The sequence below is a fragment of the Callithrix jacchus genome, chromosome 16 (genome assembly GCF_049354715.1).
Source record: "Callithrix jacchus isolate 240 chromosome 16, calJac240_pri, whole genome shotgun sequence".
In the NCBI taxonomy this organism is placed as follows: domain Eukaryota; kingdom Metazoa; phylum Chordata; class Mammalia; order Primates; family Cebidae; genus Callithrix; species Callithrix jacchus.
In genome coordinates, this window is record NC_133517.1 from 12230925 (window position 1) to 12487944 (window position 257020).

Below are 257020 nucleotides of genomic sequence, written 5' to 3' on the forward strand. Positions count from 1 at the left end.
GGGCTTGGTGGCAAACACCTGTAATCTCAGCTACTCGGGAGGCAGAGGTTGCAGTGAGCTGAGATCACACCATTGCACTCCAGCCTAGGCAACAAGAGTGAAACCCCATCTCAAATAAATAAATGCATAGAATAAAAGCCTGGAATTACAGAGCAATCCCACTCTATCAAAGTAGCTATGAAGATGTGAAGAAAATATGTGTGGTACCGTAGATGCGTGCTTTTCATTAACACATTAACTCTACGGGAGGGTCACCAGGTACTGCAATTTCAGTGCTGGTATTACAATGGCTAGAATATTACATGAAAATGTCTACAGTTCTGTCAGTGCCAAAGCACAGGTACTGCTAAAAGCTGTTTTTTGTTTGATGTGTTGACATCTGTGTTCACAGATCACCTAAATTCTGTCCATGATCATCTTAGTGGTCTGCAGATTCCAGGTCAAGAGCCCCTTCTTAGAGAGGTCACTCTAACACAAAAGAATTAGACCTAACGAGAAGCAGGGAGAGCATCACAGTGAGGGGTGCTCAGCCAGCCCTGGGGACCGAGGAGAGGGGCAGATTTGAGAGAGGTTCTGGAGGCAGAGCTCACTGGAGAGAGACAAATTAACATCAGCCCCCTGGGCAATGCCTTATTCTTCCCAACCCTCTATCAGTTTTTTGAAACCTGGTAAAACAAAGCTTTCAGCAATAGAAAATGGGTTGATTCTCAAGCTTTGAATGGGATAGGCATTCTGTAATTGAGCTGTCTAGTGAAAACACTAAAGAATATTAATAGAGGGCTGGGCACAGAGGCTGACACCTGTAATCCCAGCACTTTGGGAGGCTGAGACCTGCGGATCACAAGGTCAGGAGTTTCAGACCAGCCTGGCCAACATGGTGAAACCCTGTCTCTACCAAAATACAAAAATTAGCTGGGTGTGGTGGCACTTTCCTGTAGTTCCAGCTACTCCGGAGGCTGAGACAGGAGAATCGCTTGAACCCGGGAAACAGAAGTTGCAGTGAGCTGAGATGGCGGAACTGTGCTACAGCATGGGTGACAGAGCAAGAATCCATCTCAAAAAAAAAACAAAAAGAATATTAAGAATATCATCTAGGGCCTTGCGTGGTGGCTCACGCCTGTAATCCCAGCACTTTGGGAGGCCGAGGCGGATGGATCACGAGGTCAAGAGATCGAGACCATCCTGGTCAACATGGTGAAACCCCGTCTCTACTACAAATACAAAATTAGCCACCCAGGAGGCGGAGTTTGCAGTGAGCCGAGATCGCGCCATTGCACTCCAGCCTGGGTAACAAGAGTGAAACTCCGTCTCAAAAAAAAAACAAAAAACTGAAATTAATTTTAATAATATATTTAACTCTATCCAAAATGTAATTTCAACATGAAATCAATATAAACAATTATTAATGAGAGAGTTTACTATTCTTTTTCAATAAATCCTTGATATCCACTGTGTGTGTGTGTGTGTGTGTGTGTGTGTATGTATTTTTAAGTCAGAGTCTCACTCTGTTGCCCAGATTGGAGTACAATGGCAAGGTTTCGGCTCACTGCAACCTCCTAACTCCTGAGTTCAGTCAATTCTCCTGCCTCAGCCTCCTGTGTAGCTGGGATTGCAGGCGTTCGCCATCACGCCTGCCTATATATATATATAGTTTCACCATGTTGGCCATGCTCGTCTCGAACTCCTGACCTCAGGTGATCCACTAGCCTCAGCCACCCAAAGTACTGTGATTCAGGCATGAGCACTGCATTTTTTTTTTTTTTTTTTTTTTTTTTTTTGAGACAGTCTCCCTCTGTTGCCCAGCTGGAGTTCAGCAGCGTGATCTTGGCCCACTGCAACCTCTGCCTCTTAGGTCCAAGCAATTCACCTGCCTCAGCCTCCCAAGTAGCTGGGATTACAGGCAAGCACCACCATGTCTGGTTAATTTTTGTGGTCAGGCTGGTCTCGAACTCCTGACCTCAGGTGATCTGCCCACCTCAGCTTCCCAAAGTGCTGGGATTACAGGCATAAGCCACCATATCCGGCCAATATCCACTATGTATTTTAAACTTACAGCACATCTCAATTGCTACCGGCTACATTTCAAGTTTTCACCAGCCACAGGTAGCTAGTTGCTAAGGAATTCTGTTTAGATAATGCAGATCTAGATTTCTGGAGAACAGAAAGCATGCTTTTGCATTGTGAGGCTTTTGCTATTTTAGAGTTAAAGCTACAATGCTTAGGAATTTGGACTTCATCCTTAGGTGACAGGGAGACACAGGACTTTAACCCAGATATTGATTTTACATTTGCATTTTACAGCATAGAGGATGAAACACTGTAAATCCTCCTGAGACATAGGAATATGGAGATCAGTCTTCTCCTCTGTTTAAGGTAAGAGTTTAGGAAGTCCTAAATTAAGGTTGCAGCAATGCCGAATTTACTTCAGCCTAACTGTCCCAATTGAAGTTAATTCATGATTTTTGTTGTTTGTTTGTTTTTTGAGACGGAGTCTCGCTCTGTCACCCAGGCTGGAGTGCAGTGGCATGATCTCGGTTCATTGCAACCTCTGCCTCCTGGGTTCGAGGGATTCTCCTGCCTCAGCCTCCTGAGTAGCTGGGATTATAGACAGGTGCCACTACACCCAGCTAATTTTTGCATTTTTAGTAGAGACATAGTTTCACCATGTTGGTCAGGCTGGTCTAGAACTCCTGACCTCAGGTGATCTGCCTGCCTCAGCCTCCTAGAGTGCTAGGATTACAGGCATGAGTTACGGTGCCCAGCCAATTCATGATATTTTAATCCTTCAGATAATTGAGAATTACATAACTGACATTTAAAACAGTAAATGTGTATGCTAAAGGTTTTGTTATATAGTAGTCCACCAATACCTGCGGTTCTGCTTTCCACAGTCCCAGCCTCCTCAATCGATGTCTGAACATAGGTGAGTACAGTACAATAAGATATTTTGAGAGAGATCATATTACCAAAACTTTTCTTACAGTATAGTGTCATAATTGTTCCATTTTATTATTAGCTGTTGTTGTTTATCTCTTCCAGATCCAAATTTATAAATTCAACTTTACCATAGATGTATATGTAAAGGAGAAAACATAGTATATCTACAGCTCAGTACTATCTAAGGCTTCGGGCATCCATTACGGTTCCTGGAACTTGTCTTCCACAGATAAGGGGGACTACTATAGCTGTGACAGCTGCTTCTTTTGGGGCCTAGACTGATATAGGTCTTGGATGAATGAGCAAATGCTAGCCTATTATGATAAAAATCATTCACCCACTCAACTGACCATGCTGTCACAAGTGCCTTTTGCAAAAGCAATGCAAGACAGCTCAGAGCCCTATAAAATTCACTTCCAACCCAAGCCTGTGGTCACAGCTGGAGGACCCAAGTAGGTATGTTTTATTCTCATGCAGTTCCTTGTCTGGTGTCCCTGGCATCTGTCAGTTGCCTCGTCCTTACTTGACTCTCCACAGTGATGCACTGATCACACCGGCTACTGAGCTGTCTATTTCCAATTAGCCTCAGACACTGGCTTGACCCATCCTGGCCTCTTGGTCTTTATCCCTGGGTCCAGTCCAGTGTTGATTCGACAGCCCAAATGTTCCAGAGAGGTACAGCTAAGTAAATTTTATTACCTCCACTCAATGTAATGCTAGGTAGCCCTTATCCAGTGTGACTACTTATGAAAACAGACTGGGCATGGTAGCTCTCACCTGTAATATCAGCAATTTGAGAGGCCGAGATGAGAGGATTGTTAGAGCCCAGGAGTTTGAGACCAGCCCAGGCAACATAGCAAGACCTTCCCTTTACAGAAAATCAAAAATTATCTGGGCATGCTGGCTCACACCTGTGATCCCAGTTATTTGGGAGGCCAAGGTGGGAGGATCACTTGAGACCCAGAGGTCGAGGCTGCAGTGAGCTGTGATCACACCACTGTCCTTCAGTCTTGGCAACAGAGCAAGACCTGGTCTCAAAAAACAAACACACAAAAAAGGACTGTGAAAAAACATGCTTTTTTTCAAAATGTTTACAGTTCAAAAGAATCTCTAAGGCATATTCTGTGGCGCAAAGTAGGGGACTCTGAGGCCCCTTTCTTAGGTCTGGCTACCACCTCATGGTTGACCAGAGCGGGTCCTGGGATTGCTGTCTGCTCAGCCTTGATGAGCAGCACTTCTATACAGCCCCACTCTGTCCTTGGTCATCTCAGACAAACATCAGGGGCCTCAGGGAAGCCAAGAGTGGTCTGAAAAGGGAAATGTCAGGATCTACCCATTAGGACCCCAGCACATTCAGGCAATTTGTGCCCCACTGCAGACTCACCATGTGTATGCATGTCCATTAAAGTTAACACCTGTGCTAGGAAAGATGCTGTTCCTTGGAATAGTCCCATGCTCTTGTCTTGGAGAAAATGCAGACCAGTTTGAAGCCACTGTGGCTTATCTCCCCGGAACTGACTTTCACACAAAGGACTTTTAATTTTTTTTTAATTCCTCATCAGATTGCTATCGACAGTAGTACCATTTGGTGTCAGAGTTCTCTCTAGAGAGAATTGTTTTCTAATTGCATTTTACCAGACAACTGTAACAGGTGGGACACCATCTGATTTGAGATTTTATATTATATGAAAATAAAATCAGCACCCAGTATAATATGAAAAGAGACATAGAAAAAATGGACAACACACTACACAGAGTATGAAAGGTAGATATTTAAACCATCATCAGATATTCATTACTGCTTCTTAGTAATTTCATTTATGAGACATTAAAAAGTACTTTGCATTTCCCCAATTATTTTTGGAATTGGGCCTCATTTTGAAAATTATCTTCTAAAATCTTTACTAACAGATGACCTAAGGTAAACGATATCTTTAATGTAAAGCATAAGCCAGGCACAATGGCTCACGCCTGTAATCCCAGCACTTTGGGAGGCCAAGGTAGGTGGATCACCTGAGGTTAGGAGTTCTAGACCAGCCTGACCAACATGGTGAAACCCCATCTCTACTAAATACAAAAAATTAGCCAGGCGTGGTGGTACATGCCTGTAGTCCCAGCTACTTGGGAGGCTGAGGTAAGAGAATCATTTGAACCTGGGAACTGGAGGTTGCAGTAAACCGAGATTGCACCATTATACTCCTGCCTGGGCAAAGAAAGGAAAACTCTGTCTCAAAAAAAAAAAAAGAGAAAAAAAGAAATTAGCTGAGCCTGATGATGCATACCTGTAGACCCAGCTACTTGGGAGGCTGAGGTGGGAGAATCACCTGAGCACTGGAGGTCAAGGCTGCAGTGAGCCATAATTGCACCACTGCATTCCTGCCTGGGTGACAAAGTAAGACCCTGTCGCTAAATAAATAAATAAGACCTGGTGTGGTGGCTCACGCCTGTAATCCCAGCACTTTGGGAGGCCGAAGCAGGTGGATCACCTAAGATCAAGAGTTCAAGACAGCCTGGCCAACATGGCAAAAGCCAGTATCCACTAAAAATACAAAAATTAGCTGGGTGTGGTGGCATGTACCTGTAATCCCAGCTCCTTGGGAGGCTGAGGTAGGAGAATCACTTGAGCCCAGGAGGTGGAGGTTGTGGTGAGCTGAGATCATGCCACTGCACTCCAGCCTGGGAGACAGAGCTAGAATCCATCTCAAAAAAATAAATTAATTAGATTGAATTAAAAAATAAATAAATAAGGCTGGGTTCGGTGGCTCAAACCTGTAATTCCAACACTTTGCGAGGCTGAGGAGGGTGAATCATGAGGTCAAAAGATCGAGACCATCCTGGCCAACATGGTGAAACCCCATCTCTACTAAAAATACAAAAATTAGCTTGTAGTGAGCCAAGATTGCACCACTGCACTCCAGCCTGGTGACAGAGTGAGACTCTGTCTCAAAAATAATAATAATAAAAATAAATAAACAAGCAATGATAAATAAAGAGCTAGTTAGTAAGTATGATCGCCAAGATTCACACCGAGGTACTCTGTCTCCAGAATCACTACACTCTTCTGCCCAAATGAGACTTAAATCGATGACACTCTATGCCTTAGACCTAAGGGATACAGAGGTCAGTCTAGAAATGAAAGCTGTCTCTCCATGCCTTGGTTTCCCCATCTAAAAAATGGAGATAATGGTTCTTCTGTGTTGCTCCAAGTGCTTAATCTTCCTGCCATCACCACCATCCTGGCCTCGAGGGCGGCGGGCTCCAGGGCCTGGTGAGAAGAACTCCCAAGGCTACTAAATCCTCGCTGATGGCGATGGTTTCTTACACGGCCGTTGTGTTGGTGGGGGGGAGGCGGGACTGGGACGGGGACGTAGCTGAGCGCCGACTTTGGAAGCAGGTGCCGATCAGCCTCTGCTATTCGCAGAGGAACGTGATGGGCGGGAGTGAGGACGACCTAGCCCCCCTCCACTGGTAGGGGCGGGCGGGCGCGGGCCGCCGGTGGTCCATGCCGACTCCGGACGTCCAGTGTCTAGCGGTAATCTGTGAAAATGGTTCACTATTCACTTGATCCGGAGAACCCCACAAAGTCATGCAAATCAAGAGGTTCCAATCTTCGCGTTCACTTTAAGAACACACGTGAAACTGCCCAGGCCATCAAGGGTATGCATATACGAAAAGCCACGAAGTATCTGAAAGATGTTACTTTATAGAAACAGTGCGTACCATTCCGACGTTACAATGGTGGAGTTGGCAGGTGTGCCCAGGCCAAGCAGTGGGGCTGGACACAAGGTCGGTGGCCCAAAAAGAGTGCTGAATTTTTGCTGCACATGCTTAAAAATGCAGAGAGTAATGCTGAACTTAAGGGTTTAGATGTAGATTCTCTGGTCATTGAGCATATCCAAGTGAACAAAGCACCCAAGATGCGCCGCCGGACCTACAGAGCTCATGGTCGAATTAACCCACACATGAGCTCTCCCTGCCACACTGAGATGATCCTTACTGAAAAGGAACAGATTGTTCCTAAACCAGAAGAGGAGGTTGCCCAGAAGAAGATATCCCAGAAGAAACTGAAGAAGCAAAAACTGACGGCACGGGAGTAAATTCAGCCTTAAAATAAATGCAACTAAAAGGAAAAAAAAAAAAAAAAAAAATGGAGATAATGACACCTGTCTCGTAATCGGTCATAAGCATTACATGAATTAATGTTTGTAAAGTGTTCTGCGTGTCTGACACCTGATAAGCACTCGCTAAGTATTAGCCATTATTAGGGAAAAATGAGGGATCAAAGATGGTTGCAAGAGTGCTAATAAGAAACCTTCCATTTTCATTATGTGAAAACTACCTTCTTAAGAATTTTATGATTGTTTTCTTTTTGCAAATTAGTATTTAGAGGCATTTTATTAGAGTTGTGCTGTCTTAGAACATAGAGAAAGACCAGGCACAGTGATTCACGCCTGTAATCCCAGCACTTTGGGAGGCTGAGCTTGGCAGATCACTTGAGGTCAGGAGTTTGAGACCAGCCTGGCCAACATGGTGAAACCCCGTCTCTATGAAAAATTTAAAAATTAGCCAGGCGGGTCGGGCATGGTGGCTCACACCTGTAATCCCAGCACTTTGAGAGGCCAAGGCAGACAGATCACGAGGTCAGAAGTTCGAGACCAGCCTGGCCAATATGGAGAAACCCTGTCTCTACTAAAGATGCAAAAAATTAGCCGGGCATGACGGCACATGCCTGTAGTCCCAGCTACTTGGGAGGCTGAGACAGAAGAATTGCTTGAACCTGGGAGGTGAAGGTTGCAGTGAGCCGAGATTGTGCCACTGCACTCCAGCCTGGGCAACAGAGTGAGACTCCATCTCAAAACAGACAAAAACTTTAGAGTCATCGGCCAGGCATGGTGGCTCATGCTTGTAATCCCAGCACCCTGAGAGACCAAGGCAGGTGGATCATTTAAGGTCATAAAACTAGCCCTGCCAACATGGTAAAACCCCGTCTGTAACTAAAAATACAAAAGGTAGTCAGGTGTGGTGGCACATGTTGCTAATTCCAGCTACTTGGGAGGTTGAGGTGGGAGGATCCCTTGAACCCAGGAGGCAGAGGTTGCAGTGAGCCAAGATTGCTCCACTGCACTCTAGCCTGGGCAACAGAGCGAGACTGTAACCAAAAAAAAAACTTTAGAGTCATTAATACCTGTGTTTGTGATTCGATATCTCCCTGGACCTCCTCTGCTAAAACTGTGGCATGGTAATCATGGTAATCGTGCTGTACCGGCACGAAAGTGCTGAGAAAACACACTTTATTGTTCCTGTTACTTCCTAAACAACTTGTAAGAAATGAGAGGGCCGGGTGCGGTGATTCATGCCTGTAATCCCAGCACTTTGGGAGGCCGAGGAAGGTGGATTGAGTGGTCAAGAGATCGAGACCATCCTGACCAACATGGTGAAACCCTGTCTCTACTAAAAATACAAAAAAAAAATTAGCTGGGTGTGATGGCGAGTGCCAGTAGTCCCAGCTACTTGGGAGGCTAAGGCAGGAGAATTGCTTGAACCCAGGAGGCAAAGGTTGCAGTGAGCCGAGATCACACCTCTGCATTCCAGCCTGGTGACAGAGCAAGACTTTGTCTCAAAAAAAAAAAGGGGGGACTTCTTGTAGAGCCAATGTGAAGGGCAGTTAAGGGCCCCTTCCATGGGCTTGTTCATGATAACTCCCCCCCCTGGGAGGCCTGCTCGCTTCCACTGTACACTCAGGGTGGATGAGCTCCAGGTGTGGTCGCCGCTTCATGCCCTCGAGTAGAAATGTTAAAACAGATTCATTGGCATGTGTTGCTGCTTTTTTTGTTTCACTACCGGAAAAGCCTGCTTGGATGGAAAGATTTCATCTCTATGCTTTCTGCCTTTGCGGCTGGGTAGCGTTGTAAGCAGGTGTTCTTTCACTCAAAACATGTTGTGGTCCTTGTTGAAAACTGTCATGCAACATGCAGCCAGTGCAGCCAGGGCACCCAGCAGGCCCAGACTCACCCATGGCCATCACCAGTCTCTAGAAATACAACAGGAAGCGTCACCCCGTGACTGACATGCCGTCTTTTATATACCAAGCAACCATCCTTCCGTTTCTTGTAACTAACCAGAGGATAGCAGTAAATATTTTAAATTTCTCAGTTCTAAGTCAAGGATTAGCCAACTATGGCCCACAGTCTGAGTCATGGCTCAACAGTTTTTCTGGGTGGCCGGCAAGTTAAGAATGGTTTTCACATTTATAAAAGATTGAGGCCAGGTGTGGTGGCTCACGCCTGTAATCCCAACACTTTGGGAGGCCAAGGCGGGTGGATCACCTGAGGTTAGGAGTTTGAGACCTGCCTGGCCGACTTGGCGAAACCTCGTCTCTACTAAAAATGCAAAAATTAGCTGGGCATGGTGGCACATGCCTGTAATCTCAGCTACTCGGGAAGCTGAGGCAGGAGAATTGCTTGAACTCAGGAGGCAGAGGTTGCAGTGAGCTGAGATTGCTCCATTGCACTCTAGCCTGGGCAACAGGAGTGAAACTTCATCTCAAGAAAAAAAAAAGATTGAGGCCGGGAGTGGTGGTTTATGCCTGTAATCTAGCACTTTGGGAAGCCAAGGCCGGAGGATCATTTGAGCTCAGGAGTTCAAGACCTGCCCTGGCAACATAGCAAATCCTAATTCTAAAAAAAAAATAAAAATAAATCAATAAAAGATTAAGAAAAGAAGAAGAAAAATATTTCATGATACAGGGAAATCAAATAAAATTCAAACTTCAATGACTATAAGTAAAGTTTGATTGAACAAAATACATTTATTTACATATTGTCTATGGCTGCTTTTGCACTGCAAGGGCAGAGCTCAGCTATTAGTTGGCAAGTTTCCATTCCATTTATATTAATCTAACAACAATAAATTAGTAAAAATACTAGGGAAGTCTTCTTCCCACCCACCCCCATCCCCAGTCCCAGTCATCTTTTATTTGGAGGTTAATCCCCATTAGGATAGGAAAGGATTCTGCAACAATCACAATTGTGTTCCTCACTGGTGGGGCCACGAGCCAAGAAGGCCATGGCCAGGAGGACAGAGTGCCCTCCACGCGGGTCCCTCCTCAGAGGTACTTGTGGTGCCACTCCTGCTTGAGCTCCCTGTGGGAAAGGCAGTAGCTGAAGAGCACATAAGCTGCCAGTACCATGGAAACCCCAAGATGCTACCTTTCTTCACGCTGATGTACCTGTAGTGCTGGTAGTAACCTCTTTGAAACGCTCCAGCAGTGTCACTCGGGGTGAAATCCCACATCAATATCCAGCCTGGCAGTTCCCCTAGTTTGACATCCAGTAGCTTCTTCTATTTGGTAGCCACAACTGACGCCATCTTGGAGTCCTGGCATCCACATCTGCCTTCCATTTAATTTGACAAATTCTGAATTTTTCGGGGCAGGCTCGGTGGCTTACGCCTGTAATCCCAGCACTTTGGGAGGCCAAGGCGGGTGGATCACGAGGTTAAGAAATCAAGACCATCCTGGTCAACATAGTGAAACCCCGTCTCTACTAAAAATACAAAAAATTAGCTGGGCATGGTGGCGCGTGCCTGTAATCCCAGCTACTCAGGAGGCTGAGGCAGGAAAATTGCCTGAACCCAGGAGGCGGAGGTTGAGGTGAGCCGAGATCACGCCATTGCACTCCAGCCTGGGTAACAAGAGTGAAACTCCGTCTCAAAAAAAAAAAATTCTGAATTTTTCAGTAGTGTTCTATGTCAAAATTTAATTTCAGAATTCAGTCTGTAAGTATTTAAGAACTGACACAAGTAGAGGACAAACCCACAGGGAAATGTATTCATATTTATTCTGTAAACCAAGATGGTCTCTGAACTATTTAGTCAAAAAGGAAAGAAGCAATTGTTCTAGAATGGGCATTAAGCTGAAATCGATACCATAGAAATGAAATGGGAGGCATCAGCTAAATCACCCAGCATTTTAGCAGAAGTTCTTCAAGTATTCTCTCTTTCACAATAGTGGCAAGGCATGCCTTACTGTTGACTAGATTAAATCCTGCCTAGAATTTCAAAGGCTTTCTTTACAAGAAATTCAATATCATTCTCTGAGAGTCCTTAACTCCTCAGATGCTTTCTGAACTGCTCTGGGCTCCAGCTCAGTTATCTTTTAGGGTAGGGCTCCTTCCTTCTGCCTCCTGTCCCCAGACAAAGGAAACCACTCATTGAAGTGTGTGTGTCTATGTTGTGTGTGTGCAGTGATCACATCAGCTCAGCAACTGAGTATAATCCTGAAAACTAAGCACCAAAGCAGCCACAAACATTATCATCCATCTAAAGAGCCTCAACCTCAGAGAACTTTGCTTATATACACCATCTCCCACTTGTAGTGGTTTGACTTACCAATTTTCGGCTTTATGAAAGTAATATGGTCTGGGCACGGTGGGTCATGCCTATAATCCCAACACTTTGGGAGGCCAAGGAGGGCGGATCACGTGAGGTCAGGAGTTCAAGACCAGCCTGCCCAACATGGAGAAACCCTGTCTCTACTAAAAATACAAAATTAATCTGGTGTGCTGGCACATGTCTGGAATACTAGCTACTTGGGAGACTAAGGCAGGAGAATCACTTGAACTCAGGAGGCAGAGGTTGCGGTGAGTCGAGATTGCACCATTGCACTCCAGCCTGGGACAGAGTGAGGCTCCGTCTCAAAAAAAAAAAAGGAATTTTGGTCTTTTCCTGGGCCAGTGAGAGGCAATACTGTACTCTCCCTCCATGCTGGGTAGTGGCAGAGCCGCAGCTCCCAGGCAGTCCCAAGAGGATGAAGGATGAACATTGTACTGTGTTGCCAGAGGACTTCTCCTAACCATATGCTACAGAAAGCAATCTGAGCACAATGAAGGTAGACCAGACTCAGCTACGGTTTTCAATAAGTTAGGTGTATTAAATGCATTTTTGACTTACATTTTCAACTTATTATGGGTTTATCAGGATGTAACTCCATCATAAGTCAGGGAGCATCTATTTATAGTCAGAAAAGTCAGGCTGCAGGACAGTAAGAATTTAAATGCAAAGTAAAATTCGCAACATAAATGTTCATTGCAGGCTGGGCACGGTGGCTCACGCCTGTAATCCCAGCACTTTGGGAGGCCGAGGCCTGTAGATCACAAGGTCAGGAGTTTGAGACCAGCCTGGCCAACATAGTGAAACCCTGTCTATACTAAAAATACAAAAATTAGCCAGGTGTGGTGGCATGCACATTTAATTCCAGCTACTCAGAAGGCTGAGGCAAGAGAATTGCTTGAACCTGGGAGGTGGAGGTTGCAGTGAGCCAAGATCACGCCACTGCACTCCAGCCTGGGACAGAGCGAGACTCAGTCTCAAAAATAAATAAATAAATATTCACTACAGCACTCTTTTGAGTCAAGAGTTGTAAAGAGCCTAGATATACCAAAGCCATGATTTAAAAACAACAAAAAAAATCATACTCCGACTCTCTCCTGATAAAAAATAAAAAATCTGACCCATGAGGCCAGGTATGATGGTTCATGCCTGCAATCCCAGCACTTTGGGAGGCTAAGACAGGCGGATCACTTGAGACCAGAAGTTCAAGACCAGCCTGACCAACACGGTGAAAGCTCGTTTCTCCTAAAAATACAAAAATTAGCCGGTGTGGTGGCGGATGCCTGTAGTTCCAGCTACCTGGGAGGCTGAGGCAGAAGAACTGCTTAAACCCTGGAGGCGGAGGTTGCAAGGGAGCCAAGATCACGCCATTGCACTCCAGACTGGGAGACAGAGCGAGACTCCATTTCAAAAACACAAAAATTAAAATAATAATCTTACCCATTTAAAGTTTGAGAATAGGTGGAGATCATTTTGGCCCCAGGATCTCTACTCATTCACTTTACCAGATAAAACTGCGTGGGTTGGGTTTTGGGAGAGCACCAGCTATCCTGAGGGAAACTTCTGAGGGAATCAGTTTGCAGAGGTTCAGTTTAGTCTTTGGCTCCATACCCAGGTCAGATGATGGATTTGCACAACAGGACCGCTATGGACCCCCACCAGAGTGTCCTCTGGCTTTGGCCCTGCTCAGGCATAGTTCACCATCTTTGGGTGAATTGTGTGCCTGTGCTTCACTCCCCTATACCAATTTCCCAACAAAATCATTAATTTTTTTTTTTTTTTTGAGACAGAGTCTTGCCCTGTCACCCAGGAGGTACAATGGCGCAACCTCGGCTCACTGCAATCTCTGCCTCCTGGGTTTAAGCAGTTCTCCTGCCTCAGTCTCTCAAGTAGCTGGGACTATAGGTGCACGCCACCACTCATGGCTAATATTTTGTGTCTTTAGTAGAGACAGGGTTTCACCATGTTGGCCAGGCTGGTCTGGAACTCCTGACCTCATGATCCGCCTGCCTCGGCCTCTCAAAGTGCTGGAATTATGGGAGTGAGCCACCATGCTTTGCTGAAAACCATCAATTTTTAAATAGATCGTGGTTCATCCACATGGAGCAACACTATGTAGAAAGTCTGTGGAGACACTATGTAAAACTCAGAGGAGAACTTCTATGCAGTCCTTACCACACTCTGGCAGAAATGGAGCTCTGGTCCCCAGTTTAAGGGACACCTCCTCTATTGAGAGGCTCCACGCCTCTCCTACCCCTCGGTTGAGCATTTGTTGTCTGTGGCTATAGTTAGTACAGCCCATTCAAAGGCAAAATCTCCATAGCCCACGGGGCCTCCCCATTCCAAAGGAATAAGGGAGGGAGAGAGGGAGACGATAAAAATAATTAAGTTGCAATAAATGTAATTTTTTTTTGTAAGAGAAGTAGTTCATTCAAATGATGATTTAAATATTTTTATTCAATTAGAATATGTAATACGATGTCCTGTAGACATAAAGGTAAACTAGAAATTTTCCTGAATTTCTTTAACTGGAAGATAGCCAAATTTGTAGCACTTGTACAAATAGCACTCATTCGTAGTCAGCCTATCACCAAAAGAACTTAAGAAGAATCACGTTTGGATCCCCCTGACAGCATCTAAACCTCTGGTTTGGTAACTATTATGGGCTGAATTCTGTCTCCCCAAACATTCCCATGTTGACATCCTAATTCTAGGGACCTCAGAATGTGACTGTATTTGGAGATAGAGTCTTTAAGAGGTAATTAAGTTAAAATAGGGTCATGGGGTGAGCACTAATCCCATATAACCGGTGTCCTTATAAGGAGAGGAAATTTGGATACAGGGGGAGCTACGGGGGTTTGCACACAGAGGAAGACCTTGCTAGTCAGAGAAAAGGTGGCCGTCTACAAGCCAAGGGGAGAAGCCAATACTGCCAACACGTTGATCTGAGACTTCAGGTCTCCAGACCTGTGAGAAAATTAATTCCTGATGTTTAAACCACCCCGTCCGTGCTACTTTATTATGGCACTTCTAGTAGATCACTGCAGTAATTAATTGTTCACCAGGGAGAGACCTCTTCCATTGTTCTTTTCATAATTTGACACGAGTACCGTTAAAAACTTTGCGTTTTGTGTGTTTTTTTCCCAATTAGATGGTAAGGTTCTCGAAGGTGTTAAACATAAACCATTTAGCTCAGTGCCTTGTGTAGAACTCACGAGACGTTTATCCATTAAATTTAATGACAAGACGTGTAACCTGGTTCTGTGAAAAAAAGAAGTGAGAAAAGAGGGGACAGTTAGCTGGGGTAGACACTGACACTTCCATGTGAGTGCCCCTTTCCCTTGATAGTTCATGAAACACTGAAATGGTGCTTTAAGGGTTTCCATAGTGACGTTCATAGACTTGATCTCTTTCGCACTTCGAAACGCCGTCATTGGCTACATTGGACTGAAGAGGAAGCTGAGCTCAGAGCTGTTGCCTTCCCAGCGCCGTGACACACGACCAGAAGCGCCTTAGAGCTAGGGCGGAGGCCGGCTCCGCTGTGCGAGTCAATGCTCTCCTGCCACAACCGCGTTGACTGAGCTCAGCCTCGAGGACTCACAGATCGTTCACTCTCGGCTAAGCCCTTCGTAAGGCTCCGGACCTCGGGCCAGCATAGGAGAGAGGTCTCCGCAATTAAAAAGAAAGTATGTGCATGTTTTAAACTTCGGGTGAGGAAATTAAGCTCTGGTGCTGATACTGTGAACTTAATGCAAGTTCTCAGAGTTTCTCGGGGCAGTTTTTCTGTTTCCATTCGCGGTTTTCCGGCCACGGTCAGGGTGGCTGTGCGCTTAGTTATTTGGCTGAAACGTTCTCACTTCTCTCTTCCCCGGGCTTCCTCCCGAGTGACCAGCTGCCTAACAGCTGGCCGGTTCTCAGTAGACCTACTAAGGCGCCCTGTATGCGAAGGCCAGAGGGCGGGCAGCCCCCAGCTCTCCTGGGCCCCTTCCTCCTTTCTTTGGGGTTGCCAGCCCTCTGTTCGCTCATCTCAAACTCCGTAAACAAATGAGAATAGCTGCTACACACTTAAGTTAGGAAGGATTTATATGCTAATGAAGAGATTTTTTTTTTCTCCAACAGTTAAGTGTTTGGGAAAATAAAATTAGATCTCTGCCTCCGTGGAAGCCTCCACACCCACACGAGACACTGAGAAGACTTAGGACCACTTCCCTTCCCACTCAGGGGTGGGTGGTGCGAGCTAAAAACAATGCTGAAGACAGAAAACACTCTATAACTGCACAAAGGGTTAAACCTTGCCCGCTGCCTAGACAGAGCCGACACAGCAAGACAAGGAAATTGCAGTAGAGAAAGAGTAATTCACGGAGAGCCGGCTGTGCGGGAGCCAGAGTTTTATTATTACTCAAAGCAGTCTCCCGAGCATTAGGGGAGCAGAGCTTTTAAGGATAATTTGGTGAGCGGGGGAAGCCAGGGAGCCAGGAGTGCTGATTGGTCAGGGATGAAATCACAGGGAGTGGAAATTGTCTTCTTGCGCTCAGTCAGTTCCAGGGTGGGGGCCACAAGATCAGAGGAGCCAGTTTATCAATCCAGCTGATCCATCAAGTGCAGGGTCTGCAAAATATCTCAAGCACTGATGTTAGGAGCCGTTTAGGGAGGGTCAGAATCTTGTATCCTCCAGCTGCATGACTCCTAAACCACAATTTCTAATCTTGTGGCTAAGGTTATCTAGTCCCCAGGCAAGAAGGAGGTATGCTTTGGGAAAGCGCTGTTGCCTGTAATCTTTGTTTAAACAATAGGTCAGCCTAGCCAAGTAAGAAATGTCAAGCCAAGCGACCACCGCCAAGCAAAAAAAAAAACAATAGGTCAGGAGACCCGTCGGGCCAACACGGTGAAACCCTGTCTCTACCAAAAATACAAAAAATAGCCCGGAGTGGTGAAGTGCGCCTGTAATCCCAGCTACCCAGGAGGCAGGAGAATTGCTTGAACCCCGAAGGTAGAGGTTGCAGTGAGTGGAGATTGTGCCAGTGCACTCTAGCCTGGGTAACACAGCAAGACTCTGTCTCTTAAAGGAAAAAAAAAGGAATTAAAAAAAAAAGAAAATAGAAAAAAAATTTTAAAAGGCCCGACACGGCGGCTCATGCCTATATTCCTAGCACTTTGGGAGGCAGAGGAGGGGGATTGCCTGAGCTCAGGAGTTCACGACCAGCCTGGGCAACATGACAAAACCCTGTCTCTACTAAAAATAAAAAAAAATGTCCAGGTGTGGTGGCTTGTGCTTGTACTCCCAGCTACTCGAGAGCTTGATTCAGGAGACTCGCTTGAACCTGAGAGGTAGAGGCTGCAGTGAGCTGAGATCTCACCACTGCACTCCAGCCTGGGCAACAGAGCAACACTCTGTCTCCAATAAATAAATAAATAAACTACAAACTACAAACTAAGCTTCTTCCAAAATTGGTTCAACCTACCAGGAAAGAACAAAGACAGCTTGGATGTTAGAAGCAAGATGGAGCCAGTAAAGTTAGATCTCTTTCACTATCTCAGTCATAATTGTACAAAGGTGGTTTTATAACCTTCAGGAAGATAGCTGATGCTTTTAAAGAACTTTCAAATTTGTTGCCCCCTACCCCTCATTGCATTGCTTTGTCTTGTTTCTAATTTGAATGACCTTGTGGTTATGATTAAATTAACTTTTGGCCAGGCACATTGGCTGATGCTTGTAATCCCAGCCCTTTGGGAGACTAAAGCTGGAGGATCGCTTGAGCTCAGGAGTTCAACACTAGCCTGGCCAACATGGCGAAACTCTGTCTCTACAAAGAACACAAAAATTTGCCAGGCATTGTCCCAGCTACTCAGGATGCCGAGGTGGGAGGATCCCTTGAGCCGGGGTCGGGGTGGAGGGGTTGGGGCTGCAGTGAGCTATGACTGCACCACTACACTCCAGCCCGGGTGGCAGCGGGAGACCCTGTCTCAAAAAAATGAATAAATACAAATAAAAATAAATTTCCTTTTAGATTTCCAGCTTTAGTCTCTAGCATCTGATCTTAAGTACCTTGTGTTTTAAAACAAAAAATCCAAAAATGCTCTTAACTTCCAGCTTCAAAGTTTCTACGATGTTCTGTAATTACCTTTCTAGCCTCACCAGAAATATGCTATATACCTCTGTAGGTATATTTGCAAGGCAACAGCATACCTACCTTATTTTCACTTCAGCTAAGGTGCAGTTTTTTGTTTTTGTTTTTGTTTGAGACAGAGTCGCTCTGTCACAGGCTGGACTGCAGTGGCATGATCCCGGCTTACTGCAACTTCTACCTCCCAGCTTACTGCAACTTCTGCCTCCCGGGTTCAAGCAATTGTCCTGCCTCAGCCTCCTGAGTAGCTGGGATGACAGGAGTGCACCACCATTCCCAGCTAACCTTTTAAATATTTTTAGTAGAATCAGGGTTTCACCATGTTGACCAGGCCGGTCTCAAACTCCTGGCATCAAGTGATCCACCTGCCTCAGCCTCCCAAAGTGCTGGGATTACAGGAATGAGCCACCGCACCCCGCCCTAAGGTGGACACTTAACCCCAAAACTTGCCTGGACCTTCTGTTGGTGGATGAAATGCTGCCGTTCACCCAGATACAGCGAGTGAGTGTGTCCCTAACACCTAGCAAGGTGCCTAGAACAAAGTCGACCTCATGAAAGACACTGAGTGAGTGAAGTCCTCAGAGCAAGAATCAAAGTGTCTGTGGGCTGTAAAAAAATGATCCCATATCCCTTCCCATCCAGCCTCTGTCTCCTTGTGCAGATACGGAATATTTTACAGAGAAGAAGTAGATGCTTTTTGTATAATTAAATAAAGGCTATATACATCTACATCTATGCGTGGAATGTATAGCAATGTGCTTTAACAAAGGAGTGATTACAGTCTGAATTCTTAATCTCCCAGCCCAGGCTGACTCAGAAGGAATCGGGACAGGGTTGGAGAGACAGTGAGGAGGAAGATAGTGGCTCCAACTGCCGGGCACTCTCCAGAGAAGCCTCTGATGGCTTCAAGGAACAGGGTGGGGACCCCCGGAGATAAGTGTAGCTTTCTGATTCCCTTTCATGAGGCTTCTCCACCTTCCAGTGATCTTTCTGACTGCTGTTTTTGGTCTGCTCTCACACCAACCGCAGGACAATTTCAAAGGGAAACCCCAGTGGGGTAACACAGTATCTCGGCCATCCCTGCCAGCTTCCCATTGTGACTCGCTGAACAAGGCTCTGTTTTTTCCCGTGAATGTGAACTCAGGGGATTTCTGCGGAATGAAGAGAGGAGAAAAACTCCACAATCCAAGGGAAGATTCTCCTGGGGAGAAGGGCAGGGCGTTGTCGGAACCCGCGCTCCTCCCTGAGCTTTGCAGGAAAGCTCACTGACAGATCCGCACTAGCCCCTGTGCTGAAGTCAAAAGGGCAGGTCTCCATGTGCCCTGCTAGCAAATGGGGGCTCTTCACTGGATTGGAACTTCTGAGCAAGTTGCCTCAGTTCTAAATTGCTATTTTCCAAAAAAGTGCTCTAATCCCAAGGCCTGCTCCCCAGAAGCACTTTAAATGGCTGTTTACACAGGTGATGACGTTTTCAAATGCCTAGTCTGCAATGAAGTTTGGACCAAAGGATTTTCTTTCTCAGGATTATAGCTTTTGTTGGTTTTGATTTTATTTATTAAATTACCTATGAGCCTATTTTTGATTACGGGGTGGGGGGATGCCAGCTTTGCTCAAACAATTGATTAGTATAGCTATTTCCTTTATTTCTGGTGACAATAACCCTACATGTTGTATAATTGCCAGGTCACCCTGTGTTTCTTCACCCTGAATGGTTCAGAAACCTCGGGGGGCTGCTCCGCTCTTCAAGAGGGTTTTTTTATTGTAATGATTGATCCACCTCTCTCTTTTCCTTCCAGGGGTTTGTAGCACGCTGAATGATTTGTGCCATGTTAAGCATCAGTCTCAGCATGTGGCTTCTATGGGTTTTGTGTTACAAATAAGCTTACTGTTTCTATGTCTTTACCTTGCATTGATTACCATTTATTTCATTCCCCTTTCCCTCCATGTTCCTCTATTTCCATGTCTCACTTATCTGATCTCGTGGAAGGGCACTGGCTCGGCTGCTCTCCCCGTCTTCCACCAAAAATGCTGGAAGAAGAGCCCCAAGTGGACAGGGGCCGCAAACCTCCAATTTGGCTCAGAGTCCTGTGCATCTCTCTGGGTTTCCCTCCGCATCCACCCAGCATGTCCCCAGCCTGAGGCTGTTTCTCTCTACTTTAAATATTCCCATGAGGAGTTCATATAATGAACTACCATGATTTACTCATCACAGCACAGCAGCCTGGCCTGTATAAAAGAAAGAGGAGGGCATCCAAAGAAGGAACTATTTAAAGAGTAACTGCAGGCCGGGCACGGTGGTTCATGCCTGTAATCCCAGTACTTTGGGAGGCTGAGGCTGGCGGATCACCTGAGGTCGGGGGTTCCCAGCCTGACCAACATGGAGAAACCCTGTCTCTACCAAAAATACAAAATTAGCCGGGTGTGGTGGCCCATGCCTGTAATCCCAGCGACTTGGGAGACTGAGGCAGGAGAATCACTTGAACCAGGAGGTGGAGATTGCAGTGAGCCGAGATCACGCCATTGTACACACACACAGACACACAGACACACACACACACACAGAGTAACTACAGGCCAGGGCGTGGAGGTCATGCCATTAATTCCAGAGCTTTGGGAGGCTGTGGTGGGGAATCACCTGAATCCAGCAGCCAGAGGCTGCAGTGAGCTGTGATCGTGCCACTGCACTCCAGCCTTGAGCAAGACCCTCACTTAAAAAAAAAGTAACTCCAGTCCAAAGAACCAGGTTTCTGATGGTACTGATGACACAGTCTCTGCTTTCTGCTTCCAGAAGAGGAAATGGAAGCTCAAGGTTATGGGGGTGGTCACCGCTGTCCCCAAGCAGCCTGCCTGGAAGGACAGCTGAGCCACAGGTGGCTGAGGGCAATATGTGGCCAGTCCAAGATGAAAACACACTCGATTTGAAGTAGTGGTACAAAGAATGAGTGCAAAATATATGACGATTAATATTCTTGGCCAGGCATGGTAGCTCATGCTTATAATCCCAATACTTTGAGCAGCGGAAGCAGGAGGATCGCTTGAGCCCAGGGTTTGAGATTAGCCTGGCCGACATAGTGGGACTCCATCTCTACAAAAAATTTACTATGATTATATTAATTCCATGTTTCATGACATTTTAGGTGTTTGAGGGTAAATATAGAGTACAGTGAAATTAATTTCCAGTGCTGCTTTTCCTTTTTTAACGTGGCTACTAGAACATGAAAAATGAATCAGTCTAGGCAACATACTGAGACCTTGTAGCTACAAATTTAAAAATTTGCCAGGTGAGGTGGTGTGTGCCTGTGGTCTCAGCTACTGTGGAGGCTAAGGTGGGAAAGTCAGTGGAGCCTAGGAATTTAAGGCTGCCGTGAGTTATAATGACACTACTGTACTCCAGCCTAGCAGCTGGTGACAGAGCAAGACACTGTCTCAAAAAAAGAAAAGAAAAGAAAAGAAAAGAACACGAAAAATGGCGTGTGTGGCGTTGGTATGTTTCTGTTGGATGCTGCTGCTCAAACAATGGCCTTTCCTTCTGCCTGGTAGACACCTTCTCCAGCAACTCACCAACTTCCCAGAACCACAGGGGCAAATGTCTTCTGATTTCGCCCCCACCTCCCACTTCATTCTGCTCTTCATTGGGAAGCAGTCACCTCATTCACAGCCAATCAGATGGATGGCAGCGGTCGGCCCTTCAGGTACCAGGCTGTCTGCACAGGAGGAATGGTCTGCATCTTACAGGCTGGCTTCACTGTTCCGTGATCTCCAAAGCCCTACCACGAGGATCGTAACATCTCCTCTTCCGCCCAAACTCCGTATCTCTTTCAGGTCTTTTCTGAGGAAAATGCGACATCCAGGATGACTGTTTATTGCTGGATAGTTAAGGACCCCATTGTACTGGCACAGCCTGTGTGTGTCTACATAGAAGAGCCACAGGGCCTCGGCACAGGTTTCACAGAGCTTAGGAGAGCAACGGTGGCCGCAAGGAGCAGGCATCTCAGCTCTACCGTTATCTGGATTTCCTCTGATTTGTAGTGTTTTCATTTTTCAAATTATTTTTAGAGACAGGGTCTCACTCCGTCACCCAGGCTGGAGTGCGGTGGCTGGATCATAGCTCACTGCAGCCTCAAACTCCCAGGCTCAAGCGATCCTCCCACCTCAGTCTCCCAAAGAGCTGAGATTACAGGCCCGAGTCACTGCATCCGGCCTATCTAATTCACATTTGTGTGTGTGCATATAAGGAGGAAAATTAACTTCATATTCTTTTGGTGCCCATAAAGTATAATCTTATTACCATGACTTGTCTATGAAGTAAGACTTTCTCTACCTTTTAGGGGGTTAGAATGTCTGATAAATGATAAGAGACAGGGAGAGAAGTGACATGCTCTTAGGGCGCGTCTACATGATGCTGAGCAGTTGGGTGTCTGGGAACACCCGAACAGTTCATTTTGTCTACCCAGAAGTGTGATTAAATGTTGTCTTTCTTTTTTTCTTTTCTTTTTTTTTTTTTTTTTGAGACGGAGTCTCCCACTGTTACCCGGGCTGGAGTGCAATGGCGTGATCTTGGTTCACTGCAACCTCCGCCTCTCAGGCTCATGCAATTCGTCAGCTTCAACCTGCTGAGTAGCTGGAACTACAGGTGTGTGCCACTTAATACAGGCTAATACAGGCGCCGGGCTAATTTTTTGTATTTTCAGTAAAGACAAGGTTTCACTATGTTGGCCAGACTGGTCTCAAACTAATGACCTCATGCTCTGCCCACCTTGGCCTCCCAAAGTGCTGGGATTATAGGCATGAGCCACTACACCAAGCAAATGTTTTCTTTTTAAAATTATTTATTTATTTATAATTCTTTTTTAGAGAGGAGGTCTCCCTATATTACCCTGGCTCATCTTGAACTCCTGGGCTCTAGTGACCCACCTGCCTTAGACCTCCCAAAATGCTGGGATTATAAGGGTGAACCACCACGTCGGGTCTGATGAAATGTTTTAACTTTTCATTTACCCACTTGGACCTGGCATAAAGACAGTGGTAGATTTATGCAAACAGTAGAGTTTGAAATGACTGTAGGAAATTAGATTTATACCAACCACAGACAGCACAGCACAGGCCGAGGCAGTTCCTGGTCATAGAGGCGTGAGGAAACAGACAGCAACACCCAAATACAGATGGCTCCTGATAATTGACCGGCTCCTTTCCAAGTGGGCAAAAGTTATTTCTGGAATGCAGCATAGAGCAAACCATCTGCTAAGGTTTTGGGAGAGGCCGCAGTTGGTCATACATGGAGAACACAGCGTCTAATCCAGAGCCCTCTCCCTGCCACCTCCTTTATTAAAGGGCTCTCACACGTGGGGCCATTATGCACCCGTCCCAATCCCCAGGGCCAGAAACCCAACAATTATAGAACAGCCCATATTCCCCAGGACCCTGAAATGATCTAAGCCTGAGCCCTTCCTATGGAAAGCACAGTAAAGTGGATTAGACCCAGCTCAAGTTCAGCCACAGAACCTACCTAAGGTCTCCCAGTGCCCAGGTTGACAGCAGGATGGTTGGGGGGAGCCTGCAGGATGGCTGTAGTGACAGAGGGAGGTCTGCCAGCCAGCCCTCCCTTGCCTCGTGCGTCTTTAGGACACGCCACCTTGCTGTCTGTTTTCAGTCACCACAGGCCTGTAGCTTTTCCCCAGAAAGTGTTTCAAGGAACAGTGTCTGACATTCCTAGTTAAATAATCACGCACGTCCTGCAACAGTTAGACAGGGATCATAACACCCGGCAAGTAGCTGTTTCATTTTGTAAAGGCTTGAAGACAGTACAGTTTTTCCAATATTTTTTAAAACATTTATCCCAGGTGTGAAGTTCTATTTTGAAATGCTTGAAAGGCCAAACTGAACTTTGTTTTTTCTAGAGACAAGATCTCACTGTGTTGCCTTGCCCAGGCTGGTCTCAAACTTCTGGGCTCAAGTGATCCTCCTGCCTCAGCCTCCCAAAGTACTAGGATTACAGACGTGAGTCACCGTGCCCAACTGACTTTTGTAAACATAAACCACGTCCGCCAGATCAGATAGTGGGCATGTTCCTCACTAACAGTGTCTATCCCTGGTGGCTGCATTCCCTTCTCCTGTGGTCTGCCACTCAGCACACTTCATTTGTGGGGCAAAAACCAAGGAATAGAAGAATAAGTCATAAAATACAAAAATATATGTATGCTGAAACAACATGCCTTTATTCTAGATATCCTTTTTTTTTTTTTTTAAGTAGAGACAAGGTCTTGGTGTGTTGCCCAGGCTGGTCTCGAACTCCTGGGCTCGAGAGATCCCCCTGCCTCAGTCTCGCAAAGTGTTGGGATTACAGGCGTGAGCCCCCTCGCTTGGCCTAGGTTTTCGGATTGTTAAATTCAGGGGAACGCTTTCCCTCCCTTGTTCCTCTCTTCTATTTCCCTTCTTTCTGCCCCTCCCTGCTTTGCTCACAGTCCGGTCCATGCACCTGTACAGGCTGCCTGGTGAGTAACCCAGCTTTGGCATTACCTTCAGGTATTCATTCATCTCCACACTATTTAACTGACTGCATAGCTCATTTATGGTTCTAACTTCCATGAATGCCTCTAAAGTGACAAAATCATCTATCCACACCCTGCCCCTCATACAACATTTCATTCATCTGTTTCTGTCATCCTTGGTATCTCTGAGGGTGACACTAGGGCCCCTGATTAGCACTCTTAAGTGTCCCAACCTATGATCATCTTTGAACAGTAACAGACCGGGGTGCAGGGTCCTAGCCAGATGGCTTCTTGACTCCGGGGCTTCCTTTCCTTTCCCACTCAGCATCTTGGAGTGCCCTTCCTTTTTCTCCCCCTTGTCCCTCAGCCCACAGACATCATCAGGACCCATGGAGGGTTGGTCACTGGGAATGAAGGATGATGTCCCTCCCTGGGCACCCCTTCCCCTCCTCCTGTCAGCCTCAAAGCTGGTCTCATGGCAGCCCTCCCTGCTTGATGAAGATTCTATTCTATAGCACATGCCAAAAACACCACTGCAGCTCCTTTGATATGATGACCAGATGTGCCGGAAAGTCCCAATTAAAACGTTTCTTTTAAAATTTTATTTATTTTAAGGTGGCAGGCATGGTGGCTCACACCTATAATCCTAGCACTCTAGGAGGCCAAGGCAGGCAGATCACCTGAGTTCAGGAGTTCCAGACCAGCCTAGCCAACATAGAGAAACCCCATCTCTACCAAAAATACAAAAATTAGACAGGTGTGGTGGCACACACCTGTAGTCCCAGCTATTTGGGAGGATGAGGCAGTAGACTTGCTTGAACCTGGGAGGTGGAGGTTGCAGCGAGCCGAGATCGTGGCACTGCACTCCAGCCTGGGTGACAGAGCGAGACTCTGTCTCCATAATAATAATAATAACACTTATTTATTTAAAGAGACAGGGTCTCACTCTATTGCCCAGGTTGGCATGATCATAGATCAATGAAGCCTCAAACTCGTGGGCTCACTAATGTAAAAGTTTCTGTTTGCCAAATCCTAACTCTCATTTGAAAAATTATGGCTGCTATTAGCAACTGAAAGATTAAATATGATTTTGTACTTTTTAGGGTCTAAATAAGTGTCCAGTTGCAAAAGAAGAAGGAGAAAGAATCAGAGTTATGGTGATTTTACATCTGACCTCCTGAAGTGCTGGGATTACAGTCATGAGCGACTGCACTTGGCAGTTGGCTAATTTTTTTTTTTTTTTTTTTTAAGAGACGGGATTTCACCATATTGGTCAGGCTGGACTGGAACCCCTGACTTCAGGTGATCAACCTGCCTCAGCCTCCAAAAGTGTTGGGATTACAGACAGGCGTGAGCTACCGCACCCATCTGGCAGTTGGCTAATTTTTAAACACTTTTTTTGCAGAGTTGGGGTCTTGCTATGTTGGCCAAGTTGGTCTTGAACTCCTGGACTCAACGGATTCTCCTGCCTTGGCCTCCCAGAACACATTGCAAGCATGAGCCACTGCACGTGGCCAAAACTCTGTCTCCTGATCTGTTGGCCTCAGATAAATAAATAAAATAAAAATAAATCCTGGCCAGGTATAGTTGCTCACACCTGTAATCCCAGCAGTTTAGGAGGCTGAGGTGGGAGGATTGCTTGAGCCCAGGAGTTGGAGACCAGCCTGGGCAACATGGCAAAACCCCCTTACAAAAATTAGTCAGGCCTGGTGGAGCACACCTTGTAGTCCCAGCTATTCAGGAGGCTGAGGCTAGATCACTTGAACCTGGGAGGCAGAGTCTGGAGTGAGCCAAGATCGTGCTACTGCATTCCAGCCTAGGCAACAGAGGGAGACTCTGTCTCTAAATAAATAAATAAAACAAACCTATTTTAAGACACTATCACCCTTTAAAACTTCCTATACAATTGCTACAGAACCATAGAACAAGGATAAAAACTGGGAAATTAACACTGATGCGTTACTTCCATCTAATCTTCAGATACCTTTTAGGTTTTGCCAGTTGTCCCAACCATGTCCTTCAGCAAGCAAGACCTTCAGATCAGAGTCAGGCACTGCACTGAGCTAAGGCGTCTTCAGTATGATTTAGACCGGGACAGTTCCTGGGACCTTGACCCTCCGGGAGCTGACAGGTCAGTTATTTTGCAGAAAGCTCCTCACTCAGGCCTGACACTTCTTCTCATGATTCACTCAGGCTCTGTCTCCTTGGTGATGCTGTGTCTTTTTGTGTGTCATAGAAGGTCATAAGGGTATCAGTTTGTCTGACTATTTTGACTCCTTGATGAAATTGATGTCTGCCAGGCTTTTCCACTGAACACTTAACTATTTTCCTCTTTATAATAAGTATTTTCTGAGGAGAAGCTTTAAAACTAGGTAAGTATTCTGTTTCTCATCAAACTTTCCATTTAAATGTCAGCATAGGCCAGTCACGGTGGCTCATGCCTGTAATCCCAGCACTTTGGGAGACTGAGACTGGAGGCTCATTGGAGGCAAGGAGTTCGAGACAAGCCTGGGCAAGATAGTGAGAACCCCCCGTCCCCGTCTCTACTGAAAACACAAAAAAATTAGCCAGGCATGGTGCTGCACGCCTGTAATCCCAGCTACTCCAGAGGCTGAAGCATGAGAATCACTTGAACCCGGGAGGTGGAGGTTGCAGTGAGCCAAGGTGACCACCACTGCACTCCAGCCTGGGCAACAGAGCAAGACTGTTTCGAAAACAAAAAAAAAGTAAGTAAATGTCAGCATAGACTTATGGTTTCTATGTTATGTTAATGGTTATAATCCATTATTATTTGCTACTTTCATTATTTTTATTATTTATTTATTATATGTGTGTGTGTGTGTGTGTGTATATATATATATATATTTTTTTTTAAAATAAAGACGGTGTTTCACCATGTTGGTCAGGCTGGTCTTGAACTCCTGACCTCAGGTGATCCACTCGCCTTGGCCTCCAAAGTGCTTGGATTACAGGCGTGAGCCACCACACCCAGCCTACTTTCATTATTATTATTATTATTATTATTTGAAATGGAGTTTCACTCTTGTTACCCAGGCTGGAGTGCAATGGCGTGATCTCGGTTCACTGCAACCTCCGCTTCCTGGGTTCAGGCAATTCTCCTGCTTCAGCCTCCTGAGTAGCTGGGATTACAGGCACGTGCCCCGCGCCCAGCTAATTTTTTTGTATTTTTAGTAGAGACGGGGTTTCACCATGCTGACCAGGATGGTCTCGATCTCTTGACCTCGTGATCCACCTGCCTCGGCCTCCCAAAGTGCTGGGATTATAGGCGTGAGCCACCGCGCCCGGCCCTACTTTCATTATTTTATAATTTAACCAAAGCTGGTCAAATTGACCCATCACTGGCAAGTGGGAGCTTCTTTAGGGTGGTCCTGGTGTGCTTTTGATGCTGCTCCCATCATGTTTTGAGCACTCACTTTCAGCCTCAACAGGGTGTTCCAAGCTCATCTGGTACCTTCCTGGCCTCAGCCCTGGCACTGGCCTCTTCCCAGGGAGTCCTGTATCCTCTTAGAAGACAAGATCTAGGCACTGGGTGTACATTTTGATTGAGGCGCTGCATCTCCCAGGGCCTCCTTGTGAGCAAAGGGAGGGAGTACCTGTACACGCACTACATTAATAGTTATTTCTCCATCTGTGTATTTCTCCCTAACGTGATTTTTATCCTGGGAGAAGGACATGCTAGGGGAGTTGCCGCCACTGGGTTTGGAATCCTGTGCATTTAGTTTTTTTCTGTTTTTTTTTTTTTTTGTCTGTTTATGAGTTGGTTGGCATATTGGTTTCTAGGGCTGCCACAGCAAGGAATCACAGACCGGGCCATCTCTTCAAATACGGTCACATTCCAAGGTTCTGGGGGTTAGACTTCAACCTAGGAATTTTAGTGGACATTGTAAGTTTTATTGCTGGGTTAAATGAGGGAACGGAGACCGGAGTAAAAAAGTAAAAGCCAATTTACTCAGCTCCCGGATGAGGTTCTATGGTCCGGTAAAGGGGCCAGAGAAGTCGCGCTTCTCTTCTTAGGGCGTGGGGTTGTATAGGGAGTGGAGGTAGTTGATTGGCTGCGGGGGAAACAAAGCGGAGGGAGTCTCATTGGTTATGAAGGGACTGGGCACGGACGAGGCGAGCCGCCATTGGCAGCCAGGCGGGGCTGCTGGCAAGTGGGCGGGCTGAGGACGTACGGGGCAAGCTGCCATAGGGCAGGTCTTGGCGGGATTTTTAAATTTTGGCGGGGCCGAGTGCCTAGTTTGCTGATGAGTGCAGGACTGAGATTGGAATGCGGAAATGGGTGTGGGGAGCCCGCGTGGAGAGGCCAGATGCTGAGTAATGGGCTCAGAATGAGATGTAGTTTTCAGGTACGGAGAGGAATGGGTGTGTCCATTTGGCCCCCAGCGAGGCAACCGGCCTTACAGACATCACTCAGCCTATAACATTTGATTTACCAGAAAAATCAGCACTCAGTTTGGCAAAGGTCTGTGTGTTCTCAATCAAGAGGATTTAGGTTTAAAAGAAACAAACAATCACAAAAATTAAGAAACAAGATCATGACTCTCACTCACCCAGTGGGTGGGGGGCCCAATCTGCACTGAGGAAGGCCCGAGCCCACTCTCAATTCATGATCTCTTTCCCTTCCAGTATATTCCCAGACCAGCGGAGGCTTTATTCACCATAGTATGTATAATGTGGTTATAGTCAACTAATGATTTTAAGTTTTACTTTTGGCCAAGTGCGGTAGCTCAAGCCTGTAATCCCAGCATGTTGGGAGGCTGAGGCAGGCAGGTTGCTTAAGCTCAGCAGTTCCAGCTCAGCCTGGAGAACATGGCAAAACCCCGACTCTACTGAAAATTAAAAAATTAGTTGGGTATGGTGATGCACACCTGTAGTCCCAGCTACTTGGGGGGCTGAGCCCCGGTGGTGGAGGTTACAGTGAGCCATGATCACACCACTGCACTCCAGCCTGGGCAAAAGCGTGAAACCCTGTCTCAAAAAATATAAATAAATACATAAATAAATTTACTTTTCTTTTTCTTTTTTTTTCTTTTGAGACGGAGTTTTGCTCTTGTTACCCAGGCTGGAATGCAATGGCACGATCTTGGCTCACCGCAACCTCTGCCTCCTGGGTTCAAGCAATTCTTCTGCCTTAGCCTCCTGAGTAGCTGGGACTACAGGCATGTGCCACCATGCCCAGCTAATTTTTGTATTTTTAGTAGAGATGGGGTTTCACCGTGTTGACCAGGTTGGTCTCATCTCTTGACCTTGTGATCCACCTGACTCAGCCTCCCAAAGTGCTGGGATTATAGGCGTGAGCCACCGCGCCCAGCCTAAATATACTTTTAACATTCTTAAAAGTGTCCTTTTAGAATTTGTTAATTTATTTAAAATGTATTACTTTGACTCAAGCTAAGCCAATACAGTATTGAGAGAGTTCAAGTTCTCAAAAACCATCTTCTTTTTTTGAGAACTTGAACTCTCTCAATACTGTATCAAGTGTTGCCAGTTCTACATTTAATCCAAAGTTTTGCTTTTTAAAAAACATTTAAACCAGATGAGAAACAAAATTTCTTCATTTGTTTTCATCTCACTTTTTTTTAGAAACTACTATTCATTAAACTGAAACTTGTCAGCAACCTCAAAGTCAACCAGGAAGTTATTTTTAGAAACAAATTATCTTCTAATGAATTTATAGCTTGATTTGATGGTTAACTGGATACTTTGTTTCTTTTCTTTCCTAGTCTCTCTTTTCTCCCTGTGTCAGGGTGTTTGAAAAAGACCAGAGTATCCCCACCCACTTGGGTTTCTGTATCCTAAGGAGGCAATATGTAGGGTAGAGAATGTTGGCCTATAATATTATGTTATATAATGCTATAAAGGCAGCTACACAGGTGTCTTGTTTAGGGATGTCAACACACTCATTTGCATTTCACACTGGGTAACACAAGTGTGCAAGTGTGTTATTTGATCTTCTGGCCAAGGCTAACTTTAATTTGTCAGGACAGATTTTTCACAAAGCTTCTGTGCATCGGGTCAGCTGACCAAGCTGAGGGTGGGGTGGAGTGGGGTGGGGAGTGCACAGTGGATGAGCTGGGCTGTGAGCTGCGCTCCCATCTGCCAGCTGTGTTGTTAGGGACACCTCAATCTCACTGAGATTCCACTTCCTCTACTACAAAATGGGGATCATTTCTACCTGTCTGAGCACTTAGCACACAGCAAACATTCAGCAATAACTTCATGTTGAATGAAAAAGAGATAATACGTAGGTGCAATACAAGGTGCAAATACGTAGACACCTTGACTCTAGGATGCACCAACATCTGCAATAATGCTCATTAGCCCAGGAGAGGAATTGGGATAAAAGGCAGGTGAAAAAGAGAAATATGTGGCAAGGTTTATTATTCCTATGTGTAGGTATACAGTGTGTCTCAGTCCGTTGGGGCTGCTATAACAAATGACCATATACTGGGAAGCTTAAAAACAAAAATTAATTTCTGATTGTTCTGAAGGCTGCAGTATCTGAGATCAAAGGTCAGGTTCTGGTGAGGGCCCTCTTCTGGGCTGCAGACTTCTGTCTTCTGGCTGTGTCCTCACTTGTCAGAAAGAGAGAAAGAGAGCTCTCAGGTCTGTTTCTTTTCTTTTTTTCCTGAGGCAAGGTCTAGTTCTGTCACCCAGGTGGGAATGCAGTGGCTCATTCCCACTGCAATCATGGTTCACTGCAGCCTCGACTTCCTGGGCTCACGCAATCCTCCTGCCTCATTTTATGATTTTTTATAGAGACAAGGTCTCACCATGTTGCCCAGGCTAGACTAGAACTCCTGGGCTCAAGCAATCCTTCTACCTTGGCCTCCCAAAGTGCTGGGATTACAGGTGTGTGCCACCACACCCAGTAAAGTCTCATTCATCAGGGCACTAATCCCATTGATGAGGGGCTCCACCCTCATGACCTAAATCACCTCCCCAGGCCCCACCTCCTAATACCATTACACTGGGGTTAGGATTTCAATACATGAGCTTTGAGGCAATACCAACACTCAGTCCACAACAATGGGTAAAAGACAAAGTAACTCCTATAAGAGCATACAATAGAAATCAGAGGAACTGCAGTCCATTTCCTGTGGACAAACATACCCTTATCCTTATCCTGATACGATACATCACACAGCTGTCATTGTTTCTTTTTATTTCATTTTGCACATAGGACTGATGTGAAGTTGTGGAGCCCGGCTCTTTGTCCTGCAGATGTATTTGCGTCTGCCCCCTCGATCAGTGAGCCGCCCCTTACCTGCCATGGCTGGAAGACAAAGTCTAGGTGGACAAGACTCCACCTAAGATGGGCACCGAGTGCCATGCCACATGAATAGAAAGGCATTTCCTTCCCTTCTGGAGTTCCTTGAGTCTGAGTTATGTTGAGAGTATTATTCCATGCAGACTAGAGGGATTTAGATGCTGAGGCTGAATTAGACACAGGAATAGATTGAAAGGTTGAAAACAGAATGCGAAGTTCCTCTTTTTCTGCCCAAATGAAGCATTCCTTGCAAGTCCCTGTGTTTTCTCCTCTTCCCTTCTACCTCCTCTCCTTCTCCTTGGAAAAATTCCCATGAGCCGCTATGGTAAGTCCTTTATGCATAGTATCTAATTTAATCCTCAGGCCAGTCTTATGAACCCCAACCCACGAAATCCAGCTCCTCAATGTCCAGGAATAGTGCAATAGTGCAACCCTAGTGATGCCCCACAGCAATTCTGATAATCAGTTCCCCTCCCTGCCCCTGCCAGCCACCTGCAGTGACTCTCTACTGCTCATTAAATGATGTGTCAATTCCTTGCCTCGGTATCAAAGACTGCATAATCTGGCTTCCCACCTGTTGCCTTTATTTTCTAATTTCATCTCAATCCCTCCCCATGACTGGCCCATTTTTCTTTTTTTGTTTTTTGTTTTGGTCTTTTTGGAGATAGAAGTTTGCTCCTGTCACCCAGGCTGGAGTGCAATGCGCAATCTCAGCTCACTGCAACCTCCACCTCCTAGGAACAAGCGATTCTCCTGCCTCAGCCTCACAAGCAGCTGGGACTACAGGCAGGCACCACCACGCCCAGCTAATGTTTTGTATTATTAGTAGAGATGGGCGGTAGTTCATCTCTATAAAAACCCTATCTCTATAAAAAACAAAACAAATCAAATCAAAACAAAAAAGAGATGGGGTTTCACCATGTTGGCCAGGCTGGTCTTGAACTGCTGACCTCAGGTGATCAGGCTGGCCCACTTTTCAAAACTTCCTTCCCAGACATTACACTCCCTATACACACACATACACTGGTATCTGCATGCACTCAAATCTGTATACCTGCATATAATGCCTCCCATACACATCCTTGCATGCCAGCATTCCACTACACACATAAACACCTTACAACACAGTCCTGTGCACACACATACCCCCTTACCCACAGAGGTATCCTACACACACCTATCGTGTGCATATATATCCCTATACACACACTCCATACACACAGCTCTGCACACATACCTGTATTTGCACACAAAATACCACTTATCTACACACATACAAATACCATCCCTACACATGCTCTACACACACACACACATCCCTGTACTCACACACAAACACATGCACACAAATATTGACATATGAAAAATGGAAGAAACTAGGACTAAATTTTATCATTTAACAATCTCCGTGACTAAGGGAAATCTTTCCTTGTTAAATTGTTTCTTTTCCTTTGACTAAGGGAAATCTTTCTTTGTTCAATCATTTGTTTCTTTTTTTTAAAGAGTTGTTTGGCAGTAAATGTACACTGAAAGGAGAATGATCATTTGAGCTAAGGTAACTGGGAAGTATTTACGCAGAGGAGACATTTTAGGCTTCCTATATAAGATAGTGTAAACTGATATTAAAATAAATAAATAAAGACGCTGGGCATGGTGGCTCACGTCTATAATCCCAGCACTTTGGGATTATAGGAGGCTATTATTATAGCACTTGGGAGGCTAAGGCATGTGTATCACCTGAGGTCAGGAGTTTGAGACCAGCCTGGCTGACATAATGAAACCCTGTCTCCACTAAAAATACAAAAATTAGCCAGGTGTGGTGGCGTGCACCTGTAATCCCAGTTACTTGGGAGGCTGAGGCAGGAGAATTACTTGAACCCTAGAAGGTGGGCAGTGAGCTGAGATCACACCACTGCACTCCAGCCCAGGCAACAGAGGACAGAGTGAGACTCCCTTTCAAAAAAAAAAAAAAAAAAAAAAAAAGCCGCCAGGCACACTATAATCCCAGAACTTTGGCAGGAGAATCACTTGAAGCCAGGAGTTTGAGATCAGTCTAGGAAACATAGGGAGACACAGTCTCTACAAAAAATCCAAAATTAAGTTAAATTGGTCAGGCGGGGTGGCTCATGCCTGTAATCCCAGCACTTTGGGAGGTTGAGGCAGGTGGATCATGAGGTCAGGAGTTTGAGACCATCCTGACCAACATGGTGAACTCCCATCTCTATTTAAAAATACAAAAATTAGCCAGATGCGGTGGCACATGCCTGTAATCCCAGCTTCTCAGGAGGCTGAGGCAGGAGAATAGCTTGAACGGGGAACCTGGGGGGTGGAGGTTGCAGTGAGCCAAGATCATGCCACTGCACTCCAGCCTGGGCCACAGAATGAGACTCCATCTCAAAAAATAATTAAATTAAATTGAAAGCAAACAAAAATACCTGGGTATGGTGGTGCACACCTGTTGTCCTAGCTACTCAGGAGGCTAAGGTCAGACAATCGCTTGAGTCTGGGAGTTGCAGACTGCAGTGAGCTATGATTGCGCCACTGCTGTCCAGCCTGGGTGACAGAGCAAGGTCCTGTCTCTGAAAAAAAGGTAAAAAAAAAAAAAAAAAGAGGAAGAGAATAGATGTATGTATTCTTCATTTTATTTTGTTTTTTAAAGGATTCGGAAAATTGAATGCATGGAATTTGTTTTGCTTTATCACAATGAGAAACAGTTGCCATCCCTTTTTATGTGAAGCTGCTCTTCTTATTAGATTACTGGTAAGTTTTTGCAATATATCACTTTCGTTTGGCTCAAGGCTAACGAGGTCTTTCTTTCTTTCTCTTTCTCTCATTCTCTCTTTCTTTCTTTTCGTTTTTTGAGACAGTTTCGCTCTGTCGCCAGGCTGGAGTGCAGTGGTGCAATCTCGGCTCACTGCAACCCCCGCCTCCCAGGTTCAAGGGATTCTCTTGCCTCAGCCTCCCGTAAAGAGGTTTTTCAATAGAGTAAGTGCTACCCCGACTTTGCCAAACAATGTAAAACATATCAATTCGATCAAGAGACATCTTCCTCATATCATTTGTTATCATCAATTTAAGCAGGGGTGATGACGAGAGTTTCTGAGATTCTGAGACAAGGTTTGACTGGATGCCGCATATACTTTCTGCGCTATCATTGTGTACAATTAACTTCTCACTTCAAAAAGAATTAGAGCAGATACCTTTATATTTGGACAAATGGATCTCGTTATCCTCAAATCTATGTGTTTAATAGTTATGAAGAGAAAAGGACTGTGCACAATAAAACCATTTCCGATGTGTCAAGTTTTATAGTGAGTCATGGGTCTGTCTACTCAGATAAATGCAACAGGACATCCTGTACTCGCTGTGCAGTTTTTCCAATGCTTCTAGTTTTTTCTTTTGGTTCTGCATGAGATGCAAAGGCAACCAAATTTTAGCCAAAGACTAAAACATTATAATTATAGTCGTAATTTTACATCAAAAGAAAGAATTTTAAAGGCACTGTTGAAGGACTAGCATTTCCGATAAAATCCCTGCAAACTCGATTTTTATTTTAGAGCACAAATCCTCTTTCTATGGTTTTTGTTCATTTGTGCTCTTCTCACCTCTCACTCCCGCTTTTGACATTGGTTTTGACTCTTAGTTTTTTGTTTTTTAATGGGAAAATGGAAACTTCCTAAAAAGCTAACGGGTATATACTTTTGTTTTGGTAATATGCTATTTTACTCAGAGTTCTCATATTGATTTTAAAATGATTTTTTGTTGCTTCCCAATAGAATGGTGAGAGAATTATCAGATAAATAGGCAACAGCTTACTGGGCTGTCAGTCAGTGGTTGAGGATTTGCAAGACCAAGGCAAAAGTCAGCTAACATGTACAGAAAGAAGAAATAACTAACAAATTAATGAATTATTATTTTTGTTTTGCTTAAAGAATTAAATTAGTGGTTTCTTTTTCTTTTTCTTTTTCTTTTTTTTGAGACGGAGTTTCGCTCTTGTTACCCAGGCTGGAGTGCAATGGCGCGATCTCGGCTCAGCACAACCTCCGCCTCCTGGGTTCAGGCAATTCTCCTGCCTCAGCCTCCTGAGTAGCTGGGATTACAGGCACGTACCACCATGCCCAGCTAATTTTTGTATTTTTAGTAGAGATGGGGTTTCACCTTGTTGACCAGGATGGTCTCGATCTCTTGACCTCGTGATCCACCCGCCTCGGCCTCCCAAAGTGCTGGGATATAGGCGTGAGCCACCGCATCCGGCCTAAATTAGTGGTTTCTTTAGCTACTGATGACAAAGACTATTAGAAAACATTAACGAATTAGGTTGAACTTCATTTTCAGAAGTGTTCTCAAATTTCTTAAGCATTTTATTTCATAGCAGAAAGTTACATTCCCCACTCTAATCCATAGGCTAAAGGATGAACACATCATCAGTTCACCTAGATTAAATTACATAAAGATATTAATATTTCACGTAAAGGCAATACTTGAATTTGAGAATTATTTTTCCTGACAATTACTGGCTGTTTGATATTGGGCGAGTTACTTCTCTGAGCTTTACTTCCTCCTCTGCAACCCAGGAATGAACAATATCAATTACAAAGCATTGTGTGAGAAGAAAATACAACAACGTAGAGCACGTATTGTACTTGGCATGTAATGAAAAGAAGCAAGCATGTGGAGACCGGAGGATCAACAGCTCTGGGGTTAAAAAGGCTGCGTTGGTGGCTCATGCCTATAAACCCAGCATTTTGGGGGGGCCTAGGTGGTAGGACAGCTTGAGCCCAGGAATTTGAGACCAGCCTGAGCATCATAGCCAGACCCTGCCTCTACAAAAATTAGCTAGGCATGGTGGCACATGCATGTAGTCCTAGCTACTTAGGAAGCTGAGCAGGAGGATTCCTTGAGTCAAGGAGCTGAAAGTTACAGTGAAACCAGTCATCATGCGACTGCACTCCAGCCTGTGCAATAGAGCAAGATCTCTCTCTCTTTCTCTTTTGAGATGGAATCTCACATTGTCACCCTGGCTGGAGTGCAATGGTGTGATCTCTGCTCACTGCAACCTCTGCCTACTATGTTCAAGTGATTTTCCTGCCTCAGCTTCCAGAGTAGCTGGGATTACAGGTGCCTGGCCACCACATCTGGCTATTTTTTTATTTTTATTTTTTATTTTTCATAGAGACGGGGTTTCACTAAGTTGGCCAGGCTGGTCTTGAATTCCTGACCTTGTGATCCACTCACCTCGGCCTCCCAAAGTGCTGGGATTACAGGCGTGAGCCACTGCGCCCTGCCTTTTTCTTTTCCTTTTTTGAGACAGGGGCTCACTCTGTCACCCAGGCTAGAGTGTAGTGGGGGATGAGCACAGCCCACTGCAGCCTCAATCCCACAGGATCAAGTAGTTCTCTCACCTCAGCCTCCTGGGTAGCTGGACTGCAGGTTCACATCAATCATGTTCAGCTAATATTTTGCATTTTTAGTAGAGACAGGGTTTCTCCATGTTGCCCAGGCTGGAATCCTGTCGCTTTAACAAACAAACAAACAAAAAAGTGACATCTAAGAGCTTTGTGTGACAAATGCAGCATAACTGTGTACAGAAAGGGTCTCTGATGTTTGCAGCTTTCTCTCATTTTCTTTCTTTCTTTTTCTCTTTCTCTCTTTCTTTCTTTCTTCTTGATGGGGTTTCACTCTGACACCAAGACTGGAGTGTAGTGGCACGACCTCAGCTCACTGCAACCTCCACTTCCTCAAAGTGGTCTAAAGTGGTCCTCTCACCTCAGCTGCCCAAGTAGCTTACACTACAGGCCTGTGCCACCACACCTGGCTAATTTTTTTTAGTAGACATGAGTTTCGCCATATTGCCCAAGCTGGTCTCGAACTTCTGGGCTTCAGCAATCCTCCCACCTCAGCCTCCTGAGTACACATACAGAAATTTCAGGCATGAACCACTGAGCCCAGCCGATATTTGTAGCTTTCACTTACTTCCATTTTATCACCAACCCTGCAGCTAGTTATTAACGAATTCAATATTATTTATGTTGGTTAGGCCACTGTTCGATTAGTACAATGCCAGGCATGCAAAATGTGTAAATTAATAAAAAAGCTGGAAACAGTCCAATTTTCAGAACACATGTAATGGCTTGGAAATCCCTGCTTCTCGACAGGAGAACTTTGCCAATGATTGCCTTGGACTTAAAACCTGCTGCTCAGAAACTTGGCCTGAAGCCTCCGGCTGCTTCCAATAAAGCCTTCTCAGGGGCCCCCATTTCTTATTCCTGTTTTCATACTTAAGTGACACATATGTCATCTCATATAGCATGACCTGTTTAACTTATTTTAATACATTGTCCTAAAATTTGAATTTTGTCCCCCTCAATCTGTGTTTAGCCTAAGGAATTGGATTACTATAGTTTATTTCATTAGTTCTCAATCATATCCTGAGCCCATCTCTCTGGGACACCTTTCTCTTGGGGTTAAAAACTGGGTACCACCAAAGGGATAAGTTAAAATTGAAAAATAATCTTTTTTTTTTTTTTTTTTTTTTTTTTTGAGACCGAGTTTTGCTCGTTACCCAGGCTGGAGTGCAATGGCATGGTCTCGGCTCACCGCAACCTCCGCCTCCTGGGTTCAGGCAATTCTCCTGCCTCAGCCTCCTGAGTAGCTGGGATTACAGGCACGTGCCACCATGCCCAGCTAATCTTTTGTATTTTTAGTAGAGACATGCCCAGCTAATTTTTTGTATTTTTAGTAGAGACAGGGTTTCACCATGTTGACCAGGCTGGTCTTGATCTCTTGACCTTGTGATCCACCTGCCTTGGCCTCCCAAAGTGCTGGGATTACAGGCGTGAGCCACCGTGCCCGGCTCGAAAAATAATCTCTTACAACTATTTGTACTTTATCAGAAATGTGCCTTATTCAGCCATATATTTTAGCAGTATTCTAACTTTTCAGGTTCAGATTACAAAATGTTCTTAGTTAAAGAAACTTGGCTGGGTATGGTGGCTCATGCCTGTAATCCTAGCACTTTGGGAGGCCGAGGTGGGTGGATCACCTGAGGTCAGGAGTTCAAGATCAGCTTGGCCATCATGGTAAAACCCCACCTTTTAAAAAGAAAAACAAAAGAAAAAAAAAAAATAGAAACTTTAGAAGATTTCATGTTAGTTCTCTAGTCATTGTAGGGTGTTCTTGTGTTTAGCGCAGGTATCTAGTTGGAATGGCTTATAAAGGTTGGTGGAGGTTTACCCTTTTCCATGCTGGCAATCTTCTTACCACTGCTTTTGTGTGCAGATACCTCTCAAGTGTTTTTCCTTATTGACAAGCAGCTCTGGAAATGACCTAAGCAAAATTGCTTCTTTACACTGCCCAAGTCATTGCTCCAGGTCACAGTGAATCATTTTCTTAGGTAAAATGCCCTGAACTGGCAATGAAAGTCCTCACACTCGGTGTTCCCCGAGGAAGTATAGCATTTGAGGCCTGGAGGTTACTACAGATGCCAGCAGGGCCAACCCCTCCTCTAAAAAATGAGCAGATCTGGATTTCACAGCTAATACATGGTGGAACTAGGGTTGGCACTGAGATCTTATAATTTCTATACAATATTCTTTTACTCAAAGAAAGTTTATTTTTGTGGCTGGCTGACACCCTAGAGAACTTAGGCTTTAATCAATTTATAAAACCATAAAATATTTTGTTTATAAAATTAATCTTTTTTTTTTTTTTTTTTTTTGAGATAGAGTCTTGCTCTGTTGCCCAGGCTGGAGTGCAATGGCACAATCTCGGCTCACTACAACCTCTGCCTCCCAGGTTCAAGCAATTCTCCTGCCTCAGCCTCCTGAGTAGCTGAGATTACAGGCACCTGCCACCACCCCCAGCTAATTTTTGTATTTTTAGTAGAGACAGGGTTTCACCATGTTAGTCAGGCTGGTCTCCAACTCCTGATCTCATATCCATCCACCTCAGTATCCCAAAGTGCTGGGATTACAGGTATGAGCCACCATAACTGGCTAAAAATAATCTTTAATATATCAAAAAATCCATTCATCTAACAGACATTCACTGGACATTTTTTGTGCCTGGCACTGAGCCAGGCACAGGAATGCAAAGGTGGGCAAGGGTGTGTCCTCAACTTTCAAAGCTCAGGATCCTTTTGGATATGCCTGTGAAACCTGACTTGGGATGTGGCCATGTGCCACCTGCATGCGAGGTAGAGAGGAGAGATGAGGTGGCTTGCCTTTGAATGATGGCACAGAGACTGCTGGGAAGCTCCCTGGTTCTGGCTCAGGAGGCCTGAATTGAGGCACAGCTCCTCATTCACTAGCTATGTGACCTTGAGCAAGTCTTACAATTTCATCTGTAAAATGAGGGACAGAATAGCCACACTGGTGTGGCTTTGAGGACTAAATGACATGCATGTTACACGTTACATGTACGTCATGTAATCCTCACACAAAATAAATGTTACTTTCTCTGTGGTTGAAAAACTGGGTGGAAATCACATCTACCCTCTCGACCGCATAGATTTATCAAGATTGTTGAAATAATGCATTCTAAAATAATTTGTAAAATACTAGTTTCTTTTACCCCAATATGATTACAACTACCATCTTACTCCTTGTTTCTTTGCAGCCCAAGCATTCCAACCACTTAAACAAAATCCATCTGTGTGGCCCCAACCAAAGCCTTAAAACCCACCAAGATCAGGCCTGGCGCGGTGGCTCACACCTGTAATCCTAGCACTTTGGGAGGCCGAGGCGGGCGGACCACCTGAGGTCAGGAGTTCGAGACCAGACTGGCCAACACAGCAAAACCCCATCTCTACTAAAAATACAAAAATTAGCCGGGCGTGATGGCATGTGCCTGTAGTCCCAGCTACTTGGGAGGGTGAGGCAGGAGAATCTCTTTAACACGGAAGGTGGAGGTTGCAGTGAGCCGAGATCACACCACTGCATTCCAGCCTGGGTGACAGGGCAAGACTCTATCTCAAAATAACCACCCACCACCACCAACAACAAAAAACAAAGAAAAACCACCAAGACCAGAAAAGGTAAGAGGTAGGAGTTTAAACCAAGTCAGAAGTTGTGTTTCCATGTTCCTGACCACATCTCTATTGGTGCAAAGTTATTTTTTCACTTACTAAGCCCCAAGACAGATTACAGAGTAATTACATTTCATCTTCATCTACTTTTGTCAAGATTTTGTTTTTATTTTCTCAGGGAGCTTATTGAAAGATTGTCTTATATTTATAATAAAAATACATTTAGCATTAAGTACAATACTTATGTACTATGTTGAACCATGTTCATTTGCCAATGTTCAAACCTTTTTTTTAGAATTGCCCAGGCTGGAGTGCAGTGGCTATTCCCAGGCGCGATCCCACTACTGATCAGCACGGGAGTTTTGACCTGCCCCGTTTCCGACCTGGACCGGTTCACCCTCCTTAGGCAACCTGGTGGTCCCCCGCTCCCTGGAGGTCACCATATTGATGCCGAACTTAGTGCGGACACCCAATCGGCATAGCGCACGACAGCCCAGAACTCCTGGGCTCAAGTGATTCTCCAGCCTCAGCCTCCAGAGTAGCTGGGACTATAGGCATGTGCCACCGCGCCTGGTGATGGTTCAACGATTTTTAACCCGTAAAAATGGCAGTGGTGGTGCTTGTTCTGAGCCGAATGAGCTAAGTCCCTGAGGCATGTCACTGAAGCTCTTGGAATCTCAGGTTCTCATGCCCAACAAGAGAAGCTGGTGCGACTGTGCCCCATTCCTGGAGCTTAGTAAGAAGAACCCTGGCCCCATTCCCTACTTCGTAAAGGGCCCTGATCTGCCTAGGCCCTCCCATCAGGAGAGGAGTCTGTGGGTTTGTGTTCTCCTGGAGCTCATCAACCTTCCCAGGCCATGCTCTAAACACCACAAACCCCAAAGTCTCTGCCCATGTGTTTGTGGGCAGATCAGGTATTTTGTAGATGAGATTAACATTTAATTCAACAAATACTAGGTAAGCAGATTACCCTGCATAACGGCCATGGATGCCATCCACTCAGCTAAAGGTTTTAAGAGAAAAAGACTGAGGTTCTATAAAGAAAAGGGAAGTCTGTCAGTAGACTACCTTTGAACTTGAGCTGCAACATAAACTCAGCCTTAGGTCTCCAGCCTGCTGCTTGCACTGTAGATTCCAGACTCATTAGCCCCCAGAATCACGAGTCCATTCCTTAGAATAAATCTCTCACTTTCAAATAGACAGAGAGATAGTTATAGAGATGTCTCTTATTGATTCTGTTTCTCTGGAGAGCCCCGACTAATAAAAAGGTACATTTAAGGCTGTGCGCAGTGGCTCATGCTTGTAATCCCAGCACTTTTGGAGGCCAAGGCAGGAAGATCATTTGAGGTCTGGAGTTCAAGACCAACCTGGTCAACATGGTGAAACCCTGTCTCTACTAACAATACAAAAAATTAGCTGGGCATGGTGGCGCGTGCCTGTAATCCCAGCTAATCAGGAGGCTGAGGCAGGAGAATTGCCTGAACCCAGGAGACGGAGGTTGCGGTGAGCCGAGATCGCGCCATTGCACTCCAGCCTGGGAAACAAGAGCGTAACCCTGTCTCAAAAAAAAAAAAAAAATTAGCCGGGTGTGGTGGCGTGTGCCTGTAATCCTAGCTACTCAGAAGGTTGAGGTAGGAATATTGCTTGAACCTGGGAGTCAGAGGTTGCAGTGAGCTGAGATTGTACCACTGCACTCCAGCCTGTGGTGATGGAGTGAGACTCTGTCTCAAAAAAAAAAAAAAAAAAAAAGAACCCTGTGTGGATAAATAACAATACTAGAATAAAGGTATAAACTGACAAGTGTCAACAAGAACTAGACATCACTTTCTGTGGTATTCATTTATTTTTTTAGACAGAGTCTTGCTGTGTCACCTAAGCTGGATCTTGTAGTGGCAAGATCTCTGCTTACTGCAACCTCCGCCTCCCAGGTTCAAGCAATTCTCCTGCCTCCATCTCCTGCATAGCTGGGATTACAGGCATGCACCACCAAGCTCAACTAGGTTTTGTGTATTTTTATTAGAGACAGGTTTCACCATGTTTGCCAGGCTGGTCTCAAACTCCTGACCTCAGGTGATCCACCGGCCTCAGCCTCCCAAAGTGCTGTGATGTGATTATAGGCATGAGCCATGGCACTCAGCCTTCAGTATTTTTTGTACAGATGGAGTTTCACCATATTGTCCAGGCTGGTCTCTGATTCCTTAGCTCAAGTGATCCTCCTGCCTCTGCCTCCCAAAGTGCTGAGACTACAGGTGTAAGTCATCACGCCTGACCTTTCTGTGGGATTTCAAGGGAGAAAGAGACGTGCTATGTCTGGAGAAGGCCTCCTCAGTGAGGTGGCATTTGCACTGTCCTTGAAAGATGGGTAAGACTCGGCTGTGTGAGGATGAAGGTCAAGGGAGGCAGTTAGTGAAAACAAAGGCATAAATGCGTTTGTTGGTATGGCCTGAGCCACCTTAAAATATTCTCTCTCTTTTTTTCTTTTTCTGAGACGGAGTTTCGCTCTTGTTACCCAGGCTGGAGTGCAATGGCGCGATCTTGGCTCACCACAACGTCCGCCTCCTGGGTTCAGGCAATTCTCCTGCCTCAGCCTCCTTAGTAGCTGGGATTACAGGCACGCACCACCATGCCCAGCTAATTTTTTTGTATTGTTAGTAGAGACGGGGTTTCGCCATGTTGACCAGGATGATCTCGATCTCTTGACCTTGTGATACACCCGCCTCGGCCTCCCAAAGTGCTGGGATTACAGGCATGAGCCACCGCGCCCGGCCCTAAAATACTCTCAATATCATGTATACTCATAGTATTAGCCAACCTCCTACTCCTCCTTCCAGCTCCTCCTCCACCTCATGCCATCTCTTTTCTCTGCAGATTCGGAACACTGGGTCACTTGGCTGCCTTCCGAGCACCTGTGCCAGCTAGATATGGCTCATTTTATAGATAAGCAAACAGAGTCCCGTTGAGTGTAGTTTATCCAGCAATCACGGGTACAGAACGAGCCGCTTCTGACATCCTTGGGCCATGTAGACAAGCAATTCAGGTTCAAAATCACATCAGTTCAGTCAAAACTCTTCTGCTGGTTTGGAAGGTAAATGAATACAGCCTTAAATTTTGACTTTATGAGTGCAATTTTTTCCTCTTATAACTTTGCATTCTGTCCACAATCTGATTTGAAGAATCTCTAATTAAGAACCAAATACTCTATGTCATAGGACAGTCGTATTTTTAGGATAGTGGTATTCTTGGAGCTTAACAATAACTAATCAAGATAAACAGGACTTCCGAGGAATAGACACACATATAAACCATTCAGATTAACAAAAGGACATGCCCAGAGTTGGAGAAAACCATAGCCCACCCTGGGATGAGCTCTGCCTTGTAGAGGGGGGCTGAGATTTTACTGAGTCACCTGGAGCAATGCTCTGCATTTTCCGGACTTTTCCGGAGGTGAAATAAGGTGAAATAGGTGAAATAAGCCATTGAGGTGTCCTTCGCACTGTAGCTGGGCACACGGCATCACTAGCTTGCTGGTCTGATGCACTCTGGGAAAACTAGCCAATGAGGTTCATATTAAAGCATACCTACACCTCTTCACCCATAATTCGACCTGTCGTATGGGGTATGAACACCCAGCATTTCTGAATTCAGTTTAGGGTGATGTTGAAACAACGACCAGCTTGGTGGCTCTGAAAGGTTTCTGTTGATTTCTGTAAAATACCTCTCATCTCACAGCAATGCTGGGCACATGCAAGAAGTGGTACTAACTACATCATGCTATGAGGCTTGAGAACTAGGAGGGATTCAGCCAATGCCTCCTACCAGGCCAAAAACTAGAAGCCGTATTGGATTATTCAAAAGCAACATAGACAGGCTGGGTGCAGTGACTCAATGCAGTAATCCCAGCATTTTGGGATGCTGAGGCAGGTGAATCATTTAAGGTCAGAAGTTTGAGACCAGCTTGGTCACCATGGTGAAACTCCATCTATACTAAAAATACAAAAAATTAGCTGTGTGTGGTGGCAAATGCCTGTTAATCCCAGCTACTCAGGAGGCTGAGGCAGGAGAGGTGCTTGAACCTGGGAGGTGAAGGTTACAGTGAGCCAAGGGCACTCCAGCCTGGGTGACAGAGTGAGACTCCATCTCAAAAACAAGCAAACAAAAAAACCCCACAAAAAAAACCGTCGACAGAAACTGGACATCCAAGATGGCCACCAAACCAAACATGTACTTAGATGAAAACAACACATCGTCAAACAAGGCAGACGATGTTACCAGAACATAAAATCATTATCAACATTACACAAACATCCTCATCCGGCTCCATCTTCACCTGACTGCTGTTACCAAACTGCTTTTGTAGAATTGTATATGGGACCCCATCTTGTTCCTGGCACACAGGAGGTGATGAGTGAATGGAACCATAGTCTGCCTCACATAGACAAGGAGGAAATGAGAGGCAATGGCCTTGACTAGACCCGGAAGGGTCCTTGATGATTCATCATGAAAGGTTACTCTGGATAAGCTCCATCCCCAAAGAGTGATGTAAGGCTCAAGGAAGGAGGCTGTGTTTGCTCTCATACTGGGAAAGAAGTGTAGGCACCCACATGCGACACTTTCCTGTTCACAATTTAAACTATTTTGCTGTTGGCTGGGCACAGTGGTTCACACTTGCTATCCCAGCACTTTGAGAGGCCGAGGCAGGTGGATCACCGGAGGTCAGGAGGTGGGACCAGCCTGGCCAACATGGGGAAACCCTATCTCTTCTAAAAATACAAAATTAGCTAGGCATGGTGGTGTACACCTGTAATCCCAGCTACTCAGGAGGCTGAGGCAGGAGAATCCCTTGAACCCGGGAGTCGGAGGTTGCAGTGAGCTGAGATTGTGCCATTGTACTCCAGCCTGGGCAAAACACCATCTCAATCACAATAATACTACTAATAATAAAACACATTTAAAAAAAACAAACTATTTTGCTGCCATGCCTATGCCAGTGACCAAGCCAGGAGCACATCAGAGACCACAGTTCCAGGAGCTCTGCTAGCACCAGGTGACAGTGACGTTCCTGCCTGCTCTCAGCTGTCTTACGGTCTTACAGTGTATGAACATTCAGCATTTCTGAATTTAGTTTAGGGTGATGATGAAACAACGGCCAGCTTGGTGGCTCTGAGAGATCTCTATTAACATGAGAAGCAGGCCAGGCGTGGTGGCTCACGCCTGTAATTCAAGCACTTTGGAGACCAAAGTGGGCAGATTACCTGAGGTCGGGAGTTCAAGACCAGCCTGACCAACATGGTGAAACCCCATCTAAAAAAAATGAGAAGCTGTGTTTTCTGCTTGACAGCTGGTCCCAGGTGCAGCTTTCAGCAAATCCATGACCTGGGTATAGGAGTTGGGACAAAAACACACTTAGCCCCTTCATGGAGATTGACAGCGACATCACTATGTTACAAGGAGCTTGGTGAGACTGTTTCAACTCAAAAAGTTGCCAACCCTAGTTGACCATAAATACTTTCTCCGTGTAATACCTGTTAATATTAGATAACCATTTTTTTTTGGAGACGGAGTTTTGCTCTTGTTACCCAGGCTGGAGTGCAATGGCGGGATCTCGGCTCACCGCAACGTCCGCCTCCTGGGTTCAGGCAATTCTCCTGCCTCAGCCTCCTGAGTAGCTGGGATTACAGGCACGCGCCACCATGCCCAGCTAATTTTTTTGTATTTTTAGTAGAGATGGGGTTTTCACCATGTTGACCAGGATGGTCTCGATCGCTTGACCTCGTGATTCACCCGCCTCGGCCTCCCAAAGTGCTGGGATTACAGGCATGAGCCACTGCGCCCGGCCTGGATAACCATTTAAAAAAAATCTGCTTTGTGGCAATTTATCTATAAATAATATTTCATACAGTTATTAAAATTTTTCTGTAGCCTAAAATAATTCTTAACATTTTTTGTTTTTCTTTATTAATGTCCTTGAATCTATAATCACTTGTGCTAAAGTCACACATTTTCCCAGGTAATACAAGTTTCATATTCTCAGTCCTTACCACTTTACCCCTCACACATAGGCATATATCCATGCTATTTTCTACTTTCTTTCTTTTTCTTTTTTTGAGAACGAGTCCACTTTTGTCACCCAGGCTGGAGTACGGTGGCGTGATCTCAGTTCACTGCAACCTCTGCCTCCCTGGTTCAAGCAATTCTCTTGCCTCGCCCTCCCAACTAACTGGGACTACAGGTGTGAGCCACCACACCAGGCTAATTGTTGTATTTTTAGTAGAGAGAGGGTTTTACCACATTGGCCAGGCTGGTCTCAAACTCCTGACCTTAGGTGATCCACCTGCCTCAGCCTTCCAAAGGGGATTGCAGGTGTGAGCCACTGTGACAGGCCACATGCTACTCTCTTAACGACAGGGGACCTGGGGGTGTGAGGGCTTGAGGAAGGTGGACATTGTTCAGAGAGGTGAGCTCCAGGCTAGGGGAGGGCAGAGCACGCTCTACCAGTGGTTCCCAGACTTGGCGGCTCATTGGAACCACCTGGCCAGGTTTTCAGTCTCTGATAATGGGGGTTCCCCTCACCATCCCCAGCCCCCAAAGACTTTGATTTAACTGGTCTAGTTAGAGCCTGGGCATGGAGCCTGGGCAGCTCAAGTGATTCTAATGTGCTGCCAGGGTTGAGCACCACCGCTCTGTATTATTTGCTACTTGGTAGTGAGGTCTGTGGCCAAGTTTGCAAGAGTTGGATGGAAGAAGAGTAGAAGAGGCAGCAGGGGCAGCTCACACAGTGGCAGGAGGACAGGCTGCAGCACAGATGGGTGGACATGAGCAGGTGAGCAGAGTGACTTATCCCAGCCTCAAGCGCCATGGATCGTGGATGAGATGATCATGCCGGTGCTAATGGAGAAGTTCCTGGAGGTCAGATATTTCGTTTTCCCACGTGGATGATGACATGTTCCTGTATGCTGTCGCATCCCATTATTTTCAGTAGTTACGTTCTACGGTCACTGTGAACACTGAATTAGTGAATACCGAGCCATTAGTTCTTAGTTTCCTGTGAGTCTCTGGACACAACATTTTCATTACATTATGATTAATACAGAACCTTACTCTGTGTGTGTTTCTGTTTGATGGACACCTTATTTAATATATGGCTGATTTATTAACATTGAGTTCACAGCAGGTGAACAGTAGCTCCTGCCAGCAGGGCGCCTCTCCAGTGGGCACACCACAGCCTCTGCTGCTTAGCGACAACAGACTGCTCTACGCTTGGGGCCATTTATTTTTTGTTATTTCATGTTTTTTTCTTTTTTTATCGGGGGGGAGGTTCTCATGATTTTGCCCAGGCTGGTCTTAAACTCCTGAGCTCAAGCGATCCTCCCACCTCGGCCTCCCAAAGTGCTGGGATTACAGGTGTGAGCCACTGCACCCAGTTGCCTGGGGCCATTTTAAACAGCAAAATCACCAACAAAAAGCACAGAAGTGTGGAAAGCATAAACAAAACGGATAGCAGAAAGGATACCAGAAGGCACAGCATTGCCTTTTCCCACCACAGCTGGGAGGGTGTGCATGGGGCAACTCAAGATCTTTACTGCTGTGGGATGTGCATGTCTATGAGTGACTGGGACAGCACCTCAAGTACTGATTTTGGGGTTGCAGATAAATTTTAGCAAGTAGGTAAATTCACAAATATGGTATCTGCAAAAGTGAGGATACACTGTACATAATTAATGTATTCCCACTACTTCACTCTCCTGTCCTGCCCATCTTATTCCTTCCTTTCTTCAAAGGCCCACCTACCCTGTCAAGGAGCCTTGGTTGATTTGCACCCCGCCTCTGATCACCGCCTTCTGGGCTCAGTTTAGAGAATACTGGTGAGATAAATCAGTCAATCAATCAATTAACCAATCATTCAATTTTTTGTTTTTTTAAGATGGGGTTTCACCATGATGGGCAGGCTGGTCTTGAACTCCTGACCTCAGGTGATCCACCCACCTCGGCATCCCAAAGTGCTAGGATTACAGGTGTGAGCCACCGCGCCAGGCCAAATCATTCAATATTAATGAGGTATTTTAAAGCACCCAACATAATTTTTGGGTGGTAGCGTGGGGAACAGATAAATATGAAAAACAGTGCCTTTCCAAAATGAGTTTTGCAGTAGTTGAGGAGAGAAGGCTAACATGTAAAACAAGGGCAAACAATGTTAGAAAGTACCTAGGTCTATTTAAAACCATCAGATCTAAAAAAAAAAAAAAAAAAGTACCTAGGTTTAGTTGAAAAGAATGTTGCATACTGTACATGCTATAGATGCTTAGAAACATTGCCTATCAAGGCCAGTCACAGTGGCTTATGCCTTTAATCCTAGCATTTTGGGGGGCCGAGGCGGGTGGATCACCTGAGGTCAGGAGTTTGAGACCCACCTGCCCAACACGGTGAAACCCAGTCTCTACTAAAAATATAAAAAATTAGCCCAGCATCGTGGTGAGCGCCTGTAATCCCAGTTACTCTGGAGGCTGAGGCAGGAGAATCACTTGAATCCGGGAGGTGGAGGTTTCAGTGAGCCGAGATCACACCATTGTACTCCAGCCTGGGCAACAAGAGCAAACCTCCGTCTCAAAAAAAAAAGAAAAGAAAAGAAAAGAAAAAAGAAAAAAAAGAAAAGTTGACTATGAATAGGAGCTTTAAATCAAATTTTCCTGAGAAACAGAACTTTCATGGGACTTTAGGAAGGAAAAACAGATATAGAGAATGATTGAATGAAGTATTCAGCAAGTATAAATGCAGCCTAAGAAGTGGAAATTAGCATGGTATTGTTTCTTCCAAATAAGAATGAAGAGATGAACTTAGTGAGGACATCTTGTGTGTGAGGAGTTGGGAGTTGGGGAGCTGGGTTCATCAAGTTCATGTCTGCCTGATGATGCTCTCCTTACCTGGAGAGACATTTTACCAAAGACACTGACAGACATTCCTGATAGATTAGCCAATACCAAACGTTTTGAACCCTACTCTTATTTGCCACTCATGTTTAGCCAGGATCTTAAGGATTCATCAGTAGCAATAGATACTTGAATGTAGGATTAACATATTTGAGAGGTCATTCTGAAGAAAAGAGCAGGCAATAGGCTCTCAGGTGAATTACTCCATAGGATTCTTTGTTTTTGTTTTGCTTTGTTTTGTTTTTTTTCCATAGGATTCTTGGTAAGTTTCAATCACACACCTTCCCATGGGTAACCCACCCCTTCTTCTCTTCAGCAGCAAACTAACTGAACTACACACCAGTGAACATCACAGATATAAACCACCCTCCTTTTCTTCTTTTAAGGAATTCGTTACTATGGAAAGGAGTACTAAAGTTTGCAAACTTAGTACTCAGATTGCCGTATCAGATTGTGTCACAAGGCAGCTGCTTTGACCTCTTGCACTGCAGCTGGGGCCAGCCTCTTCAGAACATTGTTGAGAGGGAAAGCAAGTGCTTTGGGCACTGTCTGGCCCATCAGGCCCTCTGTAAATGTTTGCTATTAATGCAAAGACCAAGTCTCCCACAGTGTCCAATTTGCTTCCTTGTAAATTCTTCAAGGTAATGCAATGCTGGGATCCCAGTGAACAGAATCTGGCTTCGACGTGGGTATCCATGGTGTCCGAGCCTAATCTTACATCTTGGATAAGTTGAACATGAGCTTGAGCCCGCGGTCACACATTCTTTCAGCAAATACTGGTTGGGCATCTGCTACTTGCAAGCACTGCCCTGCATGCCGGCATGCAGCTGTAGCAGGAACGAAGTAACAGCCAGCATTCCCGCATGCGGGCGGTGCGGCCCGGGTACAGAAAAGTACACGATAGGCATCCTTACATCCATTTTCTGGGGGGAAACTGAGGCTTTGAGAAACGGAGAACTTGCCGGGCCATTTGACTCCATGTCATCCCCTCCCCCATCAATGCCCTGAACAGCCTGCCCTGAACCCTGCACACCCTGAAGGAACTTACTTTGTAATGATTATTAAGAGCCCGAGACCCCGAGCCTCAACCCGGCACATCGCATCCTCTCTCTACAGACCCCCTAGTGTTGGAAGGGATCAGAGCTCACCTCCTCCGTTCCCGGGAACACCCCTTTCCTAACACCTTGAGGAGGGGTCGGAAGGAAAGGAAAGGAGACCCGCGAGATGTCGTCGATGCGCCTGCGAAGCCGAGGCTACCCGGAGACCTGTCCGTCCGTCGGTCCCGGCAGAAGGATGGCCCGGGCTGCTCCTCTCGCCGGAGCTGCAGGCTGAGTCGCCAGGTTTCTGTGCCTTCAAACCCTGCGCGACGGCCACACCAAACACCCAAACCTTGGGCAGGGACCAAACGGTCACTTCCCCGCCCTCCGGGCTCAATATGCAAATCCGAGCACCAGGAAGTAGCTGGGACCTCTCGGTCGAGCCCAGAGACAGCCAGTTCCTCTCCCGCCGCGCCGGGCCGCGCTGCCGCTAGCTCCCCGGCAGTGGCGCCTCCGGGCCCGACTAGCTGCAGCCTCCAGCCCGCGGCAAGCTGGGCGGCCGCGCCACCCCCGAGCCCGCGCCCGCAGCCCCTCGCCGCGCGTCCGGAGTTCCCAGCCAGCAGCCTCCCCCTACGCGGGTCCCGCTGGGCCGCCCCGTCGCGCCCCCCGCTCTGAACTCAAGTCACCGTGGAGCTCCGCCGCCCCGAAACTTTCACCGCGAGCGGGTGAGTCCTTGGCGCGAGCCCAGGGTGGGCGCGGGCGGCGGGCGGTGGGTGCAGGGGCGGCGGCTGTGCCACCAGCCGGAGTGACGGGCGCAGGTCAGCTCGGGGCCTGGGGCATCCGCGCGGCCGGCGGCAGCTTCCTGGCCGCACCGCCTCCGGCCCTGGCGGCGAAGACTCGCTGATCTCTTCAGCCAGCGGGTGACCCGGCCCAGGGGAGCTAGGGCGCTGGGACTCGGGCTCCGCAGGTGTCCGCGCGCGTAGCAGCGCAGGAGGGTGATGGGAGGTGAGGGCGTGGGGGCGGGCTCACCGCGGGTCCTTCCCGGCGCGGGCCCTTCCCGGCGCGGGCCGGAGGACCGGCTGCTGTCCCCGCACCGGCGGCTTCTCGTGCACCGCGGGCAAGCCCCTGTCCTTGCGGACTGGGCGCGCGGCGGGGATCCTGGAGAGGACTCCTCCGATTGTGCAATCTGGTCTCCCCTCTGGACCCTGGGTCCCCAGAAAGTGGGAGGTGGGGTTTGGCCGACGCCCTCTCCCAGGCCCGCGGACAGCTGCCTTCCCTGGTGGCCCCCGGCAGGAGCGTGACGTCGAGGGGCTGCGGCAGAGGCCGGAGCTCACCCTCCCGCTGCGGCGCCTCTCCGCCTGCAGAGGAGCAGTCCGGTGCATTTGCCGGCTGAGAGGAAGCGAGAGTTATTTTAAGAATTCGGGGGTTGCCTTTCCTTCTTCGCCTTGGGGGAAGGGCGTTAAGAGTCAGTTCCCACTTTCCTGCGTTCTCTGGGCCTATGGTGGTATCTTCTCCTTGCGGTGCATTTGTAACTTTCCAACCGCCTGCCAACCCTGTGGACTTGTGGTTGTGTCTTCGTTTCTTTGCATGCCCGTGTGTGTTAATTATCCCCAATTCGCCCTTCTTTGCCAGCTTAGAATCCAGGCCTTGCACTTTTCTGGCTGTATATTTTGGGGGACCGATTATTGAACTCTGGGCTTCTTCATCTTTGAGAGAGCATATATATCTCAGGGGCTGTTTAGTACAAACAAAGCCCCTACTACATACTAGGCATTTTGTAAACGATGTTACTGTTATTTATTGCAGTAAATTCTATTCACATAGAGAGGCTCCTTGATTCTTTGCAGCTTGGTGATTTTGAACCTACGTCTACTGTCTGAATTTAGTCATCTGACCTTATTAGTAAATCTGCTTAATAAATACGTGAGGAATCTGCTGCATCAAAGCAGGTGCCAGTAGTCTGACTTGCCCTATAGAACTAGCCAATAAACTGGTGGGCTGCAGGGATGTTTTCTCTGTACAGCCGACCCCTAAAGCCATGTCCTGGCGAGTAGGTACTGCAAGATCCCAGGACTTACTAAAGCCTTCTCTGAAAGAGTAAGCTTTGTTGGAAAAGGGTGAGATCCAGTTAGTCCCTCCATTCTCATTTGGAGGTAAGCAGGTAAGCACTTTGAGGCTTGAAGAAATTTCATTAGATCATAGAGCCTCTGGTGACTGGGCCTCTTTTGATGCAAATGTATGGCGCTTTTGCTGAGTGAAGGATAGAGGGCAGCAGACATAAGGGAAGAGAAAATAGGAGCTGGGAGACTTGAGTTTGGCCTCTTCCACCATTTAGTATGCTGTGATTTGGGATAAGCCACTTGGGCCCTTTATTCAGCTAATATTTCCTTTATAGCAGCAGCCAGAGTTATACTGATCTGTCTGCAGGTTGATAGTCTTCACCACTACAGTGGAAGCTCCATGAAAACTGCTTCATCTGTTTTGTCCAAAATGATAGCCCCAGTGCCTGGTACATAGTAGGTGCTCAGTTTGAGATTACTTGGAAAAAGGAATGAAGGCCTGCTGTGAGCTGGCAGTATGCAAAACTGAGGACACAGGGAGATGAAGAAATAGAGCTGGTCCCCAAGGTATCTGAAGCCTACTGGCCCTTTCTGTTGTGGTTTCTAAAACCGGGATTTGAGGGGCTTTGTTGACTCAAAGTTACCCAGCACCGAGTTACTTACATTTAGTGTTCTAAATGAGAATTTCCACTCAGCACTGCTCTTCTCTACTTATCACTGGAAGAGAGGTCCTGATGTGGGGTGGTTAAGATGTTTCCTGCAAAGGTATTTGACCCACATTATTTTAGAGTCATTCATGTTGCCAAGGTAGGTGGAGACTTTGTAATCCCATCCCCACCCCACCTCTCCAATGACTTTCTTTTAGCAGAAAAGTGGTCCAGCACTGTTCAATGACTTTGAAAGCCTTTTACTTCTCTCTGTAGTATATGTTTTCGGAAATAAATCCCAAAACATCTGCGATTCCAGTTGGTTCACATGACTATGTGGAGTTGTAACTTAACAAAATTAAATAATGTTATCCATGTACAAACCCATACTAACTTTATAAATAAGGATACAATGTATACATGCCCACAGCAGGGAACATTGTTCCATGCTCACAACTACTGATGATCTCAATGATGCTTGGATGAGTGTTAACACTGAAAGGCCACCACAGTCATTAGTCAGGACATTGATCAATGTCATATTGACAGCAGAGATGGCCTCAGGCCTTTCCCGGCTCTGCTTAGCGATGATGGTGAAGGTGTTAGCACCTTTCACTTGTTCAGGCCTCCGAAGTCTTCTTGAACTCTAATTTCATTTGAACCTTTTGTGGCTCCTATAAGTATGGAGAGGGACAGAAACAGAAAAAGATTCAGGGGCTTGTCCAAAATCATGGGCTTGGTTAAGTGGTACCATTAGGAATAGTAGGTATGTTTCTTGGCACTTTCTTCTCGTCCACCTTTGGACCTGTGGGTGCTATATTACAGATGCCTCTCAACTTACGATGAGGCTGTGTCTCAATAAACCCAATCATAAGCTGAAAACACTGAAAGTAGAAGATGCGTTTAATAAACGTAACCTACTAAACATCATAGATTAGCCTAATCTACCTTAAACATGGTCGGAACACTCAGCCTACAGTTGGGCAAAATCATCTGCCACAAAGCCTTTTTAATAATAAGGTGTTGACCAGCTCATATCATTTATTAAATACTGTATTAAAAGTGAAAAATGAAATGGTTGTATGGGTACTTAAAGTACAGTTTCTACCGAGTGCCTAATGCTTTTGCTCCCTTGTAAGGTTGAAAAATCATTAAGTCACGGACCATCTGTGCTTAAAAGCAAAGAAATAATTCATTTAACAAACATTTTAAAAATGAAATCACAAGTTAATTTTGTTTTATCACTTGGTAATTGTCTGCACTAAGTGGCTAACTGCTCAGGACACAGCAGATGCACCATCAAGCTAGGCACTTAAGCTGTCTTCTGGAAATGAATTTCTGTGCTTTTTAGCGCCGCTTCCTGCTTGGGGGTGGGAAAGGGTGGTCTCCAGTAACTGCTAAGGTGACACCTATTCTGGCTGCTGTCCAAGCAACTCTAGTGATTGTCTTGGGGGGCAATCCATTGCTCACTGTTTAATACAGAAGTACCCGAGTAATACTTTGCAAAAGGACTTTCCCCCCTTCTCCTGGAAGTGTCTCCCCATAAACTTTACCAGCCTCCTGAATGGTTGTTGTATCAGTGAGAGCATTATTCAAGGTGAAAACATAAATTAAGGAGACAGGGCTCACAGGATGCACGTTAAAACACCTGCCCATTGTGTCCACCTGCTGTGTGCAAGGCACTGTTCTAGGCCCACAGTATAGATACACATTACCTCCCGTCCGATAATGGAGGCTGATAATGAAGAGACGAACATGGAAGAGGAAGTTGTTGGGTTTTTTTCCAGTCAGAAGTACTGAAAGATTTCGTACAGCTGCCTAGTTTCCTGATACTTAAATTGTGAAACTTTGAGTTCACTCCATTATCATTTCTAAAATTGATTTTGAGTAAGTTCTCATTTGGGGGAGACACCCTAGTATAGAAAGTGGTATGCAAATCTGACAATGGAGGGATTAGAAATTTTGTAACAGCCAGTTTAAAGACAAGGACCTTCTGAGATGGACTTCGTTTGTTTGTTTATTTTTTTGAGATGGAGTCTCACTCTGTCAACCTAGCCTGAAGTGCAGAGGTGCAATATCAGCTCATTGCAGCCTCTGCCTCCTGGGTTCAAACAATCCTCCCTTTCTCAGCCTCCTGAGTAGTTGGGATTACAAGCCTATGCCACCACACCCAGATAATTTTTGTATTTTCAGTAGAGACAGGGTTTCACCATGTTGGCCAGGCTGGTCTTGAACTCCTGACCCCAAGTAATTCATCCAACTTGACCTTACAAAGGGCTGGGATTACAGGTGTGAGCCACTGCGCCTGGCCTCACTGCAGTATATTTGGCTTAAGTTAGTTGGAAGGGCTCTCTTTATTTTATTTTTAAAATAATTTTTTGAGGCAGAGTTTTTGCTCTCGTCACCCAGGCTGGAGTGCAGTGACGTGATCTCAGCTCACTGCACCTCCATCTCCTGGGTTCGAGTGATTCTCCTGCCTCAGCCTCCCAAGTAGCTGTGATTACAGGTGCCTGCCACCATGCCTGGCTAATTTTTGTATTTTTAGTAGAGACAGCGTTTCACCATATTGGCCAGCCTGACCGTAGGTGATCCACCCACCTCAGTCTCCCAAAGTGCTGGGATTACAGGTGTGAGCCACCGTGCCCAGCCCTCTCTTGTAATTTCAAAGAGTGAGTTTAAATAATTACTTGGGGTGATGTATAAAAAGGCTCATCCATGCTGACAAGAGCAGGGGCCTGTAGTAGCCTTTCTTGTTTATACTTCATTTTCTCTCATTGCTAAATTAGCTGTCAGCATTCCTTATTTGCCACAGAGCTATTTCTTGAAAACTGTATTTACACTCGGAATATAATTTCCCTTGGTATAGGACTCTTCCATAGCATTGCTCTTTCACTGGGCTCTATCAACCCTCAGGCCAGTCCCCCTTCTTCTGCTCTCTCCAGTTCTCTCCCTATCATCTTACAAAGGCTTCTTCAACCAGGAATTGACATGAGCTGACCATGTATGGGAAGAAGTTGTCAGTTTCTTTATTGTAAATGCTCAGTGTTAGAATGCTGCTACTTAACTGACATCCTATAGAACTGCATGAATCAAGATGCATTTAAAGAATCCATTTAAGGCTGGGCACAGTGGCTCACACCTGTAATCTGAGCACTTTGGGAGGCCGAGGTGGGCAGATCACCTGAGGTCGGGAGCTCGAGAGCAGCCTGACCAACATGGAGAAACCCTGTCTCTACCGAAAATACAGAAAACTTAGCGCGGCGTGGTGGCGCATGCCTGTAATCCCAGCTACTCCGGAGGCTGAGGCAGAAGAATCTCTTGAACCCAGGAGGCAGAGGTTGCAGTGAGCTGAGATCGTGCCATTGCACTCCAGTGTGGGCAACAAGAGTGAAACTTAGTCTCCAAAAGAAAGAAAGAAAAAGAGTCCATTTCAGTGCATTTCAGTGGCTGTTTCTTGATGGTCTATAGACTCTGCTTTTGGGTTGTAGAACATTGGGAAGAAGTCTTCGTAGCTGAGTTTTTCAGTTGTTCTCATTTCCTTTCTACAGTACATGCTTCAGACAAAATTACTTATTGCCTGCCTGCCCACACCTTTCTGTGGGCATCTGAAATCTCACTCACTCCTCTGTTGACACCAAACCATACTGGTTGGAAGCTTCTTTCCAGTCCCGGCCTTCCTCCCTATGTTGGTAAAGCGTTGGGTGGGGAGGTCTTCGGGCAGTCTTTGGGCCTACCTTGGGCGCTGGCGAGCGCACAGTGAGACTGGAGAGATGGGCGTCTCCCCCTGAAGCAATGACGTCATCTTGGTGTTTGGGCCTCTGGGTGCCCCCACTCTTCCTGTTAAATGTTAACCTCCACGAGGTGAGGGGAATGGAGAAGCCTGTCTCAGAGAGGCCCTCTGGAGAGGGAGGACCACTTCTGCTTTCCAGGGGGAAGCTGTGACACGGAGAGCAGAACTGTAGGCCGAGGCTGGAGGGATAAGGCCCCAGAGGAGACAGGCAAGGAAGTGATACTTCCTCCTCCCCAGCCCACAGCCAGCCTGGGTCATTTGCCTGCAGCCCCACCCTCATTACCACCCAGTGCTGCATTTTCCTGGGGCTTCTTTCTACCCTCTGCTGCCCTCTGCATTTTTGGTTTGCCCTTAAGTGAGGGGTGGGGTGGGGGTGGGAGAGAGGAGGAGCCTGCTCAGCCAAGCCCATCCTGGACAGGCCTGACGTTTTCAGCAAGGGAAAACTGTACATTTTGAAATTCCCCATCATGGAAAGTGTTATGAAACTCTTGGGTAGATGTTTCAAAATCTTTTTATGTTCAGGCTGCGTAATAATTTTTAAATACTAACTATAATAATTCAGGACTATTTAAAAAATTGTTAAATTCTTGGGATACAACAGTGGCTGTCAAAACATCTTTTTTTTGTGGGGGGAGGTTGAGTCTCCCTCTGTCGCCAAGCATGGAGTGCAGTGGCGCCATCTCAGCTCACTGCAACCTCCACCTCTCAGGTTCAAGCGATTCTGCTGCCTCAGCCTCCCAAGTAATCCCAATCCAAGCTGGGATTACAGGCGCGTGCCACCACACCTGGCTAATTTTTGTATTTTTAGTAGACACGGGGTTTTGCCATGTTGGCCAGCCTGTTCTCGGACTCCTGACCTTAGGTCGTCTGCCCATCTCGGCCTCCCAAAGTGCTGGGATTACAGGCATGAGCCACCATGCCCAGCCTGTCAAACTTACTTTACCATAACCCGTAGCAAGAAACATTTTACCTTGCGCTCAAATACACATCTCTCTGCAGGCAAAACAAAATAGAAAAAGGAAAATAGTGTCTGGTGGAAGAGCCCCTTCTCTTGACTTGCTGGGGAATGTGGCCTGAAGCAGCTTTTCTGAGGTAGGCATGGGCCACTCCATCAGAGTTCGTTCATTTGTTTGTTTTGATGGTTAATAGATACACATAGTTTCAGGGCACATGTGATAATTTAATACATTCATATAATTTGTAAAGGTTAAATCAGTGTATTTGAGATAGCCATCAGCTTAAATACATATATTTTTAAATGCTAGAATCTTTTGAATTCTTCTAGCTGTTTTGCAATGCACAATAGTTAACTGTGAATGCTAGTCACCCTGACAGGTCTTATTTCTTCTGTCAAACGGTATGTTTATATCCACTCATCAACATTTCCCCCCACTGCCGCCCATCCAGCGCAGAGCGGTGGGTCCAGAAATCCCACAAATTCCAGTCTGTTAGGGAGGTTTATTAAACAAATGCAAATTAAGTCACATTCATATCATGGGATGCTTTGTAAACATTCTAAAAGATAAGACATTCAATTACAGTTACTAATATGAAAAAAAAAGTTTTTAAAAAGCTGACCACAGCCAGTCGCAGTGGCTCACGACTGTAATCCCAGCACTTTGGGAGACTGAGGCAGGAGGATTGCTGGAGCTCAGGAGTTTGAAATCAGCCTGTGCAACCTTGTGAGACCCTGTCTCAAACAAACGAACAACAAAAAAAAGAGCTGAACACAAACTAGTAGATGACATGAAACCATTTCTGAAATAAAATATTTCTATATGGACACGTCATCTATAAGTTCTACATTTCAAACAATTTTTATACTAAGGTCTTAACAGTGATTATTTCTGGGTGAGGGATTAGTGCTTTTTTTTTTTCTGTACATCTTTGTATTTAAAACAATGAGCAGCATCTTATATATATATGTGTGTGTGTGTGGATGGATGGATAGATAGATAGATAGATAGATAGATAGACAGATAGATAGACTTTTTTTCTGAGACAGAGTCTTGCTCTGTCACCCAGGCTGGAGTCCAGTGGTGCGATCTCAGCTCACTGCAACTTCCACCTCCCATGTGGAAGTGATTCTTGTGCCTCAGCCTCCTGAGTAGCTGGGATTACAGGCACACACCACCACGATCAGCTACTTTTTATATTTTTAGTAGACATGGGGTTTCGCCATGTTGGCCAGGCTGGTCTTGAACATCTGGCCTCAAGTTAATCCATTCACTTTGGCCTCCCAACGTGCTGGGATTACAGGTGTAAGCCATTGTACCTTGCCCCTTATATGATTTTAAAGCAGCAGGTTATCAGGAGCAATGGAATGAAGCCAGTGGGACTGCAGAGGGCAGGTGGAGGCAGACAGGGAACTTTGGAGCCAGAGTGGCTTGAAGGACACTTGATGGATGCAATCGTAGGAGTCCTGTCCCAGGAGAGCCGACGCGCTGTAAATGTTGTAAATAGGACATTTTCTTAAAGAACCTTCGACTGCTATGTTTAGTATTCAGTCTAGCCAACTTTTCTTGGGTACCTCCTAGGAGTCCCACACAGTGTTAGCAGTTGGGGTACAAATCTCCTGTGTTGGTGGAATCCTGAAGGGAGTGGACCACACACTCTGGAAGAAGGGGCTTTCCTGAGAAAGGACATCCTGACTGTGCAGGGTCACTCCGCATCAGCAGAGCTTGTTCCAGAGACGCAGTGGGAGGTCCACAGGCAGGCTTGGAGGGTGCTTGGCCCTAATACTAAACGTTGGACTTCATGATCAATGAAGGGGAATCACTAGAGCCTTTTAGTGTGAAGCTAATTCTTTTTGTCCATCACAGGCGACTTCTTGCCTAGGCTGTTTTACAGTATGGCATTTATGATGTAGCCAAAGTGTGAAGACACGTGGATCACTGTCTTACTGCTTTGAGTAGGTGGAGTGTTGAAGGACTGAAAGCTACCTCTCCGGAGAGTAATTTAAAGCTAGAAAATAACTTATTTCTGCTTTTTATGACAGCAATAGGCTAAATCTTATAATCATCACCTGCAAGTAGGTACTTAATACTTCCCCTAAGTGACTTGGAGAGTGACAGATACAGTAATGGTCACAATCCCTGGATGTTTGTTTTGTTTTTGAGACAGAGTCTCACTGTGTTGCCCAGGCTGGAGTGCAGTGCTGTGATCTCACTCACCAGGGATTTGGACACCACGCCCTGCCGAATCCCTGGATTTAAGCACAATTTTAACATGGCGTTTATGGCTGTTAGTATAATGAAATGCACCACCATAGCGTTGATTTTTGTCTTTCTGAACTACATTGACTTTTTGTATTGTTTCAAATTTGACAGCTGCCCAATATATATAACAAAATTTTTCCCTCATGTATATTTATTTATTTGTTTGTTTATTTGTTTATTTTGAGATGGGGTCGCCCAGGCTAAAGTGCAGTGGTGTGATCTTGGCTCACTTCAACCTCTGCCTCCTGGGCCCAAGCCATCCTCTCACCTCCGCCTCCTGGGCAGCTGGGGTTACAGTCCATGCCACCAAACCTGCCTAATCGTTGTGTTTTCTGGGAGGATAATTGAGCTCAGGAGTTTGAGAATAGGCTGTACTCCCAGGCTGAAGTGTACTGGTGCAGTCATGGCTCTCTACACCCTTGACCTCCTGGGCTCAAGCCATCTTCCCAAATAGCTGGGAACAGGTGTGTGCCACTATACCTGGCTTTTTTTTTTTTTTTTTATAGAGATGGGGTTTGGCCATGTTGGCCAGCCTGATCTTGAACTCCTGGGCTTAAGGGATCCACCTGCCTCAGCCTCCCAAAATGCCGAGATTATAGGTGTGAGTCACCGCTGGGCCCATGTATATTTATTGAGTGGTGCATGATAATAGGTCATGATAGTACGTGGTTTGGGGAAATAATTAACATAAGTAAGTGGGAAGTTTCTATTCTGCAGGAGTTGTGCTCTGTTCTCTCTGCATTGTTCACAAACCAGAATGCTGATCAATGACTTTGCTGCGGTTGTGGGTGGGAGATTTGCTCAGGACATCCCTGAGCAAATGAGTTCCCAGAAACCACTCTGAATGGTCAAAAGGAAGGCAGGGTAGGGAGGTAGAGCACAGGGTGTTGAATTAATCGCATGTGGGAGCTGAAGTCCCAGGTCTGTCCCTTCCTCACCGTGGGCTGCTGCTGGCAAGGTGCTGGCCTTGCTAGCCTCAGAGTCCTCATGTTTAAACCTCAGCGGTTGGTTGTGAGTGTTCTAGGTTACAGTGGCTTCCAAACTAGCCACAGTGAACACAGCTAAATGGTAGTCATTGGTATCGCTATCAAAAGCAAGTTGCTTAGCTGGGCGCAGTGCTCACACCTATAATCCTAGCACTTTGGGAGCCTAAGACAGGAGGATTGCTTGAAGCCGGGAGTTCAAGGCCAGTCTGGACAATAAAGCAAGAACCTGTTTCTATAGAAAAAATAAGAATGAATAAAAACAAATAAAAATTACTCAGGATGCAGTGATGTGAGCCTACAGTCTCAACGACTCAGGAGACTGAGGCAGGAGGATTGCTTGAGCCCAGGAGATTGAGGCTGCGGTGAGCAATGATTACACCACCACACTCCATCCTGGGTGACAAAGCGACAGCCTGGCTGTAAAATAATAAAGTTGCTTAGGATGGCTACTATAAAAAATCAGAACTCATGATGGAATCATGTCATGTTAAAAAGGAACACAGGCCAGGTGCAGTGGCTCACGCCTGTAATCCCAGCACTTTGGGAGGCTGAGGCGGGTGGATCACAAGGTCAAGAGATCAAGACCATCCTGGTCAACAAGGTGAAACCCCGTCTCTACTAAAAATACAAAAATTAGCCGGGCATTTGGCACATGCCTGTAGTCCCAGCTACCTGGGAGGCTAAGACGGAGGAATCACTAGAACCCGGGAGGCGGAGGTTGTAGTGAGCCGACACTGCTCCACTGTGCTCCAGCCTGGCAACAAAGCAAGACTCCATCTGAAAATAAATAAATAAAAAAAATAAAATAAAAAAGAACACAAAAACAAAAGTCAGAAAATAATAAGAGGTGCCAAGAATGTGGAGAAACTGGAATCCTGTGCATTGTTGGTGGGAGTGTAACATGCTACAGTTATGATGGAAAATCATATGGTAGTTCCTCAAAAAATTAAACATAGAATTGCCGTGTGACACAGCAACGCTACTTCTGGGTGCATACCCCAAATAGTTGAATGTGGGATCTCAGAAATAGTTGTACACTTGTGTTTATAGCTGCATTATTTGCAATAGCCAAGAAGTAGAAGTAACTGATGTTCATCAATGGATGAAACAAAATGTGGTTTATATGTACATTGGAATTTTTTTTTTTTTTTGAAACAGGGTTTCACTCTGTTGCCCAGGCTAGAGTGTATTATGGCTCACTATAGCACCATACCTAGCCAGTTTTATGTATTTTTTTTTAGAGATGAGGTTTCTCCATGTTATCCAGGCTAATCTTGAACTCCTGGGCTCAAGAAATCTACCTGCCTCAGCCTCCCAAAGAGCTGAGATTACAGGCATGAACCACCATGCCCTGCCATATAATGGAATGTTATTTGACCTTTAAAAAAATTAAATGGGCTGGGTGTGGTGGCTCACACCTTTAATCTCAGCACTTTGGGAGGCTAAGGTGGGCAGATCGTGGTGTCAAGAGATGGAAACCATCCTGGCCAACATGGTGAAACCCCATCTCTACTAAAAATGCAAAAATTAGCTGGGTGTGGTGGTACATGCCTGTAGTCCCAGTTCCTCTGGAGGCTGAGGCAGGAGAATTGCTTGAACTCGGGAGGCAGAGGTTGCAGTGAGCTGAGATTGCGTCACTGCACTCCAGCCTGGCACCTGGAGACAGAGCAAGACTCTGTCTCAAAATAAATAAAATACAATACAATAAAAAGGAAATGCTGACACACACTACAACAAGGACAAACCTCGAGGACATCATGCTAAGTGAAATAAGCCAGACACAAAAGACAAATACTGTATGAGTCCACTATGATGAGGTTCCTAAAACAGTCAAATTCATAGAGACAGAAAATAAAATGGTGTCTAACAGAGGCTTCGTGTGGGAGGGAATGGGAAGTTACCACTTAATGGCCACCGAGTTTCAGTTTCTGCAAGATGAAAAGAGTTCTGGAGATGGATGAGGATGATAGTTATATAAGAATATGGGTGTACTTAATGCCACTGAGTTATACACTTAAAAATAATTAAGATATAAATTTTATATTGTTTAATTTTACCACAAGTTTAAAGAATGAAAAACAAGTGGCTTGAGTGTACAAATGGACAGGGATGTCCTTAAGGATATTTCATGAAGTTTGATAAATTGCCCTTCTTCTGGCTGGGTATTTGCCTACCAAGCAGACGGGTGTTCACTTTTTTGGCAGGGAGGGGACAGGATCTTTACTCTTTGTCATTTAATACATGGCTACATCGATTGCTGGCTGACTGTATATTGAAATGGCTGTGATGTGGGAGAGGGAATGATAATGGAGAAATTTACTAAGGCAGAGATCCTGGATTGCAAAGTATGGGGAAACTTCTAACAATCAAAGCTGCCTACATGGGTCCTGGAGAAGGGTCCTTCTCCATCATTAAATGTTTGTCAGCAAAGGCTAAGAGATTCTTCCAAGACCTTTTAGAAAAGATTGTATTAGGGTGGGCGTGGTGGCTCACACCTGTAATCCCAACACTTTAGGAGGCCGAGGCGGCGGATCACGAGTTGAAGAGATTGAGACCATCCTGGCCAACATGGTGAAATCCCGTCTCTACTATAAAATACAAAAATTAGCTGGGCATGGTGGCATCCGCCTGTAGTCCCAGCTACTAGGGAGGCTGAGGCAGTAGAATTGCTTGAACCCAGGAGGCGGAGATTGCAGTGAGCCGAGATTGTGCCGCTGAACTCCAGCCTAGTGCCTGGCGACAGAGCAAGACTCTGTCTCAAAAAAAAAAAAAAGATTGTATTAGATGGCTCTAAAAGGTGCTTTCTGATTTGATGATATTGTTTTGTTTTTTTTTTTGTTTTTTTTTGAGACCGCAACCTCTGCCTCCTGGGTTCAGGCGATTCTCCTGCCTCAACCTCCTGGGTAGCTGGGATTACAGGCACGCGCCACCATGCCCAGCCAATTTTTTGTATTTTTAGTAGAGACGGGGTTTCACCATGTTGACCAGGATGGTCTCGATCTCTTGACCTTATGATCTACCCGCCTCGGCCTCCCAAAGTGCTGGGATTACAGGCTTGAGCCACTGCGCCCGGCCAATGATACTGTTATATTAGCATTTCTAGCCATGTACTCATTGACTCCAAATTACATAATAAGAAAGTGTCTTTTGTTCTGTATTTCTTCCTTTTTTTTTTTTTCTTTTGAGGGAGGGTCTTGCTCTGTCACCCAAGTTGGAATGCAGTGACACCATTGGAGTTCATTGCAGTCTTGAACTCCTGGGCTCAAATGATCCTCCCATCTCGGGATCCCAAAGTCCTGGGAGGACGAGCATGAGCCATTGTGGCTTGCCAAAGAAAGAATATTTCCGACAAGAGTTCTTTGTAACAGAATTCGAGGGGATTTTTAAAAAAGGTTTCCCAATGCAGCAGTGTGTGTGTGTTTAAAATTTTAGTATAACACTTACATAGAAAACACAGAAAACAGAAGAATCTAGCCAAATGAGAAGCCTTGTGTAACCTCCCCCATGATCAAAAAGCAGAATGATGTTGACCCTACCCCCAGCAGTACTCCCCTGAAAGGCATCTGCCATTCTGCTTCTAGTTTTTATTTAGTTTCCAATGTAGGCTTTTAAACAATAAAGTGTAGGGAATTGAAAAGGAGTACAGAGCCATTTGGTTTGGCAAATAAACAGATCTTCAAGCTGTGGGTTTGGCTACCACCAGCATCTCTCTGTGTGTGGAATTTACTTGCAATTCAACCAGAGAGCGAGACCTCATCCTGTTTTATACCGTGGCGATTCAGTTGCTAAAATTCTCACACATGAGCTTGATCTGAGTCTTATTTAAATACCTTTTTGTTCATGCATTGATTGGTAAAATTAGTTGGCACAAGCCATATATAGCTGGTTTTTCTGCATGGCCAAGTAAATTTATAAATGCAAATATGTGGGTATGATAAGGGTGGTTTCCACTGACCCACATGTAATCAAACATCCCGTTATGTGACACAGTGCCAGTCTGTGCATAGGCATTTGAAAGTGCTAACTGGGTTTGTGAATTCAGCGACGCTATTCTTCAGTAAAATAAGGACTCATTTTTCTGATATTAAGGAACACAGCACCTTTGTTACTGACTGGGATTTCAACTTCTGCTTCATGTAGTTGTAATATTTGTTTTTTTGGGGGGTGACAGACAGACGCATAATGGACCTGTGGCATTTGTTAATCCATGAAGTCATGCTACATTTATGCATCATTCAGAAAACACTTCGTGGACGCTCACTACTCATGAATATGCATGCATATGACTTGCAGTCAAAGCCACGAGTTCTCAATAGCAAAACTGCCAGATATACTCAGAAAGATAACCAGGAGTATAAATTTTTTAAGAACATTTTCTTTTTCTTTTCTTTCTTTTTTTTTTTTTTTGAGAAGCAGTGTCTTTAGAAGCCTGTTGCCCAGGCTAGAGTGCACTGGCCATTTGCAGGTGCGATTGTCACACACGGTCCTGAGCTTCTGGGCTCAAGTCATCCTCCTGCCTGAGCTTCTCAAGCAGCTGGGACTACAGGCATGCGCCGCTGCACCCAGCTTAGAGTATAAATTTTTGTGTCACACAAGACCCATCTGTGGGTCCATCTTTCTGTGGGACCCACTAAGGGACCCATTGCTGTGTGGAAAAGTCTGGGCCAAGTGTAGTCTGGGCCATGCAGGGAATAACCATACCCCAGGAGAAAATGCTGAGCCTGTAGTTTGCCTGTCTGCATCCCCTAGCCCCCCCAGTTTATTTTATTTTATTTTTTCACTTTTTATTATTTTAGACAGGGTCTTGGTCTATTGCCGAGGCTGGAGTGCAGTGGCATGTCATGGCTCCTTGCAGCCTCCTCCTCCTGGGCTTAAGTGATCAACCCTCCTCTGCCTCCTGAGTAGCTGGGACTACAGGTGCATACCACTGTGCCAGAGTAATTTTTTTTGTTTTTGAGACAATGGTCGCTCTGTTGCCCAAGCTGAAGTGCAGCGCCAGTGGCTGAATCTTGGCTCACTGCAGTCTCGACCTCCTATGCTTCAGCGATCCTCCCACCTTAGCCTCCCCAGTAGCTTTAGGGATTACAGGCGCCTTCCACTACACCTGGCTAATTTTTTTTTTTTTTTTTAAACAGAATCTTGCTCTGTCACCCAGGCTGGAGTACAGTGGCGCAATCTCAGCTCACTGAAACCTCTGCCTCCTGAGTTCGGGTGATTCTCCTCCCTCAGCCTCCTAAGTAGCTGGGATTACAGGCGCCTGCTACCACGCCCAGCTAATTTTTGTATCTTTAGGAAAGATGGGGTTTCGCCATGTTGGCCAGGTTGGTCTGGAATGCCTGACCTTAGGTGATCCGCCTGCCTCGGCCTCCCAAAGTACTGGATTACAGGCATGAGCCACCTCACCCAGCCTAAAATTCATTTAAATAATAAGGAAATAACTGCAATGCAATGGGCTGGTTGGGGAATCATGCAACTCCCCGGAACACCGGTATTATGCAGGTTCAACGTCCATAGGTATCTTCTAATTGATCACATTACAATCTCGGCCTAATTTCTCTGATAAAGAGCTGAAAACCAAGCAACATTAGAACTTTGATTCATGGGACTCCTATCATGCCATATAAATGAAAATTCAGATTTTAGATTAAGGACAGTAAAGCTTTCTCTGTTGTACCTTAAAAGATACCTCCCTCCTCCTCATAATAAGCTGCATGCTTCTGGAAGTCCTGTATTCCTGGCTACTCAGGAGGCTGAGGTGGGGGGATTGCTTGAACCTGGGAGGTGGAGGCCGCAGTGAGTCAAGACGGAGCCACTGCAGTCCATCCTGGTTGACAGTGAGACCCTGTCTCACAAACAACAACGACAACAATAGCAACAGCAATAAAAACTTTAAAGATTAGTAAGCAATTTTTTTCTTTGGAAAAAATTAAAATGAAAATAAATGATTTTAAGAAAACTTTTTTGTTTCTTTAATCAACTTTAAAATTTTGCTATGCAGCTCTATGAATTTTAACACTTGTGCAGATTCATTGAATTATTTTTATAATAAGAATACAGAAAAGTTCTGTCACCCCCCAAAAAACTTTCTTGTGCCACCCCCACCCCAATCCCTGGCAACTGCTGACCTGCTCTCTGTCCCCATAGTTTTGCCTTTTCCGTAATGTTATATAAATAGATTCATACTGTATGTGACCATTTTATGGTATTTTATAATAACAGTTTTATTTTTATTTTTCATTTTGTTTTGAAACAGTCTCACTCTGTCACCCACACAGAGTGCTGGTGCAATCTCGGCTCACTGTAATCTCTGCCTTCCAGGTTCAAGCAATCCTCCCACCTCAACCTCCCAAGTAGCTGGGACCACAGGCACATGCAAGCATGTCTGGCTAATTTTTGTACTTTTAGTAGAGACAAAGTCTCGCCATGTTGCCTACTCCTGGACTCAAGTGATCCACCTGCCTTGGTCTTCCAAATTGTTGAGTTTACAGGCGTGAGCCACCACATCAGCCAAATAACAGCTTTATTGAGATATAATTCACATATCATGTAATTAACTCACTTAAAGTATACAATTCTGTGACTTTTAGTATGTTCACAGAGTTGTGCAACCATCGTCACAATCAATTTTAGGAACATTTTTATTATACCAACAATAAATTCTGTATCCATCACCACTCACTTCCCTGTGTCCTAGGCAGTCACTAATCTATCTCTATAATAAATTCCAGGAATTTATTATATTGTATTTCCTTATTTTAATTAGTTCTAGCTCTGTTGCCTGGAGTGAAGTGGCACAATCATAGATCACTGCAGCCTCAACCTTCTGGACCCAGGTGATCCTCCTGCCTCAGCCTCCTGAGTAGCTGGGACCACAGGTGTACACCACTGCTCCTGGTTAATTTTTTAATTTTTTTGTTAGGATGAGGTCTCTCTATATTGCCCAAAGTGTTGGGATTACAGGCATGAAACACGGTGCCCAGATGAGTTTCTTTCTTAGTTGGAAGAGTTTGACAGTGATGCCAGCACAGTTACTACCTGTTTTACTTTTGTATCAAGCAGTAATTGCCTTTCACAAAAAATACAGTAAAAACAGCAATCATTTATTAAATATTTGTCCTCTGTTAGGAAGTCAATTCCTTAAAAGGTGTAATGTTGATATTTTTGTTATTGGAAAGGAAACGGATGCTCGGGGATAATAAATATTATGCTCACTTAAGTACTAAGTAAATGAAACCCAAGTCAGTCTGACCTCTAAACTGATGTGCTTGTTTTATTTAACTTTGAAAGGTTATTTAAGAAAAAAAATCACAGTTATAATATGTGGAACGTAATGTCCTTGACTTTAGTTTATCATGTGGACTTTATACATTAACTTAAACGTAAATGCAGGAATAAGATCTTCCGGGAAATGTATAATAAATATAATGCAGGGAACATTCATTGAGTGTACACAGTATGTCATTCATTCTTCTAAACACTCGTCAAGATGATATTCAATCAATCCTCATAACAACTGTGTGGAATTGGTACAGTCATCTCTTTTTTTTATTTTTTATTTTTGAGACGGAGTCTCATACTGTCACCCAGGTTGGAGTGCTGTGGCACGATCTCGGCTCACTGCAACCTCTGCCTCCCAGGTTCAAGCGACTCTCCGTCTCAACCTCCCAAGTAGCTGGGATTACAGGTGCATGCTACCATGCCTGGTCATTTTTTTGTATTTTAGTAGAGATGGGGTTTCACCATGTTGCCCAGGCTGGTCTTGAACTCCTGAGCTCAGGCAGTCCACCCGCCTCAGCCTCCCAAAGTGCTAGGATTACAGGTGTGAGCCAACCCACCTGGCCATATCATCCCTTTTCTGCAGATAAGTAAAGATTAATTACTTTGCCAGTGTCGTGTCACTGTGCGAGGTGGAGCTGGAACTTGGACCCAGGATGTCTGGCTCAAGCTTAACTCTACTGCTCCAAGAATCTAATGTGCTGCCATTCTGACTTGAGGAAGACAAGAGCTCAGACACTGAAAACCAGTCAGTATGGCCAAAACAATGGAGCCCCCAATGCTGCCAACTTGGTGCAATATTTACTATGACCATAGCTTGGAAAAATGAAGAAAAAGAATTCATTGGAGTTGCAATGAATATTTAAACATTAAGTCAAGTTTAAAGCGTGATCGGTGTCAAGCCAGTTGAGCTTTTTTGCATTAACTTCAGCTGACCCCTAGTTTATATCTATTATAAATGTCGCTACTGGGGAAAAAATAATTTTTCTTTTTTTTTTTATTTTTAAAGTTAGGATCGTACTGTGTTGCCCAGGCCGAGGTATAGTGGTGTGATCACTGCTCACTGCAGCCTTGAACTCCTTGGCTCAAGTGATCCTCCTGCCTCAGCCTCCCGCGTAGCTGAAACCTCAGAGTCACGTCACCATGCCCAGCTATTTTTCTGAGTTTCGCTCTTGTTGCGCAGGCTGGAGTGCAATTGCATGATCTCGGCTCACCGCAACCTCTGCCTCCTGGGTTCAAGTGATTCTCCTGCCTCAGCCCCCCCAAGCAGCTGGGATTACAGAAACCTGCAACACCACCTGGCTAATTTTGTATTTTTAGTAGAGATGGGGTTTCCTCCATGTTAATCAGGCTGGTCTCAAACTTCAGACCTCAGGTGACCCACTTGCCTTGGCCTCCCAAAGTCCTGGGATTACAGACATGAACCACCTCGACCGGCCTTATTTATTTATTTATTTTTGGTAGAGATGGGATCTTACTATGTTGCCCAGGCTAGTCTCAAACATGTGGCCTCAAATGATCCTCTAGCCTTGGCCTCCCAAAGTATTGGGATTATCAGTGTGAGCCATTGTGCCCATTTTAATTTTCTTCTTTTGACAAAGCAAAGCTAATAATTCGTTTTATAGCCAAGACTTAATTATGTTTGGATTAAACCTTTTCTTCAGTATGTATCTCATACTTTTCTTTTGCTAAATACTTATCGAGCTTGCACTTTGTTCCACATTAAGAATAGCTCTTGGAAGTCTTACATTTTCCTCTTTATTTTAAACTGCTGCTACAAAACCTTAGACATTGAGAAGTTGTTATGATTCTAGTTGAGAGTTTACTAACAACAAAAAGAAGGATAATTGGCAAAGAAGATGAGGATTGAGTGAGCCACGCAGCTCCATTCCTGTTCTGGTTTCCTGGTGCCATTTGTAGCGGTGCCTCTGTGATGCCTGAGCAAAACTAGTTTCCTGAGAATTGATATAAACCACACTGCCTGTGCCTCTGCTCAGCACTTGGGCACTACATGGGAGTGTGTCTCATATGATGCTCATAATACCTTCTTTCCCTCTACCTCCCCCCCGTAATACTTTACGAATAGATATATTTCCACTTCTGAATAGTTCTCCAATTAGAATAGTTACAAAATGGACAAGACTTCACCTCGTCCTTTAAAACAGGAAAATTGATCAGGATTCCTCCACCTCCTTTCATTACTGAGGCTGTTAGATGATTCTTTAAGTAAAACCCCAGTTTTCCCTTGTCTGATGACGTCAGTGTTTAAGTGGAGGTGTTTTGACATTGACTTGAATGTGAAAGGAACTGTTTAATTGAACGGGTTCATCTCAAGGCCAGGCCTTGGACTTTCTCTTGGGCTCATGCACAGGGTCCTTCTGTGGCACACTGGGGACCTTCCTAGAACCGCTTGCGGTGGTTTCCCTGGACTTTGTATTACCCCAAACCTGGCAGCGTAGGGCCTGGTGCCAGGCAGAGAAGTGTACTGCTGTTGCTCTCTGGAGTCGGGTAGAGCCAGTGGAGGTCCTGTATGAATATTTTCAGTGCTGATGCAGAAAGAGCATGGGCATACACTTAAGGAAACCCTACCTGGGAGCCACAGCAGCTCTGCTCCATTCAAGACTGACCACCCAGATCTTTCCAACGCAAAGCTGGATGTGGCTAGGAACTGGCTCCCAGCTGAGCAGATTGTGCTGAGTCATTATCTAGTTGCATTTCCTGGCTCAACCAAAGATAAACAGAAAAGAACCTAAGCCAAAAATGACATTCCGACTGTGATTTGGGCTAATATCCTACCCCAGGACAGCAATAGAGTCGTGACTGCACAGACACAGAAAGGATCTGGTTGCAGAAGCCAGGTGAGTCAGTGGTGATGTATCATCATTCTAAAAAATGTAACGTACTTTCTTTCTTTTCTTTTTTTTTCTTGGAGATGGAGTCTTGCTCTGTAGCCCAGGCTGGAGTGCAGTGCTACGATTTCGGTCCACTGCAACCTCTGCCTCCTGGGTTCAAGCGATTCTCCTGCCTCAGCCTCCCAAAGAGCTGGGATTACAGGCGTGTGCCACCGCACGCAGCTAATTTTTATATTTTTGGTAGAGACTGGGTTTCGCCATGTTGACCAGGCTGGTATCAAACTCCTGACCTCAAGTGACCTGCCCGCCTCAGCCTCCCAAAGTGCTGGGATTACAGGCGTGTGCCACCGCCCGCAGCTAATTTTTATATTTTTGGTAGAGACTAGGTTTCGCCATGTTGACCAGGATGGTCTCGATCTCTTGACGTCGTGATCCACCCGCCTCAGCCTCCCAAAGTGCTGGGATTACAGGTGTGAGCTACCACGCCGGGCCTTGTATTTTCTTCAATGGGACATCGTCTTCATGGTGAGCAGCCCTTCTCTGAGGTGTTTATTTAAAGTATTCAAAAGAACAGAGATTCCAGTCAGGGAACCATGAAAATATTAAGACTTCTGTATCATACCTTGTGATGGAAAATAGACAAAGATGAAATAAACTGCAACAAGAGCCTAAAAAATTACTTGAGTGTTTTGATTACTAACCTTTCATGAGTTGAGTAGGTTGAACATTTGCTGCTTTTCTAAGTTTTCCCTCTAAGATCGGGGATAAAACATTCCTGGAAGGATATTTTTCACCATAAGCTCTTTCTGTTTCTATGTTGATAATGTAATCTGAATAATTGAGGTTTATTGATACCTGCCTTTATAATTAATGCCTTCCTTGTTACCTATTTATGATTAACCTGACTATTATTCTAAATGTAGAATTCAAAGTGTTTACACAGGTTGGGCATGGTAGCTCACATCTGTAATCCCAGCATTATGGGAGGCCAAGGTAGAAGAACCACTTGAGCCCAGGAGTTTGACACCAGCCTGGGCAGCACAGTGAGACCTTATCTTTACAGAAAATAAAAAGAAACTAGCCAGGCATGGTGTCATGCCCCTGTAGTTCCAGCTACCTGGGAGGCTGAGATGGGAGGATCCGCTTGAACCACAGAGGTCGTAGCTTCATTGAGCTGTGATGGTTCACTACGACAGAATAAGACAGTGTCTCAAAAAAAAAATTGTTTTATCATTTATATTGAGCTTGGAGTTTCAAACATAAAATTGAATTACTTTCTCACTTGTAAAAATATTTTTTCTCTGAAAGTTGATAAACAATGAGGTCGAAGGACTCCTGAAATTAAAAAAAATAATAGCAGGACTTTTCAAATAGATAAATCTGAAATAAGTACGATGAACAATTTTTTAAATAAAGTATACCCTGAAGCTAATACTTTGTAAATACTACCATTTTCTTTATGGCTATAGTGTAAGCAAATTCAAGAGTGAGTAACTCAGTTATCTGGCTGTCAGGTTGAGGGAATGAAAATAAATTTCATAGAATATGATGTGGAATTCAACTTTACTGAACTTTACTGAACACCAGCAAATGTATTTACAATCCTGGCTTCTACTTGTCAATCAGTGTTTTTTTCTGTTCTGAGTTCAGGTATAGGGTTAGGTTGGCGGTGGATAAATTCCAGTCCCCACTCTTTCAGGACATGGAATTGTAATGCCACATAAGATAATTTCTGTATGTGATACCCTGCAGGTTATGCACGTATAAAAGATAAAGAAACAGATGGTTTCCATTGCTATGATTTCAATTCTAAGGTGGAGCTCAGGGTTTGGCAAGGTTCCCTACATTATTGGACTGTTCGTTTAACCCATTTTCAAAAGGAGGTAAGGCTATAGGGCAAGGTGTTGCAACCCTGGCTGCTCATTAGAATCAAGGGAGAGCATTTAAACCTCCCCATGCCCAGTCTGTTCCCTAACCAATGAAATGGGACTGGTGGGGGACCCAGGCATCAGTATTCTTTAGCGTTCCCAGGGTGATTCTTCCTGTGTACCAAGGTTGAGAATCATTATACTAGGTTCAGCTTTGTGGGAATCTTTGGGCTATTGTAAGAAAACCTGGTGATCTGGTCCACTGCGGTGGCTCATCCCTGTAATCCCAGCACTTTGCGAGGCTGAGGTGGGCAGATCACCTGAGGTCAGGAGTTCAAGACCAGCTTGGCCAACATGGTGAAACCCTGTCTCTACTAAAAAACAAAAAGTTAGCCAGGTGTGGTGGCAGATACCTGTAATCCCAGCTACTCAGGAGGCTGAGCACGAGAATTGCTTGAACCCAGGAGGTGGAGTTTGCAGTGAGCAGAGATCGTGCCATGGTACTCCAGTTTGGGCATGAACAGTGAAACTCCATCTCAAAGAAAAAGAAAGAAAAAGAAAAACATGTTGATCAATTAATTAGTTGGCCCTATTAATATCCAGTCAGTTCTCACCTGAATGTCAGATGTCCTGGGGCGCTGACATGCGTCCAGAATTGCTAGCTACCCAGCTAGAAAAGCTACCGTAAGGTCATCTTAAGAAAAGGGAACCATAAAAGGTCCAGGTGAGAGGGTGGATAGTTTCCCAGGGTCGGAGTCGTTTCTTTTCCCAGCCATCTTCAAACACTTAAGAAGCCTGTGGGATGAGCAGGGGAGCAGGGAGAGCCTCAGTCCTCTCCCAACTGTTGGGAGAGCCTCACTCACCAAAACAGCGTTGCCTTGGCTGTGTCGTATGTATCATGTGAGTGCATGGAGTTTCCCTTGCTCCAGGGACTTCCCATTCAGGCCTGGAATGTTTTCCAGGCAAAGAGCCCACTCTGTTCCTGGGATACACCTCTGGCAGTCCTGGAGGTTGCCCATTCATCTTGACTTCTGCACAGAAGCCGGTGAGTGAGAAAGGACCGTGTGGTCGGGAACCACAAAGCGCAGCATAGTTCTGCAAACTCACAGCATTCAGTCGTTTGTTGGTATTGTTTTTCTTTCTTTTTTTTTTTTTTTTTTTTAATCCTGCCTCAGGTTTATTTGTACAAATAGCACAGGAGGACCCCAGCCCCATGCAGATGGCAGCCCCAGGGGAGTTACACCAGTCCTTCTGTCCTCACATTGGCAGACAAAGATATCTATTCTGAAGCCTTTGTAGGGGCCTGGGCACCTTTGAGAGCCTGAGCTGGAACTGAAACAGGAGTTGAAGCCTGGGCCTTGGTTTGATCCTTGGCCTTGGCCTTGACCTTGACCTTTGGCCGGCAGAGCCTGAGTGTGCCGGAGCACGCTTCCCAAGCTTGGGGTGGGCAATGTAGGCAAGTCGATCGAGCTTGTGGCTGACACCCTTTGGGATCTTGGGTTTAACCTCCTTGGGCTTTACGAGGGCCTTGATGGCCTCGGCACGTGCACTCCTGGCCTTGGCATTGTTGGCCTGCATCTACTTTAGGCCCTTCTTGTTGTGCTTCTTGGCAAAGCGCATGTTCCTCAGGAACTTGGGGTCCACCCCCTTAAGAGACTCGTATCTTTGTGATCGGGGTTTCTTGATACCATTTCTGTGCCATTTTCGGGACTGGTTGTGTGTGGTGTGGTTCTTGGACTTGGCCATGTCTGCACCCAAGCCGCGGTTCCCGAAGCTCCTAGGACCGGAAGAGCTGTTTTTCTTTCTTTTTCCATACAGTAGTTCATCTGATATATGCAAAGATGAAGCACCTATTCAGAGGGCTGGGATGGTGAGGTCCCCCTGTAAACTCTAGGCAAATTACCCCATCTCTGAGCCATCTTTTGCCATCTGTTAGAATTTCTTATCAGGATTTAATTGGGGTTGGGTGTGAAGGAGTCTCTGAAAGTGCTTTGATAAAAGGGAAAATAAGTGGGCCTGGCACAGTGGCTCCTGCCTGTAACACCAGTGGTTTGGGAAGTTGAGGTGGGAGATTGCTTGAAGCCAAGAATTTGAGATCAGCTCAGGCAAATAGCAAGACACAGTCTCTACCAAAAAAAAAGAAAAGAAAGAGAGAAACGAACCCCATTTAAACAGCAGTTGAGCTGGGGTATAAGCCTCCAGGCGGAGGGAGAAGGAACAGCCCTCCAGGAAGCAGAGACCCTGTCCTATTGAGAATGATTTTCCTCTTCCTGCATCATGAATGCTTGCTCAGTGAGCCACTGCCACCCCTTACAAAACAGATTGACCAACTGCTGGCGAGGATCAGGGAGACTGGAGTATAAACAGATATAGCCACTTGCAGGAAACCCTTTGGCCATTTCTTAGAAAACCTACATACATCTGCCTCATGACCAGGGAATGTAACTTCTAGGTATTAATGTAAAACAAAGAAAAATGGCCGGGCGCGGTGGCACACACCTATAATCCCAGCACTTTGGGAGGCCGAAATGGGTGGATCACGAGGTCAAGAGATCGAGACCATCCTGGTCAACAAGGTGAAACCCCATCTCTACTAAAAAATACAAAAATTAGCTGGGCATGGTAGTGCACGCTTGTAGTCCCAGCTACTCGGGAGGCTGAGGCAGGAGAATTGCTTGAACCCAGGAGGCGGAAGTTGCAGTGAGCCGAGATCATGCCATTGCACTCCAGCCTGGGTAACAAGAGCGAAACTGCATCTCAAAAAAAAAAAAAAAAAAAAGAAAGACAAGCATAGGCCCACAAAAAGACATGTCCAGTTGTATATATGGCAGCTTTATTTATAATACTGTACAACCCTGGAAATATCTCAGATGTCCATCATTATAAGAGTGGTTCAAAACACTTTGATATATTCGTATAATGGGATACTACTCAACCAAAGAATGAGACACTGATATATTAAACACTGATTGAATTTCAAAAAGCTTCTTTTTTTCACCTATAATGTGTTCTATGATAAACATTATTTTCAATAAAATAAATCTAACAGATAAGGATACATACTTCATTTCCGTGACGTTCAGGAAGAGTGATCACGAGAGGGGATGCCTTAGAAAGGGGCACAGGGGGCCTGCAGGGCGGCAGGAAAGCTCTATGTCTGGTTTTGGAAGGTGGTTATGTGGGCGCATGTAACTATTACAACTGATGTCAGCACAGTTAGGACCTTCACCTTTCATTGTAAGTGCTTTTTTTTTTTTGTGGAAAAATCAAACTTGGTTGGGGAGAGTGGCTCACGCCTGTAATCTCAGCATTTTGGGAGGCCCAGGTGGAAGGATTGCTTGAGCCCAGGAGTTCAAGACCAGCCTAGGCAACATAGGGAGACCCTGTTTCTACAAAAATAAAAAAATTAACAGGGTGTGGTGGTGCATGCCTGTGGTCCCAGCTACGAGGGAGGCTGAGGTGGGAGGATTGCTTGGGCCTGGGAGGTTGAGGCTGCAGTGAGCTGCGATAGGGCCATGGCACTCCAGCCTGGGTAACAGAGTGAGACCCTGTCTCACGTGAATAAATAGTTAAAATAAATAAATACAAATTTTAAAAAATGCATGTCTAAACAAGAGAAAGGACTGAATTACTACTGCAAACATTTTATTCTCTTAGCAGATCATAAGGGTTAAAACCAAAACTTCCATTTTTACTTCTTTAGAAACTCTGACAGTTCCAGCGAGTAAAGAGGATTATAAAATCCTGGGAGGGATTAGCATATGCACGCTGTTCGTTAGCCATGCCATCGATGTCTGCCGGCAGCCCGCTTTTTCTGCCTAAGCTGGAAAGCTAAAAATAGAATTAAAGGTGATAAGGGCATCAGTTCCTAGACAGCTACGCTGTTTATATCATTTATTTGTTATTTATTTATTTATTTTTAATTTTTTTGATACTTTCTCACTCTTGTTGCCCAGGCTGGAATGCAACGGCGTGATCTTGGTTCACTGCAACCTCCACCTCCTGGGTTCAAGCAGTTCTCTCAGCCTCCCGAGTAGCTGGAATATAGGCATGCCCCCCCATGACAGGGTATTTTTTTGTAGTTTTAGTAGAGAAGGGCTTTCTCCATGTTGGCCAGGCTGGTCTCAAACTCCTGACCTCAGGTGACCCGCCTCCCTTGCCTCCCAGAGTGCTGAGATTACAGGCATGAGCCACCTCACCCGGCCAATCATTTGTATTTTTAGTAGAGATGCGGTTCCACCATGTTGGTCAGGCTGGTCGCACCCAGCCTGTTTGTTTATTTGAGATGGAGTCTCACTGTGTCACCCAGGCTGGAGTGCAGTGGCATGATCTTGCCTCACTGCAACCTCCGCCTCCCAGGTTTAAGTGATTCTCCTGCCTCCTGAGTAGCTGGGATTACAGGTGTGCACCACCATGCCTGGCTAATTTTTGTATTTTTATTAGAGACAGAGGTTCACCATGTTGACCAGGCTGGTCTTGAACTCCTGACGTCAAGTGATCCACCCGCCTCGGCCTCCCAAAATGCTGGAATTACAGGCTTGAGCCACTGCACCCGGCCTGTTTAAACCATTTATAATCGCACATTCCTTTGTAGATACAATTTTCTTTCTTTCTTTTTTACTTATACAACATTAAGAGGTGGAAGTGCAGCTTTGTTACATGGATATATTGCACAGTGGCGAAGTCTGGGCTTTTAGTGTAACCATCATCTGAGTAGCGCACACTGTACTCACTAAGTAATTTCTCTCTCACCGCTTTCCCATCCTCTTACCCCTCTGAGTCTCCATTGCCTGTCATTCCACACTGTGTCCATGTGTGCAGATTATTTAGCTCCCACTTATAAGTGAGAACATGCAGTATTTGACTTTATAAATTGTTTCACTTAAGATAATGGCCTTCTGTACCATCCATGTTGCTACAAGATACGGCTGAATAGTATTCCATTGTGTATACATACACACATACGTACACATACCCCACATATTACTTTTATTTCTTTATTTATTTTTACTCCAAACACTAGTGTCAAGGGCTTTCAATAAATCACAGCAAGTTTGCTGCTCTGCTAAGTAGAAAACCCTGACCCAGAAGCAGGCAATCTAGGAATGGTTTAGGGGCAGGTTCCCCGTGAATGTGCACCATGTAATGGGCCAGCTGCATCCTATTTCCCAGGAGGGGCTTTCTGCACTGGCCCCCAGTCCTGATGCTGGGGAGAGTGATCCTCTGGTGGGGACAGTGGGATCAGCTATCCAGGGCCAATGAGGTCCACGGAGGTTCTGTGACACTGTCATGGGTTCCACCTGGGTGGGATTCTGACTTGGACACATTCGGTCATAATCCCACAGATGACAGCTTCACCCCATTGGCTCCTCGGCACATTTTCTTTATCTAGTCACCCACTGATGGACATTTAGGTTGATTCATATGTTTGCTATTCTAAATAGTACTGCAATAAACATACAAGCACTTGTTCTAATGATTTCTTTTCTTTTGAGTAGATACCCAGCAGTGAGATTGATGGATCAATGGTAGTTCTAGTTTTCATTCTTTGGTAACTCTCCATACTGTTTTCCCTAGGAGTTGTACTACTTTATATTCCCACCAACAGTGGATAAGCATTACCCTTTCTCTGCAACCTCACCAATATCTATTGATTTCGTGTTTTTTGACTTTTGAATAATAGCTATTCTGAGTGGTGTAAGATGAAGTCTTACTGTGGTTTTAATTTGCATTTTTCTGATGATTGGTGTTAATGATTAGTGATGTTGAGCATTTTTTTCATATGCTTGCTGGCTATTTTCTTTTGAAAAAGTAGGTTCATGTTATTTGCCCACTTTTCAATGGGGTTTTTTTTTTGGAGTTGTTTGAGTTCCTTGTAAATTCTGCATATTAGTCCTCTGTCAAATGCATAGATTGCAAATATTTTCTTCCAGTCTACAGGTTGTCTGTTCATTCTTGTTGAGTATTTCTTTTGCTGTGCAAAAGCTTTTTAGTTTAAGTAAGTCTCATTTGTCTACTTTTATTTTTGTTGCCTGTGCTTTTGAGGTCTTAGTCATGAATTCTTTGCCTAGACCAATGTTCCGAAGTGTTTTTCCTAGATTTTCTTCTAGTATTTTTACGGTTTCAGGTCATACCTTTAAGTCTTTCGTTCATCTTGCGTTTATTTTTGTATATGGTGAGAGGTATAGAGTCCAGTTTCATTCTTCTGCATATGGCAACCAGTTTTCGTAGCACCATTTCTTGAAAGGGGTATCCTTTCCCCAGTGTATGTTTTGTTGACTTTGTCAAAGATCAGTTGGCTGTAGGTTTATGGCTTTATTTCTGGGTTCTCTATTCTGTCCCATTGATCGATGTATCTATTTTTATGCCAGTACCATGCTGTTTTGGTGATGATATCCTTGTAGAATAATTTGAAGTCAAGTAATATGATGCGTCCAACTTTGCTCTGTCTCCACAGGATTGCTTTGACTATTTGTGCTCTTTTTTGGTTCCATATGAATTTTGGGGTTGTTGGACATAATTTTAATATATGTTCAGGGTTTCATTTTTGTTCTTTAATTTTATGTATTTTCTTCCCAATAAGGCTGTAAGTTTAAGTCAAAAATTATTTTGCTTATAGCAAAAAGGTTTTACCAAATAATTCATATTAAAGTATAAACAGTTTAAAGTTTGCTATGTTGCTTTCTTCCCAAAGGTATTCCCATTTTATCAGGGAACAAAAGTGTCCCCTAAGTCAAGTGAGTATAATTAAGAATTACTTATATTGTATTGTTTGCCACAAATGCAAATGCCCACAGCCCCCATGTAAAGTCTCATTCAGGGGCTGCCTACTGCAGGACCCAAGAATCTGTGTTTTTAACAAATACTCTGGTCATTCTTGGGAACTGGCAAATCTGGAAGACACCAGCTTGAATAAAAAGATTAAATTTGCGCTTGCAGAATTTCAACTACATTAAAGGTACCAGTGGTGGAGGAGACTTTTGAAGGGTGGAGGAGAAATAATTGCACATAAATTATTTTATTAATGAAATGATTCAGCAAAGCGTATTAAACGCCTGTAATGGGCTGGGCAGTGTCCTGGGTGCTGAAGATACTGAGTGGAAAAGGACATGAGACAAGTGCTCTTCCTGAAATTCGCACAGACATGGAAGAAGGGATGTGTAGTTCCGTCTGGGGGTTCGGGGCAGTTTCTCCAGAGAATGTGGTCTGTGAAATGGGTCATTTGAAACATGAAGGAGGCTGCTTATGGGGTGGGTTATTCTGGGAAGCAAGCAGGTGCCAGGGCACCAGAAGGTATGAAAGGCCTCGGAGTACTTGGCTTCCTTGTGGCTGGTAGAGAAGATGCGTTGGAATGAGATGAGCAGCTTATGAAACCAGGAAGATGGGTTATTGTGGAGGAGTGACTCACTAAGCTCTATCAGATGAGCAACAAGCAGCCAGGAAACGGGAGAGAGAGAATCATGGCTGCTTTTGTAAGTGGACTAGCCTGCAGTGTGGAGAATGGAGAGGTGGAGGCTTGTTGGTGTGTGTGTGTGTGTGTGTGTGTGTGTGTGTGTGTGTGACAGAGAGAGAGAGGAGAGGGAATATGAATGGCATGGGAAATAAGAGAAAGGTAGGCCAAGTCAGAGGGTTTTTAGGACGGCTGGTGAGGTCCAGGAGGGGCCGGAGGTGGGCCGAGGGGTGGAGAAGTGGCTGACTCAGACAGTAATCTAAGAGGAAGGTGGGGGAGACTGTGTTCTAAGGAGCCAGCCCTGCTGCTGCCTTTAAGTACTCTATGTATTTGACATGAAATATAATGAGGCGACCCCCATACTTTAAGGTGCAAATGATTCCTAAAGTGAGAGTGGAAGAAGAAAAAAAGAGAAGGTTCTTATTTCCTCATGTGAGCCCAATACAGCTCCTTCAGAGCTCAGAGAGGCACCATGCAGTGAATCAAGCCAGGTCAGTGGCCGGGACTGGGGCCCTGGTAGGTCACAGCCCTGCCGGCCATCTGCGTGCCTTCCAGGATCAGCCAAATCTCTGGAACCTTTCCTGAGGCCTCCATTTTCAGGAATTTTGTTGGGAACCCAGATAACAGAATGGCATAGTGGTGATTATGTTCCTCCTACCTCCTTTCCATCAGCCTCACGCATTCTCCCCTTCCAGACCTGAGAAAACACTATTTCACTACAATATCCAGTAGATTTACTTAACTGGTAAAATAAGAAAGGCCAAGGTTGATGTTGAAACTATTTCTTTATGTTTGTTAAAAAAAAAAAAAAAAAAGGCCAAGGAAGTTGTTCTCTTCACTCCCACCCCTTCTGTTCATTTTACTTCTAACAGTGGAGCCGAGTTTCAAACAAATATAGAAAAGGTGAGCAATTTTATGATGTATTTCAGATGGGATTTAGGGACAACTCAACGTGAAATTGGCTCTTAGTCATCTGTTTCTGTGCCTGGGGTTTCACCTGCTTTGAATTAGTGTAATTTAATCCTTGTCAATTGACTGGGAGAGTACTAATGGTTTTGTTAATTAGATTAAAAAGTTACACTGTATAATACTTATATTAACCAGGGCTGATGACTCTGCTTGTACTCTGTGTTAAAGCCTTATCCACTCTCTGTTCTTCCTTTTGGAAATCTCTCTTATTTCAGTTTCCATCACTGTGTCACTGCTGTCCAATCTCTGCCATTCTAGAACGGATGCTGCCTGCCTTCCGTGTTGCAGCTCATAAGGTTCGTTCTCGATGTTTTGTGAACATACACACTACAATTCCAGATACCATTAAGCCTCTGCTCTCCAGGTTTATTAATATTAACTATAGTTTGTTTAAATATATTTTATTAAATTCAATTTTTTTTGAAAACAAATTCTTCTGTGAAACCAGATCCAAACAAAGATGTATTTGAGGTCCCCTATCTTTATAAATTTTCAGATCTTGGGCTAGGTGTGGTGGCTCATGCCTGTAATTCCAGCACTTTGGGAAGCCAAGGTGGGCGGATCACCTGAGGTCAGGAGTTGGAGACCAGCCTGGCCAACATGGTGGAGACTAGCCTGGCCAACATATTTTTGTCTCCACTGAAAATATAAACATTAGTGGGGCATGGTAGCGCATGCCTGTAATCCCAGCTACTTGGGAGGCTGAGACAGGAGAATTCCTTGAACTTGGAAGTGGAGGCTGCAGTGAGCTGAGATCATGCACTATACTCCAGCCTGAGGGACTGAGCGAGACTCAAAAAGAATGTCCTGGCCGGGCGCGGTGGCTCACGCCTGTAATCCCAGCACTTTGGGAGGCCGAGGCAGGTGGATCACGAGGTCAGGAGATCGAGACCATCCTGGTCAACATGGTAAAACCCCGTCTCCACTAGAAATGCAAAAGATTAGCTGGGCGTGGTGGCGCAAGCCTGTAATCCCAGCTACTCGGGAGGCTGAGGCAGGAGAATTGCCTGAACCTAGGAGGTGGAGGTTGTGGTGAGCCGAGATCGCGCCATTGCACTCCAGCCTGGGTAACAAGAGCGAAACTCCGTCTCAAAAAAAAAAAAAGAATGTCCTGGAGAGGTTGCTCAAACACATTGCTGTCCTCCTCTAGGTGGGGCCTGAGAGTTTGTATTTCTAACATGTTCCCAAGAAATGCTGATGTTGCTGGTTTAGATGACCTTTTAAGTATTTTCCCACTCAAGTATGTTGTTTTTGCTCTCTAAACTTCAACTTTCTCGTTGGTTAAATGGGAATAATGATAGTATCTGAAGGGTTATTTTAAGGATTGAATGAAACAATCCAAGTATAGTGCTTGACACAGTACCAGACACAATGTTAAATGTTAATTTTTTTTTTTTTTTTTGAGATGAAGTCTCACTCTGTTGCCCAAGCTGGAGTACAGTGGTGTGATCTCTGCTCACTGCAATCTCCACTTCCCAGGTTCAGAAGATTCTCTTGCCTCTGCCTCCCAAGTAGCTGGGACTACAGGCATGCGCCACCACATCCGGCTAATTTTTGTAGTTTTTAGTAGAGACGGGGTTTTACTATGTTGGCCAGGCTGGTCTTAAACTCCTGACCTTGTGATCCACCTGTCCCAGCCTCCCAAAGTGCTGGGATTAGAGGTGTGAGGCACCGAACCCAGCCTATAAATGTTAATTTTTATTGGCTACTGTCAGGGCAATGTTTGAATTGAATAACAAGTTCAGCGTGAATTAGAGATGATGATAATATATATTCCATAATAATAAATCATGTGCCAGGCTTTTAAAACACAATTATCTTTCACTATTAAATGGGAAAAGAGATAAATCTGCTTTTTATTCAAGTCTACTAAAACTTGCTTTAATAATAAGTAAATTTGGCCAGGTGTGGTGCTCACACCAGTAATCCCAGCACTTTGGGAGGCTGAGGCGTTTGGATCACCTGAGATCAGGAGTTTGAGGACCAACCCGGTCAACATGGTGAAACCCCGTCTCTACCAAAACTACAAAAAATTAGCCGGGCGTGGTGGTGGGTGTAATCCCAGCTACTCGTGAGGCTGAGGCAGGAGAATCTCTTGAACCTGGCAGAGGTTGCAGTGAGCCGAGATCACGCCATTGCACTCCTGGGTGTGGTTGACAAGAGTGAAACTCCATCTAGAAATGATAATAATAATAAATTCTCCTTACGTATAAAATATATGAAACAGTGCTGCCAAAGAGAGAGAAAGAGAATGAAAGAGAGGGAGAGGGAGAGAAGGAGAGAGAAAGAGAGCGAGAGAGAGATATTGAGCATAAGAGTGAACAAAGATTATGATCTCTGAAAAAAAGGAATGGATATTCAATAAGCATGTACTTACTGTACACCATGAGCCCTAAGACACGACATGAGTATGTTTCTATTTTAATACCTCTAAACTCACAGTTAATGGTGTCTTAATATTTTAGAGTAGCCATTTTTTTTAAAGCGTATAAGATAATGGTATAAAAATTAGAGCTATCTTAAGTTCAGTAAATATAGAACTTTGAGGAAGCCAATTTGATATTCCCTTTTATGGTAAATTATGTCATGATAGTTTCATGTTTAGTTAAATCTTCAGAAAAAAGGTTTATTGAGTTGATCATTGGCTAAAAAATAATAGTATTTTATTTTTTTCTTTATATTCTTTTTCTTTTTTTTTTTTTGTCTGTAACCAGAGTGTGGCTGTAATTTGCAACATTTTCTTTCTTTTTTTTTTTTAATAAAAATAAAAATTTTTAAGATGGAGTTTCACTCTTGTTGCCCAGGCTGGAGTGCAGTGGCGTGATCTCGGCTCATCGCAACCTCCGCCTCCCAAGTTCAAGTGATTCTCCTGCCTCAGCCTCTTGAGTAGCTGGGATTACAGGCATGTGCCACCATGCCCGGCTAGTTTTTTTTTGTATTTTTAGTAGAGACAGGGTATCTCCATTTTGGTCAAACTGGTCTCAAACTCTCGACCTCAGGTGATCCACGTGGCTGGGCCTCCCAAAGTGCTGGGATTACAGGCATGAGCCACCACGCCCAGTGGAATTTGGAGTATTCTATTGGTTTTAAAGAGCACTTAGTTTGCTTTTCTGAGGGGAAAGAGAATATTGAGGAAAAATAGTGACTGTGTTCAACGCGATGCTTACGATGTCGGTAAACTGCATCTGACGAGGTTGTTCCCAGTGTCTACTGTTAAATGGGCCTGTTTTCCGTCTCCAAAGTAGTGCTTCTAAGGCTAAACCTTTGACTTCTTCTGGACTTTGTCAGGTTAGTTGGGGTGATTTTGAAAGATTTCCATACATAATACTGCTCTGGAAGGGTGAGTGCAAATGTGGGTCACAAAAGCAGTGAAGGCACTGAGGACAGAATGTGGGCCACACCGCCATCTGTTTGAGATGGCCAGCCTGTGTTTGATGACGATTCCTGAGTGCCAGGTGTGAAGGAAGATAGATACAAATCCCTCACCATGTCCTGAATCCCACAGTGCCCCTCCTTCCTCCCCTGGGAGTGGAGCCCAGGCTGGCCTCTCATTGGCTCCATCCAGGAAATGTGTACGGAATGGCAGCGTTGCTCTTTACCCATGCCGAATACTGCAAGGACACCTTAGGTTGTGTGTGTGTCAGACAGAAAAATAAAACCTCAGATTTTTGTTAATTTTGGTTGATGCGTAAGGTCAGAGAGAGTTATTATTTTGAAACTGCTTTTTCTTTTCTTTCTTTCTTTCTTTTTTTTTTTTTTTTAACAGATGGGGCTAGGCACAATGGCTCACTCCTGTAATTACAGCACTTTGGGAGGCTGAGTCGGGCAGATTATTTGAGGCCGGGAGTTCGAAACCAGCCTGGCCAACATGGTGAAACCCCATCTCTACTAAAAATACAGAAATTTTCCAGGTGTGGTGGTACATGCCAGTAATACCAGCTACTCAGGAGGCTGAGGCACGAGAATCACCTGAACCTGGGAGGCAGAGGCTGCAGTGAGCTGATATTGCACCACTGCACTCCAGCCTGAGTGATAGAGCAAGACTCTGTCTCAAAAAAAAAAAAAAGAGAAAGATGGGATCTTACTCTGTCACCCAGGCTGGAGTGCAGTGTTGTGATTGTAGTTCACTGCAGCCTCGAAGCCCTAAGCTCAAGTGATCGTCTCACCTCAGCCTTCCAAATAGCTGAGACTATGGGTATGCACCACCACACCCAGCTAATTTTTATTTTTTTTATAGAGACAAGGTCTTGCTATGTTGCCCAGACTGGTCTTGAACTCCTGGGCTAACCTGATCCTCCCTCAACCTGTTTCAGTGCTGGGATTGTAGGCATTAACCACCAAAAACTGCTCTTTAAAAGTGTTCATATCCTGGATATACTAACAGCATTTGTCCAACTTGTGGAGTGGAGGGAGTGGGGGAGGGGAGGATAGTGCTCATGAACTGTGACAGGGGCTAGCAAGAAGGAAGGGAAAAAGAGTTCCCTAAATAAGCTCCTGGGGCGTGTCCTCCACTCACATGGAGTCGGGGCCTTGCCTTTTAGACACTCGCTCTTCCAATGTCTATTTTATAATATGTTCAAAAAGGATCCCAGATTCAGAGATTCATAGAATTAGAGTTCAAAGGGATAGATATTTTGTTTGACCCAGAAAAAGTTAAGGAATATGCTTGAGATACTCAGTGGCGGAGGCTGGAATAGATTGTCCCAAATCTCCTGATGTGAAATTCTGTGTTTGTCAAACATGAATGTGTAAAAGATTAAACTTAATGACGTGTCATATTCACAGAAGTTTTTTTGGTTTCTGTGGAAACCTCCTCTTGCTAGCTTAAGCAAAAATGGGGGATTTATTGGAAGGAAGCTGAGCTATTGCACTGAATTGCACAAAATTGAAGGAAGAGCTGAGTAAGCAAGACTGTGTAGAGAAGGAACCAGGGTGGTCTGGGTTGTGGCAGTGGCGGCAGCAGCAGCTTGCAAATCTCCCACCGCTGATGGCTCGACTCAGACGGCTCTCCACTCTCCGCTGTCTGTCTCTGGCTCAGACAGGACACTTGGAGTGTCTGTTTCCTTCCACGAGGCCTCAGTGGGAGCCAGAGCAGCCTCCCACAGGCCTCTCGGACAGACCAGCCCATTCCTCCCTCTCCTGTTAACCTGCTTTTAGTTCCTTAATTGCACTTGTCACCATGCAGAAGCCTGTGTGTTTGTTCCTCTGTGGAGATGTAAAAATACTGATGCCCAGGCGTAACCCCCAGAGACTCTGATCAAACTGGTCTGGGGTATGGAGCCGGGACATGTGTATTTTTCTTACAAGCTCTAATGTGCAGCCAGGGTTAAGAATCATCACCTTCCTCATCGACAGGACAAATACAAAATGTGCAGTGAAACACATGTTTAAGTGGATCAAGAAGACAAATCTAGAAAGAATTGTTAAGAAAGAATCTTTTCTCCATCCCCACACATGAATGATGTTGACTAGAGCCCTCCCAGATTGAGTAGTGGCAGGTGCTGGGGGTTGTCTCAGTTGATTCTTACTATGGCCTTGTGGGGTGGGGAGCAGTGTCCTCATTGTCCACATGAGTCACTGAGGCTGAGGGCTTCAGGCTCAGTGTATGCCAACAGTTATTTGGCAAATCCCACCTCTGGGCCAGCCAACTATGCAAGGATTCTGACCGGCTCCTGATGGGTGCCCACGAAGGGCTGTGCAGAAGTGTGGCGAGACTTCTCCACCTGCATGGAGGTGGTACTGAGGGGAGGTGAACTTCAGGAAACATGGGCCAGGTGTGGTGGCTCAAACCTGTAATCCCAGTGCTTTGGGAGGCCAAGGCAGGAGAACTACTTGAGCCCAGTTGTTCAAGACCATGGGAGACCCTGTCTTTACAAAAACAAAACAAAAAAGCCGGGCATGGTGGCACTTGCCTGTAGTCTCAGCTATTTGGGTGGCTGTGGCTGGAGGATCACTTGCACCCAGGAGTTCTGGATGGTAGTGTGCTATGCTGATCGGGTGTCCGCACTAAGTTCGGCATCAATATGGTGACCTCCTGGGAGCAGGGGACCACCAGGTTGCCTAAGGAGGGGTGAACCAGCCCAGGTCAGAAATGGAGCAGGTCAAAACTCCCGTGCTGATTAGTAATGGGATCGTGCCTGTGAATAGCCACTGCACTCTAGCCTGGGCAACATAGAAAGACCCAGTAAAAAAAGTAATAGTAGTCAGACATTCCTAATAGGCAGGACTATTGAATGTTGAATGTTGGGCTGTGATTCCAGGAGATAACGCATTTTAAGCAGAAATAATAGGGGAGAAAGAGGATCTCAATTATTTCAAGAAAAGCAGAACTTGCTGGGCTGTCGGGACTAATTAAAGGAAATAGGAAAAATGAACATGTGTGAGAATCTAAACCTAACAGCAGTTTATTGAAAAGAGAAAGAGTGGAGAGGGAGGCGAAGTTTTGATTTTTGCCTTTTTAGGAAATCAAGATATAATTTAGTGTTTGTACTTTAAGTTAACGTAGAGTTTGAGTGAGAAGAATGAGGAACGTGAACATGAATGCTCTGTTAATGTAGTGCTTTTCATAGAAATAACGGAAGAGAAACCCTCCCTCCGTCAGGGTGATTTGGAAATGGACCGAATTTACCGTGGAGGGATGGGGTGGGCCACAGGCCGGGGTTTGAAGAAAGAATCTATAATCCTTTTGGTCTTAACCATTAGGCAAATTTAGCTTCCTGGTTTCAGAAAGAAAAAACATACCCACAGAAAGAAAAACCCATGCCCGTGGGAACAAGTAACTTCCTCCTCCCAGGGCTGCTTGAAAACCCTAATCTTCCTCTCACCAGGCCAAGTCCCTTCCCTTCTCAGCGGGAGGCTGGCTGGGCATCCAAGAAGCCACGACGGGTGGGGAGGGAGAATGCGCCCATCAGGGTGAGCGAACGTGCGTTGGCTGAGGTGTGAGGCTCGGGAAATGGCTCTCCGGCAGAGAGGCTGCTTAGAGGCAACTTTGTAATTCTTTGCACCTGGGAATGTGAAGGGTTCAGGTGGCTTTGTCCACACTCTGCTGCTTTGTCTCTCCTCCGATTTAACATGCCTTGAGGCTGAAAAATGGAATTCCTCATTTTTTACTCAGTGACAAAATCAGAGAAAAAAAAAATCAGTGCCAATTGAAAAAGACATATCTGCAAACAGAGAACTAATTTTTCTGCCAAATATGTGAGCGTGGGCTGTAAATATAGTAAAATAATTCAGCAGATTAATTGTGGGAAGGCCAGTGTGAGTTGGGGAAGGATCTGAAACCTGGACCACTTGAATTCCAGTAAAGTGAAGAGCGGGCTAGAATTGATGTGGAGCTGGGGAGCTGGGGCCACATCAGAAACTATGCAGAATGCTGTGAAAATCACACCGCTTTCTTTGCTAGCAGGATTCCCATTCATAAAGCTTCCTTAGCAATTTTTTTTTTTTGAGACAGAGTTTCGCTCTTGTTACCCAGGCTGGAGTGCAATGGCACGATCTCGGCTCACCGCAACCTCCGCCTCCTGGGTTCAGGCAATTCTCCTGCCTCAGCCTCTTGAGTAGCTGAGATTATAGGCACGCACCACCATGCCCAGCTAATTTTTTGTATTTTTAGTAGAGACGGGGTTTCACCATGTTGACCAGGATGGTCTCGATCTCTTGACCTCGTGATCCACCCGCCTCGGCCTCCCAAAGTGCTGGGATTACAGGCTTGAGCCACCGCGCCGGGCCCAGCAATTTTTGTTTAACAATTTTGTTTGTGCAGAACCTCACAGAAGGCTTTCTTAAGTGTGATTATGTCACTGTAATATGGCTTTCCTTGTTTTGGAGGACAGGGAAGGATAATGGGAAGCAGCCCATTGTTTACTTCCTCTGGAAGAGCATTTAACATATGCGATTTCACTTAATACTCACGGTGACCCTGAGGGAGGACTATTATCTACACTTCACAGATGAGGAAAATGAAGTTTAATGCAGTAACTTGCTGGTGTTTATATGTCTATTAATAAATGGAAGAACACGGGTGGATCCAATTTCCCCTCATTCCAAAGCCCTTTGCTACTTCAGGAAATTTTTTTATTTTTTAAGACAGAGTCTTACTCTGTCGTCTAGGCTGGAGTGTAGTAGTGCAATTTCAGCTCTCTGCAACCTCCACCCCTCCCCACCCTGCCCCCAGGTCCCAGCTGTTCTCCTGCCTCAGCCTCAGCTAGGATTACAGGCAGGCACCACCAAGCCTAGCTAATTTTGGTATTTTTAGTAGAGACAGGGTTTTGCCATGTTGATCAGGCTGGTCTCGAACTCCTAACCTTAGGTGATCCACCTGCCTCGGACTCCCAAAGTGCTGGGATTATAGGCATGAGCCACCACGCCCAGCCAGGAAAATTTTTAAGCAAAAGATTTTCATCCCACATTCTTTGTATGATCACAGATTCTCAGATAATGGGGGACATTTTGTTTGTTTTCATGGTCTAGATATGTCTGAAATGTATGGAGTTACATTTATTAATCAACTATTATAAACCAAATAGATTGTAGCTAATAATTAAAATATACTCTACTTTTGGAATTGCTGCTGAACACAAACTATGGAATAAGCCCACAGAATTTCTAAGTTCACTTTAATTCAACAAATGGTACTTTGTTGCTAACCTGGTAACCAGGTAGCCCACTGTATATGTTTTATGGAAACAAGTGGTCTGCAAAGAGGCAGGATAGACAGTGTCTGCCCTCAAGGAGTTTACAGTCTATGGAGGAGAGAGCTGTACACACATTAATGGATAGACAACTCTAGAGTTACATAACAGACTAAAGTGTACTATAAGAGATGTCCTAGGGCTTGTGACAAAGTTCCAAATTGATTGTTGTGAGAAGAAATCCGAGGAAAGAAGGATGTGGGCTGCTGGAGACCAGGCAAGATGGGTTTTGAGTTAGTTTGGAAGACAGGTGAGATTTGCATGGATCGGTAACAGTGCATGAGCCAAGACGAGAAGGCAGGTGATGCCATTGTGCCAATTAGCAGTCTTCCATTTGAAGTGACACAGGTGACGGCAAGGCAGGTTGAGGCCAGCCTGGGAGAGAGAGGCAGGGAGAGGCAGGTTGATTATTTCCTATTTTGTCCTGTTGGCTGGGTGTTGATAGCAGTATTACAAACGGTGGTATGTTAGTAATAATAATGTTTCCAATTTATTGAGCATTTACTCCACTGGATACTGTTTGTTGTACAGATATTTACAGAGCATTTACAAGTGCAGAACAATGCTTCTTGCATAAGGGTGTGCAAAACTGACAGGAATCTCTGCTCTCCTGGAGCTTACAGTAACAGAGGAGAGACGGACGGATGATAAAATAGGTACATTCTTCTGTGGGTGCTGTAGGAAAGCATAAGAAAAGGAGTGGGTGGGCACCACAGTTTTCTTTATTTTTACTTTTTTCTTTGGGCAGGGTCTCTCATCTCAGTCTCCAGGGTAGCTGGGACTGCAGGCGTGTGCTGTAATGCCCAGCTAATGTGTTTACATTTTTTGCAACGAGGAGGTCTCACTGTGTTACCCAGGCTAGTCTCGAACTCCTGGGCTGAAGCGATTCTCCTGCCTCAGCCTCCCCAACTACTGGGATTATAGGTGTGAGCCACCACACCTGGCTGACATCTTAATTTTAAAGCCTAGTTTTATGTGTGCCAGTGTATTAACTTATCTAATAAGGTAAATAATAGGTAGAAGACAGTCTCTGAAGAATTTTGAATATAGGCTGGGCATGGTGGCTCATGCCTGTAATCCCAGCACTTTGGGAGGCTGAGGCAGGTGAACTCTTAGGAGTTCGAGACTAGCCTGGCCAACATGGTAAAACCCCATTGCAACTAAAAATACAAAATTAGCTGGGTGTGGTGGCACATGCCTGTAAACCTCGCTACTGCGGATGCTGAGAATCACTTCAACCTGGGAGGTGGAGGCTGCAGTGAGCCGAGATCGTGCCACACTGCACTCCAGCCTGGGCAAAAAGAGCAAAATTCCATCTCAAAAAAGAACAAAAATAATTTTGAATATAAAGTAACGTAATGAAAATGGAATTCATAAAGATGAGTGTAGCAAAGTGGGAGGAGGCCAGCTGGGCGGCCACCGCAGCAACCTGGGGTGGTTAGAGGTGGCAGGGCTCTTGTAGGAATTAATATCAGGTAGAGTTTAGTAAGAGAAAGGAGACCAACATGGGAGAGAAATAATAAAAATTCACTATGGATCTATCTGCTCCATGACTCTTCCCGAGCCTAGAATGCAAGTGCAATTATATCGTAAAACTGACGGGGGTTGAGGGAGGGTGAACCTCATGACTGAAATGTGACATGGAAGTGACAAGATGACTGAGGGTTTGAGCCTTGGGTGACTGGGATGGTGAGAAAAACAATTTTCAGTAAGAAAGACAGAAATTCAATAGAATTGTCTGTCATACTATTTAAATAATATAAAAAATTTTTGGAAATGAATTGGGGGTGGCCTCTAAGGTATTGACCCTTTCCACGGGTCAGTATCCTAATGGCAGTGTGGGCAATGTGGGAGGCAAAGCCGGCGGGTCCCGGTGCCAGGAGACCTGCTTCCCCTTCCCAGCACATCTGCTCAGTTTCCGCTTCTCTGTCAAGCTACACCTGCTCTGTCCTAACCTGCCATCCGCTGCTTCTCATTTCCAAAAAGTACTTGCTCACATATTCCCAAATATGCTTGCTTCACAGCACTCTGAGTGTCTGTAATTTTTTCAAGGCGACCTGAGCACAGAAGAAATACAGGAGAGTTTCAGTTAGTGAGTGATCAGTCAAACAATTTTTTTTTTTTTTTTGAGACGTGGTCTTGCTCTGTTGCCCAGGCTGGAGTGCAGTGGTGCAATCTCAGCTCACTGCAACCTCTGCCTCACAGGTTCAAGCGATTCTCCTGCTTCACTCAGCCTCTTGAGTAGCTGGGATTACAGGTGCCTGCCACCAGACCCAGCTGATTTTTGTATTTTCAGTAGAGACGAGGTTTTACCATGTTGGCCAGACTGGTCTTGAACTCCTGACCTCAAATGATCTGCCCGCCTTGGCCTCCCAAATTGCTGGGATTACAGGCATGAGCCACCGCACCCAGCCAAGATCAAACAACTTAATAAATGTTTGTTATAATGACTTATTGCCATTTGAAAAAAAAATACACATATATTGAAAGAAAAAAATGTTTTTATACTATCGTTCAATGACCACAGTTACTCTCAAATGGGCTGTGTACACCTCTCTGCATGACTCCTCCAACCTTAGAATCATATTGGATGCCAGCATTTTCACTTTTTGCTGCATGTTGATTTCAGGGGATACTTGCTTTTTTTTTTTTTAATCTTAGCAGCCACAGAAAACCCAGTTTTACAAATATACGATGCTATTGAAAGGAAGATAGCTCTCACGATGTGTGAGCGATGTTACTGTGTTTCGCTTGAACATTTGAGACATCTTAGGGCACTCCTGTGACTTCACTGTGGCACCTTGAAGGGCCTCAAAACACAGTTTGGGAATCATGGCACAGATCTGTGCTGTACCATCTGTTTTCCTGCTCCTCAATTTTATGGCACTTCTTGGCATCCTCTTCTTTTTTTTTTGAGATGGAGTCTCGCTCTGTCATCCAGGCTGGGATGCAATGGCACGATCTCGGCTCACTGCCACCTCCTCTTCCCGAGTTCAAGCAATTCTCCTGCCTCAGCCTCTGGATTAGCTGGGATTACAGGCACCCGACACCATGCCTGGCTTGTTTCTGTATTTTCAGTAGAGATGGGGTTTCACCATATTGGCTGGGCTGGTCTTAAACTCCTGACCTCAGGTGATCCAACCACCTCGGCCTCCCAAAGTGCTGAGATTACAGGCATAAGCCACTTCGCCCAGCTGCATCCTCATTTTAAAGAAAATAACTAGATCCAGCCATGACCTTCCATTTCCCCTTTTTCACCTTTAAACTCCTAGAGTGAGTTTACAGTGACTCTGCAGTCCACTTCTAGTATCATACACTGCAGATATGTCACTTGATATGTCATTGCTTTGGCTTCAAGCTTAGTCCAAAGAATGGTTTTCTTTTTTCTTTTCTTTTTCTTTTTGAGACGGTGGGTTGCTCTGTTGCCCAGGCTGTAGTGCAGTGGTGCAATCTTGGCTCACTCTAACCTCTGGGTTCAAGGAATTCTCCTGCCTCAGCCTCCTGAGTAGCTGGGATTCAGGCACCCTCCACCACACCTGGCTAATTTTTGTATTTTTAGTAGAGACAGGGTTTTACCATGTTGGCCAGGCTGGTCAACTCCTGGCTTCAGGCGATCTGCTTGCTTCAGCCTCTCGGTGTTGGGATTACAGGTGTGAGCCACTGCGCCTGGCCTCCTTTTTTTGTTTTGAGACAGAGTCTTACTCTGTCGCCCAAGCTGGAGTGCAGTGGTGCAGTCACTGCTCACTGCAGCCTCAAATCCTGGGCTCAAGCAATCCTCCCACCTCAGCCTCCTGAGTAGCTGGGACCACAGGCGTACACCACCATTCCTGGCAAAGTTTTAAATTTTCTTTTGCAGAGACAAGTCTTATTAGGTTGCCCAGGCTGGTCTCGTACTCCTGGGCTCAAGCGATCCTCCCGCCTCACTTCCGAAAGTGCTGGGGTTACAGGTCCGAGCCACTGTGCTCTGCCAGAGTGTTTTCCAATTCGCATTCCGCCATGTTTCTTTTGTGTTTTACATCCTGGGCTAGGTTCAAATCAGTGCCTGACTTTTGACCTTCATACTTTACCTCAAGCTTCTGGATGTGCCAGGCCTTGAGGGAAAAGGGCCTTCTATGTCTTTGTCTTCTGTGAAGGCATTTAAACTCCACCACAGCTGTGCCGGGAAGGGCGGTTATCGTGGATGAGGAAGCAGGCTGGTGGTAATGCCAAAGCATCAGAATGGAGCAGAAACATCACCTGGAGGGCTGCTTGTCCACAGTTACGGGCAAGATTCTGAGGACACCCTGGATGCTGGTGACTGGTATAAAAAAAGTGTCTTGCTGTGTTTGATTTTTAATTTTTACAACTATATTTTTATAAAAGTAAATCATTATAGCTCATTGTGGACACTTTGGCAATGAAGAAAATGAAAAACCAGCTCACCACAAAAATTATAAAAGCGTTGATGTAAATATGTTTGATTTAGTTTAATTTTAGTATTGCTTCCAAACATTTTTATTACATAATCATAATGCATATAAAACTTTTTATCTTGTCTTATAAAAATTAAATTGCAAGGGCCGGGGGCGGTGGCTCAAGCCTGTAATCCCAGCACTTTGGGAGGCTGAGGAGGGTGGATCACGAAGTCAAGCGATCGAGACCATCCTCGTCAACATGGTGAAACCCCGTCTCTACTAAAAATACAAAAAATTAGCTGGGCATGGTGGCACGTGCCTGTAATCCCAGCTACTCAGGAGGCTGAGGCGGGAGAATTGCCTGAACCCAGGAGGTGGAGGTTGTGGTGAGCCGAGATCGCGCCATTGCACTCCAGCCTGGGTAACAAGAGCGAAACTCCGTCTCAAAAAAAAAAAAAAAAAAAAATTAAATTACAAGCATTTTTTATTTAATTACACAATTCTTTTAGCCATCCTTAAGAAATTAATTTTTATCGCTTTCAAGGGGATTCTTGCACATGATTTAAAAACCAAAGTAACTACAAAGCTTTAAAATAAAACAGCAAATTCCTGCCCCACCTTCCCGAAGCCCTTCCCACCTAGATTCACCCCCAGATCCAACCACTTTCTTACCTTCAACTCAGTGGTTCTATGCTCTCCACTGAATGGCATCATGCATTGTGTACCTGCTGCCCATCCTGTGTTTACTTCATTGACTCATTGAATGATTGATTGACAACAGTCGATGGCTGCGGTAAGGTGCTTCTGCAGCTTTACTAAGTGCTGACAAAAGCCTGTTCGCTGTGCATGTACAGGTGCGTAAGCTCAGAGCCACATTATCAGATGTACTTTGCCTTGCCATTTTCATAAGCCTAACTGAACGGTGCATTTCATTTATCATAAATGGCTATGGGCATATTAGGAGTAACGATTTTATTAATTATTAAACATTATTATTAAACATTAATAGATTTCCCAGCTCTTATCAGTTATTTTCTGAACCTAAAATTGAAGAAGTTTGGGAATTAAGCCAAGAGGATCTAATGACATTCTATTGTGTTTTAAATCAGAATTATGAAGACAGAGCAGGTTACAGCCTGCCCTTGATCGTTGTAAAGACTGTTAGGTGTTAAGAGGCGCATTATGTGGATACATGCAACTTCTTGTAGAAATATTTTCAGGCAGCACTCTTAAAAATGGACGGTTCATTTCCTGAAATACTGATTCCCAAGTAAATGGACTGCTGCCTGTGCTGCCACAATATGTTTTTTGTTGTTGTTGTTGTTTTTGAGATGGAGTTTTGCTCTTGTTGCCCAGGCTGGAGTGCAGTGGCACCATCTTGGCTCACTACAACCTCCGCCTCCCAGGTTCAAGCGATTCTCCTGCCTCAGCCTCTCGAGTAGCTGGGATTACAGGCACGCGCCACCATGCCCGGCTAATTTTGTATTTTTAGTAGAAACAAGGTTTCGCCATGTTGGACAGGCTGGTTTCGAACTCCTGACCTCAAGTGATCCACCCGCCTCAGCCTCCCAAAGTGCTGGAACTACAGGCATGAGCCACCACGCCCAGCCTGCCACAATATGTTTTTAAAACAATCCATAGACTATTTTTTAGAGCAGTTTATATATATATATATATATATATATATATATATATATATATATATATATATTTTTTTTTTTTTAACTGCTCCTTGTGGAGCCTGGCTAACTCCTAGGCAGTGCGCCCAAAGGTGCAGTTTTAGATTTACATAAATTGAGCAGAAAATACAAATAGCGGCCATCTAACTATCACTGACCTCAACCAGTTTATAATTAACATGTAGTTAACTCGTATTATGAACCCGTTACATGAATGCGGTACATTTATCACTGACCTGCCAATGGTGATACATTACTATTAATTAAAATCTACAATTTTCATTAGGATTCACTCTCGGTATAGTACATTTCATGGATTTTGACAAGTGTATAATGACATGTATCCACCATTACAGTCCTATAGAATAGTCTCACCGCCTTCAAAATCCCCGTTCTTCACATATTTATTCCTTTCTTCCCCAAACCTCTGGCAACCAGTGATCTTTTTTAGTGTCTCCATAGTTTTACCTTTTCCAGAATGTCATATAGTTGGAATCAACAGTATGTAGCCTTTTCAGATTGGCTTCTTTGACTTAGCATTTGAGGATCCTCTGTGTCCTTTCATGGTTGATAGCTCATTTCTTTTTAGCACTGAATAGTATTCTGTTGTCTGGATATACCATATTTTGTTTATTCTTTCACCTAATGAAGGTCATCTCAGTAGCTTCCAAGTTTTTTCAATTAGGAATAAAGCTGCTCATGTCTGTAATCCCAGCACTTTGGGAAGCCTAGGCAGGAGGATCACTTGAGGTCAGGAGTTTGAGACCAGCCTGGTCAACATGATGAAACCCCGTCTCTACTAAAAATTCAAAAGTTAGCTGTGTGTGGTGGCGGATGCCTGTAATCCCAGCTACTTAGGAGGCTGAGGCAGGAGAATTTTTTGAACTTGGGAGGCGGAGATTACAGTGAGCAGAGATTGCACCACTGCACTCCTGCCTAGGTGACAGAGCGAGACTCTGTCCCAAGGAAAGAAAAAAGGAATAAAGCTGCTATAAACATCTGTTGTGCAGGATTTTGTGTGGACATACGTTTTCAACTTACTTGGGTAAAAACCAAGGGCACAGTAATTGGATCATATGGTAAGAGTATTGCTTAGTCTTATAAGAAACTGCAGGACTGGCTTCTAGAATGATTGGGTCATTTTACACTCTCCCAGCAATGAATTGGAGTTTCTGTTGCTCTACATCCTTGTCAGCATTTGGTGTAGTCAGTGTTTTAGATTTTGCTGTTTAATAGGTGTTTAGTGGTGTGGTATATCTCATTGTTGCTTTTTTTGTTTGTTTGCTTTTTGTTTTGTTTTTTTGAGACAGAGTCTCGCTCTGTTGCCCGGGCTGGAGTGCAGTGGTGCAAACAAACTCAGCTCATTGCAACCTCTGCCTCCTGAGTTCAAGTGATTCTCATGCCTCAGCCTCCTGAGTAGCTGGGACTACAGGCATGTGCCACCATGCCTGGCTAATTTTTGTATTTTTAGTAGAAACAGGGTTTCACCATGTTGGCCAGGCTGGTTTCGAACTCCTGGCCTCAGGTGATCCATCCACTTCAACCTCCCAAAGTGCTGGGATTACAGGCCCATTGTTGCCTTAATTTGCAATTCCCAAGTGACATATAATATGGAGCAGCTTTTCTTGTACTCATTTGCCATCTGTATATCTTCCTTGATGAGGTGTCTATTCAGATCTGTTGCCCATTTTAAAAAGCAGGTTGTTTTCTTATTACTGAGTTTTATGAGTTCTTTGTATATTTTAAATACCATGGCTTTATTAGATATGTGTATTGTAAAGATTGTCTTTTAATCTGTGGCTTGTCTTTCACAGAGCAGAAGTTTTAGATTTTAATGAAGTTCAATTTATAGTTTGTCCTTTCATAGATCTTTTTTTTTTTTTTTTCATGATCGTGGATCATTTTACTGTTGTAGGTAAAATGTCATCACTAAACCCAAGGTCATCTAGCTTTTCTCCTGTTATCTTCTAGGAGTTTTATATGTGTGTGTGTGTGTGTGTTTTAGGTTTGTGATTCATTTGAGTTGATTTTTGTGAAAGATCTAAGATCTGGGTCTAGATTATTTGTTTACATACTTATTTATTTACTTACATGTGGATATACAGCTGCTCCAGTACCATTTATTGAAAAAAATATTCTTTCAATGTTGAATTGTCTTTGCTTCTTTGTGAAAGATCAGTTGACTCTATGCGGTTCTATTTTTGGGCTGTTTATTCTATTCATATGTAGTGAGTCTCTTTGTTACTTGTAGTGAAGATAAAATCTATTAGTAACTAATCTTGGTTTGACTCTGACTCTTGGTTTCCTCCTGAGAAGTGAGGATTGGTAGAACAGATTATTCTTACTGTTTCTGCCATCTTTGTGTTCAGGAGTACAGTTGGGGTGATGCTTTTTTTCATAAAAAGTCTTTGGGTCTGTTCCGATAGATAGCAGATGTGTGTGTGTGTCTTTGTGTCTATCTGTGTACAGGGATAGTGGCAGGCATCTCTTTACACATGATTGCTGGTTTGCCACTGGTATTTTATGAAAGGATATTAGGGCTGGGCACGGTGGCTCATGCCTATAATCCCAGCACTTTGGGAGGCTGAGGAGGGTGGATTACGAGGTCGAGAGATCGAGACCATCCTGGTCAACAAGGTGAAACCCTGTCTCTACTAAAAATACAAAAATTAGCTGGGTGTGGTGGCGCATGCCTGTAGTCCCAGCTACTCTGGAGGCTGAGGCAGGAGAACTGCTTGAACCCAGGAGTCAGAGGTTGTGGTGAGCTGAGATCCCGCCATTGCATTCCAGCCTGGGTAACAAGAGCGAAACTCCGCCTCAAAAATAAATAAGTAAGTAAGTAAAAGGATATTCAACTTACTGTTCATGAATGAGTAAGAAAGCATATTATTTGCCTCTCTGTCTAACAACAGAAATGATTGAGTTATTACCAGCAATTAAAGCATCAGATTTCCTGGCAAGCAGCTTTCATAAGGGGACATTTGGCAATGTTTGGAGACGTTTTTGGGTTGTCCTAACTGGTAGCTGGGAGGCCTGGAGAGATGCTACTGGCATCCAGTGGATGGAAGCAAAGGATGCTCCTAAGTATCCTACAACGTCAGAACAAATAATTTTTTGGCTTGACATATCAGCAGTGCTGTGATTAAGAAACCCTGTTGTAGAGAAGCAGATTTATTTATATCCATGGATATGTTTTCCTCTTTGCCTTGTCTTCTAGATCAGGCTTCCCCAACCCCCAGACCGTGGAGTGGTACTGGTCTGTGGCCTGTTAGGAACCAGGACACACAGCAGGAGGTGAGCAGCGGTTGAGCAAGCATTACCGCCTGAGCTGTGCCTCCTGTCAGATCAGCGCTGTATTAGATTCTCACAGGAACTCGAACCCCATTGTAAACTGTGCAAGCGAGGGATCTAGGTTGTGTGCTCCTTGTGAAACAGTTTCATCCTGAAACCACCTCCTCCAATGCTCCCCTCCAACCCCCCAGGGCAAAATTGCCTTCCATGAAACCACCCTGGTGCTAAACAGGTTGGAGACCGCTGCTCTAGCTAACCTAGACTCCTGCTGATTTGCCATCTCTGGCTACTAGGCAGAAGAAGTTTATAGTGTGATACAACATTCCACTTCTTTTAGGTGTCTTGAGCTGAGTTTCACTTTTTCGTGATTTCATAAAAGTTTCTGTTATGTTACATGCATTTAGCTAAGCTAACTGTGAAAGTGGGACGTAAATACACTATTATGTATGTTTCTGAATATGGGTGGCTGTATTGTTGATCATAAAAATCCGAATCTGGAAACAAAGCTGATGTTTAATAACACTCCTTGGTTGGTTGGATATACATAATTCAGACTCTGCTTTAGATGTCCCCTTCTGGTCCTTTAAATGATCTATTTCCCTACCTTACATAAGTTTCCATGAGCTCATCTTGTTTTCATAGTGTTCCCTTTTATTGTAAGAGAAACAAAACCAAAAAACCCCCACTTGTTTCAGCAATGCCCTGTTGTCTTCCTCAGTGTGAAATTGCTCAACTAAGTTATGCAAATGGAGATGCTGCCCGTGGTGGAGGCGTCTTGCCATATGCACGTTGAAGGCTTGGTCTTGTCTCTTCTTCCTCCCCCTGCTGGCTTCGTTCCAGTCATACCAGCTCCTGCTGTGGCCCTCAGCTCACCACAGCACCTTGGCAGGGCCTGTTTCTTTTACCTCACACTGTAGCCCCAAACTCTTGGGCTCCAGCAATCTTCCCAGCTTGGCCTCCAGTGCACGCACTGGAATTACAGGTGTGAGCCCCATACATGGCCACTCTCTAGGTTCTTTACTCCCGTAGACAATCAGAGTTGGAGGGACCTCAGGCCATGGGTTCAGATTCTCTTATTTTGCTTCAAAATTTTAAAAACTTTTATTTTTCTATGTTATATACATATATATGTATATATAACTAAGTTATATATAACTTATATGTTACTTGTTATATATAATAAAATATATATTCTTAAATATATTATATATAACTTGTACATAACATATGTGTAATGTATCCTATACATAACTTTTAAGTTATACATAAATATGTATATTGTTTACCTTTTGTACTATATATACATATATAACTTGTCTATATATTTTGTATTATAATAAAATACATTGTATACTTGTATATATATAATTTGTACAGAATGGAAAACATTTTAATATTTTAGACTAAGGGGAACTGAGCAACCTAAGGGCCTCCAAACTCTGCTTTTGTATGTATACATATATATATGTGTGTGTGTATATATACATATACATTTTAAATAAGGTGTATATGATGGGAAAATTAAAAATTTGAAAAGGCAAAACCAAAAAAAAGCTGTAGATGAACATTGTGTTATTTTAGCTTATTTCTTTTCAGACTTTTTTTCTATCATTTGTACCTTTTCCCCCCTCACAAAATGATATCATGCTATATATACTGTTTTTACAATTTTTCACTTATATTATGAATATCTTTTTATGTCATATGTATTATAATTTAATGGCCACATAGCATTCTTTTGTGTTGAGGTATCATGTTCTAGATCAATTTGCCAAAAGCCAATTACCAGAAGGCCAATTTGACGATTTCTTACATGTTACACTATACCAGAAGACTTGTTTCTTTTAACTACTTGAATATTATTTTTATTTTAAAAACTTAATACATTTTGAATGTGATTCTGCAAGTTCTTCAAATGACATGTGAACCTGGTTTCTGCAATTAGGAAAAATGAAATGTTAAGTTTAAATTGAAATGGATAAGCCTCAATAAGATATTGGAGGTGAACAAATCATTTCCAACACATATGAATGCTTAAACTTTAGTTTCTGAGAAGGTGAAATTAGGATGTGTTAACCTGGCAGCTGTTTGCCAAACCATTTGAGAGGAAAGGATAGAAGCATCCTGAAATGTGGAAGGGAAGCGGTGCTGTGCAGAGGGATATCAGAAAGAGGAAGAGGCCTTGAATCTCAAATGTGATAAAAGATGACATTAAGGTTGAAGAATTTCAAAATTAAAATTTTAAGAATGTAAGGAGCGATAAAGCAATAAGTGAATTAGGAAACTACAGAAACAACCATGTCTCATGAAACTTGAGCTAATTACTAGTAACAGGTTAATGTAGTTCTGAGAAGGCTCAATAATCCTTAGCTTTAAAAAAACCGAACATTCATCAAAAGGAAATCTTCAAAATCTTTTAAAACAATTATATTTATAAGTGTGTGTGTGTGTATTTTTTTGGGGGGGCGGGGGATGCCGAATCTCACTCTGTTGCCCAGGCTGGAGTGCAGTGGAGTGATCTTGGCTCAGAGCAACGTCTGCCTCCCAGGTTCAAGTGATTCCCCTGCCTCAGCCTCCCGAGTGTCTGGGATCACAAGCATGGACCACCATGCCTGGCTAATTTTTGTATTTTTAGTAGAGACAGGATTTCGCCATGTTGGTGAGGCTGGTCTCAAACTCCTTACCTCAGGTGATCCTCCCGCCCTGGCCTCCCAAAGTGCTGAGATTACAGGCGTGAGCCACCATGCCAGGCCTAAAACAAGTATATTTGATAAGAATTACTACACTTGCATTTAGGTACCAGGGAATATTACACAGCCATAAAAAAGAAGGAAACCATGTCCTGGGCAGCAACGTGGATGTAGCTAAAAGCCATCATCCTAAGTGAATTAATGCAGGATCAGAAAACCAAATTGCAGGCTTTCATTTATAAGTGGGAGTTAGACACTGAATACACACGGATATAAAGATGGGACAATAGACACGGGAGAATACTGAAGTAGGGAAGGGGGAACATTTGCTTAAAAAACTGTTGGGTACCATGCTCACCACCTGGGTGTTGGGATCATTCATACCCCAAACCTCAGCATCTTGCAATATACCCATGTAGCATACCTGCACATGTACTCCTGAACCAAAAATAAAAGTTGAATTATTAAAAAAATGATTGTACTCAAGCTATGAAAGCACTGCAATTAATACAAACTGTTGTAAACTTAAGCTGTTAAAACTATCCCATCTAATATGAAATTACATAAATCTGACATAATTAAAATATACAAATTTTGGTGAACTGAGCATCTTGTAAGTTGAAAATTCTCACAGAACTGGCTACGATGATATGAATTTTGAGAGCTGATCTGCATTTATTTAACCAGTGACCTGTAATTTGGCAAACAAGCGTATTTCTCTATGGTATTCCAAACTGACCCACAGTAAGTATCCTCTTGTATAGAGCATTGTATAGCCCCCAGTTATTTTCTTTCTTTTTTTTTTTTCTTTAAGACGGGTTTTCACTGTGTTAGCAAGGGTGGTCTCAATCTCCTGACCTTGTGATTCACCCGCCTTGACCTCCCAAAGTGCTGGGAATACGGGCATGAGCCACCACGCCCAGCCATTTTCTTCTAAGTAATTTATCCAGGAAGTGGTCATGTTGGGTTAAGAAGTGCGTACAGTCTAAAGGACTTTAATGTGTATCGTCAAGTTAAAGATCATATCACTTACCCTCTCATGCCAAGCCCAGTGAGGCAGTTAGAGTCCAGAGAAGAGAGTGGTTTTGTCGATAACTACAGGACTGTCAACGACAGGCTGGACTCCACAGACGGGCTTCCTGAGTTCACCCCTGCTCATGATCCTCGCTGCTCTTCTTTCCAGGCAGAGACACATTTCCCTTCAGTTTCTCTGCTCTAGGTGCCAATCTTCTAGGTATTTGACCCTCATATACCTCTTTAATTGTCTTGCATTTCTTTTCTGGCACCACTCTAGTAAATGTAGTGATTAAAACTGTACCCGTGTTGTATTAAGGTTCTGTTTTAATGCATCATGATTTTAGGATAGCTCAGTGTCAGGTTAGCTTTACAAATTGCTACTACCCTTTCACATCGTTGATGATTACATGACCCCTGGGCCTACCTGTGGCTGTGCTTATGTCTTGTGGTAGATAATAAAGAAGGAGCTTCAGCCGAAGATGGTGGCTCACACCCGTAATCCCAGCACTTTGGGAGGCTGAGGCAGGCAGATCACAAGGTCAGGAGTTCGAGACCAGCCTGGCCAATGTGTGAAACCCCATCTCTACTAAAAGTACAAAAATTAGCTGGGTGTGGTGGCAGGCATCTGTAGTCCCAGCTACTCAGGAGGCTGAGGCAGGAGAATCACTTGAACCCAGGAGGTGGAGGTTGCAGTGAGCCAAGATCACACCACTGCCCTCCAGCCTGAGTGACTGAGTGTGACTCATCTCAGAAAAAAAGAAGGAGCTTCAAACCAGGTAAACACATCAGCAAACAGAAGATAAAATGTGTCAGATTTGGATCACAAAGGTATAAACAAAACTAATAAACAAGAAACCACTGAATATATATATAATCTTTGTCAATTAAATATTTTAAAATTTAAGGCTGGCATGGTGGCTCATGCCTGTAATCCCAGAATTTTGGGAGGCCAAGGCAGGAGCATTGCTTGAGCCCAGGAGTTTGAGACCAACCCTGGCAACATAGTGAGATCCTGTCTCTACAAAAAACTAAAAAATTAGGCCGGCAATGGTGGCATGTGCCTGTGGTCTCAGCTACTGGGGAGTCGGAGGTGGGAGGATCATTGGAGCCCAGGAGGTCGAGGCAGCAGTGAACTGTGCACCACTGCACTCCAACCTGGGCAACAGAGCAAGACCCTGTCTCAAAAATTTTTTTGTTACATTAAAAAAAAATGAATAAAATAAAGGAATCAGCCATACTGTACTATTTCTCTCTTTTTTGGGAGTATAGGGCATTTTAGATTAATTTTTTTATTGATAAAATTTGTATACCATAAAACTCATCCCTTTAAAGTATCCAATTCAGTGGTTTGTAGACTTCTCTCGCCACTGTTTCCAGAAGCCACTGCATTGTATGTGTAGCAAGCGTTTTATGTGTAGCAAATATATACACTGCGATTTTGTGTGTAGCGAATATATACACTGCGATTTTGTGTGTAGCGAATATATACACTGCGATTTTGTGTGTAGCGAATATATACACTGCGATTTTGTGTGTAGCGAATATATACACTGCGATTTTGTGTGTAGCGAATATATACACTGCGATTTTGTGTGTAGCGAATATATACACTGCGATTTTGTGTGTAGCGAATATATACACTGCGATTTTGTGTGTAGCGAATATATACACTGCGATTTTGTGTGTAGCGAATATATACACTGCGATTTTGTGTGTAGCGAATATATACACTGCGATTTTGTGTGTAGCGAATATATACACTGCGATTTTGTGTGTAGCGAATATATACACTGCGATTTTGTGTGTAGCGAATATATACACTGCGATTTTGTGTGTAGCAAATATATACACTGCGATTTTGTGTGTAGTGAATACATACACTGTAATTCAGCTGTGTGGAAAAAGAAAAGCCACTTTAGATTTTGTGACTATTCTCTTTTCAGCCCTCTGGATAGCAGCACGTAAGGAAACAGCTTAAGCTGCTGATATCCACTGCAGGAAAAAAAATTTTTTTAATGAAAAAAAAAAAAAAAGAAAAGATCTTAAGTTTGCCAACAGGTCTGGAATCTTTTCCAGTGTAATCTGTCTTCCGTCATGACTGTCTCTTCTTTCCCCCACCACTCCTTTCCGATATGGTGTTAGGTAGGTATAGGGTTGCTGCTGTGCTACTTGGGAGAAAGAAGCCGTCGGTTCTCCCCATAGTCTGTGTATACCTGTGGGCTTGCTGGGATGGCCGAGGTGGTACACTGGCCCGCTGAGATTTGACTGGGCATTGCTGATTTGAGGGATGTTATATGGATGCCCATCGTGCAAGTGCATGCAGCCGGGAAACTTCTGGATCCCCTGGAAACCCTGACAGGCAGAAAGAGGGGAGCCCTGAGACAGCATCCGGCTGCTTTGTCTTGACACCCCTTTCCTCAGTGCTCAACCCTGCATGAGACATGAACAGAAGAGCCAGCTCTTTCTGCAGACCCAGCGACACCCCTCCTGTGTCGAGGGAGGCGCATCCTGTAACTAGCTAGTCTTAAAGCCACTTCCCACCTCACCCTCCCCTTTCCCGATTGATGCTTAATAGTCAAAGGGGCTGGCAGGCGCCTTGGACACCGGTTCTACTCCAGTCTCTACTCTTTCCAATGCTCCTTCAGGTGCCTCTTTCTCAATTATCCTAAATCATATCCTCCCTTCTAGGGGGAGCCCGATGGCCCCACTTAGTCACAGACAGGAGCTGACACTTAACCATAGAAGCAGCTCTGTGGTGGAGGCGATGCTTACCATGGATGCGAGCAGCTCCACGGGCCGTGGTCACAGCCTGGAGGCAATGCCCACACCATGGAGGCAGCTCTGTGATCTGAGGGGTTCCCAGTACCAAAACAGCATCGCCTTCATTGCCCACATCACTGTTGCTGTGACACATGACATGTGACACATGACCTCAGGGATTTACGTTCATAATGTTAGGTTGCCTAAAGAAAAAACAACAAACGAAAACAAAAGCAAACCATAAAAGCCTTAAGGAGGGCCTTATGTTGCACGCTGGTCAGATAGAGAAAGCTGTGCCCTGGAGCTCGGGCAGCCTGGATTACCAGCTCACCAGCTGTGCCCACCCTGGCTTGCTGGGAGATCTTATTGAGGAAAAGTACTGTAGAATGTTTGAAAATAATGACCATGGTATTTAAGGTAAAAAATCTTAGTTTAAATAAAGACAGTCTGGCTACGCCCTTTTTAGTTCTCTCTCTTTTAAAAGGGATTTAGGATCAGGGCGTGGTGGCTCATGTCTGTAATCCCAGCACCTTGGGAGGCTGGGGCAGGTGGATCACCTGAGGTCAGGAGTTCAAGACCAGCCTGGGCAACATGGTGAAAACCTGTCTAAACTAAAAATACAAAATTAGCTGGGTGTGGTGGTGCACACCTGTAATTCAAACTACTCAGGAGGCTGAGGAAGGAGAATCTCTTGAGCCTGGGAGGCGGAGGTTGCAGTCAGCCGAGATCAGGCCACCGTAGGATTTCCAAATCCTGTATATATAGGATTTGGAAAAATTGACGCAAGGCTGAGCTGCTTGAGTTGGGAATTAACAGGGTTGATGGTGGAGCTTAGTGCTAGCGCTGTCCACTTAGCTCCAACGCCAATGAGGCTGCCAATCAGGCTATTCTGTCCCCATGTCACTTTGCTAAGCAGTTTGGAGAAAGCTTTTAACTCTTCTGAAGACTTTGTTTCTCTAATCTGAGTCTCCTTCCCGAAAGTAAACTAAGAAGTATAATTAAAGGGTGTCTAAGGGTTTCTGTGTTGGGGGGCAGAGTAAATTTCTTGAGTTATAGAACTGATACTAGAATGCAAGTGTGTAGAGGACATACTTTTAGGGACGAATTGCTGTAAATGATGCTTGAACCGTGCTTGGACCTAATTTGAAACTCAAGATCACTTTAGTTTCAGATAGGCAACACCCACCCCTATTTCCCTTCCTCTTGTCTTTCTAAGTGCTCTAATTCAGAAAACTCTTGGAGTTGGAGCTCCCTCCACAGAGAGGTAGAAGACCTTGCATTGGTAAAGAAGTGCAGCTTTGGGCTGAGCACGGTGTGGCTCACAACTGTAATCTCAGCACTTTGGGAGGCTGAGGTGGGTGGATCACCTGAGGTCAGGAGTTCGAGACCAGCCTGGACAACATGGTGAAACCCTGTATCTATTAAAAATACAAAAATTAGCTAGATGTGGTCGTAGGAACCTGTGATTCCAGCTACTTGGGAGGCTAAGGTAGGAGAATTGCTTGAGCCCGGGAGGCAGAGTTTGCAGTGAGCAGAGATCACACCATTGCACTCCAGCCTGGGTGACAGAGTGAGATTCCAACTTAAAAAAAAGAAAAGAAAAGAAGTGCAGCTTTTAGATAGAAAGGATAGGTTTCAGGTTCTGCAGCACTGTAGGGTGATGATAATTAAAAACCATGTGTATGGTGTATTCCAAATAGCCGGAAGAGCACATTTTGAATGTTCCCAACACAAATAATAAATTAAAAATAATAAAAGCAACAAAGGAGAAAAAGTGCAGCTTTGAAGCCAGACCAACCTCCAGTCATACCTGAGACCTCTGATTAACTAACACTGGTTCATCTCCGGGCTTTACTTGCCTCATACGCAAAGTGCCAGGCACACAGTGGGCACATACGTGTTTATCCCTTTTCCACTCCCACGTCTTTTGTCTCTGACCCTCATAGACGTTTATAGCTATTCTGTTTTCTTTAGGTGGATGACCAGTTGCTATTGCAAAGTCAGGCAATGGACCCAGCAGTCAAGTTCAGCAATCCAACTCCATAGTCCTTACTTCAGAATATTTTGGGAATTGTATAGTGTCTTCTTTAGAAATTTCAATAGAGAATTTCTATACAGGATCTCGCACCTCGCAAGTGGACTTTAGAACCTAACCAACAAGGTGGTGGGTGTCCTCTTAGATTTTTTTCCTGTGTACATTAAACATATATGTGTGTGTGTGTGTGTGTGTATGGATGGGTTGTGGATATAGATTACATTGGTGCAAAAGTAATTGTGCTTTTTCCAATACTTTCAGAGGCAAGAACCACAATTACTTTTGCATCAGCCTAATATAAATATGTATATATATTTCTTCAATCAGCAATTCTTGATTGTTTGATTAAGAATGTCCAAATATGGCCGGGCGCAGTGGCTTACGCCTGTAATCCCAGCACTTTGGGAGGCCGAGGTGGGTGGATCACGACATCAAGAGATCGAGACCATCCTGGTCAACATGGTGAAACCCCGTCTCTACTAAAAATACAAAAACTTAGCTGGGCATGGTGGCGCGTGCCTGTAATCCCAGCTACTCGGGAGGCTGAGGCAGGAGAATTGCCTGAACCCAGGAGGCAGAGGTTGTGGTGAGCCGAGATCGCGCCATTGCACTCCAGCCTGGGTAACAAGAGCGAAACTCGGTCTCAAAAAAAAAAAAAAAAAAAGAATGTCCAAATATACAAATCTGTCTTTGTAACCCACTCATAATGTGTCACTTTGTCCTAACTTAAAGAACTAACCCCTAATGAGGACATCTAGATTGTCTCTACTATGTAAGTCATGCTAGTGGGGACATCCTTGTGCCCCTGTGCAGTGTATCTAAAGAACAGATTCCCAGAGGGGAAATTCCAAGTGCAAGATTGCATCTTGGTTGAGCAGCTGGATATTGGTAAGACATTGCTAGATCTTATAAGAGGCAGTAGGGCGATAAACTATAACTCCTAGTGTATCACCTTACTGTCACTGGTAAGAGTGATTTTATAAAACCAAAACCCTACTGCCTCTGGTAAGTGATTTTTTTTTCTTTTTTTTTTTTTTTTTATGGAATGTTGCTCTGTCACCCAGGCTGGAGTGCAGTGGCATGCTCTTGGCTTACTGCAACCTCTGCCTCCCAGGCTCAAGTGATTCTCTTGCCTCAGGCTCCTAAGAAGCTGGGACTACAGGCTTGCACCACCATGCCTGGCTAATTTTTGTATTTTTAGTAGAAACAGGGTTTCATGCTCTTGTCCAGGTTGGTCTCGAACTCCTGACCTCAGGTGATCCACCTGCCTTGGCCTCCCAAAGTGCTGGGATTATAGTCCTGAGCCACTACACCTGGCCCAGGTAAGAGTGATTTTCAAACACCAAAAACTTATCCCAGAGTCTGGGAAAAAAATAAAAAAGAGATTAAAATCATTCTTCTAACATTCTAAGTTTCCTAAATGAGGATAAGTCACCCCTAATGAATATTTGTTCCAATGAAATAAAGACTTTTTAGAAAGAGAAATCTCCAACCTCACATTTTCTGGATGTGTCAGTGGATGTTGCTTTGTAATCAAAAGGTTGCCTGGCCATCTGTAGCTCTTTAGACCATGTTGTAAAACTTTGTGATGAACAGCATAGAGTTGTATTTGCATGTCAAAGCCTCAGTTATCTTTTTTTAACCAGAAGTCTCTACCTGTAAAATGTGCCTTTATTTACTGTCCAAAAAATGGTTTTGAAGGCACTGCTGACGACATCATCCACAGCACTTGATATAAAGTGCATTATAAGCAAACTTGGAATTCCTACTGGGGACACACATTCCCATCAGGAGCCTGGTCTGCTTCCTCTCCTGCCGTGACTCATGATGTCCCTGGCTCTTCCTGCCAGAAAACGCAGGGCAAATGTGCAGGTCAGTTACAGCAGACCTGTTCCCCACAATGTTACCACATCCGCATTCTTCTCATTGCCTTGGTCTGGTTTTCTGGTTTTATTTTATTGACCTCATTATTGATTCTTTTGTGGTAAAGCATTTTAAATTTTTTTGAGAAAGAGGCAGCCCGTAAAAATAATCTCTTTGTTTGGCATTGCTAATAAATAGACGAAGCATACATTTCAAAACAGCCACTGTATGGCAGAGTAGTAAGAGTCCAGGTTGTAGACCTAGCTTCCCACTTAAAATTGAGACCACACTCCTGTGTGAGTGAGTCCTAGCCCTGTGTCCTAACCCCTCCTAGCTGTGCTGTGTGCCAGTCATCGAACCTTTCTGAGCCTCAGTTTTCTCCTGTAAATTCATATGACCTTATGGCTTCTTCAAGGATTCAATTAGATGCTCAGGACATTATAAATGTGTAATAGAAGGATACTAAGGTGGAAATCATTGTAAAGTGTAGCTCATATCACTTGGAAACATGGAACCACTCTCAGTTTTTGTCAGGAGTATATTATGTTTTCTACGTTTCTGGTACTTTCATACAGCATAAGGAATTGCAAGACCTGTTCTGAGTTTGGGTTACTCATCCCCATGTCACATGGAGGACCTCTCTTGAGGTTTCTGCTCGGGGAATGTCTGAATGAGAGTCTGCACTCTGTGAGCAGAGATCGGCTCCTCCTGAGCAGTGAGGCCAGGCTCATTCTCCACATGGCTTTCATTTTTCTCAACTACAGTACTTACATTTGATGTTAAATTATCCACAGCAGGCTGGGCGCCGTGGCTCACACCTATATCCCAGCACTTTGGGAGCCCAAGGTGGGTGGGTCACCTGAAGTCAGGAGTTCGAGAGCAGCCTGGCCAACATAATGAAACCCGATTTCTACTGAAAATACAAAAATTGCCTGAGCCTGGTGGCAAGTGCTAGTAATCCCAGGTGCTCAGGAGGCCGAGGCAGGAGAATCGCCTGAACCTGGGAGGTGGAGGTTGCAGTGAGCTGAGATCATGCCATTGCACTCCAGCCTGGGCAACGAGAGTGAAACCCATCTTAATAAGAAAAACAATTATCCATGACAATGGCAGGAAGAAAATAAGCATAAGTAGATGGCCATCTATTGATCTCACATTAGATGTCACCACCCTACCCACTTCCACCTGCCTTTTGTTTCCATCCTTCCTCTTCCCCAGACCACTGCCCTTGGACAATTGCCTGCATCTTTTCCTCTGTCCCCTTTAGAGGCTGGGGGACAGATTTCCCCACAGTAGCTGGCTTTCTCCCTGACACTTCCTACAGTGCTCAGAAATAGAGATCTCGGCTGGGCATGGTGGCTCACACCTGTAATCCCAGCACTCTGCGAGGCTGAGGTGGGCAGATCACCTGACGCTGAGAGTTCAAGATGAGCCTGACCAACATGGAGAAACTTCGTCTCTACTAAAAATACAAAATTAGCTGGATGTGGTGGCGTATTCCTGTAATCCTAGCTTACTCAGGAGGCTGAGGTGGGAGAATCACTTGAACCTGGAAGGCGCTGGTTCTGGTGAACTGAGATTGTGCCATTGCACTCCAGCCCGGGCAACAAGAGCGAAACTCCGTCCCAAAAAACAGATAGAGATGCACTGCCTGGCACGTCACCTCGGTTAGCCTCTGGCAACGTGCTTTGCTGACGCATCTCCTGCCTTCCTGTGCATGACTGGGGTTTCTACCATCTCGATTTTTTTGGGGGGGGAGATAAAGTTGTCCATCATATCCTCTTATTTTCTACCCTCCAACTTTTATTTTGAAAATTTCAAATCTACAGAAAAAGAAAGACTATGTGCTTTCCATAGAGTCACTAATTTTTAAGACATTTTGATACATTTATCCCTTCCTTTTCTCCCTTCTCATTTTTGCTGAAGTGTTGAAAGTTGCAGACATCATGAACCCTCAGCCCTACACACCTCACTGTGCACCTGATGCTCACTGGATGTTCTCCTGAATAACCACAGTACCGTCATATCACACTTACAAAACACAATTCCCCGATATCATCATCTCATGCATAAGTCAATTCCAACTTCCTGGGTTATCACATATCACAGCTGTGTGTCCCCCCAAGCCCCCAAGGTTCCATCAAGTTTGTATCTCTTTGGTCTTCTCCAATATGGAATGCTTCTATCAATTCCCTCTAGCTGGAATATCCAGGTTAGCTTTCTTTAGAAAATGGCACATATCCAGGCTGGCACATTACGGAGTTTTCTGATCATCTTGTTCCTCTCTCCCCTGTATTTTCCATAAACTGGAAGTTATTCTAGAGATCTCTATTTTAGAACAACAGACCCAGGTGAGTTTTGCCTCCTTTCCTTCTCCCTCACCTTTGCACTAGGGCTGTTGATGGACCCCTGGGAGTCCCAAGCCCACCAGCTACACAGTTGCTCCATCCCTTCTTTTTTTTTTTTTTTTTTTTTTTTGAGAGGGAGTCTCACTCTGTCACCCAGGCTGGAGTGCAGTGGCGCGATCTTGGCTCACTGGGTTCAAGCGATTCTCCTGCCTTAGCCTCCCGGGTAGCTTGGGACTACGGGCGCCCATCACCAAGCCCAGCTTGTTTTTTGTATTTTTAGTAGAGACGGGGTTTCACCATGTTGGCCAGGCTGGTCTCGAACTCCTGACCTGGTGATCCGCCCGTCTCGGCCTACCAAAGTGCATTCATTCTCACTCTTTGAGCACCTTTGTGGAGCGGGGCTGTTTTCGGTGCTGGGAGCACTGCAGTGAGCAAGGTAGAGGGAAGCTGTCCCGGGCAGCTTAGATGTGGCTGGGGGAGCTGACCCTAAATAAACCGATACGTGATGGAACGTGGGTGGTAACGAGACAAGTGAGAATCAGTGCAGACCTGTCTCGGGTGGTAACATTCCTGTAGGATCTGAGAGAGAGTGAGAGAGAGATGTACTGAGGGGACGCTGGCTTGAGCGGCGAGGGCAGCGGAGCCGCAGGGACGCGGTGGGGCAGCCCGCCCGGTGTGCTGGGGAGGGGACGGAGGATTCCCTGTGCCCTGGTTGCTGCTCGCTGCTGGGTCAGGGCTCGGTCTGTGCACGGAGCGAGCTGGATCTAGAGGCCTGGTGCCCGGCGAGTTGGCCGGACCCGCGCAGGGTTCGTGCCCCGGAGCTCGCGGTGTGTGCAGGGTCCTCAAGCCGCTATGAACGTATTGGCCCATTTATAAAGCACTATTTTAAAGGATGATGAGTTAAACACCACTTTTGAGGGGAGGGTGACGGGGCGTGGGAGGCATGAGACTGGTGAAAAAAGAACTCCCATGCTAGTTAGAGATAAACTCTAAACCCTTGTCCATTTCAGAGACTTTAGCGTATGAAAAAAATGTGCTGTTTTGAATCAAAGAAGTGCTTGCTTCCCCTTTGTTTTGGGAACTGCAGCTCGCTAGTTTCAGAAAGAGGTGTGGTTGCTTTTTAGAGGCTTCATACCTCACGTAATGAAATGATAAACAGGTGGAAGTTCCTACACCAACTGGGAGCCTGCGGGACAGCGCTGGCCTGGGCGCGTGGCAGTGATGCTGGGGAGGGCCGGGTCCCCAGAAGAGCTCTTGAGGTTTCTTAGCGCAATCCCTCCCTCACGAGGTATTGCCTAATCACAGCGTCTCTCCCCCTTCCCCAGACTCCTATCATCTGCCCTTCCTCTAGACTTAACGCTAATCCCTGGGTCCCAGATTCGGCAATGTTTCAGAATCACAACCTCTCATGGGGAGCACCATGCTCCCACTGTGCCCCAAAAGAGTTTCCTGGACGGTGTCCAGAGAATCTATGCGGTGAGAATCACCTTCTAGTGAAGTGCATGAAAGATTTTGTTTTGTTTTTAATGCATAGATTTGACCCCGAGGCTATGCTGTAAGACAAGAACTGTATCTGATTCAAATCCATAATTACCTTTGCAGTCCCGGAGTGGCTGTGTAGCGCTCAGCCCTTCCCACATGAATGGGATCACCGGATGACCGAGTTGGTGTTTGGACGTGCATGTGTAGCCCCTTCTTGCCATGTGGCTTGCGGAGGCCGCTGTCTTGCTTTTACCTCCACTGCCCTCCTGGTTTCCTGACGCAACCAGCTTACTGAGTAGCCCTGCTGGATTTGATCGCCTGAAAGTTCCCATAAGCATTTGCTCTCCCATAACTGTGTTTCCTCATTTCACTTCCAGTCTTGCTGAAAGCCACGCCATCTTCCTAGGCCCCTAGCTATGTTTAGCAGGAGCCGGGTTCTGCACATTCTAGCTCTTCCTCACCTGCCCCTGAAACTTCCAGTCCCCCACCACTCTATCTTGTACACTGCAGCTTGAATGTGTCACTTGTCTTCAGGGTAAAAAATCAAGCACTCAGCATCGCATCCAGCATGTGCCTCCCTCTCTGGCCCTGACTCCTGGCCTTCCCCACCCACTCCTTGACTGCAGTGTTTAGTGTTTTAGATAGAACTCATTCTCTGAAGAGATCAAGTTGATCCAGCTCTCTGAAGGAGCCATGTTATCCTGAGCCCAGGGTGGTTGCGTATGAAGTTTCTTCTTTCTGGAATCCCTTTGCTGACTTTGCAATCTGGCTGCCATCCCTCTCATTTCAACTCACAGAGCATTTCCTTGGGAAGCTTTCCCTAACCACCTCCTTTTCTTCTTGCTTGAGTTATGTGTCCTTTCTTAGATCCTGTGGGTCCTCTGTCATTGAGTCTTTACACATCTTTGCCACAAGAATATGAGCATAGTTAAAGCTGGAATTATGTGTGGATGATGGAAAATGGATGCTACATCATTATTTGAGTGAATTAATGAACAGGCAAACCTGTTTGTGAACAATATTCACATTTGAGTTTATTAATCTGTATATGATAAAGAATGAAAGTGTATTTTTTTCTACTCTGATGGAGAGATTTTGATGGCTTGAAGCAGTTCTGGAATGGTAAAACAATGTCGTTGCTTTTATATTTCAACAGGAAATATGGGATGTATAAAATCAAAAGGGAAAGACAGCTTGAATGACGATGGAGTAGATTTGAAGACTCAACCAGTACGTAATACTGAAAGAACTATTTATGTGAGAGATCCAACGTCCAATAAGCAGCAAAGGCCAGTAAGTAGATAGTCTCAGGGGAGAATTCCCACAGCAAGATCAAAGCACGGCTGCATAGTTTAAACACCAATCTGTAATATGTGCATGCAAAAAAATCCCATTGATTACTTGGTCCTCAAATAATTTTCAATATGCTTTGTAACTTAATCCTTTGAAGAATGTACAAACATTGTAGGGATAACTAGGCCACTTGTACAATAAAGGGGACTTTGATCACATTCTTATACATGAGGGAGGCCATCTTTCATATTGCTGGTGCAAAGACCCTACTATATATGTATATAGGCTTGTGTGACTCAGGATACGCAGTGAGATTAGCTCAGTGGTCTAGAAGCAAAGGGAAATGTGGGACGCAAATCAGAAACTAAAATAGGTGCTGATGTGTCTTTTGTTGTGTCATATTTATGATACCTTGTCTTTTCTTTGATTAATTCAAAATAGTACAGATCCTGAAGTTGTCATGACTTACTTTAGTGAATTAAAATATTAAGGAAAAACGCCCCTAATTCTGCCCCCTAATCTTAGAGAAATCGCTGCACTAAAAATAGCTTCACTAGAGAAATTTAATGAGCGGTGTGCTATTTGGTGCATTCGGGAAATGCTTTGGCAAAGGAAGAACTAACATTGCATTTTATGGAAAGGAAGAACAGAGCTTTGGACAACTGTAAACTGAAATCTACTTCATTTCAGAGCTTACATCCTTTGTATAGGTATATTCTCCCACTCTATACATGTATATTGCCCATAGCGTGCCTTCTATGGAATTCTGCAGCATTTAAGCTGGAAACAGCTTATTCCATGTTAGCCCAAATGCTGTTATTAAGAATTTTCATAGTTTATCTAGTCTGACATGTTTTTAAATGGCCAGGTGTTTTAGAAACGTATTCCCATTATCAAGCCTTTCTGCCTGCCCTCCCCGAATGTGTCCCTCCCCATTATCCTGCAGGTAGGACATATCTGCCATGTATCAAAGTGACATGTCATCATTGAAACTAAGAAATCAACATTGGTCTTTTAAGAAGTGGAGATAAAGAGTGGCTATATCATGCTATTAAGTTATCATACATGATGTTTCTGGATAAATTAACTTTGTAATTTTATATATAGAAAATATATGTACTTAAAGTATGTAAGAATATTAATAGATTTAAGAATTTAGCAATAATACATATAAATATAAATTTAAAATTTAAAAACCTATTACAAGCAGTGAAAAAAAGATTACATAAGTAATACCATAAGTATCTACAGATATGGAACAAGTTTTGCTCTTGTTGCGCAGGCTGGAGTGCAGTGGTGCAATCTCAGCTCACACCAACCTCTGCCTCCTGGGTTCAAGTGATTCTCCTGCCTCAGCCCGCTGAACAGCTGGGATTATAGGTATGCACCAGCACGCCTGGCTAATTTTTGTATTTTTAGTAGAAATGGGGTTTCACCATGTTGGACAGGCTGGTCTCGAAATCCTGTCCTCAAGTGATCCACCCGCCTTGGCCTCCCAAAGTGCTGGGATTACAGGCGTGAGCCACTGCACACAGTCTGTTTTTTGTTTTTAAATGATGAACAAAGATGTCCTTTATTCAGAAAAGCCAAGGAGAATAGTACAAACCCACACACCATTTTTTCCTCTTCTTCAAAGTAAAGGGGATTAAAAATCATGTTAGAAAGCAGAAGTAGTAAACGTGTTTGAAGTCTTGTATACTATAAGTATTTCAGTTTGTCCCTTCTGTGGTCACAGATGCCCTCGCCTCATGAACCAGTTAGTCTAGCCTTATTCCACGGCCATAACCAACACTCTTAGCCCTGGCCACATGTGCCAAAATGCAGGCCATGGACTGACTACAAGGGGAATCTGCTGAGAAGGTGAGGTTGAGCTGATGCAAAATTCAACAACATTCCAGAAAAAGCCATTTTAAGGAAAAATCTAGAGCGATAGTATATGCGTTGCATAGGTGTGTTTTGGTCTTATAAAAAGTATATTAAAATGGTAAATTAAGGGCTCTTTGATATTTGAAAAATCAGCTTGCTGCTTCGAAAATGATGAAATTAGTCTCTAGTCTTCCAGTTATTTCCTCTGAATCATATAAAATAGATTGTATTATTCAAATTATGCAAATCTGAATGACTGAAAAATCGACATAGAACTTCTTGACATAAACATGATATGTACAGCCATGGGTTTTTCTGGTACTACAGTGTAGTCATTTTCCTCACCTCACTGAATTGGAGATTTTGTGGGCTTTCATCAGAAATTTGAATTTCAGTGCAAACTGTTTTTGTCCCATTCTATGAAGCCACTTTAATCAAAGAGAAACAGAAAAGTTACATGGTTTGTGGGACAGGTCTCTGACAGCCCCTATCCTACAAGAGGCCCAGAGGCCTCACACAGCCTCACATGGCACTGTGAGAAAAAGGAATTTGATTTCAAAAGTAATTGAGATGGCCTTTTGTGCCACCACATCCTTCCCAATAACTCACCTCCCCACTGAAATAACAGGGGATGCCATCTGTTCCTGTGATTGAGTCATGGGATCAGCCCAAGAGAAGCTGGATGAGACAGGAGTTGCTCTCAGCCTCCAGGGACAGAGCCCTGACTGTGCAATTTCACTCAAACTGGGGAAGCCTTGGATGGGCAGTCCTGGGCGGGGACAGCAACTCCACTGAGTCACCAGGCCCCGCCACTTCCGTCTCCGTCCTGCTGCCCTGATGTTTGGTTTCTATGGCTGCTGGGGCTCCAGTCTTCACTTATTTCCAGGGAGAGAGAAAGAGGCAAAGGAAAAGGGGAGCTGATGGCAAAGGCCTGAACAGTTGATCTGCTGACTGAAACTTTCTGCCATCTGCCCGGGGCTAGAGGGTTTGCAAGCACACTCATTGAGCTGGGCAAACTGCCACCCCAAACAATGTTAGGGTTCTGTCACCAAAGAATGGGGGGGTTAGGATGAGGTGAGCACCGAGCAGCCCCCGTCTGGAACCTCACTCCCTTCCTGCCACCCACAGCAAGTGACAAAAGAGCCCTTTCACTGGCCGAGCAGAGCTGGACGAAGCTCTACAGGTTTTTCCTCTGTGCTCCTGTTCTTTCCAACTTCATGAATGAGCCCATCTAACAGCATCTGCTTCTATTACAAAAATCATATATACAACATGAATGTCAGCAAGAAAAGCTAAACAGAATATTTTTCCCTAACGAATATTCTCTTGTAGGTTTCAGAATCTCAGCTTTTGCCTGGACAGAGGTTTCAAACTAAAGGTATGTCTTCACAGCAACATAGTTAAATTTTTTTTCTTTACTATTAGAGCTTCTATAAAGTGGTTGTCTTGATTTTTTTTTTTAATGTGGGACATAGATAACATAAAAATGGACCCTCGTCACTATTTTTAAGTCTACATTTCAGTGGCATTAGGTACATTCTCATTGTTGTGGAACTATCACCGCCCTCCATCTCCAGAACGCATCTTCTCAAACCGAAACTCCATACCCATTAGACGATAAGTCCTCCTGCCTCATCCCCCTGCCGCTGGCAACCTCTGTTCTGGCTCTATGAATTTCACTGCTCTAGGTACCTCCTAGAAGTGGAATCATATAGTAATTGTCCTTTCATGTTTGGGTTATTTCATTTAGGGTGATGTCCTCGAGGTTCATCCATGCTGTAGAAAGTGTTAGAATTTCTTTTATTCTAAGGGTGAATAATATTCCCTTGTAAGTATATGCCCTGGTGAAGCACAGTGGCTCATGTCTGTAATCCCAGCACTTTGGGAGGCCAAGGCAGGTGGATCATCTGAGGTCAGGAGTTCAAGACCAGCCTGTCCAACATGGTGAAACCCCATCTCTACTAAAAATACAAAAAATTAGCTGGGTATGGTGGTAGGTGCCTGTAATACCAGCTACTTGGGAGGCTGAGCCAAGAGTATTGCTTGAACCCAGGAGACAGAGGTTGCAGTGAGCCGAGATTGCACCATTGCACTCCAGCCCGGGCAACAAGAGTGAGACTCCATCTAAAAAAACTATATCTGTATCTATATCTATATCTATATGCCCCATGATGTTTATCCATTCCTCCGTCATTGGATGTTTGCATTATTTCCACATCTTTGAATAATCTTGCTGTGAATATGGGTGTATCATTTCTTAAAATAGACGGGGAATTTGGTGTATCTGGAATCAGAATCTATTTCTTAAATACAGAGTTGTATTTATAGTTGTAGATTTCAGTGATTCGGTGGTTTGCAATAGCAAATACTGGACACAGTGTATACAGCAAGTTACTCTCCGTAGGCCGTGCAGACATGAGCCCGCGAGGTAGGAAGCACATGTCCTTCTTCCCATCGCCCCTCTCTTAGTGCTTCCTCATGTCCTTTGTGCCTCATGAGGATGGTTAACACACTTCCGCTGATGGATTCTTACAGGTGTTCTCTTGTGCTCATCTCTAGATCCGGAGGAGCACGGAGACATCGTGGTAGCCTTGTACCCCTATGATGGCATCCACCCAGATGACCTGTCTTTCAAGAAAGGAGAGAAGATGAAAGTCCTGGAGGAGTAAGTGCTCTCAAACATGCGGCGGTTGCTCCTTTCCTTGGGCCACTGAGGCCTGCAGGCTGTCCCCTTGTCTTGCTTCTGATGCCGCAGCTGTAGCCTGGCCCCCTTCCTGCAATGGGCATGAGGCCTCCTTGCTACCCACAGGGAGTGGGCAGTGGAAGGAAAAGGGCCAAAGGGATTTTCCTTCTAGGTCCGGCTGTGAGCACTCTGCAGGGGGTTCCCTTTGGAGACAGATGCTGGTTTATTCATTTATTTATTTATTTAGAGATGAGATCTCTCTCTGTCATCCAGACTAGAGTGCAGTGGCATGATCATAGCTCACTGCAGCCTCAAACTCCTAAGCTTAGGTAATCCTGCCACCTCAGCCTCATGAGAAGCTAGGACTACAGGCATGTGCTACCATGCCTGGCTAATTTTTAAAATTTTTAGAGATGGGACCTTGTTATGTTGCCCAGACTGGTCTTGAACACCTGCTGTCAAGCAATTCTCCCACCTCGGCCTCCCAAAGTGTTGAGATTACAGGTGTGAGCCACCACACTCAGCCTAGTTTCTTTCTTTATCCAATCTTGCCACCTTAAGGAATTTGGGTCTGTGTGGCCCATGCATAATATTGGAAATGCCATTTTTCTTTTGTTATATTACTCACATTTAGACTGGGTTGATGGGCCCAACCTAGTTTGAGTTCTAAGGGTGCTGAGCTACAGCAGCCATATTGGAAGATCCTCAGCTCAGCAGTTGCTGTGCTTCTGTGAGGAAGCCTGGGTGTCGTCATCTCCTCAACCCCTGTCTTGCTGACTCAGACATGTAGCAGTGTCAGACCACAGGTACACAGGATGGTGCTCAGAATAAGAAACTCCAGATGCTTTAATTCCAGCTTGCTTTTCCTACTAATCTTGCATTCAGTGTCATTGTAACCTTCCAAATAGAGTTTGATGGGTAGACCCCCTTATGAAGGGCAAGGTGTTCCATGGTTGAGAGCAATGTTGCTTATGGGTTGAACATGAACTTAAGCATGATCCTGACCCTGCCACTTGATAGATGTGTGACCTTGACAAGACCCTTACACTTTGTACCTTGGTTTCTTTACTTATAAAATGGGAATGACAGTGCCTAGATCCTGGGGTGGATGTGAGCATGACGCATGTGTAAAAACATGACGTCAGCATAGAGGAGGCAAAGCTTAGTATTAGTTCTCGCTGTCTTCATGCCTGGCAGACAAGGATCCTGTCTGCATGTGGACGTAATAGAAGAACACAGTTAAGGCTCAAAGGAACCCATTCCTTCCCCTATCATGGGCTCACCTGCTTGGTTCTTCCAGTGCTGGCCCCTACCTCCTCCCTGGCTCTATGCCTGCCTTTCTGCTGAGGACTCGAGCACGGTGATGAGGCTCACTTGCTTGGAATGGTCTTATAGTTTTCTCTTTTTCATGGTGTCCATCTCTATGGTAACCAGATGTATGGTAAGTTTATAATACATGAATGATGGACCAGTATTCCCTTGACTCTCATATAAGGATTTTCGAAAGCATGTCTTAGCTATCCTGGGGCAAGTTACAAATCTTTTGCTTCTGTGAGATGGGAGTCATTTTTACCAACTCTTGTTTGTACACCCCTGAGCATAGTGACCTACACTTCAGTTGTAAGGCTGCTTTCCTTTGCTTCTGTCTCTAAACACATTTTTATTTCATCACGAAGAGTGAATTTTCCCACTGGATTCTGAGGTTCCAGGGATGTTCTCCACCCGCCCTCACCCCCCTAAACAAACATCTTGAGACAATTGCTATTGTAGCTGTTGAGTCTTGGATATAAACAGTTTCTGCCTTTAGTTTTAGTTGCCATGGTATGCCGTCGTGGGATAAGAGTGATAATTGATACATGCATGCAGTGTGTAAGGATCAAATCAGCGTAATTAGCATATCCATCCCCTTGAACATTTATTATTTCTTTGTGTTGTGAACATTCAAAACCCTCCCTCCTGGCTTCTTTTCTTTCTCTTTCTTTTCAATAGCTTTATTGAGAATTCACAATACCATAAACTCACCCACTTAAAGTGTACGATTCAGTGATTTTCAGTATGGTCACAGAGTTGCACAATTATCACTACAATCTATTTTAGAACATTTAAAATACCCTAAAAGGAAACCCTGCACCTCTTAGCTATCACCTCAACGCACCCGTTCTCTCCAGTCCCAGGAAACTACGAAACTACTTTTTATCTCTAAAGACTGACCTATTCTGGATATTTCACATAAATGGAATCATGCAGTACATGGTCCTTCGTGGCTGCCTTCTTATATTCAGCCTCATGTTTTCAAAGCTCATCCCTGTTGTAGCCTCTCTCAGCGCTTCATTCCTTTCACTGCTGAGGAATATTCCACTGGGCGGATATTCCAGATTTTGTCCTTTCATCAGTTGATAGACATTTTGCTTGTTTCTACTGTTTGCTTTTACAAATAATGGTGCTTTGAACCTTCATGTACAAGTTTCTGTGTGGGTGTTAGGCTTTCAGCTTTCTTGGGAGCGTAGTTACTGGGTCCTGCGGTAACTTGTATGTTTTCCTTAGTTTTAATTTTTTCATTGATACATAATATCTGCACATAAATACATATTTGTGGGATACCTGGGATATTTTGATACATGCATGAAATATGTAGTTTTCTAGCTTCTTTTTGTTGTGTATTTCCATTCCAGGCATGGAGAATGGTGGAAAGCGAAGTCCCTTTTAACAAAGAAAGAAGGCTTCATCCCCAGCAACTATGTGGCCAAAGTCAACACCTTAGAGACAGAAGAGTGAGTCCTCACGTGTTGTCACTTGGGTGGCTTGCTTTGCCACATTGGATTTCTTAATATTCTTCACCTGTTTCTTGCCCTGGAGCATAACGTGCACGAAACGTTGAAATGTCTTTGCAGGTGGTTTTTCAAGGATATAACCAGGAAGGACGCTGAAAGGCAGCTTTTGGCACCGGGAAATAGCGCTGGATCTTTCCTTATTAGAGAAAGTGAAACCTTAAAAGGTAGGAAATAGTTCAAAATCTCTTCTAAACCACTACTTAGGAAGTCATTTTTAGAAGAAGGGGAAGAAAAGGATACAGTATGGTGTGGTAGTAAAAGCTCTACAGTGTGATAACGAACAACAAACTTCAACTAGTTACGCTTTTAAAAGGATACAGTATGGTGTGGTAGTAAAAGCTCTACAGTGTGATAACGAACAACAAACTTCAACTAGTTACACTACTAAAAGTGAAGTAGTGGAGTGTGGTGGCTCACACCTGTAATCCCAGCACTTCGGGAGGCCGAGGCAAGAGGATCACTTGAGTCCAGGAGTTGGAGACCGGCCTGGGCAACATAGCAAGACCCCATCTCTACAAGAAATACAAAAATTAGCCAGGCCTGGCAGCGCATGCCTATAGTCCCAGCTACTCTGGAGGCTGAGGTTGGAAGATCACTTGAACCCAAGGAAGGAAGGGAGGCTGCAGTGAGCTGTGATCATGCTACTGTGCTCCTAGTTAGCTTGGGTGACAGAGTGAGGCACTGTCTCAAAAAGGAGGGAGGGAGGAAGGGAGGGAGGGAGGGAGGGAGGAAGGAAGGAAGGGCATTATAGAAAACACACATTGCTATGGCCAGTTCTTACTACGCTTAGTTTGCAGAGCCTTTTGCCTTACTATTTAGAATGCATCCTGAAGTTTTAAGACAAAGAAAAGTAGGCTGGGCATGGTGGCTCAGGCCTGTAATCCCAATGCTTTGGGAGGCTGAAACAGGAGAATCACTTGAACCCAACAGTTTGATACCAGCCTGGACAACACAGCAAGACGCTGTCTCTATAAGAAATTTAAAAATTAGCTGGGTGTGGTGGTGCGTGACTGTAGTCCCAGCTCTTTGAGAGGTTGGGGTAGAAAGTTCACTTGAGCCCAGGAGGTCGAGGCTGCAGTGAGCTTTGATCATGCCACTGTACACCAGCCTGGGTGACAGCAAGAACCTATTTCAAAAAAAAAAAAAAAAAAACAGAAAGAAGGAAAGAAAGAAAATCAAAGTAACTTAAACATTTTTAAATTTAGCTAAATAGTAACTTTAAAAATTATCATAAAGAAAAAAATGGTATATTGCCCAACTACACAGCAAACAAAATGGCGGCTTCATTTGTCAAGTAGAATTTGTACAGGGCTTAAAAATGTTGCATTTTATACCTACTTCTTATATATGTGTTGCTTATTTTTAACACAAGATGTGTAATGCAGTGGTTGTACGATGCGAATCTTATTTGTGAGACATAAACACTTGCTTCACTTTTCCGCCACAGGAAGCTTCTCTCTGTCTGTCAGAGACTTTGACCCCGTGCACGGCGATGTTATTAAGCACTACAAAATTAGAAGCTTGGACAACGGGGGCTACTACATCTCTCCACGGATCACGTTTCCCTGTATCAGCGACATGATCAAACATTACCAAAGTAAGTGATAACTGAAGGTTCAACGAGACAGAATGACACGGATACGATGTCAAACACTGTATTTGTATTAAAACTTTGTACACATCACTTTTCTCTTAGATACATTTGCCAGGTCATGTGCTATAAGTGATTCTACATTAATCTATGGTTAGGCCAGGCACAGTGGCTCACTGTAATCCCAGCACGTTGGGAGGCCAGGGCAGATGGATCACTTGAGGTCAGGATGGATCACCTGGCCAACATGGTGATATTCTGTCTCTACTAAAACAAAAAAATCAGCCAGGCATAGTGATGCGTACCTGTAGTCCCAGCTACTTGGAAGGCTGAGGCCAGAGAATCACTTGAACATGGGATGTGGAGATTACAGTGAGCCAAGATCACGCCACTGTACTCCAGCCTGGGTGACAGAGCAAGACTCTGTCTCAAAATAATAATAATAAGAAGAAGAAGAAGAAGAAAAAATAAGTTAATTAATCTATATATATATATACAAAGTAAGATTTGATTCTTGTGAATAATTCCCCAGTCCTTCCCACCTAGTCCATGCTGTTTGACGTTTAGTGTTCCAAAATTACCAGGAGAAAAATATATGCTATATTTTTATATGTTATACATTATATATTTATAATATATTATATATTATGTATTTTTAAAAATATATATTATATATTTTTACAATGCATCTGGATTTCTGTAGAGAGATTGCAAATCTCTCCCTCTCTCTCTCTCTCTGTGTGTGTGTGTGTGTATTCTTGGTAAAGTCAAACAGAAATAACACTACCTCTGATATATTCAGAAGTGGCAGGTCGATGCCCCTATCTCCAGTGCCACGTTGCAGCCCTGCAAAGCCTGGTCCTGAGACTCCGGGTTCTTTCCTGTGTGATTGGAGTCAGTGGAGCAGTTGTTGCCCTGGCTCCTTTCTATGACCTGCTTGAAGGGAATGCACATCATAGGTTTGCTTGAATCACAAAATGTGGAGAGAGCAATGTGCTTCCTATTTTGTAGAGTTCCCCCTCCCTCCACATTCCCATTCGTGTGTGCATCCGGCACGTGCTGAGGGCTTGCGGTGTGCTCTGGCTCTGTTCTGGGCCCTGGGGTCCAGTGGTGACATGACTGAGTCCCCACTATGGTGCCCTGTGAAGCTTATGTGGGCGTACTAATCTGAAATCACATTTTATGAAGTATGACAACCTATCAGCATGTGGTTGTCTGTTGGCTCTGTTGTTTTTGTTCATGCATGTTAGCAGTGCTGATGAATAAAATCCAAGTATGTTTTAAATGGTTTTCTTACGCAAATTTCAAAAATCACAGTTATGCGAAGGATGCTTCTCAGAAGCATTTTAGTTCATAGACTGTGGCAGGTTGGACACTCTAAAGCCTAGTTCAAACTTTTCTTTACAGACACAGGTAAAGTACAAAGCATTGCGTTTCTTAAACTTAATTTTCCCTTTCAAAATAGAGCAGTCAGATGGCTTGTGCAGAAGACTAGAGAAGGCTTGTATCAGTCCCAAGCCCCAGAAGCCATGGGATAAAGATGCCTGGGAGATCCCCCGGGAGTCCATCAAGTTGGTGAAACGGCTCGGCGCTGGGCAGTTTGGAGAAGTCTGGATGGGTAAGTGTATGGTGTGCAGGCCTATGTCCTTCCAGAGGTGGTGGTGACAAGAGAAGTAAAGCCAGTTTCTATCAGCTTCTGAACCAGACCCTAAATTATGTCAGAAGCACCATTTCCTTTGTTTTCCTCTGTCCATCTGGGGCTGAGAACTGGCCTGCAAAATCTATTCACTGCAGCTCTGTCTCTTTCTTGCAACTTAATAATTCTCTTAATGTTTGTAAGAAGGGAAGTAATGGATATTTATCTTGATCATTCTGCCCATTTCTTTGTGATTCCCTCATCACCAGATTCTCTGGATGCACATTGGAAGTGCAAGAAATTTGCTTCCATCTCAGGGTAAGGTATTCTTAGGGCAGGAACCCATTGGCTTAATAGAAAGCCTTAATTACAGTTTGAGGGTCAGCAAGAAAGTTTCTAAGGTTCTGAGTCACATCATGAATAAGTCATTTCTTAACATTAAATATTGCTTTTCAGGCTGGCAAGAAGTGCAGCAAGGTCATAGCAGTGGCTTTTTTTCAGGGGATTCTTTTTGTCTACCCACTTTTTAAAAAGTTTTTATGGTGGGCTGAGCACAGTGCCTCATACCTGTAATCTCAGCACTATGGGAGGCAGAGGCAGGAGGATTGCTTGATCCTAGGAGGCTGAGAACAGCCCGAGCAACATAGGGAGACCCTGTCTCTACAAATAAAAAAAATTAGCCAGGTGCCATGGTGTGTGCCTGTAGTTCCAGCTACTTGGGAGGCTGAGGTGGCTACTTGAGCCAAGGAGGTCAAGGCTGCAGTGGGCTGAGATGGCACCCTTGCACTCCAGCCTGGGTGACACAGTGAGACCCTGCCTCAAAATAAATAAATAAATAAATAAATAAATAGAGTTTCATAGTAAATGTGAATTTCTTTGGTGATAAGAATTTTTGATAACAAAAATGTTAAAGTATAACATTCTTTCATGGCTCAAGCGGACCGTGCGGTTACTTCTGGAAAGGGTAACTGTTAGGTCACACACATCTGACTGGGTCACGTTTTCTGTGTCAGCTTTGTTGAGTGAAAGCAAATGTGATTTCCAAATAGAAGGGACAGACGGCTTCTAAACACTCTCCAGCCCCAGTAGAGCAGAACCTGGGGCCACGTGGGCTTGTCACCTCTGCATCCAGGTTTTCCCTCTGGTCTTGGCCCCTGGGGTCACAGCCTTGCTCACTTTCTCCTGTTGGCCCCTCTTGAGTAGAAAGAAGTGTCTTTAAACACAGTACATACTGAGCCAGCCTATCATTAATTCTTACTGCACTGTAAGTCTTTCTGCACATATTTGCAGAATTCCAGTAAACGATAATTACATGACTTCACATTCTCTGTTTGGGTTGGCATCTGTCAGAACCGGTTGGCAGTGTGTATCAGGTCTTCCGTTTCTGTTCCACTCAGCAGATTCATGGGTGTGAGTGCTCACTCTGAATGTTGTCTCTTCCCATGCACGCTCGGTTGTCTAAGTCAGAACATCTTCCTCCTTTTCCTATGTGCTTTTTTTATTAACATGAAATTCACACAACATAAATTAATCATTTAAAAGGGACAGTCCGTGGCATTTAGTACATTCACAATGTTGAGCAGCCACCACTTCCATCTACTTTCAAAATGTTTCTATCATCCCAAAAGGAAACAATGTACCCAATGAACAATAACTCTTCATTTCCCGGCCCCCGCGACTGCTCTAGCCCCTGGCAACCACCATTCTTTCTGTCTTCGAATTTAACCGTTCTAGGTACCTCATATAAGCAGAATCATTTATTTGTCGTTTTGCATCTGGCTTATTTCACCTAGCATAATGTTCTCAAGGTTCATCGTGTTGTAGAATGTATGGCTGAGTAGTATTCCATTGCATGACTCTACCACAGTTGATCTACTTATCCGTTGGTGGACCTTTCCATTGTTTCTACCTTTTGACTGTTATGAATAATACTGTATGAGTATTTTAATTTTAATTTCTCTTGTGTATAAACCTAGGAGTGCAATTGCTGGGGTATATGGTAAATCTGTATGGAACTTTTTGAAAACCACAAAACTGTTATGAGTTCATTAAAAAAAAATGGCTTGCCTTCTTTTTTCCTCCTAAGATATATGTATATATTTCTTCAAATCTACAGAATGGGGCAGGAGTAGTGTAATGACTATTATATACCCTTCACGTAGATTCACCAGTTGTTAATATTTTCCTAATTTTCTTGATCTTCTGTGTATATATATATATATATACACACACACAGTTGTCACTGTTACTGTGTTGATCACCTGGAAGTGCAGACGTGCCTTGCTGAGTTTTGTGAAGACCGTCTAAGCCCCTAGACTGTACTGTGTTCTCAGTGCGTCAGTCAGGAGGCATCATATTAGCCGGTCCTTTTCTTAATTACGCCCTATTTGATTTTGTCGACAGTGAGCCGTCATCACTTTTGTTTCAAGTGATCCAAAAGTTGAAATGGATCATTTAAATTTAAAGTTTCTCCATGGCGACTTTTTACTCCCTTTTGCAATAAATAAATACTCTGTGGAAAGTGTAAGATTGTGTAAAAAGAACTTTCTCCAAATGGCTTCAGCACAGTCTCTGAATTCTCTTCCCTCTTAAAAGCCGTCACTTCTCTATAAAGCTCCAGTCCCGCCTGCCCTCCTCCCTTGCTCCTTGAACGTGTCTGTTCCAACCCCACTGGCTCATGTCAAGGACCAAGGACTTCTGCCTTCTCTTCCTGGCTTCTCCTTTCAAGGCTCGTCTGTTCACTGAGAGTATTGGCAGGAAAACCAGGATCACGGTCACACTTAATTGTGCCTTTAGTCCATCTGCATACTTACTGTGACTTTGAATGGGGAGAAGAAGACAGGAGGAAGGTAGAAAAGAGTGTTAAAGACTCTACGAGCCCTGCTCTAAGTGCGTTTGCATTGACATTCTCACGTACTCATTGCTGGAGCACTACAAATGGGACAGGCATGGCCCTCAGTCATCATTTGATAAGCAAAACCACTGAGAATCCTATAAGCAACTTACTCAAGGTCATTCAAGGCAGTGAGAGAGCCAGGCTGCTCTGGCATCTGGGAGCCCTGGACTCAATTATTTGCTACACTATTTCCAAGTTAATCCGACTTCCCTATCCTCAGTTTCCCCATCAGTGAAATGGACAAACTCATGTCTTATCAGTTGTTCAAAGGAAGAATGAGATTATGCACCTAGAATGTTTCCCAGAGTCTGACTCCATGTGCTCTATTTTTATTATTATCATTCTTCTGTGCCTGATTCTGGTTGTTGGAAGGTATATTTTGATGCATTTTCCTGAATTTTAATCATAAAACAAAGCTATAAATAATCCAATTAGACCTTCATATGGATATTTGCTGGCAAAGGAATTAACGTGTCTGCCACGAAAAGAAATGCAGAGGGAGGTTACCAAGGATGTACTGGTTCCCCCTAAATCAGCGGCATGTAAAATGATGGCTTGGAATTTTGTTCCAGCCTCTCCTGTTCAGCTGTGAAGCCAGAATAAAAGCATCAAATTGCATGCTCTTTGCACCTGAGAGATAAGTGAAGTGAACCAAGTACATTCAAATCCAGCTGCTTGAGTGAACTATTTCTCAGCAACACTGTTTTTAAAGAGACAGTTGTTGGCAGGGCACAGTGGCTTGCACCTGTAATCCCGGCACTTTGGGAGGCTGAGGCATTTTGATCACCTGAGCTCAGAAGTTCAAGACCAGCCTGTGGTGAAACCCTGTCTCACACCATGGAATACTATGCAGATATAACAAACAATGAGTTTGTGTCCTTTGTAGGGACATGAATGAATCTGGAAACCATCATTCTCAGCAAACTGACTCAAGAACAGAAAATCAAACACCGCATGTTCTCACTCATAGGCGGGTGTTGAACAGTGAGAACACATGGACACAGGGAGGGGAGCATCAGACACTGGGGTCTATTGGAGGGGGCTAGAGGAGGGACAGTGGGGAGGGATAACATAGGGAGAAATGCCAGATATAGGTGACGGGGCGGGGATGGAGGCAGCAAACCACATTGCCATGTATGTATCTATGCAACAATCCTGCATGATCTGCACATGTACCCCAGAACCTAAAGTATAACAAAAAATATATACATATAAAGAAATTAGTTGAGCATGGTAGTGTGCGCCTGTGTTCCTATCTACTCAGGACGCTGAGGTGGGAGAATTACTTGAGCCTGAAAGGCAGAGGTTGCAGTAAGCTGAGACTGCACCACTGCGCTCCAACCTGGGTGACAGAGTGAGACCCTATCTCAAAAAATAAATAAGCAGTTGTTGCCAACCTAGATGCCTGCTGTCAGCTGTGGTGTCGGTGCATCCTCCAGGGGTGCATGGAGAGGTTGGGGCAGGAAGTCAGGGCCAGGTAGCCTGGGGCGCACACCTCGGCAGACCCTCTTACATCCCTTGTTCTGCCCTAAGCTGCAAGTCTGCACTAAAGTTGTGCACCTCGAGCTCAAGCACACTGGTCCTTTCTGGGACTGGGAAAACCTGTGCTTCGGATTCCAGATGCACCGAATCCCTGTCTATTTCTCATCCTTTCCTGCGCACAACTTGATTTGAGAGAACTTTCACTTAACATCTATCCAGGTGGTGCCTGGGAGAAGCAGGTTTAGAAGAGAGGAGAGTGGGGTTACTTTTTATTTAGATGGTCTGAAAGGGTAAAAGTCCTGAGAAGATACATCATTTGAATAGATTTGCTTATTCTGTTTTTAACACTGTGGTAAAATGCACGTGACATAACATTTCTGTTTTAATGATGTGTAGGTGTACTGTTCAGTTGTGTTAAATGCATCTACATTGTATGCAACCAGTCTCCAGATTCTCTTTGCATCTGATAAGACTGAGAGACTCTTTCACACCAACTCCCTGGTCCCCTCCCCCTCCAGGCTCTGGCAGCCACCATGCTACCTTCTGTCTCTATGAACTTGACTATCTTAGGTACCTCAAATAATTGGAATCATACGGCATTTTGTGTCTGGCTTATTTCACTTTGCATGATGTCTCCAAGGTTCATCTATGTTGTGGCATGTATGAGAATTTCTTTGCTTTTTTTTTTTGAGATGGAATTTCACTCTTGTTATCTAGGCTGGAGTGCAGTGGCGCGATCTCGGCTCACTGCAACCTCCGCCTCCTGGGTTCAGGCAATTCTCCTGCCTCAGCCTCCCGAGTAGCTGGGATTACAGGCATGCGCCACCATGTCCAGCCAATTTTTTGTATTTTTAGTAGAGACGGGGTTTCACCATGTTGACCAGGATGGTCTTGATCTGTTGACCTCGTGATCCACCCGCCTCGGCCTCCCAAAGTGCTGGGATTACAGGAGTGAGCCACCACGCCTGGCTTCTTTGCTTTTTAAGGCTAAATAATGTTCTTGTGTATGCATGTATCACATTTGGTGTATTTATCTGTTGATGGACAATTAGGTTGCTTCTACCCTTTGGCTATTGTGGGTAATGCCACTGTGCACATGAGTGTACAGATACCTCTCTGAGACCTTATTTTCCATTCCTTTGAGTATAAACCCGGAAGTGGAATGGCTGATCCTGTAAATCTTCTATTTTAAAAAATTTGAGGAACAGCTGTACTCTTTCCTGTATCAGTGACTGAGCATCTTTTCATGTTCTTCCTGGTCATTTCTACATCTTCTTTGGAGAAATGTGTGTTCAAGTCATTTTCTCAGTTTTTTTTTTTTTTTTTTTTTTTTTTGGTAGAGACAGGGTTTCACCATATTGGCCAGGCTGGTCTTGAACTCCTGATGTTGTGATCTGCCCGTGTTGGCCTCCCAAAGTACTGGGATTCCAGGCACAAGCCATTGTGCCCAGCCTTCCCACTTTTAAAAGTGTGTTTTTTACTTGCTTTGCTAATAACTTTTTAAATGACAGAGGTCATAGAACTTTATGTAAAGTAGGGTTTAATGAAACCTAACTTGGAGGGATTGCAGAACAATTGAAAGAAATTGTGCAGGTAAGTGCAATTGACAGCATTCAAAGCACTGTTATTATTAAATAACATTTTTAGAAAGAAAATGTCACATTTGTGCAAAGGCGATACAGTAGAGGAAAGAAATTGCCCGGGCTTGCCCCACTAAATAGAAGACGTTTGGATGTTTGCTTTTTAATTTTTTTTTTATTTTTGAGATAATTGTGGATTTACATGCCATTGTAAGAAATAATACAAAAAGAATAACATATGTCCACACAAAAACTTGTACGTGAATGTTCTTAGCAGCATTATTTGTAATAGCCAAAAGGTACAAACAACCCAAATGTCCATCAGATGATGAATGGGTCAATTAAATGTGGCATATTTATACAATGAAGCATTTGGCCATAAAAAAAATGACCTAGCATGCTTCAACATGGACGCCATGTTGTTTTATGGATGACTCATAAAAACTCTATGTTAAGTGAAAGAAATCAGTCCTAAAGGAGCACATATTATACTGTTCCATTTATATGAAATGTCCAGAATAGGCAAATCTAGAGATAGGAAGTAGATGACTGGTTGCCTAGAGCTGAGGGGCTGGGAGTGTGGTAGGAATGCCTGCTAATGAGCATGAGGTTTCTTTCTGCGGCCATGACAGCATTCTAAAGTTGATTGTGGTGATGGTTGTACAATTCTGAATATGCAAAACACTGATGAATTATACACTTAAATGGGTAAATGGCATGGCATGTAAATTATATTTCAATGAAGCTGGAAAATGTATAAAAGATATGATACAGGGAGATCCATATACCATTCACCCAGTTTCCCCCAGTGGTAACATCTTGTAAAACTGTAGTACAACCTCACTACCAGGATATTGGCAGTGATCACTGTTCATGTTTTAATTGTGCTTGTCTTCCAGTCTTATACAGAATGGAGGAAGCAAGGAAGAAAAGGGAAGGGAAGGAAAAGAAAATAAAAGAGAAAAAATAGAAAATTTTGACTTGTGATCTTTTGCTGATAGGGACTGAGTTTCCCTGTCAATCAGGGAGCTCCTTCTTCACACCTGAAATAATTTAAATATGTTGAATACACACACCAGAGGAATACTGGGAGTATAATCAAAAGAGCTGTGATTGATGATTTTATGTTACAAATAGGTTGAAGGATACCCCCTCTCCCAATTTTGAGCTGCCAGAATTTAGTTGTTATTTCTCAAAGGATAATCAGGCCAGCCGTTCTCATTGATAGAAAAAATACAATTAAAATTCTGTCACTGTTAACCAAGTAAGTTAATATTTTTGTTAAACATGAGGAATTGTTCATGCCCATCACATTTTATGGTCCGCATTTTTTTGGTCTGAAATGCAGTGAACAAATACTAGGAAGTGACCTGTTCTTTGTGGGAAGGGGCTGGGTGGGGATGAAAGAAAGAGGAGTCTCTGCTTCAAGCTGTTTCCTCTTGTTTGTGTGATCCTTGTGACTTCTGACTTGGGTGACATGCTTCCTCTGCAGATTGTCCTATTCCCAGGGAACCGACTGGGCAGCTTGGCTATGGATGATGTTTCCTCTGACTGCCTGGTCTGAAGAGACTCTGAGGAAGGAAGGAAACTTATTTTAAATTGAATTTTGCTTGATAAATTATCATTTGAGCCAACTGCCTCGAGATTAATCACAAAATCAGATGCATGCATTTTTTTAAAAACCACTCTCCATTTTGTGATACTTGGGCACTTTTTTTTTTTTTTGAGATGGAATCTTGCTCTGTTGCCCAGGCTGGAGTGCAATGTTGTGATCACGGCTCACTGCAACCTCCACCCAGTGGGTTCAAACAAGTCTCCTGTCTTAGCCTCCCAAGAAGCTGGGATTATAAATGCACACCACTATGCCCAGCTAATTTTTGTACTTTTAGGTTTTGTGTTCTTTTTTTTTTTTTTTTTGACAGAGTCTTGCTCTGTCACCCAGGCTGGAGTGCAGGAGCATGACCTTGGCTGTCTGCAACCTCCGCCTCCTAGGTTCAAGAGATTCTCCTGCCTCAGCCTCCTGATTAGCTGGGATTATAGGCATTTGCCACCATGCCCGGCTAATTTTTTGTATTTTTAGTAGAGATGGGGTTTCATCATGTTGGTCAGGCTGGTCTTGAACTCCTGACCTCATGACCCATAATTGAGCACTTTTTGGCAAGCCAGTCACAGCTGGCATTGGAGCTCTCTCAAGGTGCCACATCAGCTTTCTTTAACTGTGGCAAAGTGGCACTCCACAAGACACTCTTTACTAGCTCTAAAAGATTTTTGTTTTAACATCACGTTTCATCTGTATTGACGACCCAAATCTCCATGACTAGGTTAATTTGAACTTTCAAACTACTGGAGAGTATCTTGGAAACCTATGATTTGATCCTGAACACTGAATAAAGACTGAGGGTGTGGTTACGGTTCATTCATCTTCATCCCAGGTCTTGCTGGTGAGATGCATCCATGCTTTTGGGCGTGGCTATGGTTTATTCATCTTCATGCCATATCGTGCTGTGCTGCATGTGTTTTCAAGATATGCAATTGTTTATCCATTTATTTCGCTGTTTACTGACAAAATTGGAGCTCGTGTTAGTTCATTTTGCTTTGCTAAAGGAATACCTGAGACTGGGTAACTTATAAAGAAAAGGTTTATTTGACTCATGGTTCTGCAGATTGTACAAGAAACATGGCACCTGCCTCTGCTTCTGGTGAGACCTCAGGAAGCTTCCACTCATAAAGGAAGGCAAAGGGGAGCAAGCATGTCACACAGTGAGAGCAAGAGAGCTACAGGAGGAGGTGCCCTGCTCTTAGACAACCAGCTCCTCTGTGAACGAATAGAGCGAGAACTCACTCATTACCGTGGAGATGGCCCCAAGCCATTCATGAGGGATTCATTCCCATGACCCAGATACCTCCCTGTAGGCCCTACCTCCAACACTGGGGATCAAATCTCAACATGAGATTTGGAGGGGACAAACATCCAATTGTATCAGAGTTGTTCCCAGTTTGGGCTGCTATGAATAACGTGCTGCACATTTTTGTGCTGGTCCAAGCACGCATGAGTTTCTCTAGGCTGAGTGGGAGTGGATCTGCTGGATCGTAAAGTGTGTGAATCTTCAGCTCTTCTAAGTACGGCTAGCTTATTTTCCAAAGTGCCAGTCCCAGCTTAGATTCTCACCAGCAGTGTATGCCAGTCTCCATGTCCCCTTTTCTGACTAGCAGAGCTGTATTTAGAGAGATATGGGCCCCAAGGCAGCACAGGCAGTGGGTGGTTACCCAGAAGGAAGTGTGTACTCAGCATCCTTCATGGGCCCCTTGCATACTGTCACAGGGTCACAGAAACTCTGCAATTGAAGTTCAGTGATGCTCAGCAAGAACACACAATGGGGCCTAGGAGAGCTGCCCCAGCGTCCCTCTCAAGGGGCAGGTGCTCACCAGCCCTTGATATTGCCAGACTTTTAAAATTGTTGCTAAGCTCGGCAGTGATTTCTCATGACTCTATTTGCATTTCTCTGATTACTAATAAGACCGAGTACTTTCACGTTTATTACTCAGGAATTTCTTCTTTTGAAATGCCCATTCAAGCCTTTGCCTGTTTTTTCTGTTTTTCTTATTGATTCATAAGAATTCTTTATATATTCTGGATGCCATTTCCTTGCAGTTACAGGTATCATATATTGTATGTATTTTCATGTATTTTATATCACTTTTCCTTCTGTGATTTGCTATGGATATGCTCATATAACTTAGGGTTAGGGTTAGGGCTGGGGTTGGGGTTAGGGTTTATACACTTAAAAAAATTTATTATGAAACCTTTTTGATTTAACTGTAACATTAAAAGCCTTTTGTTGGTGGAATGTACTTTACAGTAATCTTAAGTTTTATAGGAAAGGCCATGTTTCTTGTAATTATAAATTTAGATGGCAGATCGATTTAATGTATTCATGATTTCATTATTTTAGGCAGGTGGTGGCTTTTTAAAAGGACCTAGGATGTTTTTTTTTGTCAGCTTTGTATTACTATCTTCTCCATATGTTCTAACACTTATTTTATACTGCATTCTTCTTTTTCTTTTCTGTCTTTCTTTTATTTTTCTTTGTTTTGTTTTAGAGATGGGTCCACCTTGGTCTTGAACTCCTGGGCTCAAGTGATTCTCCTGCCTCTCAAAGGGCTGGGATTATAGACGTGAGCCACCTTGCCTAGCCTTATTTTTCTATAGAGCACTGCAAGCTCCTAAGTATTAACCAAAGTGGAATACAAAGGAAAACATTTCAATAGATGAATCAGTCTTAATGACCAGAAGAAACATCATTGGATAGGCTTGAATGCCAGCTGTAAATGAATACATTTTCTTGCCTGTTTGAAGGCTTAGAATTAGATACATAATACATTTCTTTATTATTTAAAAAAGTCATTTTATGAAAAAGTACATACTTGGCTGGGCATGGTGGCTCATGCCTATAATCCGAGCACTTTGGGAGACCGTGGTGAGCAGATCAGCTGAGCTCAGGAGTTCAAGACCAGCCTGGCCAACACGGCAAAACCCTGTCTCTCCTGAAAAGAAAGAAAGAAAAAGCACACATTAATTGACAAATAGAATCAGAATAGAAAAGAACAAGAGAAAGTAGAAGTCACTTCAAATTCTACCAGCCAGGGATAATCACTGCTGATATTTGACTCAGCAGGCTTCCAGTCATCTTTCTAGGATTTCACATACAGATATTCTTGCCCCTAAAAAGCGGACCATCCACTCCACATCCCCTTTCCTTAGGGCGGGTGCTATCCAGCCGATGTGCACCAGACAGCAAGAGCCTGCAGGGAGATTTGCAGTGGCCCCAGCAGCTGCTACTTCCTTCTCCCCATTTTTTTTTTTTTTTTTTTTGCATTTCCAAGAGAAATATGGAAACAGAAGAGAGGAAAGGAAGGAAGAATATGATTATTAATATTTCTGCTTTGCCAAATTACTGAGAAAATGCTTTCCCAAGAGAAAGTCAAGATCAAATTGCTCAATCCCAGTCCCAGAAGGGTGTTGCCTTAGGCGGACGATACTAAGGAGTCAGTATTGCCCAGAGTGTGTTCCACGTGGTGTGAGAAGCTACTTGAACAAGCGTTCTGAGGTCAAGAAAGTGTGGGAAATGCTGGGGTGAGCAAATGCAGGCTTTTCCCCTGAAGGCCTCCCAAGGCACCTGCTGTATTTTCTGTGCGAGGAAGGAGTGGAGGGAGGGCTCCCTATCCTTTCAGCGGGGGATCCTTTTACAAGTCCAGTTGTCTGCAAACCTTGTGACTTTATCATATTGTACTTAAAAGTTAGTGCAGGTAAGTAATTTTTATAAATAACGCCTTTTTAAAAGAAAATTTGGCAAATAGTTAATGATATGGTGAACAAATTAAATCACTCATAATTACACCATTGGAAATAACCAGCATTTGGTGTATTTTGGTGTCTTTTCTCCCAGACCATCATTTTAGGTATAAAATATGCCTGTACTTTAAAATGGGGATTATAATGTGAGCATATGCCTGTGTGTGTATGTATATGTATATAAGAGATTATAGCAGATATAGAGGTTTTTTTGTCTTGAATAAAGAACATTTTGTTATTAGAGAAAAATATCAGTTCGTAGCTGGGCGCTGTGGCTCCCGCCTGTAATCCCTGCACTTTGAGTTCCAGACCAGCCTGGCGAACATGGTGAAACTCCATCTCTACTAAAAATACACAAATTAACCAGGCATGGTGGTGGGCACCTATAAACTCAGCTACTCAAGAATCTGAGGCATGAGAATCGCTTGAACCTGGGAGGTGGAGATTGCAGTGAGCCAAGATTGTGCTACTGCATTGCCTGGGCAATAGAGCAAGATTCGGTCTTCAAGGAAAAAAAAAAAAAGAAAAAGAAAAATATTAGTCCTCATGGTGGAGTACCAATGAAAACTTTTTTTACTATCATTTCATAGAAACCTTTTGATTTTTGAATAATTTAAGCATTTTTTGGTAAGAAAAAGAAAATTCCTGGATACTTTTCATCTAGCCTCTCCTAATTTTATCACTTATGTAACCTGTGTTACATAAGTGTGTTACACTTATGTTTTAACACAGGTCTTTTCTTTCTGAGACAGAGTTTCACTCTTATTGCCCAGGCTGGAGTGTGATGACATGATCTCAGCTCACTGCAGCCTCTGCCTCACGGGTTCAAGCGATTCTCCTGCCTCAGTCTCCCGAGTAGCTGGGATTACAGGCATGTGCCATCGTGCCCGGCTAATTTTTGTATTTTTGGTAGAGACAGGGTTTCTCCATGTTGGTCAGGCTGGTCTCGAACTCCAGACCTCAGGTGATGTGCCCGCCTCGGCCTCCCAAAGTGCTGGGATTACAGGCGTAAGCTACAGCACCCAGTAACTAAAGCTTTTTCTATCTGTAATTAAATTTTCTGCTAACTCTGCATCTGCAAAGTGAAGTTTTAAATTTTCTGTTTTATAAAGCATGCCCCGCCTTCTCTTTTCTTCCTAGGTTACTATAACAACAGTACCAAGGTGGCTGTGAAAACCCTGAAGCCGGGCACGATGTCTGTGCAAGCCTTCCTGGAAGAAGCCAACCTCATGAAGACTCTGCAGCATGACAAGCTTGTGAGGCTCTATGCCGTGGTCACCAGGGAGGAGCCTATTTACATCATTACTGAGTACATGGCCAAGGGTGAGTTCCTCCCACTACGCAGAGCTTACAAGGGTTTCAAATGCAAAAAGTAAAATGTGTAAGTGTTCAGAGATCACTCAGATAGTTTAATTATCAAACAGTATACCAACTACCGAAAAATCAGGAAATATGGGAAGTCGGAGCATTTTTATAAACCTAATCACCAGAAGTAATCCATGTCACATAATTGAAATCTAATCCTCCTGTTTTCTCTGCATCTGCCTGCATGTACCTATTACCCTGAAAATAGTACCCCATATCTAGTAGCCCACAATAAATATTTATCAAATGAATTAATATGTATTTCAAAAGAGAATCTTTTTGTCATATACTTAAAATGTGAGTTCCCAGAATTCTAATACTACAGATTTAGTACAGATTGTTCAGTACCAAATTCCTCTTTCTTTCTTTCTTTCTCTCTTTCGTTTCTTTCTTTTTTTTTGAGACAGAGTCTCTCTCTGTCACCTACGCTGGAGTGCAGTGGCACGATATCTGCTCACTGCGACCTCCATCTCCCAGATTCAAGTCATTCTCCTGCCTCAGCGTCCCTAGTAGCTGGTATTACAGGCACGCGCCACCATGCCCAGCTAATTTTTGTATTCTTTTTTTTTTTTTAAGTAGAGACAGGGTTTCACCATGTTGATCAGGCTGGTCTCGAACTCCTGAGCTCAGGAAATCTGCCTGCCTCAGCCTCCCAAAGTGCTAGGATTACAGGTGCGAGCCACCAGCTCAGCCTGTTTTTGCTCTTTATCTAATATTCATCATCCTCTTCAGCATTATCTGAATGTTCAGGGTGTCACTTTTAAATATTAATGTTTTTTAACATTTGTGGAGGTTAAATTCCCATGTAATCATAGAATTGCAGGAGAATAGACTTCAAGCAATCATTTTTTCTTTCACTGTGATCACCTGCACATAGAAGAAGGCTTTGAATCAACATCCTTCTTCCTTTTTAACCTCCAGTTCAGGAAACATACTAATAAACTGCCAAATTATTTTTAAAAGTCCTCGGAAGTAGTGAAGAAACATAAGCAATGATCCAGGATTAACAATCATCTCATACACATGGAGATGATACTATGATACCATAGCTGAATAGATTCGAAAGATGAATATTACATTTTCTTATTTAACATCTGTGAGTATTTCAAAATATCAGTGACTCACAGTCCTTCCAAACAAGGGCCAGGTGCAGTGGCTCACGCCTGTAATCCCAGCTCTTTGGGAGGCCGAAGTGGGTGGATCACTTGAGGTCAGGGGTTCCAAACCATCCTGGCCAACATGGCGAAACTCCATCTCTAAAAAAATATAAAACAAAGAAACACACAAAGCAATTAGCCCTTGTGGCTTGAGTTGCTATAGCCCAGATACCAGGCTCAGGGCCAGATGCCTTACAGGAGTTCAGTAAGCGTTGTTGAATTAATTAACTTAGAGTTCTTAATGATAAGTGTAAATATGAGTTTTCCTATGTAGCAATGCCTTTTTTTTGTTTTGTTTTGTTTTTGAGATAGAGTCTTACTCTAATGCCCAGGCTGGAGTGCAATGGCACTATCTCGGTTCATTGTAACCTCCACCTCCCAGGTTCCAGCAATTCACCTGCCTCAGCCTCCCGAGTAGCTGGGATTACAGGTGCCTGCCACCACACCCGGCTAATTTCTGTATGTTTTAGTAGAGAAAAAGTTTCATCACATTGGCCAGGCTCGTCTTGAACTCCTGACCTCAGGGGATCCGCCTGCCTTGGCCTCTCAGAATGCAAGGATTACAGGTGTGAGCCACCACGCCTCGCCGACGATGCCTAATAGGTATTGAGCTCTTGGTGCTCTCCGTGTGTGATCTCACTTAGTCTTTTCGGCAGCCTGAGGGCTAAGTACTATGGTCCTGTGTCATGGATTAGGTAGCGTAACGTTTACTGAGCACACTACCTGCCCTCCATCATGGTATATGCTTTGGATGCAACCTTTGATTACATCCTCCCCAAAACGCTAACATAGCCTCTAGTACATGCCCACTTTACAGAGACCTAGATGAGGTAAGCAACTCGACCAAGATTACCTGTGAGGCTGGCACTTAAAGTTCTAGGGAAAAACAGGTCTCGTTGTAGAGATGAAGCCATAGGACGACGGAGAGTCCGTTCAGCAGCACACTCCTTCTTAGACAGGTCTCACTTTTTTCCAAAGCACAGTTCACTCATCAAATGCTCACTGAGGCTGGGCGTGGTGGCTTACACCTAGAATCCCCACATTTTGAGAGGCCAAGGTGGGAGGATTGCTTGAGTCCGGGAGTTTGAGACCAACCTGGACAACATGGTGAAATCCTATCTCTACAAAAAATTAAAAAGAATTAGCTGGGTGTGATGGCATGGCACCCTCAGTTACGTGGGAGGACTGCTTGAGCCAGGGAGGTTGATGCTGCAGTGAGCTGTAATCATGCCACTGCACTCTAGCCTGGGTGACAGACTGAGAACCTGTCTCAGCAAATAAAAACCAGGCCATTCATTGAGCACCTACAAGTGCCAAGTTCTGTGCTTTTTGCTGGATACAGATGGGAGCAAGCCTGGTCAACCATCTGCAGAGGGCAGGTCTTCCAGTGAGCTGGCTAAAGATTGGGAGGCTGCAATGAGTGAATCATGGTGGCAGATACTCTGAAATGCACGGTTGTCAGACAGCTGTAGAGAGAGAAGTGGTATCCACCCTCACGCTTTCCCACCTGGAGCACATGCCATGCTTCCCATTGGGTCCTGAGTTTGACCAAAATCAGGAAAAGGATTTATAGCCACACAGAATTGTAAAGTCAATTATTTTGTTGGGGGGTTTCCCTCTAATAGTAACGATGATGTGAATTTTGTTTAGGTGTTTTCTATTCTGTGTTTGAACTACACTAACTTTTCTTTCTTTCTCCGTAGGCAGTTTGCTGGATTTCCTGAAGAGCGACGAAGGTGGCAAAGTGCTGCTTCCAAAGCTCATTGACTTTTCTGCTCAGGTAAAAATGGCAAATGTGCATGTGCATTTGCAAAGGCTTTCCTGTGTCAAATTCATAAAGGAGTTATTGTCCCAGGGAGAAGGAATTTGCACTGAATGTTTTCCAGTAGCAGTTATGAGAAAAGACCCTCCACAGTACAATTTTAGGAAAGAGTAACAGGAGATTCTCACGGATTGTGTGCACGTGTCCAGTTTTGACCTGGATGTAATCTTCTATTAGCCAAGTCAGCCTCTTTCTACTTATGTTAATTTCACAGGTCATAGAAACAGTGCTGCTGAATCAATCACTTTCTCAGCATTTGAGAGAGGCAATTCCATACTATGTAAGCACAGCAGCTTTTAAACGACGTGTGTGTTTTATTTAAGTTACGAATCGAATGTGCTGATACTTCTAAGTCCTCCATATTCTTGAAAACAGAGGAATGTGTCTGTTTCCTACTCTTCCCCTTCTCAGTCCTTGTTGGATGTGCCGTCGGGATTCTGTGAAATATTCATTTGTACTATTTTTAGTACTAGCCCAGGAGTTGCCTGTTTATTTACTTTGGAATCACATGTTTCCTGAAGTGTATTTAAGAGCACAGGCAGTTATCCAAAAGCCCTACAATGTGCCCAAAATATTAAGGAAATGCACACTCGAACGATGCCAGCTGCTGACTTTTACTAGTTTCGTTGGGTCCATTTGTCATGTTCAGTAATTTGCTTGCTTGCTTCTCAGTATTGGTAACGAGTGGTTCCATGAAGCCCAGTGTTTGTAGCCAAGGAGATTTATAGAGGTCCCACAGAAGGCTGGCCCTATGATCTTTCTTTTTTGCTCCCACTTCTTTTCTCAGACCCTCTTTTAGTTAGGAAATTCCTATAGCCTTCTTGGGAATGCGAGATCCAAGGAATGCTTGATTACAGAGGTCAAAGACCTCACATAGGTAGGGCTGGACACAGACTCTGTAATAGAGCATCATGGGCTAAGCTGGCATTCAGCATCTGGAGACTGGAGTCTGTGTCCTGGCTCTGCCACTCGATAGCCATATTGCTTCCAAGGAAGTCCTTTGCCAATTTGGATTTCTTTATTTGCCTGTAAAACAGGAATGATAATTCCTACTTTAAGGAGATATTGTTGAGGGTCACATCAAACACAGGTGTTGTGTCATGTGCTTGGCGTGGACACAAGCATCCCAGAGCCTGCTGGTGGAAGGTGGGAAACCCAAGGGAGCACAGTGCCCATCCTTCCAGTAAAGGCGTGTGATGGGTGAGTCGCACTGCTCAAGTGCCCTCTCTGCCTCCAGGACTCGGAGTTGGAAATGCCAAGTGTCCCCTGGAATGCCAGCATCTAATAAGAAAGAAGCATAATTGCTGTGGTGGAACAGCGGGGGAGGAAAGGACCCAGCAGCCCTGCCTTTTTAACCCTGTCCTCAAAGTCTGTACTGGCCCCTGGGAGGCTCCATGCAGTTCCAAGGTTTCCAGAACTATAGTTTGAAAACCAGCACTCTGCAGCAAGAGGCCGGGTGGGTGCAGCTCTAGATCCCTGTAGAAAACAGACTAGGAAATGCAGAAAGCAAAAGTCTGATAAACTTGGGTTATACTTACACGGATCAATGAGGCCCTATACTCAGATGGTGATTTGGGTGTCCCCGAGGGCCAAGAGACTTGAGGAGTGTAGCAAAGCTTTGTCACTTGGACAGGGCTGTGGAACATCGGGACACGTGGCCTGGAGGGCCATTCCATCTGCTGCGGGTCTGATCTGTGCCCACAGTTCTTTAGGGTAGAAATTACACACATTGGGCTGTGTACTGTACCCAGAGAATGACTTTATTTTGTCACAGGGGTATTTTGTATCGGGTGTCGCCTGGCTTGTCTTGTAAGACATTATCTTGACACAGTCAAAGCTTTTAAGGTCCAAGGCGAGGCCTCTATGCCGAGTCATTAAGTTAGTGAATTACTACCATTACCTCGAAGAGTAATTTTTCTAACCTAGAAATGAATAGGGGGAGAAGTTACTTTCTAGACCTTCGCAGTTTGTGAGGAAGGTTACCACAGGCTGACATTGATTGTGATTGTTGCACCGTGGATTCCAGCGGGCTTCAGTTGACCCTCCTGGCAATTCCAATGGGGCTGAGCCTCCTCAGTGACAGAAGGGGCTAGGGCAGTCAAGGCCAGCACCACTGGCCTCCGTCCAAGCCAGTTTACCAAATCCAGCCTGTGCCACGTGAGCTCATGTTCACAGGGTCAGGGTCTCTTTCCTAGCAGGGGCCCCTTGGTAGAACCCGCGGGACATCTGGCTCGAGTGCATGGACTACTCAGCGTCACTGGGAGAGTCACGGGTCAGCAGCAGCTGGCCGGACCCTGAGCATGTTCGTTCAGCACAAAATTCATTTTCTTTACAGCTAAGCACTGGCTCCTTTGGAGTTCATCTTTGCTCAAGGTGCAGTCCTCACTCAGACTCTTTCCTCGTCATTCCCTCAAGGTGGAGCTGATGAGACCACCTGCTCCCCATCCTTAATCACTATCTGCTTCATGCACTTGTGGCTTTTCTTAATATAATACAGGTAGTTTGAGAAGGGGCCTTACCCTTGGCAGCAAATAGTAGGGCTTGTACGTTTCAGCTTCTGCCTTCCACTTCCTCTTTCTGCTCACTACGCCTGCTTCCTGGTCCCCCTGGAATGCCCTCACTGATGACCACTGCCACCCAGCGCTCCTCCTCCTCCTTCACGCACCTCTCTGAAATGACCTGTCTGTGCAGAGAAGGCCGTCTCTCAATTATCTTACCTTTCCTTTTCTTTCATGTGCCACTAATTAACTCTCACTTTTCCGTACTGAATAACATGACAGTAGTAAATATTATTAAAGTTGGCCCAGAGTGACAGAGATACCTGGTGCCCAGATACTTTGAGAATCCAACCTTTTCTATGCCTTCCCCCCACTTTACTATTTATGGTGGAAATTTAGGGATAAAGCAGGAGAGGAATTATAGAAGTCCATTTGCTGTGTAAACAGTTAGTAGGCTGTGCGATAATGATGAGGTTTGCTGTCTTTCATAACCCGTATCAATAGCGTCACAGTTGGGGAATGGAGTGTTCGAAGAGGGTGTTTAATTCGGCAGATTTTCATAATGAGAGATTGGTCATTAGGAGATTGGTCACCCCTAGAAGAATAAGGGAAACTGTGAGGGGCAGAGTTGGGACTTTTCCCACTGCCTGTATCTGGCCTCTTGTTCCCTCTCACCAAGACCCACTTCCCCATGCCCTACTCTCCCCTCTACATTCCCCTGTTGCCCATTGAGACAGGAAGTGGCTGGGCGCACATGACGGCCTCCCAGTTCATGTGAGAGCTGATTTCATCACTTCCTGTCTCAGGATGAGTCCTAAAAGACTTGCCTGAACCCAAGTGTAATCCACACTCTCCAACCATCCACAGCCCATTCAACGTAGACCAAGAAATCCTGACTAGAGCAGCTTTACCCACTGCTTTTCTCTTCGTGTTAAATTAGGCAATGTAGTGCTTTCTGTGCCGAAATAGGAAAACACCTCTTTGCAAAGGAAGTTTGATACTTTCAGAGTGGAGAGGCTTTGCATACTTCCCTTCCAGCTTTTACGCCCCATGTCAGAGAAGAAAAATGAGCTTGGAAAGAAAAGGGTTCAAACCGGTGGGGATTTCCTTCATCGGAAGCCGAGATGGAATCAGAGAGTTGTCAAACTGAGAGGAAAAAGAAGTGAAAAATGTACAGTGGCAGTTTGGAGAACAAATAAATCATCTTGTAATTCAGACCAAGTGAACAAAGCATTTATTACTCTTTGGTGGCAGCATCTCTGAAGTGCAGAAATTACTAAAAATGAAACGATTGTGAGTTAAATGTCAGGAAAAAGTGCAAAACCAAGCCAAGCCAAGCTGCATGCGCCTATGGTCTCAGCCACTTGGGAGGCTGAAATGGAAAGATTGCTTGAGGCCAGAAGTTCAGGACCAGCCTCTACAACAAAACAAAACAAAAAAATGGCAAACTCAGAATTGTTGCTATTATAGTGGCAACAAGTGGCATTTATTTTAGCTTCTTCTGGTTGATAAAGCACTTTTACCTCATTATCTAATTTGAGCCCAGCAACCTTGAAAGCATGTTTTTTCTTCTTTAATACCTCTTACTAAAGAGGAGGTCAAGAGATGAACTTGGACTTGTCGAAGGTTACCGAGCTGATAGGCGGAATTGCTGGGACTCCATCCAGGGACTTCTGATCTGAGATAACAGATTCTTTCCTCTGCAGCTGCTATTGTCTCATGGTTACAGTTGCTGCTACGGTCATTTTGCACCCAACACTACTGTGATAAGCATTTTCCCCCGTTATGGATTTTGACCATCAGAATCAATGCTTTCTTTAGCTTTTTTCCCCTTAAAAGTCTTCATTGCCAAGATGGAAGTTATACTCAAGGTATATTTTGCCCCCAGTATTAAATTTAAAGCCACATTTTAGGGTGGAAATTGGTAAAATGAGAAAGGCAGGAAAACTCAGTCTACCTATGAAGTTCTTGACCTTTTTGAGTAGGAGGGCCTTTTAACAGCAGAGCTTTCTGAGCACACCCTCATAGCTGTAGCTACTGAGTGAGAAAACAGTGTATAGATTGGGAATACCTTGGAATATCTCTTGGTTGAAACTCACCAGTCTATTGGTAAATCAGGCTTGAAGGGTCTAGAGGGGGAAGTTCTTGGGAAGTTTCTAGAATATTTGCCATTATCATCCAAAGTGGGTCTCCTTCTTCTGTCTCTTTGTCAGGAATGTAAGTGATGTGTGAGATGCTCATATTCTGCCTCAAGGCTATTATCCCAGTGAATCAACTCCTTTATCCTCAAAGTCTTTATTAGTGGTAACCTTTGATTGATAGCATCGTCATGTTTAGTTCACTTAAACTGGAGGAAGAGTTGCATTGAGACGTCAAGTCAGACGTGGTGGCAAATGGAAGCTGCAGGTGACTGACGTGGTTTGTGCTTTAACCGGGAGGTCAGATGTGCTCCCACTCCACATGTAATCTCCTCTCCACTTTGAAATGCTCATACGTGACTCTTAGTGAGGCCTACACATTCCCAATCACTCTTTTATGTGTAAGAGTCTCCTCAGGGAGAAAAGAAGCCAGCACCAAAGAAGGCATTCATGAATTTCATAGAGGATATGAGCCAGGCTTGGCTCTGGATATGGGGGCCACACGTGGTCAGGATGTGATGGTCCCTGAGTGGGCATCGCTTGGAGCTGCTGCTTGGAAACCCCCGCGTTCTCAGTATACAGATGTCAGCACAGCAGGTGGTTAGCGCTTTCTGCAGAATTTGAGAAATGTTGCTGTGATTTTGCAAATGGACCCTAGATGACATTAATGATGGAGAAATCACTGAGCGAAGAACCAGAAAAGCTGCTTCTGTGTGGGGAAAATCACTCTGTGGGCCCCAGTGTCCTCATCTGTGAGGTGAGAGGCACGGGTTACATTTCCCACAGCCTCAGCTCTCACATTCCATGACTAGGGCAATCTCCTTCTGTTTAGACCATCTATGTGAATCGTCACCCAAAAGTCACAACTAATAATTCTGAGGCTATGCAGATGACATTGATATAAGATTCTAACGTTGTTAGAAACAAAGGAGCACAAATAGATCACTTTGATGCAGTCCCCACATGTTGGGCACCTAAATGCTCTGTTTATCTTTTTGAATCATGAGGGTTATGTTTTCAGTTTAAACTTTGACCACGAACACTTAGAAAATGGATAAATGAAACAGGAGTTACTGTCAGAATTGCAAAACAGGATCATATGCAGTTTCCTTCTGAAAAAGCCAAAGGAATAGGAAACCGTCATTTAAAAATAGTATAAAACAGGAACTTTGTTTTTGGTAAGGTGGGGGTGCGACTGTTTTGCATATTTAAGCAAGAGGAATCATGACTGCCTGTTAAAATAGCAAATAAGGGAGAGTTTATTTGTGTTCTAAATTTGATTGGAAAGCTTTCTAATGCCCAAGAGAAGCTCTGGGTAAGTGTACAGCAGAGGTCGTGTCGCTTTTGGCCTGCAGGCGAGCTGTGTCTCTTATCTGAATGTTATTTTGATCAGGGGTGGCAATTTCTGGTGAGTGCTACCATAAGTCACAAAATAATGTTCACTTTGGGTACTCATCGTGGAAGCCTGAAAGGCTAGGATTGAATTGACCTGGCTTAGGAATAGGCAGAGTCTATCCCCAGTTGGCCACAGCTGAAAAGCGGAGATGAAAGCAGTTTGACATTAGCCAGGCGTGGTGGTGCATATCTGTAATCCCAGCTACTCTGAAGGCTGAGCTAGGAGAATCGCTTGAATCCTGGAGGTGGAGGTTGTCCTGCCCTGAGATTGCGCCACTGCGCTCCAGCCTGGGTGACAGAGTGAGACTCCATCTTAAAAAAGAAAAAAGAAAAAAGAAAAGAAAGCATTTTGAAAGGAGTAGTGAAGGGTAAATTCCAGCTGACCTTTATCTCCAGCACTGGGCCTGCTCCTCTCCCTGCACCCTCCTCACCCTCTTGGTGTGTCCCCCTCCCTTTTACTCACACATATGTCCTGAGCACAGCCAGGCACTATGTGGAGAGGAGTGAGCAAAGGGCATATGGCATGTAGTAGGGGGCAGGTAAGTTACAGGCAAAGACAGGGTAAAGCCCTGAGATATGGCAGGGCTTTCAGGGCTGGCACCACATGCTGCTTTCAGAGTACATGGAGGAGGATGGAGCATAGTAGGGTGGGCCAGCAGGCAGAAGGTGGGCTTCCTGGAAGTGGTGACCCTGAGAGTCAGGATTGGCTCTGCTAGCTTGGGAAGGGATTGGATGCAGGGATGGGTCTTCAGTTGTGGGAACCTGGTGCATAAGAGCACAGAAAAGGAGCACACGGGGGTGCAAATGGGGGCATAAGGAGAGAACAACTTGAGGGGCACTCTGAGAGACATGGACATTAAGGAAACTAGGCCAGGTGCAGTGGCTCATGCCTATAATCCCAGTACTTTGGGAGACCGAAGTGGGTGGAATACCTGAGATCAGGAGTTCAAGACCAGCCTGGCCAACATGGTGAAACCCCATCTCTACTAAAAATACAAAAATTAGCCAGGCATGGTGGTAGACACCTGTAATCCCAGCTACCCGGGAGGCTGAGGCGGGAGAATCGCTTGAACCTCGGAGGCAGAGGTTGCAGTGAGCCGAGATCGAGCCACTGCACTCCAGCCTGGGCGACAAGAGTGAGACTCTGTCTCAGAAAAACAAAAAACAATGGGGGGCGGGGGAACTAGACATGTTCACTCTGAGTTGTGGAGAGGTAAGCTGTTTTGTAGATAACTGGTTTAAAAATGTATTTGCAAAAAATAAAAATGCTTATACTCAGCAAATAGTTTCAGCAGGACTTACTGGTTTCCCCTTTTAGTCAAAGCACGGCTTTTGGTCACTAGTGGCTGCTTTTATATTTCCTGTAGTTGGTGTTCGTGTTACCTCTGCTCCTCTCCAGCACACCAAGGTGTTCTTTACGGAAACTGGTTTGTTTTGACTATGGAGAATCACAGGGTTCTCAGCTTTTCATGCTCCTAAGATTTCGTTTTATTACCGTTTTTGTTGTTGTTTTGTCTTGTTTTTTTTTTTTAAAACTGAGACCAGGAAGGGTGGGATGGAAAAGGAAGGGGAGAGTTTGCGTTCTAGCCCAGCGTTCGTGTCTGCCCGGCATAGTGGCTCACGCCGGTAATCCCAGCACTTTGGGAGGCTGAAGTGGGAGGACTGCTTGAGGCCAGGAGTTTGAGACCAGTCTGGGCAACACAGTGAGACTCCCATCTCTACAAAAAAAAAAAAAAAAATTAGCCAGGTGTGATGGTCGTGCCTGTAATCCCAGCTACTCGGGAAGCTGGGAGGACAGGATTGCTTGAACCCAGGAAGTTGAGGCTCAAGTGAGCTATGATCACGCCCACTGCACTCCAGCCTAGGTGACAGAGCAAGACCCTACCTCTAAAAAATAAAATGCAAACAGAGCTAGTCTCTAAGGGGTCCACCCTGAAACGCACAGTACTTACTCTAAGCTTTTCAGTTCAGAGCTAGATTCTCAGGGCGTCTCCCCGCCCCTCACTAAAACCAAAAAGCACCTTCAGGAGTTTAGCTCAAGGTTGGAGATAATTAAATTTCTCAACCAAGTGGCTTCCTGATGCTGCCCCTGAAGGTCTGCGTCATGAAACTGATGTGGGTTGCCTGAGGATAATGGGGATTGACTGAGCATTTCCGCAGGAAGGTGATAGGATGAGACCTGTGCTTTAAAAATTGCCCTGGCCACCATATACCAAAATGACTAGAAGGGATGAAAGCTAGAGTCCAGGGATGAGGGAGGGAGGATGGGCCTGAGGGAGGTCAGTGTTCCCCATCACAGGCACACAGAAATAGAGAAGGAATGTGCCTGGGGCAGCTGAGGACTGGCATTGAGGGCGTGGGCCTGAGGTGGCTGATGAAATTAGTTTGGCTGAACTGGGTTTGATGTGCCACAAGACATCAGCTAGAGATGGGCAGCTAGCGTGGGCAGGCATTTTAATATAGAGGTCTGGGGCTAGAGGCTTCAGGGAAGCTGGTGCTGCAGATGGTCATATAAATAGAGGTTGGATGAGGTCCCGTAGAGAGTGTGGGAAGAGGCAGAGGACAGCCCCAGGCAGACCTGTAAGGGGGAGGTGGGGTTGCAGCACAGGTGACACGGAGTTCTGACACGCAGTCAGAGAACAGGGAAACTGCCACTGGACTTTGAGACAGGGAAGTCTTTGAGAACCTGGCTGGACCCTTTTCGATGGCATAGTTTTGGTGAAAGCCAAGGCCTTGGCCTCTCTCCATCTTCCTGATTCCTAGAACCCTGTTCTCTGCCTGCACAGCCTCCTCCCTAGCCCTGGCTGACTCCTCTTCCTCTTTTTCTTTCTCCTCTGCTGCCACTTTTCTCTGTATGCCTCCCTGACTACTCACCACGGCACACTCTTGAAAAAACCATGATTTCTCTTTGCACTTAAATGAAACCCTGCACTCATGCCTTTTTGAAACGGAGTTTCACTCTCGTTGCCCAGGCTGGAATGCAATGGTGCAATCGCGACTTACCACCACCTCCACCTCCCCGGTTCAAGCGATTCTCCTGCCTCAGTGTCCTGAGTAGCTGGGATTACAGGCGTGTGCTACCACGCCCGGCTAATTTTGAATTTCTAGTAGAGATGGGGTTTCTCCAAGTTGGTCAGGCTGGTCTTGAACTTCTGACCTCAGGTGATCTGCCTGCCTTAGCCTCCCAAAGTGCTGACGGATTACAGGCATGAGCCACTGCGCCCAGTCTCATTTTTATTTTTAAAAGTAAGTTCATATTGATTTTCTTCTTTGATGGAATAAAAGGAAATAAAATTACTAAGAGAGGGACTTAAGTTATTGGTCTTTTTAAAAATATGGTTTTGTAGACTTCTGTAGAAATGCAGTGTTCTTCACCCACCCTGGGAGCGCGTGCTGGAAGTATTTGTGTCTGTAGCTATGCAGCTCCTGGGGCTTTGTGAAACATGATGAGAAGCGTTTTAAAACTGAGTCACCGAAAGTAGCCCTTGCCCCCAGTCGAGATGGGTTTGGTTAGAATGTGTATTCCGAGGTTCGGTGCCTGGAATGCGTTTCCCTAGGTTTCACTGAGGTTTGGATCTTGGGCCTCCACCTAGCACAGCTCTGCAGATCTCACCCCGATGCAGTGACACCCCAGGAAATTGTGTGTCTGGGCTCTTTGGTATGGTTTCTTTTTTTATTTTTTGTATTTTTTATTTAAAGATGGGGTTTCATCATGTTGGCCAGGATGGTCTCGATCTCCTGACATCATGACCCACCCGCCTCAGCCTCCCAAAGGCCTGGGATTACAGGCAGCTCCTCTCTGCCTCAGCAGCAGCCTGACACCCTGCGCAAGGCTCAGAGGGATGCCACAGTGGCTCCGGGGCTGCCAGAGGGCCGCCTACCCTAGTGCAGAAGACCCCAACAGAGCTGCTGCCACAGTTGCTGCATCCTGGCCTCATCCTCTCCCCACAGCAAGACCCTGGAGAGGAGGCCTGCAGCTGACTGCCCTCCAGAGGCCCTGCCCCGGTGGCCACCCTCAGAGCCCATGCACACAGGCAGCATTCCACTTAGGCAGGCCACAGGCCCTGGGAGGTGGCCACGCAGGGTCCCCCTGAGCCACGGCTGTCTCAGCCAGTGGTCACTCACTGCCCAGCCCTCCCCACTCCTAAGCAAATCCTCTCATTTCTTCTTCCAAAATAGATCTCCCTCCTCCAGGTCACCATCGTCTCTCATCTGTACCATTGCTGTTGCAGCTTTTATTTTTTCTTTTTTGAGATGGGGTCTCACTATGTTGTCCAGGCTGGCGTGCACTGGCATTCACAGGCGCGATCCCACTACTCCGAAGCCCTATTCCTAACCGACCTGGGTCGGTCACCCCTTCTCAACCAACCTAGAGATCCTCTGCTCCCAGGAGTCACCATACTGATTCCGAACTTAGTGTAGCACACTGCAACCCACAGCTCCTGGGCTCAAGCAATTCTCCTGCCTTCCGAGTAGCTGGGATTACAGGCACACACTATTGTGCCCCAAAGTTCCTTCTTTTTTTTTTTTTTTGAGACGGAGTTTCGCTCTTGTTACCCAGGCTGCAGTGCAATGGCACGATCTCGGCTCACCACAACCTCCGCCTCCTGGGATCAGGCAATTTTCCTGCCTCAGTCTCCCAAGTAGCTGGGACTACAGGCACGTGCCACCATGCCCAGCTAGTTTTTTGTATTTTTAGTAGAGACGGGATTTCACCATGTTGACCAGGATGGTCTCGATCTCTTGACGTCGTGATCCACCCGCCTCAGCCTCCCAAAGTGCTGGGATTACAGGCGTGAGCCACCGCGCCCGGCCCAAAGTTGCTTCTTTACTGGTGTTGTCCACTTTGGCAAACAGAAGAAATTCGACGTACACCGGCAAATTTGGATTTTGGATAAACAATAGCTTTTAGCAGAAGGGTGCCCGTGTGTCTTCCTAGGCAGCCCTGCTTTTAACGGGCCTCCCTCCTGTCTCTGGCTACCCTCTGTCCAAGTTCCACAGAGTAGGCAGGGACAACTGGATGGTTTTCCATTTTTCCCTTTTTAAAACCGTGGGGGTAAAATAAACACGAAGTGCACCATTGTAACCGTGTCGAAGAAGTTGTCACATCTCTGTGAAACCATCACTAACATCCATCTGCAGAACTCTTTCATCTTCCCAGACAGAAACTCTGCGCCCACTCGATGCCAGCTCCCCACAGCCTCTTCTAACCCCTGGCCACCCCCGTGCTGTTCTCAGTCTCTGTAAATCTTATAGACTGGAGAGTTTTGCACACCTGCTCAGCTCTTCCCATCCCTGGAACCGGCCTGTCCCTACCCTACTCCTGCTTCTCTCCTCCCCTAGCTTGGAGGCACTCATTGCCCCTCCCCCATGTCATATGCACCTGGTAAAATCCCAGCACTGTGGAAGTCCGACCCTTTACCTGTTTTGCCCTGACGTCCACACTGTGGACTGTGACCTACACCCAGCAGCTTTCTGCATTTCCAGTTCCTGAGAACCAGCCTGAGGAGCCTCCCAAACCCCGACGTGTGCCCAGTCCACTCCCTCTCACCGCCTGCTGGAAACAGTGTCCCACCGTCCCCTTCGCTTCCCCCAGACCTCCCCCTGCTTGCCTCTCTCTCCGTGGATTCCCTGCTGTCTTTTTCCCTGAGACCGGAGAAGCCCCCGGCCAAGCGCCCCCACATGCACCCTGTCCTATGCTCTCTTGCTGTTTCAAAACATTGCTCTAGACGTTCCGCACTAGCATTTTCGCTCAGTTCTGCACCTTCCATGGGAATCAGAGTAAAGCCTTCTCTTTCTCCCACATCCCTCTCCAGCTGCCTTGGCCTCCAGGTGCCTCCTTGCCCCTTGACAACAAAAGTGCTTGCAGGACTGTGCTCAGTTTCCCCAGTTCTCCTCCACACGCCTTCTCACCACCACCCGACCCCAGCAGCGCAAGTCAGCAGTGACCCTCAGGACGCTACATCCAAAGGGCACCCATGTCTCAGCGTCTTCCTAGGTGCCCGCCAGCAGGGTCTGCTGCTGCTGGTCTCTCACACGGCACCCCCAGGCGCGTTTTCCTCCATTGGCTTCTGGGACGCTGTTCTCTGCTTTTCCTTCCCGTCAGCAGACAGCTCCCCATCTGCCCAATCGATAAACCTCGCAGAGGTTTATACCCAGAGCTCAGTCTTTCAACCTCTTCTTTCTCTGCACTAGATCTAAGTGATTCCATTGAAAGCATTGTATTCATTTCCTGGGGCTGCCAGGGGACTTTTAAACAACAGAAATTAATTTTCTGCAGTCCTGAAGGCCAGAAGTCTGGAATGAAGGTGTAGGCAGGCCTGTGCTCCTAGGTTCTTGGAAAGCCTTCCAGGCCTCTTCCAGCTCCTGTGCTCCCAGCGTTCCATTCCATGTCTTACTGGCCGCACCGCTCCTGTCCCCACCTGTCTTCCGGTGGCCTTCTCAGTGTGTCTGTCTCAGACCTCCCTCTCCATTCTCTCATAAAGATACCAGTGGTTGGATTTGGGGTCCACTCTAAATGCAGGGTGGGATTTCACTTCAAGATCCTTGATTAAATCTGGATTTAATCTCTATTTCCAAATAAGGCCACACTCTGAGTTTCCGGGTGGTCGTGAGTTTTGGGGGGACACTAGTTAATCCAGCACAGCTGTCTAGACTCCAGCCACTCCGAAGCTTCTAGCTCCAGCCCACACTGCTCCTGCGAGCCCCTCCTGGCTCAGCATCTGCCCGAAGATGTGTGGTGGGCACGTCAAGCTCAACACACCCCAATTCAGTGCCTGTTACCCCCCTTTCCAAAACCTGTGCCAGCTGCCATCTTCTCCCTTTTGTTGATGGCAGCTCTGTCCTTGGAGTTGTCAGGTCCCAACACTCAAAATCATTCTGACTCTCTTCCTCTTACACTGCGTGTCCAGTTCCTCAGCAAGTCCGGGGTTCTACTGTCAAAGTAGATGCGCCTCCTAACTCCTCCACGTGGTCACTCTGACCTCACTCGAATACCCACTCAAAATGAGCCATCTAGCCGGGCACGGTGGCTCACACCTGTAATCCCAGCACTTTGGGAGACTGAGGTGGGCGGATCACGAGGTCAGGAGTTCAAGACCAGCCCGGCCAATATGGTGAAACTCGTCTCTACTAATACAAAAAAAATCAGCTGAGCATGATGGTGCATGCCTGTAGTCCTACCTACTCAGGAGGTTGAGGCAGAAGAATCGCTTGAACCTGGGAAGCGGAGGTTGCAGTAAGCTGAGATCCCGCCACTGCACTCGGCCTGAGTGACAGTGAGACTCAAACAAAATGAGCCATCTAGGCGCTGCCCGTCTACTCTTGTGCTCAGCTGCGGCTTCCCCCAGCCCAGTGGTCACGCAGCAGTGAGAGCAGTGTTTTGAGGCATAAATCAGACAACCCCCTCACTCTCAGCCTTCCAGTTCCTCCTGGCCTCACTCCAAATGCAGGTGGAAGTCCTCATAATGGCCATTTGCCTGCAGTGTGTGTCCGTGCTGATACAGATTTGCTTTCAGAAGTTACTCCTTTTCATACATTTTTTTATTGTCTTATTTGTTTGGAAATCTGTGTTTCCAGGTTTCATACACGTATCATTAAACTCACCCTGGATACTTGTTTAAAATCTGCAGGTGTCTAGCTGGGTCCCTCTCCCTGTTAGCAGTCATTAAGGGATAGGACCCTGAACAAGCCGCAGGGGTCCCGTGGGCCTAGATAGTCAGGAAACACTGCCATCAAGAAGTTGCTGAACCGAGCGAGCGATCCCTTTTCTAGGTCACACATCTTGCAGGCGAATGCTGCTTTTCCCCACTAGAAAGCTGCTGTGCTGAGGAGGATCTGTATTTCTCTCATTGCTCTAACTGGATGAAGCCCAGGAATTGTTTGTCCAAATCACTGGACATGGACAAGTCCTACCTGGTGAGCAAAATGCTTGACCTTGCTTCTTGCTCAGCTTCAGCCCTTGCAGCCCCGCCCTCCCGCTCCTGCCCCCACATCCTTAGGAAAAGGAAAATGCAGGAGCAGCCACAGAGGGCAGACATCACAGGCTTCCCTCGTAAACACACGGTATTTTGAAAACATACTTCAAAGGGGTTGAAATATAAATAAAGATGATAGCAAATCTGTTTCAGGTATATTCGGAACTTATTAGATCTTGTTCAGACTTCCTTTAAGTTTGTCACAGGACAAATAAGTCAGGGATTGTTTTCAGAGCTCAGGTGCTGGCCTTCTACGGGAGTTCTTTTCAGAATAACAAGCGTCAAGTTCTTTAAGATATTTTCTCTTAGTTGAAATATAGCACAGCTGCCCGCTATATATGTTCTTCTTCTCAGCTATCTGACATGGTGTATATTCACTTGCGGATTATTATTTTCTGTCTTCCCCCATTAGAGAGTAAACTCTGCAGGCAAGGACTGTTTCGTGGACTTGTAACTGGGTGGGGCTCCTGGTGTACAGGCAGGACTGTGTGTGGTTGGCTGGAAGTGGGGAATGTCACTTCCCAATGGAGATACCTTGACCTTCAGTCTTTTAATATAACTAAGAGTACACAGTACTCTTACTGTGTACAGGCACAGTAAGATTGGGATTACAGGCACAGTAGCTCACACCTGTAATCCCAACATTTTGGGAGGCTGAGGCAGGAGGATCACTTGAACCCAGGAGTTCGAGTCTAGCCTGGGCAGCATAGTGAGACCTCATCTCTACAAAAAAATAAATAAAATTACCTTGGTGTGTGGTGAGCACCTGTGGTCCCAGTTACTCAGGAGGCTGAGGTGGGAGGATTGCTTTATTGCTGGAGGTTGAGGCTACAGTGAGCTGTGATCCTGCCACTGCTGTCCATCCTGGGCCTCAGAGTGAGACCCTGTCTCAAAAACCCACCAGAATCCCCAAAACTATAAAAACCCTACCTTATATGTATACTAAGGGAGTACACATGGCATAGCATCCTAGTGACATTACAAATAGCAGCTATATCCCTTTACATTCCTGCCAACAGTGCGCGAGATTTCTAGTTTCTCCACATTCTCACTAACGCTTATTATTTCCCGGGTTTTGCTAATATCCATCTTAAGGGGTGGTCCAGTGAGTTTTGAAATATCCATCCCAATGAAATAGGCCAGTGAGTTTTTGCAAGAGAAGGTAAATGGATATTCATTGACAAACTTCCTGTTTTCTAAAGAAAGTAATTCTGTTTCATGGACACTTACTGATTTAAACATGGGTATTTGGTGAAACTGTCATTTGAAAATGATGTCTCCCCATGGCATTGCGGGTCCTTGCATGCTGCTGGATTGACTCGATTTTGAGCAGTCCCAGACATCTCCACCAGCCCTAAGCTTGGATATGCCAAACGCTGCTCATCTTTGAGCTAGGAAGGTAGTCTAACAGACAGCAAGCTTTAACTTAACTGTTTATTATGATTATCATTATTTCAGAGACACGGTCCCTTTCTGTTGTCCCAGGCTAGGAGCAGTGATATGATCATGGCTCATTGCAGCCCCAAACTTCTAGGCTCAAGCAATCTTCCCACTTTAGCTTCCCAGGTAGCCGAGACTACAAGATATGCCACCACACCTGGCTAATTTTTTAAACTTTTTGTAGAGATGGGGTCTTATTTTGTGTCCAGGCTGGTCTGAGCTCAAGCGATCTTTCCTGCTTGTCCTCGCAAAGCATTGAGATTACAGGTGAGAGCCACCACATTCAGCCTAAGTCGACCATTTTAAAAATTATCTGGCTTTCTTATTTCTTTTTGCCTCTTTTTTTCCACTGCCAACTTGGTGAGCATTCTATTTTTAGAATAGAATAAAAAGAATCTTTGGCCAAGCGCAGTGGCTCACACCTATAATCCCCGCACTTTCAGAGGCCAAGGCAGGCAGATAGCCTGAGCTCAGGAATTCAAGACCACCCTGGGCAACATGGTGAAACCCCATCTCTACTAAAATACAAAAAATTAGCTGGGCGTGGTAGCGCATACCTGTAGTCACAGCTACCCAGGAGGCAGAGGCACGAGAATTGCTTGAGCCCCAGAGACGGAGGTTACAGTGAGCCAAGATTGTGCCACTGCCCTCCAGAGTGAGACTATATCTCAAATAATAATAGTAACAGTAATCTTTCCTGTTTATTTATTTATTTTGAGACAGAATCTGACTTTATCACTAAGGCTGGAGTGCAGTGGTGGAATCTTTTCTTGCAACCTTCACCTCCTGAAGCGAATTCTCCTGCTTCAACTTCCCGAATAGCTAGGATTATGGGCACGTGGCACTGCACCTGGCTAAATTTTGTATTTTTTAGTAGAGACAGGGTTTCACCACGTTGGTCAGGCTGATCTCAAACTCCTAGCCTCGAGTGATCCACCCACCTTCGCCTCCCAAAGTCCTGGGATTATAGGCATGAGCCACTGTGCCCTGCTCAAATCCTTTATTTTTAAATGAAGTAGCCAGTGTGGATGAATGTTTAAGAACACAGGCTTTGAAGCCTGGACCAGCCAGACTCAGGTTGGAATCCTGGCCTTTTAAAGAAATGGTAACTTCTCCAAAACTCAGCTTCCTCCTCATAGCAGTGAGTAGATAACCTACTTCATGGGCTTGTTTTAACGATGCACATACCTACCGCAGTGCCTGGGCAAGTAGGAGCTAATACATGGTAGCTATCATCATCGAAGTATGGATTTCACCATTTCTTAGCAGTTTTACTTGGAAAAGGAGACTATTATGATTATGATAACCAAAGGAAGTTCAAATAAAATTTCCAAAAGATGTTGATCCCAAAAAAGTAGAGTATAAACAAGAATGCATGAGCTCTCTGTACCAACCCTTTCCTCCATCCAAATTATGGACTGAAGGTTGGAGGGAGCGAGTGTTGGGGAATCAATGAATATTAAACAGTAGAAATGTGTTTCTGTGACAACTGTGGAGGGACATCATATTTGTAGTACAGAGGAGATGTGTTCTTAAACTTTCTCTTTGCAAACTCCCTGTCGTATGTGAGTGTGTTTTTACATTCTGTGTTTCTGTTGTTAGCATTAAATGGTCTTTTTAGGTCCATTTGGGATTGACTCCAGGGGCTTCCAGTTATTAAAAAAATCCTTTGGAGAGACTAGGTTTTACTCAATTGCTACTTATTTTTCAGTTCCAACTTATTAATATTGTTATTTTATAGGCTTCCTCGGGCTTTTGAGCATCCTTAATTATGTGAATTCGTTTTCTCAAGCGTAGGATGACGATATATCCCTAGACAGTGAGACAATCAGTGCCTACTAGAATAGGTAAAGCATCAGGAAAATCAGATATCCATTTTTCCTGCTTTTTCATAGGTTTCACATTTAATTTTTCTCACTGCTTGTCTAGATGACAAATGTTTTCCAAGCAGCCAATTCTAAGCCAGGTTGCATTTTCAGTTCCAGTTTCTCATTTAGGCTGGAATTTCCTGGGGTAGATTTAGCTTTGCTTGAGAGATCACATTTTGCCCCTCAGTGAGGCTCCTTTGATCCCTCAGTCATCTGACAGAAATGTGGGTTCTTCTCATTAAAGTAAAAAACTCACCGAGCACGATAGCCTTGCTTGTCTTTGCCAATTTCTCAGAAAATCGGTAGTAATTAGGATGAACAGAGGAGCACTAAAGCAAGAGCTCCAGAGTGAGGTCATCCACACAGCACTTCATTATTTGTGCAAAGCCTTGCTCATGTTCTCTGGTGGTAGCAGCCGGGTATGTGTGCTGAGCACAGGGCATATGCCCAACAAGGCTGGCGATGGCTCAGAGCCTGCGTCTTGGGTGGGAGGGAGCTTGCTGGAATCCAGTTTCACTGCGTGGGGTGCAGGGGTTCACAGACTTCTCATTGGGCCTTTGAGAAAAGTGGGAACAGATGAGTGACCTGGCTGGTCATCACTAAGAAGCCATGAGGCAGGGGCATTTTCTGAGCTCTGCTTGGGTTTGTAAACATTGTTGAGATTTCCCTCTCCAATAAATCCACATAAAAGAAGTCCATCTGATACATTACCTCGGGCCTTGGTGGTTAGGAATTTCCCATCTCTGGTGTGGTCACAGGCTACTCGCTTCTCAGTGGGTGTGTCTGATGAAGCAAAGCTGCAGTCCCTCAGGAGGGAGAGACCAGTTGAGTTGCCTTTCCTCGGGGTTGTCCAGGCAGGTGCCTGTGGATGGGGCCTGCTGAGCCTGCTCACATGGCACTCCCCATTCAGGAAATAGCAACTTACTTTCTACTTTAACACTGTTAGAGGAGGGGGAGTTTAAATGAGTGCACTCCACTCAATCTTTTCCAAAACTTTGGTCTGATTTAACAGAAGCGAAAAGTATCTGAGACAAGTCTCGAGCAATTTAGAGGTTTATTTTGCCGAGGTTGAGGTCCATGGCCCTTGACACAGCCCGGAGGTCCTGGAAACATGTGTCCAAGGTGGCCAGGATACAGCTTGATCTTACACATTTTAGGGAGACAGAAGTTATAGGCAAAGACATAAATCAGTACACATAAGGGGTACATTGCTTCAGCCCAGGAAAGTGAGATGTCTTGAAGCTGGGAGGGGAGGTGGATTCAAAAATTTCCTGACTGGCCGGGCGCAGTGGCTCACACCTGTAATCCCAGCAATTTGGGAGGCTGAGGTGGGTGAATGACCTGAGGTCAGGAGTTTGAGACCAGCCTGGCCAACATGGCAAAATGCTGTCGCTACCCTAAAAATACAAAAATTAGCCAGACATGGTGGTGGGCACCTGTAATCCCAGCTACTTGGGAGGCTGAATCAGGAGAATCGCTTGAGTGGGGCTTGCAGTGAACTGAGGTCATGCCCCTGCACTCCAGCCTGGGCCATAGAGTGAGACTCCGCCTCAAAAAAAAAAAATCCTGATTGGCCATTGGTGGAAAGAATTAAGCTGTGCCCGAAGAGTTATAATAAGCTTGAGTTAAGGTATGGGGAATGGTGGTTATCGAAGCCAAGGTTCTTTGCTTTCTTTTTATTTTTTTTGAGACGGAGTTTCGCTCTTGTTACCCAGGCTGGAGTACAATGGCGCGATCTCGGCTCACCACAACCTCCACCTCCTGGGTTCAGGCAATTCTCCTGCCTCAGCCTCCCGAGTAGCTGGGATTACAGGCACGCGCCACCACGCCCAGCTAATTTTTTGTATTTTTAGTAGAGACGGAGTTTCACCATGTTGACCGGGATGGTCTCGATCTCTTGACCTCGTGATCCACCCTCCTCGGCCTCCCAAAGTGCTGGGATTACAGGCTTGAGCCACTGTGCCCGGCCGCCAAGGTTCTTATTACATAGATGGAGCCTTCAGGTAGCAGGCCTCAAGAGTACAGATGTGGATGGCTCTTATTGGACCTTACAAGGTATCAGTTAAATCTCTCCTGGATCAGGAAAGGACCTGGAAAGGGAGGGAGATTCTCTAGAGAACGTAAATCTCTCCCATAAGAAGTAGCTTTGTAGGGCCTTTTCAACATATGTCAAAGAAATATATTTTAAAGTAAAATACTGTGTATAACCTGTTATGTGTCATGTAATGTCATGCTAGAGTCTGTCACACTAGCGTCTGCTTGGAATTTGGTATCTTATTGCCAGGAAGACTCTGTTCAGTCAGTCTCAGGATCTTTATTTTAATGTTAATGCTGGTCATTGGTGTCTGCACTCTCCAAAGGGAGAAGGGCATAGTGAGTCCTGTCCAATTTCCCCTCTCATCATGGCCTGAACTCGTTTTTCAGGTTTCTTTGAAATCCCTTGGGCCAAGAGGAGGGTCCACCCAGTTGGTTAGGGGGCTTAGAATTTTAATTTTGGTTTACATAGTTTGAACCTCATGCCCTGGGGAAAAAGTTATTTGCAAAGTAAATCGCCCTCTAAATGTTGTATTCCGTCCCCACCCTACCCAGTGTAAGTGTGTGCATATGTAAGATGTCTGTGCATGTAAAATCACACTACAGATGGGAATATACCAACAAATAGAGACACGCTGGTGGCACTACTGTGTCGAGTTAAGCAGCGGTGTCCATAGTGGCCTCTGAGATGCTGCTCAGGGTCTGAGGTCCATCCCTGATTCCACTCCGTCACCAGCCCTGACAGCTGGGTCGCCTCCACCTGGAGGAAGCGGCATCTTTTCTCACCTGCTGTGGCCCTGAGGGTATCTCTGTTGAAGGGTTGACACTTCCCGTTTCACACCAGCAGTGGGAGAGAAAGTCTTGCCCCTTTGGGGTCAGAACGTTGGGTAAGAACTTACTTCTCTCTTTCTCCGGTCCACGTGTGCCTCTAGCTGTCTCAAAGCCTTGACCTGTGGAAGGCATCTGCTCAGCTCATTGGCAGTGGAAGAAGAGGCAGACACTTGGTGACTAACTGCTTTTCTTCTCACTATGCATGAATTAGAAAGGGTGCTCTGGCAGACTGGAAGTCTGTCTATCCAGCATCAAACAAGACAAGGCTGTCAGTTAAACCAGGAAGCATTACTATTAATCTGTTCTGTGTACCTAGACTTTTCACTGGGTACAGGATGCCAGGAGTTTCACCAGAACCCCCACCTCTAGGATCTGCTCTTTGCCCAGTAGTTCTGTGCCTCCTCCCAGGACAGCAGTGGGCTCAGCATGGTCTTCTGTCATTGGCTCAGCCATAGGCGTTTTCAGGAAACAGTCCTCTTGCTCCACACTCAGAGCTTTGGTCGTGATGCACCCCCAAAAGCTCCCTTATCCCCGTGCCCAGTAAGCCACGTTTTTAAAAAGAAAATGAAAAACACAAAAACAGCAAAGGTAGAAAATACCATCCCATGTTTTCACTGAAGGTACAAAAAGAGGAACTAAAAAAATGTGCGTCGGCCATGCTGTTTGACCCGAAGAGCACCAGAAACAGCAGCACATCTCAGCCTAAGTCAGGGATGTGGAAACCTCACTGACATCGCCTCTCTGCATGATTAGCCTCATTTTAGGTAATGGGGTTGCTTTCTATTCCAGATTTCCAGTGGCTTCGCCTATCAGCTCCCTAAGACAGAGTTAGACATCAGCACTGGAGGAAAGAGAGTTTAAATTAGTTATTTGGTGTCTGTAGGTGGTTTAGGAAGTCAGGGTTTTCTTGTCTTTGTTCACCTCTGGGCCTGACATTATGATGGAGAGAATCACATGGCCCAAGAGGAAGAGAATCTCCTCATTTGGTTTAAAACCAAAAGATTGAATTGGTTTCCCAAGCCCTGTGAGTAATGGCTCCAGCCCCAGAGCCATGATAGAGAGGGAGAGGAGCTGGAGCCTGACACTGTATCCCCTGCCTCCGAGCCATGAGGCCCACAGGGTCCTGGCCTGACTTGCAGGAAAAGCAAGTTCAAGCCACGTGTTTCAAACTGTTGGTGCCAAGGGGTTTCGGCACCTTCCTCACCTGCTGCTTCCTTCACCCCAGCTCGATATGGAGCCTCCTCCTCCCTGGTCTGGGCTCCTTATGCTGGCCCTGCACACCTTGCTTTTTTTATTAAGCTCACTTGCATCCGGCCTTCTTCTCCAAGCATTATGAAGACAGCAGTCCACCTATGAGGTTGCTCAAAGGCAACATGTGGAGACTAAGATTTTGTTGCAATCCTAAAATGGCTTAAGTATTCAAGCCTGTGATCTAGTGCTGTGCTTCTCAAACTCTAAGCTCTGGGGGCTGGGAAGTCCAAGATCAAGGCGCCAGTAGATACAGTGCCTGGGGAGGTACGTCTTTCTCTGTCCTCACATGTAAGAATGTGGAAGGGCAAAGAAAAAAAGGCCAAACTCTGTGTGAAGCCTCTTTTATAAAGGCCTTAATCCAATTCGTGAGGAAGGATCTCTCAAGACTCAATCACCTACTAAAAGCCCCATCTTTTAATACGATTGAATTGGAGATTAAGTTTCAGCATGAATTTGGAAGGACACATTCCGACCGTAGCATCATGCATCTGCAGTGGCGGTAAGATTGTCCCCAAGGGAGCAAAAATTGATCCCCAGGGGGTGAGGAAATCTTAGATATTACAATAGTTTGTGGCCCTCCAAAGTTGGTACCTACCTAATTCAACCTTCTTTCTTCATATTTAATTTCTCCTGTCAAGGACACACTAACTTTAATTTAAATTTTAATTCAGTGAATCTTCCTAGAGGAATGATAATGAAAACAAGGTTGAGAAACACTGTTTTAGACAGAGACAACCGACACAAACCTTTGCATGTACTTCCTGAAATGGGAGCCAGGAATTGGTTTCTGAGTCCCTGGTTTCACAGTTTCCTAGGTGAAATTTGGACTTAACAACAGTGAGAGGAAGCCTCAGCAGTCTCTTTTTATCCTCTCAAAGAAGAAATACTCTCTCAATGAAATCTTTGGGTTCCAGAAGCGTTTAGTTACCTCTTGGTACTGAGCTCTCTTGCGGGTCTGACATTCTGGAGTGTGGTGTTAGGTGCACGGACTTTGAGATCAGACACACGTGGTGTAAACGGGAGCATTCTCCTTCACTCTGCGGCTTTCGACCTTTCCTTTAGTTTCTCAAAACCTCATTTGCATCTGTACAATGGAAGTAAAACCTTCCTGGTGAATTTGCTGTTAAGATGCAATGTGAGTTGGGTGTAAAGGATGTGAAGCAGTGTTTGGTGTATAGTAGGTGTTCAGTTAGTGGTGGGGAAATGGGGGTTATTAATACGCATCTACTACCCACCCACCTACCTACCATCATCATTTCAGTCAAATGTCTATGGGCACAAAACAACTAAACAATCTTCTGAATCAAACACACCCTCTTCTCATCAAGCTTGACCAACTCCATGTAACTCCCTCAGGAGTCAGGCTGTCCAAGCTGCTGCAACAATAGGAAGTGGGAGTCCCTGGGGACAGCTGGGCCATGCATTTATGTGACAGCTTTTTCTGCAGTGCTGAACACTACAGGGCCCTGGAAGAGGAAGGAGGTATTCCGTGAAAAGTTGACCCTACATTCAATCAGCCAAAGTAGTCTCTGGTTTCTTCCTCCTGTTTGAAATAGAGCTGGATTTACTGTAGCCATAGTAAATACACCACCTCCAATAACAACGGATTAAGGTTTTTAAAAAAGAAACCAAGAAAGAACAATACACACAGACCAGGGAAAGAATAAAGAGAATAACTGAATTTTATGTAAGAGGAGAGTTGCGATATTTATGATCTGAAAAGGAAGTCATATCTGAGAGCTTTTATTTTGCCCCCTTATTCATGGTTTATTCAACTTGGCTAATGCTATTGTTTCTAATCTTGTCTTGGTGAATGCTTTTATTACTGTTTGGAATCTGAGCACCTTCAAGCACTCTGGCATGGAAAAGAAGGCTGAAATACACTAGGCTTGGTGCAAGTCTGTTATTATTTCTGAGAACCCTTTTTCTTATGCACTCAGATTTATGCAAATATGGGATGTGGGGAGGTGTGATAAAAGCCTTACTAACGGCTGGGCGCGGTGGCTCATGTCTGTAATCTTGGCACTTTGGGAGGCTAAGGCAGATGGATCACAAGGTCAGGAGATCAAGACCATCCTGGCCAACATGGTGAAACCCTGTCTCTACTAAAATACAAAAAATTAGCTGGGAGTGGTGGTGCATGCCTGTAGTCCCAGCTACTCAGGAGGCTGAGGCAGGAGAATTGCTTGAACCAGGAAGCAGAGGTGGCAGTGAGCTGTGATTGCACCACTGCACTCCAGCATGGCGACAGAGCAAGACTCTTGCTCAAAATTTTTAAAAAAAGCCTGACTAACAAGTCCCTGGAGTGCTTTTTGTAATGAGTTGACCATCAAAATCTGTTACCAAGAAGGAGAGCCATGCTGCTGTGTGGGAGGCTGGGTCCCTGCCACCACACCCACCTGTGTGGCCAATCAACAGCCTTGGGAGAGGGGCCAGCACAGTTTCCTGGTTGATATCGTCAAATGCAGTTTTGGGCCCAATTTGGGACTTCAGCCAGCTTTGGCTTCTTTGGGTTCTTGGCCCAGTTTATGTATAATTATTGGAATGTCAGATAAGTATCTAAGAAGTAAGAATTTTTCAAGGCTGTACTGCCATGGTGTGGAGCAGGGAGGCGGGGACAGTGTCAGCTATGACCGCTCAGATGTTGCTCTCATCTGGGCTCCTGTAGCCAAGTGTGGTCTGTTTGAACCAGGCATTGTGGCTCTCTTGCCAAAAGCCTATTAAAATCCTACACTCCTTTCTTCCACACATGCTCAGCCTGATCTTCACTCTCCCCTTTTCCTAGTTTTACTGGCTCTTTCTAACAAGTCTTGTTGAACTTAGGTTACCAGCAGACAAAGGGAAACAGAGGCAGGGCTCCTTGCCCCCAGCTGCCACCAAAATTGCCACCCCGTGTCATCCGCTTCAGTAGTGCCCACTGTAGAAGGAGCTATCTTGAGCTTCCTGCCGCCCTCGGCACGCCACCCCCTGCTGTTTCTTGGCAGCAGAGGCTTCTAGAGAAAGTCACAGACTCAGAGGAGCTCTGCCGTCACCTAGGTTGTCACCACTGCCCACCTTCTGTCGACTTCCTGTAGAGGTTGTTTGAATCTTTTCCAGGGTCAGGTAAAAGTTGTGCATCTCCCCAATGCCCAGGGTTTGTGACAGTTGGGAGAAAGGGAGGGGACGCGAAGCCACTGCTTTCCAAATGTGCCCTGGCCTTTTCCTGCTGTCTGGTTTCTGCTCTGCTCTGCTCAGCCTCAGCCCTTGTCCCACTTCTGAGGTTTCTCCTGAAATCAAGCCCCCTGCTGTGCTCAGTGACACCTGCCTTGGGTCCATGCAGCTGAGACATGCAGACTGTGTAGGTCGGGTGAACGGGACAGGGAGTGAGCGTTCCACGCCGAGGCAGGTGGTCGAAGCAGGAAGGAGGGGGTCATGGTGAGGAGGTGGAGGACTGAGCGGGGGCCGGGTCACACGGGGCCTTGGCAGCAGTACAGTGGAGCTTGGACCACATTCTTTGTGTCCACTCAGAAGTGAAAGACTGGGCTGAATAGTCTTTGAGACTGATGTAGGGCACACTGATTATTTCACGTGAGATTTCTGTGACAATGAGAATGTCATCTGCCAAATCCCTGCAGTGGTGGGCTAACAAGGTAGCATTCCGGTCATATGAAAACTTTAGCCCATTTCCCAAAGAACTGACTTTGGCTCTGAGAAGAGATTTGGTGACAAGTTTGAAGGTTCCAATGTGTACAAGTGAGAATAGAAAAGATATCTTCAGGCCCAGCATGGTGGCTCACGCCTGTAATCCCAGCACTTTGGGAGGCTGGGTGGGCAGATCACAAGGTCAGGAGTTCAAGACCAGCCTGGTCAATATGGTAAAACCCCGTCTCTACTAAAAACATAAAAAATTAGCCGGGCATGGTGGCACATGCCTGTTGTCGAAGTTATTCGAGAGGCTGAGGCAGGAGAATCACTTGAACCTGGGAGGTGGAGGTTGCAGTGAGCTGGGATCGCACCACGCTGCTGGCACTCCAGCCTGGGCAACAGAGCGAGACTCCGTCTCAAAAAAAAAAAAAAAAAGATATCCTCAGCCCTGGAGGTGTTTATACACATTGGCCATCTAGGGTGCATAAAGGTGAGTTCAGAGAAGGCCTCAGTGGGCGGAAGATGAGGCCAGGGACCGGCCTAGAGGGGAGGGAAAGGCAGACCCAACAGCAAGGAGCTAATCTTTTGTTAAGCACTGTGGTCTGGAACTGGCAGCCCGCATTGCATGATAACCAGGGATGCTGTCCCGGATGACTGGGGAAAGCCAGACGCTCCAAGCCAAGCCACCTGCCTCTCAAGGTAGAGTCTGGCAGGACTCATTCATTCCTGCGTGAAAAATTCGAATCAGAGTTTTCTCTAACTGCTTACCAGATACACTACTACTTGGTTTTCTTCCTTCCTTCTTGCCCTTTTTCTTGCTCCTCCTTCTCTCCCTTCCTTCTCTCGTTTCTCGTTTGTTTCCTTGTTCCTTCCTTCTTTCCTTGCTTGCTTTCTCTCATCCTCCTTTCCCTCCTTCTTTTTTCTTACTTCCTTCTCCTTAACTTTATCATTTGGTAATGTCTTCCTTAAAGACCTGATTTTGGAAGGATACCACACTTTCTATTCAGCAACGAGTAGTTGTTTTGCCTCCCTGTGTTATTGTTGTGTTTAAATCCTGGATTCCTTCCTGCTGTCATACTGCCCCTTGAACCCAGAAGGTGGAGGCTCCAAGTGGAAGTCATGAGAGTGAATCTTGCCAGGCGTGGTGGCTCATGCCTATAATTTCAGCACTTTGGGAGGCTGAAGTGGGTGGATCACCTGAGGCCAGGAGTTTGAGACCAGCCTGGTGAAACCCTGTCTCTACTAAAAATACCAAAAACAGCATGGTGAAATCCCGTCTCTACTAAAAATACAAAATTTAGCCAAGCATGGTGGCAAGCACCTTAATTCCAGCTACTCAGGAGGCTGAGGCATGAGAATCACTTACCCAGAAGGCAGTAGGTTGCAGTGAGCTGACATTGCACTACTGTACTCCAGCACGGGGGACACAAGTGAGACTGTCACACACACACACACAAAAGAGTGAATCTTTGTGATTGTCCTGGAGGGAATGTACAGAGAGAACTCGGAGAACCAGTTTTATGGGCTGTCAGTTAACCTGACAGAAAGGACATTCTGTTCTTGATACCTCAATAATATATTTCTATTAGCACGTCACTTTCTCCAACTCTACTTTCACAGTTGGTTCAGGCTGCCGCAACAAAATCTCATAGACTGGGTGGCTTAAACAACAGATATTTATTTCCCGCAGTTCTGGGGGGCGAGGAAAGCCCTGGTAGGTTTCCTGTGTGATGAGGGACCGTTTCCTGGTTCATAGATGGCACCATATAGCTGTGTCCTCACATGGTGGAAGGAGGAAGGCAGCTCTCTGGGGTCTCTTTCACAAGGGTACTTACCCCATTTTGAGGGCCCCACCCTCATGATCTAATCACCTGCCAAGGCCCTGCCTCCTAATACTATTGCCTTGAGGGTCGGGATTGCAACATCTGAACTTTGGGGTGGGTGGGCAGGGGAATGGAACACAAGCATTCAGACCATAGCATCTATTTTCTGATTTGAAAAACTGGCATAATGACATCTATATCTACACAGATGAATTTAGCAGGGTCTTAAAAAGATTCTTCACACATTAAAAAATGTTAGGACATGTTGCTAATTTTTTTTTTAAGATTACCATCATTGGAGATTTGGGGGTGGGGGTGATCAGTTGTTTTAGAAAGGGCTCAAATGGTGATTGCCATTACCAGGCAATCACCAATGGTATTTTGATCATTCAGGTTTTAAATTCCCATCTTTAAAACCTGAATAATCAAAATAGTATACGTGAAAATATTTCAGGAACTCATAATTTTTCTGGTTTTCCTTGATGGCTCTTTTTATCACCTGTCCTACATATGAAAATGAGAACCTGTTTCTGTTTTCAGATTGCAGAGGGAATGGCGTACATCGAGCGGAAGAACTACATTCACCGGGACCTACGAGCGGCTAATGTCCTGGTCTCTGAGTCACTCATGTGCAAAATTGCAGATTTTGGCCTTGCTAGAGTAATTGAAGATAATGAGTACACAGCAAGGGAAGGTATGTTCCAGTAACGATCGTTAGATGTTTTATTAGTGTGTTTTATTTTGTTGTTGTTTTTGACAAAGCAATTACAATAGCCATCATTAAGAAAAACTTATTTGGTGCAACACTGAGGCTGTACCATAACTGTCTGCTTATGGTTCTGTTCTGATAGTTTCTAGAAGGTACTCTCTTGATTAACTCCGAATGATACTTTGTTAGGCTTACAGATGCTACCAGTTGTATTTCAATTAAGCAAAGCAAAGCACAGATAGATTCAGCAAGATCTAGATTCTTATTTTAAATTGTTAAAGTTTTCACTCTAGCAATGAATATATTTTACTTAACTGTGGAGAAAGTATTTGTAATATTAATTCTGTGTTCTTTATTCCGGCCTTTTAATTGCAAATTAAAATGTGCACATTATCATATACACGGAGCTAAATATAAGGCAAAAAAATCTTCTTTATTTTCCCATACTCTGTATTGCGTATATGAACCAAAAATGCACAGAGAGGGCCTAAGTTCCCCAGCCCCTGGCGCACCGTCCAGAGCCGAGCATGGTCGGGGCCGCACGGGCCTTTCCTGGGCTAGGATTGCCCATGTGGTGATGACTGCGGATTCTGATGCTCTCACCCATGAGAGCTGAGCAAATATTTTGGTAGTGCTCAGTCTCTTCTGGAAGAGCCAAGCACTTTCTTGACATTCCTGAGCACTGTTGAACAAGGGTTTCTTTTTACGACGTGTTTGTTATTTCTGGAAGAGGTAATAAGCAGATTGAAACATTGTTTTGATTTGTTGAACATCTCCTGCTTCCATCATATGCGGGATGGTTCGCCTCCTGCCTCGAGCTTATGTTCTGGAAATCCTTGACCTTAATGATTATCCCTAGCAGAAAGGCAGGCAAAGGAGAATGGTGTAAAGAAAAGAAAAAAAAATAATAGCCCAAAGCTGGGCGTGGTGGTGGGTGCCTGTAATCCCAGCTACTTGGGAGGCTAAGGCAGGGGAATTGCTTGAACCCGTGAGGCAGAGGTTGCAGTAAGCCAATATCGTGCCACTGTACTCCAGCCTGGGCGACCAGCGTGAAACTCCATCTCAAAAAATAGTAATAATAATACCCAAAATGTATTGAGCATTTATAATGTGTAAATGGGCTTTTCATACATTAGTTCATTTATCTTTACAATAATCCCATGTGATCGGTGCTAAGATTATCATAATTCCCACCTTGCAGAGGAGGAAACTGAGAGATTCTGCAGCTTTTTGAGGTCCCACAGTAAGTGATAGAGCTAGGATTCAAAGCCAGGAGATCTAGCTTCAAAGTACCTGAACTAGAATTGATTACACTGGTTTTATTGAATTTAACAAGCCGAGAGTCTCAGAAAAATAGCTGTTCTCATGCAAAGACCATGGCGTAGAGCAGACCACAGGTCTAGCTCTAACCGCAGCCACCTTCTGGCGTATCTCAGGATGACAGTAATGATGCTTATCTTCACCGGTAAGTGCCATTCATTGGTACCTTCATTACCCTACTTGATTGGTATTTACACCGTGCCAAGCCCACAGATCAACCCACCTAATCCTCACAGCAATTTGGGAAGGTTTGGTTGTTTCCCCAGTTTGCACATAGAAGCAGCAAAGCAGCACAAAGGCAGCAAGTGACTTGCCAAGATCACACCAAGCAGGAAACAGCAGATGCGGGATTCAAACCAGGGCTATGGGGTGCCCAAGCCAAGCTCCTAGCCATGGTCCTGGCCGCTCTGCCCCGCACAGTGCTGCTCCAGGCAGGCAGGGGTTAATGCAGAATGTGTGCTGTTGCCTCGCATACAGCAGGCACCGGGAGACTCTCTACTGCCCTTATTGTTCTTATTGGAATTTCTAATTTATATTGGGGACCACAAAAAAATTTTAAGCAAAGACATAATAAAGGCAAAGACACACACACACACATATATTTTTTGAGATGGAGTCTTGCTCTGTCTCCCAGGCTGGAGTGCAACAGCGGGATCTCAGCTCACTGCAACCTCTTCCACCCAGGTTCAAGCAATTCTCCTGCCTCAGCCTCCCAAGTAGCTGGGATTACAGGCACCTGCCACCATATACCTGGCTAATTTTTGTATTTTTAGTAGAGGCGGGTTTTCTCCATGTTGGTCAGGCTGGTCTTGAACTGCTGACCTCAGGTGATCCACCCACCTTGGCCCCCCAAATTACTGGGATTACAGGAGTGAGCCACTGTACCTGGCCATAAATATATATATTTTTAAGGTGGTTGATAGAAGTCCCTGCCTTCTGCCAGGCACAGTAGCTCACTCCTGTAATCCTAGCACTTTGGGAGGCTGAGGTGGGTGGATCACCTGAGGTCAAGAGTTCGAGACCAGCCTGGCCATCATGGTGAAACCCCATCTTTAAAAAAAATAAAAAATAAATAAAAAAAAGAAGTTGCTGCCTTCCTTAAGGGAACCCTGCATGTCTCCTTGGGCCGGGCCTGCCTGTCCTTCATCCTTTGGATGAAGGGATCCAAAGAAACTACGTTTCTCACCAGCTCCCAGTGAGAAACGTAGTTTTATCACTAGCTCATTCTCTGTTTTATACTATGGTGTATGTGTTCATTATTCGAAATAAATAATTGAAATTTAAAAATAAAACAGAAATCAGAAGAAGAAAGTATGGGCTGGGCACGGTGGCTCACACCTGTAATCCCAGAACTTTGGGACGCCGACGCAGGTGGATCACCTGAGTTCAGAAATCCAAGATCAGCCTGGCCAACATGGTGATATCCCATCTCTACTAAAAATACAAAAATTAGCTGGGCATGGTGGCGGGCACCTGTAATCCAAGCTACTTGGGAGGCTAAGGCAGGAGCATCACTTGAACCTGGGAAGTGGAGGTTGCAGTGAGCCAGGATCACGCCATTGCACTCCAGCCTGGGCAAGAAGAGCGAAACTCCATCTCAAAAACACCAACCAAAAGAAATATGGGATCACATGTTCATGACTTTTTTGTTTAAGCTTAGATACCCAAGTGAAAACCACATGTCTTCTTCCTTAGGTGCTAAGTTCCCTATTAAGTGGACGGCTCCAGAAGCAATCAACTTTGGATGTTTCACTATTAAGTCTGATGTGTGGTCCTTTGGAATTCTCCTATACGAAATTGTCACCTATGGGAAAATTCCCTACCCAGGTATGGTTTACTTAGCTATTTATAATCAAGAGGTATAAATGAGAAAAAGTCAAGCTGCAGGAAAGCATTAAAAAATAAGAAAAACGTCATCTATCCAATAGCCAAGAATGAGCACTTCGAGCCAGAACTTGACTTTCGCTAGTTTTAGCACACATTGTTCTAAAAGTGCTTAGACACTTCTTTGCCTTCTTCCTTTATTGAGTGTGTGTTCTTTTTCTGCATTGATTAATTCCACCACATATGAGGATGGATAGACATGGGATCCTCCAAGGCAGTGCCCTGATGGAGGACGGCTCCCACATGGAGACAAGGATTTCCAGTGCTTTGCAACTGATTTTGTAGTAAGTGCACTGGAGTCTCTCTCTCTCTTCGGGAAATAACCACCTCTGTTTATCAGTGAGAGGCCCTTCTGCTGTTTAACATACTGGTATCGGAGAGGGTATGAGCATTTACTTCCAGATTCCTAACACTTGAAGCCTGCACAGCCAGATTCTGCCCATTTCCCCCTTTTTCCATAGTCTGTGCCGGCATGGTTAACAAGAGGGTTTTCAGCCAGGCGTGGCGGGCTCACACCTGTAATCCAAGCACTTTGGGAGACTGAGGCAGGTAATCATAAGGTCAGGAGTTCGAGACCATCCTGGCCAACACGATGGAACCCCATCTCTTCTAAAACTACACAGAATTACCTGCGTGTAGTGGCAGGCATCTGTAATCTCAGCTACTCAGGAGACTCACGGAGGCAGGAGAATTGCTTGAACCCAGGAGGTGAAGGTTGCAGTGAGCCAAGATCGCACCACTGCACCCCAGCCCTGGCAACAGAGTGAGACTCTGTATCAAAAAAAAAAAAAAAAAAAAAAAAAAAAGAGGAGCTATTTCTCCCAGAGCCTTCACATTTTCATTCATGTTTGACTTTTAACAAAATCTTGCATGAGGGGAATTTAAAATTAAATTTTTAATGTTTATTCTCCTATTCAAAAAATGTTTGAGTATGCTAGGCACTCTCAGCTGCTAGGAGGCCATGGTATCTGGCCATGTCCCTGGGAGTGAATGTTGTAGTAGGGAGAAACTGATTGTTACCAAACACATGGCCAGCCTGTAGGACGGTGGGAGTGGTGTGGAGCCTGTGTGGAGTGGCTTAGGGATTGACGAGTACCCACAGAAGAAGGTGGGGAGCTGCTGCTTTTTTATCCCGTGGTCCTGGCAGCCGCAGGGACTCAAAGATGTGAGGGAGGGAGCCTTGGGCTCTCTGAGATCTGCAGGTCCCCATGGGGAGGGCAGCCAGAGCATGGGCTTGGCCAACAGGAGCAGGAGGCCAGCATGGTTTGGGCCTCTGTGAGTATTTGATGGATGAATGGGCAAATGAATGAATGAATGAATGACTCACCCAGGCCATTTGATCTGTAGACAGTCAATGGATGAGAAAGCAGAAGGCTATGGAGCTGGGGGTTAGAGTGCCTCAGGGAGAGACTTACCGGCCATGTGAGAGTGGCCTCTCTTACTCTGCTGATATGCAAGCCAGGGAAGGCTTTTAGACAGAGCAGCCACACAGTCGGCATGCTCCCATCACTACTGCTGCATGTGGGGATGAGCCACAGAGAAACTGGGGCAGGGACCAGCTGGCAGCTGAAAGCCTTTGGGTGGTGTCTGCCTGCACAGTGGACCGACTATCCCAGGAAATCCCTTTAGTGTCAGCATTTCATCTTCCAGCTGCTCTAGACACTGAGGTTAATGAATTAACACTGCTGCAAAATAGGAGAAATATTTCTAACCAGCCCTGATTTGATGTTATTTATCTCTATCCCCATCTCTGACGACATCTCTTTCTATATTCTGTTGGTAGAGAAAGATTACATAGTTAGATGATGTATATAATCTGACACCTGATAAAATAAACATATAATCTCATAAAAGAACGTTGTGTGATATGTGTGGTGTGCTGCATGTGATGTACACTGTGGCCCTGAGGCTTGGAGAGGGTGACTGGGCCCCTCACTGGTGGCAAAGCTGCTCTGAGCCCCAGCTCTGTATGCTTCCTGAGACCCCTCAGCTGATATGTGCGATGCCCAAGATTTGGAAATATTCAAAATCTTTTAAAAAAAAAATTTTTAAATAATTTTAAAAATAAAGAACCAATAGAAAAATGGTGAGAATCACAAAAAAATATTTCTCTCTATATAGAAGAATCCACCAAAATGCATCAACTAGTCTGTTCCCTGATTGGCTTGTCCCTGGAAAGACTGGGGATGTGAGATGTCTTTAGGAGTTCTGGATCAGTAGATTTTCCAGTCACCAGAGTTGTATGTCACGAGAGCCTCTAGCATTAGGGTTATAAACATAATCAAGCAATCCTATTTACTTCAGATGAGAAAACTTGATTCATAGAGAACACAGACATTGGTAAACATTGCCAAAATATGCCATTTTCCACACTGTTCTAAAACTGCTTATGGGAGAGAATCCGCTGATTAACTGAATTATCTGAAAATACATTCTTTACCCAGCAAACTACTGGCTATGTTTTGTGCGTGTGTTTTTAAAGTACTTTAGAAGCTATACAGGCGGGGTGTGATGGCTCACACCTGTAATCCCAACTTAGGTGGATCACTTGAGGCCAGGAGTTTGAGACCAGCCTGGACAATATGGCAAAACGCTGTCTCTATTAAAAATACAAAAAAAAAAAAAGTTAGCCCGGGGTGGTGGCACACACCTGTAATCCTAGCTACTCAGGAGGCTGAGGCAGAGAATCACTTGAATGCTTGAATCCAGGAGACAGAGGTTGCAGTGAGCTGAGATCACGCCATTGCACTTCAGCCTGGGCAACGAAGCAAGACTTCATCTCAAAACAAAAAAAGAAGGCATATACCTAGCTTTGTAAAATAAAAGGAAAGTAAAAGAGAGGAGGGAAAACAAAAAAGAAAAAAGAAAGAAAGCAAGTCACAAATAAAGAGGACACATTTTTAGAGGAGAAAGACAGGCTAACTAAATGTTAGCCTTGGGTCAAGAGATAATAGGTTATATTAATTGCTTCTTGATGAATTTCTGGAATTTCTAGTTTTTTTACAATGATATTTTTATTAAATATTTTATTCTTATCTATGCACATTAAAAACGTCATACAAAAAGGCCTCTAATGAAGACCTGCCCTGGCCCCCCCAGATGCTCCTCAAAGGAATCTACTTTCAGGAATCTTGATTCCTCATTCTAGCACTGGCTTCGTATAGTTCTAAATATCATACTCATAACTTTTATCTCTGAAGCTTTTCCACTTATTATTAGATAAGAATATGGCCACATAGTTTTTGTTTTCATTTATTTATTTATTTGACAGGGTTTTGCTCTGTCACCCAGGCTGGAATGTCGTGTGGCATGATCATAGCTCACTGCAGCCTTTAACTCTTGGGCTCAAGTGGTCCTCCCGCCGGGCCTCCTGAGTAGCTAGGACTACAGGTGCATGGCCCCACACCCAACTAATTTATAAATTTTTTCTAGAGACAAGATCTCACTATGTTGCTCAGGCTGATTTCTAACTCCTGGGTCAACTGATCCTCCCTCCTCAGCCTCCCAAACTGCTGGAATTACAGATGTGAGCCACCACACCCAGCCAGCCACATGGTTTTAAATTCAAGAGCTCCAAAGAGGTGTAAGGTGAAAGGTGCCCCACTCTATTCCCAGCCACATAATTCCCTCCCCATAGGTAACCAGCGTTCTCAGTTTCTCCTCTAGAGACGTCCTATAATGGGAGTCATACAGTTTTGCCCCAGTGTCTGGATTATTTCACTCAGTATAACCCTCGAGGTCCACGCATGGTGTGGTCCTTGTCTTCAGCCTTTCTCCTCACTCCTGGTCTTCCATACCACTCTTTCCCCACCTCCACATGGGCCCAGCATTCCCTGCAGGAAGCTTCTCCATTGTTTCTTCTGACATTCGCCTGGGCTCGGCTGGATGGGCTCCAGGTACTGTCCTGCCTCCTCGGTGCTGGCCTCCCTCCCTCGTGGTCTGTGGTAGGTGTGTGCTGGCCACAGTGGGAGCCTTCCCAGGGTGAGTCGGGATGGGCCCTCTGCCTGTCAGTGCCCCTCTCTGCAGGCATGTTGGTTGCACTTCCTTCCTCTTGGCTGAGACCACGTCTGCCTCTGGCTGCCAGGTGTCTCTTTTACCATCATCAGAGATGGAGTTTAAGTTTCTATTTCTTGTTCTCTTTTTTGTTTTGGGGTGGGTTACAGAAGAAAAATAGTGGGGAGGAGGCAAAAGATCTTTATTATCTTAAAACCAAAAGTGTGATTATATTTCTCTATGAATTTAATACAGGAAAAAGGAAGGTCTGGCTGGGCGTGGTGGCTCATGCCTATAATCCCAGCACTGTGGGAGGCCAAGGCAGGTGGATTGGCCTCTACAAAAAAAAATTTTTTAATTACCCGGGTATGGTGGTACTCTCAGGTAGTCTCAGCAGTTCAGGAGACTGAGGTGGGAGGATCACTGAGCCCAGGGAGGTTGAGGCTGCAGTGAGCCACGATCGCACCCGTGTACTCCAGCCTGGGCGACACGGTGAGACCCTGTCTCAAAGGCAAAGGTGACTTGTTGGGGTCCTAGTTGGGATCTTGTTTTGCTTTGTTTATATAAAGTGAAAGTTTGAAAGCAAAAAAAATTTCTGAAGCATTACATCTTTTCTGGCTGTTTCTGACCAGATGTATCCAGCATCTTAATGCCAGCTGAATAGAATCAAGAAATTTGTCCTCCTGCAAACACTCACCTTGGTCACAAATGCTATCTGTTCCTTTTCTCGGCTGTACCACATTTTTCTCCTTCTTCTGCTTCTTTACCAAGTTTTTTTTCTCTTTAATCTCCTTTACCAACTTTTAGTCTCTGCTAATTTCTACCCACTCCAGATGCCACCTCCTGCTCCCGCCACCTCCTTCTAGTGAGGACATTGTCCCAACTTGGCTGTGTGCCATCAGAGGACGATGTTCTGTCTTAACTATCTCTGCACGTCTCAGAACTCAGTGCTAGTTCATGACCAGTAGTGAGCACTCATTAAGTGCTTGTCGAAAGGAGGAAGGTTGAGAATGAAACTGTACGTCTTGTAATTCCAAGATCACCAGCCAATGGGCGTTGACTTTCCCTAACTGAGCAACAGGTTGAACCTACTATCACCTGTATTCTTAGGGTCTGCTTGAGGTCCCTCTCCCCTTCTCTTTCTTTCACAGGACTTGCCATTTAATAGTGGATTTTATTTGTTGCTTTAATTGTACATAAAAAGAGGGGCTTCAGAGTCTGTGCTTCCAATTCTTATCAAGTCAAATCCCCCAAACAGGGTGGAGCATGCCCGGCCTTTATCAGCGTCATGGAAAGTCCTTCAGAGCTAGGAGAACATACTGGAACCAGGAAGAAAAACCCTGCTGTGGGGCCAGGGTGACCTAGAAACCTTTATCTTCTGCTGTGGCTGCATTCTGACCTTTTATGCAAATGAGAGTTCTCCAGGAAGGAAGTGAAAGAGATATTCCAAACTGAGTTTGCAGGTCCAGTTGCTATTTATATTATGCTGGATGTTAGCCCTCCCACCATGAGCCCAGAATTTCACCCAAGAAAGCAGAAGTATACACAGACCTTTCTTCTGAAATTTATCCAAGTGATCCTGGCTAGTTAAAAGAGCCAGAGGCCAGGCGCAGTGGCTCACGCCTGTAATCCCAGCACTTTGGGAGGCTGAAGCAGGTGGATCACAAGGTCAGGAGATCGAGACCATCCTGGCCAACATGGTGAAACCCTGTCTCTACTAAAAATACAAAAATTAGCTGGGCATGGTGGCGCGTGCCTGTAATCCCAGCTACTCAGGAGGCTGAGGCAGGGGAACTGCTTGAACCCAGGAGGCGGAGGTTGCAGTGAGCCGAGATTGTGCCACTGCACTCCAGCCTGGCGCCTGGTGACAGAGCAAGACTCTGTCTCAAAAAAAAAAAAAAATTTTTTTTAAATAAATAAATAAATAAAAGAGCCAGAGCAATGCTATAGGCTACATCATTTTATGGAGACTAAAACCCCAAATAAAGAGGATGATATGAATCTGTCTTTAGCTTTGAACAGTTAGAATCAAGTGAAGTCTTTTAGTTAGAAAATTCTAGTCACACAAATATTTGAAGCTAGTGTTTCGGAATTAGACTCAGGAAAACTGATGCTCTATATAAACAGTTCTCGAGTGATACGAATCATTAGAAAGTTTGCTTGGCTCTTTCCATTTCAAAAACAAGGGCTCTTCCAAGACACAAATGATCATGTCTTCTTTCAGGGGTTTAAATTCAGGAAAGGTCACTGTGTCCTTAGATGGAAAAAGGTGAGTTAAAGGTAGAGGATCTCAAAGTTCACTGGCCATAAATCACTGTGAGAAATACACAGAAACATTCTCCGTATATAAAGCAAACGTTTCATAAAACCATATTGACCTTTCCTATGTGCAGTGCTTTCTGACCTTTTCTGTTTTATTCTGTTATAATTCATTTTTAAAACTACTGGTAGTTGGCTGGACGTGGTGGCTCATGCTTGTAATCTCAGCACTTTGGGAGGCTGAGATGGGCAGATCACTTGAGGTCGGGAGTTTGAGACCAGCCTGGTCAACATGGTGAAACCCCGTCTCTACTGAAAACACAAAAAATAGCTGGGCCTGGTAGCGGGCACCTGTAATCCCAACTACTCAGGAGGCTGAGGCAGGAGAATTGCTTGAACCCAGGAGGCGGATGTTGTGGTGAGCTGAGATTACGCCCCTGTACTTCAGGCTGGGTGAAACAGGGAGACTGCACCTCAAAAAAAAAAAAAAAGTACACGGAAAAACTCAATTCGTTGGTCCCAAATGGATAGTGCCCCACAACTTGAAAAAGATTAGAGAATACATTCAAAAGAAGAGAATACATTCAAAAGAAGCTTCTGTTTCAAATCTGGTAAAAACCATTTCCCCTAAAGCTACCACTTATCATTTAGAATCCTTCCAGTGACCACTGATGGTAAAATCTGTAGTTCTGAAAAAGAGATAGCTATGGAAAGGAAATTAGTTGTGAGAAATGGAGTCCCTCTCATATGCCAGATATTGTATATGTATTTGCATGAAATACAGTCTCACCTAGAGAAGTTCACATCCTACAGAGCGTGGTATCCACAAAATATGCAAAACATGCAGGTGAGGATAGGTGCTGCTCAATGAGCACATAATTAAAAAACTCGTCTCCTTTAGTCAGGCAGGAAAATGTTATTATTATAATGATTCTTTTTACCCCTTAAAGCTATTCTCAGGATCAAAGATGGACAGCTCAGCTTCTGAATTACCCTGAGACATTTGACCACATTAAAAATATTCTCTATTACCAGGCCTTTTTCAGAGCTCTAGAGGAGTAATGAGACCTTACTTCTCTCCTGGAGGTCAGAAATATGCAAACCCAGAGTCAGAGTGAGCTGTCACTCTGGCAAGCTCCTGCAGATTGGAACAGTTCACTATGTCTGTGAAGCGGCTCCACTTGAGGCTGTGACTGGGGATGAGTTTTCCTCCTCAGTTAATATCTTGCTCTTAAAGACAGTGACATTTACAAGATATGTAGCACAAACAAACTACAGACAAGTGTCCTTCGGATTATCCGAACCATCGTTATTTTCCAAATTAATCCCTGAGTTTTTAATTATTTGGCAAGCATGTAATCAATTGGTCGGGCTGACTTTCAGTAAATGAAAAACCAATTTTTGAAAAATATCTGTAGAAGATAATGTGTGATTAAACATTTCTTTATATAAATAAATGTACTACAGGTTGAAGCTGAAAGCACGCTACCCTGCAAACGTAATTAAAGTTGAGAGTTAGGACTGGATTTGGGTGACTAATCTGAAATGTCGCACGAGTCCGATGTCCGTTCGTTATTAAAGAGAACTTGCTGTGGCTTCTATTTAACACATTTGCCTGTTTTTGCTTTCGAAAACTAAATGCTGCCTTGATGCCCTTCATGTTAAAATGTATTGAATCGCTTGCAGAAATTGCCTTAGCTTCTATATTGGTTGGCAAGGGCTGCCATCACCATACAACAGACTGGGTGGTGTAAACAGCAGACATTTATTTTTCCAGGGTTCTGCAGTTTGCAAGTCCGAGGTCACAGTGCTGGCAGGATTGGTTCCTCCTGCGGCCTCTCTCCTGGACTTGTAAATGGCTGCCTTCTCCCCGTGTCCTCACGTGGTCTTTCCCCCTCTACTAGTCTGTGTTCTAATCTCCTCTTATAAGGACCCTAGTCATATTGGATAAAGACCGTCCCCCCACATGGCCTTATTTTAACTTAGTTACCTCTATAAAGGCCTCATCTCTAAATATGGTGCAGTCAATTCTGAGGTGTACTTGGTGTTCGAACTTCAACCTAGGAATTTGGGGAGGATACGGTTCAACCCCTAGCAGCTCAGTAAAGTTCGTTTCAATCGTGGTCGCAGGCTGTGAGGAGCAGAAAGACCACTGCAGGGCTTGACTCTCTGCCAGGTTTCTAAACGGCATGGGTTTTTTTTCCCACCCTAGGGAGAACAAATGCCGACGTGATGACCGCCCTGTCCCAGGGCTACAGGATGCCCCGCGTGGAGAGCTGCCCCGATGAGCTCTATGACATCATGAAAATGTGCTGGAAAGAAAAGGCAGAAGAGAGACCAACGTTTGATTACTTACAGAGCGTCCTGGATGATTTCTACACGGCCACGGAAGGGCAGTACCAGCAGCAGCCTTAGAATGCAGGGAGACCCGTCCGTGTGGCAGGGGTGGCTGCCTCATTTAGAGAGGAAAAGTAACCATCACTGGTTACACTTATGATTTCATGTGCAGGGATCATCTGTGGTGCCTGGATCCCGAAACAGAGACTCAATTACTCAGGAAGAACACCCTCTCAGTGGAAAGTATTCTGTACTCTTAGATGGATGCTCTACCCAGCTGCAGCTTGGCCTTGGCCTCAGCCACTGGTAATCTCGCTCTGCTGGACAACATCTGAGTGCAGCCTTTTGAGAAGAAAACACCTGTTCTCTCCAAAAATGTCCCCAACTAGCTGTATGTTTACAATTGGACATATGACTCAAAGTTTCAGAGACCACTGCAATCAGTCCCCAATAATAGCAGAACTACGTCATTTATAAAGCTAAAATAACCAGCTGAATAGCATGACGTTTCTTTGTATTTTCTCTCTGCTTTGGCTTACTTGTTAAAAAAAAAATTACTAATCCAACCTGTTAGATTTTGCGGGTAAAGTCAGCAGCTTACAAACGTCTTTCCCAGATTTCAATTTTTTCCCCCATCTCCCCAGATCTGAGACTGTTAAACATTTTTCTTCCATGAACACTGCTCAGACCTGCAGACATTCCACAGGAGTGGCATGCACATCTCTCTCACCTCCAGCAGGAGGAGCCCACGAGCACACACAGCTGCCGTGCATTGCAAAGTGCACCCGCCTGAACCACCGGGCTCACCTGGACCTCCCGGGAAAGGGAGAAGAGCCTCAGAAACTGCTCTGTTGTTTAGAAGGAATCTTTTTAAAGGTCCAGCTTTTTCATTTCCACAGTTTTCTATATCCAGATTTGTTTTGACAATGTAGTTTGGAAGAACTAAGATTCTAATCTCCGAAGAACCTTTGAACATTATTTTAAAGATCAGGTATTAATTTTAGTTGTACTCTAGAAAATTAAAGTGCCACATTTGGGGCTATTTTTGTGATTCATCAATCTTTTCTAAATTCTGTAGCCTGTGTATGAGACTATTTATACCCAAGGATATGAAGGAACATAAGTGACTCTGAGGCTCTAATGAGCCGTGGCCGCAGGAAGTTCAAGCGGTTTTGTTTACTAAATTTTTCTCCTGTAAGCTTTGAATGGAAACGTCTATATCACATCCTGTGTTTCACTTATGCTTTTGTGTATATACCTAATATTTCTATTTTTTGATTTTATTTTAATACACCTCGTCCAATAACATCTCATGCTTTTTGTGTCTACATTTTCAGCTGTGGTCAGGGTAAAAGTTGGTCATCAGCTGGGGGCGGGATGGTTGGAAGTGATTCCACAGAGCTTCGCTCTTTCAACTTGAGCAAGTTCTACCTCGATCCTTTGAGCATTTCTGATTGGAGAACTGAGGCGCTGATCACCTCAACACCTGAACATCCGTGTATGGGACCAGATGGAATTTGTTTTCAAATAGGTCTTAACAAGCATCATTAAAATTTCATTTTGTGTGTTTCGTTTAGGCTTGAGGTGCTTAGAAGATGGGATAAAATAGTCCACTTTTCTCTAAATTTTAACTTCGTTTCCTATGTGATTTTTTAAAATCTGCTTTCTAAAATATTCTAAAATTATTGATTCCCAAGTGCCATGTTCACAAAGATAGAATATTATCATTACATAATGTCTGCACAGCTGGTCCCTTGATTCACAGTGGTAAGTTTTCTGTGTACATCCCCTGCTTGCATTTTATTACCCAATTTTATTACATGTATTACCCAATATGTTACTTGGAGAGGAACCATAAGGAATCCCTAAGCAAAAAGAATTCTCTAGAAAATGACGAAAGGGTTTTTTTCTTTTTAGCATAACAAATTTATTTAAAGAAAATTTTAAATTTTCTTGTTTTGCTTCTCCCAGTTCCCAGTTCCTCCTCTTCTTGCTGTTTTCCAGTTGACTTTCCCTCTCAGTCAAGCATGTGATCCTTCCCTCCAAGTGGGCCCTTCACCAGCTCGGGCCTCGCCCCTGGTGTCTGGCATGTGTAGAAGCCACATGTTCCCTTGATGGACCGCACACACAGTCTCGATATTTATTTTTTTGAGATGGAGTCTCGCTCTATCGCCCAGGCTGGAGTGCAGTGGCACAGTCTTGGCTCACTGCAACCTCCGCCTCCTGGGTTCAAGCAATTCTCCTGCCTCAGCCTCCCAAGTAGCTGCGATTACAGGCGCCTGCCACCACACCCGGCTAATTTTTGTTTTTCTTAGTAAAGATGGGGTTTCACCATATTGGCCAGGCTGGTCTCAAACTCACAACCTCGTGATCCACCCGCCTCGGCCTCCCAAAGTGCTGGGATTACAGGGAGCCACTGCACCCAATCACGCACACATAGTCTCTTTCCTTAGCTATACGTTTCCAGCCTCCCCATGACAGACAGGCATAATGTGGGGCTGAGTAGGTGTTTGTAGCATTTTAGGGTCTACAGCGGTTTGCAGAATGGCTCATGTCATCACACCCCAGGTTATTGTAGAGAACTGGAAAGATAGAATGTATACTCCCTACCTCCAAGATTCTGACTTAGCTGTTGTGCAGTGGGGGGGTGTATGTCAGTCTATTCTAAAAGCTTCCCCAGTCAACTAGGCACAATGGCACATGCCTGTAATCTCAGCACTTTGGGAGGTAAAGGCAGGAGGATCCCTTCAGCTCAGGAGTTAGACATCAGTCTGAGCAACACAGCAAGTCCTTGTCTCTAAAAAAAATTTTTTTAAATTAGCTAAGTGTGGTGGCACACACCCGTGGTCCCAGCTACTCGGGAGGCTGAGGTAGGAGAATTGCTTGAGCCCAGGAAGTCAAGGCTGCAGTGAGCCAAGGTTGCAAGATTGCACTCCAGCCTGGATGACAGAGTGAGACCATGTGTCAAAAAAACAAAAACAAAAAAAGCCCTTCCCTGGTGAATATAATGTATGCTCAGTCTTGAGACTGAGCCATGTTACAAAGTTAACGGCACAGAAGCAGCCCAGCCTTCTTTTTCCTCAGATGGTTTCATTTCCCAAGGGGGAGAGGAAGAGAAGGAAGGAGGAAAAAATGTGCCTTCCTTCCTGGTGAACACGGAGCTCACTGAACCTAAAGGAGACTCACAGGCTAGATACCGCTGTCCTTAGTAGAAGGGGGCGTCCGTGACTCCTCCAAGCATGTCTCCCTAGGTTCTGCAGAATCCCCTTCCAGCGAGTACTTCTGATGAGCAACTGGGAACGTGAACTGTCCAAGCCCCTTCTAGGGGAAATTCATTGCCACAGAAGCCAGCAGCTCTGGCTGTCCCAAGGTATAAAAGGATAATAAAAGAGGGGAATTACATTTCGCTGCCTATGCTGGGGATAGATCAAGGGCACTGAAAACATAAGTATAAACTCGTTTCCAAGTCAGCCTGTGGTGGGATCTGCCTTCTCTCTTTTTTTTTTTTAGACGGAGTCTCACTGTCACGCAGACTGGAGTTTTAGTGGCGGGATCTCGGCTCACTGAAACCTCTGCCTCCCTGTTGAAGCAATTCTCCTGCCTCAGCCTCCCTAGTAGCTGGGACTACAGACACACACCACCACACCTGGCTAGTTTTTGTATTTTTAGTAGCGATGGGGTTTCACCATGTTAGCCAGGCTGGTCTCGAACTCCTGACCTCAGGCAGTCTGCCTGCCTTGGCCTCCCAAAGCGCTGGGATTACAGGCATGAGCCACCGCACCCAGCCAGAGTCTGCTTTCTCTTTATTCCCCTTCCTCTCAGAAGCTTTATCCAGGGGCGGTAGCGGTTAAAAAGACCCAATTCTGCAACCTCAGCTTCTGTTACCTTCAAATGAATTAAACGCTGTTTCTAGGGGTCGCTCCCTGCTCTATTGTCACTGTCAGGTTCCACAGTGGATTCTCAGACGTCTCCTGCTTCCTCAGCCGAGAACACCTCTCAGATGAGATCTCACCACCCACGTTTCCTCAGAGCATCTTCCTTTATTTTCCACTTCTGCCTGGTGGAAGGGAGATGGTACTTCTCTATTCCCTACATTTTAACTCTGTGAACATTTTAGATTAAGTCTTGCTGTTCTTCCTGATGGAAATGGTAATTATAAACATACATAGATACCGTGCACGCACCCTTTACTCGGGGCCCTCCTGTGCTTTGGTAAATTACTAAACTTTTCTCTGGCTCAGACAGCAATCCTGGAAGATCGGGACAGTGCTGGCACGATTTCACAGCTGAGAGACAGGGAGCATTTGAAGCCATAGAAGGAATAGATGGCTTCGCTTCATAGTGTTTCCTTGTGAAATAAAACCAATGAAACACCTTTGTGTAGGATCTCCCTGACTCAGTTCACTGTTCTGTGTAGCCAAGGGTATTACTTACAAGATGCACTATTTGAGCCCACGCAGATGGGAGGAGAAAATTTTCCCTAAGTAATTTTATTTGGGAAGAAAAGTCATGCAAGAATTTAACTTACCATTCACACTTTTAAAGGCAATTTGTAGAGACTACACTTCAGAGTAAAACGATTTGACCAGGTACAGTGCTTCAGACCTATGATACCTATAAAAGTCTGAGACCAGCCAGGACAACATCCTGAGACCCTGTTTCTATAATTTAAAAAAAACTGGCAAGTTTCAATAACATTTATGCTCCATTTTGTAACATGAAGATGTACTAAAACTAGTAAAAATTTTATCCCAAAAAGTTTTAACTTGATAGATGTGTAAGAGGAAAGCCCTCCCATTTAATTTCCTGTGTGCTGATAAATCTAAATACTTCACGTGAGAGTGCCAAAAAGTGTCACAGAATTCCAAAGATGGCCACAGACATTCACGGGTCTTGAGTATTTCTCTTTAATGGGGAAATAATGAGGAATCTTGGTAGCCTCTATCTCTAGGTATTTGAAAGGATTTTAGAATTAATCTAGATTGGCCGATGTCCAATGTGAACACAGAACTTTTAGAAATAAAAGAGGCCTTAATCTACAGCACCAAAAGTAGTTACCATATCAAACAGCAAGAAAATTATCTGCGAATTTTTTTATTGTTAGACTTACACTGGACTTTGACAATAGGTCCTTTATCACTTATCTACCACCCTTAGCATCAGGTAGGGTTTTGATTTCAAGTTAAAAAAAAAAAAGATTAGGGCCAGGCGCAGTGGCTCCATACCTGTATGGGAAGCCAGGGTGGGCGGATTGCCTGAGGTCAGGAGTTCAAGACCAGCCTGGGCAACATGGTAAAATCCCATCTTTACTAAAAATACCAAAAAAAATATTAGTCAGGCATGGTGGCGCATGCCTGGAATCCCAGCTACTTGGGAGGCTGAGGCAGAAGGATCACTTAAACCCGGGAGGCGGACGTTGCTGTGAGCTGAAATCACCCCACTGTACTTCAGCCTGGATGACAGAGCGAGACTCCATCTCAAAAAAAAAATAAAATAAAAACAAATAAAAAATATTAATACAGCCAGGCGCGGTGGCTCACGCCTATAATCCCAGCACTTTGGGAGGCCGAGGCGGGTGGATCACGAGGTCAAGAGATCCAGACCATCCTGGTCAACATATTGAAATCCTGTCTCCACTAAAAATACAAAAATTAGCTGGGCATGGTGGCGCGTGCCTGTAATCCCAGCTACTCGAGAGGCTGAGGCAGGAGAATTGCTTGAACCCAGCAGGCAGAGGTTGCAGTGAGCCAAGATCGCGCCATTGCACTCCAGCCTGGGTAACAAGAGTGAAACTCCATCTCAAAAAAAAAGAAATATTAATACAGTGAGGATACTGAATATATGCAGTTTTGACCTGCTCTGTTTCCAACTTGGGCCGGTCCATCTCTCCTTAGGCAACACGGTGGTCTCCTGCTACCAGAAGGCCGTGGTAGTGATGACAAACTTAGTGCAGACAACTGATAGGCATAGCACACTACAACCCAGAATTCCTGGACTCAAGCAATCCTCCTCCCTCAGCCTCTCAAGTAGCTGGAACTACAGGCAGACCACTACACTCAGCTATTTATTTTTAAGACAGGTTCTCACTCTGTCACCCAGGCTGGAGTGCAGTGGCACAATCATACCACACTGCAGCCTCAAACTCCTGGGCTCGAGCAATCCTCCCGCCTCAGCCTCCCAAAACGCTGGGATTACAGGTGTGAGCCACCACGCCCAGCCTATATTCATTGAGGATCTGCTGTGTGCCGAGTTCTGTGCTGGGTGCTGGGACTAGGTGGAATGTACAGTGATTCCGGGTGTAATAATCCATTTTGGTCAACAATGATGGTCTCATAAGATTACAAAGGACGTGAAATATTCTTATGCTCTAGTGATGTTGTAGCCACATAATGTCTGTCTTACCTTTTTGTGGTGATGCTTGTTTAAACAAAGCTACTGCACGGCCAGGCATATGAAAGCACAGTGCACAGGATCATGTGTAGTACATAGTACTTGATACGACACTTCCTGCTTTCTGTATTTACTGTACTATACGTTTTATCATTATTTTATTTTATTTTTATTTTTTTAAGAGATGGCGTCTCGCTGTGCTGTCCAGGCTGGAGTGCAGTGGCTATTCACAGGTGTGATCCCACTACTGATCAGCACAGGAGTTTTGACTGGCTCGGTTTCTGACCTGGTGCCTGGCGACAGAACAAGAATCTGTCTCAAAGAAAAGATTTAAATAATTTTAAAATAGAAAAAAGCTTATAGCATAAGGATATAAAGAAAATATTTTTGTACAGCTGTACAATGTTTGTCTTAAGCTGAGAGCTCTTACAAAAGAGTCAGAGTGTAAAATTTTGAGTTTATAAATTTAAAAAGTTAGAGTTCATTTATAATTGAAGAAATAAATTGTTTTCATAAATGTAGTGTAGCCTAAGTGTGCAGCGTTTATAAAGTCTACAGTAGTGCACAGTAATGTCCTAGGCCTTCACATTCTCTCACCACTCACTCACTCGCCTCCACCCAGAGCAACCTTTATCCTGCAAGCTCCATTCTTGGTAAGTGCCCTAGATAAGTATACTATTTTTTTTTCTTTTTTCCCCTTTTTTAAATACCCTTTGCCATGTTAAGGTATACCATTATTTATTTATTTGTTTGTTTTGAAGACAGAGTTTTGCTCTTATTGCCCAGGCTGGAATGCAATGGCACAATCTCAGCTCACCACAACCTCCTCCTCCCACGTTCAAGCGATTCTCCTGCCTCAGCCTCCCAAGTAGCTGGGATTACAGGCATGTGCCACCACACCCAGCTAATTTTGTATTTTTAGTAGAGACAGGGATTCTCCATGTTGGTCAGGCTGGTCTTGAACTTCTGACCTCAGGTGATCCACCCGCCTTGGCCTCCCAAAATGCTGGGATTACAGACGTGAGCCACTGCACCTGGCCAGGTATACCATTTTTTTTACCTTTTGTGCTATCTCTTTACTGGACCTTGTCTATATTTCAAGAAGTTTGGATACACAAACATTTACTATCGTGTTACATTTGCCTACAGTATTCAGTATGGTAGCCTGAGGTACAGGTTTCCAGCCTAGGAGTAATAGGCTCTACCATGTAGCCTAGGTGTAAAATAGGCTGGACCATCTAGGTTTGTGCAAGTATACTCTGGTGTTCACATGACAAAATCACCTAATGACACATTCCTCAGAACATATCCACATCTTCAAGTGACACATTTCTCAGAACATATCCATATCTTCAAGTGACACTGTGTTTTAAAGAATACCCATGGCACAAACATCACCTGCCCCCAAACAAACACACACACACACACACAGGCGCGCATGCACATACACACGCACGTGCACACATATGAAATCTCACAGTGATTTGTATTACTTAGCTTTCCAAACAGCAGCTTCCCATCTGTCTTTAAAAATATTCTAACCAGGCCAGATGCAGTGGCTCACGCCTGTAATCTGAGCATTTTGGGAGGGCTGAGGAGGGTGAATCATCTGAGGTCAGGAGTTTGAGACCAGCCTGGCCAACGTGATGAAACCCTGTCTCTCATAAAAATACAAAAATTAGCCGGCTATGGTAGTGCACACCTATAATCCCCACTACTTGGGAGGCTGAGGCACGAGAATCACTTGAACCCGGAAGGCAAAGGTTGCAGTAAACCAAGATTGCACCACTGCATTCCAGCCTAGGTGACAGAGTCAGGCTCTCTCTGTCTCTATATCTGTCTCTGTTGCTCTCTCTCTCTCTCTTTATATATACATGTATATATATATTTTGTATTTTTAGTATATATATGTTGGAACAATATTCTAGATTCTGTGCAGTCTTGGCAGGAAATGAAGGAAAAGGAAGTATGAAAAACATAAAAACTAGATAATTAGATTAAAACCATCAACTCTGAAGAGATAAAAAATATCTTTCTCCTTATTAATTAATAAAGTCACAAAGCATTCCTTTGGGGAGTGAGTTCACAGATATACAAACTTTCAGGCAAGTGCTATGGACTAACACAACAGGGCCTTCTTTCTAGGACACAACCTAAGCCTGAGGCTGAGGAAGAAGGAAAAACCTCGAAGCTCCTCACAGAGGAGAATTTGAGGGGGGGTGATTTTCCCCCAGATATGCATCCCAAAACAACATTCAACAGTAAGCATGAGATTTAAAAATCTTACATAGGTCCCAACACTTAGGGAGGCCGAGGCAGGTGAATCACAAGGTCAGGAGATCAAGACCAGCCTGGCCAACATGGTGAAACCCTGTTCTACTAAAAATACAAAAATTAGCCAGGCGTGGTGGTGGGTGCCGGTAATCCCAGCTACTCAGGAGGCTGATGTAGGGGAATGACTTGAACCTGGGAGGCGATAGCGGCAGTGAGCAGAGACTGTGCCACTGCACTCCAGCCTGGGTGACAGAGCAAGACTCTGTCTCAAAAAAATAATAATAAATAAAATAAAATAAATCTTAGTAAAAGTGAATGTAAAATTCTACAAGGAAACTCCCACATTATTACACCAAGGAGGGCCAAACAAAGACTGGACTGATCTTTAAGAAAAAAATAATACTTTTAACACTTAAAAAATGCAGAAAGAAACCTCTTTTTATTCCTTTGATATACCAGCTCCTATCTAACGAATGTGTTTAGCTTTGGAGTTCTCACTCTTTTTTTCTTTCTTTCTTTCTTTTTTTTTTTTTTTTGAGACGGGGGTATCATTCTGTCACCGAGTGAGATCTCGGCTCACCACAGCAACCTCCACCTCCCAGGTCCCAGCAATTCTCCCACCTCAGCCTCCCGAGTAGCTGGGATTACAGGCACACTACCACCACACCCAGCTAATTTTTGTATTCTTAGTAGAGACGGGGATCGTTATGTTGCCCAGGCTGGTCTTGAACTCCTGACCTCAATTGATCTGCCTGCCTCTGCCTCCCAAGGCATTGGGATTATAGGCGTGAGCCACTTCGCCTGGCCTCTCTGGTGTTTTCAGGCATCCATGTTAATTTTGTGATGAACATTTTGGATAGCCAGGCAGAGACAGCAGGGAGAATGGGAAATCTCAGCGAAGACTAACACCGGCCTCCAGGGTTCTGCCCACCTGACAGAGCTCTGGAGAGGCTCAGCAACTCGTATTGCACAGGCATGGATTATTTTCCTTCTGCCTTTTTTTGAACTGAGTTGAATTTAATTACTGGCGCAAATTTCCTGGAGTCTCAGCATAGCAGTGAGAATGGGAGCTGAGAAGGGCAATGCTCAGGCTTTGAATTAAACTTTCTAGGAAGTGTTGTTTCTCATTAATCAGCTGGTTTGGTTTAGATTCTCAACCAGTGACCCCTTGCTTATTTGCACAGCCTGGAAAATATCCTTCTCGTTCTTTCCTTAGATTAGTCTTATACCATTAACCCCATTTGTAAAATCTAATTATGAATCAAGAGCTTTAAAAATATTGGTGCTATTATTGCACCCAGATCACCTTCTACAAATCTTAAATACGCAAAATAATGTACAACTGCTTAAATAACTCTAGGCTCAGATGTGCTTATTGCATCACTACTTATGCTTCAAAAATATTGAAACAAACCCAGGCACAGTGGCTCATACCTGTAATCCCAGCACTTTGGGAGGCCAAAGCAAGAGGATGGCTTGAGTCCAGGAGTTTGAGACCTGCCTGGGAAACAAGGTGAGACCCCATCTGTACAAAAAATAAAAATTAAAAAAATTAGCCAGGCATGGTGTCATGTACTTGTGGTCTTAGCTACTTGGGAGGCTGAGATGGGAGGATTGCTTGAACCTGGAAGGCAGAAGTCACAGTGAGCCATGATCCCACCACTGCACTTCAGCGTGGGCGGCAGAGAGAGGCCCTGTCTCAAAGAAAAAAAAAATTGAAAATCTCTAAATTGCTGATTCATCCAGTCACGGTGTAGTAAAAGTCAGCTATGTGTCCAGAATCATGCGATGCACTGAGGATACTTAAGGGCCAATGTTAGTCAACTATAAAAGGAAGGTTAAATTGTAGAATTTTAAAATATATTTTTTTCTTTCTTTTTTTTTTTTTGAGACTGAGTTTCACTCTTGTCGCCCAGGCTGGAGTGCAGTGGTGTGATCTCGGCTCATTGCAACCTCTGCCTCCTGGGTTCAAGCGATTCTTCTGCCTCAGTCTCCCAGGTAGCTGGGATTACAGGTGCCCGTCACCACGCTCGGCTACTTTTTCCGTTTTTAGTAGAGACAGGTTTCACCACATTAGCCAGGCTGGTCTCAAACTCCTGACCTCAGGTGATCCACTTGCCTGGGCTTCCCAATGCTGGGATTACAGGCGTAAGCCACTGTGCCCAGCCATAGAATATTTTATATAAAAGTAAGAAAGTGGAAAAATATTCATAGTATATTGTTAAATGGAAATATTCAGAATATACAATTATTTAGAAAAAAATGATTGGGCCTATTTTTAAAATAAAATTTAAAAGCCTGCCAAGTAATAACAATGAAAACAGAAAATAAGAGAAGAAAAGTAAAACACTTGGAGAGAACACACTGAAATAAAACGGAATTTTCTTTCCTCCTTTCATGAGTCTTTCAGTTTTCATTATTATATAGCACTTTAATAATGAAAAAGAGAATGCTCATACAACAATAGGACTAAATTCTATCTGTAGACTAAGCAAAATCTGTCTATTCAAAAGTAAACAAACTGCTAAAACAAACAAAAATCCACCATGGCAGCGATTTGTCAGTGGGACACAGGAGCCAAGTAAAAGAGCCTTCAGGGGCCAAATCTGGAACGGTTTGAGTAACAAGATAAATAAATGGTATTGGGTTATAATCTAGAGTGTAAAATAAATATCCACGAGTGCACACTAGTATCAATAATTCAATAAATACATAAATGGGAGAGAAGAGAAAAAATTCCCATGAAGAAGAATTTAAATCATTTTTTCACCCTCCAGGAGCTGAAGCACAGCTCCCCACTCCTTCAGTGGTCACCGTGAGAAGCTACTTCCTTCCAGTGTGGAGGGAGGAAGGACAGTGCAGAAACCTGACAAACGCTTCCCCAACCAGGTGATCAAGGCCAATATCAACAGTGATCTGTCACATGGATGCTATGCATGACATGATGTGATGAAGACACATCACATCTATTGCCTTCATCCTATAACCTCTTGCTAATCATGAGAAAAACAGCAAACTCTAATAGATAACAGGCGTGCGCCACTGCGCCCGGCGGTGGAATTTAACTGTGCAGTGCAGAAACCTGACAATCACTGGCGTGTATGGTATACCCAACCCGTAGCTCTCAAAACCAGCAGTCATCAAAAACAAAGAAAGTCAGAAACTACCCACTACTAGGAGGAGGCTAAACAGACATGATCAATGACCCAAACGTAATGTGGGATCCTGAGACAGAAAAGGGACATTAGGTAAAAACTAAGGAGGTCTGAATAAAGTGTGGACTTCAGTTAATAATAATGAATGAGGCCAAGCACTGGTGAGCACGCCTGTAATCCCAGCACTTTGGGAAGCAGAGGCAGGAGGATGACTTGAGCCCGGGAGTTTGAGATTAGCGTGGGCAACAAAGCGAGAATTTTTAAAAAATTATCCGGTGGCATGTGCCTATGGTCTCAGCTACTCGGGAGGCTAAGGTGGGAGGATTGCTTGGGCCAGGAGGTTGAGGCTGCAGGGAACCATGATTATGCCATTGCACTCCAGCCTGGGCGACATAGCACGAAACCCTGTCTTAAAAAAAAAAAAAAAAAAGGCTGGGCGCGGTGGCTCACGCCTATAATCTCAGCACTTTGGGAGGCTGAGGCGGGTGGATCACGAGGTCAAGAGATCGAGACCATCCTGGTCAATAAGGTGAAACCCCGCCTCTACTAAAAATACAAAAATTAGCTGGGCATGGTGGTGATTGCCTGTAGTCCCAGCTACTCGGGAAGCTGGGGCAGGAGAATTGCTTGAACCCAGAAGGCGGAGGTTGCGGTGAGCCGAGATCGTGCCATTGCACTCCAGTCTGGGTAACAACAGCGAAACTCCGTCTCAAAAAAAAAAAAACAAAAAACAGAAAACAAAAACCAAACCTCTTGGTATGTAATTCTAGTCAATTCCCTCGAGGAACAGTGCCACCTAGTGTTCTGTCACGTAAGTGACCAATGATGGTTCTGGTTACTTGACTTTCCACAGCTGAGCATTACCTTAAACCATCTTCAAAACTGCAAAGAATAATTATTCGAAAATGGGTTTCCCTCCACCCCCTCAGAAAGCATTTATAATATCAAATGACTCCTCGGTAATCAAGTTTAAATTGCTTGGATTTATTCACAACCTCATCCTAGAATCTTTGTTTATAAAATGCCTATTTTTATTTTCAAAAATTCAGTCCACAAATAACGTGCAGGAAACAGATGTTATCAGAAATACAAACTCCAAAAAAGTAATATAGTAATAACATATTACTATATAATTAATACTGCCACTTTTTATTTTTATTTATTTATTAAAATAGAGATGGGATTCTCACTATGTTGTCCAGGCTGGTCTCAAACTCCTGCCCTCAAGCGATCCTCCCTTCTCGGCCTCCCAAAGTGCTAGGATTACAGGCGTGAGCCACCGTGCCCCACCGAGTCAATGTTTTAAAGTGACAAAATAGCTTAGGCTTTGTAAGATAGTTGACCTCAATTACAAGTGTCAGTTCTAGAAACGGTAAAGCTATGACAAGTTAACATTGCTCTTTACCTTTAATCCAACGCTCACATAAAGTTCCCTTCCTTAACAACTGCATGATTATTTTAATATCAGATTGTTATTTCTAAAGTTCAACCTTTATTAATAAACAGTAAGAGAAAAATGAGTTCAAAGTCGAAAATGCTCAAATGTAAAAAGTCGAATGATTAGCTAATATATATTGTTTATTGAGCCTGAATAATTTTCAAAATATGTCATAAAAGAAACACAGCTGAAATAACTGGCACCCTGCAATCACAAATTACCAATGTCACAGTTTGCTTACAACATAAATGGCAAGAATTGACCTTTTCTCCTAATTTTCTATACCCTTGGCAATATGGAATAGGTGGGGGAAACCCCACTCTAGTCAAGGTGAGTGCCACTTGCACTCTTCTGATCACAATGACATATTGAGAGAGGCCCTTAAAGAGATTATCCTCAGTTAGGCGCAGTGGCTCACGCCTTTAATCCCAAGCACTTTGGGAGACTGAGGCGGCAGGATCATCTGAGGTCAGGAGTTCAAAACCAGCCAGGCCAACATGGGGAAATCCCATCTCTACTAAAAATACAAAAATTAGCTGGGCATGGGGGCAGGTGCCTGTAATCCCAGCTACTCAAGAGGCTGAGGCAGGAGAATCGCTTGAACCAAGGAGGTGGAGGTTGCAATGAGCTGAGATCTCACCACCACTGCACTCCAGCCTGGGCAACAGAGCACGACTCCATGTCAAAAAAAAAAAAAAAAGAGAGAGAGAGAGAGAGAGAGAGAGATCATATCCATCAGGTTTTGGGCTACGAGGTGTACCCATATGTAGGAGATCATCTTCAAAGTTAAGGTTTTCTTGTCGTTATTGTTTTATTTATTCTTCCGGATTTCACTAATACTTAGTTGGCTGAGAGCATAAAGGCACTGCTAGCAATGCGTCTAGGTCATTCTAGGTGTTTCGGTGTGGCTCTTAACACAAAAATTTCTTTCCTTTTTTTTTTTTGATACAGAGTTTCACTCTTGTTACCCAGGCTGGAGTGCAGTGGCGCGATCCCAGCTCACTGCAACCTCTGCCTCCTGGGTTCAGGCAATTCTCCTGCCTCAGCCTCCTGAGCAGCTGTGACTACAGGCTCATGCCACCATGCCCAGCTAATTTTTGTATTTTTTTTAGTAGAGACGGGTTTTCACCATGTTGACCAGGATGGTCTCGCTCTCTTGTACCTCGTGATCCACCCGCCTCGGCCTCCCAAAGTGCTGGGATTATAGGCGTGAGCCACCGCGCCTGGCCCATAAAAATTTCTTTTAGGTTAGAGCTTAAAAAAGTTTTCCTGAAAGCAAGAAACTTACTGCCCAACTTAAATAATGACACGTGTCTCCTAATAATTTGCACCATTAGTTGGCATCTTTGCCCTGGAAATATTAAAACTATTCAGCTAATATACAAAAATCAATAGCATTTCTATATGCTTATGGCCAATAATCTGAAAAAGAAACTGAGAAAACATTTACAATAGCTACAAAAAAGTAAAATGCCACCAGGTGCAGTGGCTCACGCTTGTAATCCCAGCACTTTAGGAGGCCGAGGCAGGTGGATCACCTGAGGTTGGGCGTTCGAGACCAGCTTACCAACATAGAGAAACCTTGTCTCTACTAAAAATACAAAATTAACTGGGTGTGGTGGCTCATGCCTATAATCCTAGCACTTTGGGAGGCTGAGGTGGATGGATCACCTGAGGTCAGGAGTTCAAGACCAGCCTGGCCATTATGGTGAAACCCCATCTTTAAAAAAAAAATCCAATTTAAAAATGGGCAAATTATCTGAATAAACATTTTTCAAAAGAAGACATACAAATGGCCACCAGGTATATGAAAAAATGCTCAACTAATCACCAGTGAAATGCAAATCAAAATCACAATATCATTTCACCCCAGGTAGAATATTATCAAATAAACAAAAAGTAATAAATGCTGGCAAGGATGTCGAGAAAAGAGAACACTTTTACCCTGTTGATGGAAATGTAAGTTAGCACAACCACTGTGGAAAACAGTATGAAGCTTCCTCAAAAAACTAAAGATAGAGCTACCATAGGATCCAGCAATCCCACTGCTAGGTATATACCTTAAAGAAAGGAAATCTGGCTGAGAGCGGTGGCTCACACCTGTAATCCCAGCACTTTGGGAGGCCGAGGTGGGTGGATCACACGAAGTTGGGAGTTGAAAACCAGCCTGACCAACATGGTGAAACCCCGTCTCTACTAAAAATACAAAATTAGCCAGGCGTGGTGGCGCGTGCCTGTAATCCCAGCTACTCAGGAGGCTGAGGCAGGAGAATCGCCTGAACCCAGGAGGTGGAGGTTTCAGTGAGCCGAGATTGCACCATTGTACTCCAGCCTGGGCAACAAGAGCGAAACTTCGACTCAAAAACAACAACAAACATAGAAAGATACATAGTGCTGTGAGTGAGTTCTGGGGGCCGAGGAACTGGAGATATGTCAAAGAAACGGGATGGGTAGACAGGGAGAGGGGATGCTGAGAGCTGGTCTAAAACCCCACTCCCCTTGGGGGGCCAGGGAGTGCCGGTGCAGGATACTGTGGTCTCCCATCCCAGCAAAACGGCCCATGAGAAGGAAAGCCTGAGCACCCTATTTAGAGAATGTGGGAAATGGAGCCAGGGGTGTTGGTCTGATTCCCTTGGTTCTTGGGCAGATCCAGTGAGGAGGAGAAGAAAGATGACCTCGATTCCAGATTGACACTGTATTGTAGGCACCCCCACAGCACCCCGGGAGCCTCAAGAGAAGTGAGAAAGAGAAAAAATAAGCAAAGCAATTGGCTGAACTCAGTGGGGCTTCTCTTTGGTCAACATCCAGGACATTGGATCATGGATCTCCAACAAAAGAATCCACAGCCCCGGAGATGCAGGGAGGGAATTACAGGAGGCAGTTCCGTTTGCTCCCCTGGCTTTCCCAGCTGTTTCCACCTGAGGGCATTTTTGCTTTTTACTACTGATGACATGCACAGTCTGATATTTTGACATGTCTATGCCGTCATGTCACTGCACCTATGATCAAGACGTAGAACGTTTCCATCATCCCAGAGAGTTTTTCCGCTTTCTTTGCACCCTCCAACCTCATCCCAGCCCAGGCAACCGCTCCTCTACCATCGTGCTATAGTTTTGCCTTTTCTAAAATTTCACGGGCACAGAATCATATGGTCCGAAGACTTCTTGCTTATTTTTAGCGAATGAATTACCTCAGGGGTTCACCTGTCCCTTTCTGGGTCCCTGTGGCCTTCAGATGTCACTGCAGTTCTGGCAACCCTACCCTCATGGCTGCAAAAGTCCCCCACTCACGTTGCCAGCTGAATGCCTTGCAGGGTCAGAGCAGACGGAGGTCTCGTCCGCTATTCAGAAGGGAGCCTCTGGAAGACTTCTAGGTCTCTCTCAACACAGCTTGGACAACTTTCACTCTGCCTTTTCAAAGACCTTCCTCCCAGCCTGGCATGAGGAGGGAAAGAAAAGCGTGATTTGCGAGCATAGCAAACCCCGGCCTGGCCAAAGGATTTCGCAAAGATGACAGATGCACTGAAAGCCACCAGCAGATTACATGGAGTGTGTGTGGTGGGTGGAGGAAATAAAACCCCAGTGCAAAGCTGTTGTTGTCTGTCCCCCCCACCAAAATTGCACATCAACTTAAATTCTCATCAAACAAAGCCCCTTTTTGAAAGACCTGACCAAGTGTGGTGGCTCATGCCTGTAATCCCAACACTTTGGGAGGCCGAGCAGGGTGGATCACCTAAGGTCAGGAGTTCAAGACCAGCCTGGCCAACATGGTAAAACCTGTCTCTACTGAAAATACAAAAATTAGCCGGACATGGTGGTGCATGCCTGTAATCCAGCTACTTGGGAGGCTGAAGCAGGAGAATCACTTGAACCCAGGAGGTGGTTGCAGTAAGCTGAGATCGCACCACTGCATTCCAGCCTGGGAGACAGAGCGAGACTCCATCTCAATAAATAAATTCATTCATTCATTCATTAAGAAGAAAGACTTGTCCCGAGTGAAGAGAGTGGGAGGAAATTTCTTCCTCAGGATTAAGTCCACGGTGGGGCAGAAGAGGCTGAAGAGGAGAGAGTGATATCATTTGAAGAGCTCTTTGACAGACAGGCCAGAGGCCAGCCTCAGCCAATGAGAGGCTCCCACCCTGACGTCTGAAAGTGTGGAAAACTCACTCTGGGTTGAGACGAGTACAACCCATGGGGTCTTCGGTACCATGCAAAGGTCTAGAGAACAAAATCAGCTTGTTTATGTTCTTACAGATGGACCTTCTTCCAAGAGGAATCAGCAGAGCCAGAAAGCAAGAAGGTTGGGTTTTGTTTTAATCTTTTCTAGGGAAGGGACAGAAATCAATAGGTGTTGTTCATCTGATTTTTTTTTTTTTTGAGAGGCAGTCTCACTCTGTCACCAGGCTGGACTACAGTGGTGCAATCTCGGCTCACTGCAACTTCCGCCTCCGGTGGTTCAGGTGGTTCTTCCACCTCAGCCTCCCGAGTAGCTGGGACTACAAGCGCGTACCACCACACCCAGCAAATTTTTGTATTTTTTAGTAGAGACAGGGTTTCACCATTTTGGTCAGGATGGTCTCGATCTCTTGACCTCATGATCCGCCTGCCTCGGCCTCCCAAAGTGCTGGGATTACAAGTGTGTACCACCGCGTCCAGCCAGTTTTTTCATTTTTAACGTTATTTTTATTTTTCTTTCTTTAAAGACAGGATTTCTCTCTGTTGCCCAGGCTGAAGTGTAGTGGTACAATCACAACTCATGCAGCACCTGCCTCCCAGGCTCAAGCTCCAGCTTCAGCTTCCCAAGTAGCTGGAACCACAGGTATGAGCCACCATGCCCAGCTAATGTTTGCGTTGTTCATAGAGACAGGGTCTCGCTGTGTTGCCCAGGCTGGTCCTGAACTCCTGGGTTCAAATGATCCTCCTACCTTGGTTCCTAAAGTGCTGGGATTACAGATGTGAGCCACAGCCACGGGTCCTTTTTTTTTTTCCGGCTCACTGCAACCTCTGCTTCCTGGGTTCAAGTGATTCTCTTGCCTCAGCCTCCCGAGTAGCTAGGATTACAGGTGCCTGCCACCACGCCCAGTTAATTATTTTTTGTATTTTTAGTAGAGACAGGGTTTCACCATTTGGCCAGGCTGGTCTGGAACTCTTGACCTTGTGATTCACCCAACTTGGTGCCCCAAAGTGTTGGGATTACAGGCGTGAGCCACTGCACCCAGCTAATTTTTGTATTTTTAGTAGAGAGGGTTTTACCATGTTGGCCAGGCCTCCTGACCTCAAGGGATCCACCCGTCTCGGCCTCCCAAACTGCTGGGATTACAGGCATGAATCACCACGTCCGGCACCCCATCAGCATTTAAACAGCTGAAAAACACAAAGCATGCATTGCTGCCTTCCAGCTTTTGCTCTGTCTCTTTTTTTTTTTTTAAGATGGGGTTTCACCATGTTGGTCAGGCTGGTCTTGAACTCTCGACCTCAGGTGATCCGCCTGCCTTGGCCTGCAAAGTGCTTGGATTATAGGCGTGAGCCACTACGCTGGGCCTTCTTTATTTTTTTCTTTTTTAATTAATTTACTTTTGGAAATGGAGGTCTTCCTATGTTGCCCAAGCTGGCCCTGAAGTCCCGGGCTCAGGCAGTCCTCCCACCTCAGCCTCCTGAGTAGCTGGAATGACAGGAGAGCTCTGTGCCCGGCTCTTGCTCTGTCCCTTATCTCCTCTAGCGCCATATTCTGAAGGATTTCTTTGTGCACTCTGCATGCTCTCAGCCTCCTCCCACTGTTTTCTTCTGTCTACTTGCCATCCCCACACCTCTTTGATGTTATCTCTATAAATTTTTGCTAAATTTAAGACCCTTATTTATCTTGCTCTTTATCTGACCAGTTGATACCTTCCTCATCCATTGGCTTCCCTCATTTCACGATCCCCTGGTTTTTCTCCATCACGCTTAGGCATTTGTCTCCTCTCAGACCCGGTGTCCCTCAGGGCTTCATTCAGCCCCGCTTCTCATCTCACTCCACACAAGCCGCCGGGCGTCTGGTCCATCCCCAGCAGTACCATGACCATCCTGTGCGAGGTCTCCATACCTGCATCACATTTCATTTATGTGTCTTCCTCATTTTCAACCAATTTTCAAATATAGTCGATTATACCTCCGAAAACATCTCATAGCACCTTCTCTATCCCAACGCCCACTATTTTAGTTCAAGTTGCATTCAGCTCTGGCCTGTGACGGTCTCGACAACTTTAGGCTTCTGTCTCCCTTCTTTCCAGTCCATTTATTATTTACTTATTTTTGAGACAGAGTCTTGCTCTGTCACCCAGGCTGGAGTGCAGTGGTGCAGTCTCAGCTCACTGCAACTTCCACCTCCAGGATTCAAGCGATTCTCCTGCCTCAGCCTCCAGAATAGCTGGGAATACCAGAGTGTGCTGCCATGCCTGGCTAATTTTTGTATTTTCAGTAGAGACAGGGTTTTGCCAGGTTGCCCAGGCTGACCTCAAACTCCTCACCTCAAGTGATCTGCCCGCCTTGGCCTCCCAAAGCGCTGGGATTACAGGCGTGAGCCACTGTCAGGTCCAGTCCATTTTTAATAGTGTGTCTGATCAACTTACTCTTCTCACCAACCCCCACCCCTGCCTGATATTCTCCCCTCTCTATGAAGATAAAGGCTATATTCCTAAGCACAGAGAAAAGCCCTTGCGTGATTGGTCCTTCTTACCTCTCCAGCCCTCCCTGTCCACATGAACTCCAGACCTGAGGCTCCATTACCACTGACTTCTCGCAGACCATGCTCCTTCTCACCTGTGAGCTGCTCCCTCCAGCTGAAACACCACTTCACATGTTCTCCTCCTCCTCACTATGCCACCCCCAATCCAATTAATCCCTTCTTATATTTTACTTTTCTAACAAGTCCTTGGAAGACTCCAAAATCTGAATTAGGCGAAACATCTAGTTTCGAGTTGTACAGATAATAAAATGAATACTTGTTAAATTGAAAGCATGATTTTAGCAAAACCAAGTTGAAGTTTACAGAAAAACACACGATTTACTAAGTATTGCCTTCAACACAGAGTTCAGCCTTCTTCCTCCTACAGAATCAAAATCTTTTTTCTTTTTAGTTTTTTTGTTTTTGTTCTGCTTTAGAATCAAAATCTTAATATGCTTTGAAAGAATTCAAGCTCTGAGGAGTGCCTTCTCCCGGGTTGCAAACTGCTGCCTTTCTCCTTATAGCTGCTGGAGACTTTTTTCTTCCCCCGAGACAGAGTTTTGCTCTTATGGCCCACGCTGGAGTGCAGTGGCGAGATCTCAGCAAACTGCAACCTCTGCCTCCTGGGTTCAAGCAAGTCTCCTGCCTCAGCCTCCGGAGTAGCTGGGATTACAGGCATCTGCAACCACGCCCAGCTAATTTGTGCGTGTGTGCGTGCATGCGTGCGTGCGTGTGTGTGTGTGAGTGTGTATTTTAGTAGAGATGGGGTTTCGCATGTTGGCCAGGCTGGTCTTGAACTCCTGACCTCAGGTGATCTGCCTGCCTCAGCCTCCCAAAGTGCTGGGATTACAGGCATGAGACACCACCCCGGCCTGGAGCCACCTTTATAAGGGTGTGAATTCCATTCCTAAGGACTCCACCTCATAACCTAATCACCTCCAAAGGCTTCATTTCCACCATAGCACCATCCCCTTGGGGGTTAGGGTCTCATGGAAGAGGTTTTGGAGGAACATGAATATTAGTCTGTTGCAAAGTACCAGATAAATAAATTATGCTGTGATCATACAGTGGAATCCTGCATAATCACTGAAAAAGAATAGTTCTATAAACACAAAAATAAGATTTTTCCAAGATACATTAAGTGAAAAAAAGCAAGATGCAGGGTGCGTGTAGAGAGTGCTACAATTTGAGTGTGTTACACATTTACATGAGCCTCAGGAGCTATTTCCAAAGTGGACTCTTGCATTTCACTCTGATTTAGCTGTGCCCAATAGCTAAATTTAGCAGAGTCTGTTCAGCTCAGACTGAGCCTAGTCCATATACTAGGTCAGCTTTTTCCATTACTTCTTTTTTTTAGGAGTTACAAGGGTAATATCTCAGCCTCTCTCATTCCCCCTTAGAATCCAATGAAAGTTTTGGATCTTCTATGCAGAAAAATCAGGCATTTTTACCTATAATCTCAAAGTGAACGAACTGGAGTCCATCTACAATATAGAGATCCAAAGATCCTAAGTTACAAGCCTTTTGTTAAGCAAGAGCTCAAGGTACACTACCATACAGAATGCCAAGAAAGCCTATGGCTGGGCCTGGATGGTCGTGAACACGCTCCTGAGTTGAGTGGCTGTACAGCCCCAGATATGCCCTCAAGGCCTTGGAAGGGGAGCCCTGCCCTCAGGCTGACCAGGGACCCACATGGGGTTCTGGTTCACTCTACTCCTACTTGATCCCCGGCTCCATTCCATTTGAGGGCTAGGGTAATCCGCTAGGCATTATGTCATTGAAAAATACAGCCTTTAGAGGTTTTCCTGAAGAAAGAAAATAATAGCTAGAATAGCATTTCTTTAAATGAATTCAAGGGCTTCTCCTGGTGCAGTGGCCCTTAAGGACATGAGGGTCTTCAAGCACTGTGCAGCAATGAAAGTTCAGAGGATCCGCTAGCCTATCCATGCCTAATTATTAGTATACTCTATTTAATAAAGCAGGGAAAAGTATAGTGCCTTTCAGAAGAGCTCCACTGGGAACTGATAAAACCAAAACTTTGGAAATTATGGGATTAAATTTTGATTGAAAAATTATTTTTCCAGAATGCAATATTCTCTAATTGAGGTGTTTATGTATTTAACTATTGACTATTCAGGTGATTTACACTAAACTCATGAGACCAAACTTGATTATAACTCGACCTATACAAATTACTATATGAATATGTGCTAACCTACCCTGTGTTTGCCTGACAGACTCCATCTTGCTAAGAGCCAGCCAGACTCCATCTTAACCTCCGCCTCACCCCTCCCACCATTTCTCCCTTGAGTGCATACCTGGGTCATGCTACTGTGCTGGGCCATGCTGTGCTTAGGCCATGCTGAACTGTAGGGCCTATAACCATTGTAACCATATACTGCTTGGCAAGGATACCCCCTTGATTGACTGTATGGCAAGTACCGAATATCCCCCTGGGTAACCGGCAATCATGGGAAACGCTTGTGTATACTCTCCTTAGTAATCAACAATCATGGGAACCTCCTGCCTCCTAGTTACCAGCCTCTTTATCTAACTTGCTTGTCCTGCTTCTGTAAAATTCCGCTTCAGCTAGGCTCTCTCTCCCCTTTCTTAAGCAAGGCATAAAAAGGAACCAAGCCCCTTCCTCCTCGGGGCTGAGAGATTTTTGAGCGCCAGCTGACTCCCGGTCGCTAGCAATAGAGGACTCTCAACTGGAACTCAGAGTGTGGCGCTTTCCTTCTAACTCACTCGGTTATAACAAATGCACAGTAAATATTACAAAATATAGAGGAAACTTAGAAATTATAAAGAATGAAAAATGTTTAATTTGTCTTAGCAGCTGCATCTGGCCCAGGGAAGCAAGTGATTGCATTTTGTCTCTCTCAGCAGGCCCCCATCTCTCCTTAGATTTCAAGCTAGTTGGTTGCCTTAAGATCTCAGCTTGGCAAGGCGTGGTGGATCATGCCTATAATCCCAGAACTTTGGGAGGCCAAGACAGGCAGATCACTTGAAGCCAAGAGTTGAAGACCAGCCTTGGCAACATGGCAAAACCCCTATATCTATTAAAAATACAAAAATTAGCCAGGTGTTGTAGCGCACACCTGTGGTCCCAGCTACTCAGGAGGCTGAGGCAGGACAATCGCTTGAAGTGGAGTGGAGCCTGCAGTGAGCTGAGATAATGCCATTGCACCCCAGCCTAAGCAATAGAGAGAGACTCCGTCTCAAAACAACAACAGCGACACCAGCATCGCCAGGTGTGGTGGCTCACGCCTGCAATCCCAGCACTTTGGGATTAGAGGATCATTAGAGGTCAGGAGTTCGAGACCAGCCTGGGCAACATGATGAAACTCCATCTCCACTAAAAATACAAAAATTAGCCTGGTGTGGTGGTCAGCTCCTGTAATCCTAGCTACTCTGGAGGCTGAGGCATGAGGATCACTTGAACCCAGGAAGCGGAGGTTGCAGTGAGCCGAGATCACACCATTGTGCTCCAGCCTGGGTGACAGAGGAAGACCCTGTTTCAAAAAAGAAAAAGGAAAAAACCAACCCCAAACCAACCTCTGCAAACCAACCTCTGTTCCTCTATGGGTTCAAGAAAAGTCACAAACTTGTAGTTCATTCAGGTGAAAGTGACGCCCTTTCTAGTTCTGTATATTGTGAGCAGAAACTAGAAGTCTGTTATAGAAGTTCAAACAGAAAAGTTATATGATCTGATTTAAATATTTGAAAGATAATTTTGGCTTCCATTGAACACAGAATGAGCCTGGGGCTGGGGGCAAGGGTGGAAGCATGAAGACCAGCAAGGAGGCTACTGCCACAGCCCCAGGAGGAGGCTCTGGAGGAACGGGCCGGTAGCTGCAATAATCACAGAGGGACTCCTGTGGGAATGTACAGTTTGCCACTGCATAATAAAAATCCACATTCCAGAATCTCTTATGCTTTCAATGTGTTTATACAATAATTAGTGATTTCATTTCACTTTGAACAAGGTAGACAGAATATCATGGTGTACACACACATTTAAGACATGTAAATTCTGTGTATGTTTTTAATAATCACAATCAAACATAACTTTTTTTTGAGACACGGCCTCACTCTGTCACCCAAGGCTGGAGTACAGTGGTGTGATCTCGGCTCACTTCAACCTCTGCCTCCTGGGTTCAAGGGATTCTCATGCCTCAGCCTCTGGATTAGCTGGAATTACAGGCGCATGCCACTACACCAGGCTAATTTTTGTAGTTTTAGTAGAGAAGGGGTTTTGCCCTGTTGTCCAGGCTGGTCTGGAACTCCTGGCCTCAAGTGATCCAACAGCCTGAGCCTCCAAGAGAGACCTTGTCTCAGAAAAAAACAGTCATGGTTGACTAAAAACACACACAGAATTCACATATCTTAAATGTGTGTGTACACAAAAATGAAACATTGATATTCTATCTACCTTGTTCAAACCAAAATGAAATCAGTAAATTATCATATAAATACATTTAAAGTAGTAAGAGATTCTGAAATGTGGATTGATATCCTGCAGTGTAAGTCCTTTTGTGATGCTGGGATAACAGGCCTGAGCCGCCATGCCCAGCCCCTTTTCCCTTTCTTTTCCTTCCCTTCCCTTCCCTTCCCTACTTCAGCAATCAGCCCCTGCATGTGACCATCCTTACAGGGCACTGGGGAGCTGCAGTAGCCCTGCTGCAGAGTGTGAGGGCCTGAGCTGGGCGAAGTGGGTGTCTGTGGAAGGGGCTCCCAGGTACAGGGTGCTGGTGCCCCCATGGGCAAGAAGGGTGCCTGAATGGGGAAGGGAATGAGGAGTCAGATTTGAGTGAGGGGCTGCAGCCTGAGCCGGCCTAGGAAGGGGTCCACGTGGGGCAGTGCCTTGTCATCTCCTGAAGTGTCAGGGTCAGGAAAATCCAAGGCAGACTGAAGAGCTGTGCTGAGCCAAATGAGACTACAGAGACCTGTTACCTTAACTCAGTGTGATGGCTGATTCTCATCTGGATCCTTGCACTCTAAAGTCAAAGACAATTGGTGAAATCGAATGAGGAGGACTAGATATGAAGTGTCATTGTAATATTCGTAATTTTGATGTTTGCATTAGGGTTGGAATGGTGAATGTATGTTTGTATAAAAACACATGATGACTTGGCCGGGCGCGGTGGCTCACGCCTATAATCCCAGCACTTTGGGAGGCCGAGGCAGGTGGATCACCAGGTCAAGAGATCGAGACCATCCTGGTCAACATGGTGAAACCCCGTCTCTACAAAAAAAAAAAAAAAAGACCTTAAAACACATGTTGAAGTGTTTGGGATGATGACGCAACGCATCATGTTAGCAACTTGTGCCTAATGGCCAAGAAAGATGTTCTACATAGTGTTCTTGCAGCTTTTACGCAAATTTGAGATTGTTTTAAAAGAAAAAGAGAATCTTTAAAGAACTTGCGCTTGTCAAGATTATTTTCTGGTATTATGGTAACTGAGCTGTAATAGATCAGGCTCACAGCTTTTATAGCATTGGTTTATTTCTCTTTCCTAATTTTTTCTTTTTCTGAGATGGAGTCTCACTCTGTTGCCCAGACTGAGTGCAGTGGTATGATCTTAGCTCACTACAATCTCCACCTCCCAGGTTCAAGTGATTCTCCTGCCTCAGCTTCCCAAGTAGCTGGGACTATAGGTGCCTGTCACCATGCCCAGCTAATTGTTGTATTTTTAGTAGAGACAGAGTTTCACCATGTTGGCCAAGCTGGCCTTGAACTCCTGACCTTAGGTAATCCACCCATCTCTGCCTCCCAAAGTTCTGGGATTATAGGCATGAACCACCATGCCCAGCCTCTTGCCTTTTTCCTCAATTTTAAGAGAAAAAATATTTTTTGCTCCTATGAATTTTCCCTTCTTTTCTTTTCTTTCTTCCTTTTTTTTTTGAGACAGAGTCTCACTCTGTTGCCAGGCTGGAGTACAGTGGTGCCAACTCAGCTCACTGCAACCTCCACCTCCTGGGTTTGAGCAATTCTCCTGCCTCAGGCTCCCAAGTAGCTGGGATTAAGGCGGCCAATTTATGTGTTTTTAGTAGAGACTGGGTTTCACCATCTTGACCGGGCTGGTCTCAAACTCCTGACCTCACGACCCACCTGCCTCAGCCTCCCAAAGTGCTAGGAATACAGCCGTGAGCCTCTGCACCGGTCCCTTATATTCTTTAAAGCAAAGCTTAATGGGATTTGTCTTTGAAAAAGATTCAAGCTCGCAGTGTGACTCTTGGAGATGAAAACACTTGAGACTTGATTAATGTACAGAGTGACACATTTTAAGTGAACAAATAATAAGAAATATATAATTTTAAAACATCTGACGAATCACTTATAGGAAAACAATACAAACAGTTCTTTTTTTAATTGCAGTTTTGTTAGAACTGTGTCTTATGCTAAATATTTTATTATGGGCTTTTTTTGAGCGTTTATTTAAATAGGCAGAGTTCTCAGTTTCCCCAGGCTTTGGTTGAAACATTGTGAGAATGCAGTGATTCATAAAAATAAAAGGAAACAGATGTTTGGAATTTATTTCATTGAGTGTTTCTTTGCCAAGTTGTTTCTCTCGTTTCTATTAGTTGGATGTATGGTTAATTCATTTCAGTGGCTACCAAGGTGCCTGAGTGTCTTTTCAGGGATACACACAGTTATTCAAATAGAGAAAAAATTTAGTTTTTATTAATCACCTACTTAACTGCAAAAGCAGTCACTCCAGGTTGATTTCTAAGCAGAAAGAAAAAATTTAACCTTCTTTTATTCAGGGAATGCTGAACCAGATATGAGCGAGACAAGAAATTCAAGGCATTGCATTTTCAGATATATTTTGTTTCTAAGTTCAAATTCATTCACTTTCTTTTTGAGATGGAGTTTGGTTCTTGTTGCCGACACTGGAGTGCAGTGGTTGCAATCTTGGCTCACTGCAACATCCATCTCCTAGGTTCAAGTGATTTTCCTGCCTTAGCCTCCCAAGTAACTGGGTTACAGGCACGTACCACTATGCCCAGCTAATTTTTGTATTTTTGTTAGAGATGGGCTTTCACCATGTTGGCCAGGCTGGTCTCCAACTCCTGACCTCAAGTGATTCGCCCGCCTCAGCCTCCCGAAGTGCTGGGATTACAGGCGGGAGCCATCACCCTTGGCCTCATTCATTTTCAAATACTTACATAGCGCGTACTCTCTGCCAAGCACTGTCCTAGGTAACCTTAAAAATATTAGCTCATTTACTCTTCAAGCAATTCCATGAGGCATTATTTTATAGATGAGAAAACTGAGGTACAAAAGTGTAAGTACCCAAAGTCTCACCTGAGGAAGAGCAAAGTCAAATTTGAAATCCACATAGTCTGGTTCAGGAGCCCTTCCCTTAAGCACTATGCTACCCTCCCTCTCTTCATAATGAGAAGGGTCCTAAAGGAGTTATCTACATAAAAGAGATGCTTGAGAAACTTTAAGAATCAATTAAATCTCAGCTTGGAATTGCAGACTCTGCAATGATATTTGCTTTCTCTCTGCCTGGAGACCTCACTGAAATTCTTGTAAAGGAAAACCAAGGAATGAATCAGTAACAAAGAGAATGAATACAGACTTGTGATTTCAACAACTTTCTGGAATTCAAAAAGTTGTGGAAGGCCTGGTGAAAGATGAAACAGGACGAAGGAGGCTACACCCGAGAATGTGCTCAGGTTGGGGTGTGGTGGTGGGAACCGCTCTTCCTGGGGCTCTGGAGGAGGCTGAAAACAGGGGCTTAGATGAACATGTAGCAGTGTGTTAATGAAATGCCTATGCCAGGTAGCCTGTGCCACAAGCCCCAGCCTCACCAAGGGTGAGGGAAGCTGTACCATTTATAAATTAAAAAATCCCCGGGAAGAGCTAACGTCTCAAGTGTGAGGATCGTTGTTCTTCATTTCAGTATCGTAGTGGTGTCTGTTGGGAGGGATCCCCCTATAGCTTCCTGCAGGTGTACCCAAAAGGGAAGTCCATGCAAATCCTTCTAATGTCAGAGGAGGACATAAGAGAACCTGGTACGACTACATAAAAACGGGGAAAATCCAAACCGGTTCCCAGAAAAAAAAAAATCAATTTTAATGCTTACTTATAAATAAAAGAAATCCAAGATCCCCAGAAATATAGGGAAAGCAGTAGCTTTAGAGAGAAAAGCCAAATGAGACAACTGCCCCTGAAGAATCAAAGCTAATCCTAAAATAGGCACTCCTTGCTTTTCAAAGTTCTGAGAAGCAGGAATTTCTACTACGACAGTCTAGATAAATAGTATCAGTCCTTCAACAACACATTTCAAACATCAGTTACTATGGTATATTATTTAAGAGTAACTGCATAAAGTACAAATTTCATGGCTAGCTCTTCAGTCCACAAATCACTAAATAAATAACATACACGAAATGATCAGTGATCAATCATGATCACGTCACTTCTTTCAAAGTATGGTGATTGGTCACCACACATCTGTCCTTCAGTTCTTACAGAAACTGCAAAGACAGCAGAGTGTGCCGTTGTGTTGCCTCCTTGTCTCCCAGTGAGAAAGCCAGATAACATTTCACAAAAATGAACAATCAGAACAGGCAACTGGGCAACGAAGACAAAAGCATATCAAAGAAAGAAAAAGCGATAATGCTGGAAGTGAAACTGGAATCAAATGTCAGTGGAGTTCAGAAGAAATAGTTGACACGGGCATGTGGGTACTGCCGACATCTGAGAAATTCTACATGCAGAGCCAGAGGCACTTGGTGAAGGCAGGTTGACATAAACGAGGAACTTTGGGATGAAAAGAATGAAAATGCCCAGAAGAAGTGATACCATCACAAGCTTTATAATAACAAAAATCTGGAAATGTTTCATGATATAAAAGCACAAAGGATAAAATGTTGGAAGCTGATTCAAAGTTAATAGTACGGCATGGAAAAAAAATTTTTTTTTTTAGATGAAGTTTCTTGCTCTTGTCTCTGGAGTGCAATGGCACGGTCTCAGCTCACCACAACCTCCACCTTCCAGGTTCAAGCAATTTTTCTGCCTCAGCTTTCCAAGTAGCTGGGATTACAGGCACGTGCCACCACACCCAGTTGATTTTTGTATTTTTAGTAGAGACAGGGTTTCGCTGTGTTGGCCAGGCTGGTCTCAAACTCCTGACCTCAAGTGTTCCAGCCGCCTCAGCCTCCCAGTGCTGGGATTACAGGTGTGAACCACTGCGCCTGGTCTAAAACATTCTTATAAGTTATATGATGAGTAAAGAAAGCAAACACTGGGCCAGGTGCAGTGGCTCATACCTGTAATCCCAGCACTTTGGGAGGCTGAGGCAGGCAGATCACCTGAGGTCAGGAGTTCAAGACCAGCCTGGCCAACCCAGTGAAACCCTGTCTCTACTAAAAATACAAAAGATTTAGCCAGGCATGGTGGTAGGCTCCTATAATCCCAGCTACTTAGGAGCCTGAGGCAGGAGAATCACTTGAACACAGGAGACAGAGGTTGCAGTGAGCTGAGATCACACCACTACACTCCAGCCTGGGCAATAAAGCAAGACTCCATCTCGAAAAAAAAAAAAAAATTATCACGGCATGGTGGCATGGAGGCACACACCTGTGGTCCCAGCTACTCAGGAGGCTAAAATGAGAGAATCACCTGAGCCTGGGAGGTGGAGCCTACAGTGATCTGCGATCATACCACTGTACTCCAGCCCAGGAAACAGAGCAAGACCCCCCTGCCATCTCATTTAAAAAAAGAATTTAAGAATTGTTACTGTTAGGTGTTATAACGATATACAATTATGTTTTTAAACGAGTCATTAGAGGCCAGGCACAGTGGCTCCTGCCTGTAATTCTGGCACTTTGGAAGGCCGAGGCAGGTGGATAATGAGGTCAGGAGTTTAGCCTGGCCAATATGGTGAAACCCATCTCTACTAAAAATACAAAAATTAGCTGGGCATGGTGGCACATGCCTGTAATCTCAGCTACTTGGGAAGCTGAGGCAGGAGAATTGATTGTACCCGGACCTGGGAGGCAGAGGCTGCATTGATCCAAGATCGTGCCACCGCACTTCAGCAAAAAAAAAAAAAAAGGTTATTAGAGTGATAATAGCAAGGTGTCAGAATATGAAGCCCCAGTCTCGTTTTCCCATGGAGACACCAACTTAACAATATGCAGACCAAATTGCCTTTGTGAGAGCCTCAGAAACCAAAGAGGTCGCAGCACTCAGGTGCGTACAAAGCTAAGACGGACTACATCGAAGTGGGTAGGAAAATGTCTTCTATTTTGCCAACCCTAACCTCTCCCTTTCCAGTGCAACATGGAGCGATGGGAAGAAAACTCACAACTCCCAGCTTCTCCCCGCCAAGGAAAAAAGAAGAGTGAAACATGAGCCCAACATCTTGGCTTTCTGGGGGCCATCCAACAGACAGACTGGTTTCCGTTTTGACCCAGTGAACTCAGAGCAGAAGGCGCATAGTTTGGGTGATAGGTTGAGGACGACTGAACAAAGAGAAGTGTCACATGGGTTGCTCCAGGAAGGCTACAGTACTGAAGACAGACACTAGAGGGAGTAAGAGATCATGAACTGAGAAAATGGGCAAGCGTTCTAACCAGAACATTACACAGACACACAGATACACACACACACACACACACACACACACACACACACGCCAGGCGCGGCCAAGGGAGAAAGATGGCTTGAGCTCAAGAGTTTTGGGACCAGCCTGGGCAACACAGGGAGAACTTGTCTCTACAAATAAAAAGTAAATAAAAGAAAATTATACACACAGGCCCGGAGAAAATCCATCCCTGGTTGGGCATGGTGGCACGTGCCTGTAGTCAAAAATTAGCTGGGTGTGGTGGCATCTGTAGTCCCAGCTTCTTGGGAGGCTGAGGCAGAAAAATCGCTTAAATACAGGAGGCAGAGGTTGCAGTGAGCTGAGATCATGCCACTGCACTCCAGCCTGGGCAACAGAGTGAGACTCCATCACAAAAAAAAGAAAAGAAAATGCATCCCCAAGAAAGGTTTTCGAGGTCTCCCACCATTTACAGTCAGGCTTTTTTTTTTTTTTTTTTTAAGACAGGGTTTCACCATGTTGGTCAGGCTGGTCTTGAACTCCTGACCTCAGGTGATCCACCTACCTCGGCCTCCCAGAGTGCTAGGATTACATGTGTGAGCCACTGCGCCCAGACTACAGTTAGGCTTCTTGCGAAGATCTCCTGTATGAAGCCAGTCCCTATGGACTGGTAGACACAATCCCAACAAGACGCCACAAGACACAAAAGAGGGAAACATGGCTGACATCGTTCAGATGTTTGTCCCATCCAAATCTCGTGTTGAAATGTGATTACCAGTGTTGGAGGTGGGACCTGATGGGAGGTGACTGAACCATGGCAGTGGATCCCTATGGATGGTTTAGCACCATCCCCTTCGTTATGATTTCTCACTCTGAATTCACATGACTTCTAGTTGTTTAAAAGTGCGTGGCACTTCTCTCCTTGTTTTCTTGCTCCCACTTTGCCTTCTACCACAATTAAGTTTTCTGAGGCTCTCACCAGAAGCAGATGCTGTAGCCATGCTGGTACAGCCTGCAGAACTACAGGCCAATTAAACCTCTTTGCTTTACTTTTATTTATTTATTTTGAGATGGAGTTTCACTCATGTTGCCCAGGCTGGAGTACAATGGCATGATCTTGGCTCACCACAACCTCCACCTCCCAGGTTCAAGTGATTCTCCTGCCTCAGCCTCCCAAGTAGCTGGAATTACAGGCATGTACCACCACACCTAGCTAATTTTGTATTTTTAGTAGAGATGGGGCTTCTCCATTTGGTCAGGCTGGTCTCAGACTACTGACCTCAGGTGATCTGCTCACCTGGGCCTCCCAAAGTGCTGGGATTACAGGTGTAAGTCACTGCATCTGGCCTAAACCTCTTTGCTTTATAAATTACCCAGCCTCAGGTGTTTGTTTATAGCAACACAGAAACAGACCAACACAATGGCCCAACAAAATGAACAAATTAAATCTTCAGCAACCAACTCTAAAGAAGTAGAGAACTATGAATTAGCTAATAAAGAATTCAAAGTCATCATTATGGAGAAGCTCAATTAGCTAAAAAAGAACACAAATAGACAACTAAAGAAAGTCAGGGAGACAATGCATGAATAAAATGAGAATATCAATAGAGAAATGAAAACTATAAAAAAGAACAACATCAATTCTGGAGTGGAAAAATACAATGGCTGAACCAAAAATTCACCAGAGGACAGATATGTTACAAAGTAGAGTTTTTTGTATGTGATTGAAGTTGTATCAGTTTAAAGTAGATTATGATAACTTTTAGAGCTTTTATTATAATCCCCATGGTAACTACAAAGAAAATATTTATAGAAGATACACACAAGGAAAAGAGGAGGGAACCAAAGCATGTCATTGTAAAAATTAATGAGACACAAAGGAAGGCAGTACAAGAGGAAGAGAAAAAAAAGTTACATGATACACAGAAAACAACAAATGGCAATAGTAACTCATTTATTATCAGTAATTGATTTAAACGTAAATGAATTAAACACCCCAATAAAAAGACACCGATCAGTTGAATAAATTTTTTTTTAAAAAGCAAGATCCAACCATATGCTTTCTATAAGACATTCACTTTAGATCTAGGATGCACATAGACCAAAAGTGAAAAAATGGAAAAAGATATTCTACGCAAAAGATAACCAAAAGAGAGCAGAGGTGGCCATAATTCTGTCAGACAAAGTAGACCTTAAGTCAACCAGACTTAACAAGGAAATAAGACTTGAGCATTATAGACCAATTAAACCTAATAGACTTCTAGAGAACACTCCATCCAACAAGAGCAGGTTAGGCCACAGAACAAGTCTTAACAAATTTAAGAAGACTAAAATTATACAAAGCACCATTTCCAACAACAATAGAATGAAACTAGAAATCAACAGCAGAAGGAAAATGGAAAATCCACACACATGTGGAAATTAAACAGCAAATTGTTAAACAACCAATGAGTCAAAAAAGAAACCACAAGAGTCTGGGCATAGTGGCTCATGCCTGTAATCCCAGTACTTTGGAAGGCTGAGGTGCATGGATGACCTAAGATCAGGAGTTCGAGACCAGCCTGGCCAAGATGGTAAAACCCCATTTCTAAGCCAGGTGCAGTGGCTCATGCCTGTAATCCCAGCACTTTGGGAGGCTGAGGCGGGCAGATCACTTGAGGTCAGGAGTTTGAGGCCAGCCTGGCCAACGTGGTGAAACCTCATCTCTACTAAAAAAATTAGCCAGGCATAGTCGCAGGTGCCTGTAATCCCAGCTACTCAGGAGGTTGAGGCAGGAAAATCACTTGAACCCAGGAGGCAGAGGTTGCAGTGAGCTAAGATCATGACACTGCACTCCAGCCTGGGCAACAGAGTGAGATTCTGTCTCAAAAAAAGAAAAAGAAATCACAAGAGAAATTAGAGATCTTGAGACAAATGAAAATAAAAATATATCAAAACTTATGGGATGCAGTGAAAGCATTACCAAGAAGGAATATTATAGCTGTAAATGTTTACATTAAAAAAGAAGAAATAGGCCAGGGATGGTGCCTCATGTCTGTAATCCCAGCTCTTTAGGAGGCTGAGGTAGGAGGATTGCTTAAGGTCAGGAGTTCAAGACCAGCCTGGACAACACAGAGAGATCCCATCTCTATAAAATATAATAATGAATAAAAAGTAGCCAGGCATACTGGCCCTGTAGTTCCAATTGCTCAGAAAGCTGAGGTAGGAGGATTGCTTGAGCCCAGGAGTTGGAGAATGCAATGATCTGTAATCCTTCCACTGCGCTCCAGCCAGGAGACAGAGCCATACTATATCTCTAAGAAAAAAGAAGAGGAAATGGCTAAAACAAGCAAGCTAATTTTATACCTCAAGAACCCCCTAATTTTGTACTTCAAGAAACCCTTTTAAACCTCAAGAAAAAATAAAACCCAAAGTTAGCAAAAAGAAGAAAATAAGATTAGAACAGAGATACAAACGAAATAAAAAAAAAATAAATGAAACTAAGAGTTGGTTTTTTGAAATGATCAAAAAATTGGCAACTCTTAGGTAGATTAACCAAGAAAAATGAGAGAAGACAACTAAAATTAGAAATGTCATAGCAGGCTGAGCGCGGTGGCTCACACCTGTAATCTTAGCCAAGGCAGGTGGATCACTAGGTCAAGAGTTCAAGACCAGCCTGGCCAACACAGAGAAACTCCATCTCTACTAAAAATACAAAAATTCGCTGGACGTGGTGGTGGGTGCCTGTAATCCCAGCTACCTGGGAGCTGAGGTAGGAGAACTGCTTGAACCCAGGAGGCAGAGGTTGCAGTGAGCCAAGATCACATCACACCAATACACTCCAGCCTGGGCAACAGAGCTAGACTTCGTTCCAAAAAAAAAAAAAAAAAAGAAATGCCACATGGGATACTGTAAATGATGCTGCAGAAATTTAAAAGATTATACAAGAATATAATGAACAATTACCTACAAGCAAACTGGGTAATCTAGAAGAAACAGGTTAGTTCCTAGAAACATATATTATATCAGAACTAATTCATGAAGAAATAAAAAACCCAAACAGACCTATGACTAGTAAGGATATTGAATCAGCAACCAAACTACCTCCCAACAAAGAAAACTCCAGGAACAGAGGCCTTCACAGGTGAATTCTACAAAACATTTTAAGAAGAATTAAGATTTTAAAAAAATTCGATAAACTAAGATAGAAGGAAACTATGTCAACATACTACAAGCCATATATGAAAAGCATACGGCTAATATTACACTCAGCAGTAAACGGCCGAAAGCTTTTCCTCTAAGATCAGGGACAAGGCAAGGATAACTCACTCTTGCAACTTCTATTTAACATAGCAGTGGAAGTCCTAGGTAGAGCAATTACAAAAGAAAAAAAAATAAAATACATCCAAACTGAAAAGAAAGAAGTAAGTTATCTTTGTTCACAAATGACACGATATTGCATTTAGAAAACCCTAAAGACACCACAAAAACTGAAAACTAATGAACAAATTCAGCAAAATTGTAGCACACAAAATTAATACAAATATCAGGTGCATTTCTATATACTAGCAGTAAATAATCTGACAAGTAAACTAAAAAAAAATCCGATTTTCTTTTTTTTTTTTTAGATGGAGTTTCACTCTTAATACCTAGGCTTAAGTGCAGTGGCACAATCTCGGCTCACTGCAACCTCCACCTCCTGGGTTCAAGTGATTCTCCTGCTTCAGCCTCCCAAGTAGCTGAGATTACAGGCATGTACCACCATGTCTGGCTAATTTTGTATTTTTAGTAGAGACAGGGTTTCACCATGTTGGTCAGGCTGGTCTTGAACTCCTGACCTCAGATGATTCACCCACCTCAGCCTCCCAAAGTGCTGGGATTATAGGCATGAGCCACCACACCTGGCAACAATCCAATTTTCAATAGCGCTAAAAAGAGTAAAATGTGTAGAAATAAACAAGGAGGTGAAAGACTCATACATTAAAAACCACAAAATACTCCTAAAAAATAAGATTCAAACAAATGTAAAGACACTCCATGTTTATGGATTAGAATACTGAATATTGTTAAGAGGTTAATACTACCCAAAGAGATCTATCTACACAGATTCAACACAATCAATGTCTATCAAAATATCAATCATGTTTTGCAGAAATAGAAAAATGTATCTTTAAATTCATGTGGACTCTCAAGGGATAACAAATAGTCAAAAAAGTTTTGAAAAAAAATAGGATTGAAGGACTCACATTTCTGATTTCAAACATATTATAAAGCCATAATAATTAAAACTGTGGTACGTAGCATGAGCATAATGACAAACAGGCCAATGGAATAAGATAGAGAGCCCAGAAATAAATTATTGTGTATGTGATCAAATTGTCATTAGTAGGGGTGCCAAGACCACTGAATGAAGAAACAGTCTCTTCAACAAATGGTGTTGGGAAAACTGGGTATCTACATGCAAAAGCCATAAGGTGGAATCCTTACATGATACAAAAAAAAAGTATGCTTACCTTACACAATACACAAAAATAAACTCAAAATGGATTAAAGACCAAACTGTAAGATCTAAAACTATCAAACTTCTAGAAGAAAACACAGAGGAAAGGCTTCATGACAAGGGATTTGGCAACGATTTCTTAGACATGATGTCAAAAACACAGGCAATGAAATAAAAGACAGACAAAATGTGAGTACACCAGACTTTAAAACTTTTGTGCATCAAAGTATATAGCCAAGAAAAGGCAACCTACAAAATGAAAGAAAATACTTGCAAATCATCTATCTGATAAGGGGTTAATATCCAGAATATATAAAGAGCTCAGACAACTCACAACAACAAAAATAACCCACTTTTTAAAAAATGGGCAAATGACCAGTCATAGTGGCTCAAACCCATAATCCCAGCACTTTGAGAGGCCGAGGCAGGCAGATCACGAGGTCAGGAGTTCAAAACCAGCCTGGCCAACATGGTGAAACCCCATCTCTACTAAAAATACAAAAATTAGCTGGGCGTGGTGACATGCACCTGTAATCCCAGCTACTTAGGAGGCTAAGGCAGGAGAATTGTTTGAACCTGGGAGGCAGAGGTTGCAGTGAGCCAAGATCTTGCCACTGCACTCTAGCCTGGGCGACAGAGCAAGACTCTGACTTAAAAAAAAAAAAAAAAAAAGGCCAACAAGCATATAAAAAGGTGCTCAATTGCATTAATCATTAGAGAAGTACAAATCAAAACCACAATGAGATATCACTTCACACCCATTAGGATGGTTACTATAAAAAAAAATTGAAGTGTTGGTGAGGATTTGGAGAAACTGGATTCCTGATGGGAAAGCAAAATGGTGCAACAGTATACAGATTCCTTTAAAAATTTAAAATAGAAATACTATATGATTCCTTTAAAAAATTAAAATAGAAATATTATATGATCCAGCAATCTCGCTTGGTATATATCCAAAAGAATTCAAGGCAAAAATCTCAAAGACATATTTGCATCCTCATGTTCATTGCAGTATTATTCACAATAGCCAAGAGATGGGAGCAATTTAAATGTCCAACAGATGAGTGAGTTTTTAAAAATCGGTATATATACATACATTGAGATATTATTCAGCCTTAAAAAAGAAGAAAATCCTGCCACATGGTACAACATAAGTCAAACTTGAAGACATTAAACTAAATGAATGGGGTTCATTTAGTGTCTTTATTCATTAAGCTAAATGATTGGGGTTCATTTAGTTCATTTAGTGTCTTTAGCTTAATGTGGTTGCCAGGGGTTCAGGGTGAAAAACTGGGAGTTAGTGTTTAATGGCTAAGAGGTTCAGTTTTGCAAGATAAAAGATTTCTGGAGATTTGTTCCACAACAGTATGAATATAATTAATGCTACAGAACTGTTAAAAAAGAGTCTTTTAGATTTAGATACTAGAAAATGTGTAAGTAAAATATGATGTCTGAAATTTGCTTCCAAATAATCTTAAGATTGGTTGGGGAAGTTGGTGAAGTCATACATGAAATAAAGCTGGTATTAGTTGACAATCCTTAAAACTGACTGAGTTTATTATACTCTCTCTCTCTCTACTTTTGTGTATGTTTGAAATTTTCCATCATAAAGAAGTTTTTAAAAACCCGATTATCAAAATGAAAAATAATAGAAGTGCTGGATAACCAAGCCAAGGAAATATCACAGAATGTACAATTTAAAAGATTTGCTGAGGTATGCAGATCACCTGAGCTCAGGAGTTCAAGACCAGCCTGGCCAACATGGCATAACTCTGTCTTTACATAAAATACAAAAATTAGCTGGGAGCACTGGTGCACACCTGTAATCTAAGCTACTCAGGAGGCTGAGGCAGGAGAATCGCTTGAACCCAGGAGACGGAGGTTGAAGTGAGCTGAGATTGTGCCACTGTATTCCAGCTTGGGTAACAGAGCAAGACTCTGTCTTAAAAGAAAAGAAAATTAAGAGGTCTGAAAGAAAGATAAGAGACACACAAGAGCTTCAGAAGGTCATTCATTCAATTGCAGCCCCAGAAAGAAAAGAGACAAATGGTGGGCAGGGCCAAAATAATGAGCGATTATTTTTGTATTTCAGATACATGTTATTGCCCGGACTACTGGGAGGAATATAAATGTGCACAGTTGTTTTGAAGCATCAATTTTATAGTGTTTCTTAAAATTAAAAATTTACATGGTGAAACCCTGACTCTACTAAAAGTACAACATTAGCCGGGCATGGCAGCGTGTGCTTGTAGTCTCCGGAGTAGCTGAGACTACAAGCACATGCTGCCATGCCCGGCTAATGTTGTACTTTTAGTAGAGTCAGGGTTTCACCATGTTGGTTAGGCTGGTTTTGAACTCTTGACCTCAGATGATCCATGGGGTGAGTTTTTTTTAAGTTAATGAAGAAAGATATGCACAATATGTAAGGCAAAAATAAGTAAATAGCAGTTTACAGAGCAAAATGTATAGGATTTGGTTCTGTTTTTAAGAGTTTAATTTCCTATGAAAGTGAAATATGCTATTATTCCTAGGATGAAGGAAATGAGGATTGATTTTGCCTTTTTTTTTTTTTGAGACTGAGTTTAGCTCTATCACGCAGACTGCAGTGCAGTGGCACAATCTCAGCTCACTGCAACCTCTGCCTCCCAGGTTCAAGCAATTCTCCTGCCTCAGCCTCCCAAGTAGCTGGGATTACAGGCACCCACCTCCATGATTGGCTAATTTTTCTATTTTTAGTAGAGACGGGGTTTCACCATGTTGGCTAGGCTGGTCTCGAACTCCTGACCTCAGGTGACCTGTCTACTTTGGCCTCCCAAATTGCTGAGATTACAGGCATGAGCCATCGCACTTGGCCGCAGCTCCTTTTACTTTCAAAAGATAAAATTTCATTTGCATCTACTGAAGCACAATGAAAACAAAAATAGGAAAACACTTCAGCTTTGCCAGTTTCTCCACTTACACCTGCTCAGTCATTTTTTTGGTGGAGGAGGAAGCAGTTAAAAAGGAAATGTCCCCGGGGATTGAAATACACTTCTCAAAGTGTACTGCTGGCCCTCTGGATCCATGGGTTCTGCATCTGTAGATTCAATCAACTGTAGATCAAAAATATTCAGGGAAAAAAACTGTCTCTACTGCACATGTATAGACATTCTTTTTCTTGTCATTATTCCCTAATTACAGCACAACAACTACTCACATACCATTTGCATTGTATTAAGTATTACAAGTAATCTAGAGATGACAAAGCATACAGGAGGATGTCTAGAGATTATATACAAATACTATGCCGGTTTACACCAGGAACTTGAGTTTCCTCAATTTTGGGATCCAAGAGAGGTACTGACCTGATGCCCCACCAGATACCAAGAAAACACTGTAATTCAATCCAATATCACGGGCCAGCTAGAGCGCATCCTCTGCCAGTGAGAGAAATCTATGCCCTTAGCAAAGTAGTCTTGGTTTGTTTGGAAAATATCTCCCAGCGAGACTGTGAACACCCATATACGTATTTGAGATAGATACTATCAGTATCCTCATTTGGCACATAACTGAGGCTCAAAGTCAAGTAACTTGATCAAGTCCCCATAACCAAGCAGCTAATTTTGGAGCCATCTGTCTGACTGCATGGCTAGAGATTCTACTTCTATACTCTTGCCTGTTCATTTTACATCCACAGAGCATATACACAAACACTCTGTGAATGTCATGTGAATAAATCTCATCCAGCCTGGGCACAGTGGCTCTCGCCTATAACCCTAGCACTTTGGGAGGCAAAGGAGGGTGGATCGCTTAATTATGGGAGTTCGACACCAGCCTGGCAACATGGAGACCCTATCTCCACAAAAGAAATTAGCTAGGTCAGGCGTCATGGTGCAAGCCTGTAGTCCCAGCTACTTGAGAGGTTGAGGCAGGGGGATCAGTAGCCAGGGAGTTTAAGGCTGCACTGAGCCATGATCGCACCACTGCACGCCAACTTGGGCAACAGAGTAAGACCATCTTAATTAAAAAAAAAAAAAAAAGAAATGTGACCTAGCAATGAACAGCCATGGTGGTTTCTGTTCCCTTGGATATTGCTGGCTCACATTTCTACACCAGAAGCAGTACTCTGTAAAACCAAATAGAGTAAGCAGCAGAGAGACGTCCTATTTTCAACCTTCCTTTAACTCTCCACCCATACAAGACGGCCTATCACTTTCATAGTATTGGCATCATTACCACCATTCTATCCTTAATTCCCTATATTCAAATGCCCTGCAATTTTATTTCCACATAGGTGTTTTTAAATGTTTGAGGAATTGAACAGCAGTTTCAATTTTTTAAGTGCCATTTTAGCTGTAATAGATTCTCAATTAGGTATAGCTTAACCCCAACACCTTTGCGAAAAAACACAGCTGCTCAAATTCAGAATTTCTTGAAAGCTATGAAGTTGTCCTTTCACTATTATCTGATTTACTGGAGCATGCTTTCCACGATGTACGTTCTTTGGACTTCACTGACATTGTTTTCTGAATTATTTCCTCAATCAGTTCTCAAGACACATGTGCTCCAAAGACTACTATGCTGCATTAGTAAAAGTTCACAGGTATCTTTTTCCTTTGAGATGGAGTTTCATTCTTGTTGCCCAGGCTAGAGTGCAATGGCGCGATTTGGCTAACCGCAACTTTGCTTCCCAGGTTCAAGTGATCCTCCTGCCTCAGCCTCCCAAGTAGCTGGGATTACAGGTATGCACCATCACACTGAACTATTTTGTTATTTTTAGTAGAGATGGGGTTTCTCCTTGCTGGTCACAGTGGTCTCAAACTCCCCAACCTCAGATGATCCAACCACTTCAGCCTCCCAAGGTGCTGGGATTACAGGCATGAGCCACCATGCCCAGAAAGTTCATAGGTATTTCTATCTGGGGGCCACATATTAATACTCAATTTTTAAATGGTCTTATTACTGGGTGCCATGGCTCATGACTGTAATCCCAGCACTCTGGGAGGCCAAGGTGAGATCACATCAAGACCATCCTGGCTAACATGGTGAAACCCTGTCTCTACTGAAACAAAAAATCAGCTGGGCATGATGGCACATGCCTGTAGTCCCCATTACTTGGGAGGCTGAGGCAGAATTGCTTGAACCTGAGAAGTGGAGGCTGTAGTGAGCCAATATCGAAGCTACTGCCTGGGTGACAGTGAGACTCCATCGCAAAAGAAAAAAAAAAAAAAATCAATGAATCTTAACTGCTACCTAAACTCCCAAAGACAATTTAAGTTTAGCAACGTGGCATAGTTCATTCCAGACTCAGTTCCATTCAAATCCTTGATGGATTTGTCTTGAGATCTAAGTAGACTCAAAAGGAATTGCATGTTTAACAGCAGTAGGGGAGGGGTTAAGGGGTGATTCCAACGTTCAAACCCTGCAACTTCAGTGGACAACGGATTGATACACAGAACACAGGAGACGTTCTGGGAGTGAAGATTTCATTTTAGACATGTAGCTTTTCAGCTGCGAGTTGCAGGTGTCTAGTATGCAGTTGGTTGTATACAGAAATCTCAAATTTATGGTCTGCTTGAAAAGAGAGTGAGTTCAGAGTGAAAGCCTAGGCCCAAATCCAGACATGGATCACCCAACTTTGGTCCTGTTAAAAATAATCAAAAAATTTTCTTAATCTTACAATTTGTAGATGTGTTATATTTCCAAATAAATCTATAGAAACTTTCCCCAATAAATTAAGCAAACATGTAAGGGTATCTTAATATAAATTCCAGTCTAGGTGCAGTGGCTCACTCCCATAACACCAGCATTTTGGGAGGCTACTATAAGGCTGATGGTTTGAGTCTAGGAGTTCGAGACCAGCCTGGGCATGGCAACCCCCCGCCCCCCACTACAAAATTAGCTGAGCATAGTAGCTGTGTGCCTGGTTAAGTCCCAGCTACTGGGCAGTTTAAGGTAGGAGAATCGTTATGACCCCAGGAGGTCAAGGCTTCAGTGATCATACCACTAATCCAGTTATCACAGCCTGGCCCAGTGAGATCCTGTCTCTAAACAGTGAAAATGTAAGTATTTAAATAAACTATGAAAGTGAAAATGTGCCAGGCATGGTGGCTCATGCCTGTAATCCCAGCAGTTTGGGAGGCCAAAGCAGGCAGATCACCTCAAGTCAGAAGTTCAAGACCAGCCTGACCAACAGGGTAAAACCCTGTTGCCAATTACTCGGGAGGCTGAGGCACTAGGACTGCTTGAACCTGGCAGACCAAAGTTGAAGTGAGCTGAGATTGTGCCACTGCACTCCAGCCTGGGCTTACAGAGTGGATCTCAAAAAAAACCTTAAAAGTATATATATACATATATAAAAATGTATTTAATTTAAAATAAAACCGTGAAAAGTATTTTAAGGCTATGTTTTAGTTCCCAAAACCCTAAAACTTAAGTTTTACTACTGCCTCTGCCAATTATTCCTTTTTCTTTTTTTCATGGAAAGAGTTAAAGTTATCCAGCCTTATATTCCTCAAGGACATTAAGTAAATTTCAAAATATCAGTTACTAGTGTTCAGCACTTGCCCTCTAGTGCACTGTTTTCAATCACAACTGTGTATTACGAACACCCCGTGCCAATCAGAACTTCTAGCGTATGTCAAAATTATAAACTGCCAGTGTCCAATAAAACTGGTCAGGTCTCACATATTTAAGTTTTCAAATGATTCAAACTACAAACAGGACAGACCACTGTAAGATAAACCATATATTCCACCTGAAAAGTGAAAGTCTCATAGCACACTTTTGTATCCCTAAAATCGGCCAGCATTCTGAATAAAAGCCAACAAAAGTTAACAACTGGTAATCACTTTATTAAAATAACTGACTTAAGCATCTGCAATGGTGACTTCCACCTCAACTCCTGGCTCAATACTAATGGAAGTAATCTGCTTAACAATCTCAGAAGGACTGTGCAAGTCAATGAGTCGCTTGTGGATTCTCATCTGGAAACGATCCCATGTTTTAGAACCTTCACCACAAGGTGTCTTTCTTGTAGTGATTCTCAAAGTCTGTAACAAAACACAAAGGAAACCAAGTTTATGGTTTTATACTTATCCCAAGAACATCTGGAAAAGCATTACTTTTAAGTATCTCATTAGGTTTTCCCTTTGGCATGATTGCACTTTACATCAACACATTTTTAGATGCCATGGGTTGATGTGCTAGGACACCACCCCTAGAGTTTGTGCCTGTTCAGCACCAAAGCACACAAGGAACGCAGCAGCACCAATGGAATAATCACATCTAAACACTACTTATTAAGTACCGACATTTACCAAAATTTCCACGTGGGTTTGTAGTTAGCATCACTGTTAACCACTTTGGCAGCCAAACCCCTCAAAGTTAAGAACCTGAATTTGAGCAACATCCAGAAGCAACGCCCACTTCCTGCCCCTCATTTACTTTACCTTCGTAGGCATTCGAACGGGTCCTTTCACTTTCAGATTCTTTTCCTTTGCTCCTCTGATCAAGTCAGCACACACTGCAGAAAAAGAGAGAGACCTCTCAGTTCAACGAAAATAATGGAAACCGGCGTAAGACCTCCACTTCTGCTGGCTCAGAATAGCGTATGAAAGTTTCACCGTCGCTCAACACAGTAGGTGTCTCCTCATCGCCGGCTCTGTGACAGCGAAAGCAGTTTTCCGCCACGCTGTACCCTTTTAAGCAAGCAGCTTGCCGCGTTAGTCCACCCTGCACACTGACAGTAACGAGGGAGGCTCGCCGCTTTGTGTCCAGTTCCCGCCCCTCACCGCGCAACGACTGCACTGACCCTTCTCCAGCGACTTGACGTTGCGGCTTGTGAGAGTGATTCGAATTCGGTGAATTGCCACCTCCGGCTCCACGGGTGTTTTTCCGGTATCCTTAAAAGCCTATTGTTAAACACAAGAGAAACAACAGTAATCCAGAAGTGGTCTGCCACCTCTGGAGAAAGGCGTCTCCCGGAAGCTTCCCGGGTTCCCCCACCATTTCAGGAGCGTCTTTCCGCGCCCACACGCCCCGGCACGTGCCCCACAGGAGCACGAGCTCGGAACCCGAATCCCGCCGCCACCCGCCGCCTCACCATGGCTGCTGCGCGGCTTCCTGACCGACTTGTTCCTCGGCAAGAGCGAACAGCGGTGAGTCAGGAGCAGGAGCGTGCGGACTAAAAACCCACAGTAGCTACGACCGCGTCTTCCTCAAAGAGAAAGGCGGGGAAGCTGAGCAATGCTTATATACTATGCTTGCATCCGGGTTCCACACGCCCCGGAAGAGGAAAGGCCCCGAGCCCTAGAGTCGGTCGCATGAGGCTGGGCTGGAGCACTGGTGGAGTTGGCGGGAAAGTCACGGCAGCGGGCGCCCCCTGTCGGCACGGAGGAGCCGGAGTCCCAAAGGGTGGGGTCCCTGCCTGCGCGGAGATGACCACCTGGCCTAGAGAACAGACGAGAGAGACGAAAACTCGAGAAGCTCCTCTGTCTGGTGCACCTCTTCCTCGTAAAGTGCACGCGAACTCTAGTTTTTACGTTGCAAATTTCTCTTTCTACACAAACCGAACAAGTGGTAACTCGTTCTCTGAGGATGTCGTAACTTCTCCGAGTTTAACTGACATGAGTTTGGGCAGAAATGCTTCTCGTAAGCTGGACACGTTACGTTAGAATTAGTACGCAGTTATTTTTCATGGCCTGAAACGTCCTCTTGTGATACTTCAGCTCCTGCCTTCCCAGTCCAGCAGAAGCATCTACATCTATTTCTGGAAAGCACCTGAATATGGCTTCTCGTCCCACTTGGAAAGTGAGGCGAAAATGCCAGGCTGCGCAGCTGTGCTGGGTGCGAGCGTGTGGTCGGCCTGGAACCCGGCCAGCCACCCAGTCCTGAAACCTGTCTCCTTTCTGTTGGATAAAGTCACTGGACAAGATCCCCCAGGTCTTCTTAATACTGGGCATGTGTTCATAATCAAACAGGCGACCAAGTACAGTGGAAAACCCGAATGGTCAGCTGAGCTGCACAGCGGGAGAGAGCGCAGGATGAGCTCACCTACACCTGAGCAAGAAGCCGGGCGAAATATGGAAATCATTGACATGAATTTTGATACAGGGCAGAAGGAAGAGTGAAATAGTCTCCTATTACTTTCCACCTGAAGCTCTGAGCCGAAAGGGTTGTTTAAACACACTGAACTGGTGAGGGACAGAGCTCTGACCCCCTCCAATCAGGGCTTTTTTTGGGGGGGGCCGGGACGGACTTTCGCTCTTGTTGTTCAGGCTGGGGTGCAATGGAGTAATCGCGGCTCATCACAACCTCCGCCTTCTGGGTTCAGGCGGTTCTCCTGCCTCAGCCTCCCGAGTAGCTGGGATTACAGGCAAATGCCACCAAGTCTGGATAGTTTTGTATTTTTAATAGAGACAGGGTTTCTCCATGTTGGTCAGGCTGGTCTTGAACTCCCGACCTCAGGTGATCTGCCACCTCGGTCTCCCAAAGTGCTGGGATTATAGGCGTGAGCCACTGCGCCCGGCCAATCAGGGCTCTTTCTTGAGGCTTTGTCTTCTGTTCCTTGGTAGGAAATTATGTTTGAAACTTTCATCAAATGATAGCATTGTCTTATTTGGTGATAATTGGAACACACCTAGTAAATGGGTTTCTTTGGCCCACGATACATACTGAGTTTTTTATTTTTATTTTTTGAGATAGAGTCTTGCTCTGTCACCTAGGCTGGAATGCAATGGTGCAATCTTGGCTCCCTGCAACCTCTGTTTCCCGGGTTCAAGCAATTCTCCTGCCTCAGCCTCCCAAGTAGCTAGGATTACAGGTGTGTACCATCATGGCCGTCACCATTTTGTGTGTGTGTGTGTGTGTGTGTATTTTTAATAGTTGAGGTTTCACCGTGTTGGCTGGGCTGGTCTCGAATTCCTGACCTCAGGTGATCCACCCACCTCAGCCTTCCAAAGTGCTGGGACTACAGGTGTGAGCCACCGTGCCTAGACTGAATGGATCAATATTATTCAGCCTTAAAAAAGAAGGAAATCTGCCAGGCGCAGTGGCTCACGCCTGTAATCCCAACACTTTGGGAGGCCAAGGTGGGTGGATCACGAGGTCAACAGATCGAGACCATCCTGGCCAACATGGTGAAACCCCATCTCTACTAAAAATACAAAAATTAGCTGGGCATGGTGGCGCACGCCTGCAGTCCTAGCTACTTGGGAGGCTGAGGTTGCACTGAGCCGAGCTTGCGCCTCCAGCCTGGCGCCTGGCGACGGAATGAAACTCTGTCTCAAAAAAAAAAAAAAAAAAAAAAAAAAGAAGGAAATCCTGGCCGGGAATGGCTCATGCCTGTAATCCTAGTCCTTTGAGAAGCCAAGGCAGGCGGATCACTTGAGTGAGCCCAGAAGTTCAAGACCAGCCTGACAACATGATGAACACTTCATCTCTATTAAAGATACACATGCTGTGTGAGTTCACTTACATGTGGAATCAAAAAAAAAGTCAAACCTGTAGAAGCAGACAGTAGACTACTAGAGTCAGGAGGTGGAATCCAGTGGGGGTTAGGGAATTTTAAAGTTTGTTAGTTTTAGTTTCAAACAGTTGGCCCTATTTTTCTCTTGAAAACCAGCGGCTTCTGTGGCCCTCAATTTCTCTTCATAATGTTATGTTTGGGCCAGGTGCTGTGGCTCATACCTCTAATCCCAGCATTTGGGGAGGCTGAGGTGGGTGGATCACCTGAGGACAGGAGTTTGAGACCAGCCTGACCAGTATGGTGAAACTCCGTCTCTACTAAAATACAAAAATTAGTTGGGTATGGTGGCGGATGCCTGTAATCTCAGCTACTGGGGGCAGTGGGAGGGCTGAGTCAAGCGATCCTCCTGCCTCAGCCTCCTGAGTAGTTGGGATTACAGGTGCCTGCCACCATGCCTGGCTAATTTTTGTATTTTCAGTAGAGACAGGGTTTTGCTATGTTGGTGAGGCTGGTGTCAGATTCCTGACCTCAAGGTATCCTCCTGCCTCAGCCTCCCAAAGTTCTGGGACTGCTCCTGGACTTTTTTTTTAATGGACTCAATGGAAGAGATGACCAAGGGACCGTCACAATTTGGAAAGCCTGTTATTGACGCACCCGCTGTGCTGCTGCCGTTGACCTCTGGCCAATGTGGCTGCCCTGCCAAGCTCAAGAGAAAGTGTAACTGGAGAACGGGGACTAAAGATGACTTTCCACCGGAACTGGTCAAATGAAGCCCCTCAAATCGTAGATGAACACTCAGGCTTAAAGAAATATAAAAAATGGGCTCGTATTCTATGCAGAGTTTGGTAACCCTCTTTATTTTCAGAATATTTTACCATGATAAGTGTACTTTAGCAACATGCCTTTTTTTCCCCCTTTTTTCTTGTTTTTTGAGATGGAGTTTGCTGTCACCTGGGCTGGAGTGCAGTGGCATGATCTTGACTTATTGCAACCTCCACCTCCCAGGTTCAAGCAATCCTTCTGCCTCAGCCTCCCGAGTAGCTGGGATTACAGGTACCCGCCACCACGCCTGGCTAATTTTTGTATTTCAGTTGAGACGGGGTTTCACCATGTTGGCCAAGCTGGTCTCAAACTCCTGACCTCAGGTGATCTGCCGACCTTGGCCTCTCAAAGTGCTGGGATTACAGGCATGAGCCATCGCGGGGTGCCAACGTGCCTTTTAATGACGATGCCGTCATGAGTTGTATGAATGGTTCTTTTAGGATTTGTTGGACCAGTCTTCTGTTTTTAGGCATTTAGGCTTGTTTTCCCATTTTTCAATCTTATAAACATTATCCTGAGGTAAATTTTGGTAGATCAGGATTTCTCAGTCTCAGCACAATTGACATTTTGGGGGCCACATAATTCTTTGCTTTGGGGGACTGTGCTATGCATTTAGAAGGTTTAGCAGCATCTTTGGCCTCTATACCCACTTGGTTCTAGGAGCAACCCCATTCCTCCACTGGCGACAAGCAAACACGTCTCCAGACATCCTCAACAGTCCCTGTGGGAAAAGTGAGAGCCACTCTTGTGGAATAGTTCAGCTCCTCCCTAATGCCTTAGGTCAATTACTACATAACTTATCCTCTGGTGGCTTAATCAAAGAATAAGCACATTTGAAATACTTTGGTGTTAAGTAAGTTGCCCTCTGGGAAGGCTGTACCCAAGTAGGTATTTCCTCTAGCAGCCAAATGAAGACTTTAGTGTGAAAAGCATTGAATTAGATATCAGGTTCATTTCAACTTTTGAAATATTTCTAACAACTTTATGAAATGTGTGTTTTCAATATCTCTATAGCCTTTCTTTACTAATTTTCGCAGCTCTTTTAAAATTATCTTGTAAAGACTTTGACTGCAGGTATTTGTGTGGGTCTGTGGACAGCCATCTACTGGTCTTTCACTGCAATGACAGTGCCATCCTACTTCTAAAAGGAAATTTACGGCAGTCAAAAACTACTGAATTCATAGTGCACGTGTGTAAATATCGGAATCACATTAAAAAAGTTAAATTGTCAAATGAGTGTGATGAGTCTGTTTACACACAGCAGTAGTCCCGGCCTTCTCCCTGGTTTCAATTTCTGAGGTTTCAGTTACCTGTAGCACGGTTCACCAAGAAAGAGACTTTGAAAGAGACACCACATTCACGCAACTTTCATTCAGTAATGACTACCACTGTTCTATTTTATTATTAATAGATAATAAAATAATATTAATCTCTTTGTGTACCTAACTTTTAAATTAAACTTTATCATAGGTCTGTATGTATAGGAAAAATGCAGCGTATATAGAGTTTGGTGCTATCTGTAGTTTCAGGCATCCAGGCTGTCTTGAAACGAGCTCTGTGGATGAGGAACTCCTGTATTTTATTTGTGGAATTAAAAAAAGTCTACAGCATTTGTATGTTAAACTTCTTCAGTCTGAAATGTTTTCAGACATCCACTGGGGGGCTTGGCACTGCCTCTGTGGATAAAGGGGAACTCCTGTATTTTATTTCCAGAATTTAAAAAATATAAATACAATTTTTTTATGTTAAACTTCCTCAATCTGAAATGTAAGAATAAACACCAGAGAGAGTATGTGAGGATTTAGAACAGCACTCAGCACATGAGAGTAGCCAGCACCAGGCCAGGTGCGGTGGCTCATGCTTGTAGTCCCAGCACTTTGGGAGGCTGAGGCAGGTGGATCACTTGAGGCCAGGAGTTCTAGACCAGCCTGACCAACATAGTTAAACCCCATTTCTACTAAAAGTACAAAAAATTAGCTGGGCGTGGTGGCACACACCTGTAGTCCCAGCTACTTGGGAGGCTGAGGCATGAGAATTGCTTGAACATATCTTACCAGTGTTGACTTAAAATAGTGATTGAAATTGAGCCCACTGATGTGCATTTATTTTTGCTTTTGTTTTTAACAGCTTTATTGAGGTATAATCACTTACTGCACATATTTGCTAGATTATTTTATTTTAAAATTTCACAAATAGACATTTTCTATTTCTGTCCACTGAAGAGGCCTAGGGGTAATGATAAGCCAATGGCAATGAGCACAACTAGTGTCTGGATTGGAGTCTCTAAATAGCATTTCCCACTAAAAGCATCGGGGCTCACTGGAGGAATGCTCGATTCTAAATCTGGGTAGGAATTTATAAGATGAGTTAGGGACATATTATGGTGTCAAAAAGCAAGGAAGATTTATGCATTATGTTCAAAGAACAGGGGCCAATGTAAAGAAACTCCCATTAGTCAATTATGAAACCATTTAAGCATCAAAAAGAATTAAGACTAGAATTGGGGCCAGGTGCAGTGGCTAATGACTGTAATCCCAGCACTTTGGGAAGCTGAGGTGGATCGCCTGAGCTCAGGAGTTCAACACCAGCATGGGCAACAGGGTGAAACCCCATCTCTACTAAAAACACAAAAAACTAGCTGGGTGTGGCAGCGGGCACATGTAGTCCCAGCTACTTGGGAGGCTGAGGCAGGTAATCGCTTGAACCCAGGAGGCGGAGGTTGCAGTGAGCCAGGATCACACCCCTGCACTCCAGCCTGGGTGACAGTGTAAGACTCTGGTTCAAAAAAAAAGACTATAATTGATAGATATTGAATACATAAAATCCAATAAATGTGTGATAGAGAGAGAATGAGATCAAAAAGAGAAGAATAGTTCTAATAGCTCATTAGATGCCATAGTAAATAACTAGGACACCAAATTCTTACTCTGAAATTGATAATTAAAAGGAAAAAATTGAGGCTGCAGTGAGCCATGATCCTGACACTGCACTCCAGCCTTGGCGACAGAGTGAGAGACATCATCTCAAAATAAATAAGAAACAACTACCTTTGTAAATAAAGAAAAAAAAAAAGAAAGAGAAAAAATGAGCATTTCCCTAACTTCCTTCCTTTATTTATTTATTTACTTATTGAGACGGGCTTTCTCCATGTTGGTCAGGCTGGTCTCGAATTCCCGACCTCAGGTAATCCCCCCATCTCAGTCTGCCAAAGTGCTGGGATTACAGGCGTGAGCCACCGTGCCTGGCCACCCTAACTTTTTTATACATACTGCATTTCCACCAAATAGCTCTAGTTTATGTGGAAGCAGTTTTTTGTTTGTTTTTTTTCTCAGATTTCCAAATACTAACTAGGGTAGGAATGATGAAATTAGGATTTCCTCATTTTATCAGTCCTAGTTAAACAGCTGGATGGAACCACTACACGAGAGAAAGCTGAAGGATGCCCTTAAAATGGACAGGTGTACGGAACCCCTATGAGCCATCTCAGTATCTCTGAAGGTGGAAAATCTAACTTGTTCTTCCTGAGGTCAGGCACACAGCACCACATATGAAGGATTCTTCCCTTAAATGTTGAACCTGAACTTAGTCAAGGCTCTAAAAGCAAATTCCCCTCACAGGGACTAGGGGGATAATAGAAAGATTTAAATGTCACCACAAGAAAGCTGATATGGTTTGGATGTTTTGTCCCCTTCAAATCTCATGTTGAAAGTTGGAGATGGGCCTAGCAGGAGGTGTTTGGGTCATAGGGGTGGATCCTGACAAATAGCTTGGTGCTATCCTCATGGCAATGAGTGAGTTCTTCCTCTTTGAGTTCATTTGAGATCTGGTTATTTAAAAGAGGCTGGCAGCTGGGCGCGGTGGCTCATGCCTATAATTTCAGTACTTTGGGAGGCCAAGGCAGGCAGATCACCTGATGTCAAGAGTTCAAGACCAGCCTGACCAACATAGTAAAACCCCGTCTCTACTAAAAATACAAAACTTAGCTGGGCGTGGCAATGGGCACCTGTAGTACCAACTACCTGGAGGCTGAGGCAAGAGAATCGCTTGAACCCAGGAGGTGGAGGTTGACGTGAGCCAAGATCAGGACACTGCATTCTAGTCTGAGTGACAGAGTAAGATTCTAACTAAAAAAAAAAAGAGGCTGGCATCATCCCCTCCCTGGCTCTTGCTCCTCCTCTTGTCATGGGATGCCATCTCCCCTTTGCCTTCAATCATGAGTGGAAGCTTTCTAAGGCCTCCCCGGCAACAGATCTTGTATAGCCTGCAGAACTGTGAGCCAAATAAACCTCTTTCTTTTTGTGAATTACCTACTTTCAGGTATTCCTTTATAGCAATCCAAAGGGACCAACACAGAAGCCAATAGGCAAACCCACTATGTGGGACATGTAGATAATGAACCTGGTTCGGCCACAAACAGTGACTCACATCTGTAATTCCAGCACTTTGGAAGACCAAGGTGGGTGGATCACCTGAGGTCAGGAGTTTGATACCAGCCTGGCCAACAAGACAAAACCCCATCTCTACTAAAAATACAAAAATTAGCTGGGAGTGGTGGCTTGCACTGGTAATCCCAGCTACTCGGAAGGCTGAGGCAGGAGAATTGCTTGAATCTGGGAGACAGAGGTTGCAGTGAGCCAAGATCATGCCACTGCACTGTAGCATGGGAGAGAGAGTGAGCCTGGGAAAGAAAGGAAGAAAGGAAGAAAGAAAGAGAGAGGGAGGGAGAGAGGGAAGGAAAGAAGGAAGGAAGGAAGGAAGGAAGGAAGGAAGGAAGGAAGGAAGGAAGGAAGGAAGGAAGGGAGATGAACCAGGTTTCTGCAAATAAGCAAACAATTGGGTGGGGGAAGGAATCTAGATTAAAAGAAAACCTAAAAGAAATGTGTGCATCTTATTTAGATTTTGATATAAACAAAACAATCATAAAACATATTTTGAGGCAATTAGGGAAATTTGATTATTGATCTATTTGTCTGTATTCATGCCAGTACTACACAGTTTTGATTACTGTGGCTTTATAACATGTTTTGAAATCAGGAAGTGTGAGTTTTTTTAACTTTGTTCTTTCTTTTCTTTTTTTGAGATGGAGTTTTGCTCTTGTTACCCAGGCAATGGTGCGATCTTGGCTCACCGTAACCTCCACCTCCTGGATTCAAGCAATTCTCTGGCCTCAGCCTCCCGAGTAGCTAAGACTACAGGCATGCACCACCATGCCCAGTGAATTTTTGTATTTTCAGTGGAGCTGAGGTTTCACCATGTTGACCAGGATTGTCTCAGTCTCTTGACCTCATGATCCACCCGCCTCAGACTCCCTCTTTCTTTTCAAAATTGTTTTGGCTATTAAAGATCTTTTGAGATTCCATATGAATTTTAGGGTAATTTTTTTATTTCTATAAAGAATGACATTTCAATTTTGAAATAGGATTCCACCGAATCTGTAGGTTGCTTTGGGTAGTATGGACATTTCTACAATATTAAGTCTTCTGGCCGGGCACAGTGACTCACGCCTGTAATCCCAGCACTTTGGGAAGCTGAGGCAGGCAGATCACCTGAAATCAGGTGTTTGAGACCAGCTTGGCCAACATGGTGAAACCCCGTCTCTACTAAAAATACGAAATATAAGCCAGGCATAGTGACGTGCCCCTGTAATCCCAGCTACTTGGGAAACTGAGGCAGGAGAATTGCTTGAACCCAGAAGGCAGAGGTTGCAGTGAGCCAAGATTGCACCATTACACTCCCACTTGGGCAACAAGAGTGAAACTCTGTCTCAAAAAAAAAAAAAAAAAAAGCAATTATAATGAAACAATGTATAATGATGTGCTCTGCCCCGTTCATTGAACACTATAGTTGAGTCATTTCTGTTACCACAGTCATCATGACCTTTGGAATCGACTGTTCCACTGCAATGTATTTAGCCAGTTTAAATCATTTATCTTTTTTTTAAATTTCTTTCCTGAATAAATGGCTCTTGGTGAATTTTGCCAATTAAAATTCTTACTTTGGCTGGGCGTGGTGGCTCTCATCTGTAATCCCAGCACTTTGGGAGGCCAAGGTGGGCGGATCTTGAGATCAGGAGATGGAGACCATCCTGGCTGACACTGTGAATCCTTGTCTCTACTAAAAATGCAAAAAATTAGCTGGGCGTGGTGGCATGTGCCAGAAGTTCCAGCTACTCAGGAGGCTGAGGCAGCAGAATTGTTTGAACCCAGGAGGTGGAGGTTGCAGCGAACTGAGATTGCACCACTGCACTCCAGCCTGGATGACATAGTGAGAATCCGTCTCAAAAAAAAAAAAAAAATTCTTATTTTGTAGTCTTTCATAGGATGGATTTCCAGAAGCAGAATTACTGAATCAATGAATACAAATATTTTTGAGGTTCTTGATATACTGCCAAACTGCAGTCGCTTTCCAAAAAGCTTTAATAATCTGCATTGTCACTAGCAGGGGCGGGATCTTCTTTTACCACTTTACTCAAATTAAGAATTGTATATGTGTGGGCGTTTTAAAAAATATATACCTTATTTTAAATGTGCAATTCTTCAAGTACTTGTGAGATCACATTTTCCTGTTTTTCATATTTGTCTCCTAAATGCATTTTCTTTATCATCAATTGACTTTTCAATATTTCTGTTCATGTCTTTATTAGAGCATGATTTTTCATTTGCATATGTTCTTTTTCTTTTCTTTTTTTTCTCTTTTCTCTCTTTCTTTCTTCCTTTTTCTTCTTTTTTTTTTTTTTTTGAGACAGAGTCTTGCTCTGTCATCCAGGCTGGAGTGCAGTGGCGCGATCTTGGCTCACCACAACTTCCGCCTCCCGGGTTCAAGCAATTCTCCTGCTTCAGCCTCCCAAGTAGCAGGGATTACAGGTGTGTGCTGCCATGCCCAGCTAACTTTTGTTTTGTTTTGTTTTCTGAGATGGAGTTTGGCTCTTGTTACCCAGGCTGGAGTGCAATGGCACGATCTCGGCTCACCCCAACCTACGCCTCCTGGGTTCAAGCAATTCTCCTACCTCAGCCTCCTAAGTAGCTGGGACTACAGGCGCATGCCACCATGCCCAGCTAATTTTTGTATTTTTTTTTAGTAAAGACGGGGTTTCACCATGTTGACCAGGATGGTCTCCATCTCTTGACCTAGTGATCCACCCGCCTCGGCCTCCCAAAGTGCTGGAATTATAGGCGTGAGCCACCGTGCCTGGCCTAATATTTTTATTTTTAGTAGAGAAAGGGTTTTGCCACGTTGGCCAGGCTGGTCTCACACTCCTGACCTCAAGTGATTCCCCCCACCTCAGCCTCCCAAAGTGCTGGAATTACAGGCATGGGCCACCGCGCCTGGTCGTGTATGTGTTCTTTATATAATAAAAATATTGACCTGTTGTCACATTTTGCCCAAATATTTTTCTCCACCCACTGTCTGTAGTTTATTCATGTTTTAATAATCAGAAGTTACCATTTTTTGGTCATTAAATCTGGCAATCTCCTCCATAGTTTTTCCATTGTTTTTAAGCTTCTCTTACAACTTTTCAATTTTACACATGCTCTTTAATCCATCTGGAAATGATTTTGGTGTGTGGTATGTAAAGTATTTATTGAAAAAATATATAGTTTTAGTAAAACTAATGGAGGAAGGCTAAAAGCTCCTTGCAAACAGGAAACGCGTTTTATTCACCCTTGGGTTTCCCTGACTTTCCCCGGCGTTAGAATCACTAAAGGCAGCTTCTGTTTCCTCAGGCTCCAGCAGCCTAGGCTGCATTCAGGAAACATGAGTCTACACTCCCTCCATCTGGTCTTTCCGCTGGAAGACACTAAGCACCTGTCCCTTGGCTGGTGTCATGACATCCCCCAGGGATTGCTGGTCTCTTGTCCCTTGAGGTCATCTTCCACCATGAGCTTCTGCAGAAGCAGGGAAACGGCTACCTACTCGGGGACTGCCCAGCCTTGAACCAGCAGCGCCCCCTGGCGCCCTTTTCATTTTAATTGTTCACACAATGCTCCACTCTCCCCACTGGTCATTTTTCCTGGAAGGAGTCTCGAAAGATCGCCTTCAGCCGCTGGGTAGCTTAGGCTAGTTTGCTCTTAGGGTAAATTCCTTCTTCATTTGAACCGCTCCTCCTCAGTTAAGGAGAAGCCGTTATTTCTTGGTTGCCTTTTTCCTTTTTTGTTACGGAGAGGCGAAGGGCTTGTGGGTGGAGGCCAATTATTAGTCCCATCTTCTTAGTGATCTCTTACAGTAACTATTTATTTTTATTTTTGGAGACAGAGTCTCACTCTGTCGCCCAGGTTGGAATACAGTGGTGTGATCTCGGCTCACTGCAACCTCGACCTCCTGGAATCAAGCGATCCTCTTGTTTTAGCCTCCCGAGTAGCTGGGATTACAGGCGTGCGCCCCCACGCCCAGCTAATTTTTGTCTTTTTGGTAGAGACGGCATTTCACCACGTTGCTCAGGCTGATCTCGAACTGCTGACCTCAAGTGATCTGCTTGCCTTGGCCTTCCAAAGTCCTAGGATTACATGCCTGAGCCACCTCACCTGATCTAGGAAATCTTTGAAGCTTTGTACAAATAAAATCCCAATGAGGACTTCCTGCTGTTCACACTAATGCCTGAACTTGTGAGTTAGAACTAAGGTCTTTGCCGGACGCCCTGGCTCAAGCCTGTAATCCCAGCGGTTTGGGAGGCCGGTGGATCACCTGAGGTCAGGAGTTTGAAACCAGCCTGGACAACCTGGAGAAATGCCGTCCTACTTAAATTATAAAAATTAGCCTGGCACGGTGGCGCGTGCCTGTAATCCCAGCTACTCCAGAGGCTGGGGCAGGAGAACTGCTTGAACCCAGGAGGTGGAGAATGCAGTGGGCCGAGGTCATTCCATTGCACTCCAGCCTGGGTGACAAAGAGTCTGTCTCAAATAATAATAATGATAATAATAACAATTAATAAAACAAAAAGAAAAAAACATAAACTCTTTAAAATTGAATTTTTATAGCCTAAGAAGGAATCTATAAAATAGAGAGGATGGGGGAGAGTTCAAATAAATGAAACTTAGAAGTCGTCCTCAAATCTAATTAAATCCAACATTGGAGATTAGTCTTGTTAGAAAATAGAAAAACAAGGCCGGGCGCGGTGGCTTACGCCTATAATCCCAGCACTTTAGGAGGCCGAGGCGGGTGGATCACTAGGTCAAGAGATCGAGACCATCCTAATCAATATGGTGAAACCCCGTCTCTACTAAAAATACAAAAATTAGCTGGGCATGGTGGTGCAGCTTGTAGTCCCAGCTACTCAGGAGGCTGAGGTAGGAGAATTGCTTGAACCCAGGAGGCGGAGGTTGCGGAGAGTCGAGATCGCGCCATTGCACTCCAGCCTGGGTAACAAGAGTGAAACTCTGTCTGAAAAATATATAGATAAATAAATAAAGAGAAAGAAAATAGAAAAACAAGTTGTTGAATGTTTCTGCATCATTTTGTTTCCTACCACCCTGGTAGAGGTACTGAGTACCCGAATAGCCAGAACACGGTGGCAAGAGAGCCAGCAGGGAAAGTGCTGGACATTCCACCAATTGCCTGCTCAAGCCTAAATTCAATTGACTCTCTATTCAGAAAGACTTCTCCTAGCCATGGGTTTATCCACCTCAAGTTAAAAGAGCAGGAAATTATGAGACAATTATTGAAAGATACACTCCAGTAGACAATTAGTAAGAGTTAAACCATCCACCACAGTAGGCGAGCATGACCCTTGTCACGATATTCACTTGAATATGAGAGAAGGCAGGTTATTTTTCTTTCTTTGTAAAACAATTTATTCTTCAGATTGTTTTGTGGCAGAATTAAAATTTCTTAAGGCCTTAAAGTAAAGATTACTCAATGTTGGACGAATGTTTGCTCAGACTGACTGTACAATATGTTCTAATATGATTCACCGTTTCTGAAAGTGGGAAAATCTACTTCCAGTTCTTAAGTCAGGGAAATTTTGTAACTTGACCCCTCTGTGAGGGGATGTGCTTCTGGCACTGGTTGCCATTATTCTGTCAAGTTTTTTTCTTCCTTCTGTTTAAGCTTCTGCTGGCTGCACTCTATTATTCCATAGACCTTTAGGTTTCCCTCTTTGTAATCTGATGCCCTATTCAGCAGTATTCAGGAAACCGTCTTGCTTTACTTTAGTCCTTCTCAGCTGCTGCCGCTTTCCTTAGCTGAATGCGTGGCTCGTTTCATCTTTTCAGTTTTCCCCTTTCAAGGGAGCTCATGTTATTTCAATATTCTTTATAAGGAAAGTATAAATTTCACGAGTTGATTCACATATATCAAGGTAATAAAAAAATTAAGGTCTTTGATATTGTTTGCTTTAAAAAACAAAACCTCACACACATTTTCTTCTTTTCATTCTTTAAATTTCGTTTTAATTTCCATCAGTTGTACTTGAACATCAGTTAAAGAGTTAAACAGCTCCACTGGAATTATTGCATAGAAAAGCTGGCCTCTTCGGTGCCACACCAGTTCTTGGAGTCTCCCCACCACGTTCAACTCCTTTTTGCTGTAGGTTTCGGTCTTTACCTTCGTTCCTCTAAACATAGCATGCTTATGTGACTACTTCATTTTCATTATTACTACTGGTATTACAGTTTCCGGCATTATCTGTTGACATCCTTCTTTGGGAAATGAGGATTTATTTTTTCCCCCACTCCTATCTGCAGTACATGTGGTCACAATTCCCCTCCACCTTTCCATCATAGTTAAGTTATAACTTTGGTTAGATCAGTGTATGATGTTACAGTATCACATCTACATAAGACCATTTGGGATTGTTCCATTCCTTATGCGATCTTTGCTTTCCTTTTGTTCCCCAACTTTGTTTCTCCTAAAGTTAATAAACATTTTGTTTCTCCTGAAGTTAATAAATGTTTTGCTTCGTTTTCTCTATACTCATCCTTCAGTTAACCCCCAACTTCCAAGAGCTCTATACTATTTCCTAGCTTTAAAAAAAATTCCATTTTTGTTTTATGTAGCCAAGCCTCAAATTCTGGAAGTGTTCTTTCAGTCCACTCAAATACAGGGGTTCATTAGTTTCTCTGAGCCTTGGACCTGCTGCAATCCGTGCTGGTGCACAGCTGACAGCTCATGGTCTTTATTTGCCCTCATCTTTGGAGATTTCCTGTGTTTCTTTACCGAGTCCTGTTTATTCCCTGGTTCCCACGTTTTCTTCTTTCCTGGATTATGTTCTTGCTTTGCTGGAATGATCCCCTCAAGTAACTTCCTGGAAAAGGGAACACAGGTGGAAGATTTTGAGGTCTGACATGTCTGAAAGGTCTTTGGTCAGCTTGCACATATAATCGTTTGGTTGGGTATAGAATTTTAAGTTGAAAGTGACTTTTGTTCAGAATTCTGGAGGCAGTGTTCTTGTCTTTTGTATGTGGCTTGTTTTTGCTTTTACATTCTGGAAACTTTTAGGAGTTTGCTACTATCTCCACTACTCTAAAATTGCATATTTATGTGCCTTTTCCTATTCTGTCTTCATTCATTGTACCATTCTTCTAAACTGAAAACATTTGTTTCTTAAACGGTTGTTTAACAATTTTCTTCTCTTTTTCATATTTTCTCTTCCTGGAACTTCTGTTAGTTAGATGTTGGACTTCCCAGACCGATCCTCCAATTGTCTTGTTTTTGCTATTTTCAATTTCTTTTCCTTTTCCTTTACTTTCTGAAATATTTCCTTATCTTTATGTATCAATCTTCTAATGAATTATTTATTTATATTACAGTTTTAACTTCCAAGAGCTCTATACTATTTCCTAGCTTTAAAAAAAATTCCATTTTTGTTTTATGTAGCCAACACTCCTTTTTTTCTCTTAGACAATGTCTTGCTCCATAACCCAGGCTGGAGTGCAATGGTGAGATCTTGCCTCACTGCAACCTCCGTCTCCCACGTTCAAGCAATTCTCCTGACTCAGCCTCCCAAGTGACTGAGATTACAGGTGCCCACCACCACTCCTGGCTAATTTTTTGTATTTTTAGTAGAGACAGGGTTTCACCATGTTGGCCAGGCTGGTCTCGAACTCCTGACCTCAGCTGATCCACCCTCCTTGGCGTCCCAGAGTGCTGGGATTACAGACGTCAGCCACTGTGCCCAGCAGAGCCAACACTCCTTTTACATGTTTCCAAGGATGGTTAAGATTGAAAAAGTCTTCCTCTTTCATATTAAAGGCTTTACTCAGAAATAAACTAGGCTGGCTGCTTCTATTTAAGAGTGAGGCACTAAAAGCTGACGGCTAACTCTGCACATGTGGACAGACCTTTAAGAATGAAAGCTTCACTGTCAGTTATTCTACTGTTTTACTGGGGAACGTCCATCATCAGTATCTCTAGGTCGATTTTCTGGACTATTCATATTTTCCTGCCTAGAGGGTATTAGCCAGAACCTGTAAATTTAAACTTAAATGAGGATCTATTAAATCTGATGTTAAATTTAGTATTGAATGATCTCTTCGATACTAGATTGTAATATCAAATCTAGGGTCTATGTATGTTTTTGCTTTTCCCCAGTGTTCCTGGCATGATGCTAAGGATATAGTGGATGATGAAATATATGCTTGCTGAACATGGGAAGAAGAATTATTATAATTGAATCCTTTTTTTTTCTTGAGATGGAGTCTTGCTCTGTTGCTCCAGATGGAGTGCAGTGGCACTATCTTGGTTCACTGCAACCTCTGCCTTGCGGGTTCAAGTGGGAGGTTCAAGTGATTCTCCTACCTCAGCCTCTTGAGTATCTGGAATTACAAGCGCCCACCACCATGCCTGGCAGATTATTGTATTTTTAGTAGAGACGGGGTTTCACCATGTTGGCCAAGCTGGTCTCGAACTCCTGGCCTCAAGTAATCTGCCCATATCAGCCTCCTAAAGTACTGGGATAACAGACGTGAGCCACCATGGCCAGCCTATTCTCTTTAAATGGTCTATTTATATATCATGCTACAAAATTTTATCTAGATTTTATAGATCACATTAATTAATATTTGATAGAGCGGCTGGGCGCGGTGGCTCACCCCTGTAATCCCAGCACTTTGGGAGGCCGAGGCGGGTGGATCACGAGGTCAACAGATCGAGACCATTCTGGTCAACATGGTGAAACCCCGTCTCTACTAAAAATTACAAAAAATTAGCTGGGCATGGTGGCACGTGCCTGTAATCCCAGCTACTCAGGAGGCTGAGGCAGGAGAATTGCCTGAACCCAGGAGGTGGAGGTTGCGGTGAGCCGAGATGGCGCCATTGCACTCCAGCCTGGGTAACAAAAATGAAACTCCGTCGCAAAAAAAAAAAAAAAAACCACAAAAAACAAAAAACAAACAAACAAAAAAATATCTGATAGAGCTAGTGCTCCTTCATTGCTTGTCTCTTTATGAACTTTCCTGATCTTTTTAAACAAATAAATTTGTTTAATATAAATTTTACGGCCAGGCGCAGTGGTTTACGCCTGTAATCCCAGCACTTTGGGAGGCCAAAGCGGGTGATCACTTGATGTCAGGAGTTTGAGACCAGCCTGGCCAACATGGTGAAACCCCATCTCTACTAAAAATACAAAGATTAGCTGGATGTAGTGGCAGGCGCCTATAATCCTAGCTACTTAGGAGGCGACGCAGGAGAATCACTTGAACCCAGGAGACAGAGGTTGCAGCAAGCCAAGATTGCACCACTGTGCTCCAGCTTGGGTGACAGAGTGAGAACTTGTCTCAAAAAAAAAAAATTTACAGTCAGCTTGTCTCATTTCCAAATTAAACATATCAGTTTATAGTTACATATAAATATTGGTTTATTTTTATGTTAATTTATATATAAAATTGAAATCGTTTTAAATATATGTTAACTTAGGGCAAATAGTCATCTTTATGGCAAATCTTTATTCAAGTATATAGCAGTCTTTTCATTTGCTTGAGGGATCTTATGTACCTTTCTAGTATTTTAACGTTTTTGCCCTAAAGATTTTGTGCATTTTTATTGTTTTGCCAAGGTATTTTTATTTTTTAGTTTGAAATAATTTCAAACTTACAGAAAAGTTGCAAGAGTAGTACATAGATCTCCCAAATTCTCCTCATTCAGCAATGATTCCCTGATTGTTAAATTTGACATTTACTTTATTCTTTTTTTGTATTATTTCATTTATTTATTTATTTTGAGATGGAGTCTCACTCTCTTACTCAGGCTGGAGTGCAGTGGCACGATCTTGGCTTGCTGCGAGCTCCACCTCCTGGGTTAAAGCGGTTCTTCTGTCCCAGCCTCCGGAGCAGCTGGGGACTACAGGTGCATACCACCACACTCTGCTAATTCTTGTATTTTTTAATAGAGACGGAGTTTCACCATATTGATCAGGCTGGTCTCAAACTCCTGACCTCATGATCTGCCTGCCTCAGCCTCCCAGAGTGCTGAGATTACAGGTGTGAGTCACCTCGCCCAGCCTACTTTATTCTTTCTACATACAATTATTTCTTATTCTGAACAATTTCAAAGTAAGTTGAAGACATAATACCTTATTACCCTATAGCATTTCACTATTTCCTCAAAACAATGGCTCCCTCCAACATAACTGCAGTGTAACTATCAAAATCAAGAAATTTTCATATAATGCTCCCATGTAATCCAGAGACCCCATTTAAATCCATCAGTTTTCCTAATAACGTTGTTACGTGCCCACAGTCCAATCCTGGATTGTGTGTTGCAGTGGGTTGTCATGTCCTTACATGTGGAACAGTTTCTCAGTCTTTCCTTGTCTTTTTTTACTTTTTTGAGACAGAGTTTCACTCTTGCTGCCCAGGCTGGAGTGCAATAATGCAATCCCTGCTCACTGCAACCTCCACCTCCCAGGTTCAGGCGATTCTTCTGCTTCAGTCTCCCGAGTAGCTGGGATTATAGGCACCCACCACCATGCCTGGCTAATTTTCGTATTTTTAGTAGAGATGGGGTTTCACCATGTTGGCCAGGCTGGGCTCGAACTACTGACCTCAGGTGATCCGCCGGCCTCAGCTTCCCAAAGTGCTGGGATTACAGGCATGAACCACTGTGCCCCACCCCTTCCTTGTCTTTTATGATACTTGCCTTGATACTTCGGACGTGAACAGGCCAGTTTGAGTGTGTAATTGTTTCCCCTTGTTGTGGTTAAGGTGATGTCTTTTGCAGGACTACCACAGAAGTGGTGCTGTATTATTCTCAGTGCGTCACATCAAGAGGCACGTAGTGTTTGCCAGTTTACCCCATTACTGATGATATTAACTTGAATAAGATTCTATGTATCTGTCTACATTATTTGTAAGATATTGTCCGTATGACTTCTTCATTATAAGGATAATTATTTTGTGCTTATTCACAATTAATATTAGTTGGTATTCTATTGTAAGGTAGAGCTTTCCTTCCTCTAATATTTATTTATATAGTTATTTGTATCATTATGGATTCCTATTTCCTTCATTGTAACAATTCATTTCAAATTGATTTGCCATCATTAATCATTTTAATGCTCAGATTATCTCAGGTCAGCCAGTGGGAGACCCTTCAAGCCCGCTCCTGTGTCCTCATGACTGGTGTCTATGATTTCTGAGCATCTCCTTATTTAGAGGCACAAGATGTTCTGGGTCATGTCGTATTCCCCTGCTCTGGAATCAGCCATTTCTCTAAGAAGTCCTGGTTTCCTCCTGTTGTGAATAATTAAAAATTCAGAAAATAAGAAATCAGAATTCAGAACTTAAGTCGTGTTAATCTGCTCCAGAGTGTCATTACTTTAGGCCCTGTCAAAGGACAGAGCTAGGAAATACATGCATGTGCATACCCACACACATGCACACACGTTAATGTCTGTTTCTGTACTATCCCTCGCTCTCCTTTCATCTACCTCTATTAAAAACTACATGTTCACACTGATACTTCCAAACTCAATCTGACATTTCCTATTTCATCTTCAATAGGGTTTATTCTAGACTTCCTCATTTCTGCACTTGAACTTCCTTTTCCAACACTTACAAATCCTGGCTCCCATCATCTTCACCATATTTATGTACTTGTTTAGGTCTCCTATGTATAACTAACATCCCCACCATATTAGCCAAGTATCTCACCCTCCAGCCCTGCTACCATCAAACTGTGGTGTCTGTGGCTGTGTCAGAGAGAATATTTTATCTTTTGCAATAGCATTATAAAAGGAACCTTCCTTTCATAAATTCTAGCTGGTTTTTGTTTACATATTTGACCTCTGTTGATTTCTGTATGTTAATTTTATATCCGGCAAACTTACATCATTCGTTTATTGATTGAGTTAGTTTTTCTATTAATTATCGTGTGTCTTTTCCAGGTATACATCCTGAAAATAGAATCTGCAAACAGAGTGGGTTTTGTTCTCCCTTTACAGTTTTAGACCTCAAGTTTAATTTTCTTTTAAATATCACTTATCAATAAAATGCTAAATCATAATACAGTAGTGGGCATTCTTACATTATTCATGACTTTAGTGGAATGATTTCCTGTTAAATGGTAGCTATTGAACTGAAATGTGTGGTGTTCTATACATTTTTAAATTTTTATTTTGAAATAATTTTAGACATAGAAGAATTGCAAAGAATTCTTGTATAATATATCCTTTATTCAATTTCCCTGTTATATACCCAAGATATTAATGCATTTATAAAAAATAAGAAATATAAGAAATTAACACTAGTTAGGTATGTTTCTTTAAAAAGTGGGTTAGGTAAATATCCATTTCTCCTGCTTTTGCGTCTCTTTTTAAAAACCTGGAATGAATGTTTAATTTGTCAAATGTATTCTCAGCATATGTTCTTACTCTTTTGACCTGCTAATATGATGAATTAAGTTAACAGATTTTCTAATATAAAACTATTCTTGCACCTTGGAAGAAATCCACTTGATTAAAAATAACATGTGTATGATTATAAAAATTAACTCTTAAATTCTGTATGCTAATATTTGCTTAGACCACTGGTAGTTTTTTTACACTGATATTTTTAAACGTGATTGATCTGTCGTTTCTTTCTTAAAAGCAATCTTTATTGGGTTTTGGGGTAAAAATTTTTTTTTTTTAAGACAGAGTTTTGTTCTTGTTGCCCAGGCTGGAGGGCAATGGTTTGATCTCAGCTCATTGCGAACTCTGCCTCCCAGGTTCAAGTGGTTCTCCTGCCTCAGCCTCCCAAGCAGCTGGGATTATAGGCATGTGCCACGAGGCCCAGTAGTTTTGTATTTTCAGTATAGTCAGTTCTTCTCCATGTTGATCAGGCTGGTCTTGAACTGCTGACTGCAGGTGATCCACCCGCCTCTGCCTCCCAAAGTGCTGGGATTACAGGCATGAACCACTGCACCTGGCTGTAAATGTTATTCTTTAAAAAAATTAGAAAGTTTTCCTTCAGTGCTCTGGGATAATTTAAGTAGCAAAGATCACCTTGTCTTTAAGGTTTGGTGGAAGTCAGTGGGCCTTTCGTCTAATTTTTTTGGGGTGGGGAAGAGTAGGCATTGGACGGCCCTCTCTATTTCTTCTACGGAAACTGCTCTATTTAGACTTTTTGTCTGCATTTCTAACTGGGGCCAGTTTGGAGAAATTATTGTTTCTTCGAAAAGTATCCCTTCTTTTAGGTGTTACAATTTATTTCTATAGTTATGCAAAGTTTCCGCCTAAAAATTAAAATTTTCTGTTTTGATCATTATTGTCTTTATTTCTAATTTTGGGTATATGTTATTTTATTTTTTAAATTAGCTAGTGGTTTGTTTTTATTTAACAAGCTTTTGTATATTCGTTTACATTTGCTACTTCTGTTAACTCACGATGTTTCCCGTTTGATAATCTCCCCGACTTTACTTCTTTGTTCTGTTCCTAACTGCAAATTGCATGTACAATTTATTTTCATTCTTTCTTTTTTAGTCAGATTACTACTTGAGACAACAGATTTTCTTCTACTTGTTTTTATCCCATAGGTTCTAATTTTGATTAGCATTTTTTGAAACATAGTTGCTTGTTTTAAAACTTTCCGATAAATGGACCTTTATATTTTCTAATTTTGTTAAAATTTCAATTTTCTCTCTTATCTTTAGGTTTTGGATACTTGCTGTATTTTTGTTCCATTATTTGTCTGTATATAATTTTCTTAATCCTAGACAATACCCATTCACCACTTCTATGAGCAGCGATAGCTTGCATCCCTTCCCCTCTCCCCCACCATAGCTCTAGTCCATACCATTATCCTTCCTAAGACTTACCTTTGCACTGTTAAGTGTGCCTTTACCTCTGACTTGATGTGTCCCTTTTAAAGAGCATACTTTGACTCTTAACTGCTTCACAGGGAGCAGTCATGTGCCTGTTCTGCCTCCCATCAGGGTGGTTTTCCAACAACTCAGACTTGTTTCCTTCCAACATGGAATTTCTGTGGGTTTCTTCAGGCAGCCACAACCTTCTTTCTTTCCAAAGCAAACCGGGCTCAGGAGCCTTCTGTGCCTGTCCCGTATTCCCTGCCCCTACCCCTTCCTGTCCAGCAGCTGAGTTTTGCTGTCACTTTCTGAGCTCTGCGTGGTTGGATCCTCCTTAACACCTGCTTTTCCTTTTCTACCAACTCCTCTAACCTCAGCACTGTTTGATCTCAGTCCTGCTCTCAGATTTCTTCCCCAACATTTGCACTTCTCAGTGCGCTCCTGTTCTCCAGGGCACCTAATTTTGCAGGTCTCCCTGGGATCTGTCACTGCTGGGTCCGTTGGTCCCCAACGCCCTGCCCTGACCCAGCCATCCCTGACCCTTTCTGCATTCTTTCCTTGAGGCTCCATTCACTCTTTAGGCATCACATTTTGGAGTTTGTTTTTTCTCTCTTCTAGTGTCACTGATTATGGAGCCTCCAGTGTTTATTTCCCCTTCTTCACCTTGTCATTTCATGTGGTCTCCAGGTGAAGGAAATACACTATTGTAATTTAAACTTACCAACATAAACTTCCATTGACACAATAGTTGGGAGAAGGGGACCAGGCACAGTGGCTCAAGCCTGTAATTCTAGCACTTTGTGAGGCTGAGGTGGGGGGAATCACTTGAGGTCAGGAGTTTGAGCCTGGCCAACATGGTGAAACCCTGTCTTTACTAAAAATACAAAAATTAGTAGGGTGTGGTGGTGAGTGCCTGTAATCCCAGCCACTTGGGAGGTGGATGTTGCAGTGAGCTGAAATCTTGCCACTGCACTCCATCCTGGGTGACAGAATGAGACTCTATTTCAAGTAATAATAATCAGAGAAGGGAATTCTTTATCGTGTCCGTGATTTGTTCCCCCAACTACCTGGACAGAGTTAGCCGCACTCTTGGCAATGTTATACATGGCCACAGACAGCTCCCTTTGGCTTTTCTCAAGAGCAGTTCCAAACCATGATCTCACTGCTCTGTAGAGCCCCTACCATCAACCACTCTTAACAGAAAAAAAAAGAAGTCCACAGATGTGTGCTTCTCGAGGCCCCTTTTTCCTACTGTAGACATGTCTATGACACCAGTGTGGCCCCACCCTTGGTTCCCATCCTGGGAAGAGACGTCCTTTCTCTCCAAGATGACAGTCTCTTCCCCTAGGTACTATACTTATCCCTTCTACCAGTATGTAAACTTCCTCAATTATCTGTTCCTCTGGTGGCTCGTTTTACAAATAAAATTATTTCTTTCAACCTAAAACTAAATGAAACCAGATTAAAAAATCTGAAAACATTTCTGTGTCTCCAACCCCCTTTTAAGGTTCCTCCTTCTTCCTCCTTAACAGAACATGCACAGCCTCTGCTTCGGTGCCTTGCCATTCCCTCCGCCAGCCATTGCACCAGCCTTGCCTTCCACCATGCACAGAAACTGCTGTTCCTAAAAGAAAGTCAAAGCTGTCCCAATGACAAGATGCAATCACCTTCACCTTTAAATCCCATATAGCAGCACCCATTGTTTTGATGTCCGGAGTGGGCAATCTAGTTCTATTTGTCTGTTCTCTTCCATCCAAATGTTAAATTTCATGATTCCTCATTTTTTTTCATTTTTCCCTCACATGATATAATCTTTATCTTCTACTTCTGAGTCCAAATAACAGATAAAAGCGACCCAGTTTAGAAGTATTTTAGCAAAATGTTTCTACTCATTGCAATGCACAAAAATATTACATTAGGTCATTTATAATTCCTTTGAATGTAAATATATCTCAGTTTATGGCTTCTATGTGTGAAGGTCATTACAAACAAGTTTTACTGGGGAGAGTAATAGGAAAGCATTACTTATTTTTAAAAAGCTTTTACTGATTTGGTGTGGGAGCAAGTACATAGTTAATAGTTGGAATTTATGTGGTAGGCATGGAATATGTGTGGATTTATAGAAAATGTTTACATTTCTGCAGTAGAGTTCTGTGTTGGACAAACTGTTTTATCAATAATAAATTTGAATAAATGCAATACTACCTATGAAAGGCAAAGAATATAACGATATGAATTAATAAGGTTAGTTACTAACAGTACTGAGACAACAGGTACGAGAATTGGAACTATGTGTCTCAGAAAAAGCACTGGAGACTAAAATTTTTAGTAACTTTATTCTCTAAAACTGTATCCTACAAATATGTTTTCTTCGATATCTCCACTTCCTTTAAAAAAACAACAACAACAACAAATAGACAAAAGCTTATCTTGACCCAGGTTTTCAGTCAGCCGAATTCAGCTTTCAAAGAAGTAAGATCCACCAAAAGCAGCCGCGCGCTTGGCCTCTGCGCAGCGCTGGGTCTCCAGCAGCGCTGGATGACGTCCCCAAGGCGCTGTCCCGGGAGCGAGTCCGCAAAGACCGCAGCGGAGAGGGACGGGCGCAGGTCGTAGGCCACCACCGCGTACAGTATGTGCTGCCGCTCCCCTGAATAGGGCGCCTCCTTGGTAGTCATTTGCCAGAGAGTTATGGCAAAAGAATAAATGTCGGCTTTGGGGGTCACGCCCTCTCCTTTCAGGAGCTCCGGGGCGCGGTGGGTGTATGTGCCTCCTAGGGGGTAGAGGGGTGTCTGGAAGCACAGCAGCTCTTCCAGCTTCGCAGAGCAACCGAAGTCACTAATTTTACAGACATCCTGCTCACTGATCAAGATGTTCGCGGGCTTCAGGTCCAAGTGCACAATGCTTTGCGAGTGGAGGAAGAGCAGCCCGTTCAGGACATCTAGGGAGTACTTGAGACACTTTCCCAAACTTAACTCTCCTCCAGTGCGCAAGTGGGGCTCCCCTGCGTCTCCCTCAGGGTGGCCGGCGGCGCCGTAGATGACTTGGTGTAAAGTGACGTTGCCACCGAACTCCATGATGATGGTCCCTAGACTGTCGGAGCCCGCGGGCGTGCGCGTGCTGGCAGCCACCACGCGCACGATGTTGTCGTGGCTCAGTCTTGCCACGTTGAGCTCGGCCCAGAAACTCCGCCGGGATGCTAGTCGGTTCTTGCTGCACTTGTTCACTTGCTTTATGGCCACAGGAACACCGTGGTAAGTAGCCTTGTACACCGAGCCAAACCCTCCGGCTCCCAGCCTCTGCAGCAAGCACACCTGCTCCCAGTCAATGGAGCACCAGGCCAGCCGGCGGGGCAGCCGCGGGGCCCGAGGAGGAGTCGCCCCCAGAAGCAGCTTCGCAGGGAGCTCGGAGGGGCTGCTGCAGGGCCGCGCGTCCACCGACGAGGAAAACTCGCTCGGGAGGTAGGGGCGTAGGGCCAGGGGCGAGGGCATCGCACTTTCTAGGGGGACACCAGGGCCGCTGGGGTGAATGAAAAGACCAGAAAAAACCGCGGGACTTTGGAAGCTCCACCCCTAGCCTTTTTCTCCTTTTCCTTCATTTGCTCCAAATGAGCTACATCTGTGCTGTCACTCAGCAAGGGTTTTTATCAGATGGAGGGAGAAACCAGAATGAAGCATAGCAATCCCTTTCAGATGAAAGCATTTCCCTTCCACACTTGAAGTGAATTCTTGTAAAAACAAGCTCTCTCCAGATAAACAGCACAGAGCTGCCCCAGAACTCACCCCACTTTTACATTATTTCTTTAACTGTAATAAAACAAGTTTTTTTCAGGTCTCATCCGCTGCACATGATCAGTCCTCAGACCAAAGAGATCACAAAGCACAATGAAATTGTTTCACACTTCGCAGGCCGTAATGTTTGTCAGTGTTGTTCTCCAGCTGCATTAAATCACTTCCAGCAGTTATTGGCTGAGAGTTGAAATACAAACAGCAGACATTTGTTTAACCAATTACGGGGGAAAACTAGGTGCAACATTCATGTGGATAAAAAATTGCAGCCTTAATCAATCCAAACAGAATCGCTGATACAGGTCGTAACACACACCTGAATTCATCAGTGGAAAGGAGACTTCCCTGACGCTCTATGGGCGTACACAGCAAATTAGCAAGATGTCTTAGCAACATACTGACTTCCTAACAATCCTTCCCTTCCAAGGCGATTTGGCCCACCCGGTCAGCTTATTTGCAAGAGAGATTCTAGACTTTCTAGCAAATGAGTTACAGAAGTTTTAAAGCAGCATTAGGGGAGAAAAAAGAACAGAAATAATTCAGAACTGTGATCAGGGCTTCAAATAATAACACATATGGGAGAATTGTAGAAGAGGAAAAATCTGAAAGAAAAAAGTGGCATAAAATCACTGGTACCTACATATAATGTAGAAAACCGGAAGTTGAAATGAAATTCAGGGTTCTGGCCATCAATAAGTTCTTCCTTTCTGATTTTCATAATGAAAATTAATTTTCTACCAAGCACAGTGAGTCATGCCTGTAACCCCAGTGCTTTGGGAGGCTGGGGTGGAGGGACCACCTGAGGCCAGGAATTCAAGATCTGCCTCTACAAACAATTATAAAGTTAGCTGGGGGTAGTGGTGCACTCCTGTAGCCCTGGCTGCTTTGAAGGCTGGGGCATGAGGAGTTTGAGGTTGAAGTGAGCTATGATTGTGCCACTGCACACTAGCTTGGATGACAGAGCAAGACCCTGACTCTAAGAAAAAAAAGTAATTTTCATACCATATCTTTAGAAAAAAGACCAAAAATATTACCCTATTCATGAGACACACACACACACACACACACACACACACACACGTGTAGGGATCTATATTTTAAAAAATCAAATAGTAAAGTTCTCTTCTTCTAAAGCGCCTATGTGCTAGGTTATGTGTAACCACATTTTCATGATAGCAGTTGTATGTTTCTGAAGTATATTGACTTTGAGAAGGTATGTTAATAAACAGAAACCATTTACAGAAGCAATGTGAGGTCCGTGAAGCCCTGGAACAGGATTTCTAGTCTATACTACCGGTGTGGCTTAGTGTGTGATCTTGTCTGTGTATAATATTTAACCTGTGTAAGCCTCAATTTTTTTTTTTTTTTTTTTTTTTTTGAGACGGAGTGGAGTTTCACCCTTGTTGCCCAGACTGGAGTGCATTGGCAAGATCTCGGTTCACTGCAACTTCCATTCCCCAGGTTCAAGCGATTGTCCCTCCTCAGCCTCCGAGTAGCTGGGATTACAGGTGCCTGCCACGACGCCTGGCTAATTTTTGTATTTTTAGTAGAGACAAATTTTCACCATGTTGGCCAGGCTGGTCTTGAACTCCTGACCTCAGGTGATCCACCAGCCTCAGCCTCCCTAAGTGTTAGGATTACAGGCATGAGCTACCACACCCGGCCAACTATGGAATATTTTAGTAGAAAGATTGTTGTGTGCAGCTGTACCAAAACCCAAATATAAAAGGATGGTCATCAATAGTGAAAATAAAGTCATACCATTTTATTCTATAGTAAATCTATGCTGCAAAATTTACTCAGTAACTGTCACACAGTTGGGATTATGATTCAGGACTCTGAAAGTATTATATAATAGGAGTGCTGTGAATATCAGCAAAATAAGAAGGCCTTAACCCCCTAGATATTTTATATAATGCAAGATAATGTGAATTATTATGTAATCTTTATTTTTAAGATAATTGCACAAACAATTCATTTTCAAAGTTGATTTTACTCTTTACACGAATCATAAGGTATTAGTGAAAATGTGGCATTCTGTGTATTTGTAAAACCCAAGCTCAGATTTTTCATCTGCCAATCTGCCTAAGAATATTTAACTGAATATCCAATTTACAATAGCCTTTGTTTCCTTTTTTAAGGTATCGTAAAATACTTCTTTTACTCAGCAAATTCCATGTATCCTGAAAGCAGGATCCATCTCCCTATTGATTGTTTCTCCCCTGTGAGTAACACAGTGCCAAGCACATTTCTTATGTTCTTACTTTAATTTTTTTTTTTTTTCTTTTTGAGACAGTGTCTCCCTATGTCACTGAGGCTGGAGTACAGTGGTGTGATCTCTGCTCACTGCAGCCTCCGCCTCCTCGCCTCAAGCAATCCTCCCACCTCAGCCTCCAGGGTAGCTGGGACCACAGGCACGCACCACCACACCCAGCTAAATTTTGTATTTTTTTTGTAGAGATGGGGTTTCACCATGTTGTCCAGGCTGGTCTTGAACTCCTGACTTCAAGTGATCTGCACGCCTCAGCTTCCCAAAGTGCTAGGATTACACGGCACCGTGCTCAGCCCTTCAGTTTAATGTTTAATCCTGATTTGTTTACCACATATGTGTGCACTGTATAATATTCTGGATCTCGAAAATGGGTAAAGCTTTAGCACGGTGGTAAAAGGCTCTTAGAGGCCAGATGGCTGGGGTTTCTTACCATCTCAGTGCCTGTTTCCTTGTCAGCAAAACAAGGAAAATATGCCTACTTCAGGATTGTTGTGAAGAGTAACGGAGTTTCAAATACTTCGATTAGGGCCTCAGTGCTAATTATTAGTTATAGACCTCATTTAAAAAACCATGTGCATGGGCTTATATCAATAAGAAGCAGATTTGTTAGATAGTATTGGTTTAGAAGTATCCCATCAGGGCTGAAGTCACTCGTTTTCAAGTTAAACTAATGTAAAATGCGAGTATTTTTCTGTTCTTGGAATTTGAGGTAAAGATATAAAAGCCTGCTGTATTACTGGTACAATATATAGTAAAAATGTGGGTGGGGGTTTAACACTAATCTGATCAAATGCAATGAGCCTATGTCATCCCCAAACAAAGGGAAAGAGCAAAATGTGTTGATCACGGAAATCTACTTGGAATTACATAGAAACAAAGGAGAGACAATAAAGAGAAACTGCACCTCCTGAGGAGAGAACTGCTTTCGCGTTCTTAGCGCACAGGCTTTAAGTGTTTTGTTCTTTGATTGACAGCATGATTATTAAGATACATCCGTATCAAACATCATATTTATCACAAGAGTAACAACAGATACCACAACGGATAGCTCATTTAATTCGACTTTAATCAGAGCCTGAGGATCGCAGCTCGTGGGAGAGCGTCCTCCAGACCAATGCAGTTGCGTTTCTAGGCACGCTGGACCTGAGCCTCCCCTGCTCCTGGGGCGCGCACCGACTTCTGCGGGTACCCGGGACTGCGGGGCCCTGCGGCCTCCTTGCCTCTTGCCCATGCTGCGCTGGGGCCGAGAAGGTGACTCTGCCTTTCTTGATTCCCCAGTCTCTAGAAGACAAGCCGCCCTCGCCTCCTGGCTGCCTACGGCCTCGCCCGCTGGGGGTTTGTGCGTCTCCTCGCACGCGGGCTTTCGGCGCGCGGGTGCCCGGAAGCACGTGGGCGAGGTCGTCAGTCCCCGAAAGAAGCTCAGCCTGTGCCCAGCCTGCCCTTCTGCCTACAGAACACATTTTCATTTCAGTTAGGAGTCATCACGTCGTCTTTTGGAAGACAGTCTTAAAAGGCCGTGAAACTCCTGTAACAGGAGTCCCAACAGCACACAGAACTTCCCCGACGGCGGCCGCGCTAGGGCCTGCGCTCCGGTGACAGCCGCCAGAGTGCCGGCAGGGGACCGCACCGTTCAGCGTTCTCGGGTTACAGCGGATTCCACAGGTTGCAGTGCGAAGGAGCACGAGGATTGCAATAGTGCAAGTGTGGTTTTGCTGCTTTCAGCCATGAATTTCGTGCTCAAAATTTCACTCTTGCCTTTTTTAAGACTAAAAAGTTAAGTTGTAGATGAATACATACGCTTTACCAAAAATTCCCGTACAAAGATTATAGTCAAACCTGAAAAAATATCAAATTTTTTACTTTAGTGGAATTATACTATTGATATTATTCTTAAATTTGAATTTTATACTTAGCAATATAACATAGACTTGTTTCTATGTCAGTAAAGTACATATAGAGCTACTTTAATTTTTATATGGCCAATATAATATGGTCAGGGGCAGATTTAAGTTTGTGGGATTGCATGGAGCACGTTCCTGGATGCAACCAGCGCACGCTATCTGTTTCCATAGAGGGAGGTTGGGGCTGGTTGCTTCCATTTTGCCCTGATGGCTTGGATTTTGTATTTCGACTCCAGAGATATGTAAATACGTTTTTACTTGTCTGAGTACAGCTAAACTTCACAAAAGGTTTTAAAACATGCAAATGCATTTCAAACTAGTTTTGGAAGCCTTTGAATTTAATGATATCTTGTACTTTTCTTATTTCTTAAGAACATAAAATGCCTATAGATATTTGAGATTGTATCTGATTGAAATTCGGCTGTCTTGAATGATTTGTCCAACTTAAAATCATATACGGGCATCCTCCCTCAAGCCAGACTGCTTGCTTGTTTTGCTTGTGTGTTTTTGTTTGTTTTTTGTTTTGTTTTGTTTTGTTTTGTTTTTGACAGCGTCTCTCACTCTGTCTCCCAGGCTGGAGTAGAGTGGCACGATCACAGTTCACTACAGCCTCCAGCTCCCTGTGTTCAAGCTTTCCTCCCACCTCCGCCTCCCAAAGTGCTGAGATTACAGGTGTGAGCCGCCAGCCCTGGTTTCAGAAAATGCTTACTAACTATGTATTTGATATTTACTAAATTCTGTATTTTTCACAGATAAATGTGTCAAAATAATAGGATGTTTGAATAAAGGATCCAAAAGTAATATACTCTATTCGATTCACCATCTTTACTCAATTTTAAGCAAAAATTTCTTGTGTGTATCACTATGGACTCGTGGCCTCTCATAGATTCAATGTGATGTAATCAACTGCAATAATTATTAGTTTTGCTGCTCAAATTGACACACTTTGGCCAGTGGGGGGCCCTGTTGTGTTCTTTTGATGAAGTCCCATTAATCTGAATTACTTCTTGCCTCTTGGTACATAGAGCAAGTTGCCTCAGGCTCGTAATGACTCCTGGAATCAGCCATTTCTCCAGGGTATCCTGGAAAGATGCCATAATCTTAGCAGTAAGTTAGGTTCATTTCTTAAGCCCTTGTTACTGTTCATTTTAGCTGACAGAATTCGAAAACATATACTTTTTTTTCTTTTAAAAAGCGTGGGTCCTATTGATATTTCTAATTCAGTTCTGACAGTATGATTATCAATTAAAGCATTTCAATTTTATTATTTTCCTCATTTTTCCTTATACTAGAAAGCTTGATTCCAAACAAAATTAATCGAATTATTAATTTATCTGATAAAATTATTAAATAAAATCTAAGATTCCTTTGCAGTTATTTTTTTCCTTATACTGTATACCACTAAGATGTGTAATCAAGTTATTTTCTCGTGGAGTCACTCCTCATAGCTCATTCTGTGAGGCTTTGTTCTATATAAATCATGTATGATTAATTTGTTTTCAGTTCTGGGAGGTTGTCAGTGTAACTAGCTGGCAGTTTTCCTAGAAGGTGGCAGTTTTCAGCCAAGGGGTTTTTTCCTTTTGTAAGGTAATAAACCTTTGGGTATGGTAGAAAACTGTTCTCAGAGTCTACCTTATGAGACGATGGGCAAAGGGAAAATCAAGCAAATGAAGTTCCCCAGTTTTGTATGAAAATTTCATTTAACCATCATCTGATCCTTATGTAGTGACCAAGTGCAACATTACATGCAGAATGTTCGTATGCACAAGTGCTGGACGGCACCCCATTCTATCTTCTACTATCCAATTTCCGGCAATATTAGAAAGCACATAGCTTCACATATTTCATTACAATTTAGTAAATAGTCATGATGTTAAAGCCTTTAAAATTTATTCTCTCTCTTCTTTGAGCTTCCTTTTTAAATATAAAACATTTTCCTACCAACGTAATATTATTACATTATACCAAAGTTTACAGTGCATAAATCCAAGTGATTCTCTTTTTTTTTTTTTTTTTTTTTTGAGACGGAGTCCCACTCTGTCACCCAGGCTGGAGTAGAGTGGCACGATCTTGGCTCACTGCAATTTCTACCTCCTGAGTTCAAGCAATTTTTCTGCCTCAGCCTCTCGAGTAGCAGGGATTACAGGCATGCACCACCACACCCGGCTAATTTTTGTATTTTCAGTAGAGATGGGTTTCATCGTGTTTGTCAGGCTGGTCTCAAACTCTTGACCTCAGGTGATTTGCCCACTTCGGCCTCCCAAAGTGCTGGGATTACAGGTGTGAGCCACCACGCCTGGCCCTGGGTGATTCTCTAAGTTGATATTATCATAATCTAGTCCCTAAATCTTTAAATTTCCTCTTACTCTAGTTTCTGTTTATGTATATAGAATGCACCTTCTTAATGCCTCTTAGTTGACCAGTTGTTTCTTGAAATACAAACAATTTTTTTCTCACCTGGCCTTCTGCAGTCTAGACTTACTTATCTGAAAATAGACTTAACTTCATTTCCAGCCATTCTAAAATATTCAAATATTCTGCCTTTCTTTTCTTTCTTCCTTCCTTCCTTTCCTTCTTTCTTTATTTTTGAGATGGAGTCTTGCTCTGTCACTCAGGCTGGAGTGCAGTGGCTTGATCTCGGCTCATTGCAACCCCTGCCTCTCCGGTTCAAGCGATTCTTCTGCCTCAGCCTCCTGAGTAGCTGGGATTACAAGTGTGTACCATCATGCCTGGCTAAATTTTGTATTTTTAGCAGTGGCGGGGTTTCACCATGTTGGCCAAGCTGGTGTCAAACTCCTGAACTCGTGATCCGCCCGCCTCAGCCTCGCAAAGTGCTGGGATTACAGGTGTGAGCCACTGCGTTCTGCCTTTTCTTTCTTTTCTTTTTTTTTTTAGATGGAATTTCACTCTTGTTGCCTAGGATGTAGGGTAATGGCATGATCTTGGCTCACTACAACCTCTGCTTCCTAGATTCAAGTGATTCTCCTGCCTCAGCCTCCAAGTAGCTGGGATTACAAGCATGCACCGCCATGCTCGGCTAATTTTGTATTTTTAGTAGAGGTGGAG

At 44.2% G+C, this 257020-nt stretch overlaps 3 protein-coding genes, 3 long non-coding RNA genes, 1 other non-coding gene and 1 pseudogene across 11 annotated transcripts; 3 read left to right on the forward strand and 5 right to left on the reverse strand.

The window, feature by feature from the left end:
• Window positions 1-6408: 6408 nt before the first annotated feature.
• On the forward strand, window positions 6409-7082 carry LOC100385043 (large ribosomal subunit protein uL22 pseudogene; annotated as a pseudogene).
• A 7719-nt stretch (window positions 7083-14801) lies between these two features.
• On the forward strand, window positions 14802-34532 carry LOC108588624 (uncharacterized). Its single transcript, XR_013527840.1, has 4 exons — window positions 14802-15011; window positions 18480-22083; window positions 25930-26069; window positions 33889-34532. It is a non-coding gene; the product is annotated as an uncharacterized LOC108588624 (long non-coding RNA).
• On the reverse strand, window positions 14835-26099 carry LOC118148622 (uncharacterized). The gene is made up of 4 exons (XR_004735532.3): window positions 25923-26099; window positions 22957-23182; window positions 22535-22662; window positions 14835-15952 (listed from the first exon to the last, which is right to left on the reverse strand). It is a non-coding gene; the product is annotated as an uncharacterized LOC118148622 (long non-coding RNA).
• On the reverse strand, window positions 30324-50555 carry LOC108588623 (uncharacterized). 2 transcript variants are annotated; one of them, XR_008477186.2, is made up of 5 exons: window positions 50327-50555; window positions 47027-47258; window positions 36632-36744; window positions 33665-33808; window positions 30324-30534 (listed from the first exon to the last, which is right to left on the reverse strand). It is a non-coding gene; the product is annotated as an uncharacterized LOC108588623 (long non-coding RNA). The 2 variants fall into 2 exon arrangements; XR_001907548.4 differs by lacking the exon at window positions 33665-33808.
• A 116-nt stretch (window positions 50556-50671) lies between these two features.
• Window positions 50672-181819, forward strand: LYN (LYN proto-oncogene, Src family tyrosine kinase). 4 transcript variants are annotated; one of them, XM_002758913.6, is made up of 13 exons: window positions 50672-50940; window positions 114733-114869; window positions 118068-118113; window positions 119295-119400; window positions 122091-122189; window positions 122310-122413; window positions 123697-123846; window positions 125306-125458; window positions 137928-138110; window positions 141013-141089; window positions 168550-168703; window positions 171734-171865; window positions 180387-181819. In XM_002758913.6, the coding sequence occupies exons 2-13, from the start codon at window positions 114738-114740 to the stop codon at window positions 180587-180589; spliced, it is 1539 nt and encodes a 512-aa protein (XP_002758959.1). In that variant the 5' UTR covers window positions 50672-50940; window positions 114733-114737; the 3' UTR covers window positions 180590-181819. The 4 variants fall into 4 exon arrangements, with proteins under 4 accessions (XP_002758959.1, XP_008980910.1, XP_078208627.1 ...); XM_008982662.5 differs by having other exon boundaries at window positions 114733-114806; XM_078352501.1 differs by lacking the exon at window positions 50672-50940 and adding an exon at window positions 70954-71049.
• A 41507-nt stretch (window positions 181820-223326) lies between these two features.
• RPS20 (ribosomal protein S20) lies at window positions 223327-224720 on the reverse strand. Its single transcript, XM_017965352.4, has 4 exons — window positions 224598-224720; window positions 224307-224406; window positions 223945-224018; window positions 223327-223545 (listed from the first exon to the last, which is right to left on the reverse strand). Exons 1-4 carry the CDS (start codon window positions 224598-224600, stop codon window positions 223363-223365), a joined length of 360 nt encoding a protein of 119 aa, XP_017820841.1. The 5' UTR covers window positions 224601-224720; the 3' UTR covers window positions 223327-223362.
• Window positions 224087-224153, reverse strand: LOC118148724 (small nucleolar RNA U54). Its single transcript, XR_004735637.1, has one exon. It is a non-coding gene; the product is annotated as a small nucleolar RNA U54 (small nucleolar RNA).
• Window positions 224721-248395: 23675 nt separating the features above from the next.
• MOS (MOS proto-oncogene, serine/threonine kinase) lies at window positions 248396-249492 on the reverse strand. The gene has a single exon (XM_002758916.5). The coding sequence runs from the start codon at window positions 249482-249484 to the stop codon at window positions 248444-248446; it is 1041 nt and encodes a 346-aa protein (XP_002758962.1). The 5' UTR covers window positions 249485-249492; the 3' UTR covers window positions 248396-248443.
• Between the last annotated feature and the right edge of the window lie 7528 nt (window positions 249493-257020).

Bases quoted from the DNA above. Each gene is read 5' to 3' on its own strand.
- LYN (XM_002758913.6), top strand. From the start codon at position 114,738: ATGGGATGTATAAAATCAAAAGGGAAAGACAGCTTGAATGACGATGGA. The intron at 125,459-137,927 runs GTAAGTGTATGG...TTTTCTTCCTAG, and splicing joins GTTTGGAGAAGTCTGGATGG to GTTACTATAACAACAGTACC. The intron at 138,111-141,012 runs GTGAGTTCCTCC...CTTTCTCCGTAG, and splicing joins TACTGAGTACATGGCCAAGG to GCAGTTTGCTGGATTTCCTG.
- RPS20 (XM_017965352.4), bottom strand. The intron at 224,019-224,306 runs GTCAGTGCAGTC...CTTTTTCTGCAG, and splicing joins CGTCAAGTCGCTGGAGAAGG to TGTGTGCTGACTTGATCAGA. The intron at 223,546-223,944 runs GTAAAGTAAATG...GTTTTGTTACAG, and splicing joins CCGTTCGAATGCCTACGAAG to ACTTTGAGAATCACTACAAG.
- MOS (XM_002758916.5), bottom strand. From the start codon at position 249,484: ATGCCCTCGCCCCTGGCCCTACGCCCCTACCTCCCGAGCGAGTTTTCC.